The sequence below is a fragment of the Haemorhous mexicanus genome, chromosome 3 (assembly GCF_027477595.1).
Source record: "Haemorhous mexicanus isolate bHaeMex1 chromosome 3, bHaeMex1.pri, whole genome shotgun sequence".
In the NCBI taxonomy this organism is placed as follows: domain Eukaryota; kingdom Metazoa; phylum Chordata; class Aves; order Passeriformes; family Fringillidae; genus Haemorhous; species Haemorhous mexicanus.
In genome coordinates this window covers 99165049-99453406 of record NC_082343.1, presented here as the reverse complement: position 1 = coordinate 99453406, position 288358 = coordinate 99165049, and the positions used below count along the sequence as shown (strand labels likewise).

Genomic DNA, 288358 nt, shown 5'->3' with positions numbered 1-288358 from the left:
TTAATCTTATAGTACCATTTGCCCCTGGATTGGAATATGCAGCAAGTGTTTGTGTGAAAAACACTCAGCAGGAACCAAGTTGTGTGTTTGATCTGATAAAGCCCCACATCCCTGACTCCCTGAGCTGTTCATGCTATGAGGTTACGTGAGAATTCATGCATACTTGGATGTGATGGGCTTCTAAAAATAACAGACTCCAATGTACATGCACACTGACAGCAGAAATGCCAGACATTCCTCGCTGCTCCAGGCTTTTCTACTGAATGTGTGTGCATATGAAAAAGAAACCAGTCTGAGGAATGAAACCACTTCCCATTAAGGCAGAACTCAAAGAACTGATTTAGCAGTTTCTTTGCTAATTGTCCATAGATTCTCTGTTTCAAATAACTGGCAGCTGTACCCCAAAGTACTGTAGGTCTCCTCCTGCCCTTGGCTACTATGTCAATTTGACTAACTGTGAAAAAAATCAAAGGGAGGGCTGCAGTCAAAGGAAATTTGTTATTGAAACAGAAGTGGATCTGCTTCCCTGCCAGACTTTCCATGGACAAAAGGGTATTTGTTTTCCCCTTGGTACCCACTGTGGCATGGCTTTCATTAGAAAGTTAGTGGGCCAAGGTTACAGCTGTACAGGATTGCCAGCCAACTTTTGCAGCCAAAGGGTCTAAGGCAATCCACGAGAGCACAGCTGTCTCACAGCACAATGAGGTGAGGAGCACATGATGAATAGCTCAGTCTGTGTCTGTGGGGGAAGCGGGGAAGGGGAACAGATCACCAAGGATATTGCAGAATGCAAGCAATACAAATTATTCAGAGCATTTGCTGTCAGTGAAATGAGCTATGGATCTGATAGTGCCTGAAAGAACAGATGGGTTGAAACTAGTATGTCACATCCAGCTCATCTAATCTCTGGCCAAGAAGGGCGGGGAAACATTTGAATTCCCAGCTTCAACATCATTTCTTTGCCTATGGTTTCCAGTAAAATCCCAAAGCTGGAAGAGCCTGTTTCCCATTTCAGATGCAGGCAAGATTTTCAAAAAATAACAATTCTCAGGATATTTCATGAGATTTTTTTCCAAAACCACATAACAATTTGAGAAGATTTTGGCACGGTTGGTTCTGCCATCAACGCAAGATGTAATTTTGGTAAACTCCAAGCATAGGCCAAGTCCAAAAATCTCTCTTTCAGCCCATATTTACTAGAAAACATATAGTATGTTTTGCTGTTGGTAGAAATATCTACATTTGAATTCAATAGTAGTGAACAAATTGTATTTATTGGATTTTATCCATCTTCCTTTGGACTTTTAAATGCTGTGTAACATCAATTGTTTTTGAGAACAGCTACCCATAATATCAGTCTGTTGTGTGTTAAATCAAGAATAAGTCATTTTTTCTTCCTTTGAAACTTTCAAGAGTCATGAGAAAACTGATACACCTTGCTAATCCTGCTGGCCTTCCACACCTCACCCTGTAGGCCAGGACACCATTTCAGCTTGGCCACAGCCTCTCTGTCCCTGTCCAAGCTGTTTTGTGTCTGTTTGCAGCTATTTCCATCTTCTTTTGCCCCTGATCAGATCCTGTGGACCTGGATCTGAGGCTGTTGACAGAGCCTGCTACCAGCCCATGGTCCTGCCTAATTGGCTTAGCCCTATAGGACTGCACCCACTTGGTGAGGGCATGACTTGCCCTGGATAACCTTCCCTGTCATTGCCCTTAGGCAACAGCTGGCCCTTGCTACTCTATTCCTTGGCATTTAATTTTTATCAATGGATTTTTTTTTTCTTCTTCTTTTTTTTTCCTTTTAAACAGAAGTACATTTTTTGCGCACAACTCCACAGCACTATTTAACTTTGATAGTTACACTTGGATTCTGTCTTTAAAGAAACAGAAACATGGTCAAATTTTGTCACGAAATTATTTGTGTAGCTTGCCCTTGTTTCTGACTCAGCTCTTTATGCGGTGTAAACTCTTAGTACAAATACAACCTGATGCATAAATAGGGGGAAAAAAAAGATTGCAAGATTGGACAGTCCTCAGTGTTTGGCAGTAGCTTCATATTTTCTGAGAGCCTTCTGTTGCCAAAAGCCTAGCTCATGAGGGTGACCTAAGCAGTAGTGATGGATGAACTGGCTGCATGGACCCTGCTCCTGATACACTCTCATGGGAGAAATAAGTCATAGTGGCCAAACATCTTTAGTACCAATCAGCACCAGAAATGGCCTTGAGTCTTTATGCCCTCCTTGTTCTTTTTGTCACTTTTAAAGTCAGAAAAGATTAAGTCATGTCATGTTTTCTTTCCTCAGCCCTATCTGGATTTCACAATCCTAATTCCTTCAACATTTATGGGCCATGTTTTCTGTCATTTCTGTTGCTTTTCTGGACTGACCCACATTCTTCTTGATCTGCACTGCCCAAAAATGGACATGGTGCTCCCCTGAGGTCATGCTACTGACAAGTTATTTCATGTGTTTTGCAAAAAAACCTATTGTTTATCTATCCCAATATGGTATGCTCTGTTTTTTTTTAGCAGCCTAACAATGAATAACTTTCAACTCATGGCTCACCCTACTTTAGAGACCCTTTTCTATAGCAGCAGAGACCATAATTATTCAGCCTGTCATTATACAGCTGATCACTCTTATGTACGGAACTTGACATTCATTTCTGATGAATTGCATTGTATTCTTCCCCGGACAATATCACTAATATTGCTCAGTGATTCTGTTGAAAGCCTATTTTTAGGACCAATTTTGTTAGCAGAAGGTGGCTAAAGCCACTTCTGATCACTGATGCCAGATTATGACAGGTAATGTTTGCAGTGCCAGTTCTGTCCCTCTTTTAGAGCAGCTCAGACACTGACAGCACAAAAGACACCTCCACTTAGATGCTTGGGGTTAAGCACCTACAGGCATTTTCAGCACTTAAACTTCCACTGCAGGCAGTGAAAATATGGTGCAGTGTAAATTATGAATATTGGAGGATTATTTACTTAATGAGTCATCAGTACAATGATTCCTGAGTGTCATTTGAGATGCCCTAGCCTGGCAGCAGAATGACAGAAGTCATTGAACTTGGGGACATCTGGGCCCTGCTGGATGGCAGCAGGGTGTCAAAAAGGAGATCCTTTCAGAAGAGCCCTTCAAATGGTACTGGAAGCCTCTGATAGATGGAACCAAGCCCTGCACAGTTAATATACAGTTAATCTCCACAGGTTACTTCCAACTCTAAGTATTCTGTGATTTTGTGATAGTCGGCGAAAGGAGGCAATTGCCACAAGCTGTAGCAAGAGCAACTCCAGCTGGATATGGGGCTAAATATTTCATTATGACATTGGTTAAGCACTGGAGAAGAAAGGCTATGGGATCTTCATCCTTGAAACAGTAGAAACTCAACCTGACAAGGCCCTGAACAGCCTGACCTGGCTTGGTAGCTGGCTCTGAGACAGGGGTTGGACTAAATAGCCTCCAGAGATAGCTACCAACCAAACTTTTTTCCTTCTAAACAGCATGCAATGTTACTGTAATTTCTTTAGCATTGCATTCACATTACATTTAATTTGGCAATAAGGAGATAGAAAAAAGGGAACTGTAGGAAGTAATTGAAGCTATTTGGTTTCTTTAATTGAGAAAAAACCAAAAGTCCATAGCAACAACTGCCATTTAGTTAATTCAGCAACCTTAATTAAAATAAATAGCATTTCTTTATCAAGCCTCTTTATCAAGTTTATGGTGTATTTATTCCTTACATGACACTTCATTACTGTCAGCCATGACCTGAGAAACTTGACAGATGGAGAAAGAACAGCAGTTCACTGGCAGAACTGGAAAAAGAATGTGCTCTTCCAGTGTTCAAAGCTTTAGACAATTTTGCCTGTTTCCTGTTGGGAGAGCTCTTTTTTATGCTGCTGTTTTAATGGATAGTCAAAACTAAATGAATGCTGTGCTTGTTCACACTTGGACAAAATATGGGCAGCTTGCTAGGTCATGTTAGAGAGCACTTCACCAGCAAGGATCTCTGCTGATGTAACTTCTAATTTATTTGTTTTAAATGGCATTAATGTAATCTGAGTCCCCATGAATTCATTCCAGTGAATTCCTGAACAGAGTAAAGGGAAGTCATACATGGACTCTGTTTTTTCTCCCAAGATCCCAGCACAAATAGAAATGGGAAGAAATAGCCATGATAGGAAAAAGCTCCTCTGTTCCAGCTGTTCTATTATGACAGCTTGAGCCCCTGAACGTTTTGTCTCCTGTTGAGCTACTCCTTTTCCTGTCTTGTTTTCTCCAGCCTGACAGCTAATTTACTGGCTCCCTATTCAATTCTGCCTTCCTTCAGACTTTTTGTTCACTGCCTGTTTTATAGCATTGCTATCCTTTCTGCATTCATTTTTGGGTCATGGTAGTGTCAACTCCTGGCAGGTCATTGTAATTAATCACGTGCATGAGTCCAATCTGCTTTGCCTCTCTGAGGAAAACATACAGCGGGATCCCAGTTTTCCTGGAAAGTTTTACTGTTTGAGCTTTGTTGTATTCTCCATAAGTTTTGACAGGACAGGATATCTTACTATTTGACTCTGTTTTTTCCTTTGGCAGTCAGACAAAGAAACCTAAAAATCAGGCACTATTGCTTTACTTACAAGGTTTGTACAATTTATCTGGATTTATTTTTCCCCCTGTTGGCTGAATAGATTTCTTGCAGTTGAATTTCTCACTTGGATGCATAAATCAATTTTTTTTCCACCTTTTTTCTATCTGCATTTATTTGTACAGTCACACCTAATGAAAGGTGATAATAAACAATGGGCATGACACTGGCAAATTCACTATATTAGGACTGTAAGTAATTGTAGGAAATGTTTGCAAAGAATGCTACTAATGGTGAAAGCAATAAAAGATGTTAATTATTGTCAGAGAATTATTTTCAGAGAACATTTCTATCCAGCAGTGGTTGGAAGCAGATGTTTCAGCTTGGTGTTACAGGCTGCTGTGGCATACTACCCATGGGGAAATTCTTTCCCCTTGAGCAGCTGGAATCTGGTTCATATCTAAAACCTAAGGACTTACATATCAAAGAAAAGTTCTGTGAGTATTTTCTATCCTCTGGACAATTTTATTATTCTTGCAAAGGTTCAATACATTGGAAAACAGCTAAGCTATTTGGCTTCAGTAGTGTCATGTTTGAATCTTGTAAAATGTGCTCACTCTTCACAACCCCTAAATCATATGGGAACATCTCTTAACAAAATTCCTGCAGAAATGAAACAGAACAAAACACAGTGTTTAGAGCAGATAGAAGTTCTAGTAAAATTATAAGATTATGGAAAGGAAGGAAGATCTGGATTTTTCAGTTTAGCAGACAGTAAATGAATAGCATTGGAGCAAATATAATGATGTTAAACAGAAGTAGTAACATCAGTCTCCAAAGGAAATAACTTGTTTTAATCCCCATATCCAACTCCCTCTTACATCAATCATAGCTCCAAATGACAATCCACGGTAATAGAAGGTGTGGGTGAGTTAAGATGACTGCTTCTTGGAAAACTGGAAAAAAAAATGCACTGTGGATAATGCAAATCTTAGTTGTTCTAACAACATTGATCATAGAACCACTTAATGAGTGCAGATGCCACTAATCACACATAGAAAAATCTAGGCATTTGTGGAGGAAAACAGAAAAGAAAAACTAATAACATACAGCTGATAAAATACAGTACTCTGCTGAAGACTGTTTCAGATATGGAACAGTGCTAATTTTGGATGAGATCCATTTCACCTATAACCTCTATAGCACTAAATTAAATAGTGCTATAAAAGATCCAGTTTACAGTTTGGATGAAGCCATTCTGCTTTAGTGGGGTAAAACCATTTATTATTAATGACATAAACTGTTTCACACCTCTTGCCTCAGTGCCAGAAGCGGTTCCTGGGCATTTTTAACTTTGTACTATAGCTGAAGACCTAAGGTCCCTTCCTTCCCAAGCAAAAATTTGAATGCCTAAAATTCTTCTCTGTTTCAGATAGGAATCTTTACAGTTGTGACTTCAAAAGATGTCCTGAAATTACAGCATCAGTACTAACAAGGCACATTCTGACATAGCTCGAGAATTTCCAAGACCCTTTAACAGATATTTTTCATTCCATTCATCTGCAGAGGGGCTGTTCTTCTGGCTTACTTCTCTGCTCAGCATTTTGCCTTCAAAAGAGAATGAAGGCAAAGAGCTTCCATGCAGCTACTCCGTATTTGTGTGCCTTAAGATTTCTCTTTTAAACAAAATTGGACCAAGAATTAAATTTTCTTCTTTGCTGCTGGAGATCTCTAATCATTGTTCTGTTAGGCCAAAGAAAAATAAGCCCAATGTACACATAGTCTTATCAAGCAAAAGCCAGGGATACACTGCATCCTTGTTCTGTGTACTTTTAAAGACAAATGTAGACTTCTAAATTGCCCAGGGCCTTAAGTGGGAGGTGGATTTTATTTATGACACTGGAGCTGCAGAAGGTGCTTCTGCTGGGCAGAATGGCTGTCCCTTTTCTAGTTTATGGCAGTGTCTCCATCCTCTAAACAGACAAATCAGGCACTGATTCTAGACAGTCATAGCTCATGTTCACAAAGACTATACTTTAAATATTACTCAAGTAATCTGCCTTGAGTTCATGAAATGCTTATTTCATACCTATGAAATCTGAGACTTCATCTGGCAAAAATGCTGCCTAGACCATTCTAAGCTTGAAAGACAATATAGAAAATTGCAGGTTTCAAGTTTTTTTCATGCTGTCCTTTAGAAAACTGCTAGATTTGTTTTGCAGTACTGGGAACTTACAAAACCAGGTGAAAAAAAAGCAGCAGACATTGAAAAGAATGAAAAAGATTCAAGACCTACTCTGAACTAAACCTATTTATTTTTACAAGGGGTATGTTATACCTAATAAAACTGTCTACAGGAAACTTATGTTATCAGGATCACAATAAGAAAATTGGACAGAAAACTGAGGTTTATACTGCAATGGTAATTAAGCCCAAAATGCAGGTTGAAAATAGTCATATAAAGTGACTTTGGAATAGTAAAAACTCATGGCCAAAAAATGTGAAAGGACATTCATTGGCTCAGAATCTGAGACATTAATTTTGAATCTGTCTTTATTTTGTCTGTCACAGGGGCTGCTCTGTGGCACTGAGGCCAAGGGGCAGAGAACAGAATCCATTATCATCTTAGACACAAAGCAGGTTGTACATCCTTTGAGATCAGTTCCTAGACTGCATTAGCATTTAGGCCACACCTGGAAATTGTTTGATAGAGTACTTGCTGGCCCAGGAAAAATTATCCCAGGGAAAGTTCTAAGAGTTTAACATATTTAAGTTCCAGTGCCCAGGAAGGTTCCCTGGCAGTGTTTGATTTGTTAACACAGAAGTAGCCAAAAGCCTTTTGTTTTAGACACTTAAAATGATGCTTGAGACACCACTAGCAAAAGATGGTCTCTACAGAAAATTAAAGTACTCACTGCAGAAAAAAATGCAAAGGAATTGTGAAGGAGGTGGATGAAAGGATATGAAAGGCACAATTAAAAATGTATTTTTTAAATTGGATAAATCACTGAAAAAAATCAATGCCTATTAATCTTACTTGATTTTAAAATTCCAAGACAAACAGTGGCACTACATTTTTAAAACTATCAGTCTGATGGCATTATGCCTTTTCATTCTGAAGCATTACTGTGATTCCTTCCACATTCAATCAATATTGACCATCTTTTCTAGTATCTTGTCTATCATTTTATGGATGTACCATTTCTATAGAATAATAGACCAATGCAACTTTAATCCTTATGTATTATTCTTTCTCATTGTCCTTATTCTTGTTGTCTTTTAATGTTTTATATTATTTTTCTTCCAATTTTCCAACTTTTAATTTATATATTTTTAGTCTTAGTTTTCTGAATTTTCAAGATATCACTATAGTTTTTTAGCTGCCTTCTTATTTTGTTTACTGGGCATTTTTATTTGTTTGTTTGTTTGTTTGTTTGTTTATAGGCTTATTATCTTTTGGACATGAAGCAAATAACCCATAATTGATTTCTAATTGACATATGATTTTTCTACCTAAATTCTTTCTGTTAGCTGACTTGGCTCATAATTCTTTTCATTGTTCTGGGAAATGTCTCCTTTCAAGGCACTAATTTTGTATATTACTGCTTTGGACTTTATTGTGCTTAATGTAGCAAGACTGACCAAACTGAGCTTTTGTACTTATGCTGTCATTAAGTTTTGCTTACACAACAAATTCAACTTTATCTCTCACAACTGGATTTCAATTTCTTGCATATACATTCATATAGAATAAGAGAACTACTGTGTAAAGCATGCTGAAGTTTCAAGGATGTTTAAGTATTGTCAGTATCACATTCTTGTATTTCATTCATATTGTTTTCACTGCATAAGAGATTTATTTCCCTTAATCATTGGGCTGATGTTTACACTAATGTTCATTCTATTCTATAGAATGAATAAAAGATTTTCAAAAACACAAGTAATATTTCCATCTTGTAGTCTATTTTCTATAGCTTTGATTCTTAAAATTTTAAGATTATTTTTGGCCTAAAAAATAATTTCCCAGACAATTATATTCATATAAATTATATAATATTGAGCTTAAGATTCCAATGATTAATTAGATTAATTTCATTGAATGAATTGCTTAATTTCATAACAAAAGTATTTATTCTAACTCCAGGTAGGGAAGAAAACAGGATCTAGATCACAGCTGATGTTCTACTTGCCATAAGAATGAATTTGGAAAAAGAATTTTTTAATTTGAAGTTATATATTTAGAGAAGTTGAGTAAGTCTGTTGAATTATTTGGGCTTCTTTATTATATGGTGTAGAGTTCAATTATGCATCTATAACTTTACATTTGCCTTTTTAATTTTCCTACTTCCCAATCTTTTATTTATTAAGCACTGTTGTTAAGTGCTATTAATGTGAAAATATCCACATATATTTTTCTGTTCTGCCATTTATATTCTAAAAGATGTGTGAAAACAGAGATGAAAGGAGTTATTTTTTTAATCTATATGTCATAGCTGACAACACCAAGGAATCTAAATGAAAGCTCATGCACAATCTGATATTTACAATTTTTTGTCAAGGTGTTGCAGTAAGTAATAAGAAGATGAGTGTTACCACATGCATTGTCCATCACCATAGTAATTATTACCTAAGTTCAGATAAAATGGACATTCTCTAATCCAGGGTAGCGATCAGAGACTAGATGACATTTGAAACTACTTCCAAGAAAGAAATTAAAACCTTAATTTTTTAGGTTTTAAAAACCAGAGAATTTCTCTGCCAAATGGGGGAAAGTAGAATAAATTTTCAGCAAGCTCTGTCACTCAAGCTGAAAGAGAAAATAATTGCATGTCATTCCTTGGGTGAGGAAACAAGGGTTGTGTAGAAAACAAAGAAATAGGTACTATTGTTTCTGTAAGCTCAGTGGAGCAATCCTCAAGAATCTTTCTATTTTAATTGCATTTTTATCTTGATTAAAAATGCTGCTATCCACAGTTTTCACTCCATTTTGTTATTCTTTTCCTAGGGGGCCAGCAGGATTGCTGCTTGTACAGTGTAAATATCAGATCCTACTCTCTAAATACCAAGATGCTGAAAGAACTTAAAAATCACAGGTGTTTCTGATGAAACATGGCTTGCAGGAAGAGAATATCATAAGCAATCCAATTTGGAAGCGTTCCATATAGAGGAATAGGAGTAGTGTATGCTAGAAAACACTGCTGGAGGAATTTTTTTTAAATATTTAGAAAAATCAGGGAAACTACCCAAATGAAACCATAAACTAATTGTGATCTATATTCATAGCCAAACCAGGAGAAATTAAGTTAATAGATTTGTTCTTTTAGTATACAAAGCTGGTTGTTCTCTGGAAAGCCTCCCTCAGACTGTGGTCTATAATTCTCTCCCTAATGGCTGCCGAATTGCTAGCTCCCATTCCCATATTAATTCTTTTCAAATGTTTTTTGGGGCAAAGACTCAAGATGTTCAGTCTTGAAAAAGGCTCAGGCTTCAAAGCAAAGTTTGTTTTTCCCTCTCTCACATATTCCAACCAGATTTTTTTTTTTTTTTACTAAACAATGGGAAATACCTTTCTTACTGTGAGATTTACTTCTCCTTACAAGTATCTGACAGTTAAACTTGGCAGTCATTTTATTGTAAGAGGAAGCAAGAAAAAATTTCTCAAAGTTCTGGGGCTCTGTTCATCTGGCAGCTAAAGGATTCCAGCACAGCTTTGCTTGGCCTCAGTCTGAGAGTATGGGAGCTTTAATTGTCCGTGTGAATACCTTAAACCAAAGGGAGCCTGAAAGCTGAGGGGCATTTCCCAGTGTATCTGCCTGAGAGGATAGATATTGGAGAGTTTTTCTGTGCCTATGACTATTTCAAAATAGTTTAGTTATCAAAAATCTATTGTACTCATTTGCATTCATTGAATAATTACACTGTATGGCTAATAATGCATATCAGCAGTTTTTCCTATTATCTTTCTCCAAATTCTAAATCACATAATGAAACATTATCAATCCTATTGATTCCTGGTATAATTTTGAATGATTTGCAAAATCTTTACAAACTGATGCACGCTGACGTTATTGGGAGTATTTCCATTCCATAAAAGGCTGTAAATCAGACACTTTCTGGTAAGTATAACATTTTCAAGAAATATTTTTGAAAATTTTTAAAAACATACAAACCAATCTCAAAGCTGTGAGAATTATAATGTGTTGCAATGAGCTTCGTAATATCATAAAGTTGCAAAAAAAGTATCACCCAATGATAATCCCACAGAAATCGATGTGAAATGACTTTTAAAATTCTTTCTTATCAGGAATTTTAATGTCCTAACTTTTTCCTTTTCCTTTAGTAAGTGATTTCTTTTCCCATCATTTGCTCAGGAACTTCATACAGGCAAGCTTACTGTCATGATGTTGTCCAGCCATGAATGCCCTTATATTCACAAACATTTGTGACCATGGAAACAGTTCTCCAGGAGCAGTCCATCCCAAGTCCAGTAGAGGTGTCTGCACCTTGCATAGGTAAAATACTATTCTGTGAAGGGTGGCAGCTGTATCAGCTCTGTGCACAGTAGCAACCAAAGCAGGAATAACACTTGGAGAATCCCCAGGTAAAGCTCCATGATAAAGTTTCCCTAGTTCTTAATTTGACTTTGTCTTTGAACCTTAGCATAACCCTCATTGGGTGCCATGTGGTTTTGCTTGTGCAAACAGCTGCATTCAGGAATATTACACTCGTGTGAAATGGTGGCTTTCCCATCCCTGTGATGTGTCAGGTCCATTGACAGGAGAATAACCTGAAAAATCCACCTCTGCATTCTTGGACATGAGGACTGGAGAACTAAACATTGCAACCAAATTCTTACATCAATATTTGCAGTGAGGTGAAATTTATACCAGCTGGAGATCCAAAGCATGTATTTTAAATACTGGGTTTTTGCTACTTTTTGTGACTTTAAGTTTTAAAATGCATTCTCTATATGAAGGTCTAGGAGAGATAACATTAAGGAACTATGAAGGACAAAGGGCTATATAACTTGTAAAAATTGCTTCCCAAGACAGACTCTTAATCTTGGCTGAGAATCACAGGCTTGGTTCAGGAGAAAAGCAGAAATCAGCCTGACAATTCTAACAAGACAATTTTGGCTATTCCTACCCTTGAGATTTTTGCACACTTGCCTTTCTGTTACATTAGGTGTAAATCAACATGTGAACACAGTAAATAGTTAATTAGAAAAAAACCCTTGTAATCTGTGAAAACAGTAATTTTATTTATTTTCCCCCTTACTGAAGAAATGGAATTTAAGAACAGTTGCCACAAAATTATAAAAACTGTGAAACAAAGATATCTGCATATTTTCAGACTCTTGACCCTGTGCTATTTTTCTTCTTACCTGCTTGATTTCAGAAATGTTTAGTTGAATCACTGCAACTGGGACTTAAAAATTCAAGAGAAGAAGGGGACACACTATTTACATTTAAAAAATTACAGTCTTGTTATTTGCAATAACAAGATGTTCCTTCTTAAATGGAAGGGTGCCAAATGTCTTCAAAATATCAGAAGAGAAACTGTGTGAAGCATGTGTTTCCTCTGCCACTATACAATATTTTTATAATGGATGAAAAGCTGAAATATTTTGGAATAAGCTTTAGATGAATAAAATTCAAATCGGAAAGAATCTCACCGAAATGAGAATACATAGATGTAATTAGTAGCAATCCCTTGAATTTATGGTTATGCTAGTCTGAAAAGTCTTTTTATATCTAATTGCTAATTGCTAGAGTTTACACCTAATGAAATGGGCTTGCATTTCTTCTGGTCCACAGAGTAATAATTTCACAGACTTTTTTTTTCAATAAAAGATTTCCATGGAGACTACTTTTCAAATCTAGTCTGAGTATTAGCTGCCAGAATGGCTTAGTTCCAAAAGTTTGGTGAATGTATGTTTTTAAGCGTTGCCAGAATTAATTCTGAAGTCTTCTGTCAGTGCAGAGAAAACCATCAAAAGTTTTAACACATTGCCTCTTGTATACCTGACTTTATTAGAGGATGATATATGATTAGATCCTCAGTCAGCATAAATCAATCTAGTACAACCACGAGAACCTTTGCCAGCTCTGATCCAATGTCTAGTCAATCCTTGGCCTGTTCACTAAAACAACAGATAAGTTTGCCAAGTTGGACATAGTAGCTTAATTTGAATTCTGCTTTGATATGAGAAAAATTGGCTTATAGTATCAATCAAAAATGTTTATTTGATGTCACAGATAAAATAAAATTCATTTAAATTAATTTCATTGCCCCTTCTCTTATACTTGGTGAGGGCTTTTTTCAGCAAGTTTGTACAGATTCAGATAGCAGTCTGTCATTGTTTGTTCTGGATCTTGACCCAGCTTCTGCAGAAGTCAAGGGCAAACTCCCACCGGCCGCTGAGACAGATTAGTCATCAAAGGCAAAAAAATCCCTGGAGTACAAGTTCTTCACAGGAATATGCAGAAGGAGATGATCACACAGCAACAGTAGTCATTATATAGAAGGGAATTTTTTCCTGGGTATGAAGTATTCAGGATGTTTATTAGAGCTTTTGTCATGTTATGATCTGGAATTAGCATGCTCTTTCCACTGCAGAAAATTAGCTGGCTTTTTACCAGGTAGGATTTTTATTCCCATTTCTACTACCTTTTGGATTTCCCTGGAAACATTTGTTACTCCAGACAGTGTATGAATATTTGTCTGTTTTTCCAATACATGTTAAAAATCTGTTTGTATTTACTAAAATATAAAAATATCCAAGCAACAGAAATGAAACAGATAGCATTATGAAATTTGGAGATGATCTTTCAAAGCTTTTTCCCACAGCTTTGAAGGTATTCCTCAGAAGAATTAAGTATACTGAAGTATACATCAATGCTGGCTCATCAGTTGAAAGGAAATTTGGTTAAGCCCCAGAATTTAGATGTCACAAAATAGGTGCCACAAAATCCATATGTCTTAAAGTACAAAAGGATTTTTTCATTTTCAGAAGAAGTCACCTGTTGAGTAGAAACTCAGTCAAGATACTGAGGGAATTCCCAGAAAATTGCCCCAGATACCTTTTCAAGGACTGAAGACTGAGAGAGGGAAAGTTTAAGAGGAAGAGATATTTCCACACTTCTTATTTAAACAGAAGATTGTTACTTCCCTTTTCCGACTTGTCTTTCATAATCTCAAATTTACACCTCACTTTCCTCATCTTTTATTTCTTCTCTGAGACAGCTGTGGACAGCATCATAGTTCCTGACAGTGTGCTGGCACAAGATAATATTTGTATTAGCAGTGTTGCTAAAGGATTTGGAAAGATTTGTCCTGTAATACCAGTGCTGGATACTCAGGCATCCAGACAGAGTAAACTGGTGGTCAGTCCCACCAGTGTAAAGATTTAATGTATTGTAACTGGTGAGTGAGTGTTGGCTGCCTTTGCTAAGGTCAGGAGCTGTGCCACATGAGATGCTCTGTTTTTATTTTAGGGTATATAAAACACTAAAATATGATTGACACATGATGAAGCATAAAGATACTAGATATCTTATGGTTAAGAATATACCCAAGATGGAGACTTTTGCTTGTTTATTATCCTAGCAACAACGTTTGGTTTTCTGTTTTCCTCTTTCTTAGTTGTAGGAGTTATTCAGCTTAGAGGAATGCATGGTTATTGTCCACATATTCTTACAGCCATGCGTTTCTAGTCACTGTTGGAACCTCACATATTTATCACACAATGATTATTCCCTATTCTTTGTGGACAGATGCTTGCTTCTAGAGTAGAATTTTGCCACTTTGTCAGGTATTTTTTTCTTCTTTTGCTCTGGGTATCAAAAAAAGATAATTCTTGCATCTTGTGCTGTGGAACTACTCCCTGTTGGAGAGTTCTTTATTAAAAGATTTTTTTTTCTTATTCTTGTGCAATCCTTCTCCCAAGAATTGATATTACTCCATTTACTTCAACAGATTCCTCTGGCTGAAATGTGTTGCAGCAGGATGTCTCTTCAAACTAGATCTAGTCTTTTCACCACCAGTCAGAAACTGCTAACAGATATACCATAAATCCTCATTTGGACTTTGATAGTTTAGGTTTACACTGTAGGTATTATTGAGTCGTTTTTTTGTTGTTGTTGTTGTTGTTTTAATTTGTGCATTTATCCTTACAGTAATTTTGTTTCAGTGAAAACAGCTTCATTTCTTTTCAGCATTTATCCCAGAAACATGATACAACATTGCATCCTGAAGGAAAGAGTTGATTACTGTGTGAGACATAAAAGATTTGCTTATAATCACTTTGCAATCATTCTGGACCATAAACCCAAAAAGGTAGCCAATCCATTGTTTCTACTAGGAATGATGAAGACAAAATAGGATGTGAAGATTTATTATTTAGATACTGCTTTTCTGAAACCAGTGATTCTCATGAACGTGGGAGACTAGCTGGGGCTTGATTCACGTGTATTTTTTCAGAAACAGTCTCATGTTTGAGGGATAATCTCATTTCACACGGTTCGGGAGGAGGCAATTTTTAAGTGCAGCCAGTAAAATGACATTAACTACAGTGAATACACATATGCAAACAAACACAAAGTCCTGTGTGAACTGATCCTCAGCTTCCTGTGGGAATGACATCTTCAATGGATTATATTTGAGCTCACTGAGAATCAGCTGGGATGACAGCTGAGCTGGAGGTTGTGCCAGAATACTCGCTGCCGTCTGGTTTTGTATACGTTTGTGATACCGATACATAGCCTGTTCTGTCTGGGGTGGAGACAGTAAAATATGTATGATGGACAATTGTAAAAGGAGCCTGATGTGTGATTCTTCTGAGCCATTTTAACATTATTTGAATAGAATAGAATCATTAAGGTTGAAAAAGATCATCGAGCCCAACCTCACTTTAAGCGCTACTCTGCCAGGTAAACTAGAGAAGTGAGTGCCACATTCAGTCTTTTTTTGAACTCTTCCAGAGACAGCGCCTCCACAGCTTCTCTGGGCAGCCCTTTCCAATGCTTACCCACCATTCCAGTGAAGAAACTCTTCCTCATGTCCAGCCTGAACTGCCCCTGACACAGCACCTGTCCAAGCCATGGGCTGCCAGCTTTACTGCCATACAGTAAAACAGTCACAAAGGATTTACCGAAGTCCAGGCAGATGACATTCACAGCTCTTCCCTCATCCACTAGGTGGGTCACCCTGTCCTAAAAAGAGATCAGATGGATCATGCTTGTCCTGCCTTTCCTAAATCCATCCTGGATGGGTCTGATCCCTTGGTTGCCCTGTATCTGCCATGTGATTGCACTCCAAATAAACTGTTCCCTAACCATATGTCAAGATGCTTCCTGAGATGTGTTCTCTATTTAGGAACTGTTTTATGGCTCAAGGATTTTTTTATTTCAGTTGGTAGTACTGGTTAATTTCATGCCTTATGCTTAATTTATTTCTTGATAGCAAGGTAATTTCTGAAAAGTTAAAACTCATTATGTGTAGAAATTAGATGTGCAGAATGGAATTAGCAAGTTATGTATATGGGCAACATAACACAAAACAGAACAGAGATCTGGCTCTACCTTCATGGCCTTTCTGTTTTTGAATGGGTACTTAGAACTGTATTACCTTTCTTCATCATAAATGTAGGGGCAGTATGTGAACAGATTAAAATACTAACATCCTTTGACAAAAACCATGAGAGTGATGTGAGCCCTTACTTTCTTCAAAGCTACTGCCACTAAGTAATGCTATTAGGGTCTCATAGAAGAGATTTATTGAAGTGAAAATTATAGCAGGAATATAAACTACATTTTAAGAAGAAAAAAATCAGATAGGAATAACAAGGTTTTTATGCTTTTCCTCTTCATGGCCCTTGGCTGAATTTGCTCCAATATGCCAATGTCTCTCTGGTTCTACATGGCTGCGAGACTCAATAGTCCAGACAGGTCCCACCGTTCCTGAAAAGAAAGGAAGGATCACCTTCCTGATCCTGCTGGCAATGCTGCCTAATACAGGAGGCTATTTGCCTTTGCTGTGATGTCCCTTTGCTAGCTCATGGCCAACTTCATATCACCAGGGCTCCCAGGACCTTCTCTGCTTTATGATGGTTGTCCCCATCTTGTGCTGTTCCAGTAAGAGAGCACAGGAAAGAGTCTTGGTCTCAGTCCCCCTCAGAGGAGCTGGTTTCATACACAGTTCAAGGCATAATGGCTTTTCAGTCAGCCTCACTGCATTTGTAAAACTGACTGTTGTGAATATCCTTCCCTTCAGCCTGTAGAGTATTTTTAACTATTCTGTCATACCCTCATAAAATGAACAGGGATTTCTGAGAAGTGGCCTCTGTCTGAATAGAAGTTAACCTGTAAAGTAATCCAAAGAGCAGAGATGCGATAGAAGTGCTAAAGTGTAGCAGCTTCATAGGAGCTGTGACATATATCCTTACTCCCTTCCACTGAAGTTGCATAGTTTTGAAATTATCATTATTGCTTTTTACTTGCCAAAGTGACACTTAAAATGTAATTAAAATTAAATAATTTAAATTATTGTTTTTAAACATAATATCTAGGAACTATCTTCTTTCAATTTATTTGTAGCTGAGGCTTAGTGGTGGAACAAATCTTTTCAGACTTAGAGTACTTTCTATCCTTGTTTGAATGTGCTAATCCACCAATGCTAAACAACTCCTTCAGGCCTGAACAAGAAGGAATATTTTTCTTGACATTGTGCAACTGCCATAACTCCATGGTTTCTCTTCAATTCTAAGGCTGCTTAACTCCAGCATGTGAGTTTTAAATATAATGAAGAATATGTTCACTGTATCCTGACTTTATAAAAAATCATCAGAAGTCACTGCTAATGGATAGCTTGCAAATTGGGGAATGATTTCATATAATTCAATCTCAAATGAAGTTCATTAGAGTGGACTGAACAGTATGAATGCTAACAGCTATCAATTTTAAAACAATAATTTATGCTAAAATCTCCAGGGTATAAAAGAAAACAGAGTGACAGTATAAAATGTTGTGTGCGAATAATGTGTTCCCTCTAAATTATGTTTGGCTTTTTATGCTTCGTGCATTGAATCAGTGACACTTCATTTATATGCATTCTCTTTGAATAACCTGAGAAAGTGAGGGTCAAATAGAAAACTTTTTAAAGGTCTTGCTGATTTGGTTTAGAAATAAGTTTTGTGATATACTTCATAAGCTACTCAAAATCGAATAGTTTGTCATAATTAGCAACATTTTACAATGTACATTTCATTCAATGCCCTTTTAATCTTGACTGAGTATGCATTTTATATATAGTACATATACAGTATAGAAACTCTGGACATATTATGCAATCTCAAGGAATCTCATATGTAGCAAAAATTATCTAAGCTCTTCTTTTAATTAAATAAATTAATTGGGATTTTTTTAAGGTTTGAAGACATGGACTGTATCTACTGTCACAATACAAAAAATATTAAAAAACTGTTTTATAAACAGGGCTCAGCTAAATGCAGCAACACAATCTGTCTTTAGCTGGAACAATAACTTGGATTGGACTCAAGAGTAGCCCCTTTTCTTACCGTGAAAGGAAGAAGCTTTGAGATGAGCAGCTCTGTAAAACTTCTGTGTGACACATTTGAAAAAAATGATAAAGGATGTTATGTAAACGCTGTGTCTTAGTGCTTTGCAGGGGGAGGAGCTCTCTGCTCCCATCTTTTGGTGACCACAGGAAATCTGCTGGTTTTATCTACACATTATGTGTAGATACCCAGAGCTACATCTGGATGGGGAATCTGGGTCTTCTGAGTGGATAGATCTTGGGTATGAAAAAATTCAAGTAACCTTGAGCTCTTTTCACTGATGGAATAAGACCTGAATGCTGACTCCAAAATCTTTGCAGTGTGTACTTTTAAATGTCACTGGTAAGTTGCACTGCAGGAATATAAGGAGAAATAAGGGTTCCTTCTTCAGGTAGAGATTCTTTTTGAGGAGAAGAAGCTTCCACGTGTAGAGGTTATTTCTGCCAACTTTCATAAACATAAATTTCATTAGCTTTGCTTACGTGTGTAGATTTTAATTCATTATTAGAAGTGTAGACTAAGCATTGATAACCATAGATCAATACATGCTCCAAACACTAATCCATTCTCCTTCTGAGAGATAATTTAGAACACTATTCACTAAAAATAGAAAGAAAATGTCTTAAATATGCTGCAGTACACCAGAGATATAATGCTTTTGGGGTGTTTGTATTGAAATTACTGTAATTAACTTTATTTCTACCTACAATTCATGTAATATCTGGAACAAAATTCTTGCAAATCAGTAAACAGTCTTTTTTACATGGTATTTCATCTGCAGCCAGTGCACTGGGAAAAAAGTTCTGTATACAGAGGCTTGATCTTTAGACATGGAATTGGACAAAGTGTTTCTCCATAATTTATCCACTTAACATGTGTGAATAAATAGTCTTCATTCTCCTTTCATTCTCAGAGCACCTTTCCCAAACTCTGTCACTTTCACAAGTTCTGTCTTCATGTCCCTGTGCATAATATCACCATTACCCGAAGTAAAGAAATAAAACAAGATCTAGCTCCATTAGACGGCAGTGAAAGTGGATCAAGGGAAAGAGAAATTAGGCCCTGATTATTTAAAGTGCAGCTGTGATGGAAATGAGGCAGGAAAGAGAAGTATGGGAGCATGAGTAACAAACCCAGGGAAGTGTATGGAAACTACTGAATTTTCTCAGGGCCGTTCTCTGCTCCATAACACAAAAACCTTACAAACATCCAACATAGTTTACAAAATCTTTCCCTCTCTCTCTCCCACTGTACCCAGTATGGATTTCACCTATTTACCACTGACCTCCTTGTAAGAATTTTAGTGTATCATTTGTGATACTAAATGTAGATATCTGAAATGTCTGGCAAAACAACTTTAACGCACATCTAAGATGTTTGGCAGGAGATTCAGTTCTTCCAGGTAGTTAAGCCTGGGGCAAACTGCTATGGTTTCGGGGCTAAACTTTCTTTCTGGAAAGGAAACTTTGCTATTGACCTAATCCTTTGAGCTCTGAAGCAGGGAATTTTCTTTGTTCTCACAGAATGTTTCTCAGCAAGCAAATGTATTTATAGTAAATAGAGTTATATACAATATTATATTCAATTTGCCTCATTGATAAGTGGGAAAACATACATAAACAATAAAAGGAATGTCTTCAAAAGCTTCCCAACTGTAGTAATACTAATTTTTTAAGGCAAAGTACCTCCACTTTCTGAAAAGCAAACTCCAAATTTTTCAAGTCAAGTTGAAAATACTAAGAAGGAAAAAAAAAGAATCGCAGTATTTAGATCTGAAGTATGGATGAAGAATTTGAAAGGTTCTAGCTATAAGATCCAACAAAATCACAAACAAAACTCCTCAATTTTATCTATATTCAATTTGCTTACTTATTTTCAGTCAAACTTCAAAGGAGTATCAATGAAAATTCTAGCCTAGGACATGGTGACTGGTAAATAAAAAAAACCAAAACAGATAAGAGAAGTAAACAAACACAAATGTTTCCCTGGACATGAATTAGTTTTGTGAAGAAATCAATTTCAGTTTATATTTAGTCACAAGACTTTTTCACGTGCTAACAGCTTGAGAGCAAGTGTAGGCAGTGGCTCTAGAAACTTTGTTTAGGCAACATATTTCTGCATATAAATGAAGTCCAGAAATTGAGATTTTGAATCCCACCTAAGACCCCATTTAAGAGACATGACCCCATTTAAGATGAGACATAAAGTCTCAAAGCCTGATGCTCAAACTTCAGTTCTTCAAATGAAGGTTTACTGAGGGCTGAGAGTTGTGAATCCATCCTTCCCTGTGCCAGTGTGAAATCACCTGTAGAAGCACCATGTGAACCCAAATGAGCAGCATGGTGGCAGTAACACAATACAGAAATGTGAGCAGGAGTGTTACTGCATGGTGACCAAAGCTCTGCCTGCGAGGGCGAGGGCAAAGCCTGCAGGGACATGCCACAGATGCCATCAGGTTGCACTGGGAGTCTGGGGCCTGTGTGTGTGGTGGCCACATGCCACTGCTAAGACTTTCCTTTATATCTTAGCATAATTGGGCATGAAATCCCACAGTCCACTGGTAATCAAAATCTGGAAAGGCATGTGCACATTTTGTAAACAGATGTGACCTGTGTTTGAAGACACTGCAATTAACACAGCTAGTTCTTACATTTCCCCCTTAGCTAGTTGAAAGCTCTTTAATACTATTGAAACTCTCCTCTTTTACCCCCTCAAACAGGAATTAAAAAATAAACCATGCTTATAAAAATTAAATTTAGACTTTCAAAATGATAAAAAGGGCATGTCAAGCAGAAATGTGTTCTCCAGGGAGACTCAACACCAGCAAATATTACATTCTGCTTTTTAATGGAAAATTATATTTCCAATGAAAGGGCTGGCTTATTTCTTATCTGAGCTGTCTTTCCTTTAAGATCCCTGCTTGAAGTCAGCAGATCCTTAGAAAGACTGCAATAGTCATAACATAAGTAGAGTGATGTCAGCAAAGACAATTATGTATCAAATACAAGAACCAATGGCTGTTCTCCCACTTTTTCTCCTCACATTCTTCTGGAGAAAGAGGGAAATAACTAATCCCCCTGCCTGGAAGTTACTGCATTACAGTCCTTTAGCCATGTGCATTCCTTGACGAGTGAGCTCTGAACTACTGGAAGGTGCTCCTGTACAGGCTGTAATAAGATAATGGTCAGCTCATGTGTCTCAGTGTGACTTGAGTTTTTCATCACAAAGAAATGAAGAACAACAACTGGTGAATTATTGGCCTGTTGAATGGTACATTTTTCTTGTACAGCATAAATTTAGATCTGGCTGGTCATAACCAAAGTAGCATCCTTGCCAACATGTCTGACACAGTTGCTGTGTCAGCAACTGACACAGTCTCTATTAAGGTAATTATGTAAAATATATATCTGAATTTACTCAGTAATTGTATCTTGTTTTGTGACAGAAATAGTTGATTTAGATTGTGTGATTATGCCAGCACAGGAATACATGTCAAGTTTTAATCTATTTGAATATTTACCTTCATTCTCTTAATGTGATATAAACAGAAAATATGAAGTAGTCTTGATACTGTTACATACAAGTTGTGTTTTGGAAAGCTGCCATACCTTAAGAGATTTCATAAACTTGAAGAAAAGAGGGTTCAAGATTTCAATTATAACAGAAAGTAAGGTCCTCAAAGAGAAGGCCCTGCACTGGGTACAGTTGCATGATGAAATAATGTAGATTACTTTAGGCTGGATGCTGGCTCATCAGTGCTCAGAAAGGCACATAGAAAGTTTTCCTTTATGAATAGGAATAGACTCTGAGGGACAGAATAACAATTAGCAGTTAGCCAGTTAGACATTGCTAGAACACTACCAAGACACCTTTTGGGCCAAATTGTTTCAGGAACAAGGTTTGTTCCTCAGAGCAGTGAGTAAACACATCATGGCCTACGGGAAGTAGAGGAACTATGCTCTGGAGCATTTCCTTGGAGAAGTTTAACCGAGTCCTTATACACTTTTATATTTGCCTGGAAAATGTGAAATGTAAGAATTAAATGAAAAAGGATATCTGGAAAAGGAAGGGAAATTATATCATCAGTCTTTGATAATGGGAATAAGAAAATTGAAGAAAAATGGATTTTAAGGAGAAAAAAAAGATTGAAGAAGAATCATTACATTAACATGCATTTTAGCATGTGAAATCTTTATTGTACCTAACTAAAAAGAAACATTGAAATTTCACTACTGAGTATTTCTGATATATATAGTAACTACTGCTGGAAAGGAAATGCTGAATTTTTTTCATTAGTGCGAATTTTGAAAAATCAGTGAGTGAGACTAGCTTGTAAAACAGATACATCTGTCCCAGATATATAGCCAGAGGAAAATTTACATCCCAAAAGAGTAACTGAGCAAAAATAGGGGCACAAATTCCTTTACATTTTGTGAGATGCAGCTTTGCGCCTGTTACACAGAGCACTCACCGCCAGCAGCCAGGAGGCAGACAGGAGGGAGAGTTCTGCTGTCATCTGGGAACTCTGATGATGATGGACACAGCAGGGAAGTGTGGCAAACATGCTAGAATGCCATTTGTCATCTAGAAATGTGGTGTGTAACATCTCCATATTACAGTTTGCAATGTCTCCTTCTTTCACTGCTCCTTTTCACTGCTCTTCCTTTCACTGCTCCTGTTGCCCATTAAAGATATTGCATCTTTTTGTGTATTTTCCAAGAGTGTGCTGAGTTTCCGAAAATCTCTGCTGTAATGTGAATTTAAAACACCAGAATCATGGCAAAACAAAACGACAGGTGGCAGACATTTCAGATTCTCAAAGAGCACCAAAACCTTGCTGGATTCCTTCTACTTCACTTTAGAAACCTAAAAAATGAACATCTGTGCTCAGATTAGTCAGGCTCATATCATCACCATAAATGGAGAAAATCAACACTTTTGGTAGGATTCACCCTGTGAATGCCCATGGTGTGGTGGATCCTGTCATAGACATGACTCATTCCCTTTGTTGATGGCAGGAGGAACCAAGGGTGAGGAGCTTGGATGTAAACATGTACCTCGTACCATCCAAAGTTATATGAAGTGACTCCTGCCCAGATTGTCCTTTGTAAGCAGAAAACTCATACATGTTTTGAGACACTTTGTTTTGCAGTGAAGGGTTGGCAGCTAAGGGGTGTTTAATAATGTCTGCTTCAAAATGCTTTTCATAGTAGCAAAGGAGGATATGTGATAGGAGCCATAGTACCTAAGTGAGTGCCAAGTGTTCCTTTCCCATGAATAGTTATTTGAGTCAGCACAGCATTTCTTCAAACTAACAAGAAGCTTATGGATATCCCTAGAAATCACACAAACTCAGCTTTTAGCAGGAATGACATTGTTAATTGAGTGCAGATGGTTTAGGTTGCTGATCAACTAAATAATCAGATAAGTAAGAGTGGCCTGATGCAGAGGAAATTACAACATCAGCTTACAGAAGATTGTTGTTGTTCTATGTAAATTAATCTACTGTAATTCATTCTGCTGGGTATGTGTGTTTAGTCACAGCTGGCTAAAGGGCATAGTCATTCCAGACCATTCAGCTCAGGTACTATTTCTAACTGCTGCTCATCTGTCATGTAGATGAGACCTGTAAAAACCTCTTTTCTTCTTTTCTTTTCTTTTCTTTTCTTTTCTTTCTTTCTTTCTTTTCTTTTCTTTTCTTTTCTTTTCTTTTCTTTTCTTTTCTTTTCTTTTCTTTTCTTTTCTTTCTCTTTCTCTTCTCTTCTCTTCTCTTCTCTTCTCTTCTCTTCTCTTCTCTTCTCTTCTCTTCTCTTCTCTTCTCTTCTCTTCTCTTCTCTTCTCTTCTCTTCTCTTCTCTTCTCTTCTCTTCTCTTCTCTTCTCTTCTCTTCTCTTCTCTTCTCTTCTCTTCTCTTCTCTTCTCTTCTCTTCTCTCTCTCTTCTCTCTCTCCCTTCCCTTCCCTTCCCTTCCCTTCCCTTCCCTTCCCTTCCCTTCCCTTCCCTTCCCTTCCCTTCCCTTCCCTTCCCTTCCCTTCCCTTCCCTTCCCTTCCCTTCCCTTCCCTTCCCTTCCCTTCCCTTCCCTTCCCTTCCCTTCCCTTCCCTTCCCTTCCCTTCCCTTCCCGAAACCTTCCCGAAACCTTCCCTTCCCTTCCCTTCCCTTCCCTTCCCTTCCCTTCCCTTCCCTTCCCTTCCCTTCCCTTCCCTTCCCTTCCCTTCCCTTCCCTTCCCTTCCCTTCCCTTCCCTTCCCTTCCCTTCCCTTCCCTTCCCTTCCCTTCCCTTCCCTTCCCTTCCCTTCCCTTCCCTTCCCTTCCCTTCCCTTCCCTTCCCTTCCCTTCCCTTCCCTTCCTTCCCTTCCCTTCCCTTCCCTTCCCTTCCCTTCCCTTCCCTTCCCTTCCCTTCCCTTCCCCTTCCCCTTCCCCTTCCCCTTCCCCTTCCCCTTCCCCTTCCCCTTCCCCTTCCCCTTCCCCTTCCCCTTCCCCTTCCCCTTCCCCTTCCCCTTCCCCTTCCCCTTCCCCTTCCCCTTCCCCTTCCCCTTCCCCTTCCCCTTCCCCTTCCCCTTCCCCTTCCCCTTCCCCTTCCCCTTCCCCTTCCCCTTCCCCTTCCCCTTCCCCTTCCCCTTCCCCTTCCCCTTCCCCTTCCCCTTCCCCTTCCCCTTCCCCTTCCCCTTCCCCTTCCCCTTCCCCTTCCCCTTCCCCTTCCCCTTCCCCTTCCCCTTCCCCTTCCCCTTCCCCTTCTTCTCTTCTCATTTTCTTTTCTTTTCTTCTTATTTTCTCGCTATGGAGTGTCATCTTCAACCTACATTATCTACCATTTCACTTATTTAATGAATAAACCTCAAATGTGTTGCTTTAATATCCACAGCTAATAATAAATACTAAAGAGTAAACAGATATTAATATGTTTGCTCAGTTTCAAGACAAGGAAATTCAGAGGAAAAATGTGGTAGCTCACTGGCAGTAGGTCTCATAAGAATAATTACAATAGTTCACTTGTGCCCAGGTCCTTGAGACCAACAGTTACACTGAATTATTTTACAATAGATCAAATATAAAAGGTTCAAGACAAACCCAAACATGACTTGAATGATGACAGCTTTATTTTCACTGTTGCTGCTGGTCTGAGTGAACAGAAGTGTCCTGGAATTATCTTACAGATTACAAGACAAAAGCCAAATTTAGAGGCAGGCTTGCCAGTCTTCCTGGATTCCTCTGAGCTCACATGCAATCCAGCAGGCTCCTCCACTAAAAAAGGTTTCAATTTCTCCAGTACAGGGTGGTGCTTCTGACCTTTACTTAGTATCTCCTATCTAGCTTTCTATATAAATATTACAAAAGCTGAGTAGAAATGATTTCTCATCTCATTCACCTTTTAGTCCTCTAGACTTTTCCTCACTGTGCCACATCAAGGAAAAAGATTGATTAGGCTTATTAATTGACATCTTGCATTGATAGCCTGAAAGGGCAAATGCCTGCTTCAAGTGCCTAGCTGTAGATGCTGGGCTGTCTGGCTTTCTGAAGATGGACCTCAGCTGATCAATGAAATCCCAGAATCCCTTCCCTCAGCTCCACTTTGCCTCTGAGAAAATGTAACTCCATGGGTTGGATTCACTGTCCATGAGGAGGATGTCAACAAGGTAAATGTTCATACCAGCCATTGAGGTGCCTTTCATCTTGAGTGTAACTCAGCTCATTCTAGAATAGATATCCATAAGTCAGCAATGTGCCTTTATATGCTTCTCTCTCCCTACTGACAATCTCTTCAGCCCTTAGGGAGAGACTTGGGAGATATCTGTCTATATTTAACTACTAATGACATTAGTGTGGTTTTTTAATACCCTTCATATCTTCCCTGACCAGAATCAAGAAGAATATCTGTCCAAGGCTCCTCTCTGTGCCCAGTAGAAAGATCTGGAGGTCTATTGTACCATGAAGGTCTAAAAGTTAACATTTCTACTGCTAGCTTCTGGTGGTTCCCAAAAATACCTGCAGTGTTTTAAACGTTCCTCTCATGCAGCAACAGACAACAGTACAGAAATTACTTGTCACGAATGACAGACATAAGGTAAAAAAGAATTTAATAATTTCATACAAAAATAAATGTTTAGCACTGTCTAATAACATGAATAGTTGAGTTTTTTATTTTCCTCCTTCATACACCACATTATTTCCACTTATATGAAATGGTATGTTCCAAGATTTTTATCTAATTTTTATCTTGAAGGCAGTTGAAATAGCTTCTCCAGCTGTTATTAAATAACCAAAGCATGCTGTACTCAAATGGTCTAATTCCCTGGAAAGAAAAATAATTTCCTATACCTTATTTACATCTCTAATTTCTTATAAAGCTTACAAAAGAGACTTATGACAATGGTAGTTTATGCTGTTTTCTCACTTAACAACAAATGGTTCAAATTTTCTGCTGGTATTAACCCCATTCGCTCCCATCAGCTCTCCTCCAGGGAATCCTGTAGGAGCTAATTTGAGTACATGTGGCTTTGTCACTTTGTAGTGTAAGGATTTAGTTGTGCCACAGGAAGAGTATAGGATGCTGGGTGGGAAATGGACATAACCCTCTCTTCTTTGAGTCTGAGAGCACAGGGACAAATAAATGCATCTCTTCTAAGACAGCTAGTTTTGTGTCTGCACAAAACAGTAGACAATCTAGTTGTGTGGTTACTTTCTTAAAAGTTAGCAGGATGCACAGGCCTTTAATTGGATAACATAAGTCTTGCATATCCCATTATAAGGGCAGCTTCCTTTATATATTCTGAAGCTGTAACCTGTATCAATAAAAAGCAATTTAACATTTGAAACTAGTGGTCTCAAAACATTTATAGACTTAGACAGTTCAAATCACGTAGTCAATATTAAATTCATTTTCAAACACATAAAATTTAAAAGAGCTATTTAATTTCTCCAGTCCTCCTCCAGTGAAGGTACAGCTTTTGTCCCTATCACAGAATAGTATTAAGCTAAGAAGAATATAAACCAGACCACAAAATAAAAGCACATGTAAATCACTGTTAAGCTGACATAGCAACTCAGCCTGAAACATATAATTTGTAGCTGGATACTAGCTGGCAAAATATAGTTTAGAGTGCAGTAGGCACAGTGATATTAACAGATTTTTATGCTTTATAGCTGTGAATGTACACAGTCAGCTTAAAGATTTCTTTCACTGTTCTGTGTGTGAGCATGTAATCTCAAGTCTTGACCTCCAAAATAAAACAGAAGAGAGAAGAAGAAAGCAAAGGGAAAAAAGAAATTCTGAAAAAGTCCTTGTTTATTTCCCAAGGGGACACAGGGCGGTTTTTGTAGCCTAACACTGGAATATGAAATGTGAGAAGTTCTCTCCTCCTCTTTTTCCCTATGCATCACTAAAGGCCAAAACCAACTAGCCTTTTCTCAACATTTATTCCCTTCAGCTCCTCAAAAATTAGTTCTGTGATATCCTATTTCAAGAATTTCCCATTTGTTCAAATGATGTCTCATTAATGTTGAAGTCCTGCAATAACTTCATAACTCAGTAGACACGTCCCAGGACTTATTTTACCCTGTTTTGTTGCTGCAAAATAACATGCAGATGGTTTATCATGAGCAATCACTCCCAGTTCACTTCCCTGACCTATGTCCCGTGACAGTAACATTAGACATTATAAACCTCAAGTGCATTAACATTTGAAAGCTTTCATCTCAGCAGTCATATAGTCTCAGGGAAAGACATCCATGAAAACCAGCTCATGGGTGTTTACTCAAAATGAGTAAACTTTCTCATTAATGCTCTTTAATGATCAGAAAGATGATGAAGGAAAAATTCTGTAGTAATAATTAATAGTAACAGTTTAAATTTATAAAGCACTTTTATTCTCACAGTATTCCAAATTATTCTAAAAACATGCTGATTAAAAGTGTTTCTATGTGGTGTTGCAGAAAAACATAAATGTTACTGAAAGAGAATTTTGAGTAATTGCCAGATTATGCACTGTATTATCCTTTTAATTAATTTAAAAAAAAATTTCACTAAAATATTATTATGACTGATTGTGACCAAAAATGCCCAGGCATCAAATCAGGCCTCAGTTAATATAACGTCACTGAAAATGGAGAATCAGATATGTCATAAAATAGTGATTTTTTGACACAGGCATGGTGGAAATTATTATAAAGCCATTTTCTTTTTCCTTTTCTTGCAAGTGTTTCCAGGATTCTTCACTGAAAATGCTCCATTTTGCTCTGAAGAATAAAGGAGTCTTTTCATTCACCTCTAACTTCAACAGCTGATAAGCAAGGTTTTTAATGAAAAACTGCCTTACACAATTTGCCACTTTCTTATGGGAGAACTGGATCTTTATAAAGACAATTTTCCACAAGAGACAGATCATACAGTTGTCATTCCTCTGCAAAGGCCAGTGACATAAATGCCACAACAGAGAAAATGACAACCTTTGTCAGGAACATCCAGCATCATGGTACAGAGCCAGATAGTGTGAAAACAGCCCAAGAACTAATGACTACACAAGCTAATCACCACAGATGGGTCTAACCAGAAAACCAATTATCCTGAGAATCCATTTCTTCTCAGGAAAAGATTTACTCTTTAGTCCTACCCTACAACTGAAAATTGCCACTCACTTCAGCAGACACTGAAAAGGCTGTATTTCATATTTAGGACTATATGTTTATGTAAGTGACAAAACTGAATTCCTGATGTATGTTGTTCCTTTTAGCACTGCAGAGCCAACAAAACTCGAGAGGGAATTAGATACAAGGCAGTCTTGTGCTTCATCAGCAGATCTGTCTCCTCCCTTCTGATTGCAGTTTCCTTATGGCTGATGATGATTATGAGCCAGGAAAAAAATCACAGCTGTTGTTCCAAAAAACCCTTTTAGAACTGGGTAAATCCAGTACCATATCACTGGCAAGTCAATTAACATGAAATGGTCTGTTGCTGATTTTTCAGGCTTATTTTTTAGTGGTTATAAAATATTCAAGAATAAGGATCTACACTAAAATGTCTACCTATAGATAGAACCCCATTTACATCCTCTGCTTCAGAAACAGGAAGAAAATATTTCAGCTTCCCTTGTTTTAATTTGTTCAGTTTTTAGAAATGTTGATAAGGATATAAAATACTCCCTGACTGAGAGCATAGAAAGGGAGGGGTTGCTTTTCATATGCACAATTTCCATTCACAAGACCCTACATCCACAAATTTTCTTTTTTATTTAACTTTACACAAAATTATTTAAATTAACTATAATATATTGCTTTCCAATATAATATTATATTTTAGGGATATAGAAATGGCAGAAAGAGTTTTGTGAGCTTGAACAGAAAAGCAGGACTGCCTAGGAAGGCAACAACAAAGGAGATAGGGAAGCAAAGGCTGCTGCAATGCTGCCACTTACTGCCTGAAGAGGAAAGAGCTGCCCTGAGCAATTATCATGCACTTTCTGCCTTCCAGTGTCTTATAATTGCTTAGAGCAGAAGCATCAAGTTGTATTACTGGGAGCTGGGTGATCTCTAATGTTAGAAAAAACAGTATTTTTTTGTCTCTTGTACCTGTTGAGAGTCTCAGGTCTTCAGAGCAGGGACTGACTGCTGCTGTGAGGCTTCATTTAACATGACTGAGATTTCTGAATACCATCTTAATCCTAATAATAGAATAGTCAAAATTAGTGAAGAAGCAGAAAGTCACAGTTACAGAGTTACACCTGGCTGTGCAGTCTTAAGCCATTTGTGGTAAATGGTGGTTGCATAATGGAGGTAGAATTAAACAGTAATAAAAAAGGAGTTGTGTGTAGAGGAGGTAAATGGCAGTTTTGAAAGACACGTCCTGTGGAATGACAGTGAGCTGCAAATATCAATGTTTTCTGCTTTTTTAGGGTCTTGAGGGCTCATCAAGGGCTTCTGCTTCTTTAAGGTCTTGAGGGCTCATCACAGGGCTCGTCTGCAAATAAAATTATTTCAAATTTTTAAAACTGCAGAATATAAACTACTGAATACCTATGTTTGCCTGTTCTGAAGACTTCTGAGGTTTTGTGCCCTGTGAAAATTTATTGTTGAAAATTACTGCTGTTGATGTTTGAAAATTTCCTCTACACAAATGAGAAACTGAAAAACAAGGAGACCAAATCCTACACTGAAAAAACAGTTTTCATTGAAATTGATTTAACTGAATTTTGTGGCTAGGTACATTTGAAAACATGTAATGTAAAGGCATCTGACCATATCTCAAGGGAAATGTGTTACAGAAGAATGATCTGAAATTTAGCTTGTGGACTTCAAGGTTGTTATCAAATTTGCTTGAAGGTTGAATCCAGACTATTTCTTTAAATGTTGGCAGTCACTTTGTATCACCCAATAATAGATTCCAGCTATTTATTCTTGAACATGGACCATTAAATTGTAATATCTGGGGGCTTTTAAAAGAGTTTAGCTTAATTAAATAAATGCATCTATCGCATAAGCCATGAAGACCAGATTTTATGCGCAGTTAAAGTCCTAGAGAAATAAGTAGACCTAATGATATGATAGACCTTAGGGTCTGTGTTTACTATCAGCAAGTATTTGTTATCTCAATTGGCATTTACTGTAGCTCTACAGACACAGAAAAACAGGAAAAAAACCACTTTCATTTTAGCTGTGTCAGTAAAAAAATATTTAAAACTCTCTCCCAATGAGTATTTCATTATTAGAAAAAAAAAACTTTTCATACCATTGAGTTGTTAAATAGGATAAAATAACAATAATTACCTAAATTCTGGCAGATATATGGAAAATCTACACTTGCACTTAATTTATTCTGGAGCGAAAGACCTAAATGCATGTGTTTTCAGCTGCCATTTGTTTTATGCCTAGTTCTTTCTATTTATTGCTTTCCAGTCATAATCAGGTGAGGAATATCTTGTCTGACAGAGTGTTTTCCTGTATTATGTATTTAATTTAAATGTTGCATTTTTTCTGAACACGTGGGTTTAATGAGGCTTTTGAAAGACTTCTCTATACAGGGTCTCCATGGTGTGGCTCCAAAGAAATAGGGAGAAGTGAGAAAAAATGGGAAAGATAGAGCATCTTCAGATAGTTATCTTCTACAATTTCTTACTCACTCTTCTGAAAAAAGCAGTGCTTTTGACTGGATCCAGTCATGGGGTTTCATGCTTTTTAAGCTCCACTAGTCTCTGGATGATGATTGATTTCTATTCTGAGCGTCAGGAATGGCCAACTATTAATCCCACGTCCAACAGTTGGCAGTGGGACTCCCACAGTCAGTGCAACAACCTACCCGGGCTTCTGATTGTCACTTGGGCACATCCCCAGCCGTGTATGACTGGGTCTGGAGATTGGGTTTCTAATTGCAGTCCAAGGACTGAATGACAGAACGTATCTGTGTTTGGAGAGAAAACAGAGATCTTGTCTTCTGGACTCAAAATGCATAACTTCAGCATAAGAAATAGAAGCTGTGCTTACGCCTATTTTAGCAATGTGACATGTTATGTGATGTATTAGGAACAGCTTTGAAGGGAGTGAGTTGGTGCTAATCACTTAGTGTCCATGCTTCACATATTTTGGGCAGATTTTAGACTACCAGCAGCCATTAAGCAGCAGATCCTGTGGAGGCAGAGTAGCATTTCCACTATGCCAGTCTCCTTCCTCTGCAGAAAGTCATCACGACGCAACTTTCAGCCTATACACAGATCCCCTCTCTCAACCATTCCAGACTTTTCCAAGGAAAGATGACACGTGCTCACCAGAGCTCCTCCTGGAGGAAATACTGGGCCATCTCTTGAAAGAGACCAAGGGCATAAAAACTCTTATTTTTGCTGTGTATCAGTGCCCTCACCCAGATGGACAGGTGTCGCCCGTTTTTTTAAGTTCTTCTAAGCCTTCTGATGTTTACACTCTTGTAAAGAGCTTTCTCACACCCTTTATGTAAATAACTTATTGTTTTGCATTCTTTTATGGAGGAGGAGAAATTTGATGGACTGTTGGTTTGTCCAGTGTCATTGGAGAGGTGGCACTTTCACCCTCCAATCCACTGTCACTTATAAAAATCTATAAATGTTGGAGTCAGAAATTAAAAATACTCTTTTTTACATTGGAGAGTTGTGTGTCCACGTCATTTTATTTCATGTCCTATAGCAACAGACAGGAGTTGTGACTGACCACAAGCACTCACACACCACTGGAGCCACAGCTGGTAATATCTCTCTGTCTTGTTTCTTATTTCTCTATCTCCTTTTCTATTTTTCTCCTATCTCTCCTCTCTTACAGTGATCTTAGCTCTCAGAATGTCTATAGACTACTTTTTCCAGTTATGTTTTTTCCAGTTATGGTTTTTCTAGTTACTGTTCCAGAGCTGTTAATATTAAAAGGTATTGTTCTTGTATAAATAGTTATTGAACATATTTTTGCTGTAATCTCCTCCAAGGGATCCTTTAGTAAAGAGCCCAGTTGTCCTGAGTCAGAGATAAGTCATGACAGGGGTCAGCTGCCCAGTCTGCCCCCTCCCAAATTCTTGTGCACCCCAGCCTCCTCACTGGTGGGGTGAGCAGAAAGATGTTGACACTTCACAAGCACTGCCCAGCCATAGATAAAAAAATCCTTCAATACTGCTTACGGGACAAATCCAAAACATAGCACCATGCAAAGTACAAGGAAGAAAATTAACTCCATCCTAGCCAAAACCAGTTCAAATCTTTTAATCTACATATTTTCTCATTTCAGCATAACCCCAAACTTTCTATCATGCCTGTTTTCAGACTACCATGCTCCTTCTGCACATGTAATTGAAGCCTCCACAATCACTATTGAATGTAAGTGAAATATATTTACCTGAACTACAGGAAGAACACAGTTTTCCTCCTGACCTGTACCTCATGCTCCCCTTCTCACACCCTGCTGCCGGTGTGCTGGCTGCCATAGGCAGCAGAAAGAAGCACCAGAAGCTATCCCAGGGTGAGGATGCTGAGCTTAAGGGCAGTGAAGGTCTAACTAATGCACTGACAATGTACAGTCTTCTACTTTGCTTTTCCCACTTGACTTTTTCTAATAACCTCACTACGCTCACTCTTTTCCTTACCTCTGAACATCTGGCCAGGCACCACTTTCATTACTGCTTCTAAAGACTCAAGTGATAAATTTGTGATCCTCTATGCATCCTTTTCTTTGGCCAGTGTATAAAGACCCAGGCAATTATTCCTTTACTTGTCAACAACCTCATATGGGGAGTTATTTTTATAAACAAGAGAAGGCATGATGGAGGCCATGAGCACTTGGAAGAAGTTGCTGTAGTTTGCAGTATGGTATTACCTTAAACACAGAGGTGATGAGCAATAGCTGGGATGGTGATTGACTCCTGAGGCTTGTACTTTGCAGTTTGCTGTCACCCCAGAAATTGTCTCATATGGAAAAAAAAGAAGGGCTGAGACCTTTAGGTGAAAGTGATGCCTTAAGTTTTAGCTTTCATATTTTTCAGATTCTGTACTGCATTAGTATATAACCGAACTTCATATAAAGTTAGCAAGCTTTCCTCACATTTTAGTTAGACAAAACAATCCTTTTCCAGCCCAAGAAACAAGGACATCATTGCAGCTTCAGGTCCAAAAGTTTAAACAACAGTGAATTGAGGAGAGCAAACTGGGAGGATGGGACTTCATAACCTGAAGCTGTAATTAGACAATTAACCCCAATATGTAAATGGAACAAAACTTAAGTGTGAAAACTCATGACCCATGGCTACACACTTGGGTGTAGCCTCAGGCAGGCTCTTGTACTGCCCAAGGTGTATCCTCTGAAGGCCTTTTTAATAAATACCTACTTTATTCCTTTAACACTGTCTAGCCCCTGCTCTAGGTAGCCTCTCAAGGCATCAAAAGAATGCGTGAGTATAAATATTTATTTAAGCATGTAAAGAGATTGTTTTCAAAAGCAACTAAGGTTAGGAAAGGCATGAAGACTTCTAGGAGGAAACTTTACTTATTAGATTCATAAGAATGAGCTTTGAAGGTTTGAAGGAAGTGGTGCTTCACCAGAATCTGTAGCTTTGAAGTATGAAACAAAGAATTTATAAAACATGTGTATCTCAGCAGGCAATATTTGATTGCATTTGTGCATAGGAGTGCAATTATGCATATCATGCAGGTATCATGGAAGATGACATATAATGAAGGGAATGGGGGAGTAAATAGAAAAATACCTTCTGAAACACATGGAAAATGCAATTGAGAAAATGCATAATGCTTTTTTTGTGGCACTTTTGCAGGAAAAATACTATGGAAACTCCAGAGTGCAAGTGTGAGGGGTATGTTATAGACCTGCATTCAAATCTCACCCTGTTTTGAAGATCACAGAGTTCACAGAATTCACAGACTGACTAGGTTGGAAGAGAGCTTAAGGATCGTCAAGTCCTACCCATTCCCTAACACCTCAACTAAACCACGGCACCGAGTGCCACATCCAGTCTTTTTTTATGCACATCCAGGGATGGTGACTCCACCACCTCCCCTAGCAGACCATTCCACAACTTTATGACTCTTTCCAAGAAAAACTTTTGCCTAATATACAACCTATATTTCCCTTGATGCAGCCTGAGACTGTGTCTTCTGGTTCTGTCAGTTGCTGTCTGGAGAAAGAGACCAACCCCCACCAGACTACAGCTGCCTTTCAGGGAGTTGTAGAGAGTGATAAGGTCACCTCTGAGTCTCCTCTTCTTCAGGCTAAACAACCCCAGCTCCCTCAGTGGTTCCTCAAAGGGCTTGTGTTCCAGGCCCCTCACCAGCCTTGTTGCCCTCCTCTGGGTTCACTCAAGCATCCCAACGTCCTTCCCAAACTGAGGGCCCAGAACTGGGCACAGCACTCAAGGTGTGACCTCACCAGTGCTGAGTACAGGGGAAGAATGACCTCCCTGCTCCTGCTGGCCACACTATTGCTGGTACAGGCCAGGGGTCATTGGCCTTCTTAGCCACCATGGCACTCTGCTGGCTCATGTTCAGCTGGCTGTCACCAGCACCCCCAGGTCCCTTTCTGCCTGGGCACTGTCCAGCCACACTGTCCCCAGCCTACAACACTGCATGGAGTTATTGTGGCCAAAATGCAGGACTTGGCACTGGGATTTATTAAATCATCCTGTTAGACTCTGCTGGCTTCAAATCATCTGGCTTCAAACTATGAACATAGATTACATCAGTATGTGTCTGTACTTTTGTTCCATTAAAAACAGCAAAGAAACATTTCTCAGATCTTATGCAAATATAGAGTGATAGGAAATGCACCATGATTTCACTGAGTAATTTTTAGAAGATATTGGTATGATTGGGATGAACTAGAGGTAGCATGTTCTCCTCCTAATAAAATAGTACATTAATTTCTTGAGCTAAAAATATCACAGTTGATTTAGTGAAGTACAACCAAAAAGAGAAAACCTGTAAAAGACTTAATGCAATAGAGTTAGCATAGTAAATCACAATTAGCACCTGAATTGAGCAAACCTGTATGGCCTTTTCTAAAGGAAATTGAAAAAGCCTAACTAGGGCTACCAGAAGATCCAGTGTCTGAACTTTGCATCTTATATAATTTAAAAAAAATCAATGGCTAAAGACAACTCTTATTTTTGCAAGATATAAATCCATGAGATTAAAATTCTGTCTTTCCTGAAATGTTAACATATTGAAATACATTTTTGTCATGTTTTAGTGGAAAGGACACTGATTTATGCTTATGCCCACTAAAACTTTTTCTGAGATGTTACTACAATAGCTCTTTTCAATTTTTGTCTGAACAAGTTTTCAGAAAATAAATATCCCTAGAGGAAAATGAAAGATAATAAAAGAAAAATTTTCTCCTTTCAGATACACCATGTGACAAACATACTTTTTCTCTTTTTTTGTCATTATTTGCATGCTTCTGACCTTACATGCTTAATAAGTCTGTTTATGTGATACGCTATGAATGGACAGCTGTACTTAACCAAAAATAGCATTTGTTATTGATATTTGTGATTTGGATTAGATAGGCTAAGAGATTATATGCAGTAAAATATCAATAAATACTAAAGAGGTAACTTGAAAACACAATCAGTAAAGCAAATGTATTGTTTATGATATACATGTCAAAGTTATGTTTTAAAATACAAATCAATGTTTTGTATTAGAGATGTTAATTACAATTTACTCCCACTTGTCTAAGTTTGACAAGATTGAATTCCCACTTATCATACAACAAAAGTCCTGCTCAGCTATTAACATCATGGGAAATGTATTTATAGGCACTTTTTCAGGCTCTGTAGTTAGAAGAGTCAGCAAAGCTTACTCATTCATGTTCCTCATGAGCCTTCCCCTCCCTCCCCTCCCCTCCAACTGTCTCTAACAAAGAGCTGGGGTTGTGTTTGCAGTGTACTGTGAACTGTTTCATTGCTGGCAATTAAAAACAAAGGAAATCAAATCTTTGTGGGAATTTTTGAAGTGGTAATGAATTCAGTCCATGCCATCCACTTTCTTTTCAAACATCTTCATAAAACCTCTGGTTTTTTTTGTTCTAGGATAAAGAACATGGAGTTTGTTAAATACAATTGCTTAAAAGAGGGAAAATCACTACGTCATGCAGTGTTCCCCCTCTTCTCCCAGTCTCCCCCAAATACCAACTTTATAATAGGAGACTGGGAGGTGGGATGGTATTTCACCAGAACAACCTAAATGCTATAAAAGCTGAATACTATAGCTGACAAAAAGCTGTATGTGTTATTGTTAGACATAGCAAGAAGCTAAGGAAAGGCCCAATGAAACGTAACCAAGGCAGAGTGCAATTGCACAGAAGGGTATGGAAGAATTGGGAATTTAGGCTGTTATGAATACTGAGTCATAGTGCTTACACTATTGTACCTTGAAGTGAAATAGAATCACTGCAAGTGACTCCAATGTTTGGCCTAAAGTCTGATTTAATCAGAACAGAAGGCAAAGGAGCAAAGTTTGCTGTTGGCTCTGCTAGTGAATATCTTGGAGAACACGAAGAACTCGGTTCATGCTCCAGGACTTGCCTTTGGCATTGCAGGGAGAGCTAAAACTGACAGCCTTACCAACTGAGGACTTCCCACTTAGAGAGAGGTACAGTCTTCATGTTTGGAGGACAACTTGGACTTGGCCAGGTGGAGAGAGAGGGAATGCACCCACTGTGTGCTGTTCTCTCGCAGCTATCAGCTGGCACTTCCCAGGGGATGTTCTGCCAGCTCCCACTGGCCAGGCTGGGGGGGTCTGAGGGCTCATACAGGCTCTGGAGACTGAGAAAGGAAGAAGCAAGAGTAGTTTTCTAGCTATTGATTTTGTGTAACACTTGGTAAAACATTTAGTAAATCCTCTTGTCTATCATGTGATTAGCATGCACAGCTCTGTTACAGAACTAGTGTCATAGCTACAGGGAACAGAGAGAGTGCTGGCTAAAGGCATCAGCCCCTCCAAGCTGAAAATTTTGATAGAAGACTCAAATACTGAAGACGAGCACTTTTCATGGAGAGTACAGTTGAGGTGAGAGGGCAGCAGCAAATAGTCTTTGTTTCAGTCCTCAAATTCAAGCACCAGGGAAAAGGGAAGTATTGACTTCATGCCCTGACCAACAGGGTTGATAACCAGCATGGCACAAGGACTTGGTAACAACCTCTGTGCTGAATAACACTGCATCTTTTCAGAAATTGTCCTTTCCCTGCAGCCCTGTCTTATTAATTTCAGGTCTTCTCTGTTCTCAAAGACATAAGGCAGAAGACCCAATAGCAAAGCTGTGAAATTTGCTTTGTGAACGTTTTTCAAAGCCTTTAAGTGTTTTTTCTGTTTTGTTTATTAATTTCAGAGTAAAGAAAAAAAATCTAATTTTTCCAAAACAGCTCTTCTGGCTTGTGCACATTCATTCATCAGTTCCAAACCATTCCATGGCTTTCACACTGTTCTCATTTCCTCTTCAAGCCTCCCTTCAACTCAGAGATTAATTGATAGCAGTAATAATAATAATATTGCTATCGTCTCTGCCATGGCTGTGAGAAAGAATTTGGACTGCTTGCCAATAGGACTCAGTAGTGCTATTTTGGAGTATGTGAAGTGTCATAAACTGATACTGGACAGCACAGAGAGCTGATGAGCAGAACCATTCCAATACATGCTATTTTTGATCATTTCAGCATAAAAATTACTCTGGCTTTCAGTGATATGCTGCCACAAGAAATGTTGATGCTCAGAAACGAGGATCTATAATTTAGTTTTAAGGGAGACTGCTTTAGTGGATGCTGGTGTGTTAGGCCAGTCTTCCTGAGGGGAGGCCTTTTCTGCTGATGCCTTAACCACCATGCTCATATCAAGCCTCTCTGCTCTCCCAGCTCCTCAGTCAGGTGTTCACACTCATCCTGTTTTATCCAATTCAATTTCTTCCCACTCCAGCTCTCACTTCCCTACCCCCAGAATTCCTTTGCTGACTGCCACCACATTCTCCCAGTCCATTCAACCTTCCTTGACGATTTGTCATATAAGAGGTCTTCAATTCCTTACCACACTGTCCTGCTCAGTTTCCTTTTCCAGACATGGATCTGCCTTGTGGACATCTCCTGACTCACAAACCTTATCCCATACACTTATTTTTGGATTTTCCTTTCCTGCTTTTCCACTCAGACTTTTCCAAAAGTTTTCATGCTTTGAGAGCTGCTTCTTCTGCCTTCCTTTGCAACTAGCTCAGACCAGCCCTAATTTTCCCATATGCTTTCCCCCCTTGTTTTTCCAGCCCCAGCCTCTCCTCCCACCTCATTTCCTCTACTTGGATCCTCATCATCAGCCCCTACAACAGTGCTGCTCCAGGAACTAGAGTTACTCATGACTAAGCCCCATTTCTGCAGTTCATGTAAAGTACTATTTAGAAAACTTCTTTGTGTGTATTCCCATTTTTGTTGCCGGTGAGAGCAATGTCTGGAAGTCTCAGCTGGAGTAAAAACAGAGGGGTGGTGCTGGGGAGCTTAGGAGATTTGGAATGGCTTCAAACTTCCTTCAATGAAGCATAGGGAGGCAATTAATGGGGAAACCTGGCCCAGTGCCCAGCTGCAGAGTCTGCCTGTGCTATACAGCTGGCCTTACTCGTTTGAACATTTTCTTTGGTTCAGTTCACCACATGGCTTTACTTCACTGGGATTAGCTCTTCAGTTGTTGTAAGCTTACACAGCCTTATTGAAAGTAGTGTAGAGATGCTGGTTTACAGCAAAGAAGGATATGGTCCCCCCTTCCATTTTTTTTTTTTTTTTGACTTGAATGGAACTAAAAATTGGAACAGAATTTCACTTGGTGTCATGTCAAAACCCCAAGTGAAACATAATTTCAGCATAAAACCTCAAAATGGTCTGGGTAAATATGAAAAGGCTCATGAAGTTTAGGCAATCTTTAAGCATGCAGAGCTGTACAGAGTTCTGTACATTATCTGATCTGGTTCCCAGTGTCAGGTTTTACAGCAAAAATTTTGTAGTAGTTTAATTAGTCTCCAGCTGGAAGGAAAAAACCATTAAAATGTTTTCAGTGTATTCAGGCTTAAGAATTTTTCACCCTTATTCTGAGTATTGCATTTTCAGCAGTCTGAAATGCTCTGTTTCATACACTTCCTAGACATTAAAGGATAGATCTTCAATGGGAAGTTATGTTAGAGCCAAAAGAGGATTTATGGATCTTGAAAACAGGCAGTGTAGCATCTACATTTTAAGCACTTTTCCCCCAAATGCAGTCCAGAATCAAGAGTTGCAGTCCTCAGGGCATGGGAAGGGTTATATAATCCAAAATGGTAGTCCCAAACTCCTGCATACTGAGAGGAGAAGACTAGCCAACAGAAACTGCCAAAGATGGATTATGGCAGAGAATCTTCTGCTCCCTGGAGCTTAAGTACAGAGTTAAGGCTCCAGGAAGCATATTGCTTAACAAAAATATGTTTTAGAGTTACATTAATTACCTAAGAATAATTAAGGCCTCTTTATAGGTCATGTTATGAACCAGATTCCCATGATGTTCAAGCACTGATGTAAAAAATTGCAGCTGGTTCTATCAAAACTCCAGGCTTTAGTATGTTTAGGAATTTGGGCCAGACATAAGTGAATTATATAGGTAAAATAAAATGCCCATCTTTTGTATAACTATCTTTATAACTATCATTAAAACACCTACCTGAGAAAGTATAACATTAGGGCCACTTAGATTTATTTACTGCTTCAGCTAAAGGAGGAATTTAAGCCTCAAGTTCTTTCTTTGTCAAAGAGAAGTTCAGATATGAGCCTGAGGTAGGATGGGAACTACTGCCAATGCTTCAGCTGAGGCAGCCTGACAGAAAATTGCAAGAAGGAGAAAGAAATGGGTAGTCTGTCTCAAAAACTTAGGTGGTCTTAAATCCCCATGGAAGAGGAACCTGAGGTCCTCCAGGCGAATTCCTGCACCATGATATCCAAAGTTGTGTATATGGAATTAGAAATAAGTAACAGAAGTGTGCAACTCTTCACACTTCTTAAGGCCAAAAAGGCATCAGAGAAAATCCTCAGAGAGCTGACAGAGACTGTGAAGCTGAGATTTACACGTTATCATCACCTTAATGTGAAAGTGCACTTGGCATGAATATGTGGTAGGTTATGTGAGTAACCACCTTTCACACATTATTAAAAAATAGGAAAAAACAGGGAAAGAGGAACCAAGAGATTCACAGATTAAGAGGCCAAAGTAAGAAATACAGCCAGCAGTCTATAATCTTCCAAACACAAAAGCAAAGACCATAAAAATAGCTGGTTTAGCTACCATTTAACCAAATTACTTTTCCTATTTACTTTTCTCCTACCTGTGAATATGACCACACAGTGATTGCAGCACAATGAAGCAATATTCAATGGCATAACACTAATTCACTTTTTTTTTTTCCAGTAGGAAATTTTTCATTCCTTCCCTGCCCCTCAATTTACAAAATAAAATGGCTTAACAAGATGGTTTGTTGGGAAAAAAAAAAAAGTCTGGAGAGAAAATGCCTTAAGAAGTAATTCTGTGGTGATCTCAGAGAGCTTCAGTAAAACATACCATGAGCAAGTAAGTACTTTCTCATCTAATTTCTCCTTAATATGGTTCAAGGGAAAAGTGAAAATAATTTAGTTGCTAAGAATTTTAATATAAAACAGCCAATTTATAAAGAATGTCTTCATTTTTCACTTCTTAGATTAAGGTAGAGTCCTCAATTTTTACAGGAGTCTCAGCTGCCTGCAGTCAAATTATTGCTGAAATTTTTTGTTGATTTCTTACATTTGTACATTGTTTTCTGAAGCAATGCTATGCAGAGCAGGCCATTCCTCACACCAGATAATTTTGTCCTAAAAATGATTAACATGATGGTTCTGCTTCATAGCTTGGAGCAAAAATACCTCCTATGAGCTGAGTTTAAATGTATTTTTGTCACATAAATACAGATCCATCAGTAATGCTCCCAGATGACCAAGCTTCCTGAAGAAAGCACTCAGTGCCAAAGTCTGCTTCCATTTATGTGGATGTTAAATTCTGCTATTTTATGTGCCAGTGGGCAAAGAAGCAGGTTGTAAGAGAGTAATTAAGAACATCACTTCCCCAATGGGAATTATGTGTGTGATTTTGAAGGCAGACTTTTGCTGATTTACCATTGGCTTTTTAAAAATTTGTTTCCCATGAAGTTGCACTTATTTACTGTTCAGTAGAATGTTTTGGGCTACATTAAAGCTTTTGAAAGAAATTTTACTATGGATAATCTGTTTGTTCCCATATTTTCCCTGAAGTGAAAATCTTAAAATCTGATGTATTGTCTTTAGATATTAGCTCTGCTTAAAGAAGGAGTACAATGCTCCAGAACAATCAAATACTTCAATGGATATTTAGCATGCTTAGAGTTCTAATGTTTCAGGAAATAGAGGAGAAATCTAAAGCTGTCAATCTTTACATCTGTTTTACACCTTTCCCTTAGCAATGACTTGCTTATATTAGTGACAGTGTTTATAGTACTGGAATTCCCTCCCCAGGGATGTGGTAGAGTCCCCACCACTGGAGGTTTTCAAGCTAGGATTGAAGAAGATGCTAGATAATCTCACCCTTCCCTTTTCCCTAAGGATCCTTTTCCCTTAAAATTTGAACTAGGTGATTTCTAAGTCCCTTCAGCAAGGAAGAAACTGGAGATATCACTTTGAGACTTATTTAATTGTTAATTTATCTAGCTGTTTAGCAATTTTGAATTTTCAATTATATAAAATAAAGGGATTTGGCATTCCACAGCCCAATTTAATCAACCCTCTCTGCCACACACCTTGGGATGTTGGTCAGCAGCTCCCCAGAGACCCCTGAGATGTGAGCTGCTGACCACCCTCGGTAACAAGTCTGTTCTCTGTCGGACTGAAGTGATCCTACACCTCTCATCACAAAGAAAAACCAATTCCTCAGTTCTTGGGTTCTTACAACAGAATTGCTCTCTAGGCAAATCTAGGTAAAGACATCTGTAAAAAGATAATTTAGTCTTAAAAGTTGAGGTGGGTGGGGTTGTTTAACATTTTAAATAGATATATGTGAGCTAAAATTGTTCTGCTGATGGCTTGAAATGGCAAGACATTTTATGCCTTTTGGAAATAAAACTGCTTCAGTTCATTGTGAAGAAAAGATACTATATAGCATAGTAATACCACCACCTTGTGGGCAGGAAATATGTCCCAACATGTCCAAATATTCCAATGTACTCTACAGGCAAAACCAAAACAAATATATAGTTAATATTGCTGGAATTATAAATGAAACAATTATTCAAATAGAAGGTAATTTGTATTAAAAACAACAAAGTATTTTGACTTTGGATAGGTTTACCTTCTGAGTTAGGCTTAATAAGACAGCTCTGTAAACTTGGTACAACCTGCACAGCTAACTACAAACATATTATTTATGCCCTTGATGTATTAAGATATTTAAAATGAATAAATAATTACTGTGTTTGTAAAGGTATCATAAAATAATGCATTTTTATATAAAAGACTTATGGATAAATATGTTTAAGTGCCACTTTGCACAGCATTTCCTGCAATTCTGCTTTATTCAACTCTCATTTTCATAGAAAATATCGAAATTAGGCTCTTCTGACAAACTAGACATCTGGCAAAGGCTGAAATATACCCAGCCTGTACTCAATAAACTGATGAACAAGACTATCCTTTCTCTTCCTAAAGTCCCTTTTTTTTTTCCTTTTGCTTTGTTTTGTTTTGTTTTCTATTTAAGTTCTCAACTGTATCTAACATAAGGCAGGGTTTGTACAGACAATGGTTTCATTCACTGCAGGCCTAACAGGCTGTCCTCTGCACTGAGTGACGTAGTATCCTGTGGAAAAAATATTATATGCTTATGTTGTTGGAGGCTGTAGTATAAAAATGATACCTAAGCACTAGCACTGAAAACTTAACTCTAGAATTTCCTAATACTTTTGAATAATTTTCAATGTTAGTAACAGCCAATACAACAGTTTTTATGTTTATTTCCACAGATACCACTTTAAAGAGAAGAGTGAAAATATATTTTTTAATCCATTATTATAACACCACTGAAGTAACTCTAGGTCTCAAAAATGTAAAATCAAGTTTTCTTTATTGGAAAGTATTAAACACCTTCTAACATATATACTAATGAAGGAGGTTTGTACTGTTGAACAAGGAAATTCTGTTTTACCACTAGAAGTGAGCTTTTTCCCCCATCCTGGTATCCATGTAGAAGTAAAGGAGTCCATGTATAGCAGAATGCTATTGGGATAAAATACATTCAAAACACACTCTAACAGAACTAAATTTGGTCCTTGAAGAGGGCATTAGTACTTTATGTGGGTGAAAAAAATTATTTTTCTTGCCCTGCATTGAAACAAAACATTGTAGAAATCCAGCACTGCTCTAAGAGAGACCTGCCATTCACACTGCCCACTTGACACACTCAGCTTGGATCCTTCAGTGCTTGGAAAGCAGACTGCAGGCTGTCATAAACTAATTCAGGCAATCTAACCTGGTCCTAGGCTTTCTACCTGACCATAAAGCTCCCTAGATTGTGATTTCAGAGATTCATAAATAGTCCCAAAAGGGTTAATGCTCCTCTGGGAGCAGACACTTGATGTAGAAGGAGATACGAAGAAGGCTTACTGCACACAGTAGAGCTGTTGCCAAGAAATCAGGGAAAGGCTTTAGGTTTACATTAGCTTGAGGATGTTTGCTCCAAAATTTCTACTACTCTGCAGCCAAAAAGCTGGCAGAAAAGTCAGGGCTAATTTTCTTTTGAGTTTTTCTGTTGAACTTTTTACACCACAAAGTGCAAACAAAGCAAGAAAATCAGCTGAACTCCTGTGAGAATGAGATTTTACTGAGAGAGGTTCCTAGTTTTTCAGCTCCTGGTTTTCATTGTTGCTGATGGCTTTTAAATACTCAAGCATTCTTTGTATCCTATAGATACATTTCCTCAAGAAATTATGCTGTTTAAGCAACAGATTCCTTCTACTTTTTCTTTTTTCTTTTTTTTTTTTTTTCTTTTGTGGCTATGTAGACCTTCTGAGAGCCTGAACATGATCACTAGATTTTTATTTTCTTCCCCATCTAGTTGGCTTCATGTCTAACTTTTGGACATAAAATCCTATCAGATTCAGATCCACAATCAAGAGGAGCAATTTGAAAAAGATAAACTCCAGAGCACACTTGTAATTAGTGACTACATTTGAAATTGCAAAGTTCCCCTGGTATGCAAATGTAGAAAGGAGCCTTTTTAGTTCCTGCCCCATCTGTGTCATGATTCAGAGCTGAGACAAAGAGCTTGTTACAACCCTGGGCAAAGCAGGGTCTGTTAGGTGTGATCTTTGCACCACCTACCACAGATTAAGCACAGAGCTCAGCAGACAGCAAAGCAGCCACAGATGGTATCTATCGTCTGAAAAAGGGGATACTTTGCTGAGCAAATTAAAAGCTAAAGCACTCCCTCATGAGAGGTGACTGGAGGTACCTAAGCAGGGTGGTTTTTCTTCACATTGTTTCTGTTTTTTTTTTCATCTCAAAAGGAGTGTTTGCTCACTTTGAGACACCATGAAGAATGCATATTGGTCTGCTGGAAAAGGCATGTACAAGTCTGTTCTCACTCATCAAAATAAGCGTCTAAATGAGAGTGACTATTACACTTTGTATTTTATCTCAGTCTGGCTTCATGGCTCTGACATCCATGGCTTCCTAACAATTTTCAACAGAGCTAAAGTTTACTTATTCCGTCAGTCATTGTCTAAGGGTTTGACAAAGGAAGTGGAGAATGTAGGTTTGAATGTGGTTGGAAGAGAGACAAACATGCCTGTGCTAGCTGGCAAGGACACGGAAACTTGAGGAGTTCCATGGTTAATTTTTAATATGTATGCCTGTAACCCAGGCTGCCTCAGACTTTTCCAAGTAATCCTGGGATCAAACCAGCTGTTTGACCTGATCAGCTGATGCATTCCCTGTTTTACCCCTTATTGCCTACATTCTACATCATTATATACAAATTTCATAACTGGTTCTCAAGAGTGGGTTACCAGGCTGCACCTTGTGTAAATAAAATGGGCTGAAGAATCACACTTTCTATATCAAACCAATACTTTATTGTAAATCTAAAGTTGGCAATATCATTATTAAGCCAGTTGCACCAAAATTAACTTTTACAATCAGGCTATCAAATTATTACAGCTCTTTCCCAATAGTGTGGCAGTTAGCGCTGATATACACTTTCTAGTGTCTTACCCTTTCTTCTGTCAGTCTTACCTTCCCATTATTCTCAGGGTCCTGAAAACAATTGCATCTGTTTTGATGTTTAAGAGAATTTAAGAGACTTTATTTGTCCAGACTCTGCCAACTTAGTGCTTATGCATTGAGAAGTTTACAACTTCAGATGCAGTGTTCTTCATGAGATCTTTAATTGTCCTACCAGACTGCAGAAAGTGGAAGTGCTGCACCACAGCACTATTGATGTTGGAAGAGATGACCAAAGGCAAGCTGACATCCTTCCTTATGCTACATTTCTTTCTAATTTACTTCTAGTTACTCATGGCCTTGTCCAGTCAATTTCTGAAAGTCTCCAATAATGGAGATATCCCAAATCCTCTAGCAACTTGTGCTTGTCTACTTTCATGGGGATTTTCTATAGGTAAATACAACCTTGAAATTTCCCTTCATGAAATTTAAAACTGCTGCTTCTTGTCCCTTTGTTGAGCACCTCTGAGAAGAATCTGCCTCTGTATTGCCTTGTATTAGGTAGCAATCAGCTATTTATCTTTCTTATAATTTATTTATTTTCTTATAATTATCTTATAATTTATCTTTCTTCCCTTTTGGGACATCCTTCATAAGAGGTTTTAGTAAGATATATAATGTCAGGAATATAAAAAATAATAAGTATCTAATTTCAAATCCCTTTTCAAAATTTTGATTACTACTTGCAATCAATCCATTCCATTTCTTAGAAGATCCAAAAATGTGAAGTCATTAATTGTGGCTAGGGAATGATAAAAAAATGACCAAACCCAAATGTCACCAACATGTTTTATGAAAAATCCTTTCCTTAGGATTTTTCCCTCCTGAGAAGCTGAGAGGCCTCAGGAACAGAATGCAAACAACTCTTATCTGCTGCTGTGGAATGCAACAGGTGGCTCTGTGATTGGTCTCATCTGGTTGTTTCTAATTAATGGCCAATCACAGTCCAGCTGTCCAGACTGTCTCGGTCAGAGACAAGCCTTTGTTATTCATTCCTTTTCTATTCTTAGCTAGCCTTCTGATTAAATCCTTTCTTCTATTCTTTTAGTATAGTTTTAACATAATATATATAATAAAATAATAAACCAAGCCTTCTGAACATGGAGTCAACTTTCTCGTCTCTTCCCTCATCCTAAGACCTCTGTGAACAATGTCATCACCCAAAATTCTGAAAGTCAATCAGCCCAAGTGCTTGAACAGAATGATACTGCTGGGAGGAAGATGATCACCAGCCAGATTAACCAGCAATCAGGTATTTGTTTGGAGACTTTTCAATCATAAAAAGGGTCATCTTGAAAAGAAGTATAAAAGACTGAAATGTTTTTACCTGGGAGACAGGGCTGTGAGAAAATCTTGTGAAGCAGAGCCTGGTGTGGCACTGCCAGAAGCTGCCCTGCAATGACTGCAATCTTCCCATGGGCCACCCCAAGGCATCTGTGTCCAGCCTGAGGAGAGGGACTGACACATGGGGACTCACACCTTGCTGTGCCTGTGGGACTCTGAGGGGTGTTTTGCACCAGTCCCAGCCCAGCAAGCTGTAGGGAGCTGCAGGGAGTCATGTAGTGCTCCAGTAGGAGATGAAAATGGGTATCTTGCACAGGGGGAACACTCATTCTCAGGATATGAGGTGCACAGGTAATTTCAGGGGGGGACAAAGAGGGCCCACAAAGTGTGCACATCATTCTGCATGAGTGTAGGATTAGAGTGTTAGGGTAGGATAAGAATGTTCTGGATTTTTTTAATAGAATAGCATCTATTTATACTTTGTATGTGTCCAGTATAGTGAATTATCTGTTGTACTGATAATGATCCCAAATTATTGATTACCAGTAATTTCTGTAACATCAGCAACAACAATAAACTTCCTTCATCCAGATTTGATTAAATCACAGTACTGGAGCAGTTTTCCTTGCTCTACTCTATGAATAAATGTCTTTCACCTTCTGTGGCCATAGACACAGTGAGTGCTCCAGATGCTGTTTCAGGATCAAGCTTCCCAGCACAGAGGTGCTGCTCTGGACATTGGTTTCCCCATGAGGAGAGCATCTCACTAGAGCTGCAGATTCCTTTGCATAGTTTCAATATGAGTGAATCACCATTTTCTAATGAAAAAGTTCAGCCAAAGGACTCATAATCTGCTTGACATTTTGTTTAGTTCAGCCATACATCAGTAATATCACTGCTTTTACACAGTAACTTGAGATGGTTTTTAGCAAACCAGCATTATCTAAAATATTTTAGGCTGTGGGCCTTTTCTGTGTAGGCTGAAAAAGCCAGGCAATTACTTAGCTGCTTATATTCAAGTATTGTTCCAAGAATATGCTTGATTTCTGCTCTGTGTGGCATGACTGAAGGTTCCCTAGGGATTTCTTCTCATTGCAGATCTCATGCTTATATGACAAGCTTTTTTCCCTCCCTATTTCTTACATAAAGAGAATCAGAAGTGCAAAATATGGAACTTAAGTGTATACCAAAAGAAGTAGAGAAGACAAGAGTGGCTGTGACTTGAAAGTTTTATCAACCCTTTGCACTAATCAGAAATAAATGAGTTTACACCTGTGATGAGAGTGAGCACAAAGCCATGTGCTGTGACAACGAGCAATGAGATGTCACTTTCTTGAAACATGATAAGCAGTAATTAAATGCTAAATTCACCTGAGATTTCATGTACATTCTTTATAGAATTTCTCCAAATAACTCAATTTCAGAACTAATCCCCACAAGATTTTGTGAACAGCAGTATAAATTAATTGGAAAATATCTCACTTTATCATTAAAGCCATACAGTTTTCTAATAGACATGGAATAAAATTAATGGAATAGCTTTGACAGTTTGTCTGACAGGTGCCTTTCAAACACTGCAGCACTGCTTTGTTACATGGGCTTTAATGATTTTATCTTCAGGGGACACAAATGTCTCATACATCTTAGCCAATGTCAGCATTAATAAGTTATTTATTCAATATCAATGATCAAAAATATTTCTTTTCTCACCCACAAATACCATTTTTCTTTTCATTCTGTCATTACGGACCTCTGTTAATGTAAAAGAGCAGGAACAAAATGTCCAGTTCTTCCCCCTCCAGGTGAGACCTGGGCTCTGTCTTGCCTAGCTCCATGTCTCACCATTTTACACTCATGCATTTTTGGCTCCATAACTATAAAAAGGGTGAAAACAACCCCAAAAGCTGGCAGTTAAGGCATTTCCTTGGAAGGATGAGCTGAGATCCTGAAAGAAAAGAGATTCACATCCAGTGGTGCTGTGCTGACTTCTTTGCTATATCTTTTAAAAGACACCATCAGTTCAGGTTGCCAGTGGATGTAGGCAGAACATGTAAGTACTTAGTGTAATTTTACTTTACAGCTCTCCAGAAGCCTTCAGAGCTGTAGCTGTTTCTGTGCTGACTGCAGAAAGAATTTAAGCATGTTCTTTCAGAAGAGCAGATTATGTTTCCTCGCTGGTGCTTTGCATCCAGTATTCAGATCCTGTTGCACCAAAACTAGGTGTCTCAGTCAGTCACATTAACTCCCTGGTCCACTTTCTACCTTGTATCAGTATTCATTAGCATGTCTCTCCTGTGAAAACGAAAATGTGACTTTTCTGTTCAATGGGGATGAGATGCCTGGTAATTTACTGATGGAAATTAAAGGCTTCAGGTCTGCTCTCTTGAATTGACAGGTTACAACTTCCAAGGTCTTTTTTTGGTAAGGATCATTGTACACAACTGTCTTTGGAATTTGCAAGCAAAATCTTCTGGTAATGTTTTTATACTTCCCATTCACAAAGGAGTATTAAGACCATGTGGCTGACAGTAAGAACTCCAATGTCCTGCTAAATTTTCTGCCCAAAAGTAGTTGTGAGTGTGTTATGTACTGTAAATAAAAGAGTCAAATATGGCCAAAAAGCATTAGACATACTCTACATGTATTTACCTTTTTATAGTTTACAGTAGTTCCACTATGTCCAGACATTTTGATATGACACATGTTCAGTAGATCAAGATCAGATCTGTAAGAGTGGACATTTTGATACTGGTCTGAAGTTTCACAGTGAGTATATCTGATCTATAGATATGCTCTAAGCTCCTGCTGTGTTGAGATATGTCTAGCAATCCTGGACAAGTACTGTGCAAATATTCTGCTCTGACAAGATTTCCAGGAATGAAAATGGATTCTGCTTGTGAAACTGAAATTCATGTTGACTTAGTCAGACTGGATAACACCCACTCTACACGGCTAGTCTCTGCAGTTTCTCTAAACCATAATCCTTCAACTCATGCCTGTTTACATTGTCTTTTAATGAAATCAGGCAGGTATAAAAGTATTTATTCAAAGAGTTGCCAGATCTTAACACAGCCTCCACTTCTTATATTCTTTATCTATATTGATGCAGTTCTCATGAAATTGATGCATAATGCTTCTGAAAGCACTATACAGAAGTATTATACAATTATAGAATTGTAACCTAATTAATATCACTCAACAGTACTTTATAGTTAATAGATCATCCCAGCTGAAGCAAATCTTCATTGTATGATTACAGATTTGACTTAACAAAGGGTTTGATAAAATATGCTTAAATTAGTAAAGTCAGTTCATGTAGCATTGCACAGTATTTTAATCAAAATTTTGACAGTATCATTTCAAGTCTACACTAAAATGATTAGCTCTTAGTTCCTTAAAAGATAAGTTAATGGTTAATCACTATCCAGTTGGTACATTTCAAGTGAGGTTAATGAAGACTATGTAATTGACCTTTTACTATTCTGAAGAAAACTATTGCAAATGCAAATCCATGCTGGCATAGCTGTACATAATAGAAACAAATATCAGAGTTAAAAATAATAGTAAAAGAAATAAGATTTTGCAGAAAACCCCCAAAACTTCCTTGAGCAGCCACCTGAACTAATTTGTATAATAAGTATTTTAATACAGCAAATTTGAAGCTCTATTCTAGAGAATAATGCTAGCTTCTGATGCTATTTCCAAATGGGGGAAAATTTTCTGAATGTCACTGACTCAGAAAGGGAATTAGTCTGATTGTGGTAGATAACAAACTGGACATGAACATTTACTGCAATGCTAAAACAGCTGATATCAATCTATAATCTAAGCCAAGTATGTAACTAAATCAATGTCTGTAAGTATCTATGCAGGAAAGTGATTTAACAGTATATAAGGACCATCAATCTTGCAAAAAATGGCATAAAAATGTCCATGGACTGTCAGCTAAACCTAAACAATTTCAGAATAAAATAAGATATAAACACTTTACTGGGAATGCAATAGATTTACACATCTTGCAAAGTAAAGTGAGCCGCCCTCCTCCTGACCACAATTCACACCAAGGCTAGCAGTCTATCCAACTCTGTCACCCAGAAGAAGTTAGTGCAAGAAACACTGAGCACTTTTTATGAGAATCCAGGTTATTCAGATAAAACATTATGGCACAAATGCTGCGATACATCTTAAATATACCAGAGTAATACTTTATTATGAAGATGAATTATTAAGAGTTAGGGTGAGGCAGTTATTACATATGTTGATAGACAATGATGATTTACTCTTTCTTCAATTCAATTACATAGGTACATTTTGAATCATAGAATGGAATCATATAATGGCTTGGGTTGGAAATCATAGAATGGCTTGGGTTGTAATGGACTTTAAAAACCATCAAGTTCCAACTCCTCTGTCATGGGCATGGACATTTTCCACTAGACCGAGTTCCTCCAAACTCCATCTTAATAGGCCTTGAATACTCCCAGGAATAAAACTTCCATTGACTCTCTGGGTAACCTGTTCCAGTGGCTCACCACTCTCACAGTAAAGAACTTCCTCCTAATATCTAATGTTGCCCCTCCTTCAGTTTAAGGTCATTCCTGTTTGTCTTATCACTACATGCCCTTGCCAAAAGTCTCTTTACATCTTTCTTGTAAGCCCTCTTTACATACTACAAGGTGTTCTCAGGGGTCCTAGTATGGGGTCGGCTGTCTGTCTCTGCCCCCACACACGCTCAGGATAGTTCTTGCACGCTGGGCTTCAAAGGATGAGACTGGACGCTAGGTTTTTTCGGTCTTCAGAATTGTTTATTATTTCTTATCTATAAAGTCCTTTCTCTGCCCAAAGGATCTGACCAGCACGGCAGCCAAAGGCACTCTGCCCACCCCCAAGGCACCCGCATCTTTTATAACAAAAACTACGTATATCATATTTACCTTTTGTCCCCAATACCTATCATCTTCGTCACTAACTACACTCTCATCCCAGACCAATCTCCAAATGTCAACACCACTCCAGAAGATGGAAGACAGGAAGAAGAAAGAAGAGCCTGGTGGCATGCCCTGATTCCTCCATCTTGTCTCTGCAACCCCCCTGTACCAAAACCCCAAAATTTGTGATTCACCCTATAATGATATCTTCCCTTCACCATTTACACTCGAGTGATTCTCGCAGGTTCCATTTCCTCATACATCGGTGGCACATCTCTAGATGGATCAAAATCAAGCTACCAAGTGCTTTTGGCAACATTCCAGGACTCCCGAGCCCCCCAAGGGTTCTCTCGGTAGCTCTGGACATCAGGAGTGATGTGCTGAGTCTCCCACATCCTAGGAGCCTTCTGTTCCTCCAGGCTGAACAACCCCAACTGCTAGTCATCTCTGGTTTCCCGGCTCATCACAACATCAGCAAAATTTACCAGGCTGCCTTTCACTAGTTTTTTTATTGTAACAAGGCTGAATCTCAAGTGGTAGGACTACTCAGTCTGGTCTCTGCAGCTGTGATGTCAGTGCTCATTCCTTGACACTCACAGACCCCTTCCATCTCTTCTGCTCAAGCTGCTATCAGCAGCATCCCTGCTTATTTTCCTTTGAAACTTCTTCTCTCCATCATATCAATCTATTTTGTCAATAATGAAGAAGCCACCAAAGACAAAGAAAACTTAAGGACACATGCAAAGACAATCAACATGATCACATAAATACTTGAGAGAAAACTGAATATGCCTTTCTTCCCCAAGATAAGAATCAAAGGATTTATTCATCAGTGATTTCAGGTTTTCACAATTTAGTAGTTAGCATCTGAAAAAAGACTGCTGAAAAATAACTGCATTATTTTTGTCTCTAAGTGCATGGTTATGAAATAACTTCAGCAATCCTTTGTACGACCTCAGAACACAAACACACATGCTTTTAACCCCATGCCCCAACCCCAAACCCTACTTGTTTAGGGAAGGCTGAATATTTTTTAGAAGAACATTTTCATTTATTTATTGTGGCATGTTCATTTTCAATGAAATTAATTATTTGGTGATAAAAGTAATTACTCATCTTTGCACTGAAGTCTGATACCATTAGGAAAAAATATATATAAAGCAAAGGAGAATCAATGTTGCCAGGATTTCTTGTCCCATGTGATCATCTCCTTTTGAGATGGGAATTATGCTGCCTATGTATTTTTCATCATGAAAGCCACTGGAAATATTTAGAAAAGCTGATGCTCCCTTTCTCAGCAATGGCTATTAGTTTTTCTTGTTAAATTTCAAATTAAATATCAGGAAAAAATTATTTCTGTGTATATATCTTGAGTTTATGTAATTTCCAAAGGTGTCTTGATCTGGACCTATGTCCAAAACTGTCATGCTGGCTTAATCTGTGATATGGTTGCTAGTGAACACAGTCTGCTGGCAAAGGCTGGGAGAGAGTGAGGAAATTAAAAACTTCCTCAACTAAATATAATACTTCACAGCTGTGAAGTATGTGCATTATGCATGGTGCTATAACAGATAATGTGAAAAAAGATAGAAAAAACAAAATGTGTGCTTGGACTCTCTGTATTTGCTAAACCAAAACAAGAATATAGCTTTACCACATGGGAGCTTGTGTTCAAGGTCTGGAAACAATTCCCTTTTGGAATTTCAAAGACAGGTTAAAGGGGTGGACTTATTTATGGCTGGTAATATTTAGTCATTACAACAATGTACAATGAACAGTGATGAAAATGACTGGAAAGCACTTACACATTGTGGTAAATTCAGTTTATTTTGCTGCAAATTACAGGATATTATTCCAAATCCTGGAAGTCAAAGTCCAGCTCCTGACTCATCAAAAGGGCAATTTTGTGGACAAGTGGGTCAGTATGTGTAGCATGAGGACCACCAGCCTATGGAACTCATACAGAACTTGGCATGCAAGTAGATTTTCAATGCTGTGAAAGAATTTGGGACAGGACCAGGATCAGGAGGGTATTGAGAGAGAACCAATGGCTTTGACTTTCAGCAGCCAGTGTCCTCTGAGTTCCACATTCAGTACAAGCCACAAGTCTCATGTCTCTCTGAAGGTGATTTGGGCCCAGACTTCTTATAGCTAGTGGAACAGAAAGAAAGGTGTATCAGAATTAAACTTTTTACAATTACTTTTTTTTTTTTTTTTTTTTTAAGACAAGACATTATTTTAAAGCTAAGAAAACCCAATACACAGCCTGTTTCTAATGAAAGAATTATTCTGTTCTGGAAAACTGTAACTCAGAGAAGTCTTGAAGAGAAGTAAATCAACAGAAGCTTTCAAGATACTATTGTTTCAAAAATAGCTGATATGATCAGTAAAAATTTAATAAAAGAAAAATTAGTAGCATAAGTGAAACTATTTTCTATCTATACTGAACATATACAGTATTTTAAAAAAATTTTGAAGAAGTTGAGGATGTGAAAAATGAGCCACAAAAAAATCAGCTGAAGACTATAGGAAATATTTTGTGAGTATTAATAAATCCAGTTTACTTAAATGGGAAAAAAAAAAAAAGACAAAACAAAGATTTTTTTTGGCAGAACCTTAATATCCACAGGGGGTGAAAATGTGCAGCAGAGAAAAGCAACAAGAAGTAGCAAGTGAAACCTGAAGTGAGAGAATTTGTATATAAAACAAGGCATAGCACCATTAACAGCTGGGGCTGACAAGCAGTCATGGATACTTCCTCTCCCTCTGTGGTATAATCATGACTAGTTCCCAAGCCAAGGGGCACAATCATTACTCAAATGAGGCATTAAATGTAGTTTGAAGCTCATCACCATTTACAGACAGGGGAAGAACCAGGGGCACCCTCTATAAGAGCATGGCAGCAATCCTAGAACATAGAAAGGGTAGTACCTTACGAAAATTAGGTGGACAAGTGATCAAATCCAGTCATATCTAGGGTCCTCACTGTTTCCTTAATTGATGTTCAGCTACAAAAAGATCAGATAATCTTCTCAAACTTTGTCTAAACATAATTTTGGTGGTTTTTCATAATTCATAAAATGGGTAGATTGACTGTACAAAAATGAAAAATGTGTCAGACATGGGAAATCAGACCAGACAGTCTAAAGCTTTGTAATTGTCTCAAACCTAATGCCTTTAAGTAACTAGGCTGTGCATAATAAAATCCTCTCACTCTTAAAAAGCCATCTTTTTTTTAGATCTGGAAGAGAAATAAAGATGGAATAGCACTCTTGGGATGACTTTATGGTCAAGCAAAGTATTTAAACTGACTCAACACTTGTTAAAAAAATAGAAAAAGGGAAATAAGTGCCATATCCAATCACCTGAAATTATAAGTTATAGAAAATTAGCGTATTTTTAGCTGCTCTGTTGCCCTGCCCAGTTTACAGGAAGCAATAGTTGGCTTCTCAATTCGTGAGTCCTCTGCTAAGGTTATTGTGAAAAAGGAGCAAACTGTGGAACAGCTGCTTTATCATTTCACATGCATGTTACATTACACATACCTTCAGGAATTATTCCACTTATGAATCTGCATTAGGCCTCTGGTACAGCTCTTACAGCTTCTCATTAGCTCTGCTAATACTCTTCTGACACTTAGGAAGTAAAGTTATTAACTGTGAAATCCTGCTTGTGAGGAGCTGTTACTCCAACTTACACCATTTTCCATAAATAGAGTTCTTGTCTTAAATAAGATTATTCTAATTCCACCTGTTTGTTAGGTCAAACTCCTGTGCTTAATAGGAAAAAGTATGAGGTGATTCACCTAAGATTATGATAAATTGTGAGAAGAAAAATAATCTGCTGAAATTGTTCAGAATTTGGTGCATATGTTTTACTGTGGGACACCAGGGAGAAGTTTATAAAGACCTGCCTGCCGTTTCCCACACCTCCTGCCCCTCTTTGTCCTACATTCTTCTTTTCACCTGTTTGTTTGGGATTTTTTTGGGGTTTTTTTGGGGTTTTTTTTGGGTTTTTGTTTTTTTTTTTTTTTTTTGGAATAGAAGTAAAAGGTTCATAACACAACAGTTCAGAAAACAATAAAAAAGAGGACTTTTTTCTCATGCTCTCCAGTGTCTGATCTGATCTGTGATAGTGTTAGATTTTCTACTACTTAGATGGTAAGCAATAAAGAATTGAAGGTTTAATGTTAGCTTCTTTTGGTCACCTAATAAAATTTTGCAATTTGTAGCCTTTTGGAGGGGAAAGCAGATTCCCTGGATCCCACGGTGCAAATTGGTATAGGTCACTAAGAAAAAAAATTCCAACACTTAGAGAAAGTATTTGCTATACTTCAGGTAAGACTTGCAGGAAAAGAAAAATAAAGGGAAATGTTATAATCAAAAGAGAAATAAAAAGAATTCGATTAAACTACAGACAAGTCCAGCAGAATTTGCACATTTAGCAGAAATTCTAAATTTAAATGTTTACAATACTGTGTGCACTGATGCTGTATAATTGCCAGGATTTGAGGAGATGGAGGATAGATATGGTCAAACAGACTGAAAGATATTTTTGTATGGTACTGCCCTCTATGGATAAGGTATTTCCAGAAACTTGAATGGTATGGAAGAAAAATATTACTTTTTCTGTTCTCCTGCTTAGAACAAGGAACAAGGAAAAGTTGCTGGGAATTATGCTCACACAAAGCTGATCAGTTATTTGGAGTGAGAACTTAGGAGTGAACTGATATATATGTAGATGCCCTCTGGACCAGGATGCTGGCACAGGGAGACAAATAATTTGTCTGGCAACAAATACTTACCTGTTGTGACAAAAGGAGAAAACGGGGAGATCTGGGCTTGGAACATACTATGTGACATAACTCAGGGTTTAAGTGGTGGATTGTTATTTTATTTGTAACAACTGATGTAAATGAAATACTTTCTATGTTTTATAGGATTAGAAAGAGTTATCACAATATTATACAGTTATTATTAAATTAAGAAGTACACAAGTTAGCCTATAAAATACAAACAAATGATGCAGCCTAACAAAAAGAACAGATGAGGAAATTAACATTATTATTCATTAATCAGAAAATAAGCCATTTTTGTATTGCAAATTGGGAATAAATTTGTCAAATCTGCAGACAAATATAAATTCAAGCACACTGTGATTTAACATCTGATAAAATAAAAACTTTACCATTGAGATATTTTGTCTTTACTGTAGATGGTGCTGTAGCATAAAACATGCATTGCACTCTAAGTCTTGATTTTAAACTGTTTAGCTATGACCAACATACAAGTCACTCTGTGCACAGGATTGAGTCACAAATTCTTATGAGGGATTATGTAATCATGTTGCAATTTATGATCTTGTGTGAGCAAGCATTTGTTAAAAAGAAAAAGAAAAGCTATTTCTTTTCTATATTACTTAATATGCTGGTGTATTACAGCATATTAATGAAAAAAATATTTACTGAAAGGGGTATTAAGCACTGGAACAGACTGCCCAGGGAAGTGGTTGATTCCCTGGAGGTAATTAAAAAGCATGCAGACGTTGCACTTGGGGCCATAGTTTAGTGGTGGGTTTGGCAGTACTGGGTTAATGGTTGGACTCGATGGTCTTAGAAGACTTTCCCACCCTGAAAAATTCTATAATCTATGATATGCTATGCCATACCAAGGTTTAGAAATATCTGTGGGATATATTTGTTAAAAAGGATAAATCTCTCTATTTTTCTTTGTTTTATACTGTTTTCTTACTTTGTTGAGAACCAATGCAAATTTATTTTCTCTATGCAGGATAAACACAGAGTGATGGCAAAAAATCAAGTTCAATACATATGCCACAAGCAATTCTTATTCCAAAGAATCTCAAAAACCTACCCAGTTATGATGTAAACAAGGGCTGGCCTCAGGGGCAGGAGGGACCCCAGGAGAGTGACTGGTGCAGAGGAGGGCAGGTGCTGTCCTGTCCCTGCCTATTCCCTGGAGGCACCAGCCCCCTTCTCTAAAAGGTTCTTGAGGAATTCATGTTTTTATTGCATATTGTCTGTGCTACCTGTTTTGGAATTAAAATGTTTTTCTTGTTTCTTTTCAGGTCGCAAATGCTGCAGCTCCTCTTTCCAGGTCTGTGCTTGGCAGATGGCTGTGATGGAAGACAAGAGCTTTCAGAAGGTGCAGAGTGCGTGGGATAAGGAGCTTGCTAGATTGACCAGCAGCATGTGCACAGAGGGTGGGTCCTCAGACACACCAAAAAAATGTCTGACATTTTATTTCAAAGAATCACAAAATGGGTCATGTTGAAAAAGACCATAGAGGGTCATCTCTGTGCTCCAGCAGGCCCATCCTAGAGCCCATGGCACAGGATTGTGTCCAGAGAGTTCTTGAATATCCCCAGGAATGGAGACTCCACAGGCTCTCTGGGCAATCTGTTCCAGTGCTCAGTCACCTGCACAGTTAAGTTCTTCCTCTTGTTCAGGAGGAACTTCCTGTGCATCACTTTCTGCCCATTGCCTCTTGTCCTATTGCTTGGCACCACCAACAAGAGCCTGGTCCATCTTTTTGACACCCTCCCTTCAGACAGTGACAGACATTGATGAGGTCCCCTCTCAGTCCCCTCTTCTGGAGGCTGAAAGGCCCAGCTCCCTCAGCCTTTCCTTGCAAGAGACTTGCTCCTGTCTCTTAATCCCTAATTCCAGACTTAGTTTCAAATGAAAGTTATTTCTGATGTAGCCAGATTTCTGAAATCATCAGGCCAAGAACTTCTCTAACTAATTTTCCCATACACCTGTGACTGAAGGAGGCCCAGTCTTGCTTCTCTCTTCCTCCTAGTGTTGGACTTCCTGAATAAAACCCCCATGATACACTGAAGTGTTTATAGTACAATATCTGCTAAATATTTTGGAAGCAAAAGCTGCATCCTGAGCCTCTGAGACTAGCCTGGAGCTTATTTTACCAAGTGCTCCCACATTACTGTATATTTTATTCCAACTCTTTTAGCCATGGGGGAACCACCACTTCATTAGTGGAACAGGCCACTTCCTAAGCCAAGAAAGTAGGATGCCAAAAGGGGACATGAGGGAAGTGATGCAAAGTGGGTACACTGACTGTATCAGCAACATCACATTAGAATGAATATTCTGGAAAAATCCCATGTAAGTTTTTAGTCATCAGCTTGTACTTGTTTTCTACCCAGTAGGGTGTTTCTCCATCCTACCTCTCTATTAATTGTCAGTCATAGCTCTTAAATTATTAGGGAAACAGCACAGGGAAAATTCCTGCTCTGAATCTTCTGGGTGGTGCTGGGAGAAGCAGAGCAGAGAGAGTTGCAGGAGAGTGACCTGTTTTGCCTTCATGGACACAGGGAACATGAAGTGAAGTCCAACTGTGCTTCTACACACTGCTTTGAGAAAGATACTCAGGCATGTGCCTCTGGCTCCAGCCTTCTGCACATGGACAGGAAAGGTTAAAAGCAGACTGTCTAAATAGTAGTTTGGTAGCAAGGCTGCTAAGCAGTCAGAGGCTAACTCCACTACAATGATGCCCTCAGTAAATTATCAAGAGACTGGCAAAAGCTGAATCCCATGGCTGGGCAATTCAAGAGAGTCCGATCTGCAAAGGTGCAGGACGGAGAGAAGAGATTGTAGTAGGGAGCTGAGGTCAACCTGTCAGTGCTTGCACTGTAGAGGGCAGTGGTCTTGTTTTTGGGGTCTGGACAGCCAGGAGCCCCTTCTCTGATGGGGGACAGTCAGGCTGAAGGCCAAGAGGAGGGACTGACCCTGGAGGTACTTCTATCTATCTTCTGCGTAAAAGCTGAGAGGTCAGCTGTGTTTTCTGCCCTCACCTGCCTGTTTTCCAAGCCTAGCTGCTGTTTTCCACATCCATCCCCTTTTCTGAAGCATTTTACAGGACGAAGCAGAGCAGAAAATTTAAAATATGCCACTTCCAGTCAGGCACTGGAGTAGCAGCAGCCTGCATTAGTAGAAAGTTCATTAAGATGCAAATATGATAGCAGAAGTTGTCACTTCTGATAGCTCCTTGAAGTTATTTGAGAAAACTGTTTAGCATTGATAAACTGTTGTGTCAATAAAAAAACACAGTCTAGTGACAAGATATTTCTAAAAAATAATTGATTTGTCTTTCTGAGCCTGAATTTACAGTCACACTTCTGTTAATTTTCTTAGATCTCTGTACAATAACCAGCATGTGTCAAGAATAATTACATATTAAAAAAAAAAAAAAAAAAAAAAAAAAAACACCAAACCCAAAACCACCACCAACAAAACCCCCATTACTCTGAGTGACTACTGAAAAATAAATAAAATTCCTGTCATTTTTAAAGGGAATTCTTTTTCTCAGTTGTGTAACTGACGTGATATCATTGGTATCTATCAGGGAGTATGTCTGCTTTAGCTTTACTATAAATGACTTCCTTGACACAGGTTCACAGTAGCTGAACCACTCCAGTGCCCTTCCAAATGTTCAATATATTGATATAAGCAATTTATCTCAGTGACCAAACCTAGAGAACAAAATAGCTCAGGCTATGGATAGGCTTTTAGATGATAGTTTTGAACATTAAATTCTTGGCTTTTGATGCTTTTAAAATCCCACTGAGTACATTTCAGTATTATTGAGTTTCAAAAGCTGGTACACATCTGGCTTGTTGTATAAATTTCTTATATTTCTAATCGGCCTAAAGATTTTTACTCTTCTAATAGATTTCATCTTTTAAAAGTGAATTTGAGTTTCACTCATAGCCTTGAGTAAATGGAAGTCTCTGGAACATTGTCTTCTGGACTGTGGGCCAGATCCATAGGGTAGGTCAACCTAGCTGCACTGTCTTCAATGCCAAAGTACTGCATTTAGGGATCTGGCCTATTGATGGCTCCCAATTTAATGGAACTAATAAATCAAGTTTAACACAATTGCCAGCAGACCAAATACAGTCCTGAAAAATACAGCTATGTCATTTGTCCCATATGTTCAGATAAAGTCACTTTATTTTCATTTGTATCCTTTCCTATAACTGCTAGAAAAAGCAAAGAATGTCTTCTATTACAGAATGACACTTGAATACAAATTAGCATCATTACCATAAAAGAACTATGTAGTATTTTTAGCATATAATTAATTAAGACAAAAATTAATAGCACAGATAAAGGCTAGTTAATTTAAGTAGTTCCTACCTCTGATAAAATACCTTATCTACTTTATAGTATAGCATTGATCTGTTCTCTATATTTTTAGCCATAATAGAAGTATGAATGTTGTAATTAAACTGGAAGATATGCAGTTAGCCTAAATATATCTGTCCAGAATAGCACTAATTTAGAATTTTTATGTAAAAGTGAAATTCTGTTGAATTTCCCACTTTGAATTTCACTATTATTTATATCTTAATGTGGATAGTCCCTACTTAATGGGTATTTTTATGATGTATATTTTCATCTGAACTATCTATAGAACAGTAGTGTTTGGTTTAATGACTCATAACTTACAGTATGAAACAAAATACAAGTCTTTTGAAAAGTGTAACTAATGAGAGTGGATACAAGTGAACTTCAACAGTAAATATGAAAATCCCATCTTCTCAAGGGCAAAGATTCACCAGCCCATACATCATTTTTATTTTTAATGATTAAAAGGAGCAGGTATAAGTCCTCAACAATTGTTTCTGCAACTTTGAAGAGCTGAAAAGCCTGAGTGAATCAGCCAGCACTGCAGAGGTTTTTAAATTAGGAGCAAGTACAGAGAATTCAGAGACTTATATCTGTATAATAAAAATTATGTGAGGAAATTCATAAGTATGTCCCTTAATTCAGTAACAGAATTTAATTTTAATTTTATAACATATTTTCTCCACTGACATGGTTTAAACTTTCACCACAATGCACCATTTCACTTTCTGCATGCAAAAGTCCTTTGGACAGGGTCATACTGAAATAATTTTTATTCAAATACACATTTACATCAGATATAAAATACCATATACTTAAGCTGTGATCCTATTTTTTTTAAATACTAAATATACTAACTGAAAATGATGTCATAATCTCAACCACTTGACAAGGCTCTCATTTAGGTGAATATTAACTTCATATGTAAGAGAAAGGGGAAAACCAAAGAAGTTTTCCTCATTTTGTTTTCAAAGATTGAAGTTGGAGAAAAAACACTTGGGATCATTTTACTATAGTTCATGCTTTTCCACTTAAGCAAATACATCTAAATGATAAAAAGGAGGAATGAAAAATATCAGAGATACCAATTTCCCAGCCAGCCTACAGTGCCTGATGTACCTATCAGCAGAGTTAAATCTGACCTATAGTTAAACCATTTCTGTCTTCAGGATGTTCACCCTGCAATAAACACTGCAGATTAGCAGTGTAACATAGGCTTTGATTCAGACACCTTAAGCATTGCTCTAACAATATCAAATGAAGGCATTTATGAAGTAGGGAGTCTAAGATGAAACTTAGAAGAAAAGAGACTTTTCACCCCCCTTTTTCATTTAGAGTGATGTATTAAAATTTCAGCTGTAATGGCAAAGGTTTGAAGGAAAGAAATGTCTGTGCTGGCTTCAGGGACTTTCTTTCAGCTCCACTTGTCAGATGTAGTTGCATTTTAGGGCAGAGATCACCAGCAGAGGATCTTGATTGCATGCAGTATCATATTCTCTAACAGGCTGTTCAGTCAGAGTGGCTCCCATGACATGCAATGCCATCCATGGTATATTCATTTAGTTTTAAAATGTAGCAGAACTTACAATAACATTTGCATTAATTTGCATTTCAATGTTGACATGAAAAATACTGGAAGTAATTATAAAATAACAAATATATTTGGCCACTTGCCATTTTATGACTAAGAAGACCCATGGAGGGACTGTGATGACTGAAAGCTTCCAATAGATGCTTAGAAATATTAAGGTGATTGATTTAGGCTAATTTATGGCCTTCTGCAGGCAACCAAAACTCTTGTGAAATCATCCAGACCTGTGAAGAGTTTTACTTTGCTCACATTTGGCTCAACACCTGCAGCACCCAGTTGTGTCACTGCACTTACCACAGACTGTTCTCAGCTTGAGGAGCTCCTTTCTTGTCATCTTCAATCTGAGAGGCCTGGTTAAGCACTGATTCTTATGTTTAGCTGTAGATCACTGTCCAGACTGGGACACTTCCAGCAGGGTCAGAAACTGTCCCAGTTGTAGGGGTCAATGCTTTGTGCTCCACCTCAATGCCTGAAGCAGGTGAAGCCCCTCAGGACACTCTCCTCTGTATCTCTTTACTAGCAAAGCAGAGGAGGAGGAGGGAGAATAAACCCTCATGAAGTTTGTGGGCAGCGAGCTGAGCCTGAGCCAACACTGATCCCTGGCACCAGCGACAATCAGCAGTGTCCTGGGCAGTGCTAAGGGTGAAGGGATTGATCTCCTTCTCTCAGCACTTGTTAAATAGCTTCTGGTCTACTCTGTCCAGGAGAGACTCCAGCACAAAGTGGAACGAGTTCATTGGAGGGAACCAACATACTTAGGGGGTAGGAGCCCTTGTCCTGAGAGAAGAGGTTGAGGGAGATGGAACTGTGCAGCCTGGAGCAGAGACGGCCTTGGGGGAACGTGACAAGAGCCTTGCAACACCTGCACGGCAGTTACAGAGAACAGGGAGCCAGGCTTTCTGCTCAAGTCCAGGGTGAGTGGAAAAACAAGTCAGTATGCAAAACAGGAACAAGCTGCCCAGTGAGATTCCATAACTCCTTTCCTTGCAGGCTTTACAGACCCACTTGGTCAAAGACAGAAACCTAGTCTGAACTTAGTTTGGACTCTGTTTGGAGCAGAAGGTTGCAGTACAGTTGGTGTGAGTTCCCTTCAAGCCTGAATGATTTTATGAATTCTTGATACTAAGAGCTGGATAAATTATTACAGTGGCAGGTAAGTTTTGCTTTGAAAATTAAAGATTAAGATCCTTGACTCAGCTTATTTCCAACAATGCTAGCAAATTTTCTTGTGTGAATTACTTTTCTTTCTTTCCCACTTCATGTGCCTTTAATTTAGCTAAAATAATCAACTTCTGCTTTTTATCCCAATATTGCTACAACTTGTGGCAATGAAAATTTTTTATAGCATCCTCCCTCCTTCCTTTTGTACTTCTCCTTCTTCTCCCGTCTCTTTTTTATCTTCAGTATTTTCTGAATACTGCTGTTTCAATTTTCTGTCAACTGCTGTGACATGATCAAGTTCATTCACAAAAATATCTGGAGTCTAAATCACTGTCTATCTCTTGTTGTTTAGGGCAGACTATACATGGTATGTGCCTGAAATCACTGGAAATAGTTGAAAGCCTCCTCTTCTGTTCTAGTTTCTTTCTGTTTTCTAGTTTTATCTCTAAAGCTTTCACAGCTCTCCCAGACATTCACAACCACACTCCAAACGGTCATTGTTGCTGCTGTCTTAATTCCTTCTTCCCTAAGTATTTCTTCTTGATGAAGGAAAAGTTGTCTCCATGCCATGGAGGATGGTAGAAAATTATACTGGTGATTGCTTTTCCTGACTACTTCAGCAAATATAATGATTTATGAAAATATTTACAAGTGAAACTTCCATAGAAGCTTCCCCAGGATGTTGCCCAAATCAATGGCAATTGCATACAGAAAACTATTTATATGGTAATCACATTTCTTAAAAGTTATAAGTATACACTGATACTGAAGATTTGCTACAAAACGAAAAAAATTCACATAGGTGAAACAAGCAGTTGCAGTACTCATCTGTAATGCTGCCTGAAAATTTTGGTAGAGCTGGCTGATCACAGATGTATCATCTCTAGAATCCCTCTTTATTCTTTCTTCCCAATACTATTGCCTGAAACCATGCAGAACTGCCATCACTGTAAAAGCTTTGCAATAAATGGCAAGCACATTTACACAGCTAAATAGAGCACAATGCAGGGATTTCCAGGGTTTTAGATTAGCAATTCACACTGCATAGTTTGGATCAATATAGACAAATTATTATGGAGTCCCATACATAGGAATTAGTCTGTCAGGAGTTGCAAACTAGTGATTTCTCACTCAAGCTGTCTTTGGTCAGAAAGTTTGATTCCCAACACCGGGCCCTGCTCCAGTGACATGTGGCTATAAGCCAGGCAAGCCTAAATCTGTACGTCTCTGCTGATTAAATTTGTACAGAGGAGGCCAAGGATGGTTCATGACAGAAACCTGTTTTATGTGACTCATGGAAATCTAGACTTAATTTCTACCAAGGTAATTCTTTGCAGATATCAATGGTAAACTATGTTGGCTTAATAAATAAGTATTAAAGCACCTTTACACTATCAGTGTTAAGACTGCCTGTTTGTCCATGTGACAAAGTGAGCTGGAAATTGTGCTACCACTTAAAGTATGTTTAAGAAAACGATAATAGATTAATTATGAAAAGGACTATTAGAATCAACAGGCCAGCATTTATTGCTTATTCAGGTGGACATCTCAGTCTCACTGAGACCAAGAGCAGGATTTCCAGTGGCTGCAAAATTTTTTAAATCTTACTTTTACTCTTATGCTTACCAGTATACAGGGTTATGTATGCCTGCAGTGTTGACATTGTCAAAGCTAGAAGAGCTGGTGAGGAAGTAGAGACAGGAGGTAGTTGTGAACTTGAGGTGGATTTCAGCATCAACATTGGGGACATCCTGATTCTCATACAAATGTGGGAGAGAGGGTGTCGTGGTTTGACACTGGCCAAATGCCTGGCACCCACAAAAACTGCTGGCTCTCCCTTCTCTGCCTCAGCTGGGCAGAGGAGAGAAAAAAATTAACAAAGGGCTCATGAGTTAAGGACTGAGAGAAAACATTCCAAGGGCAAAACAGGCTCAGCTTACTAACAGAATCTGAGGACGATAATGAGAAGTAAAATAAGCCCTTAAACCACCTTTTTCCCCCAACCTCTCCCTCTTTCCCACTGACAGTGTGGGAGACAGGACATGGGGGTTTGGTCAGTTCATCATCCAAGGTTTTCTTCCACTGCTCAGGTTGAGAGCCTTCCCCTGCTTCACTGTGGGGTCCCTCCCACTGGAGACAGTTCTTGAATTTCTCCTGTGTGGCTCCAAATCTCATGAGCAGAAATCCTGCCAAAACTGCTGCAATGTGGGTCCCTCCCACGGGCACACAGTCCTCCCAAAACTGCTTCAGTGTGGGTCACTCTTCCACAGGATGCAGTCCTCTAAGGACAGGATGCTCCAGCCTGGAATCAAGGGCCCTCTCCCTGCCGGGTCTCCCACTGGATCACAGCCTCCTCCAGGCATCCTGCTCTGGAATGGACACCTCCCCCATGGGCTGAGGGTGGATCTCTGCATTCCCTGTGGATCCTCACGGGCTGAGGGTGGATCTCTCCATTCCCTGTGGATCCCCCATGGGCTGTGGGTGGATCTCTGCCTTCCCTGTGGATCCCCATGGGCTGTGGGTGGATCTCTGCCTTCCCTGTGGATCCCCATGGGCTGCAGGGGCACAGCTGCCTCACCATGGTCTCACCACAGCCTGCAGAGGAATCTTGGCTCTGGTGCCTGGAGCACCTCCTGCCCCTCCTCCTGCACTGACATTGGTGTCTCCATGTTGTATTCCCTTGCAAGATCTCACCTCCTCCTCTCCTTTGACTAGAAGAAAAACTGTGTGGGCCCACTCAGTTTTGATTTTCCCAGAGGCATTACCAGCCTCTCTAATTGGCCCAGCCTTGCCCAGCAGCATGTCCATCTCCAGGGGTTGGCTCTGCTGGACATCGTAGAAGCTGCTAGCAGCTTCTCACAGAAGCCACTGCTATGCCTGGCCCCTCCTTCCCACCTGCTACCAAAAACTGGGCCATGTAAAACCAACACAGAGGGAAATAGAAAACTTGAGTGGAACCAACTCAGTCCAGAGCAGGAATGCAATGTGGGAGTGATTTCTAACTCTTCCCTTTGTTTCTATCTCTAAGAAAGCTTTATAGTGCTGCATAGTTTTACTCTTAGAAGCTAATTTTCTGCTTCTAGCAGAATTTTATATTCTCCTATCCTAAAGATCTGCAACAGGAAGGTAGAGGAAATCAGGCTGAAATAATAATAATAAAATATTTGCTACATAAAATCAGCAGCAATAACAACAAAACAATTTATTAAGACAGCAAATTCAAATAGGGATGACATTTTGAAGATTGTCAGTGACTTTTGTCCCTTGTGTTTATGCTTTTCTTGCTTAGCTCCATGCTTGTATCTTTTTTTCCCCACAAATCAGCATTGCTTATGGCCTTCAGTGCTTTCTTGTTGTGCTCATATGTGGCCCTGTGCCATAGTCACTGTACGCCTTTTAAATTCAGCTCTAATTCAGAATTATTCCTTTGTTTGTGCTTTTCATGCTAATCTCAGAAGTCAGTCTTGGAGCAATCTTGGAGCAAATCACACTGGGTGCTAGAAATGATGCTTGAAGCCCCAACAAGAGAAATTTTTTAGTGATATGGATCAAAACATGGATGACTGTGAGACAAATATCAACCACAAGCCTGGGCCTTCTTTCCTAGTGCAGATGGAGCCTGTGAAAAAAGATAAAATCACCTTTATACTGACCACTCTTGTCTGCAGCAGTCCTGGAGCTGCATCTGCTTGTTAGCTTCTTGTTAACCTACAGGTTTGACAGTGTTTATTCTGCTACAGATGATACCATCTGATCTGGTGTCATTCCTAATTTGACAACATCTGCACATTTGCTGAAGGTGTAGCGTGTGTGATACATGTTGCTGCTAATGAGCAAGGTCGGCCCTGCTATTGCATGGTGCCTTCTGGGGGCAATGTGAAGTAGATGTCAATTTGTCAGTCTTGTGGCAAGCTCACAAATCTGTAGAAGCCTACAGGCATATCTGCAACATCCTATGTAGCTTTTGGCAGGGAAGAACCCCAAAGTTGGCTTCTCAATGACACATCCAGAATTGAGACGCTGTCTCTATGTTGTGCAGAACTAGCAATACTTTTGGAGTTAAACTGAGTATTCCTTTGTGGTTCTACATTTAAATAATAGACCCTATAGAACATGTAATTGATTCTTTTTGCTGCAAGAAACAAGAGTTCAAGACCAATTGAGTTTTCTCTGGAGTTTTTTTTCAGTATTGTAGCAAGAGTTTAATATTTTTTCTCTCTGTTATAGTGTGGGTGAATTTTTCACTTCCAAGTGATAAATGGAGCTCATTAGAAGTTCCCTGTTATCTTGAAATGCCTTAAAGTAAATCCATTGTACCACAGTACATTGCTGTTATGTCTTACAATGCAGAAACAGGGCACCATTCAACTGTCCCTTTGAAAACACAGTGTGAATTTGACAACAGAAAGGAAAGAAAAACTGTGAAGGCACAGTGAAGTTGGGAAAGCCTCAGTGTGACTAGTTACAACATTATTTTTATATCCTTTGGCAGTGACACAACTCAAATATTTTGTCAGTCTTTGTAACTAAATCCTTGCTTTATCTCTGGTCTAGATGGTATTAGAGTATGGGTTTTTTTCCCCTGATTTGTGCATGATTTCATGTTTATAGCAATTCATAACCCTCAGGAAAAGTATTTTGCATTGACTCTGTTTTTGGTTATTTTCTAATTGCTGCATTCCACAAACAAGGCTATAAATTTTTAAAAAATGAATTTACAGATTGTTTGTCTTCTACAGTTATTAAATACAAAACATTTAAAATATATATTTTTTATTATGTCTTCTTTCAAATGAGAATTTGATATGAAAAATCACATATCCTTCTGGTGCCTGAAAATCCAGAGAGAAGCTCAGAAAGGAGAAGCAACTATAATAGACAAAACAAGGCTTTTGACACATCCTCCTAGGTAAACTCAGAAAGTGTGAACCAGGTAAGTGGACAGTGAGGTGAATTGACCCATTTTGTAATTCTGTTCAAGTTTTATTAGAGTGCAATGGGATTGTGTTTAAAATTAACTCAACCAACAGCAATAAAAATGAGCTTACTTTTCTGAAAACACAGTCAAATGAATAAAAAAAAGTAAAATAAATTCACAGACATTTTTGCATGTAGCCGTGCACATGAGAAAACTAAAAAGTCACCTTCAAACTTGCATAAAAAGATAGCTGTAATCAAGACACAGTGTGTTAACTATGAGTCATGTGTAGAGATCATTGAGGATATAAAAAAGAACAAAAAATATGAAACATTGCCATACATTGGCATAAATGTAATTAATTTAATCTGCATTTCTTAAACTATTAATCAGTATTTCTTATAGGTTAATAATTTGTTTTTTTGACAAAGATTACCAAACTGTAGAATCTCAAAAGATTCTAAATGGCTAGTATGTAAAAGTGGCAATTGGGATGAATAGAGAACAAGGAAGATATATTTCAAGTGAATATGTTAGTGGCTGAGAATAAAGCATTTATTGCTTTATTGAAGTAAAAATATCTGACTTTGAGAGAGTATCTCAGTTTGTGGAGGTGTTTGGTTGGTTGGGTTTTATTTTTATTTTATTTTATTTTTACTAAAGAGTTGTTTGGAGTCAGAGAAGAATGGAGCTGTTTGGCTTTGTTCACAAAGAAACTAAGAGCACATCTTGGATTTTCCAGAGCAAATACTATACTGCTCTTCATTTACTTCACTGGAAGCACTGGAAGAGCCCACACATGAAATTTTAACATACTCCATCTTATGATATTATCATTATGATCATGATAAAGGACACTAAAACTCTAAAATGTTTAAAGTAAGAAGAAACTATGGAAACTCTTTGCTAAAAGAAGTTCAGAAGTGTCTGGACACTGCTTCCAAAAAAATTAATTTCTTTCTGAATTTTTCCATTGTCTTCTAAGACATTTTAAGATTTTTACATGGTAGGTAGATTATGATGGTCCTAAAGACAAGGAAAAGATTACTTAAATTTTGTATCTAAAGCTTTGCCTGAATTCCATGCCCATGTATAAAATGTTTTGCTGATTTGGATACCAAATATCTAATTTTAGAGAGCTGAGGCTGGTTAATGGCTGCAACAACAGAATTGTTTTATGACTCACAGCTCAGAAGAGATTTTTCATTCTCCTCAGCCTCATCAGACAGTGGCGATGCTCAGTGCTAACTTGCTGTGTGTGTGCAGAGGGTTGCAGCCCTTGGGATGACATAGCCTCCCTTGTACTGGGAGCCTCCTATTTGCAGATGTGCAGCCTGCCTTCCCCCAGCAGTGGTGGGGTGCTCATTGCCTGAGCCACTTGGAAGGATCTCCCTGAGCCTGGATTTTCCTCTCCATGATCTGTTCTCATGGCCTTGCTCCTGCTAAGTTGGTAATGTGGCTGCGTTGGGCTCTCAAAAGAAGCACTTGTGCCAGCAGGAGAAACACTTAATCTTGACCTATTTTCACCTCTTTTAGGTCTTCAGGGTAAATTGGAGAGCTAAAAATATGCTTAATATGGAGTGCTGCAGGGAGGATGCAGCACCAGCCCCAGTCAGCAAATCAGAGATAAGATCTCATAGTCAGGAGCCATCAACAAGGGTTCAAACATAAAGCTTGTGTCTCTACTGCAAGAGTGCTGTGGGGAAACCCTGCTGCACTGGAGAGGAGCCTTGGAGTGCCTGCTTACCTGGCAACCTCCATCACTTCTCTTCCTGCTGGCCACTGAGGAGAGTTTTTTCTTTCTTTTTCTCTCTGTCCTTTACCTTTTGATTTTATTTTTTCTCAAAGTAACTTTTACTGTTATACAATATATGCCATGAACTATGAGCTCCAGCTTGCAATTTTTGTGCACCTTTCTCAGCATTCATTCTGTAACAATGGCTCTTTCTGCAACTTGCTGATAGATTCCTGCACCTATTCATCTTTTCTTACCTTGGCTTTTAAAAAAACATTTTCTGCATCCCAAAGTTCATGCCCCTTACCTTTTTCAGAGCACAGTTGTCATCTGCCCTTTCATGGGTGTGCTAAAACCCACTATGTCCAAAACCAAATCTCATACAGGTTCACTAGCTCCCTGCCTAATTTAGTATTCAGCTCAGAGAACAGTCTGCAAGCAGGTTTGTACCCCAATTTGCATGCAGTGTTCTGTTGATATCCCTAGTCTCCAAGGCTTATTTGTAATCCTTCTTTCTGTGGTACCTCATGTGGAAGGAAAGAATTCACTTGCTGTCAAGTTCTTGGGTGAGATTAAATTTCTTTTTTTTATTAGCATGTGACAGGTTGCCTCTGGCAGTGATTCAAATATTCTCCTCATTTTTAAAGGTATATTAAAACCAAAATCCAATAATTTGCTCAAAACTAACATATAAATCATTGGTAAAACATGTAAGAAATCCCAGTGCATCTGCGGGACTTTATATAAACACTTCACTGTCAACTGTATTATTTCTATACTGTTACTCTGGGTTTGGAAATGGGATAATTCTATGTTTATATGCCCACCCTTCTGTTAAGGAACTGCTGTAGTGGAGTAAATATCTTCCCGGTAGATAAACTTTGATCAGATGTAAGATTTCACTTCAGAATTATTTTTTATGATGTTTTAATTTTGGGGACATTAGACCTTACTGGCTGGATTGGTCAGTATGGTGAACTGAGATGTCTTCATTGTCATGGTGGTTTTTTGCAGCTTCTATTCACTAACTAGATAATTTCTATCTATTGAATATGTTCAACAGACCTGATGTGCTAACAAAATATGTTCTGTTTAAAACAAAAGAAGGAAACATGCTGAACTTCTCACACAGCCAATAAAGTGAGCAATTCATCATGAATCGAAACATATCTTCTGGGTCATTTCAGGTAAAGCCTAAAGAAATTATTGAGCAAAATTTGGAAATGAAAGAAATATATTATTTAAATCAGCTTTCAAACATTTAAAGAAAAAAGGAAAATTACACAGCATAACTGGAGTACTTCTGTGAAGCTTCTGAGACCTGAAGTTCAGTGCTGGTGGCTGTCTGGATAGTTCAGGTTTCAGCCTTAGCTCTTGAAAAGAGTTTCTGATTCTTTTATATCAGTTAAGTGGGGCAGAGGAGATGCTTTCAAAATACTTTTCTAAAATCCTTCAAATTTCTCTGTTTTTCATCTCATTCCAACTAATTGGCAAGTATTTTGCCAAAGAGCACGTGTACACACAGGCAAACACCCACATGTGCACAGGCAAGGAAACAGATCAGTTTTAACACTTTGCAGTCATTCTTCTTTTCAGAGTAATTTACTGTAAAACAAGGAATAAAACCCCATATATGGTTTACCATATGGAAACATAGCTTTCCTTGTTATGGACATTTCAACAGTTCAGAAAGGATTCTTAGATCAAAATGAATCCTCAGCAGAAATTTGGGGAAAGAAAGGAAGGAAAACTGAAAAGAAAAAAAGGTGAATTTAAATCCTGTTCACATGTCTGCACCTACAGTCACAGAATAACTACTAAGTACAAAATAAGTTCTTGGCAGTGGTGTTTCTCTCCATGCTGTGTGAATTTAAGGCAGGGATTCAACGCAATATTCTCAGAGAATGCTGATAAGCAAACGTTACTTCACGATCGATACAATTCTCCTGAAGCAGGTTGGCTGTTTTGCACAGGGATTGTAGAAATGGGTTAAGCATGCAAATTAGATCAGTGCAGGAGTTATTACATTGATCCTGTTCTCTCACCTAATGGAGATGCAGTCTGCGCTTCCTGCAGGACCACGAAAATTTATTTTGATAAAGAGTCCACTTATGCAGCTTTTTTTCTGCAAAGGGAGGGCAATGAAACAAAGCCTACCAGGCTTAGGAAGCTTATGGGAAAAAAATAAAAAGATACTTTTAAAATGTTACATAAGCAATTATTCTCATACATTAATAAAACCAGAAATAAAATTATATATAAAATCAAGACCTCCTTATACTGCTAACCCTGTATATCAGTCCACCATGGTGCAACTCTAACAGCGTCAGGCCTGATCTTCTGGAGTGAGTAGCATTAGCTGTAGAGTCCCTGTGAAATTTTGTTTTCTCTGACCTGTAAGCTGTTATGGGATAGGGGTCTATTTGCAAAAGAAAAGACAGATCCCAGCTAGTTGTTCAGGAAAATTCATGTCAGGGTCATAATCTAAGGTTAAATCTTGGGTGCAGAAATTCATTTTCCTTCAGCCAGGAACTGAGGTTTCAGGACTGCCTAGGCTTAGCTGCTTGATTGCTGTACTTGATCTAGCCCTTGGACTCCTACATGTTTTATAAATATTGTCTGATGAAAATGAACCAAGATTTTCTGTTGAAATGATCAATAGTAAATGTAGTTTCACTTTGGAATTAGCATGGAAAATTCCAGTAGTTTGTGTAAATTCCTGTCTTGTACAAAACGCAGATTAGGAGAGCAATCTTTATTAAAAAAATTAGTTACCTGTAAATGCCTAGAGGTTTCCAATACATCGGTGTTAAAGCAAGGGGTTTTTCTCTGTTGAACTGTATTGAAGGAATGCTGCAGACAGCATACTAAGGAGAAAGGGGGCAGAGAAGTGAAACAAAGACAATGGATTCAGGACAGGAAAGCAGAAGTAAATCCAGGCTTGTAGTTAGCATTACCTTACCATCACAATACTCTTCCTGTTTTTTAATAATAGTACTAAAGATTTTTGGTGCTATGTAAAAAAATGGACTTTCTTCAGAAACCAGAAAACACTTTGAAATATATATCTATATATCTATATATCTATATCTATATATAGATATAGATATATAGATATATAGATATATAGATATGTCTATTTTTTTTGTTCTTTTTCTTGTATATATCCAAATAGCATCATCATGAATAATAGGCTAGATTAGGGATGAGTGCAAGAATTTAGAAAAATAGTTCAGTCATGGTAAAATGAGGGTAGATCTGATATTGTTGGACCCAGGAAAGCAGTCTGGGTCAAAAAACAGGGAAAAGAGTCAGAGGCCCACATGTTCAATAATCTTACATACATAGGCTAACTGGATAGCATAAAAGGATTATATTTCACATATTTAATAATATCCAGCATCCTCATCACAAATTCTTAGTGAAAATGTAAGTATGTCTCAGCAATACTTTTCAAAGTATTAATTTTGTTGCTGCTCCTAAATTTCCAGTGTACTGAAAATCTAATTCTGCTCTGCCATTAAAACTGAAGAATTTGTGTTGCTTCCTTTTCTAAAAAAAAAAAAAAATTAATATATCTCATTCATAGCTTTTCTAGTAAGGAAAGATTGCTGTAATTACTTAGAAGTATAGTGAGTAAGAGTCCTAGTCCTAATCCAGATTGGGCTAGCAGTCTCCAAAGTGTTTCTAGAGCCTGCAGAAAAATATCTTGTAGACATATTATTATTAATTATTATTTTGTTAAACAAATTTCAGTCTTGTCTATCAGGTTTTTGTAGTGACAAGCTAATTAAATTAAAAATTCACTTAAACAAAAATTTCTACATATTTTAAAATGCAGCACAAATTAGCATAAGCTGGAAACAGCTTTCACAAGGGGTGTCTCAGCTGTTAAATATCAAGCAGTCTTTATTTTAACAGGGAGAAACCTCAGATTGACAAGACAAAGAGGTTGCATAAAGATTGCACCCCCCCCAGTTTTTCTCAGGAAAATAAAATTAATAGGACTCTAGCATTTGCATGCATTTTGAAATTTTTCTTTTATTTGGGACCTGCTTTTAAGCTGGGCCCCCTCCTGCTTGTTTCCCTCCTGCTCTCTGCTACAGATGCTGCACAGTAATGCCCATGGCAGTCCTCTGTTGATGTGAAACATGAACCTCACTTGTAGGCTCCTGTCTCAGTCCAGCCTTGTCCCATCCCTAGTCCCCAGCAATGTGCCCAGTGCCTGGGCTGGGGCTGCCGCCGTGCCCCTGGCTGCCCTGCTCTGGCTCAGGAGGTGGGACGTGCCCTGCCTGAGTGCCCCTGTCCCGCCAGCCCAGGGAGCCTCCAGCATCTCCAGCAACTACCCTCAAGCAGCCTCCAGCCCCCCTCATGCCCTGGCAAGGTTCATTAGCTAAATGCAGATATCTGTGCATTGTATGTCTAGATTTGTGGTGCTGTGAGCTTATGGAGCATTAACTTCATCCTTGTGTAGACAACTGAAGTAAATCAGAAGAGTATCAGAGGAGCTGTACACCAAAAGAGTCAATTTCACCCAGAAGACCACAAAGAAAATCTAAAATCAAGCGGTGTAAATCCCATTCTCCAACTTAATCTGGCATATGGAATAACAACATATAGAAGAGTGGATCATAACACGCAACATTATGTTGCCAGTATTCAATACATCTTTATTAAGCAAATCAATAGAGCAGAATCACAGAAAGACCTCTGCTTGACTTAACCCATTGTAATCTCAAAGGTTACGTCCATATGGGTATACACACATATATATAGAAGTTTTGGTTCTGGTAGTTTAATACAAAAATGGAAGAAGAGCAGATGTCGCACCGTTCATGGAAAACATCAGAACACTTTTTACAAGCATGAGTGACTTCACGTGTCATCATTTTCCTCTTTATTTTAAACCAAATTACTTATGATTTTGATTTTATGCAGTGTGCCCTCCACTGTGAGAAATCAACAGCCATATCTGCTTCAGGAAGATTTCTAAAGTTTCTGTGGAGAAAGAGACACCTTATATGAGTCAGTCACTTAAATTCCTTCTTCCTGTTGTTGCCAGGTTTCTTCCACTGAAGGTATATATATTTATTTGGGTTTATGTTTTGCATAAGGAGAATTGTCACCAGAGTCTGCAATAATCCAAGAAAAAGTGTAAAAATACCACAAAACACAAGAAGATCACTCTACAATAAGCTCACTTAAATACTCCAAGTTATTTACCTCAACTAAACAGACAGGTTCCTTTTATTTTGAAAGTGTAATACACACCAGACAGAAGCCACATATCACCAGCTCAGAAAGAGGTCAAAGAAAATAGTACTGCTTTACTTGGGAAGAGCACAAAGGAAGAATTTCTGTCCCATGGAAGAAAATGGCAGAATTCTACAGTGTGAGGACTTGTTCCACCTGAAATATCATAATTCAGTGAGTTTATTTTAATATTATGTCAGAGGAATATAATGGGAAAGTTAATTCAGAAACAGTCAGAATGGGCCAGAGCTAATTATGAATAGAATGATTATTAATAGAATGAAACATACAGCAATTATTTAAATTCCTTCTGGTAAATCTGTCATCGTCACATATTTCTTATATTTTAGTTAAAATGAAGAGTCACGTTTGACTTTGTTGGGTTCAAGTAAACACCAGCAATTTTTGAGAAATGTAGTCAGCTTGCTCTTTGTAGCCAGTAACAACTTGACAATCTTGCCACCAACTCTACTTTCAAAGCTCACAAATTTTTGGGGTGGTCAGCAGTCTATCTGCTTTCCATTCAGACACCATTTGCAGCAGATCAGAATCCCTAGTATAAGGTTTGACACGGCAGTGTTAAAAATCTAAGGATATTGCTAGAGGTATTACGGCTGCAAAATGACCCAAAGAAGTTGAGAGCTTTGTATTTTTCCTAAAATTAATAATAGAAGACAGAAAAATGCTGCAAATTTTCTCACAGACTGGAAAATGGTAAAAGAGAAAAAAGTCACAGATGATGATGTATTCTTCTTTGTCAAAGAAGTCAGTGTTTCTTGAATGCTTTCCAGCTGACATCTTGGTTACTTGCCATCATAGTGAAAAATGTCAAAAAATCCCTGAAGCATTGTGGAATAAACTTTGATCCATAGCTCTAAGTCTTTCCATTCACATGAAGGATCATGGGATTTTAATGACCCACTACCTTTGATTTATTCCTCATCTAGTGGGGCCCTAAACTCAGCCTGTACTTGTTTACCTTTACTGGTAATTTGCTATACAGAGAGTGGTACCAAGCATTATTCTTTATTTTAGGAGCTCAAAAAGGAAAGGGAATACAAGACTCTTATTTCAGTCATGTCAAAAATTATCAAAGATCTGGAACTGGCTACTTGTAATGTGTACTGCTCAGACAAGCTGATTGACAGATAAGTACTGGGAAAAAACAAGTGAGAAAACTGCAGTTAATTTTGAACATTGGCTGAAGTTTCTCTTGGTACTTTCATGGCACTCATCCAATATTAACTTTTCCTATGTTCTTCAAAAGATAATGTTCATCCTTTCCCTTGTGGTCAAATCTCATTCTGCAATCAAATCAGCAAAATAATAATTAACTACAATTAATTCAGAAACCTCAAGGCACCATGAGTGAAAATGATGGATAAGTGCTCCACAGTTTTGTTGTATAAAGTCAGAGAAAGAGCATGCAGCTCATGTGTGTGATAAGCAAGCAGGTGAGTGAAACACCCAAAAGGACAATGGGAAGAGCACGATAATTCTGACAGAGGATGGGCTGCCAATCCAAGCATTGGGCAGGCATCTGGACATCGCTCTACAATGAGACAGGATCTAAAATCACAGTTTTGAGGCTGCACCATGGAACAGAAAGCAAACACCTCCTGGGGAAATGGTCAGTATACAAACCTTTGCCTTGCCACTGGCTTTTCAGCATGAGTTCAGCCCTGTGGTTTGGACGAGGCTGTCAGCCCTGTGGTTGAGTTTCTCTTGAAGTGTTTTCCTCTGAGTTTAGCCTGGGCTAACAGGTTGGCTGGAGGTTGGCTGTCTTTACTGTGTTCAGGAATTGGGGATCCAGCATGTGGCCCATGACAACAAATATATTCTGCAGAGTCAAGCACCACAGTATGTTTTGGTTTTTTCACTTTGTGTTTCTGAGGAAAACATGATAAAGTACAAACTGGCACACAGTGATAGAACAACAAAACTTTCCTGGAGGGTGGAATGTGCCTCTGCACTGATGGACACGCCCTGCATCTTCATCTGCCATCCGTATCCTTACAAAATTGGTTTCCTGTTTTGAGAATGGGGAGGCAGCTCGGCAGATGCATGTGCTTCCAATACCATGTAGAATCATCCAGAATAAAAATGACCTTCCAGGTTGGGAGGTCTGATTGCCATTTTTTCTTGACTTCTATTGTCCAAAGGATGTAAGCATGTGACTGATAGACTTCTGAAGAAAGGCACACCAATTTCATTTGCAGGCTGTGAGTCAGAATCAAGAATAGTAAAATGAGAGTGTTAATTCCTTCTTAGTTTTTCACCAAAAGCTGTACAGATTTAAAAACTGATTACACTGGTAACTTAGCTTTTTAATTGTCAATGCTTTTAACTAACTATAAATATAAATAACTTTTCTTATGTATGCTGAAAGACACAATGGAATTGCCATGAACACTTACAGAAATCATAATAGAGTTTTTATATTTTTCATTGAAATAATCTAATAAAGGGCATATGTCAGAAAATAACTGACATATAGCTGCTAAAAATGCTGCTAAAACTTATCTCTTATTCTGTTTTAATTCAAGTTCTTAGTGTTGCTTTTACACATCATTAGTGGAATAAAACTGTGTTTTGAACTTTGTGCATATTTAATTTGAAGTGCTGAACTATTTTGATTCAGTCTATTCTCTTTACTCACCCCTGAATATGCCTCACTATTTATCTCAGTTTCTCAGTTGTCTTTACAACCATATCCATTCACTGGTAAATACAAAATTGAGCATACAAAAAGATCAATTTTGTAAGCACATGAGTAGCACAGAATATAAAGCTCCTGTTTGTTGTAAATTTTCCCAAAATGAGCCATATCTTTTCTATAGTTTTGATAAAAGTGTCAAAAGTCTTGTTTTCTGCCATCTCAAACCAGCTGGCTTTCTCAACCCTGCAGGGTGCAGTGCTGGGTGTACCAACTGACTTTGCAGACTAAAGCACCTGCTGTGATGAGTCACTTCTTACAGCATTCTGCAGCACAGCAAAGAAAGCTGGTCCAATATCATAATTCCATCAAAGTTTAAGGAAGTGTCATTTTCAGGATTTGTGTTCCTTTGACATGGCAGTAAAAACATGCAAAAGGAACATTTCTCCAAAGGTTATAATCTGTCACTGTCATATAACTCAAAACAAGAACTGAAGCTAATTTAAATTAGAGGCCAATGACAATAATTTGGGTTGCATGAATATGAGAAATACTGAGAATAAATTATTTTGTGCACAGGTAAAATAACTGTGGATCAAGAGTGAAGATATTTAAATTGTGATAGTATTTTTAATGTCATTAGAGTATGCATAGATGGATAATTGGGAATTTTATGGGTTTTGTTGGGGTTTTTTTGTTTGTGTTTTTGGGGGGTTTGTTTGGTTTGGGTTTTTTTACTTCTAAAAGTATCACGAACCTTTGGCCAGAGTGGTAAGGAATGGACAACTTTGATTTAAGACCATTCAACAAATTCACTTCCTGAATAAAGTTATCCTATACAAGTTTCCATCTGAGTCAAAGACATTATCCAAACTTAGAAAAAAAGCTTTGAGGCTACTGATCAATTCCATCAATGAAAGCAGGATTGAAGGTTATATAGATTTTTAGTATTGAATAGTTAGCATTACTAGAGCGCTTCAAAATTTATAAGAGCTTTTTAGTTTTGAAGACTGAAATGCTCATAATAATGTGAAGTGCTCTCATAATTCTAAATCACTCCATACTGCAGATTCCCAAATTCTTATTACTGCTCAGTTTCAGCTGCTCATCTATTATCACCAATATGTTGGTTTAGAAAAGTGTTGCACTGCCTTTTTTCACCAAGTCTCAAAACCTCACTCTAGTCATAGGATGAAATTAGCTAGGCCTTATGAATGATGTCCTTAAAAATGCAAAAACAATAGACCGACAAATGAAGCCACTCAAGGACCTTGATAAAAACTTATTGTCTGAAATAAAACACAAATGACTTGTTTTATGTAAATTTTTCTTTTTTTTTTTAATGTGGAAATTATACAAACAAGCATACACTTAGATGTAACATTCTCCTTTCCCTTGTTAATACAAATATTTTTTGTGAGCAGTGTACTATCAAGTAGCTAATTGACTCTTTTCTCAATTCAAAAAATATGAGAAATGACAGTGAGAGATGTACACTAGTATGTTAGGAACTACAGTTTACAGAGAAACCATACAAAACACTGCTAAAACCTGTTCTCTTTACCTCAACATTGAATCGAAGAGTCATTGAGGCTGAAGGGACCTTTGAGGACAGCTAGACAAATTTCCCTGTTCAAGCAGGATCAGCTACAGCAGGTTGCCCAGGGGCCTCTACAGATGAGATAAATGGGCTGACAGGAACCTCACAGTGCAACAGGGAAAATGCAAACTCCTGCATGTGGGGAGGAACAACCCAGGCCCCAGTCCACACCAGCTAATGACTTGCTGGAAAATGGATTGGCAGAAAAGGACCTGTGGGACCTGGTGGACACCAAGCTGAAGGTGAGCCAGCAATGCACCCTTCCTGCCAAGGTGGATGGTGGTATCCTAGGATGTGTTAAGGAGAGTATTGCCAGCAGATCAAGAGAGGCGGCCCATGCCCTCTGCTCTGGATGAAACATCGTCTGGAGTTGGGTGGGTGCACCAGAGACATTGACATACTGAAAAGAGTCCTGAAAAGGGGCACAAACACAATTGGAATCTAAAGTATCTCTCCTATGAGAAGAGGCTGAGAGCTCTGAGCCAGCTTAGCCTTGCAAAGAGAAGATTCAGGGGGGAGCTTGTCAATTTGTGCAACTGTCTGAAGAAAAGGTGCAAAGAAGATGGAGCTAGGCCCTTTCCAGTGGTGCCCAGTGACAGGACAAGAGGCAATGGGCACAAACTGGTATCCAGTGGGTGTCATCAGGAAACAGACTGGGAAGGTAAGTGAGCACTGCCCAGAGAGGCTGTGCAGTCTCTGCACTTGGAGAGAGTCAAATGCTGTCTAGGCATGGTCCTGGACAACTGGCTTTAGATGATCTTGCTTGAACAGAAAAACTGGGCAAGATGAACTCCAACCTCAACCATTCTGTGATTCCATTTTTAAGCACTAGGTCCCACAGAGCACCTTTTCTTGTTGTCTCCTTGATCAACTTCTGTCAGAAAGCTGTCAATACTCTCCAAAAATCTTATAGATTGCATGTGCCCTGCTGTACTGTCCTTACAACTGTGGGTAAAATTCCTCATGAGGGCCAGGGTTTGTGGACACAAAAATTCTTTCAGTTGTTTGAAGAAAGACCCATCTATTTCTTCCTGATCAGGAAGACCACAGCACATACCCACTGCAACAGCAGCCATATGCCAATGCATATGTTTTCATGTTATCATTGTTGCATTCAACACCAGTGAATTAACCACTTTAAATTAATCTGAAAGCAGATTTTTGTCTCTGAATTTAGAGGAATAAAAAAATGTAACCACGGTTGATTGGATAAAAGAATAAATAATAAAGTTAAGAAACACCTAAAAAAATGTGGGTTTTTTTGTATTTTCTGATTCAGATGAAACTCTGAATGGCTACTGCTACAACTTTTTAGTCTGTCTCATAAAAATTAGGCCCTGAAGATTTGCATTTGCTTTTTCTACAGCAAGAGAGAGGTAGGTCCCTTCTGGCAACCTCCAGTTGGGGAAGCTTTTCTACTGGAGTGCCTTCTGGGCTAGTGCAGTCTCCCACTGTACCTCATTCCTGGGCCTTTGATGAAGTCCTGTAGCCTTGCTTAAGGTGGCATTTGAAGAATGCAGTCTCACTGGTTGGATTGCTCATGTGATCCTGAAACACAGCTGGAAAACTGAGTGCATATACCTCATATAATTGAAGAGATGTTTGTTTGCAACTAGGTATTTTTCCTGTGGAATTATCATCTTATGTTTTCTTAGAGCAATTAATAACAAGGGACAGTGTAGTCTCACGTCATAACCAAGGAATTGCTGAAATAGGAAAAAAATTATGTGGTACCAGTGAGATTCAGTGTGCTTATGATTGTGTGGTATACAGCCCACTGTCTGCAAGATCTGAGTGGTTTAAACATTGTGTGCTTCCCTTGGGCACTTAGGTAAAGCAAATACCCATCCACTTGTGGTTGGATTGTGGGTTTCATGGAGCTTTCCCCAGAACAGGTATTGCTCAGCTTCAGAGGACAGCTGCACTCATATTCCCCCTAAACTTCTACCATCCAGCTTCCAAGCATGCTGAAAAGTAGAAAACCCCAAGAAAATGCATCGTTTCTGCTGGCTCTGAAAGGGTTGACAGTTTTGGAATGTGTCAGGTAGAACTTAGTTAATATTTAGATGCTGAATTTAGATACTGACTAGGAGAAACTGAGACAAATTTGATTCCTTCTTCATATGCACTGTCAGGAAATACTTTGTGTTTATATGCAATAGGAATGGAAATAAAAAACTTATTTATGTATCAGAATTATTTATTCAACACCTTCATTTACAGAATCTGTCTGTATCTTTATGCCCATGGTTGTGTAGAGATTATTCACATATGTTAACAGCTCTTCAGTAAAATGTAATCTGATGAATTCTTACAATATTGTAAAGTGGAACAGAGAACATTTTAATGGACAGTAGGTTCACAGCCATTACCAATGCATGTTCTTCCATCTTCTGCCAGCTTGTAGGGATCAGTGTGGAGACATTTGTAGCTGCCCTTAGTATTAATGCATGTAGCAGAAGGATGGCATGGTGGATTAATTTCATTTTCACATTCATCAATGTCTGCAAAATGAGTACACACTGATCAATAATAATTACAAATTACAAAGGGATTACTAATTTCTCATAAACACTTTTTACAAGGATTCATAAATGAAAGGCATTGTACATTTTCAATGATACAGATAATGATAAAAATCTGTATTGTTACTGTTTAAAGGACAAAGTAGAGGGTTGTTGTTGTTATGTTTTTTGTTTGTTTATTTTAAAGCTGGAAGTGATGAAAAAAAATGTTGCTTTCATAATCCTCCAAAAGCTACAAATGGAAATTGGCTGAATTTTCAAAAATGCAGACTCTGAACTTGAGAGCTCTTCTTGCATGTGTTTATATCCTAAGATTTGATTTCCTCTATAAATGTGTTCATCCTGTGCTCTATAACAATAATGAAAATAATAATTCAGACACAGTTCTCTACACGTCTATGCATGATTTTGAGGAGTTAAATTTTCAGGTTAGCTTTCGTTACAAAATTTATAACCACGATTTATGATACCACAGCAAGGATTGTTGTTTCAAGATGCTATATAAATTCTGTAAAATGACAATATCCTGACAGAATGCTGAGCAGATGAACAATTATCCACTGGAAAATGTGCATACACATATTGTTCTTGAGGCCTTTCAAGACCTTTCACTCTCACTTTCATCACTGGTTATGTGATGAAATGGGAAACAACAGTGCAGGAGAGAACGTACAGAAAGAAAGAAAGTAAGTAAAGAAAGTAAAAAAAGAAGGGAAGAAAGAGAAAGAAAGGAAAGGAAGAAAGGAAGAAAGGAAGAAAGGAAGAAAGGAAAAAAGAAAGAAAGAAAGAAAGAAAGAAAGAAAGAAAGAAAGAAAGAAAGAAAGAAAGAAAGAAAGAAAGAAAGAAAGAGAAAGAAAGAGAGTATGAAAGAAAGAGAAAGAGAGAAAGAGAGAGAGAAAGAAAGAAAGAAAGAAAGAAAGAAAGAAAGAGAAAGAAAGAGAGAAAGAGAGAGAGAGAGAAAGAGAGAGAAAGAAAGAAAGAGAGAAAGAAAGAAAGAGAGAAAAAGAAAAAAAGAAAGAAAGAGAAAGAAAAAAGAAAAAAGAAAGAAAGAAAGAAAGAAAGAAAGAAAGAAAGAAAGAAAGAAAGAAAGAAAGAAAGAAAGAAAGAAAGAGGTCTTTTCATAATTTTGCAACTTTCTTCTTTCTATGTAATATTTGCTCCCATGACTGAATTCAGTTGACTAAAAGTAGGTGTCCAGTGTTATTTTAGGTACTGTCCAATTGGTTCTGTATATCTGACAGCTGGTTTAATGTCTCTGACCAATGGTCCTGTGAAGCTTTGCAAACCTATGTGGACAAGTAGTCAAGTCTTCAGTGTCTTCTCTTTTTAGTTTCATTCCTTTCCTTCTCTACCACGATGTTTGATGTTTGATCTGCTACTTCAATATAAGCAGTTATTTTCAATCAGTATAAGAAAATGACCTGTATTTACTGAAACCACTTTCCATCATTGGAAATAGGATCAGCCTGATTCTCTCAAATTTTAGTACAAAAAAGTCGCTGTGCCTAAAGATAATTATCAATTAAGACGGTCAAAAGACTAACATGGAGGAAAAATCTAAAACTTGAGAACCCTTAAGAAACAATAACTTTCATAACGCTTTGAAGCAGGAAAAGATTCTGTTGTTTAGGATGAAGATTTCTGAGTATTACTCCCTTCGAAACTAAATTTTGAGTCGATGTTCACTGCCTTAATCATCATCCAGGAAAGAAAACCTGTACCCTTGCCTGCACTGTAATTCAAATGTGCCACTTCCACTTCTGCAGATCCACCGTCATGCTATCTGCTAAGTAGCTAACACTTCTTCATCACTAAATAGTGCATGTCAGATCTGACCAGTCTACCCTGCTAATCAGAGAGCAGTAGTTTACTAAATCAAAATAAAGAGTTATCTATCAGGAGTATGGCATCACTTGATATAAAGAAAGGTGGCATATTCTAGCACTAAATGACTTCCTGAATCAATAGATATGATTTCAGTCAAAGCCCAAGTTAGTAAGCGGGAATTAACAGCTCTCAGAATCCTATGCTTTTGCCAGCAAACCACTCTGTCTTTTCCAGAGCAGCATGTAATTTTGAAACCATCTGCAGAAATGCTAAGCTTTATCCTCCTCATTATATTGCTTGATTTATCCCTAATTTGCTGAATATTTAAAAGAATGGGAACATATTGCACAGGCATGCATGGAACAAAGTGCTTTCTACTGTAAAACTCAAGTAGCATCTGCATAAGTGGGTTTTGATGGTTTTCCTTTAATAAAGGCATTGCTTTTTTAATATATGCAGCAGCTTGTTTTCCTATAGCAGATATACAGTCTTTTGTTTACATTACTGAACATATTAAAAGAAACTAGGACAAGGAATGATTCACTCATTTAGCTTATTTATTCCATTCACTGCCAGAACATTAATCTATTGAAAAGGTTTTATTATAATTCATTTAACAGCTTTATTTCTTTATATAGTATTTATGTGGGAGGAATTCAGTGGATAAATAGGATGTGAATAAAGGAAAGAGCTGCAAATTTCATTTTACTTTTTCCATACCAGGTATACAATTAGAATGAAGAGCTTTCTATTCCACTATCACAGAAATACTGATAAGCAGACTTTAATGTGGATGAGCTGCAGCACTTGCACTCAAATTATTTTATCACCATCCATAATATATTCTGAAATACAGCCTTTTTGGGTTTAGTTTTCTCTCATGTTCTTATAAAGCAGAGGAGTGTGAATATGCATACCCACACACACGTATATACATATATATGTACACACATCCCCATTATAAAAGCACATATTTGAAATGTGAACAGAGAGAATTCATTCTTCATAACATGAAGAGTGAAAGTCGATATATTTGCCACATTCTCTTTCTAATCTATTCTATTCACACTAAAAGGCAAAAAGAAAATAAAGATTAAAGAATTATTAAAAAAACAGAAAAGGGTTCCTGTGAAAATGTGCCAGAAATATGTCCTTTTGCTGATTTTTCACCTACTCTACTTTTGTACCTGCAGAAATAATTAACTTCTGGCAAATCTTTTCACAGCTATTTGGGAGAGGGAGGTTGGACCAAAGTGATTATTACTTTTCTGAATTTCACTTATTCACTTCACAGAATGTTTTTTTTTTTCACTTTTACTAAAATTATTAGGATGACACATGGCCTAGTGGTGCGTAGTTCAACTTTTATCTAGAGGATCCATTGAAACAATGCCAGAAAAATGACGACTCTTTGTCATGCTGTTATGTTCAATGTAGGAGGAAGCAATGTATAGTTCTGATTTGCTGCCTTTTTCCTCACTTTCTCCTCCCCCTCCCTCCCAATGGCTGTTAATAGACTTGATTTTTGCTTAATTGGGCATTTTTTTAGTGCCATTTTCCTATCATCAGCTTGATTGCTGAATCAGAACAGGCAGAAATTGAGATAGCAATTCTGGAGAGAATTTCACATTTTTGTGCTATTACGCCTATAACCCCGGGATGCTAACTACAAGGAAGTGTAGGAGTGAATTCACATCTGATGAGCTACGGTGGACTTTAGCTGTTAGAAAACTCATAAATAAATAAATAATTAATAATAATTAGTATTAATAATAATAATAATAATAATAGATACCTATACAAACTGGAGCCTCAAAGTTCCATCCTTTGCTTGTGCAGGTTAATTGTTCTTCTCCTTGCAACTGAAATCCATAGTGACATGTATAAGTCACTGTAAATTTTCCAGATTCTGAGCAGTATACAAAATCACCATTTTCCACACTCTTTGGTGTTCCACATAGTTCATCTACAAATAGAAAATCTGTATAACAGGCTTTTAAAACATTAAAAGTTTGACATCCCATGTCAAACTATGACATCCCCTTATACTTACAAATGGATGGTGTTCATTACTGCTATAAACATTAACTTCAGTGAAAATTTTCACATGTTTTAGGGCAATCAAGATTTTCATTGTTCATTTATGGAAAAGAATTTATATGGGATAGCACAGGTTTGACTTGTAATCCTCACAAAACTAGCATTACAACATAAGAAGGACATGGACCTGTTGGATCAAGTCCATAGTAGGGCAACACAGATAATCAGATGGCTGGAGCACCTTTCCTTTGAAGAGAGAGGCTGAGAGAGTTGGGGTTGTTGTTGTTGTTGTTGTTGCAGCCTGGAGAAGAAAAGGCTCCAGGGAAACCTTTTTGCCATCTGCTAATTAACCAAGTCTTTTCAGAATGATTTGCACAAACTTTTTACCAGAACCTCATGCAATAGGACAAGGGGTAATGTTTTTAAACTAAAAGAGGGTTGATTTAGATTAAGTGTGAGAAACAAGTTTTTTAAAAGAGTATTGTAGCAGCAATCCCCTGAATGGGGAATAATGAGCAGACTCCATGATTGTAGAAGGCTGATCAATCACTTTATTGTTACTGTTAGTACACTATACTATTCTATACTATGTTCTATTATATTAAAAACCCATTATCCTTGCCAGTCTGATACAACTTTGACCTAATTGGTCAATCAATCAAAACACCATCACCAGAGTCCAATTAAAAAATCACTCTTTGGTAAACAATCTCCATGACACATTCCACATGTGCACAACAACAGATGCAGCAAGTAGAGATAAGAATTGTTTTCTTTGAGCTTTCTCACAGCTTCCCAGGAAAATCCTGGGAGAGAATTATGTCTGTGTCTGTTCAGAGGATATGTGCTCACCACACAAGAGTACTCAAACACTGGCACAAGTTGCCCTGAGAGGTGAGTGCCCCATCCCTGGAAACATTTGGATTCAGATTGCACAGGGCTCTAAGCAATTTGATACACTTGAATATGTCCTTGGTCATTCCAGGTGAGTTGAACTGGATGTTTTATAAAGATCCCTTCCAAGCCAAAATGTTCTATGATTCCATAATCCCACTTAGAAGTGGGATTATGGAATCATAGAACTTTTATTCCCCCTTCCCTCCCCTTCTCTCTCCACCCCTCCCTTCCCCTCCAAAATGATTGGTAACAACAGATTACCTTCCTGATAAAATTCTTGCCAAGCTTCTAAATTCATCCCAGGTATATTGTTACAATGCTTAAAATCTTGTGGAAACTTTCCAAGTTGAAAGGCATCTGCTGGCACTTCAGAAATGCCTGTGTTGTCACAAATCACACGGGACAGTGAATGTTTTTTGAGTTCCTGCTTTTGAGCTTCTGTGAAAACATCATTTTCCCACCAAAATCTGGAAAAAATAATACAAACTTTTTCTGAAAAGATAAAACTCAAAGAACTGGTTATTCTGACTTACACAGTACATTATATAAAAGACTAAAAATAAGAATTACAGCAAAAATAGGTGAATATAACAATAATAAGAGTAAACGTCATGACCATACAGAACCATTAATAAAAAGGCTAGTGTGAGTCTGATGTACTGGTCAGCTCAGGTCTTGTGTTAAAGCCAACAGAATTGCTTTTCATTGATTAAACAGGTCCACAAAAAAAGTTACAATCCTGAGATAAAAACTTGAGACAGACTTATTTGGACTGGATCCTTACTCCTATGCACAGTAGTATGTGCTGTTCACTCATAAATTGTTAAAGCTTAAATTATAGAAGAATGGGAGGAGTAACCATAATAGATTTCCCCATACCAAAGCTTTTGAATTCTGCTTGCTCTTACTGAATGGTTGCTAGGAAAACAGGTATTGTTGAATGTTTCTCTGGTTAACTAGGAGCATTTAATTTGCTAAGAAACCTGTAGACATGCAGAGTAATTATAGTGGAAAAATGTAAGATAGTTATGTTTTTGATCATACAAAAAGAAAGCTAAGAGGACTGTCTGGAATAGACAAGACCTGTTTATTTTTGTCAGGAGTGTGGTGTCAGAACAGAGGAACCAGTTGGTGCTACAAAAGTATATCTATTAAATGGTGACATATAAAATATATATGTATGCATAGACAATATACATTCAAAGGTTAAAGGAAAGAAAACAATGAGGAGAAAAGAAAAGATAAACATTTTGTAAATAAAGAAGTGTCATTAATGCCAAAAATACTTCTGGAGAGTTTGATTTAATATCTCTATTAGTAAATTAAATGGTCATAAGCACTGCTACACTACTTAGTTCCCTGTGGTACTCAGGCCAAGCCAGTTAGGATTTTCCCAAATGCTAGGCAGGATTGGTGGTAACATGCCTGAGGATAGTCAGCAGTAGAGTATGGGAGTGATCACACTATAAAACTGAGCTCAGGTTTAATAGAGGACTTATGATCCATAATACAGTGGGCTCATGGCTGAGGTAACTAGAAAGTCAGTGAGTTTGTGTTTACATTTTCCCAAATAAAACAGAGCAGCAAAATTGACTGTGGACTCTATGCAACCCTGACATGTGAGTAGCATTTGAAGATTTTTATGAGCTGTCTGTAAAAATGGGAAGTCTGATAATTGTGTTTGTGTTCTGGGGAGGACTGCCAGTGTGCCCTAGGGTGGCTTTTCAGGGCAAATCGGATCCTGCTGCCAAGAGGAGCATACCTGCTGGATAAGGTAAGTGCATGTGAAATTTTGGAAAACTGGCTTTATTTGTATGCCAATAATTACCTTCAGAAGCCTGATTTGTTAAAAAAACCCATCCCACTTTGCCTACATTGAAGGAGGAGGCAATTTACAGAACCAGGGGTGAAGTGAATGTCCCAAACCTCAGCAGCACTGTGGCAAGAACTGCAGGAGAGATGGAGGGGCTAAAGGCTAAATCTCCCTGCACACCGTTCCTAAACTACTCAGAGCATCCTGAAACCTCACTGATGATTCCAAGGCCCCTTCCTATAACCAAAGCTATCAAAGATGTTCCTCCACTAAGTTCTACATCAGCCATGTCCCCTTTCATGTACATTAAAACCTATTCTACTTTCATCACAAAATTCAGTTTTATCTACAGGTCTAAATGAAAAAATATTTTTTAATCTACCCAAAAGATAGATGTTTACTTTAACAAACATTTTGGTTTACTCCATTCTGTCTGTATCCGGTGACCAAATCCCTATGCAAAGTATGTCAAAACTTCAGAAGTTTTGCCCAAATATTTCAAATCCTGAAAAAATATTCAGAGGAGGAAGAGGCGGAAGAAGACTAATGGATCAGAAACAAGCTGTTTCAGGTGGTGTGGTTAAGACAGTGCCTGAGTTTGGCAGATAGGAAGAAGAAAACCTTTTATTTTTTGTGAGATTACTGAAAAAAAGTTTTTTGGGCCATCAGAATTCAGAGTTCAGATAGATGACAATTCCAGGTAGTCCTGATTTTTGAACTTAAAGAGTACATTAGAAGAATTATTTTTAAATCCCTGCATACAGATCTGTCAGTTGGGGTATCTTGTGTATGTAGTGTCCCTGGTGCGCTTATAGGTAACACCCAACACTCTACCTGACCAGACACTTTTTTGTTCTTATTATGTGACAACTATAACATGTTCTAACATACTTCTAACTTCTCTTAGGTGGTTTCTTTATTATTAATGACAGAATATCATTTCACATTTAAGTTAACTCCCACAAACTTTGTGGCAGAAAAGTGGGGAATTCTTTCATTGTTAGAACTATCTTTTTCTCAATTTGGAATTAATGTATTAAATTAGGCTTATGCTTATTTAATGCAGGTAGCATTATAAGACACTGAATGTTAAGTAACTGTGTAAGGTACTGAATAATAGAATGGAGGCTGAAAAGACCTCCATAGATACTCCTTCCTCAGATAGGGAAAAGTATGCCTGTACAATTCAGAGGGCTTTCAACCATGTTTTTAACACAGAGGAGTAGAATATTTGTTGTCTATACAGTTTTTGCAAATAAAATGTTACCTTTATGATTAGCATTGCTTTTTCTTGTGAGATAATTAATTAACATTTTTTAAAGTTCAGATTTAAATTCTGCCTTGGATGATTATTTCCATAATGGTTATTTTCCATAACAGTGACTTATAAGGGGAGCTTAAAGGTCATTGTAAGGATCAGATGTACTTAAACATCCCTGCTAGCATGGTATGAGCAGTTTTAAATTAGTTGTCTCATGAGATCCAAAATTACTGCCACAAGTACACGACAGAAATAAAAATTTTTGGTTTTATAATTGCTTCATGAGCAGAAGCAAGATATAAACAGCTTCTTGTGCCCCGTTGTGACCTAAAGCTGCATTCCTCCTGCTTTTTTGGTATGAAGGGTTGTACTGGTACAAGGTCCTGGTGGCACTTGTACAAGGTTGGTTGAACTGACATCTTATGCTGTGTCCAATGAGGTAACTCTGGGAACATTCTGCAGTCCCAATTCACATAAGGCCAAGTATGTGGTGTTTTTTTAATCCCCTCTATGAAGACTGAATTACAGCTTTTTCCTATGCTTTCTGACTTTGCTGCAGTTGCCAAAGAAAAATATTGAGGTTCTTTCAGCTCCTGAGCCCAGGGCAGCCCTCAGGGGGAATAAAGCCTGCACAGTACTACATCCATCCCTGCAGAAGCCACTGGCCCCTGCCACAATTAACTTCTGGTGGCACCTTGCATTTTCAGCAGGAGTGCACAGCTGGATACCACAGTACCATAGAAAGAAATTCCATGTTATCTGGAATTGATACTGTGTACCAGCCAAAGAGGAATAATCAAAAGCTCACCCAACAAAACTGAAAGAACTAAGACAAAAATGTGCAAGGGGTAGAGAATGATTTTTTGAAGCATATTTAAGTGTCTGTAAAATCTCCATTGCTCCTGGGTTTCTACACATGGTTTGACTCGTAATAAACTCACCGGTCACCATCCCTTAGTGCTTTCATTTGCTTTCCAATTATACATGCGAACAGGGGACCAGTTCTAGCACCTGGAAGAAAGTCTTCCATGAGACCACCAAGCCAAACATCAATGTTGTTAGGATTATGGTACAATTCCATGATTTTTTCAGTGACACTGGGATTGGTTATTACTGTATTCAGGTCAGTGTGAGTTTCCAGTTTTGGTAAACCACAGAATTCTCGCCATTCATTATAACCTGCAAATATGATATTAAAAGGAAGATTAGATTTGTCTGTTAGACATGATACTTGAAATTTAAAAATTTATAAGGACCGGATTTTGACAATCTTGATCATAGTCATAGACAATTATGTATAAAAAAGGTCTACTATTACTGGTTAAATTGATGAGAGAAATTATGGCAGGATCTGAGCTAAGATATAGCAGTCTTTCTCTAAGCAGGTTTATCCATGGCCTGATGGGCTATTAATCCTTGACTGCTGGTTCAATCTTACCCTGGGCTGACTGGAGTAAAAAATCTAATGCAAAAAACAGTGACAAACATGTAATATTTCTCAAAATGTGGAGTGTACCTAACTAAGCCATCTATACCACTCCTGAAGACATCTGTCAACACCTTCTGTGGTTGGTGGAGCTGGTGAGGCTGTGCCTGAATTGACCTATCCCCCAGGTTGGGGACAGCCTGCTAATGGGGAGTGGCTGCTTCAGGCAGGAAGCCCCACTTGTCAGAGCTGGTTCCAGCAAAAACAAGTCAGGTACCTACACTGAGCACACCCAGATCCACTCACTTGTACTGTTCTTCTAAATTCCAGATTTACCAGATTATTTTAATCTCAAAACTGTCAAATACTTTCCATCAAAGTTAAGAATATAAGCAATGTGTATTTTAAAAGAGACTTAAGTGACTTTTCAGATTACTAAAACTATTATTTAAAAGCTTATGATTACATCCCAAATATAAGCAGTTATACTTCAGTTACCAGTTTAAAGAAAAATCAATAGACCTGGGAGTCCATGATCACGGCCACGTTGTAAATTCAATGACGATAAATCAAGTGAACCATTATTGGACAGCACAAACAGTTTTTCTGTTAACTCCTCATTCAGCAGTTGATCTTGTACCTGCAGTTTTGCTGGATGTGCTAGAAGACCCCTTATTAAAGGATCCAAGCCTCCTATAAAAATAAAAAAAGATGGTATTATAACTTTCATAACAAATTTGAATACATATATGTTTCTATGTTTTTAAAACATTGTCCACACAGGTTTTAACATGCAGCCACATGCAAAAATCTCCTTTAGTTTAAAGAAAAAGTAATAGTGATATGAAAGAGCTCCATCTTCTTCAGGTATAAAAGAACTTGCAACCTGTTAATAAATTCATACATAAAAAATTCCAGAAATGTCTTTATCATCACTCATCCTTCTATTGCTAATCTACCAGACTGGTTTAATCTGGAGAGTAATTTTCTTCAAATTCAGTCAACTATTTATTGAGAATAATAATTCAAGTTCTTTTTAGTGCTCTGGAATCCAGTCAACAACTTAAATAAATAATTTAATTAAATAAATGCTCCAATTCCTAATTCAGGATAAGTAACTTTGGAAAAAGTTACAGTATTCTGGGGAGAAAAAGAACAGAAAACAACAGAAGCAGTTTAAATAAGACCATACCTTCTTTAATGAGTCTCCAGGGACTAAAGAAAACTTGGTGCAAGTGAAGATTTGGGAGTTCAGGATCATCTAAATACTGTGCATTCAATCGCCTTACTATTGGTTGGATTGTTGCATGACCAAAACGAAAAGCAGCTGTTGCAAATACATTAGAAACAGTGGGATTCATTGTGGGATCATAACCTGTATAAAGGCCAATATACAGATTGAAAGCATCTGGACCAATGATTTTGGGAATGTAATCTCTTAAAGTAATAATCTGAAAGAAAAGAAAAAGAAACATATTTCAGCTTTTCTATAGATGAATAGTAATGAATCCCAGGTGCTAAATGCTATTTTCTTCATTCATCTATGCCCAATCATTTGGCATAAGTAAGTGCAATATTAGCTGGAAAAAAATATCAGTCTTATTTTTGCAGCAAGGGGACAAATGACCAGAGAATTGGTGGTGCAGCTCAAAGCAGTGCAACAGTCAGGCCCTGTTAGGTCTTACCATAGATATGCTAGACCAAAGCCTCCTGAGCAGAGATTACCAGTGCTTCTCATTTACAAACCACAGGAGTAATCCAGCTCACAGGAGGTGTGTTGAGATTAAAAATGTAAATTATAATGGCCTTAAAAATGGCAATGAAAGCATGAAGCACTATAATATCTTTCAAGAACGCTTTCTAATGTGAAAAGATGCTATTTTCAGACATATGTTTGTGACACAAATCCTCTTTTTCCTTTTTATTTGAAATGATGAGGCTTTAAAATACTGGTGTCCAAAATCTCCTTGTAGACATTTTATACTAATCTTAAATCAATTTATAGACTTCTATAAAATACACTTCAAAAATGAAAAGACTGATAAACACCTTCAGTCAAATGCTTTTATAATGTAATAGTATTAGAGTGGCATAGAAAAGCATAGGAGTAATCATGAGGAAAAGGAAAGAGGGGAAAATATTCTAATGTACCAAATAAAATGAAAATGCATTATAGGTTAAAGATTATGCTGAACTCAATAAAGCAATATGAGATAAATATGAAGCATAATGAACTCAATAAAATACCTCATAGATGCAATATAATATGCAATAAATATACAGACAAAGGTCCTTTGAACTTGATATAGTGCATATTGAAAAGCTAGCTGGCATAAAATAACCTTATAAAAAACTTGTATTTTTATTTTAGGCACAGAGCACAGACAAGCAAACCTTTCCAAAATTTGATCACTTTTCTCAGAAAGTAGAGGTTTAGTTTTTCAGGTTAGGTTGTGCAGTGAACAAAATACATAAAAGACAATATGTTAGAATCCCTTTTAGGTCTCCTTTAGTGCAGCATATTATTGTAAATCAACAGCGACTCCGATGAAGGAGAGAGAATGATGCATCTGACTCCATCATCAGAAGGCTAATGAATTACTTTATTATACTGTGTATATTTCATCTAAACTGAATCTGCCAGGCACTCACTCTTGCTCACAACTGCACAGAGCAGCACTCATCTCTCCTTCTCTCGTGACTGTCCCGTGACAGTCCCACACACACACACTTCTTGGCCCTGATAGGCCAAGGGAGCAAAACATCCTCACTTTGGGTAAACAATCTCCATATTGCATTCTACTTTAGCACAACACAGGCACAGCAAGAGAGATAAGAATTGTGTTTTCCTTCTTCTCTGCTTGTCTCACAGTTTCTCTCTGTTCAGAGGGCATGTGAATACCACAGCACATGAAACAAATGAAATTATTGCAAGACATTAGTACTGACACTGTCATTTGAAAAGTTAATCTTTTGCTTTATTCGCAAAGGTTTTGCAAGACAGCAGTTCTAATTTTAGACATAGTTTTTACAATCAAAGACCTTATGGAGGAGTAGGTTAGTCATGGATACAAAAATCCTGGCATGACTAATTTTTTGGCTCATTTTAAATGAAATCCCAAGCTAAGCTGCTCAGAAAGGCCGGGCTCCCTGAAGGAAAGGGCAACTCAGATTTTTCATTTGCTCCAGAGGCAACATCTTCATTTCTAATTTCCATGATAGGGAAAGAGGGGTTGCCATTTCAAGACACAAAAATTAAAAGGCTAAGGGTAAAAAGGTGTCTTATGCCTGCCTACCCTTCACTAGGAGAGGCATCTGTTTGATGGAAAGTTCCAAAGTCTAAATGAGGCTCCATCAAGTAGAGGTGAGTTTTAGACAATACAGGCTAAGTTGTTCCTAATACAGAAGACTACAATACTGCTACTTGAATCTGCCAAAGAACCCCATCTAAAATGGCATCTAGAATTTTTTTATTCTCTGGATGTGGCCAAATTTGTCTGTGTGAAGTCAAGGAGAGGCTCAGTACAGGTTCCTACAACTTACACCTATATAAATTTCAAAGAAGATGTTAAAAGCTGACAAGCATCAAAATTATTTTTGTTAAAATTCTTTTGCATGCAGTCCCTTCTCTCAGATAATGACATAAAATGTTTATTTGCTTTCATAAATAAGCACAGTACTTTCTTTCAGTAGAGTATTCCTTCAATAAATGAGATCTCTTGTGGAAAGAAAGGAATGCGCTTGTTACAAAATACGTCAAAGTCAGACAGCAAGCAACTATATGAGAAAGAAATCACAAGTTAGCTTAATGAATGGCTTCATAATTTCTGGCTTACTTTGAGTCTATTTGTTTAAAAAAAGTTAACTTTTATGCATTTGCAGGAGCATAAGGGAATGTATGTGGATATCCTAAGTCTGAACCTGCAAGGTACTGAGTGGTCTCAATTCTGTGACATTAATGAGATTAGTAGTAATCCAAATTCCTCTTAGGCTACATTCATCATCTCATAAAATCACATCCAAACTCTGCAGAAGCCTCACAAAGAAAACAATTTTAATCAGTAACATCAATATTTCTGCTATCTCATGGCAGTCATTGTTCCAATAGTTTATTTAGTGGAAAATTATGAAAAATGAGCACTGTGTTTTAAACAGAGGCCCATATGCTTGGTGTTTTAATGTGAACTTTTTCATCTATATAACCATATATTAACTGAGAAATTAAGATCATTTAAATTCTATTCATTTAGTCATACCAGAGAAAATAAAACACTAATTTCTTAGCAATTCTGCCAATCATTTGGTAAGTATCTAGATAGAAACAGCATCTGAGTGTCAGAAAAGGGTTTGTATAGATTTTGCATCATATCATGAAACCCATGTGCACTGTTTACAGAAAAAGTAATTGAATCCTGACCTGTAAACACTAGAATACTGGGAGTCAGGCAGGGTGTTACTGTTAAAGGCAACACTCTTCTCATTCAGAAGGCAGAATTACAGCTATATGTTTTTATCAATTAGATGAAAAAGATCCAGAAATTCTTATCACTTTTCATAGGGTTCAGGAGACATTCCTTTCAAAAGCCTCTGCAAGTGTACCCGAAAGTAGGTGTGAGTGGGGCACAATGGTTGGAACAGGAAAACAAAAAAAAAAGGTTGGAAGAGTGAATATAAAAATGTGTGAACCACCATAAGGATAAGTAAGGCCAAAAGTGTGTCTTGTCATTGCCATTGGCCAGCTGTAACTGCAGAGGAATAGTATCTCACTGAGATAGTGTGGTGCCAATTAAATGAAGCTTCAGCACCTGGAAAAGATTGCAGAAAAAATAGAGAACTATGAAATATAGCAATGATGTTTAATTCATTAAAGTGCTTTGCATGGTTAGTTTGCTGCTCTCATTGAAAATACTAAAGGATTTACAGATGATGAAGATGATGTTGAAGTCCTAAACTTTTGGGTAAAAGGTGATTTTACAGAGTTCAATTTTTAATAAAAAAATGGACACATTATTATAGTTTTGTTAATAGTCTAAACTTTACACTTTATAAACATGAGTTCTGACATTATTCAATACATACTATTTTATAAGATACATTGTTTACCTATTTATTCTTTATAATTACATATTCTGAGAGGAACTACCTAATAATCTAATTTCACAAACAGGTTTCATCTAAGCAGTTAATGTATGTAAGTCTCAGAAGAGAGACTTTCAGCCACTTTCAACCCATGCCTTGGACCATGCAAGATGTTCAGAGAACACAAGCAGACGCAGAAGGAAGCGAAATAAACACCTACATGTACACTGAAAACTAAAGGCAGTTGTCACCTAAAACTGGGATTAAGTGGGAGCAGCTCCATTCTTTCAGAGATGGTTCTCTGGTACTGTAATAAATCAAAGAGAATTGGATTCATATTGATCTGCAGAAGTCCTGCTCCATCTGACTAGTGCCAAATAGTCCATCTTTCATAATCCAAATGGCACATCAGGGGAAACTGTCTCCAGAAAGAGCAGCATAGGTGTGTGCAAACTTTGTATGTATCAGATAGTAATGTTTAGACTAGCAGTTGCATACGTGAACATTTTTTCTTGAGATATTAAATGACAATGAAAAAATGTTTTTTTGCACAAAACATGAGATAAATAAGAATATGTGTCTTTAACACTGCATACTGCAGTATTAATACTTTATAAAGTTAAGCTTGTGTCATTCCCATGAAATACAAAGGGCAGTTACTACTCCTTGTCAGTGAAACTGTGTAATGCAGCCAAAAAACCCTCTTTTGTGCAGGATATCAACAGACAATTGCTATGTTTGCTAACTTTGTCAAGTTTCTATTATCAAATACTTGTCACTAGAGATATTTATGGTGCCAAAAAAACATCCAGGAAGAAGAGGATGGTCTAAATAGATTTTTTTTTACATCTTCTTTATTCTAGAAAGAAGAATAGGCTTTTTATTCAATTCTCTATAATTACACACCCACAGGCAGGACTCTAGCTTGAAAGCATTCCTTCCAAAAAAAGAGAATTTTAGAGATGTCTAGCAACTGAAACAAAACTTGATAGTGGAAATCTCAAGGTAAATTCAACCAGAGCTGTCATTAGTGTGCCAGTTAAAATACCACACTAATAGAGATACTCCAATTATCTGTCCTGAATGAATGTTTCTAAACCAGCTAGAAATAACTCAAACCCATTTCTTATGAGCCACAGGCAAATCTCATTAGTCTGTGATACCAGCAGAGATAATGAGCAGTGCTGATCCATGCAGTGCAGCGCCTTGCATAGAACTGTTTCTTTCAGGCTGTTATGTTTGCAGATGCAAACCAGAAGGATATGAATGCACAGAGGCCTGCTTTTGGTCTTGCAATTTTCTTCTAACAAGCATTAACAACTATTATGACTTGTCAATGCCATTCTTTTAATGAAAAATGGCGTATTTATGGTAGAGGAGCTGACTTGGTTAAAGTCAACAAAAAGCTAAACATTTCAAAAGAGCTGACTAAATACAACTGTGTTACTTTGAAGCTATATGGCTTTGAGTGCAAGGAACAATGCATTAGATAATGTAGGTGGTTTCTTAAAGGAAACATGCTTCTTATTCTATTCCACTGTCTAAAAATTGTGGCAGAAGAAAGGAAAATTGTTTTATCAGAAAAATGAACTTTTATTGCATCCTTCCCCAATTTATCTTCAAATAAGTGTCCTTTGGTACTGAAAAAAAAAACAAATTATAAAAGTCAGAAAACATGTCTAATATACACATCCTTATGGACTCTTCTGTATTTTCCTACTCCTATTTCTCCTGCTATCTCCTGTCAACAGTAGCCCCTGATGTTTGTGCATTACTACTTAATTGAGAACTTCACTGGCATTTTTACACAGAGGATTTATTATTTATGATATACCTGTGAGAAAGTAAACATTTTGTACATTATAGAAATAGAGAGACATACATTACTTTTCAATAATTTCCCTTACCAAAAAAAAAAAAAAAAAAAAAAAAAGCATCTGAAAAGGCCTCATTTATAGACAAAACAGACATTGTAGTTGCCTGCATAAATAAGTATCAGAGTAGAAACTGCCATGAAAATCAGAGCACTAAGGTGCCTAGACAAACTAAGTACTGGGACATTGCATTTAGGAAAGTGGAAAGCAAAACAAACTTTAAACATGCCATATGTGAAGCACGGAAATAGGTGGGAAAGAAAAGGTGACATGATCTCAAAAGCCCCTCACAGAAGCACATTTGAAGCTTTGTGAGTTCTGTTGTGAGATATTCACTGCAGTGTGTAGATAAGCAAACAAGCAGCCAACCTGATGCAGCGCACCAACAATTTTGCGCGTCTCTTGGTAGACGGTCTCGGCGCTCCAGTGGCCGTTGATGCGTTTGAGGGCTCGGGCCAGGCGGTTGTGCTCCCTCAGCCACAGTGTGTGCATGGCAGCCAGGGAGGTGACCTCGCTGGAGCGACTGTCCCCAGCCAGGAAACATTCCACCCTCTCACCTCCACTTGCACTTGAGTCCTGTGCACAAGGGGATGGGATCTGGTCTGTAAAAGGCAGGTACTCCCGATGGTTATCATGGTACTTTAGGTTTACTCTGAGAAGGCCTTCTTTGCTTGTTAAATTCCTCAGTTTGTTTTCAACAGCAGGAGTACTGCCATAGACTGTAGAGGCATCAAGGAAAGAAGTTAAGCCATTGATCTGCTGTCTTGTATTTAGCATGGATATATTTCCAAAGAGAATAGCATGATCACCAGTGCCGCATGCGGGAGATGAGCGGTAGAAGGGCAGGCAATCCATCCCTGTAGATAACGTATCATTGGTGGTTACCTGCATGCAAAATAAAGGTATTTTCTGAGGTGAGGAGAACAGCTATAGATGCTGAATTGAGTCTTGTCTAAATATTTATCTTCACTCTCTCAGTTTTTCATTACTCAGACCTCATCTACTGGAGTGGCATATTCTGAATATGTATCGATTGTTTTTCTTTAGACTGAAGGAAAAATATGAATATTTTTTAAGCAGAGACAAACAAACCCCCAAACATTTACTTTATCATAAGATGTTGATGTAATACATCTACATCTAAATCAGTCTGGCTTTACAATGAAAATTCATCATGAAACGTATAAGAGTGAAGACGTGAACATCTGGTCAAATTCTGTTCTACTGAAGAGCAGCTGAAACAGCAGGTTTACCTGTATGCATGAAAACATAATGATGAGTTTCAGCATCTGCAGCAGCACTCTGTGAAAGCTTTTGTTCAATACTGAGTTCTAATCCAGCTTCCTAACTAAAAAAGACAAATGTAAATATTCATTCTGCTTTCTGCCAGTCCCCCACAAGTCTTCTGATGCAATATTTTGCTGCAACAGTTTTCTTACAAGTACTGAATTCTGACCATCTTTATAAAAAGCAAAGGCTGCACATAGACTTGGCTAAATGAAAGATTGCCCAGTCCTTTACTGATTTGAACCCCACACAGCTGAGACACTGAGGTCAAATAATGAGGTTCAAAAGTCTGACTAAGAGAAAATAAATGTTTTGTACAGACACCTGAGCTAACCCTTAATTTGCATTCTGTCTGCTTGCTTTTCATTTTTCAGAAGTCTTCAGCAGAAGACAGTGAATGTTGCATATGTGATGTAATTTCTTCTTCATTTTTCTAATAATACAGAGATCAGTTTGCAAAGATAGAACAGTCATTAAATTTGGGTTAACACTAACAAAATAACTTTTGTTGTGGAATGAAGTTAATTAACTTTATATAATAATGTTACTTATTATACCAGATAAAATCTTCCTACTACTGGGAGCTCATGTCCATAGAGATCGATACCAGCAAGTAATTTACATTAAGAAATGGTTTAATTTTTTTTGGTAAAGAAATTCCACCATTATTTCTTCATTGCCTAGGTTTTAGCAAATCAAGGTAGGTTGTGTTTGAAAAAAACAAGTAATTTTTTTCACTGATTTTTGAAATCAGTCATTTCTCTGTCTTGTGTTTTCTATTTAGCATTTATTATTATGTCTTTTGCTATTAGTGTGGCTTCTTTTTCCCTTCGGCTGGTAATGTAAGCAGGCAGCTCATCTCATAATACAAATATCTGAACTTGACAGCCACAGCCCTGTATGTGTTTGAGTGTCTCCTGCTTCTAGTCATCAGGAGATATTCCAGGAAGAATTCAAATATCACTGAGAAAAGAATGTAGGAGGTGCCTTTATTCTGTTAAACAGCAAGGCTTGCAGCAAAACATAAACACTGAATGAAGTTCATACTGAATAATCTTTAGTTAACTGCCTCTGCAATTTCAATTCAATCCGTTCTGGTCCCAGTGGAGAAAAAAATGCAGTAATGAACATTAAGAGACTGGCAGAGCTGCATTATGCTGTCCTTTCCTTTTTCATAGGATTAGTAGTTTGCAGCCAGCAGCTGAATGTGCAAAATAGAGGTTCCTTACATTATTATTTAGAGACATTAAAAATAATTGGATTGAAAAAAGAGACCCTTTTCTGCTGAAATAGGTACTGAATAACATTTTTTTTTTTTTCAAAACTAAGAACTAAAATTAATGTGATTCTTTTTTGTTTGTGTCGCATAATTCTAGAGGGGGAAAAATTGCAACAAAACCCTGTTTGGCTGCAATACTTTTCCTATATAGTTGCAAGTTAATTTAAATGGTTATTTTATATGCATGGTCAAACCTGGTTATGGCAACATTCTTCTATGTGAAGGAAAATAAAAGGTAATAATTGTTTAAGTGTACCGCAATCTCTAAACTGTTATTTCAGTTAGAGAAAAATCTTGCTTATTGTGAATTCATCCTGTGGGAAATGACCTTGTAAATGGTTTTTTACTGCAGATTTAAAAGAAAACCTAGCTTATGGTCTCTGAAAGTTTGAAAAAAAAGAAAATATTAATGCTTGGAGATGAGTCGATGATCCCATCTGACAGCAAACTGCTGCTTCTGAAACAGAAGAAGAAGGCAGGAACTCACTTTGCTGGTTGTTGAGTGCAGATGACAGATCTATTTGTAGCTGAGAGAGTAACCTGTCATGTTACATCTCACCTTTTTCAAATCACCTCAATTTTCTGTGACTCTGTTTCTTTTCCACCTTTTTTTACTCAGGCAAAACTGTAAGCTTTTCTGGATTGTATCGTGCTAACTATGTGTTGTGTCTATCTTATTGGCAGCAACGTAATTAATACTGAATAGAGTCAGTAGCTCTCTTATGAAAGTCTTTCTAATGCTTCTTTTTGTCTCAGCCCTAACCTGAAATAATAATCTGAGGAATGACAAGTTTTCTTCCACAATCCTGTTCTGCATGCCAGGCTGTTATAAAAGAAGTGTAAACTAAAGCTAGTGGGTTTGGGTTTTTTTTCCCCCATTGGAGGACCTCCGAAAATATACAGGAAAAAGAATGTTCAGGCTCTACCAGAAATTACAGGCTCCATGTGAGAATTGCTGAGAGAAATTCTATAGCATTTATTATAAAAATGTCCAGAACAGAAAATCACAATGGTTCCTGGGAACCTATGAATCATTTACCTACACTCATTATTAATATCAATGAACTATTGCAGCTTTTGATCCTTCATTGAACTGCACTGACTGAATGTTTTCTAGGCAGATTCCCTAACCTGTGCAGTCAGGAGCCTCCTCTCCCTGCTCAATCCCCCAGAGAGGATGTGCAGCTGCAGGCACAGTTGTCCTTTTCTGTGGGTGGATTCTCCCTTGGGTGCTGCTTTTGTAAGAACAGCCAGAGTGCAAACTGCAGCCTCTATGTCTACATTGTTGTATAATATGCTATTGATTTCACTGCCATTGGAAACCAGCCACTGTTTCTTCATACATAAAATTAATGTATAAAACTGACTGTGGCAGTTTTCCAAATATTTACTATGTGGAGATTTATTTAGTTAATAATTCTGAAAGAAGAGTAGTTCTAGAGGGTAAGAGCATTTTGTTTCAGAGTTCAAAAATTAGCTCCTCTGATCACACTATTTACTGCATTCACTGCAACAAATAAATTGGTTTGCAGTAATTCTGCAAAACAAATTCCTTTTTAAATATTTTTCTTTTTTTTTTTTTAATACAGACCCTGTTCTCTGTCTTTGAGAAAAAACAGTCACAAAATACTGAACATATATAATAAAAGGAAAAGAACAACCATCTTTGTATCTGTCCATCAAAGTTGTAAATAGCAGGTTAATAACAAAATGGAGCTGAAAAATTCATAGATCTCTAACCATGTAAAGGGAAACTTATCTGATACTTTCAGAGCTGTGACTGAATTTCTTTGTATGTCCCCTGCCATGGCCAATGTATAAATGTGTATATATATTTATATACATATATATATATATATATATATATATATATATATATATATGTATATACATGCAATAAAATACATCGAAGGTAGCCTTGAGTCATCTTCCTGCTGGCCTACACTGCTGAGTAGGAGGAGCATCCAGTGCTAGATTTAGCTACACATTAAATATTCAGTGATAGATTTAGTACATGTTCACATAACTCACCCTCAAGAGCATCCTTGAAACATGCTCTCTGAACCTCGTCACAGCTCCAAGAGAGAAATCCAAAGTCTGTGCCTTGTTTAGAGCACTGAAGGAGGCACTTGCAAGTCTATGCCATGACAATCTGTGCACCTTCTATCCCTCTGCACTGAATTCCTCTACCACATGAATAATGTTAGCATTGGAGTATTTTTTAAAGATTCCTTATTTTGTCTCCTTTTTAAAGTAGATGAGCTTTTGAGACTTGAATTAGTCAAGGTTCAGTAATTAGACTGCTGTGGTCCCTGTGATCCACATTTCATTCAAATTATGGGAAACAGTATGAGTCTCCTCTCAATCAAAAAATCCATCCACAAAAAAATGTGGTGGTTTTGCACTTAGAAATCAATACTAGTCATGCTATTTTGAAGAATTTATTGTAAACACAAATGACTTTTGAAGACTTTTGCAGTTTTATAGCTGCAGAAAACAGACTTTTTAAAACAGGGAGTCAATATATTGTGGTATGTGTTTCATATGGATCCATCTTCCCATCATACAAAGCTCTGCCAGTCAGGGAGTAGATATCCACCCTAACCTCTCTTGGTAAGACTTTGGGAATGGGAATATTTCTAAGACTATGACTTAAAAACATAAACAGAAAAAACCCAATTTCTTGCCCCAGATGGAAATTTGAAACACAGCAAACTAGAGATTTCTGTCAGAACCATGGCATACTCTTAGTTATTAGGGCTGTGGTGGCTGATTCAGGTTACTCAGTACTCTCAGTTGCTCACTATCTGAAAGAATGTGGTTCTTTAAGAAGCCTCTGTTCTTTCTGAATGCTGTCAAGATATGTTTGCAAACTTTCAAATTCCATATCTCCAGGGTGAGAGGGACTAGATTTACCTGCCTGTGGTCAAATTGTAGTCATTAATTAATTTCACTTAACCTTCCCTGTATTTTAAATTCTCCCACTGTATGGAAGACAAGCCACCTTTTAACACAACCTGATTTGGTTCTCTTTACAGTTACCCAAATATTTTCCTCTACATTTAATGAAAGTGGAATGAGGCACTTAAAGCAAAAGGAGACTGTGGAATGTTTATCAACAACAGTTTGCTGAGGCAAAAAAGGTTTTCTATTTTGATAGAAGCTCTACATGGCAGTACATAGAGAAGCTGGTCAATAATCAAGCTCCAACACTAAGTAAAGCAATTTAGGTTGCTCTGATTTGAACATTGCCAAGGGCTGTGATGGGCATGGGGCTTTCCTGTAGCCTGAGTTGGATAGGCTTTGAGAAACAAAAACATGCCTTTACTTTACTTTGGTGTTTGTTTTTTTTTTTGAGTGAAAGAAGGACTATACTTTTAAATTAAGTGATGAAAAATATAGTATCCTAAATTTATACCTATTTATTTCTTCTAGCCCTCTCACAAGCTTTGAATTCATGTTTTCCATCTGCTCAAAGCAAAGATATGATGTATGTAGGTTTCTGCAGCTCCCTGGAGAACATTTTTATACATACATTGAAAAGGCAGCTCTCTTTGAAAGTTTGCATTAACTGGAAGAAGTATCTTTGCTTTCAATGAATGACATTAAGAACCTTTCATTTTATCTGACTGAAAGTGTAAGTGACTGCTTTGCTATATTCCCAATGGAACTTTAAACCTTGAAGCATAAGAACAATAACATTAGGAGAGACCAGTAAGGCTTCTCTGCAACGTAAACCTTAGGTTAAAAAATTGATGTTTTAATTAAGTACATTAACTATAGTTTGTTATCTCTACAAAAAAAAAAAAATAAATTAAATGTCTACCTGTTTCATTTAATAGTTGTACTGTTTTTTATTTTTCTATTGCTATCTGTTCTAATGTTTCTTGACTTTGCTCACCTGTTTAGAGCCTGAAATTTCTCTTGAAGAATTTAAGTTAGAATCTTACCTTTATTGGAAAACATGGATTTTGTTTTTCACAAGTCATCTGGCACTCCATCCCGCTTAGGAAGGTAGTTCTACTTGTGCTCTGGGGTGTGAATGCAATGTCATGGTCTATGTACTGTCCCCATACCATAATGATATCAGAATACAGGCTGTCTTCAGTAACAGCCTCATTAGGTGCGTGAATAATTTTTCTTGTCACTTCACGAACCTGAGAAGAGAACCAATTTACCTTGAGTGTCAAACAGTTTTTACCTCTCACAAAGTGATAAAACACTACAAAGTAGGGGGGACAGTGACAAAATCTATCTTCCCCCTCCCCAACTTTATATTGTAGAGTGCTTTCTTTAATGGTTTTACTAAAACGATCCAAACAAAAAAAAAAAAAAAAAAAGAAACCAACAACAATATAAATTCCAGCATCTACCAGGTGCTTATTTCTGTTCAGGAGCTGAGTCCAAGGTCCACAAGCAGTTTCAAGGATGTTTCAGCAGAGTTTTTCCTATATGTTTGCCAGTGAGCACTGTGTGTTTCATCTGTTCCTTTCCAGAGAATTTTGAAAACCACACATCTATTTTAGACAGTCTAAAAGTTGTCTTTCTATTTATTCTGTTTTCTCCTCCTTAAACAAAAGGATTTGCAGGGAAATCTCAAATCACTGTTGATACTCAGAAAGTCTGAGCAGCTCCATATGTAAATGAAGGAGCTTATGCAGCCCAGGACATGAGGTAGGTTGCAAACACACAGTAGCTGAAAGTTCAGCTTTCTTTTCCCAGGCAAGGAGAAGCCAAAAAAATATTTCTGATGCAATTGTGTGCAAGATGCACAGAGATACAGATGCTCTGAGGAGGAGCACATAGGGACTTTTATGCTACATGTCCAGCCTATATAAATAACCAAGCAAAACCATAAGGGCAAAATCAGCACTCAGTTTGTGGAGATTCCTCCCTCATGCTGCAAAATATTCCCTGGCAAATAGCAGCTGCCTTGGAAGTCAAGCAACTGAAAGGGCAGCACATAAAATCGACTCACAGAGCCTGTAATAAATATAAGGGCTAAATAATGAGTGTATTAGGCAGGTTCAGTTAAATAGATTTGGTAAGGACAACAGGCAACGTGGGACTTGTTAGGAACAACTGGATTTATACTGAAATAGTCGAGAGCAAGCTACCTACAGCTCATCAGGAATCCGAATCTTTAGATCAGTGTTTAAACAGCTTTGGTGGCCACAAATATTTTCTTGAAGTTAGTAAAATTTTCTTATCACTGTTTTACTTTATAGTAATCCTCACACTTATTTATCACTTTCACAATATTTTCATGTTACTTTTGAAAGAATATAGTCAGATAGCTAAAAGTACGAAAAAAGAACAATTATGTAAGTGAGAATAAACACTTATGACATCAGTTTCACATATTTTACTCCAAAACAAAGCCAAGCACCTTGCTGATGGTTAGATGTTGATAATCAGATTCAGTACAGTTATATAATCCTTTTTAAAGAGAGTTTTGCTTTACAAGCAGGTACCCTAATGAACCTAGAAAAAGGCAGTTTGTACTATCTACTGGAAATTTGCCAGTGTAAATGTCAGGTTTTCATCTCTGAGTGCTAAATTGTGCAACTTGGAGACAATGTTATTTAATTAATAACATGAGTTTCAGGTGACATTAACACTAAATTCTCCTGATTATCCTTATTAAACATACAATGGTTAAAATAACAAGACTTTGAGTCCATTAAAAGTCAGGTTTCAAAGCAATGATGACAAATCACAAATTGTAAATCCAGCCCAAATCACTGTACACTGCACTGGGGAATTTTTCTCCCAGTTCTCTGTGCAAATATTCTTTTTTCAAACTTCCCTCTATGGCAGGTCTGCTATTTTTTAAGTATATGTGGTGCTGTAATCCATAAATATTGTAATACTTTCTAAGATCAGTAAGCTGGACTAGCTAACAAATGAAGTCATGATTTGATAGCAATTCTTGTTAAGGCTTGCTAGCCCGTGAGGAATGGCATACATGCACACACCTATACACATGCTAGCATGTCCATGTGTTTTATATCTCTTTAGTTAACCTCCAACCTTCTTTTCCCCTCCTTCCCTGAATAAGGTGCCATTATTAAAACAAAGAATCATAAAATTGCTGGACAATCTAGGCTGGAAGGAAACTCTTGAGACCACAATGTGCAACTTTAAATTGAAAGCAGGTTATTAAGAGCCCCATGAAGACAGATCTTGGGCATTTCCCATGAGGGATGTGCCAGAAGTTCTCTAGGCTGGAATCAATATTCCAACAAAAACCTTTTCCATCATTTATTGCACTCACAACAAATTTAAGTTCTTGTTTCAAGACAATTTTTTCTCTGGAGCAACTTGTGGCCATTGCCTCTTGCCATTGCAGCATGCATCCTTGTAGGCCTCCCTGGTATCTACAATTTCATCATGGGAAGGTCAGAATTAGGTCCACTGTGCACCTTTTCTCTACCTGAGCAATCATCACCCTGTGTCTGCTGGCTGCCTGGTGCCTGCCAGGCCAGGCACTTGGCTGGCTGCTGTCCTGCCTCTCTCCCCTACAGCAATCTTTGGAGTGCTGGGCTGCCCCTCAGGAATGTCAGTGCCCCCTGCACTGCCCATGGGCTCACCCCAGCCAGGGGCATGGAACCTCTCCCCATGGGGCTGAACTTATGCTTTAGCAAAGCCACTGGCTTCTTAACTGAGCTCCACAGACACTTTTGAAGTATTTTACACAGATACTTCCTTTACTGATGCAAATGGAGGTCTGTGGTGGCAGGTGTGATAATGGCCCAGGGTAAGTGTTTCAGGTGATCTGGAGGAACGCTTCCTAACCGAGGGGAGCTGGAATCCGTTGTATCGGACACTGGGATCCCATCCTCGAGGCTGGCTGAGGCCATCTTCATAGGCTGCTGGAAGCCACCTAGCCAGAGCTGTGTTGGATGCCCCCCATCTAGGATGTTCCCTAGGACAAGAAAAACAAAATTAAAAATCCCCCAAAAACAACAGCAGCAGCAGAACCTCTGAATAAATAAAATATAGATAGATAGATAGATAGATAGATAGATAGATAGATACAAACATACATACATACATACATACATACATATATAATATTTGTATTTATATATTATATAAGTTCTGAATATGAGACACGACCATAAAAATAAAATATTATGAAATAATCATCAGCCACAGAGCAATATGCCATTATAATATGATGTTCATGTAGCGATCTTTGAAAGTGAGTAAAATACTTGTCTTCCTGTATGCCAATATTAATTTTACTCGAGGAAAATAATGAAAATTTAAATTGCTAATGAATTATTACTATTTTACTTGTGTTTATAACCTCAATTGTTTACCTTTTGACTTTTTAAATACTTGCTGTGAAGGTGAGTTCTGATAGTGTCCTCATTCCCCATAAAGTCAGATATACTCTCAAGTGCATTTCCTAGCATCTTTAAAAAGATATTTTAGAGCAACAAAAATGCTCTTTAAAAAGATGTGTTAAAGCAACAGACAGGAAATAAAATCTTGGGAAAATATGAAGAAACCCTTCAATATGCAGATGAAGAAAACTTAAATGAAAATTGGACACTAGTCATAGAGAAGAAATAATTTAGCAAGACCAAAGGAGCCAGGGCTGAAGAGATGGGAGCTGAATCCAGTGGCAATGCTGCCTCTGGTTGAATCTATACCAGTTTCTTGGGTCCATCTTTGGGAGGGCCTGTGCACAAACCCAGGCACTGAACTATGCTGCTAGGTTGTCAGTATTAACAGCAGTGTATTTTTTCCTCACAAGTACTTGCTTTTCTCTGAATATCACCTCCCTAAGCACATCTTGGCATCATTGCATACCAGTTTGTCACACCACAGTCAGCCTGCCTGAAGGGGGAAGAGGAGTAGAAAAGTGCAGTCAAACGTGTAAAAGTAAGAGGGTGGCAAGAATCAGGTTGTATTTAATTTGAGGGTCAGCAAATGATTCTTGGTGATTTCTATTTATTAGTATAGTCAGTGAGTCTTGAGTCTGACCCAATTAATTTTCCCTCTTTCATGACTATTAGAAATTTTAGGATTTGGTTTTTTTGGTTGTTTTTCAACTTGCCCTGTTCAATATATTTCATAATTGTTAAATATATATCAACACTAAAAGGAAGAAATAATTTTTTTTGCAATGCATTCAAGTTGACTAAAGTTGTAAAGTAAGCCGCAAAGAACCAGAAATATTTCTGGAATGTTGGTGGAAATACATAGTGTTAAAACATACATTACATGTCTATCAGGATGCTAAACAATTATACTATTATTTCATTGATCTCCAACACACTGAAGAGACTCAGTTTGCCAAGCTATATAGTGCTGTAATGCACTTAATTATCCACAATAATTCACACTTGAAGGTTGAAGTATGCTTTAATAAAGCATTCAAATTAGTTACAGTTGATTTGCCTTTATTGAAATTGCATAAAATACAGCACATAGTGTAGTGCTATTTCACTCAATTAAAAATAATGAAATGTTAATGTAACTGCTTAACCAGTGATTTTTCTCCTGATTGCTTTTGTATTTTAGCAGATCACTGGAAAGCTACTTTAGTAAAACCTTTTTCACATGCCTTTTTATTATTGTATTAAACATGTTAATGTCTTGGAATCTTGCTTGAGTTAAAAAGGCAGCTGAAATAATGAGATATTGCTTTCCATGCAGCTCTATAAAGTACTCAAATTTGATTACTATATATTCTTTTTATGGAAAGTGGGAGTTTTCATTTAATTGTGAAATACTGGAATTGTACCATTTGGATTTTGTTTTGGCTGCCTGAGAAGCAACCTGGAGTCTTAAGCTGCTGTTTACTTTCCAGATTTTTACCTTTTGAATCTTATTTTAATATTCTGCCTAGTTTCAAGTAGATGGAATGAATGCCATATGGCAACTTAATAATTGGAGTTTGTAATGTTTTATTTTGTGCTGAGCTATCTTGTGTTTAACTTCTGGAAACATGGGACACTTCTGGAAAATGTCTGCTACTAGCTGAACACTTAGCTTGCATTGAGGTGAAGTAGCTAACCTAAAGGAAACATCTCAATTCCTTCTTCTGGAAGTCAATGGACTCAGTCAGGATTGCTCGTTCCTTCCCCTAGGTGAGCCATACTTGTGCTCCTAACTCTGCTGGTACTGGACCTCCAGACTGAGCAGCAGGTCCTTACCTGAGAGAATGGTTAATGACACAGAAATGAAATAGAAATGCTGCAGATAATATTCCTCCCAGCTGCCCCAAATATTGGGTGTACAAAAAGTGAGGTAGTCATGGAACAACTTGTCCATCAATCCAGAGGGACAGACAGTTCCTGGGTGCCATCCTGTCATTCCATTCTATTTCTCACTACCAGGAGCAGCCAAAGATGAAGCCTTGCAGTAGACGTATAACTACCTCTGAAAGCTAGGATGAGGTGAAGCTAATTGCACTGTGAGAGTCCCTTCCTTTAGCACCTGTAATTCCTTCATCCTTGAATTCCTCTCATTGTACTAGACACTAAAAAAATACTTAGATCAATGCTAGCTATTTGGGATTAAAAAATGGGGAAAAAACCCCACCTCTTTGTATTTCCCTTCTGTTCCTTATTCTTCATTTTAAAATAATCCAAATTTAGTTTGCTTGTTTAGGCAGAAAGGAAACTAAAATCTGTAAATATCTCTTACTAATAAAAGAGGATAATATCTCTGCCACATGTTATGTTGATACTGTCCATCGAAGGTCATGTTTATGCTGTTCTACTACACCTTTGTTCTAGGAAGTGCACACTAAAACAAAGCAATCTCAGTGCTAAGGAAAACATCCTTTGCAATTGATCTGTTTTGTCCCAAACGTGCAAACTGATTTAGTAGAACATCTGTAAAGCATTTCCTTGCTCCCTTCTAATCTAAAAATTTCATTTCTAAATTTCACCCATGAAATGCAGAATTTCATGATCTATAGTACAGCTATAGATTCAAACAGAGTGAACAAAAGTACAAATGCAACATAGATCTTGATGTATTTTCTGCCTGAAAGTGGAAGCTGTAAAGCAAGAAAAAGTACAGACTGGTATTTCATTTAATGTCTGAAGTCCTGAAAGCTGGCTTACATCACAGAATATGTTATTTACATTACAGTGGTTTGGGCTTTTTAGGTTGATGTATTTCAGTAGAAATAGAGGTATTTTAAGGGGCTCACAAATTTTTAGATTCAGTTAAGATGTGATTCACTGGTTTCAACTCCTTTGGTTTTGAAGGGCTTTTTTTCACTTTACACCTTTTACAGACATTTAGAACAGAGTCTAAAATACTACCAAATATGAGTTGTGGATTTAAGTTCTGATGTGGTACAAGCATAAATATGAAAAGTACAACAGAGTGACTACAGACCAGATTCAATGAATCATATTTACCATACCCAGCTTTAGATAGGAGACTGAAATGCCTGTACACATCCTAGTATTATCAGTCACTGAAGAGAAAAAGGTCTTTTACCTTTACCTATAGCAGAGTGCTTCTCTCCATCACTAGGGAGAAAGACTAAACAGCCACTCCTGTAAATTAAGAGCTTCATCCATGTGTCTGTGTTCAGCTGCACAAATCTTGGCCAATGTATTCAAGCCCTGATGGAGATGTCAATACAAATATTGTACTAGCTGCTAGTTCAGATTCAAAGCAACTCTTAACATGCCTGGGGGAAATTATGGGTATCCACATAGTTAGATTTATAACACTGATGCATATCAGGTTGTGTCCTTTCAGCAAAGAGTCTATCAGGTATGTTCCATGCAAATGACTTGTGATATAGCAAAACAGATTCATCTCCTAAAACCAGACTCACTGAATAATAAAACTGCAGAATTGTACTGCTCTTTATTCACCACATTGCAGTGTACCTTAACCTGTACAATGATGGTGGCATTCCATTTTCATCTCAGTAGCATTTCACCTGTAAACTTAAGCACTTCACCAGTCCAACTTTCAGTTTGTGACCTTAGGTCTATGTATCCAGAGTCTGCTGAGTACAAATATTGCTTACCCTGGTATTTAAAAGGGCCCTCATTCTCAGTTTTACACTCATTTGGAGAGTTCAGAAAAGACGAGCACATCTATTATGTGGGGTTTTCAGGAAAAAATTGCCAAATAGATTAGGCAACAAGTAGATACTAGTTATAAAAAATAGTCACTAAACATATAAAACTAGATACGTAAAATTAAAAATAACACCTAGAAATTTTTAATTAATGCTCTTTAACTGTTAGAATTGTGGGAAAATGCAAAAATATTTCTCCTTGGGAAGTAATATTTTTTTCCTGCTTTATATAATTTTATCCAATTCAATCAAAAATAAATGCTGGGTTAGAATTAAGTTTTCTTTTTATATAGAAGAAGGCATCTACTAGATCAGTTCTCCCTAAGTATAAAGTTCCTCACATAATCCTAGAACCTTTCAGAGGGAAAACCTGTTTACAAATAGTAGTGCACCAAAGTTTAAATAATGAGTTCTTCCTCCAGGAACTTTCGCAGGCACCTCCTTTACAGACACTGATTAACACCAGTCCCCCTTCACCAATTTCCTTGAAAAAAAGTAAACACAGCTTCTTGGGTTTAAAGAATGACAAGGAAGGATTTTTCAGGACACAATTTTTATCATACATACCTGTTATTGCAGGCACCAGTGATGAGTCGATATTCATTAGCTAAGCAATTATTTGGACATTTTGGTGGCAACATATAAGGCAGGCATCCAGAAATATTAGCAATCATAGTGAGCAGATCAGCTGATAAATGATCTGAAAGGAAGAACCCAGAGAAGCAATTTGCTGTATTGGATTTAGCTGCTAGAGCAGAAAAGGCATTATTGTCAGCTGCATCTACAGAATTCTCCCTCTTCCTCGGAAAGAGCACTTAGTGAGAAGTGCTGCAAGAGGCTGTGTCTGGGACTTAGAGGAAGAGCTGGTTTTATTAGCTTATGCATAGAGAATGAGAAGAAAGAGGTTCAGCAATAGCTGAGAACTGAGGTTGACCCGCTTGCTGCTTCCTTCTTTCCCTGTGTTGTAGTCCTTTACTTGCCTGATCCTTGTGTTTACAACAAAGGTGAAAAAAAATGCCATCCAAGGACAAAAGTATATGTCAAAGAAGAAAAATGTGTGACTGGAAAGATGCAGAAATTTAAAGACCCTGCAGCTGACCATAGAATTCAGTGTTGAGTGGAAGAGAATCAGAATTATTAGCTGGAATTTGGAAGCTAGGAAAAATCAAGTCCCTTTACACCAGTAGAAAGCATGTTATAAATAGATTTCTGATACCATCCAAGATGGGTGTCCCAGTGAGCATCTGATGATGAGGGACAAAGACACACTATACTGCAAGCTGCAGAGAGCTGGTACCTATTGTCACCTCTGCAGGTATTGAAATATGTGTGGCCAGTTGGAAGTGGATGTACCCATGAAATAGGAGCAACTTGGTCTAGAGGACGGTGACCTGCCCACGGCAGGGGACTGGAACCAGTGGGTCTCCAAGGTTCTTTCCTACTCAAACCTTTCTACAATTCTATGAATATCCTTCCTGAACTCAGAGAACCCTTGACATTCAAAGTGACTACAATAATCACATGATGAAGGATGAGGGTAGAGGTAACTTATAACTCTTGCCATTGTCTCCCCACTAGCTAATGCATGCCATCCAGTCCCAATATCTATTTGTTCTGCCCATTCAACTCTGAAGTAAGCTGCTTTAGTCCATTGTTCAAACCAAAATATTAAGCCGCAAAAACAAAGAACAAAGGTTCAAAAACCAAATCAGCTCAAAACATGTTCTGCTGAGCAGTTAGAACCTGTACAAGGCAGTAGTGAGAACAGAGGGAGAATAGGTTGTTAGACTGGCTACATAATCTTGTCATTATGTACTAGCAACTCATGCCAAATTTGCAAATAGAGCTGTACTTCAATGTTAGTTCAGGTTCCAAATTATACTCAGAGCCCAGTTTCCCAGTTATCTGGGCTGCCTAGGTAGAGACTCACATGTTTTCTTCAAAGTCAGTTTAGTTCTTTAATTCACGTAAAACTATTCTGTTGCGACACATAGGCTGCACAGTGTCTATTCACATTCTGTTAATGTTGTTTCAGTTCTGAAAATTAACAAGAGCTTTGTCCACTTCTGCAGTTTAGAAATTCAGCTTCTTTTGAAATTACACAACACAAAAATAACTGCATCTGTGTATGTGTGTGTATATATAAATATATGCAAAGACATATCCATATAGATAAAGATATGTTTTTACTTCTACAAATGCCCCATTAGTTTTGTAAGCCAGATATTTCTGCCATGAAATAAAATAATAACTGTGGTGGGTGCTTTATGTTTGTTTACAGCACTCTAATGCTTCTATATCTTGGAAAAAGTGTTCTAATACTAAGATAGAACAGTTTATGTAAGTGACAGAATTAAATGATGGGGGGAAGAAAGTCAATGGTTCTGATATTTTGAGCCTTCCAGACTCCAGACAGACATCTTAAAATTCATATCTGATTAACAGCAAGTATTTCATTTAGACAAAATTGAACTTTCTCTTTCTTTTCCCATCTGATATAAAAAAACCCAGTTAAAGTGGAAATAAATGTGCAACAGCAGTGCATTATAAAATTAGTTTTGCAAATAAGAACATTTTTTTTTTAAAGAGGGATATGCATATATTGAGAGGAAGTGTGTTTGAAAATGCCAGTGCCACAGTGTGATAGAAGATCAAGCACTAAACCCAAACTGCTGGGGAAGATAGATATTTCACTGCAAACAAGAAGCTTGCAACACTGAGGACATGCAGGCTGATTTATAGGCAATACAAATATACAGACATGAGTTCACAGGGTGCCAACAGTGTAATACTGCTCTCCTCAACTATAAAAACACCACCCACACTCCAGCAAAGAAAAATGCAAACCTATCTGAGGTGTTTTCAAGAACAAAAGAAAGTGAAAAATAAAATAAAAGTGAACTTAACTGACCTTTAATCTAAAATACAGCATTCAACAAATCAATAGTGTGGTTTGCCAATGTCAATATAGTGTATTTACCAGTTGGATGCAATGAACGCTTGTGCTTCTGGCAAACTTTTTGTTTCAGCACCCGAATTGACATTTCCATTCGTTCAGCTGCTTGGGAAATCTCTTGACTCTCTTGTTCAGGAAATTTTGAGAAAGTCAGCAGTAAGGTAGGGGTAGCTATTCCACTTCCTTGGATCTTTCTATAATTGAGATAAATACAGAAGGTTTTGCAATGCATGCATTTTTAGAACATTTTCATAACAATGAAGCTGCCTGTCCTGGATATGTTGTAAGTTTAAGGTATTTAAGGTATTAAGGTATGTTTTGATTGAAGAGAACACTGGGAAAGCAAAGAGGAAGGCTGCTTTGTGACCTTGTTCTGCAAGGAAATTCTAAAAGAGAAACTGCCCTTCTGTTGGACACACAACCAGAGTTCATCCTGTGGGAAGTCTTTAGGATGAGAAAGAAACTTTTGGGGTGAGCAGAGCCTGCAGCACCAAGTTGGAAGACCTTGTGCAGGATAGTCACAAAAGAGGTCTCCCAACTCACTGTTGTGAGTAGGTTTTGCTTTCATGTAACATTTAATACCCAAGACCATCCTCAATCAACTTCTGAGCACCAATTCTCTTTAAAGTCTATGTATCCACATACACAGTATTTCAAAGGAAGCTTAATAGTCTGCTGTCTGGGGTAAGTGGTCTCAGTTTTATTCTTAATAAAATTTAAATTCCTAATTGAAATAAGCATTGTTAAGCATTTATCTTTAACATCTCTTAATATTTATCATGTTTAAGATATTGACCAAATAATTGCCACAATATCTTGTGAGACATAAATATCAGTATCTCCATCTATTAGATGAGGCAGTTGAGCCACTGAAAGCTTGAGACTTATGTTTTTAAATTTTAAATGCCTTCGGATTGCCACCAAAATACTATCACTAAAAACCCAGAGTGACCTCAGTCTCTACATATAGAGGGGCAACAGTTCTTGCAAGTTCTGTCCATAAAATCAGTTAGCACCTACAGAGCTCTGCAAATCATGACTCATTTTCAAATCACAGGGATAAGTCTTTAGGGAAAGTCGATGCAAAAGTGTGGGGATTGTATCCTGTAAAACTTAGATGATGTGTTCTGAATTTTGGAGAGAAATTAACTCTGTATTGCACGGAGATCTAGTCAGAAAATGGTTGAAAGAGCTCATTCTCATACTGTAAATCAAGCACAAAGGAGCTTTCCTCTAATTCGTTGCCTATCCACAGCCCAAGACAAATGTTTCATTTCTTTTCCCTTATCTTTTTTCACACGTGTTTTAGATGAAAGGGGAAATAAGAAATTCACTTGAACAGTCCAATTTAAGGCAACAGGGTTTGGCTCCTGGTGGCATAGGAGCTGTTCCTGTCTCACTACACTGGAAAAACATAATCAGTGTTCAAAAATAAGACAATAAAAGTGTGATTTTTGAGGTATTTATTCAGAAAAACATCCATATGTGTATTTGTGTTATTTATTTTGTCCCACATTTTAAAAGAGCAACTTATATGGTGATAATGCACAAGGTCCTATTGGATTAGATTATCAGTGACATAATCATAGAAGGGTTTGGGTTGGATGGGACCTTAGATATCCCCTAGTTCCAAGCCCCCCTGCCATGGGCAGGGTCATCTTCCTCTAGATCAGATCCCTCAAAGGTAGTGGAGGCAGTGATTTTTTAATAATATGGCTTCTCAAAGAAACAGAAAGATTGACATCAATCTTTTTTGTTATGAAAGCTTTTTTTCCTGAATACACTATTCACTTCTATTTTTACCTTTTAATTTCATAATGTGCAGCATAATCCACCAGACTAGAACCCTTCTGGATAGCCTTAGTGATGCAGTTATCTTCAATTTGTTCTCAACAGGGAAAAACAGAAAGAAAGATAAATAAGTTAATAGCAAATTTATTAAAATATTTACAATTAGAAAATATACAAGTTTCTAATATTTAGGTATATTTTTTGCTTTTTAAAGCCATGTCCACATTTTATTCCTGAAATTCCTGTTGTGGCTTTCTAGAAGATAAGGCAGGTGTGGTAGACAAATTCATCCATAATTTATAAGACTTGAGGATTTAGATTTCCTTGCTTGAAGTATAAATCCAGCTATGAACATGTAATATAAGACCAAACATAATAGGTCCAGCTGAAACATGTTGTGTTCTTGGTATGCAGCTGTGTTCCTTAGGTTCATATGTATTTTTCATCAAACTGTCCTTGTACTGACAGGCCAAACCTGACCCTCCCTCACAGGTAATATGAGCTGCTATGAGCCACATTAAGAATTCAAGAATGTATTCAAGCAAAATTATGACCTGGGATTGGGCCAGTTTATGAAAACCCCATTCTCATTTCTTCACCTGTGTTTAATGGAAAGATATATGTGAACATAACAATACTTCAGCTGTGCTATTTTGTAAAATGCTATTATGAGGCTGCTTAGCTTATCCCTCTTTTGTGTACATGTTACTTTATAACAAAAGAACCAGTCATGTTTAAAGTTCAACTGCTTTATTTTTATCTGAATTTTGTGGGATGGCCCATTTTTTTCTTAGAAAACAAATAATAAAAAATAACAACCATTTATGTACAATCATTCATCATTTATGTACAATTTAATCTTAGGGGAGCATCTTTTATTTGTAGCACAGTCTGTGCTATTTCTATCATCTATTTTTTGAATAGGGCACTCAGCTCAAGGAAGAGAAATGTGTGATAAGGAGTAATCTCTCCTGGGCTAAATTATACTCTACTAAAGTTTTCAGTCTCTAAGTATAGCAGTACTTATTTCTCTTTTTCACCTATGCATAATAAAATATTCAGATGATTCATTTGGTATTATCATTTGGATTTCCACTGCTTCTGAAAACCTTTTTGAGTCAATGTTAAAAAAGAAGTTTGATTTTTACAGGCCATACAATAAGTAGTTCTTTTAGAATTTAATATAGCATATTTTAAAATTACTTTTTAGGGGCTTAGCTCCGAGAAATATAACATGCTTGAAGTATTGCTCATCCTGTGATGTCAATTCATACTCTGATGTAAAAGAGAATATCCACTTGCTATACTTAAATTCCATTATCTCTCTTCCTTTTCTTCTAAGAAGTATGAATTTGGTACCAATACCATGTCTTTAAATATGTGGTTCTTGAGTAATAAGCATTATCTTGTACTGTCTCATCAGACCAATAGCACTTACTATAAAAAAGAATCACATTTCATCTATTCTATTTATTTATAGTCCATGTATATTTTATATATTGGTGCTTTCCTGTGCCTTAGGGAAGAATATAAAAGGGAAGGAAAGGGACTTTTTATATTACAGGATGAGAGCCAATGGTTTTAAACTGGCAGAGGGCAAGTTTAGATAAGATGTTAGGAAGAAATCCTTTACTGTGAGTGTGGTGAGGCACTGGAACTGGTTGCCCAGAGAAGTGTGGATGCCTCATTCCTGGAAGTGTTGAAGGCCAGATTGGATGAGGCCCTGAGCAACCTGGGCTAGTGAATGGCATCTCTACAGGTGGCAGAGGGTGTGGACCTGGATGATTTTTAAGGTCCCTTCCAACCCAAACCATTCCATTATTCTTGAATTCATTTTGGATTAACTAACATAAAACATAATGTGGTCATTTTAGACAACATCTTTCCAAAAAAATTGTATGGTAGCTTAAAGTAAAGAGTCCAGTACGGAAAGAAAAACTGATCTCCAGTTTTGCAGTGATGGTACAAAAAAGATTTCTCATAAGAAGTAATAGCTTGGGAATTTGTTTATAATTTAATTTTTTTTTTTGCATATAGTTTTATTTTATTTGTGATTCTACACTAAATTCAGGTGAACACTTTCCTAGGGAATCATATCACCAAGACTTATGAATCATGCATACAGCTATATAATATGAGATTGTGGTTTGAACTCCTGTTTCTTTACTATCTTTGCCCTAATTTCATGTAAAATCAGTTTCTGCTGTTTTCTTTTAAAATTCAGTCTGGTATCTGCTACTCTTCTAGTTTATTAGATTTAACTGATTTAAATTGAGCAGATGCAAATAATGGCGAAAATGACAAGACTACATTTCTTGAACGTAAGGAATAAGGCAATCTGAAATGTTCTAAAATCCTCAGGGTGCCAGCAGCCAACAGATCCACAGGAAAGAAGCACCTTTGTGAGACATCAGGAGGGTGCCAGGTGGGACATCCTATGGCAACTGTCTCTTGCCCAGGATGATTAGCAGATGGGGAAAGAAATCCAGCAATCGTGCTTGGCAACGTGCCATCTGACACATGAATGCCACTAAGTAAGTAAAATCACTCCTTGTCAAAGCAGTGATTGGGATACCCTACACATACAAAGTTTTACTTACTGAGTTTATGAAACAGCAGTTTAAAAGAACTCCTCCATGGAATAATTCTCAGAGAAACCAGATAGTGCATTTTGCACACAAAAGAGGTTAAGCTATACTGCTGCTGCTAAACTGTCTGCAGTGCCGGTGTATTTTCATCTTAACAGTAAACATAAGAAACTAATGTGCATTTTTACTGTTACTTACCAAAGATGGTGTCTTTCCCTGTTTTAAGGAAAGAAAAGAAAACAGCTGTGAAGGCTATAGCTGCTGAAAATCCCAAAATAATGAAAACTTTCATCTACAAGAAAGAAGAGATAATGGTCGCAAATACATATACATTCATCTTCTAATTATAAACCAGACTATAAATAATTTTCTGTATACGGCAAATTTTACTTTAAAATTAGATTTCCTACCACGTTCTGACTATTTTTTGAAGTTCAAAGTATTTTGCTTTCTCTTTTTCCCTTCCTTACTTATTCCTTTTCTTTTACATTTTATTTTACATTCTTTTACATTTTTAGAAGCTTCTGGCACAATGATACACATAACTTTATTTTATAACATAATACATTCTTGCAATATCAGCAGCACTTAGCCTATGCATTAGAAATTCATCAGCATTTTACCCCAATTCCTTTTGAACTTCTCTGTGCACTAGACTGATTTGATTGTAAGTTAATGATTGCACACAAGATAATGAAGTGGCCAAACTAATAACAATTAGTCAGACCCTAATCTATGCTCCTATCCATAGATTACTGTGGTATCAAAGAAGCACAGTGAATATGCTCACTCTGCTGAACAGAGAAGCATTCTCCATTTCAGTGCTGGTACTCTAGCAGTTCTTAGAGCAGTGCAAATATATAAACTCTCCTAGAGGTATCATTTTTCACATGCACTATATTGACTGGAAATTGAAAGATTTGAAATACTTTTAGCTCCATATCCTATCAAAATTAAAGAAAGAAATCAAGTCTGAAAATTCTGAGAAACTATAGTGTCCACAGAAAATCAATGTGAAAACACCCCTTCCTTTTACATTTCATGAGTTAATATGATGAATTTCTTCTGGAAAATGTCAAGCAAAAGTTTTATTGTCTGACCTTTTGTCTGCTGAGGAGATTATCTTCCACAGTTCTGTACTTTATCGATGGCAGTAACTGTTCTGAATTATGAAAGCTAAGTACTTTCCAGGGGCCCAGTTTATGCTATCAGCTTTATGCACTGGTACTCACTCAAGCTTTAGCAGTGCAAATTATTTCAAAATCTTTTTGGCCACAGTTATGTTCCCACAAAGCAGAAACTGACGTTAATACTTGAGTTGTTTATTTTTTCCTACTGGGAACCAAAAGATGTGTTGTCAGTACTTACGTCAGAATTATTTTCCTTAAAATGAGAGGGAAAATAAGTTCATATTAAATAAATCTCTGTATATATATATATATGTGTGTGTGTGTGTGTGTGTGTGTGTGTGTGTGTGTGTATACACACACACAACTTTGAAAGTTTGTGTCCAATTTTATGCATTCCATAGTTTGTGCTTTACTGAAACAACTATTTGTAATCCAGATGCTAATCCCCAGGTTGCCCACCAACATCCTTCCAGCACTTTTTATTCAGTCTTTTTCTCCAAGCCTACCTATATTTCTTTAGTTACACTTTTCAGCCCTATTACTTCTTTTAAAGTCAGTAGTTTGACCTAAAGAATCTGTTTGGCTGGGTTTTTTCCCATTGTTCTATAGAGGCAGAGAGGTCAAGATCAGATATGGAATCAGTATGGAGGATTCCCTCATTCACTCTTTGCTGGTCAGGCCAGGAGATCACAAGGTGGAGCCAAAGATCAGAGTTTGATCACTCCAGAGGGGACAAGGTGAGTAGGGAGTGGGTAGCAGGGAGCATCCTGAGCTGGAGGCTGTGGTACGCAGTGGTGAAAGGAGACCTAGGAGCATGTGAACTGACTGTAAACTCCAGGATGTTATTACAGCAATTTGGGAATACCATCCATAACCTATTCACTGCAAAGTGAGAGGACATGGTTGAGAGGTAAGCACAGAGCAAAGGGGAACAGACCTCTGTTGGAAATGTAGGCTTATGGTCCCTGGCTGGAGGATTTAAGATTGCAGGCACAGAGTCAAACTTGCAATACCTCTTTATCCTGTTCCAAAATGTAAATTTTTGAAGATTATGTTTCCTTACATAAGAAAGTATAAAGGAGATTGACTTCTTCTGAGGCAGAGCTAAGCACTGAGAAAAGCAGATCCATTCAAAACACCTAATAGAATAAAAAGCTCGGACTACATCCTTTCATATATTTCACAAGGTTTAATTTCTGAGAGATGACAGACATCCTTAAAGTGAAAAAAAGTTTGATTTTCTTTGCTGTTTCACAGCCAAAAATCAAAGCTTCCCCATTTAGTTCAAAAAGAGAATACCTACATCAAGATTTGTATGAATGAGGTTCTCAACATTTGCTCATTGGTTGCAGTTGAAGTATTTGTCAACATAAATTGGTCTATGATGAAAAAATGGATAACAACATTAATTTTGTGTTTTTCTGAGTATGAATGTTTAACTGCCTGCTGAGCCACAAACACAGTTTTAGCTAAAACCTGTGCAAAGTCTTAATTACACTGGACTCACACAGATAGGCACAGCTGAATTCCTATTCTTACTAGACCTCATTCAGAATCTTGTTATCTAAATCTGATTAAAGAGAATTAAGAGGGTAAAATTAGTTGCTCAGGAACAGCCTTAATTTTTTTTATTCTGAGATTCACATATTGCCATTATAAGTGCAGAAAATTTCAATGAATATCCTGTTGAATGTACCCCCTTCATTCCAGATTTTCTGTTATCTTTCTTAAGCCATTCTTCCTGCAGAAAGTGTTTCAGCCTTCATGCCCAGCAGTGAAACTGCACAGACCAATGATGGTCTAAACATGGAGTACAAAACCAGTATAAAACAGTCTTTATGCTAAACAGAACTCTTGAGAAAAGTAGCACTGAACATTCATCATATTATTATTATTAAGTTTTAAATTGACTTGTTCAATTTGCTATATTCTTAAGATTTAAATCTGCACATGAAGACCAATGCTGTATCTATGTTCTCAAAAGTTAAAGACCTATAAAATAAATCTCTGAGTTGATAATAAAAAGATAAATTCTGTTCAATTAAATATCCCAAAGCAATAGAATTTCAGATTACTCACAAATATGAATTTCTTCAAACTTATTATGGTATTTAGAAAAATAAACTTATACTCAAAATAGTATGCAATTGCAGATGATGTTTGATACAGGAAACAGACACAATTCTATAATCCCAAAAGAACTTACATTTGCACTGTATCAGCCTGCAGTCCTGCCAGGCTCTCTGAGGCACCATCAGTGCTTACAAGCATTGGATTAGAATGAGAGACTTCCAACACAAATCTGTGCTGCTGCAGGAGCTATTTTTGATAGCAGATTACACCATTTTGTAGCATTTAGTGACAATCCTGGGGTCTAGCAAAGCGTGAAGGACACTGTTAATATGGATGTCTAATCCATAATAGAAAAATTAGTTTCTAATCTCTTCTGGCTTTTAAAGTTCGAAGAACACTCTTGCAAGAGAAGAGGCAAAAAGTGCACATAACTGCACAATACTTCAAGAGAAGGAATTTTGCTGAAGTTCCAGTTTAACAACATAGAAGCAACAGCAATAAGCCTCATTTTAATATGTTCTACTTACTTTTAGTACTTAGGTTTTTTTCTGGAATGAATTAATTTTATTAGAAAGGTTTGTTTTTGCTACTACTCTCTTTAGATAGAGAAGACCTTGTGGAGCTGTCTGAAACCAGAAATGGGATGAAGAAGGTGAATAGGCACAATCACATAGGCACAATCATTCACTGTCTATTCCAGCAGAGAACTAAAGCTCACACAGGTTGAAAATAAACAAAAAAAAAAAAAAAAAAAAAAAAAAAAAAAAAAAACCTGTTATTTAGGCAACACAAAGCTGTACCATGAAACAGCTTGGGTCTGGTAAAAAATTTCATATAAGTTCATTTAAATGGTTTCAAAATTTTATGCAATGAAAATATATTAAGGCCTGTGAGGTACAAGATTTAAAACGAGGAGTCCTGAATCACAAATTAAGTATGGCTGGAATTTTTCTTATCCTTTTTTAAAAGGCTTCTCCCAGCATTAACTATTGTTTGTGGGGTTTTTTTTTGTGTTTTGTGGGTTTTTTTTTGGTTTTTTTTTTGTTTTGTTTTTTGTTTTGTTTTTTTGGTGTTGTTCTGGTCAAAAAAAAAAAAAATATAATGCTAAATGGCTCTTAGGAGTGTTTGGGTGGCCAAGCTCAGAGGGTGGTGGTGAATGCTGCCCCATCCAGCTGATGGCCAGTCACTGGTGGGGTTCCCCAGGGCTCAATATTGAGGCCAGTCCTTACCAGTTGTTTGGACAAGGGCATTGAAGGCACCCTCAGTCAGTTTGCTGATCAAATCAATTTGGGTGGGAGTTCTGATCTGCTGGAGAATAGAAAGGCTCTGCAGAGGGATCTGGACATGCTGGATCAGAGTTGGATTTGGTCATTACTTACTAATTTTAGTGAAGCTGGAATCATGTTCTCAGATAAATAATTTCTCTCAGAAGCAGGTGGCATGTAATATCTACAGAACATGAGATTGTCTTGTTAAAATGTTGATTCAAGCCCAAAGTGATGTTTTATCTCATGCAAGCAAGCATTAAAAACTCTTAATTACAGGAAGAATCCCTGAGATCCTCTAGTGTTTTGGAGTAACCCAACTTGCAGAACAAAACTATGTAAGCGTAATTTAATTGCAGAGTAGAGGCCACTCATTTTCTTGTGTCTGAATTAATGTGAATCCTGTATATCACTGTTTGAAAACTCTGCCTTAACTAATGAGCAAATTATGATTTGCGTGAAAGGATGTGGAACAGATGAACAATGTTTAAGGTCTATAGAAGGTCTGAAATTCAGTGGTTTGAATTACAAAAAGTTTTCCTCCTAAAATGAGACAGAAAAATAACCTTTCATCTTCACAGAGCATAGTTTCAGACCAAACTTAGACTCTTTCAGACAGACCATTTTAATTCAGGATTAATGGTGAACTTTCTGCCTTCTTCCAATGCATGGCCTTCTTGCAGAGACCATTGCAATTTCTTATTATGAAGTCTATGTCTTGGATTTAAGGATGGTCAGTAGATACACCACATGTCATGTAGTCATAAAGCTGATCAAATACTAACAAGACATGATCTTTTGTAATTTAGGAAAAAAGCAGAAATGGATTTAGCAAAACAAAAACAAATGACCACGTAATAAAATTATGACAGATGAATTTTAATATTCAGCCTGCTGTGAATGAGGCTCTCAGCATGGTTAGTGACAAATCCACAAAAGAATTTAAAATTCCAGAGAGAAAACTGGAAGTGCAAATATTGACAGTGATTCATTACCATACTCAAAGGATGGCAGATGTTTCTCTCTTGCTTTTGCAGTGAAATATTTTCACGGTAGGAATCATGACAAATGGATATCTCACTTTAGAAGTTCTTTTGATAGCCCTAGGATCTGGACAATGTCTTTGACCTCCTGCCTCCCAGGACCAAGTTATTGGGAAAATCCTGACAGTGACAATGTTTGCATTTTTCACCCATTATTTGAAAGAAAAAAGAGGTGGTGTAGTCAAAGTGCTCAAGAAAAGGTGGTGACATCTATGAAGGAAGAGGAACAGGGAATCATAATGGAGAGAGAATCTGCCCTGCAGATCAGTGTGAATACTATATCATGAAGAGCATTTTAGGGTAGTTGTGTGTTCTCAGCTGTTGGAACGAGCTGGGTCAAATACCTCGGTAGGACAGGATCGGCACAGTCCATTCTGAGGAGTGTTGCTCTCTCTACTGTCTGAAACCAAAAAGCCTGGGCTCTTTTAGGATGTATACAATGCCTGAACTGAGGCATTACAGATGGTTGTGATGTGGAAGCCCCCCTGTAGACAGAAATGTTGCAACAAGTTGGAGAGCGGTGCTTGAATTCCTCCTCACACTTAAATGCTTTCTGCTGTTCTGCTTTAGTGACCTGCCTGGTAGGTGCATTTTCCCAGGTATGGCATTGACTTTACAACGTTATTATTTAATTTTCAATTTTTTTTTTATCAATTCAAAGATAAAGGCAATGATAGATACTAACATTGTAAAAAATACCTTTGGAGTTGGAGGTAGTAAAGGGAAAGAAACAGCTAGTGATGTTTGATGATCTCAAGATGACCACCAGCTCATTAAATGGACTGTTCACTAGGCACATCCTACATTATAAACACATTTTGTTAATTGAAAACCACATTTCAAATCTGATGAGTTACTCTTGAACTGTTTCATCCAAATTCATATTCACTCAGGCAAATGAGTATGCTTCCAAATTAATCTCCAAATTTCCATTAGTCTGTTGCAAATCAGGAAAGTAAATGATCTGAAGAAGTTAAATGAAACATTCTCCATGAGTGCTGATATTAAGAGGTCACAAAGCACTACTCTCTGGAATATTTAGTGTTCAAGTGAGCCTTTTGGCTGAGTAATAAAAACATCTTGGCTATTTGACGTCATGTCAAGTTTCCAAAAATCTTGAACTGTTGTTTTTAACACCCTGATGGATTCGAAGCATTCTGTAGCTAAAGTAGGTTTTAGAAAACTCTCAGACTGAGCAAACAGGAGATGCTACAGCTTTCTTATTTCTCCAGATACAAAAGGCACATAAGAAGTAATAATCATGCAGCATTAAATAGTAGCTAATAGCATGCATGAAACCTATCACATTTAAAAGAGCATTAATAAGAGTCAATACTTTGTGAAAAATAAGCTGAGGTTATCAAATAAGTGAAGGAACAGGGAAGAGTATGTGTGTGTATTTGCATGTAAACACAAATAAAAATATATATACACATACTCACACACAAACACATACCCACAGAGACAGACACAACAAAAGAATACATTTTTTTTTCTGAAGTCTTCATACCTAAACTGAGGCAAAATGAATAATAGATAACATTCTAGACTGACAAATCAAAAAACCCTTTTTTAATGCAGCCAAATATAAAGTGGTGTCTTTGGAAATAAATTTTATAGACAATAAACATATGATAAGAAAATCTGGAGAAGTTGAGACTCAGGAGAAAGAAAAAGATATAAAGGAATCATTTATCACTGATTGTCGACAGACTTTTCAGGTGAGTACTCTGGCAAGACAAAACAATGTGCATCCGTGAGATATAAAAGGAAAATAATAATAACAACAACAAAAAAACCCCCAAATAAACGAATGAAAAAAGAAAACAAAAAACCCTTGCTGTCAATATTTGGAATTGGTAAGTGCTGCAAGTTCTTCATACCCACTTTTGAGAACTGCAGACTGTGAGTAAGCTTTTATATTGTGAGGCTTAAAGGAGTGAAGGTTCTTGGTTTTGTGTGAAAATGCTGAAGTTTGGTATTGTAAGTGGTCGAGCATTTGCACTTTAAAAAGAAACAACTGTAGGGAGCAAGTTTTCATTTCTGCAGAAAAAGGTATAAGAAGATGAGCTGTACTAGAATTAAACAACCCTGGCGGCAATGAAATAAAACATAACTCCCAAATAGCAAAAAAATACAATTAAAAATTGAAAGTGGTTACAAGAAAAGGGTGCACAGTGAAGAAGAAAGAGAAGAAAGAAAGCCTTCTCCACAGAGTCCTGACCCCCTAGGCCTGCCTTAGTTCAGGGCTCCTGCATACAATACCCTTGGGTCCCAGCCTCCTGTCACACCAGCTCTTTATGAGGAGAGCAAACCCAAGAACTGACAGAAAGAACAATGCCCCTTCACCCCACCCCCAACCCCCCCCCTCTTCTCATTAGCCCTCCTGCAGACTGGTATGCAACACTTACCTGCTGCCTTTCCTGTGCTCCTGCCCAGCTTCCCAGCCCTGCTCTTGTGCAGGCAGCAGCGAGCTCTGCCTGGGCATCCCCCATCCATGACCACCCGTCTGGCTTCTTTTCTGCACAGCAGCTTATTGCAAGCTATGTAATGGCAGGTGGCATTTAATTATGGGTAATCTGGGGTGGGTGATCTTGTCTGGCAGATCAGCTCATTGCTCTAAACCAGCAGGATGCTTTTTGTATATAATTGTAGGCACCACAGTTAGAGAACCATCTATGTCAGTTTTCTCTAACAATGTACCCCTCGTTTCTTCAGGTATGCAGTTGATCCCTGATGCACAAGGTAGCCCTTTCTTCAACAACAGAAAAAACAAATCTATGCACAATTCAGATCAATGGTATTTGGCAGCAGAATTTTTTGCCTCCTGAGAGGATCACAGTTCTCTTGAGAAAAGATAAAATTTGTGTTAATGAGGAATAAACACTTGAGTGAAATGCCGTTTCATGGGAAGTGGCTTTTGTAGATGTAGCGCCCTGGCAACATGTACTCCCAAAAAGAGTTCTAACTTATTTCATTGGACTGCTTAATGCCCTCAAAACACACATCTATGTTACTGTAATATTGGGCGCCATAAGTCCATACCATGATTATACTGTGAAATTTTCTAGGATTTTGATAACCAGCTCCTTTTTTTAGTTTTCAACAAAGTCATCACAAATTAAAGAACTTCTTATTCACAAGGCAGACATGGAAGAAATGGATGCCTTTCTCTGGTGCAAGGTACCAATGCCATATGCTGGAGCTTGTATATGAATACTGGAGTACCTGAAATGGAGAGCTGCTTCTGCTGAGTGAATTGGTGCATGAAACACTACAGATTTCATCTGTACTATGGGAGACCTTGAAATCCAGATGAGCCTAGTTACACAGCCTGTAGCAAAGAGCATCTGGCCTGTGCTAACTCTTCAGCTATGCCTAGGGGCATTTCAGTACGTTGTTGACTGGCCTGGGGCAAAAATACATCAGATAGAATTTTCACAAATTTGCCTAAGGGGCAGCCATAACCCGAGTCCCAACCATTTCGTAATATAGTTTAATTTACTCGTATGGGAGCGATGAAAAGGTCTTCACTAGAGAAACAGCTTGGTTTATAAAGGCTGCTCTCTAATCAATTTTTTGAGGTGAGTGAATGTGGCCACTATGGAAGACAGACTGTTCACTGTGTGAATGGAATAGTACCAGGCTCTCCTGATGACCACTCTGAAGGGCAAAATGAATGTCCCAGAGCTCTAACAGGAGGACATTATCAATCAATTTGTTTTGGGTATCCATTCATAAATAAGAACACACTGACGACAGGACCAGTAGAAGCTTTGGGATGTGACAAATATAATGTAATACTCTTGAAGGACCATGAATAAGAAATTACTCCTCTCCCTGCAGAAATTATTAAGTAGGGTCTGAAGTTGAGTGTGTAACTCATACAGACATGTTTATAATCTTCATATATCATTTAAAACCAAATAATATTATGATAACAGGTGGCTTTTTTCAATATACATAAATCTAAGAATGACGTCCATATTCTCTCTTCTCCCTGAGGCACAGAGAGTTTTAGATGCTCACCTTTTTTTTTCAGTTGTTGCATGTGATAGCACCCAAGTGCCTGAATTTTCATTAATAAAAAGTCATCACATTTGAGTGGCTGTGCAAGAGAATGACTAGCCAGCAGTGCAACAACAGACCTAACAGTCTGTGACATTGCCTCAGTGCTCATTCCCACAGGTTGTTGTGACTCAAGCCTGTCTGTAACAGATGAATGCAGTGGACTGTCCCCTGTTAACAACTCCCTTGTTACGTGAGCAGAGAGGAGAGCTATTCATAGACAGGGAAAAGAAATGGGGAGAAAAGTGCTGATGAGTGCAAATCTAGTATTTCATGGAGATTTGACCACAAAGAAGTGTTGACTGCTTTGAATTAACTGTCACCTCTTGAAATCTAATCTGACACAAAGAACAGCTTCCTTTCCCCAAGCAGTGAACATTTCAGCCTTATTACATAGATGACTTCTATGAAAGGTTGCAGAAAAGTTGCTAAATACACCATTGACATATCAACAGTAGCTCAATATGCACAATGATTCTAAATACACCACTGTTATATCAACACTAGCTTAATATGAACAAAGTTGTTGCCACATAGCAAGCATGTCTTAGGTAATGTGATATGCTTTGACTCTCAGAGAGAGATTAGCACAGGCTGGGAAAGGCAGATGCAAGCAGGTTAGAACAAGGTACAAGGAGGCAGAAAGAACAGGTGGATCCTTTAAAGGGGAAACACACAAAGATGGCAGCAGCAACGAGCAGAAAAAGACGTAACTTTCCTGGAGTTCTGCCTGTGCCAGTCGCAGTAATTATACGGCAGAACAAACCTGCCAGCAGCAATGTTTGTTTTCTGTGCAACAGCCAGGCTGTGGTATGCATAATTAGCAAGCAGATGGCTAAAGCCCCACAGGGACCATAGTTTGTGATGACTTTTGCACTCCACTGCTTGTGCCATAACATTCCTTTTAAAATAGTGCATGTGCCAGGTCTGGGTAATGGTTTAACAGATGCCTCATCTTGGCTGCAGGAGAGCAGATGCAGGAATGTTTCTCTGAGAGACAGGGAGGAGATGTGCATGAAGTTAGAGATATTCCAGTATGTACAACCTGGCACAGGTGTATGCTCATTTTGCCCTGAGAATGCCAGGGATATATAGATTCAATGTGGGTATTCAAGAAGAGGAAGTTGCAGAAGACAGAGAAGTCATCTCTTCCCAAAAGACCTCAACACTTTGTGGTTAATCCTATGCAGTGAACTGACCAGTTTGCTCATTTTTGGGTACTGAAGACTTTGAATCTGAGATCTGGAGGCCAGGTGCTCTTTAAGAAAATGCTGCAAGGCTGAAGAGGCATGGAAACAAGATCCCATAGTTGCATGGGTTCTCTTACAGAAATGTGAAAGGTCTTCAAAGAAAAATGTTATTTGTTATTAGTAACATCCTATGTCTAATACTATTTTTTTATATTTCAGAATATTTTGTATTGGTCAACTACAGTAATTCTCAAGAATAAAATGCTCAGAGAATTAAATAGGTAAGAATGAAATGGCAAAGAACAGTTATTCAAGAGGCTTTGCATATGCTTAGATACAATACTTTTGAAAAAATGAAGTTGTGGTCTGTCATTTAAACCTGCCTTATGAGTTAGTGTTAACCTGACTCACGTGTGTAAGCCAATAAGTTCAGGCAGCTTAGCTGTGTACATCCATACCAGACTGCTCTCACTTTGCTTTTCCTCACTACTTTTTGTTGAAACCTTCAGTAACTTTCTCCTCTTTTCTTTCCAGCTGTATTTGATCTCATTTATATCCTGAAGTTTAATCTTTCTGTGTTCCTCACATCGGTCAAAACTTTCAGATATAACTGTCTCATCCTTTCCTTAAAGTGAATACACCTAAGGTCTAAGTGAGATAAGAATGGATAAGAATACAAAGTACAACAAAGCAACTCTGAAAATTGATAAGATTAAAACATTTCTGGGCAAGAAATTAAAACATGAGACAATACCCTTTTAAGGTCCTTTTCAGCTTTGATATTTTTCTATTACTTTTGAATAATTTTATGCTTTTAACAAACTTGTAACAACTTACCTGCATCACCAGGAAATATCTTACCTGACAACTCCTTTTGACCCAGCTCTATTCAGTTTCCATCCTACTTCCTGCTCCCTCACCCCAGTAACACACCTCCCAATACTCAGCATTAATATCTGAGAAAGAGCACCCCTCTAATTTTCATCCAAAGGTACAGGTATTGGCCAATTTTCCAGGCAAGGACACCCTCCCTACACTTACCTCTCCAACCTTTACATTCCTCAGTATCATCATGTATGCACCTCTTTCAGATGTCACATTCTATTTTCACTTTCCAGCCCTTTCCCATGCTCCCACCCTTCATTTGCTCAGCCTTTCTACCTCCATCTCTCCCTCCCTCTCCTCCTTCCTCTCTATTTTGCTTAATATTATTTGTTCCTACCCTAGTTCTCCCGTTGTGGGTCTCTTTTAATTGTCACTTAACTATTCTCTTGAATTCCATCACAGTTTTGTATAGAACAGGGAGGGATTTACATGCTTTAAATCCTCTGTGCTGGGTAGGCAATAAGCATTTCATGCAATGGGAGTTTCACAGAAGGCAGAGATACAGAACAAGTACTCCTAAGCTCTTGCTCTACTTTTGACACCACTAAGTAAAGTTCCCCCTTTGGCTGCACAAAAGCTGCACCTGAATCAATAACCAAGGCTACATATGAACAACAAAGTCCAGCTCTCAGAAGAGAGAAAAGGAAAACAACCTCTTCTCTTTGGGTACTTAAAAATTAACCCACCCATTTCTCTGTCAGGTGAAATACTGCTAGCCCCAGCTCACAGGCTGGAGTGCAGACTGAGTACAATCTAGTTTAATGAAAAATAAACTGTGAAGAACAGCTTCTTTCATTTGCAAAAATCACTAAGTTTGCAACTAACCCCAGCTAGTATTAAAAATCATAAGAAAAGAATAAATGCTAATAGTTTAAAATTTGCCACTGTCTAAACATTTTTTTTGCAGTTGAAAAAAACCCTCTTTTTTTCCCCAATAACCACACATTTTCTTCTCCTCTTTTGAGGTGCATACTGCAGAAAGAAATTCAGCTCTGTCATTCCAACCATGAAGTAGAACAAACCACCTGAAATAGTTAATATAATTTAGTGCAATGCAATTACATCTATTGCCTGTGAAGCACAATTTACTACCACAGGGAAGTGAAAAAGTCCAATATGTCATAGTAAAATGCACTTTAAGCTGCACATAAATGAGACCTTCCTCACATCTCTGCATATTTCTTTTCGGAACCAGAGCTCAGGGCTACATCTCCCCAGAAGACTGCCCTGCCTGCTGGGTTACCAAAGCTTGCACCTTCATCTGTGCTTATTTTCCCTCTCCAGCAAATCTGCCTCCTCTCCTCCATAGCGGCACAACCTCAGCAGGAGCCCAAAAAGTGCTGCCATTCACAGCAGCCTCCTGAGACAATTAAGGCAGCTATGATATTGCACTCAAGGGCTTGGGCACATGCAAAGAGAAGTCAATGCTTAAGGAGTACACAGCCTCCCAGCTGCCTGCCCTGTCCCCCTGTCCTTCCTGCCCCATTGGTCCCTCCAGGCTGGACACTGAACTTGACCTCTGCAGGGACTGCTGGACCTGAAATGCCAGACTGCCACCCCCAATGCAGGAACACACTCTCCTCTGCTGCCTCTTCTCTGGGGTAGGTAGCCCTGTGCAGAGAAGAGGTTCAGGCATGCATCTATAAATCTGTTTGCTTTAGGAGTTCACTTTCTAAAAGAACATTTTCCCCTTGGGCCTAGTGCTGTACTCAATGGGCAGTTAAGTGTTGGTGTTGCTCTGCCTTTCCCCACCTGCCAGTAGATATTTTAATGGAAATTGCAGCTGCCATGTCATCTTCTGGGGAGTCTGACTGCACTCTAAAACTGCACTATAGCATTGAGCCTTTCTGCTGACCAAGCAGCCTTCCTCCCAGCTGGCCTCTGCCTACATAGAGCACACATGACAGTATGTGGGAAATTTGGGGTATTAAGGACGTCCAAATGTTTATAGCCTCTATGGACAAAAAACTTTTTCTGTGACTGCTTTTTCATCCTGTGCTTTCAGTTTAGCTATCTAAGTTCTACTTCAGACTCAATTTTGTGAGACTAGGATACCTCTGGATTCAAAGACTGAGAAGAGGGGTGACTGAAAAGTGTTACCTAAATGACAACTTAGAGGTTGTCTTTGATGACACTGCTATGGTCATTATATAAGATAACAAGCCCAGCTCCATTAAAGCACACACTTTTTTCTTTTGGGTTTAAATTCAGTATTTATACCTTTCCTTCTGAATATAAATGTGTTTTCTTCTTACAAGTTAGATATACTAGAAGACATTAAAAAAGAAAATAAGCAAAACACCTGTTTAGAAAACTTCTCTGAAGTCTCTTTTCCCAAACATCTGCCTGGTAGAGGCGACTTGGTCCTAATGTGCTTTATTTTTCCTCTATTAGCAAAGCAAGGAACAAATCTAGAAGAAATCTTAGATTACAAATCTGAATTATGCCCAGCTTTGAAAGCTGCAGACATTTTACTGTTTAGTACTTTTCAGTTCAGAATTTCAGCACTAATCTCTCACTGAAGAAAATGTATACTGTGGTCATTATTCCTTTCAGTAAATATCAACTGGCTGCATTTAAACCACGGAAAATGGAAATGCTTCCAATTCCTCACTACGTTCCCCTCTCTCCATACCTTGATTTCCATGGCCAAATTGGTCTTGATGGCTGAAGGAAGATGCTGTGGCAATTCCTTTTGCCAGCTGATTGCTAAAAGGACTGGGGGCAGATCATGGCTCACACCTTGGCTTCCTCACAGCAGCTAGATCAAGCCAACAATGATTTAGTGAATGAAAAGGAAAATGTGACTAAGTCCTTCACTTTTCTAATACCAAAAGCTTAATTTTAAAAAGTAAGAAACCCACTAATATCACTGATGATAAAATATAAATCTCAAATAGCAGCTTTCAAACACATTATACTTATTTCATAAATGACAAAAAACTCCCCACTAATGAGCCATAAATTATTTATTCAAAAACATCTATACAAAATAACACTCTTGGAGATATACACTTTTACATTTTTAAAGTGCATCTCTTCATTGCTACAATATTTGATTTGCTAATTTACACTGTACATTCATAATTTATAAAAAAAATAATTGGTGAATATTTCTCCAGTTGGATGCTAATAACAGTGACAGGGAGCACATATTCCATTGTAGAAATCACTTTTGAAGTGTGTACATATACAAACCATTCATATCCAGATTTAAAGACAATACTGTGACAATAGCAAGAGTATCACTACAAAGTGAATTACAGTATACTGTACGATAACAGATTCTTGTTATAAAAGGTTATTTAAAAGTGCAAAATATATACACTCTGCCTTTAAATTACTTCCCAGTTTAATTTTTACTACTTATTAAATCCCTTTCTGACTTCCTGAACAGATAAAATTACAGTAATTTTACACTATGCAAATCTATAATCATGCACATGTTGAGAGGCTGCATTTCCCATAAAAAAGAAACAAAAGCAAAGCTGCACACACAAAAAATGCTGCGTTTCAGATGTCTTTTTAAATTTGCCAACTGAAACACATAAAATGTGTAGTAAAATAAATAATGAATACCATTTAGATGTGAAACACTAAGAGTATGAAAATTTTTTGTTAGTTTTATTTTGGTCATTACAGGATTACTTGCTATGTAGCCCTCAGTACCACCTTCCTCCAAAAAGGAAAGAAATCTGAAATATGCAAAACCCCAAAGAGCTTCAACAAAAATTTAGCTACCACATTGCAAAGATGAACAACACTCAATCTTTATGTGTCTATGCAGAACTTTGACACCTCTTTAGGTTTGGCTCTATTATGAACTGCTGAACTTATGCATTTTTAGGACAGAGGTAGTGAACTGTCAGGAAACATTTAATAAGGTATAGTTACTGGCTGCAATAGAGTATACTAATTCATATGTTTCTTCTTCAAAAAGAATTCTGAGATCATGTTGCATAAAGTTTTAAAACTGAAAATCTTGTGCCAATTACCTGCTGTAGATCACATTTTTTCCCTCTTCCATAGACTGCAATATACTTGATTGTTCAAAACTTATGTCAGTTATTGAAGAAAAGATGATCTTTCCCTTTTAATAAAAATTTACAGGGTATGAATAAGAACAAATGGCAATTAGAGGGGAATACCTGAGTATTATTGCCACCACTGACTATTTAATCCTAAAGCCCTGAGTTCTTAAGGAATTCTGCCAATGCCCACTGACTTTCAAAGGCCTTTCTGGGAGTGCTTTGAAACATTTCCGATAAAGTATCTACATATCTTTTTCTTCTTTGGGTTAAAAAAAACATTAAAAGGAATATCTGAAATATACACCTCTTTTCCCATGAACAACAGTAGCCAGGAATCAGACTTATGCCACTCTAAGGGTTACTGATCAGAATATGAATCAGCTCTGGACATCACTGTCAATGATGCTCATACACTGGAGAAAAGCACCGATTTCATTAAAAATCTCCACACTTCTCCTCCATCACATATTCTTGCAAGTTTTCACCAAGAAGTGGCAATTGCCTTTCACTTTGCCAACAAGACGGCATGATGGAGGGGTGGAGAAGCAACAGCTGCATATTTCAAACTGGTTATTTTGGGATGGAAACTCCCACAGATGTACTCTGTGGCTCAGCTACTGATGGCGCCTGCCACTCACACTGAACAAACTGTGGTATTTAAGATAGTAATTCCTGGGAATATTGACACAAAAGCACATGTAGAAATGTTCCTAAAACAAATTTCAAGGACACATAACAACTAGTTTTTTTCAAATGAAAAGTCACATTGCTTTCCCTTCTTTTCAATTAGCACTTTCAGAAAAGTAGAATAAAGTAGCTTCCATCTTTTACAGCTAAGTTTAACCTGAGAACATCCAGAGAACCTTAAATTCCTTACTTTAAATCATAAGTGATCTACAGATTGTTATCTCTAGCAACATAAGTCATTGGTCATATTTCTGTTGAAACAGGACTAATATTCAACTAATATACTACAAAATATGCAAAAATAGTTAAATTTAAATTAACTTCCCCAATGTCATTGCAAAATGTTTCTTTTTTTTTTTAAATTTAATTTCCAGTCAATACAAAGATAAAAACAGATCTGAGCATCTAACATCATAAATTGTTATTCCCCCTTTAAAAAAATAATATCATGGCTTATATAACAAATATCCAATTTGTTCATGTAATGGAATAAAGAGAATGCAATAAGCATGAATAATTAATCATTTAAGTACACCTGATAATGTCATGTCACTGTAAAAAATTTGAAATAACTGACATTTTGTGTTGTCAATATAGTAAACTATCCAGAAAATTCCAAATGGGGCTAAAACTCCTATCTCCATCTGTCTTTGACAGATTTAAGAATTCCAAAATATTGGTTGTAAATAAGTTTTGATTAAATTGATTAAGAGAGCACAAAATTTGATTTGCAGAAGCACTAGACCAGATATGAAAAAACCCTCAACCACTCAAGGATGCTCAGTGAAAAAATACAGAAAACAGCAGAAATACATTTAGTGAACAGACACCTGCCATGGGAACAGTGAATGCAGAGGAATGACATGAGAAAATATTCAGTGACCACCATTGACTTGACCTCTTGGAGAATGGAATTGCATCCTCTGAGAGAACGTTTATAATTTTCTCCAAAAGGCATAATAAATATTATAATCTCAGGAACAGGGCAGTGAATTATACATTTACACACTGCAAGAAGTGATACAGAAAGTGCTTGCACTTGCAAAATCACTCACAAGCACAAAAAGGAAACCAAACCCCAATGATTTCACTTTCTCTGATAGGACCACTGTTCCAGAACAATTGAGCAGTATTTCTGCTCACTCTATGCAAGTAATTGTTGAATAATTCTCCTTTCCTGCTCTCCACATTTGTAACCATGTATGCTGCCTACTCTGGTCTGCGTAACAGCTTCTCAGGATTCAGCATATTCCCAAGTACCTGGTTCCATGCTGCTCCAGTTGAGCTCGTTAGTTTGGGTTTTTTGTTTGTTTGTTTGTTTTCTGCTCACATCACAAGTTTTTTATTTGAGAGTATTTTTACAGTTTATATATATGTATTTTTCCCCATCACTGAATTAATATTTAAAATTACTTTTAAGTATCAGGTGTGTACCTGTTTATAGAGCAGAGCTCTCTATTTCAAACACTACCACAGCTATGGCATAAAAACTACTATTCAACAGCAGTAAGTTGGCCATACATAAAAGGTGGTTAGAAGCACTTATATGAGCTTTTGCAGAGCTTTGTGTTCTACAGACAAGAGCCTTGTGAATGCAGCTATCTTGTTTACAAGACGGTTTTTACAAAAGTTTTGCCTTTATGACTATAATCACATATTGCATCACAACTACTCTTTTCTCACAAAAAAAATTAATTATGCAAATATTAAATGTTTGAAATTAAATTAGAAGTCACTCCAGTAGACTGGTCTCTATTTATATACTTAAAATTAGCCCATTGTTACCTTTACAAGGTGAACAAGAGACAACTGCACAAATTCTAGGCAGTGAATTATCCCAGCTCTATGTCTTGGCATGAACAGGCACCATTTTCAACAGTGGTGGGTGCTGTGATCATCATGGCAATGAAAAAGCTGAGGATGCTCAGCTAAAATCATGGAATCATATGGAACCAAGACAATTAGGGACAACACAAAGAGAAAGAGGAGATTCAGGCACCTCTCATTTTCAGTACTTCATAACAGTGAATTTGCTTCTGCCATAATCTGCAGTATGAGAATTTTTAACGAAAAAAGGGTATTTCTCTGTTTCTGCCTGGTTACCCCTAAAGCTCTACTGTTATTAAATGAGAAGAACTTGCAAGCATCTCTATAATCCAGGGCCTGTTTTCTGAAATGAAGCATGATGGCAGGAAAACTGACAGGCTGAGAATTCCCCAAGTGCTGGATCCCGGAGCCTCAAGTCTCTGCCGTCTGGACATGGGCAGATTGATTGCTGGTTGAGAGATGCACAACAGTTGTGCTGAGATGCACAGAAATCTACTTTGTTAATTCATCCCAGTAAGTGCTCCTCCAAATTCATCTTATAATTAATGTTAGAGTATCAGAAAAGCTATTTTTTTTTTTTTGTGGAGACAGAACAGTTCAATTAGGAAAAGAAGCCAACAACGAAAGTATAGATGACCAAAAAAAGTACAAGAAAAGAAATAAAATTAGTATATGTTTCTCTAAAAAATATTAATCTTCCTTCTCCTTGTAACAGTTGAGAATCATACCTTTGTTTCACCCTGTAAGTGTTGAAGACAGGCTGAGGCCACACTTGCTTGCTGGCACCTTTAAACTACTTGTAATCATATTTGACTAAGTCGTGGAGGCTTGGGGGAACATAGAAAATATTTAGGAACACTGTGCTAAATTAAAGGGGCTTTTTCCCCCTTTAAGATAGCTTTTAGAAACATGGGAACCATTTGGCTTAGAAAAGAATATTTGCCTCTTATTCTTTTTTGTTTTGGTTTTAGTTTTGATTCAAGGAAGGAAAGCAGTTTTCTTCTAGGTCTAAACATAAGACTTCCTCACTTTAAAAAATCTGAGACAAAATGCATTTAAGAAATGGTGGCTCTTTGCTTTCTGACATAGGAATGAGCAGGATGAAGGGCCTCCAGGAGTAAGTGGCGATGGCTCTGGATAGCGACACAAATGAGTCAGGCATGCATTTAAAGAGAGAAACACAAGCAATGATGCAGCTGAACAAGCAGGTGCTCTGAATGACGTCTCACATTTGAAAATGTGACAATACTACAACTTGAAGTATGACTTTTCTACACTGCATAATTATGTTGCCATCAGTACAAAACAGCTCATTTTTATATGATTAGAAATCCTTAGAGTTTCAAAACCTAAATATGGATTTCGACAGAGTTTTCAAGTACATCAATTGTGCTTAATTTCTTCTACTCTTAATGCAACTGCTTGCTTGCACTCACCACACTAACAATATTTTGCAGAAAATTTCTTATATTTTTAATTTAATTTCAATCCCACCACTGAAGCAGACTTCTAGTGGGGCTAATCTGTTTAACCGGAAAAGTCCAAGGATAGATTCACACAGATAAGCAACCATAGGTAATCAAGCTATTACAGCTTAATGACAACTTCCACTCATCAGCTGAGGCACAGCAACCATTTATATGCACACTCCCTGCCAGCAGGAGTTATTAACTGAAATATGCTCAGAAAACAACTGTGAAGGTCTAGGAATTAAAAGTGAGTGCCTAGTGTGAGTAGACTGTTGTGAAATTAGCAATTTTCATTTAGGGTGATCTAAATAATCACTTACACATAATACTAGAACTGCTAGATCTACTTCCCACTGCAGGACCTGCTCAGCAAGGGGGAAATTGATTATGGAATTCTGTTTCTTGAGAATCCTGTGAAGAAACCCCCACGGACATCTAACATTTTGGATTCTCACTATTCTCACTAACTAGAGTTCACAGAGGGTGATAGATACATATTATATATATAAAATATAAAATATGTAATATATAATATATAACACAGATATAACATATATATGTTATATATATGTTTTATATATATATATATATATATATATATATGTTGATAAAACTACAGGTATATCAACACTCAAGGAAGGTCTTGCTTGACCAACCTGATGTTCTCCTGTTGGTAAGGGAAAGGCTATGGATGTAGTCTAGACTTCAGTGAAGTTTTTGACATCATCTCCTAGAGCATCCTCTCAGAAAAACTGGCTGCTGGCAGCTTGGATGGGAGGTTCTTCCAAGAGTCTGGAAGAGTCTAAAAGCTGTCTGGCTGGCTGGCCCAGAGAGCTGTGGTGAATGGAGCTCACTCTGGATGGCAGCTGTCACTTAGCAGTGTTCCCCAGGGCTCAGTGCTGGGGCCAGTGTTTAACATCCTTGCTTAAGACCTGAACATTGGGCTTGAGTACACCCTCAGTAAATTTGTAGATAATACCAAGCTAGGTGGGAGGGAGCATTGATCTGATTGGGGAAGGCAGGAAGGCTCTGCAGAGAGACCTGGACAGACTCCATCAGTGGGCTGAGGACAACTGCAGGGGAAGAGTCCTGCACTTGGGTCATACCTACCCCCTGAAGTGCTACAGGCTGGGGGAGGGATGGCTTGAGAACTGTTCAGCAGAAAGGGACGGGAGGTGCTGGTTAACAGCCAGCTGAACATGAGGCAGAGTGTGCCCAGATGGCCAAAAGGCCAGTGGAGTCCTGGCCAGTATCAGCAATAGTGTGGCCAGCAGGGCCAGGGCAGTGGTTGTCCCCCTGTATTCAGCACTGGTGAGGCCACACCTTGAGTGCTGTGTCCAGTTTTGGGCCACTCATTTCACAAAGGACATTAAGGTACTGGAGTGAGTCCAGAGAAGGACAACAAGGCTTGTGAAAGGACTAGAGAACATGTCCTGTGAGGAACAGCTGAGGGAGCTCATTTTGTTCAGTCTCAAGAAGAGGAGGCTCGGGGGGGACCTCATGGCTCTCTGCAACTCCCTGAGAAGAGGTTGCAGTGAGGTGGGGGTCGGTCTCTTCTGCTGTGCCTGCAGTGAGAGGACAAGAGGAAATGACCTTAAGCTGAGACAGGGGAAATTCAGATTAGTTATTAGAAAAGAAATGTCACTGTTAGGGTGGCCAGGCATTGGAAGAGCTTGCCCAGGGAGGTGATGGAGTCACCATCCCTGGAGGCATTTATAAGAGGCGTCTGGACCTGGAGCTGGGTGATGTGGTTTAGTGGTTACAGTGGTAGTGTTGGGTGAGTAGCTGGACTTGATGATCCTGGGGATCTCTTCCAACCTTGATGACTCTACCTTACCCTGGTTTAAAGCTCTGTGTCCTTTTTGTGGGTGTTTGAAATACATCTTTTGCTTGTTCTTTGTTAGATGGAAGTTGATCTCTGATGGAAAATCCTACAGTCTGCAAATTGCAAGTAGCACACAGTGAATGTTGCTGGGTTATATTGTCAGGTAGAGTTCAGCTTTTAAAGCCTGGTAAATGATGCTTTAAAATGACAGAGACAAGATGTCTGTCTACCCAAGAAATTTTCTGAAGAGTTGAATTACTCTGGGAAATTCCTTCCTATGTATTTTTTACTGGTCCCTGGCTCTTCTAGGTGATAAAAAACAGCCAGACACAAATTGGCAGTTATGTCCACATGGTTTGAAAAACATTTTAATATAAAAAACCCATATGCCTGATACCAAAATGTCTCCTCTTCCTTATGCTATAGAAATGTTCCTAGTTTTTGCAATATTTAATGAACCACCCATTTCCTCAGTTCCTCAATTTTATTTGCAGTTCAGATAATTAGAGCTCCACACAGTTCTGGCAATTTCCAAATTCTGGTGTCGAACAACAGTGCACAGTAATCTGCCCATGTATGTACTTGTGAGGTTATTTCACACAGTTTGAATTCCTAATTTTTGATTTTGGATGGTGTGTTTTCCTGTCAGAAAGACAGAATTGTGGGTGTGTTTTGAATGTCAGGATTAAAAAGGAATGTGGGAAAAGAAAAATAGGACAGAGCATGCAACTTATTATTCCACATATGACTTTCTTCTTATTTTTTTGTCAAAAGAAAAAAAAAAAAAGGAAAATGAAGAGGAAAAAAAAAAACCATCAATGAAGCAAATTGTTGGAGAAAACTACAGAGATTTTTTTTCAGGAAATTGAATTTTTTCAGACCAAGAGATGAAAATGTACCTGTAAAAGAAAAAAAGTTTGATTGATTTTTTTGAAAGAGCTGTGACAAATGAACACAACATATAATCTTTCAGAAAAATGACCTTGATAAAATGGCAGTGGTATGATAAATCTAGGGGTAGTGTTTATTGCAGAATAAAATGCACCAATAAAAATTAAGAAACTGATTAGCAAACATTAGGGGAAAAAAGGACTCAGACACAGTTTACTGCACAGGCATTTTCAGCTTATTGGGAAAGTAGTGCAGCTTTGGATGGTAGAGAATAGACTGTGCTTATTGAAAATAAAACCAAAAGATGTCATGTCCAGCTGGGAGAACATTTTCTTTGAAGGCAGAGGAGCAAAGAAATTCTGAGTGAAAAGAACCACTTGGTGACTGGCCATGCTATTTAAATAAAGGAAAAAAACCCAGAAAACCGATGTGTCTTTAAGATAGATTAAATAAAATCACATACAAGCATGCCACATAAATGGATTTACTACTGATGAAAGGCCCGTATTGTTGAAGGTTGTATAATAATTAGCATGGGAAAGACCTACTACACTGCTGTGCATACTATGACATACCAGATAAAACTAAAGTATGGTACAAGTTTTTCCAAGAAGAAAATTAGTAAAAAATCTGCATGATTAAAGCAGAGAAACCTTGTTTAGGACCTTTTCATATGAGCATTCAGAAACTGTATTTTGAGGGATAGCTTCCTGATTGCAATTGCAGATATTTCTCTACAGTATATAAAACACCGAGTAAGAAACTTATTAAGGAATTAAAAGGAAATTAAAAAGTATTGAAAGAATAGAAATGTTTAATGTGGCAACAAAAGGCATAGAAGCGCTTGGCTTTATAGAATTAGGGTTAAAAATATTGTAATGAAACAAAAGAATGTTAAGGATATTTTTGGCTATTAGAAAAACTCTAAAGTGCAAAAGAATACAAGCAAATAAACTCAAGGATAGTATTTGCAGGACTGGGAAGAAATTAACTCTGAGTGAACAGGAACACAGAATCTGATGCTGTCATAAGAGCATTTTTACCTACCATATGTTGGGAGTTAAATGAAATTCCACAGTGCCTTGGTCCAAAGGAAGGTAAAGGGCAAATTAAAGAGAAGTTTGGGTATGAGTCTGATTTCTTTTCCTTTCAACCTGCTATGAATGTCCCAGAGATGGGGAGAAATAAATCTCTAATAGTAATAATACAAATGCTGATAAAAATCATTTACTTGAATAAAGAACTGAAGCCCAGAAATGTCTGTGGCATTCATTTGGATGTTGCAATCATTTGGATGTTGCTGTTTCCATCTTCTCTCTGGCTGCACATATTTCCTCTTCTGAGTTCTGTGAAAGCATCAGTACATCTCAAGCAAGATGATGTGATATGCGCTAATAACTGCAGGGGTATTTGTGGAAGCCACTGTTCTTTTAGTTTTAGGCAAATGAGGAAAATTCCTGCCTTTATTCCAAAGATTCTTCATTGTATTGAAAACAGAGTACAAGACAGATGCAAGTCATAGCACTTCTCCAAGTCTTAGTGAGAAAAATTTAAGGGCAGCTTTTTCCAGTTCTATCCAGCAATAAAACACAGTGGTTCAGTAAAGAACTTCTACTTTAAAAGACAGGGAAAGTTTTATCCCTGAAACCAATTTGGTATTCATATTCACTCCACCAGGGAATACTTGTCTGTCTTCTGTGCAAAAGGAAAACAGTGAGCTGATTATGTACTCTACTTATGGATGTTGTAGAGTAGTAATTTAGCTCAGTTTTGAATGTTAATTGAACAAAGTGCTTACAGATACAGTAGAATGTCTCTAATATTTTTTTTATGAGTAGCCCTGTGTTCCAAGAGTCAGTGCATCTCCTGAGACATGGAACTCATCTATGAATTAATACAATTTCTACCGTATTATTTGAGAAACTTTTTCTACTACACCCCAGGTAGTAACTCCTAGCTAGTAAAACAGGCTAAGACCTTTTCTTCCCTCCTCCTGCCAGTTAAATGGGATGACAAACTTCTGATTTAAATTTCATTCACTTCAGCATTGTTTTATTTTATTTCCATAATTCTGCAACATTGCTCATGATTGCTACTTTTACTATATTGGTACATAAATCTGATATTAAACCTATCTATAGAAAATTGAGCACTTTTACTATATTGGTACAGAAATCTGATATTAAACCTATCTATAGAAAATTGACCCGTCAAAAATCGATGTGGTAGTATAGTTTGTTGCTGGAGAAAGATGCTTTCTCAGAACATTATTTATTCCATTGGTTTTAGGCATCTATTGCTGTAAGGAATAAAGCACTCAGATTGGCTGGTTTCTATCCACTAGTTATGGGGCTGAGACCAGATGATTAACACAGACTGGACACCTAATTTCTACATTACTTAATAAATATCGAGTATAATATTTCCATCATAGTGGAATTTAGAGATGTGTAAGACACAGTCAGTAGCCTAGAAATAAAACAGAAATAATGTTCCAAGAATAATCAGTAGTGAGGAAAGAAAAATGAAGTCCTTACATTTAACTTCCTTTCCCTGCTTGGTTGTCTTGCAGTCCTAGAGATCTATGCAGCTGAGATGCTTCTGCCACTCACACCTCCTGATGTGTAGACTTGCACAATAGATCATGTCTTTGCACTGAAAAAATATTTGTGGTCCATTTAAACTGGTGGTCAGAATACCCCCATAAGTGCAACTTGTACAAGGCATGGTGACAGCTGCTCCAAAAAAAAAGATTATGGCTTTCAGCCCAAATAGTTCTGATTTTGGTTCCCTACTGAAAAGTCAGCAAGTTTTTCAGTAGGAATGAATCCTTTAAGTGAACATGTAGGCAGCTGTGCACCAAGGGAATATTAGAAAAGAAAAGCATTTTGGGTCCTCTGTCTGTTTATTATTTAAAATCATGTATCTTTGTTTCAGGCAAAGTCCTGTATGATTTACTGGGACTTAAAACAGCAGTGGATTTTGGCTCATGCCCATGGAATTTGATAACTTCAAATTTCATAAAAATATTTTACTTAAGAGTTTTTTTGTGGTTGAACCATATTAGAATACATATTTGATTTCATCTTGCATGCTACACAAATCTGTTTTGCACTTAAATTTACTACAAGGTCTTCAGTTCAAATAAGATAATTGCTTCTCTACATGCTTCAACACAAAAGTATCTAAACATTTTGAAGCATTGTTAAAAAAAAATACAGTTACATGATACATTTTACATTTTTTCTTTGCAGTCTTTAACTATTCAGCATCCATGGCTCAATAATAGCAATTCAAAGTAAGAGAACTACACTGAAAGATAAATTTCCCGATGAAGTTCCAAAAATAAGTCAAATGAGTTCCAAGAGGTGTTTTGTATACCTAAGTGAAGAGGTTTTTTAAGATTTCACAGTCTGTCTGTCTGTCTATTCCTCCCCTGCTTCCATTTTTTCAGTGCTTTCTCCCATTTCTCATGCACAGGAAAGAGGGACAGAAATCACTGCTTTGCCTCTCATGAGAGCGTGGAGAAACGTGCTTCCTTCCTAACATTCACCCTCTCTGCTCTGAAAAATCTTCTGAGGACACAGGCAAACTATATTAAAAGAAAATCAAACACAGAAGTAAACAAAATGCAGAAAAATTGCATTGCTATTATGCACAACTCACTTTGAGCACTGCAACAGAGGAGATACTCAGGTGGGCAGGGAAGTGTTACAAAATACTGAGAGCATTTTGATAGAAGTATTTATGGGCATGTACTTATAAAGAAATTCAGGAAATTTAAATTCTGTTTAGGCCACTGCAAAAATCAGATTACACATTAAAGGTTTTCTGGAAAAAGCATGCCTTTGTCTGAAGTTGCTTATGAATTAATGCAGTTCAGATATAATACAGGATTTTAGGTTAATGGTTGCAAAATTTGGCAGAGCTTAGTCTTCCTCCCACAGAAAATTATTTTTTAAGTTTCAGGCCTACTGGCTCAAGGTTAAGAATAATTTTGAAATAGTTTTTCTAAGATCCTAACCTTAGAAGAATTCAGTAAGATTTTCATAACTTGAGGTTTGGATCAGCACAACCTCAGCCTCACAGACTTTATGAATACCGCCAAAAATAAAACAAAATATTATAGGTCAGATTAACTCCCTGAAATGCTCTGGTAACATCTAAATTTATAACTAAAATTGTCAGAGCTTGTTTTTTATCCCTGAGGCCATCTGGCACAGCCTGGCCATGTTCCCTCTATTAAATGCTCTGGTGTTTTCAACAGGATAGCACAATCATGCCATGCACTGAGAACAGAGCTGAGCTGACTTTAGCTTGATTGTGAATAGGATTTTTTCCGCAGATTTTAATCATGTTAGAGCAAAAAATGCCAGAAATTATATTAACAAATCATCAGTGTGATTCCAGTCCAGTGCCTAAGTCCAGGCTGTACCACTCCTTAATTTATAAGGCACTGATGAGCCTTGTTCTAATTTAAATTAACAATACTACCTGTTTGCTCAAAATCACATTTGTAGATGGGATAATTTTTAGTTTTTTAACCAAGTCTTGATTTTAAATAAAGGCATAAAGATAATTTGGACATACAGTGACTGTCCTGGTTTTACTCTTTTCTAATCACAAGTGGCTATTTTGATTTTGTGATGGGGCCCAATTTTATAAAACTATATTTGTATGCTTCCTTCCCCAGCCTGCTGTTTATGATGCTGCTTCAGTAACTGGTTGTCTTTTCCTACTCCATATTCAATTCTGCTACACCTTTTTAACCCTAGAAAAATATAAAGGAAAACTATACACAAATACCATAATGAGATTGTAAGACTAAAGCTTAATATATTACAAGAATGTGACAAAGAACATAACAATTTGTTTTATGATCTCATTAGAAATTAGTATTTGACATTTGAAATGCCCAAAGCAAGTGTCTTTTGCCTCAGCCCACAATTCCTGAGGGGTGACTGTGGAAGGTATCTACCAGCAGATCTATTTGTGAATCCCACTATTTTCCTATTTTGAGGTGTTTTGTCAGCTGAAATGGGGTGCAAATACTCAAAACATTGATAGAGAAAAATATATGCATGATATATGATCCACATTCTGAAGGCAATGACAATCTACTATGCTTTGACAAAGGAACATGAGCAATGGAACAAACTGGGAATGCAACATTTTCAAATATCAGGTATATAACTAAGAAATACAAGGTGCTATGGAAGTCCTACACAGCCTACATAATAGCTGAGTAACTAGCAATCCATCAGTTTTTCCAAGCCTCTGGCAACTTCCTCAAAAACTGGCCTTCAGTCCCTGCCTTGAGAGTGTTGCAGAATGTGAAAGAAAGGAAAAAGCAAGTGAGCTAATTGGGATCTTCAAGTTCCTCATTAAAAATATGTTTGGAGAATTATTTCTAAAATACAATGCTAAATTTCAGAGGATGAATTTATAAGAATTTTTTCTCTAACATTCCTTGAGATTGATTTGGGCATTCAGAAGAAAACTACTGTGTTCCAAAAACAGTATCTAATCAAAAGACAAAAAGAATTTAGAAATTCCATTACACAAATAAAAAAATTAATTAAAATCAGCATAAGCAACTTGCTATAAGAAATTTGAAAATGCTAATGAAAAAGTGCAATATCCAGCTGCTTTGGAAAAAATCAATAATGCTCTTTTTTAATTGCAGAACTTTATTTTGGTAGAAATGAAAGATTACTTAATAAATTAGGCCTAATTTATTTTAAGGTTTTATTACAGTATTTGGGGGAGATATGCTAGTTTATGATCACATGATGCTTAAAACATTAGGTCTAGATGTCTGACTGTAGTACCAGTTCAGAACTCGCTGATACAGTTTTCTACTATAACTAGCATGTTAGTATTGAACTTTGTCTATGAGAAAATATTAGAAAAAAAACTTGAATTAGTTCCATAATTCTTCATCCTGCAGAAAATGTGATGCTTCTAATTGTTCATGCTAACAAACTGAATTGAGAATTGGCTGTAAGAAAGATATTATAATGTTAATGCTGTAGTTTGTGACTGTTAAAACCTCAGTAAATACAATGAGCTGAAAATAAAAAAGAAAGCTGAGAATTAAATGAAACATTTTCAATAAATGCCTATTAAAAACAATTAAAAATTATTTTCTTGAAATCAAATTATTATAAAATGGAGCTTATGTATGTTAAAATACAATAATGACTATAAATAATTTTTTAAAAATAATAAAAAATATTGGTCACATTTGCTAAATACCATTTTACCAGGAGTTAGCATGCCTCAACGCAAACAACACTGGAATTCTGAACAACACTGGAATTACAAACAGAGTCTGCACCATTCAAACTAATTTCTCTATGGATAACACTTGGAAACAAGAAATCCTCCTGGCAGGGTTAAATCACCTGCATCAGGCACTTTATTTGTGCCCAAGCTTTAGGTGGACAGAGAGCATCTGTTTGAAGTGCTCCACTGCAGTTTGAAAAGACAGTTCAAGACCTGAAGGAGAGAATTTAGATGACTGAACTTAAGCACTGAGTTTATGTAAAAACACTCCTCACTTGAGACCTTATAAAGGCACCAATCTCTTTTCGTTAGGCTACAGTAACTTTAGGTTGTAACTTTATCAGGACACCTTACAAGACTCCTAAAATTTGGGGAGGACTTTGATGAATTCACTCCTTATCCGTGGCATCTACTTAAGATATTCTACTTGTTTGATTTTGATTGTTTTATTTTCTTGATGCTGCCTCAAAAGTACAAGTGAGTGAGAAAAACTGAAACTTCTATCAAAAAAACCTGCAATATCTGCTATCACTTACAGGGAATATGCTCTAAGATTAAATGTCTTTTTTTTTAATCATTTTTTCAATAGCAGAAAGTATTATCTATTATGTGCATTTAAGATTGAGATTTCAGAAGGAAGTTTAGGTATATGTCAAAAGTAAAGTGATATTTTTTTCTCAGCAAGGACAAAATCCACTTTTCTTGAATAAGAGTCAAGGTCAAAGCGTATAGGAAAAACAAAGGCAGATGTCCCAGAAAAATATTTATGCTTTGTTATGCTCATCTTATCTTGGAAGCATGTTCCTCCAAATAAAAAATCTTCCCAAGCCTATGGAGTATTACATTGAAGGATAGGTGTCAAGTCAATCTAATAATGAATAAATTAATGGGTCATGGAAGCCTTATTGAAGGATAAGAAAATCCTATGGTAAGTTTCTTAAAACTAAGTGTCTACAGTCAGGCTTCTTAGCTGAGGCTGAAGCTCTTCACAGTTGATACTTAAATACACTCTTAACATTACCTTGCAAATACACTGGGGCTACTGAGTACTCTTAGAGCCAAGTGTGTGCTTAGCTATGCTCCTAGATCTGAAATAAGAGTGTTTAGTGTTTTGCAAGAGCTAAACTTTCAGGCCTTGAAAGAGCTCAACCACAGAACTACAATTTTTCAAAGATAGAGGAGGAAGATGAAAGTTCAATTCCTACAGCAGTTGTCTTCAATAATTACTTCTTTTCTACAGTGAAGACTGTAGTAATTATCTGTATGACAAACACTTTTCCAAACAGAATTAGAGGCCAAATTTTGGACATACACTTCAAATGTTACTCCACTTTACTGTGTAATAAGGGGTAGAAGGTATCATCATGAGAGCAGAAATCAAAATGATTCTACACATATTACTGAATGAATATTTACTTGGAATTTTAGATCAATGGTGAAGATAACAAGCTTTGACTTAGTATTTTTTAACTCATAGATTCAAAATATTTATCAGATTGTGAAAACTCTTAACATTACAGATAACACAACTATAGGCTTCTTATAAAATCACCAAGTTGCAATATTGTGAATGAAATAACTACTTTTGTTAAGAAAATAATTTATTTTCCATAGTCACAACATATAATCTAGTATCAGTTACTGTACATATATTTTCTTGCAATACTCTGACTGTCTATGAATACTGGATCCACAGATGCCACTTTTGCTGCTATAAAGGAGTGAATACAGTGTAAAACTGCCGTCAGATCCTGAAATTCAAGTTCCTGAAAGAAGTAAGAGAAAAAAAGAAAAAAAAAATTCAATTCAGGTTTATAAACATTTTAAATTAATAAAGAGCATACTAGTTAGAAAACAATAATGGCCTTAACATGAAAATTGAATTTTTATAGGAAACTGTAAAATTAAAATTGTTAAGAATAAAGTCTGTATATCCGTACCTTGTTCACTGACAGTGCTATGTGTCAATTTAGTTTTCACTCTGTGACACTTTATTGTTTGCATTGTACTCAGCTTGTAAAATGAAATCAGTCAACTTGAAAGAACATTCAAATATTGCAACATAGAAAATTTCAGGTTGGAAAAGATCTTGAAGATCACTGAGTCCACTATTAACCCAGCACTGCCAAGTCTACCAGTAAACCATGCCACTAAGTGCCACTTCTACACTTGACATATTTCCTGGGATGGTGACTCAACTACTTCCCTACATAGCCTGTTCCAGTGCTTTTGGTGTTCTCTTCCACCTTTTCTGGTGTAGAATTTTTTTACTAGTATCCAGTCTAAACTTCCCCTAGTACAAGCTGAGCCCATTTCCTGTCATCCTATCCCTTGTAACTTGTTTGAGGCAGTTATAGAGAGTGGTAACACCTTTCCTGAGATTCTTTTTCTCCTAGCTAAAATTCCCCAGCTCCTTTAGCCACTCCTCAAATGTCATGCCCATCCAATCCTTCACCAGCTTCATTGCCTTTCTTAAAGTGAAGGGACCAGAACTGGACACAGCACTCCAGGTGTGCCCTCACCAGGGCTGAGTACAGGGGGACAATCCCTGCCCTGGTCCTGCTGGCCACACTACTGCTGATTTGGGTCAGGATGCCACTGGCCTTCTTGGCCACCTGGGCACAATGGTTGATGTGCAGCTGCTGTCAACCACCACCCCTTTCCCACCAGGCACCTTTCCAGCCACTCTGCCCTCAGCCTGCAGCACTGCCTGGAGTTGTTGTGACCTAAGGGCAGGACTCAGCACTCAGTCTTGTTGAACATTATTAAAATATTTGACAAGTTAAGGCTGTTTGAACATCATGAAATATCAAGAAGGGTAGAGTGAGGAGATCACATCTCTCTCTCTGAAGGCGAGATAAGAAGCCAGAGGCAGGGTGAAAGATAAGGTGAAGTCACACCACACCCTAATGATAGAAACAAACATGGCTGGGTATGAAATTCAGATGCCCTGACTCACAAAGAAAAGGAGAATTATGCCTAAGCAGTTCTCAGATTCTCTTGACTTTTTACAACATATTTAATCTTCTGTGCACAAGTTAACTTTCTTTTTCCCTATGAACCCATACAGTAATAGAGTCTAGTCTGACACAATGACATGTAAATATAACATAAAAAACCAAATAAATGTAAAAAAAACATTCAATTTAAGTGATACCATTATGTGTGAAGGCTGCAGTTGGTAAATATATTGTGCGGACACTTGAGACAATTTTTGGTTTGAGCAGAACACTATTTTCAACAATCTGTTGGCTAACTAGTTTGTTGAGGCACACTCTGTATGCTTGTTTTTAAGCAAAAAGCAAAGCACCAGACTTCTGCTTTTTCTGTAACAGAATTTTATAGTATGTTCTAAACAAAATTGGCCCAAACAGAGTATTTGGAATTCAAACTTACTGTCCCAGAAAAGCCCACCATCACACCTTTTTGCTATCCAAGGCATGAGTGGTCCTACCACTAATGAATTGCTCACTAGTATTTGTGGGGCATGATTTTGTGACCCTGTTTGGGGCCCAACTAGGAGATTTTTGGGAGTGGAGGGACCTGCATGCACAGCCTCTTCAAAGAGAGACCAGGGCTGCCCTGTGCCAGACACAGCAGGTTCTAGCCAGGTCCAACTAATGCACTGCCAGGCATGGCTGAACCCCACAGTGAGACAGGGCTGCATCAAGGTAAATGTAGGTAAGAAAGGGCAGATAATTCCCCAAAAAAGTAACAAGGCAGTGAAGTAGAGGGTGCTCCATGGCAGAGCAGATAACACCCCTGAGAGGACTGAAACTGATGGAGGAGCCATAGTGGAGTAGAGGAAAGCGTGAGTGTATTTGAGCCCATGACATTTGTCCTAAATTTTGGGGGCAAAAAGCTCCTGTTTTTCCATTTTAACTGACATTTGAGGAGCAAATATGGGAGGAGGTTTCTTAAAATACATTTTATTGACAGCAGATGTTGACTTTAAATATTAATATAAATTAATATAAACACTTCCAGTAAAAAACCCTACAATGCCACCACTTAAATCTCCTTAACTAAGTTTAATAAAACTAAAGTTATATACACAATAATGATTATTAATGAAATATGAAATATCGACCTCAATACATAAGTTTAGGCTCAATCAAATGTTTTACATCTACTGAAATTCCATCTTCAAAACCAAGGAATTAAAAAACACAAACATTCCCATTAATCTTAGATTTGCTCCAAAATCAACTGAAATCACCCAACAATTTCACCTCAGGTTCTGATATTCAACACACTGACCAAACACAGCCAAATAAACTCAGAGAAGGGAGCCCTTCACAGAGTTCCCATTTCTCTACTTCAGCTTTATGCACTTCCAATCTACAAATGTTTATGGAGATAAGCAAACAGAGGGAACCTAACGCAGACTGTAGACAGGATTTCAGGCTGTTCTAACAACATTGTTTGGAGAGCTTTGGTTTAGAAAAGGGTAAAGACAGGAACATCTCATCACTGTGAGTCAGTCTTTCCCAATGTCCCAACTGCAGAGTCCTGTTTCCATCACAGTTCAGAGCATGGACCAAACTGCAGTAGCCCCTCCTCTGTATCTGAGAGAAGATGTCTAATCTGTTGTGAATAACCTTTTGAATACTAATATGCTCTTGTTTCTGTAAGATATACTCCACATAGAGGTGGAAGACTAGCAGTAACACTAAACCTATGTTTTATGTGACAACAACACTACTTTCCACAGTTAATACTGCAAGTCCCCTATTTCTGGATTATTTTCAAGAGTGGTGCCAATTTTGAAAGTTATTACAGAGCTGAAAAGCAAAATGTGTGGCATACATAACCCCTCCTCTTGCAGTTTACCAGTCCACTCCTCTTATCTCCACTATTTTATGTTAGGTTTGTGCAAGGATGAGCAATGGATCATAGAACAGGAGCAGAGCTCTGGAGATGTATTACAGGCCTCAGTTAGATGTGGCCACCCGTGGTGGCTTCAGAAAAGTGGGGCTCATCTGAGGCCTTGTGCACCAGAAGCTTCTAGAAATGCAGCTTATCACAGCAGTATTTGATTAAGAAGTCCACTAATGGGGTAAGGCTGTGGAGCTTTGTGTCTGAAGGATGTTTGATGCCTGTTCTGGCTGGCTTTGCAATCCTGCAGCCAGCTAGTCAGGTGCAGGTAATGAGGAATAGTCACGCATACCTAAGGACAAGCTGGGGTAAGGATTTGCTTACATGTTGATTACAACAGGGAAAGGGGAAGAGGACTGGGGATTAATTTGAAAATATGGATTTATTAAAAGATAAGGATGGCTTTCTGACTTGGGAAAATGTCGTTGTTGCATAGCATTGCATCGCATGAAGACTGGGACACAATATGTCACTTTGCTATCTTGAATATAGTTTTATAGATGGAAATGCAGCCTCTTTAGCTTTGGAATGTAATATGAATTTTTCCTAGAAAATAACACCAATGACACTTCTTTCAAACAAATACATTGCTCTGATAGTTTTGTTTTTTTTTTAAAGTAACATTTCTCTCTGTAGTCAGTCAGGCAGATGAGCAACTGATCGTTTTATTTGTGCTATACCATCCAACAGCACCCTTAGGTTTGCTTTCCTTATCTGAGTTTGCTGCTTTTTTCTTTAATTGAGATTGTCAGTTTTTAAGGAGAATCTGTGCATGTCTAATATTTCAATAACCAAAGCTCTTTCAGTTTACTGTATGTACTGTAATAAGCAGATTAAGTACAACAAAGGCACTGGAAGGAAGACACTGAGAGAAGAACACAAAAGATTGGATTAAAGCAGTGGGAGGACAAGACTGAAAAACTTCCTGCTGGTACTTAAAATACAAAAAATGAGCACACTGCACTGACCTCCTTCACTGCATGTGCATAGCCAAGGAAGAAAAATAAATGTTCTTATTTCATCTACCCACTAGGAGAGTTGGATTTATTACATATCATAAAGAGCTTGACAGGCCTGTTGCATTATTACCATGCATGCAATTTTATTGAGAACTTCTGAGAGCTGTTGAATCACTGTTTGAACAAGACGTGAGCCTGTATCAGATGAAAGGCAAATAATGGAAATGCTGACAGATAGTGTTATTGTGCCCTGTGCATTTCATTACTTTAAGGAAACTGCTAAGCCTCAGTGTATGTTATTTGTTGACCAGAGCAGAACATTTACCACTGTATTGTTCAAGATATGTTTTCCAATCAGACTGATTTTTTTAGTTGTTGTGGAGTTTTGTTGTTGCTGTTGTTTGTTTGTCTGTTGGTTTGGTGTGGTTTGGGTTGGGGTTTTTTTTCAGGTCAAAAGCCCAAATAAAGATATTCAGGTTTTAGCTGCAAACAACATCAGAGTCAAAATGGAAACCGAAATTCTAAATTTGATTCTATATCAGCAAATATAGCAGGGCTTGGTTGCCATATCATGGATGAGAACAATATGCAGGGTTCTGAAGTTATCTTCTTGTAATAGACAAATTTATGAGACCAGCGACATCTAGCTGAGACTTCAGTATGGCTCACAATACTTTATTGACCACAATGGTTTCTTATCTTCCTTCAGTAAGTATTTAAGACTAAGTAAGATGAAAAGAAGAGGGAAATGCTCAATTCAAATAGGCTTGGTAAAAAGTCTTATTTTTGAGATATATAGCTACAGTTTAGCAAAGGGAAATAAAGCATCAATACAAACCTGAAAGTGTTAATCTTATTTTTTTTCTTTTTTATCAGAAACCTTGACATTTTGGGTAAAGAATATCTACTATTACTGAGATTCCTCGTAATTTATCAATACTAAAGGCAGGGTAAGTTCAGGGAAGTGGGGAACTATAAGAAGTTGTAGGGAATATGAAGAACCTGAAGGAGAAAAAAAACTGACAGGAATCTTTTTCTTATTATCTTCTTTCAACAGAAAACTTTTTAAATGGAGGAATGTACTGTTCACCTAAACTAAAATGCATAGTAAGAAGTACTTGGCTTAAAATTTAGAAGCCTAAATAGAAGAAGAAGAAACATCACATCTAGCTAGTAAACAAGACACAAAAATAGAATTCCCAAATGTGATTTTTTTTACTCCCAAAAATTTATAATAATATAGAATTAGACATAGTTTGGAAAATTCTTTTGCAAACTTGACTCACTGTTTTCCACCAAAGGAATGTAAGTCATCTGCATCAAGCTTCTTTTGTGCATAGTGGCTCATTTGCCCAGGAAAAATGAAACTTCTATTATTTGATAACATTTTTATTTCTTGTGATTGGCTGCATTTCACCATATAGCACCATCTGGCCCTATGAAATCTCTTTCAGTGCAATAAGCAGAGGCAAATACTGGATTGTACCATGGGTATTACTGCTGGGCATTTTCCAGCCAGCCTGTAACTGAGGTCTAAGAAATCATACCATTTAGGTGGTGGGCATACAGCTGGTGATATATACCAGTTATCTGAAGTGGAGAGGCTGCACAGCTGTGCCCCAGTCCCATTAAATGTAAAATCCTAGTGGGTACATTGCACTTTGCAGAGGCAGTTCTAAAAGGTGTAATCACTGAAATTCTGATAAATCCTCAGCTACTTAGTATCAGCCTTTCCTCTGGCCTTTAATGAGCTTTTTCTGGGATCTTCCAATACTTGCAACACATATGTACTTTTAGGTACATAGATATTAAAAATTCTGTATGAACCAATCCCATATCAACTTCCATCTGATACTTTCAAGGTGAATTTTGCCAACTACAAGATGTTTCCATTAGAGCTATGCAATAGAATAATTTTTAGTGTTTTAAAAAATCTGTATCTTGAACAAAATTTACTGCAAAATTATTATAAGGACTCACTTATAATAATTTTACAGATAAACAGATTTTCATAAAAATGCTTAAATTTACAATTTTTCTATCTAAAGAGTAAAACTAGGTAAAACCAATTAAAAAAACTAATTTGCAAAAAATAAAAATAAAATAAAATTTAAAAAATCAGATTGTTTACTACAACTGAAAGAGGAACTATACAGTATTAAAGTAATAGAATTCCATTACAAGCAATGGAATTGCAGCCCTTGGCTAATCACACACAGGGGCTATCTTATGATTTAATGCACAGAGATACACAAAGTAGTTTATGCATGAGTACAATCTTCCTGTCTGATCTGAAACAAATTATGTAAGCTCTCAGCAACAGATGATCACATATAAAATGAAGACAGCAGTTCTTTTCTGTCTCCAAAGACTGCTGTGAGAAATGAAGTGGAAATAGCCTGCTACTAGATAAATTATTATACATTGTACCTTTTGTAACAGATATTGTAATATCTTTTGCAGTAGAGCCAAGAGGCAACTCAGGTCAAGCTTGCTGATGAAATCCTGAATAATTTACTAAAACAGATGTATAAAGAAAGATACATTGCATGTACTGTAACTTTGTGACAAATAAGGAAGGTTATGGACTTCATCCTTACAATTATTTTAAACATTAGAAGGATAGGTAATATATATCTTTTGTGTATGTTCAGTATAGAAAAACATTACTTAATAAGTGGCTTTAACCTGTACAACTCCAGGTAAGAGTATTTGAAAACTTTCATAGGTCTTCAGACACTTTTCTCTTGTTTCACTGGATTTTGTCAACTAAAACCCAGTTGAACCACAGTCTTATCTTCCTTTTCTATGTCATATCACACCAAAGTTCTCCTCCTTCTTTTTAAAACCACATTACTGAAAAACTGTCTGGCTTTTTTATTCAACAGCAAGCTTGGGATCAAATTTATTCTTACTTTATCTTTTTTAAACACAAATTTTAGACATTTTATCTACTATAGGTTGACAGAATAACTTTAGAGGAACTATCTTTCTGAAAAAGTAAAATACTATCATAACACAACTTAATAACTAGCTTGCAGAAATAGTGCAATAAATCTATGGGTATTACATTGCTTCCATTTATTGTGAAGTTTCTAAAGAATTGGCAAAAAAAGATAAGCTGTGATGTGTTCACCATATATATGTCCCAGTAAATGGGATTTCTAATGGCTTGACTATAATTTTATGTCATGTTTAATTAAATTGAAAAAGAGGATGTTGCTTACCTTTGTCTCAATTTGTTTGGTGTCTATATTTTGAAAAAGCAGCTTTACTCTTGTCTTTCCGTCGTCTGATGAGCCTTTGAGCTGAGAGAATTTAAACCTCCACAGCACATTCTAAAGAAAAAGAAATTTGATTAAGGATTCTGCTGCATGTTTTTATCTAGAACTATAGAATGATGATCAATATACGTGTACTAAAATAAAGCACTACAGCAGTAATGTGGTGCATGGTAACAGGCTCTTTGCAGAACAGTTAACATTTCTGTACTCTTTGTGAAAGCAAAATATGCAATATTAAAATTCATTAATTAAACTATTTTGAAATTCTCTGAGACATAAATGTTTCATAGCCTACATTGCATAAAGTTGGCAAAAGCTTAATTCCATAAAGATCCATCTGTATCAGTCTCAGTAGGAATGCAATTCCATGCCATATCTTGATCTTTCATATTTCAGTTGGCTCATTTGCATAACGTAGATAATTGTGACTTACACAGATATTGCAAAGCTGAACTTACTGATGTGTGAAATGTGGTTTGAAGTTCCCAAAAAAGCTATAGAAATGCAAAAATATTATTATTGAACATAGTCTCAGAAACCACAAAAATATGTCCTACGTTACGTAATGCTTTGTAAAATATATGACTTCTGAGCTTCTTGGTCTCCCATAGGTTTTTCCATGGCATCTTAGTAGTGCTGTCAAACTCTAGATTGACAGATATGCTTTATTATTTATGAAAATATTTTGTAAAAACAAAAATTGATAAATTATTTTTGAAATCAAGGTTATTTTCTGTATTTATCTGAATGTCTTCTATTCATCACCTGAAAATGGATAATTTAAAAACAACCCCACAAGGTAACAACTTGCACCTGGACTTCCTGCTGATGTTTCCTTTCATGCCTATTATCTTAATGAAAATTCTCTGCACATGTTTAAGTGTGCTTCAGTTCCTGGACACTGCTGAAGAAATACAATTTAAATACTTGGAAGCTTATTTCAAAAGTACACATGGAAAAAAGTTTGCTCTATTCCATTTTCCAATATGCCTCTTCTCAAAATATTTTTGTTAAGTAGACCAGTGATACCAGTGGGCTTCAGAACCCTATTCATAGTTTAAAATGGAATGTCCTATAAAAAAACTTATCTCCTGGTTCCCTGCAGACATAAATGTCACTGAGTTCTTAGAGAGATACAACAGATGAAAAAAACCTGAAGTATGCTACAGCATTGTGATGGTGCCTAAAGTTTACATTCATGAACAGACTTTAACTGGGTCCAGAGGGCCTAATTAGACTGCCTGAAAAGTGTTAAAAGCTTAAATGAGTTTGGCTCTAAACAGGATAGATGAACGTTTGCTATGTAATAACTGCTAAGGTGGAGATGAATCAAGAGCTTAGGAACAATTTAGTAATAATAAGTATTGCTGGAGTCATCATCTCTCTCAACAGTTGACACTGAATGGGAAAGATGAGAATTAGAGAGCACTGGAAGACGGCAGAAATCACACACTTTGGGATCCCTTCATATTGGAGTAGCAGCACTGGAGGCACAGGATGGGGAAAACGAACCAAGCAAGCTGCCAAGATAAAAAGAATCTCTACAATGAGATAAAAAGCAGATGCTAAAGAAGTAGTTCAGTGATGAGCCCAAAAAAGATAAAAGCTGATTGAATTAAGTTCCATCAAGAGCCTGGAATAGAATATGCAGGAAAATAAACTGTTCTAGAAAAGTTCTTTAAAGATATTTTTCTTGTGCTGGAGAGATGAATGAGAATATGGGAGAGAAAAAGCCCTGCAGACACCATAGTCAGGGAAGAAGGGGGAGGAGGTGCTGTTCCTGAAGGATCGCATCCCGTGGGAAGGACCCACGCTGGAGCAGTTCATGAAGAGCTGCAGCCCATGGGAAGGACTCATACTGGGTTCTGGAAGGGTGTCTCCTGTAGAAGGGACTCCATGCTGGAGCAGGAGAACAGTGTGAGAAGTTCTCCTAAGGAGGAAGGAAGGACAGAGAAGACTGACTACAGCTCCCATTTCCAACACACCTGTGCTGCTGGAGAGGAGGAGATAAAGAAAAATGGGAAGCAAAAAGTGTGGGGGGAAGGTGTTTTAAGATCTGTTTTTTATTTCTCATTATCATACTCTGATTTGACTGGCAATAAATTAAACTAATTTGCCCAAGTGGAGTCTGTTTTGCCCACGATGGTCACTGATGAGTGACCTCTCCCTGCCTTTTTCTGGACCCACAAGCCTTTAGCTGTATTTCCTCTCATTTGCCCGACTCATGAAGAAGCCACGGTCAACCTCCTACACTCCGAAGCAAAAAATATTTGTGCTTTTTATTTCAGAATTTTTAATAATAAGGCCCTTTTAAAATTGTTTTCCAAATGTTTTTCAATGACTACATGAGCTGGTTGCCCAAAATTTGAGATCCAGATTAAGGGTCATAGAGCAGACAGGGAACTGGCCTTTATTTTAATAATCCCCTTTGAACAGCTACTGGGGTGTAAGAGCATTCTTTACATCAATAGAAGACCTTATTTTTTTCATTAAATTCAAGAAAAAGATAGATTCTTCAGTAAAATTTCTATGTCCCCAATGAATTGTTAATTGCTTGACCATTTTAAGAATCTTTTTTGCATTGGTAGGAAATATTCTAAAATAGCTATGCATATGGGAAAACACAGTAAACTTCAGCTGACAATTATGGGAAGCAAGATGAACTGCAGAAGTTGCCCATTACTGCCTCACTCAGGCTTGAGGATGCAGAGAACATCTTCATCTCTCACACAGACAAAGAATAAATGCACTTGAGCTCTCCAGAATTTTTACTGTTTAGCGATGGAATCAGTCTATCTGCTGGTATTCTGTGTTTCTCCTTAGGTAAGCAACAATAATTCATCTAAATCCTCCTCAGCATCAATACTGAAGGTAGGTACTGTGACACAAAGTCCTATTAATAGAGTAAGGTTATAATTTTAAAGGTGAGAGTACATGTAATCATTCTTCATATCTAGAAGAAACCCTTTCTATACATTACAGAGCTTACTTCTTACAGTTAATTTGTGGTTGCACGCAAAATGTGTATAACTGTGCAAGAAGCAGGATTCCAGAATGCAGTATCACCTGAGGGAGAGAAGTGTACACGAAAGTATGTTCTGAAATTTTATCCTGCTGTATGGGATCCACACTTCATTAGTCTAAATTTTCATGCAATTTTGATCATTATTTCTCCGCACTAAGATTTTGATAGATTTGAAATTTGGGGGCATTTTGGTCTCAAACCCACAAATTGCCAACATGCAAAAACTAGATCCTGCATCAGTATTTAAAAATGCAGTGTGTTCCCTTTTCTCAGAATGACTGACTGAATTTAAAAAAAAAATATTTGAGAAGACCGACTTTCTACTGAACAGTTCTATTAATGCAGAAACATTTTTTATATATGTTTTCTTCTACTATCAAAAAATGTTTAAATCCACTTAGAATAATATACATTAAAGTACCACTAAATTATACAGAAAATTGTAGCATTGTAGACAGGTCTTGGAAGCTGGCATGTATCATTAACCATTCTCTTTAGGCACTTCCTATATAGCCACTGTTTTGCAAGATAAGTACATGTAATCTTTTAGATTCTGACTTTGAAAAACATTTGCCTTTATTCTGTTTATTTTAGATATGACCTAAATTTCTTATGATGGAAGAATAATTAATCCTATTTTATATTTGTAGCTTCAAAACAAATAGAATCAGGTGACATTTCATTTTCTTCATGACTGGTAATCTTTTATAAATCTTTAAGTTTCTTCATTATAACAAATCTTCATTATAACAATTTCTCTGCCAAATATAATTTTCCTTTGCTTTTATTACTTGAAAAGGAAGTTTCCTTTTTCATATCTTTCTTCAAAATGCATCTTTGCATGCTATACAACTATTGCCCCTTTGAAGTCCCAAACTGACTACATTTCAGTAGGGGTAAATAAATAAACAGTACAGGATATTGGAGGAATGAAAACTGGACATAAACATAAAGAAAATGCAAAAGATGATAACTTCAATAACTATAAAACAATACAGAGTTATATTTTCCTTTTCTTTTACTCTTACCTTTGTTTTACTGTCAAAACAGGTAAATCCTAGAGCAAAGTCGATTGTGAAACACAGGGTATCCCCTTGCCAACTGCACATATATGTTTTAGACTGAAAAAAAAAAAGGTATGATCTTTGAGAGGGCAACCATCACTGTAAATGATCGTATTAAAATTATATTTTATGCAGGTATTTTTGGCTGGGAAGACACTCAGCTGACAGCACTGGTACTGCTTTGTATTACTATGTTTGAAAATGGTCAAAACTTCTGACTGTAAATCAGTTCCCATCTGTCAACTAGACAACTGCAGGTTTTTTATATTCAATTCACTCTTCTACAAAATTAATATATTCTTGAAAACCAACCCTTGCAAAACACAATACAGAACAAAAAAAACCAGATCTGACTACTCTAAACTGCTTAGACCTAAACTAATAATGACTTCTGATACCACTTCCAGCAAATGTGCAGGCAACAGTGCCTAAATGTTTAGTCATTGCAATCTAATTATAGAAAAGCATTCTGCCTACTTGACCTCTCCATCTGATTTAAACACCGTAGAGAATCTTTCTGTTTTACAACACTTTTTAATTTGGGTCTGGTGACATGCTGGCGCAGCCCTATGCTAAAGTTAGTTAATGTAATTGCATAGTAAGACCTAATAGCTGTCACATCTTGTCTGGCAGTACCTGCCAGACACTGCTATCTATTCCCCAATTCCATGATAACCTTTCAGAATAGAAAGGAAAAAAGTTTGTTTTATTAACAAAACTCAGAAGTTCTGGTTAAACTTATGAAGAAGCTTTACAGTAAAAAGTCAGTTAACTCGTTCCAGGCATTTTTAAGGCTCACTAACTTAGGTATATGACAGATTCTGGAAAGACATGAATGAGATTTGCTGAAATATGGAGCTGCCTGATGACATTCACTGTTGACAGCCATAACAGCAAAAAGCCCATTTCCTTCATCAGAAGTAGAGATCAGATCCTGTCTCCAGGCTTTCCTTGCCACACCTTACCAGCCATTTTTAAGATTATACCCTTGTGCCTTATGACATTTGGATTTTTTTTGTTTTTTCCAAGGAAGCATTACTTCCCTGCCATTGATATATCATAAATCTCAATGTTGCCTCATGCTTAGACTTTTGTTTACATGGAAGTTTTGTATCTGGATAGTTTCTTTTAATTAAAAAAAACCCAAACCCCAAAATCCTTTTACATGCAAGAATTCCCAAGAGGAGACTGGAAGCATTAATAAACTTGTTTAAAATGCAAACTGCCATTGGAATTGGTTTTTTAAAAATTTTTAGTATAGTCTAAAACTTCTCGTATATTGTAAAGGTTTCTTCACTCCAGTATTAATAAAAAAAGTTAGTTATACTAAAATAAGCATTTTTGAGTTACAGTTATGACATTTTAAAAATGATTTTGAAAGGGCTAGGAGTAATATCAGTTTTTAAGTGCAGATTAGTATTATAATCATCTCCACAATAATGGAGATGTATAATATTTCTGAATAAATTAATTTGCTCATTGGTGTTCAAAGATCATATTATTTGGCATTTAAAAAGATTTCAGTGATTGATTTTCAATTAGAATGACATTTACATGTCCTTACATTTCATTCAGTAATTAAAAGGTGGCATTAAGCACCAGCCATTACTTATTCTCCGTTATTCCCCAATTAAAAAGGTCACACTAGCTGAGTTCTGACTGAGCACAACAATTTTTAAAACAGATAAAATTAGATTCCCCTAATGGGTAAGCATCAAATTGCTCAGCCACAAATGGTGAATACTAAAATGAACTACGCACAAATAATGAGCTTGGAGCAGTTTAAAAATATTCACTATTGGGAAATAATGGAACCAATTTTGAAATTATTCAGAAATACTAGAGACAAACATAATATGCTTAATTTTCACTGTTATTAAAAATATATATGTGTTTTGTACTTATAAAACTAACTGGATTTTCTTTACAACAGAATTAGTTTGTATTTCGCCATGTAAATTTAAATCCTGCTCCTGGCATCTCCTCAGTGACTTTGAACGGATTCTCAGAAAGCTCTACGGTAAGAATCCTCATCTTGACTCATTGACTCTAGGACAGAACCTTATTCCTTTCCATTTTTTCCTTTGGAATAAGCTTCCCATACACTTGCAACTGTGATGACCCTTGGCTATCTACAACAATTGTTTACAACAATTGTGGAAATTTACATCTCTAGGTTCAGGTGTCTTTAAGAGAATTTGGTAAAAAAAAAAAAAAAAAAAAAAAGCACTGAATATCAGCCAGCTTGCTAAGTCACAGTTTAAACAAGAGAGAAGAACAGGCCTCATGGTGCAATAGCTAACAAAATTGTGCTATATGACCTAGATCAATCAGCTGATGTTTTCTGAGCACTGTAAAGATCTATAGAATATTATATTTGCAATAAAAGACAATAAAAAAACTTTTACCTGTGTAATGTTCAGGTATCAGCATCTCAATGCATATTCTTTTAACTCATAAAAAGATCATTAGGTTGATTATACCACTGTTCAAATACCAAAAGAACACTGTATCTGACTCATTTATGACAGAATTCCTCAGACTTCCTGTTGCTGATCGGAAGCATGGCTCTTGTCTACCTCTGGCTCTGTCATCTGTCCTCCAAGTCCCTGAGAGGGCTTAATAGTAACAATGACCACACATACACACTCATTCCCACAGACAGAGATTTCCCTGAAATAATTCAGCTTCGAACTGTGTCTGGTGGTCAAGAAGCATCCAGGCAGAGCACTTGGTCTATGAGGTCTATGTGGTCCATGGTCTAGTTAACAAGGGTGGTGATCAGTCTGGTTGGACTTGATGATGTCACAGATCCTTTTCACCAGTTTTTACAAAAGGGCAAGGACATGGGACAGTTTGCTTCAGTACTCTAAAAGAAAGACTGATATAGGATTCTGTCTAACAGTAAAAGACATCACAAATATTAACAATGACAAGCCAATTAATTCCAAAACCAGCTTTCATGTTTGAGTTACCATGACTCTTTCCCTCATGGGAGAGAATGTGTTTGTAAATAGATCAGCTAATGCTAAACGAAGGGCTTTGAACTTGGTTTATGGGTGTTGGGGACCCAAGACAAGAGGTGAGTAAAAACTCAAACTGGAAAGTGAATGCAAGGGAACAGATAGCAAGAGGGATGTATTTCCACTCAGAGAGGAGAGCACCAATATACTTCATATACGTCTGAGAGACAAAGCCTGAAGGACAAACAGAAAGAGGGACCTCTTCATGGGGAGTTGCCAGGCTGTGATGAGGCTGAAGCACAAAGACTGGGTGGGTAGCAAGCACCACTGCAGCCCAGACACAGAATTCTGGGGAAGAAAAGACAAGAATGAAGAGGAGCCATCCTCTTCTTCAGTTTCCTTCTTTGTGTCGGTGTCCTTGTACCCTTTAAGCTGAAATATGATGGCAGAATGAACATAAAGGTCCTCTGGATCACTGAGAGGCCTTCTGATTTCTCCACACCTGTGGGTCTCCCATGTAGGCTAAAGCCATAAGTATATTTGGTTTCTTCAGGGACTGGACAGTCCGAAAGCTTCTAAATAAATAATGACATGCTATAGATTTTTTCTTTGCAGTAGACTTTTGCTGGAATATGAGTTTATTGTAGGGCTTTAGATGGAGGGTTTAGATTTGCCCATGTTCTGCCACAGGCATCCAGGATAGTATCTCTGGATTCTTTTTTGAAGACATAGAGTCCCTAATGTTACTTAATGATGTGGGATTGTATTCTGTCCAAGAAATACGGGTTCAACTTGGTTTTGTTTTTCAGTAAAAATTATTTAAAATCAAGATTAATAACAATAACTTTCAGTTGAGATAGCATATTCTGAGATCATCAGCAAAGATTCTTAGTCAAAAATACCATTTCTCATAATTTTTAAGAATCAGGGCACCAACCTTTTCAGTCAGTACTCCCTTTCCTAAGTTCATGGCAGTGAGTTTTCTAAGGATCAAGTGAGACTCAGTGATGTTGCTCATCTAAGTGTAACACAGAAAAATGACACTCTGTATATTCATTTTAAAGGAGATTATTTTTACAACTCTAATGCTGTTGGTCCGAATGTCTCATCAGATTTACAGTTTCAAAAATTCAGCTGGTGATTGGCTACATTGCAGTTAATTATTTTCTTGCATGAAGTAAACCCTCATTTTGCTTTAACTAAGGCACTGATATGCAATGTAGTAATTAATTTTGGGCTCAGCCATGTTCTATTGGGCAGGAATTTTAGTGTTTTTAATCAGCCAAAATGCAGAAATAATACCTACCTTCTAGTCTAAGTGAATACAAATTGGGCATGCACATGATTTTGCTTGTTTATTTTCCAAAAGTAATTGGAAATTTGGCAGTACCATTACACTTTCCTGCTTGAACTACATATTTTCCCTGCTATGTTATTAACTGCTTTGTAGATAAAAATATACATTTGCTCTAAGATGAGCTGTAAAGGTTTATTACATGTAAATGAGATCACAGACATTATTTCTCACTATACTCATGATATAGAATTAACACACATTTTCTAAAACTAAATTCTAACCAGATAGGACAGCATTTAGGCAATAGCCATATCCATGCAGTGCACATACTGCATATTTTATTCATTTACTCACTTTAAGTTAAAGCATGTACTATGCTTCTGTGTGGAAATAATATGCCATCAATGTAAAAAATGCTAAAATCTTTCTGAAAATTTGCCTTTTCTTTGAAAAAGTATTTGCATTAAAATTAAATTATGCTATGAAGCCAAAGAATATATATATATATTTTTAGAGTAGAAGACTCCAGCATTGCCAATTTGAACTGATAAAATTTTAGTATCCTCCAAATATTACTTCTATTTGTTTCTTTTTACTTCTAAGACCAAATCTCTCACCACCTTACATTTAATATTTTTCTTTGTTTTTCTATCAATGTCAATAAAAAGTGGAAGGAACTTTGTAGGACTTGTCAGAGGAACTTACATGCATGAAAGAGAGAAGGACTTAAACAATTTTATTCTGTATTAGAAATAAAAAAAAATGTACACCAGCATTTACGATACAGTGACAGGGAGGGAAAAAATTGTTTGGAACACAGATTCTTGCATTAGGACTTTATATGGCAGCTTTTTAAAAACTTTTAAATCATACAGGAGTTACAGAGTAAGGTGTCTCAATGCATCCAGTGTATTTACAAAAATATAGATTTGGTAACAGCCTTAATATGGGACCAGATATGTCAAAAAAAGTCTTTTTGAAAATTCCCCTTTTAGCATAAAAAAATCCTAGCAGGATGTGAAAATAAAGATAAGAGAAACCACAGTTATGGTTGTACTGAGAAATATATATCAGCCCACACTTAGAGAGAGTACTCGAAGGTAAAATTAATCCCCTTAATTCTGAACACAGCCTGCAAAAGCTCTAAGAGTCTTTGTGCATAGAATGACTAATGCTAAACAGAAAGGTTTTTGAAACTCTTTGAAACAGCAGAATCGCTTAATTAAAAATGTAGATGTTTTGGCTCTTTCATATTTAAAAAAAAATGGGGTTTTAGGAAAAAATATTTTATATAGAGTCTTTTTTTAAAAAACAAAACTTTCAGAACATGTTTATAAAGTACACCAAAAGCATTGTTACTCTGAATTCACATTATATATGAGAAAATGAAGCAACAATGAAATCTGTCATTCAGCTTTCAGAAATTTCATCTAGAACAGACTCCCAAAGATCAGGTGTATTCCTGTTCCATATACCAGTAAAAAAGGATCAGTGAAAGTGATCAAACTAATATAATCTTCACTTAAAAACCTTGGCAGATCCACTCATTTGCCCATACCTTTAAGGAATTCATCATGTCACAATTAACAGGTTACATAATTTTGATAATTATGGATAGATACAAATAAAACCACTTAATCAAAACAAACCAGATCTGATTTAAAATCTTGTATATTCCTTCAAGATCTGCTGTTCCTGCTGCCAAAGGAATTACATCTTAATATCCTAAAATGACTCTTTTTTGCATACCTTGCTGGTATTAGTATGAAAAGTGCATTCTCTTATAAAAGATAGTACTGTAATCTGATGATTTCAAGAAGATGTTATAGTTGTTTTTTAAAACATTTATGCACATGTGTGGTTCAGCATATATGTACACAAGAGACTCTCTGGCAGTAAAAGTAAGATTTTTCAAAGGACTCAAATGATGGCTCATTATATTTTAACTGAATTTCAAAGAAAGTTTCTATTTATTTCAGTAGAAGTGGGACTAGCTCAGTGCTTTAGAAAATAATACCTAGGTTTAATACATCAATGCTTTAAATGCTTGCTTACTTAGGATACTACTTAACTTGGAGCTTTTGTCTTTAGGTCATCTATTGAAAAAAACATCTTATCTATTTGTAATTTTAAATTTTTAATGCCCATGACATTATAGCAGCTAACTGCAAAAATGGTTTGCTTAGTAGAGCACTCATTGGACAGATTGTCTTTTCAGAAACTTTCAGCATCACTGAGATAAGGCATTTAACCAGCATTCAGATATTAGGACTACATGTACATGTGGGATAAAGTGAATTTTTCTCCACAGGGAATTGTGTTCTTGTAGGAAGACTGAGGTGAACCTGTAGGTTCAGCTATTTCTTGGCAAGACAGATAATGCAGTGGTGGATACCAACTCTTGGCCATGGCATTTTCTCTGTGATATGAACCTATGGCTAAAGTAAATCTGACAGAAGAAAAGACTTGCTACCCTCTTTGCTGAACAGACAATGGCTTAAATTGGCTGTAGGAAAAAGCAGTGAGCAAAATGGATGCAGGAGGACAAAATCTAAGGGCAGCAACTAAGAAATGGTTATCTTCTAGCAGGGAAAATTCAAATTGTGTTTAGCCTTCACTTATGTCAGACAGAGATTGTACTTTCTCATCTCTGTGTCTGAGGAATACTTTCATTGTTTTACAGCAACTCATTTTTCCATAAAGAAAAGCAAGAATCAATAGTGGCTTCATGTTAAGAGTTTCCTACATTTCCTACATGTCCCAAGCATATTTTCATAAACCTGAGGCAGATTCTCAGTGGTAACCCCAGTAATCAAGCTGACACTGCTTATTTTAGGAGAACCAGTTGAGCACTACTAGCTTACTTCAGCAAAGACAACGACTTCATTCTGATGCAGTTTGTTATTACATAGGTATAAACACTTTTCTTCTCTGGTGATTTGCAAATTCTGGAATTTCACAGTTGAAGAGGGAATTAATCAGAAATATCATCAAGTGACATTCCTGAGTACAGTTCAGTGGTGAATCAGTGACATTTTTACTGGGATTTTCTTCTTCTGCTCAATTCTTATAAATTGTGGGTGGAGAATGATAGGGAACAGCAAAATTAAAACCATAAAATTCAGCATGAAAACTCTAAGGTAATATTATTCTATAAATTTCAAGTTCCATGAAGGTACATTCTTCACAGCAAATTCTTGACAGATTTAAAAGAATCATAGAATGGTTTGAGTTGGAAGGGTTCCAAAATGGGCCCACCCACCATAGGCAGGCACACTTTCCAGAACACCAGGCTCATCAGAACCCCATCCAACCTGCCTTGGACTCCTTCAGGGATGGGGCATCCACAGCATCTCTGGGAAACCTGTTCAGTGTCTCACCACCTTCCTGTACAGAACTTTTTCCTAACATGTAATCTAAACCTGCACTCTTTCATTTTAAAGCCATTCTCACTTGTTCTATCACTACATGCTCTTGAAAAAGTCCCTCTCCAGCTCTCTTGTGGTTTATTCCTTATTCAAGTCTATAAGATCCTCTGGAAAATAATAACAAGCCTAGATTCCCATGACATCATTTGTATCTAAATATTTGGATTTAGAAATAAATACATGTAATATAAAATTATTTAGATTTATTCATTTAATAAAAATAAATGTAATTTTAAGAGTACATTATATTTTCAGAAATAATGGCCAACATTTTATATTAATTATGTCAAACACACAGAATATAGAAACAAGTTTGAGTTCAATAGCCTTGAAAATTGGTACATTCTCTCGCTGTTTTAAACGTTCTAATAAATGCATTGTTTGATTTTCATCTGTTATGTGAATTGTTGAATTATTAATAATCATTGAAAATGTATTTACTATTAATCTGTATGGTTCTCAGAACCTTTCTTTGTGTTAGAGAATGGTGAGTTTTTTGCATCAGTGTGGAAATGAATTAGAATCTAACATCATCTCTAAAGGTGACCAGTTAAATTGTAATTGTAATTCTAAGAAGCTTTCTGTGCATAATGAAAACAATCTAAAACTTAATTGTGTAATTAAACTGAGTGCTTCTTGTAACAAACTGGAGAGTACCTTTTAATGACACTATAAATCTCACCTAATCTAAATGCTATTTAATATATCCCCTGAATATAAGGAGAATATTTCCTTTGCTTAAATGTTTGTCTCAGAAATTAGTTCTGAAATTAGCAAATGGTGGCATTTTCACTCTTAATGGGACTCCTACATATAACTCTGTCTCGTATATGCTTTGCAATCATCACAGAATAAAAAAAAAACAAAACAAAAAAACTTGGCCAACTGTATTTAATATTTTTGCAATTCACTACAGTATTTTCAGCTCACAAGGAGCTGCAAACACCAATCATTATTTATTGAACCTCTCAAATCACCATAAAGAATTAATAAAATCATAATTGTCCAATTATGGATCAGAGAAATGACAATTACTACCTATCAAGATTACCTAATTTCTGCTAGGTTTTGTTTATTTAAGTGGACTTCTTTTGGCTCAGTCTCTGAGGGTGGTTTAGTCTACTATTTCTGCAGCACCACTTAATTCCTAAAGATGCCCAGAAACAATGAGTGTGTTTGTTTTGATGTCAACGTTACTGAGAAAGCCAAAGTTCTGAGTATCTCAAGAGTCAGGCAGTTGGAAGACTTCAGTAAGCTATGATAGATAAGTGGAAACATAACTAATCTCTGGCCAAGTTCCATTGGGGACACAGTCTCTAAAATCTATTCTGATTACTTCTAACTTGAGTTGTAGTAAGATAATTCAAAATGTCACTAGAGAATGACTAGAAAGCACATTTTGTATTATGTTGCAGGAAGGAGACACAGGAACTGAACTTCTTGTAGGCAGTCTTGATATGAATATCACAAACTCTTCTGTTTTCTCTAAATCCAAAATCTTCAACTGACCTTGTACCTTTCATGCTAAAAAAGTAGTTTCAGATGGGGCTAATTCCACACTTCCAGGCAGCTTGGCTCCCATACACTGGGAATGCAAGGAATCCATAACCCTGACCAGCACACATCACTATTTATATTTGTGACCTGTTGAACACTCAGTGTTAAGCAAATATGAAGGCATGTTGATAAAATATGCACTGAAGTTCAGTTTACAAAAAAAAAAAAAAAATTTAGAAGCCATTTGAGCTTCTGTGTAAGGGATTTTCTCCATCTGGCTCCTAATTTTGAAATCATGAGGAATTTATAGTTGTCTCCAGTGGACAAAGAATAAATGCCTAACTAAAATAATTTTGGCTCTTTCTTGAGCTGCTCAAGATATGGGAGCTATTTATCCAATAATTTCGTGAAAATGTGAAGTCTTAAAATATCAGTGCAATTTTGTGCAGTTCTTTCTTTTGATCTTTCAGCATTAGGTGATTTTACATACCATAGATACAACTATGTGATTTAAAATATAAACACTGCTTTTCATGTTATGAATCAGTTATTGTTTGTGACTGGTTAGTAAGTAGCATATCACTATTGCACTGCTATTTTATACAATATATTCAAATGAATGCTTATAAAGGGAAATTATGACAAAAAACCCTGGTTTCCTTGAAAGGTTGTTGAGGTCAATTGGAAAGAACTTACTCACTTCTCTGTCTTAAATTAATTGTAGTGAACCCTTTAAGAAGATTTTTAACAAAGATATGCATCTAAAGTTAAGTAACAGTCTAGAACAAACAGCAAGCAGGTGTTGTAATGAGGAGGTTGCACAGATTATTTCCTGAGCTGAGAAGGAACGATGAGAAGGAAGCATTACATGGACCAGTTTTATAAAGGAAACTTTAAACCCATAAATCTTTACTAGAAAACCAAGGGGTGAAAATCAACACCTGTCAACAGTATTCTGAAAGGATTTGCACAATGAACAATACATTTTTCATGGAAAGAAACTTCATTTTCTCTGATGAAAATATTATGAATACATTAGAAATTTATTCAAACTGATGAACTAGCAAAATCTATGACAAGGTATTATAAAGAAAATTAAAAGAGGGATAGAACAGAGGATACCAAAGATAAACAGGATCAGATAATTAATGAAAAATAGTCCATCAAGCAAAAAGGCAAAGACATATAAAGCTGAGGAAAAGTTATTGAGTTAACCAATTCTTCAAAACAGATATGCAATTTTTTTGGTTGATTGGTTGGTTTTAATGATCAATAACATGATTGCAGATTCCTTACGTACTTCGTACTGATCAGCCTGAAGAAGATACAGTGTACAGGGGGAAATGTTCAAGTGGAACAGGAAGATGGTGAATTAAGCATTGTGTAAGCTATGTCACTCTCATGTCTGTCACCATTTATAAGCATGGAAGACTCAAGTTCACAGAGGAAAACAGTAACTACCTGGAATAACTAATATGCAAAAGCAATTAATTGTTGCTTACAAAACAAAAAAACAAAATTATCAATTGCACTTATCTATTATATAATTTTTTTAGGAATTTTCATCATGGTGTTTTAGTAGCACAATATTTGTAGAAAGAAAATTTAAAGTCTAATGTGGGAATCCTATAGAAACAAAGCTCTAGGTCTGCATGCACAATTATTCCCAATAATTATTTTTGCTTTATCTAGGAACAGACAAAATCTGAGAGCAATTTTGAGTCACAATGATTCTGAGTCATATATGCAGCATCAAGAATCTTACTATAGAGAATGCTTTGACGCTAACTTCTCAGAAAATAAAAACATATTAAAAATGCATACAAAAACATAAACATCCACAGAATATGGGATTTATGTTAACTGGGAAAACACAGGAAAAATGCTTCATACATTTATGTTCATTATAAAATGATTTTGGATTTCCAGTTGTGTTAACTGAAATAACTTGCAGCATTCATTAATCTTGATTTGTTTGCTTTGCTTGCTTTGTTTACTTTGATTTTATTTGTCACATATATTCTTCACATGAGGATCCTGTATCATTCCAGGAATATGAATTTTACTGCTAACATTTCTCTATACATTCATATCCCTGACTTAAAAAAATAAATAATAATTGTATTTGAAGGGTTTATTTATCTGAATCATGTCACTGAATCATGGAACAAAATGGAAAGAAGTTAACTGGAAGTACTTACCTTTAAGCATAAAAAATAATGAGGCGGCAAAAATTCTTGATTATTCTGTTATAATTGAATGAGATCCAGGCTATTCTAATTCTTGGAGTAACTCATATTAAACAAATATTTTGTCCAAGTAACACAAATGGTTTCAGTACTGTAGGTTATTCAGCTGTATGAAGATTGGAAAGAACTTGCAGCATCTTCATAACAGCTGGAATTATTAAGGGAAAACTTTCTTTGTGTTAGAATTGCTCATGAGGAGAGTATGCAACCATGTCTTATCAATATATATATCTACTGCAGGTACTTTAGAAACACCGTGGTAGTTGATTTTCCCACTGCATGGTTTTTTTCAGTCTCCTGATACTTCTTTCATATGTAAAGCAGATTCCTCTCCTCTGTCCTCTTCCAGCCATCAAACAAAGCTTACATGCACAAGGTTTCAAGATGACAAAACTGTTGGTCCAATTTTTCTACAGCTGGCAGTATAATATATTAGTCACTCTTTCCTCTGTCCACTATTCCAATATTCTCCTCCATCCTCCTACTGAACAGAAGTGATCCAAATCATCCCTTTGAGATGTTTCTGCATTAATTTACTAATCATATCCAAGATTCAGATGAGTCAAAATAATTTTCTTTGGAAAAAACCAGTCTGACGTAAAGGAAGTATACTGATTGAAAAATTAAAAAAAAAAAAATCATTGAAAAAAATGGGGAATAATATCCTATGCTACTGACAAGACCAACCTGAAGGGTCAAAAAGTTAGTAAGAGCTTTGAAAAATGTGCTAGCCTTTTATTTTTGAAGATTTTCTACACCATAAAAATCTTCAAAAAAAACCAAAAGAAAAATTACTTAATCTGAGCATCCTTTATTCATCCTGCACTGTTTAGGATGTTCCAGGTGAAACAAGCATTCATGCTGGGATTTGCAGGAGATGATTTAACTTCAAGATATGACTGAGAGGATTTCATTGCCTATCTTCCACCATTGCAATGCTGACTTTTATTGCCAGCCTCATGGAAATACTTTTTAACAACACTTTTTCTCTCTTTCAATTGCCTTTCTGCCTTGCTTCTCCTGCATTTTCATTGCCGCCATCTATCATAGTTATGCCATCAGCAACTACAATAGTTTTTCTAGGAAAAAAACCCCATGTATTTCTAGCACATGTATTCAACATCTGTTTGTTTGTTATCATTGTCTGCAAATAGATTAATTTCACCAGGGTCGCTGAATTTCAGAGTTTCTTGGTAAAACTTTTGTAAACAATTGCAGCTTGAAATATGGATTTAAGATAGCTGAAAGGGGAGCAATATTGTGAGGGGTGTTTCTTCCTGCTTTATTGCATTCTTTCTGTCATCTACTGCTGCTGCCATTTTCAAAAGAAATGTCAAAAAATCACACAACACGGGCATATAAAATTCAAAAGGACCTCAGCATAGCTCTTCATAGACTGTGTAAGGACAGAATCTTCTCAGAAATACAGCTCTTATTATAGGAACACCAAATACAAAGGGTATGTACAGGAAAAAGTTAACAAAAACTCATAGGCAAGATCCTAACTACACTCAACATCAAACAGGACCAAGCTCCGTTTAAATAAGAGTGGCTGAAATGGCACAATGCAATCCAACAGCTGCCATGAATCTTGCTCAATCATTTATGAATAAAAAATAATTTCCAAGATTCTCCAAAAGAAAGAACTTTTACAGACTGACCTACCAGAGAAAAGCTTGAATTTTCTGGACACTGGAATGCCAGTTCTTTTTCTATGACTTAAAATATTCTATGTAATATTAAATTGCACCTCATTCATGCTGCTCTTGACATCATTCTGAAAAGAAAGGCACTCACGACAGATTTTATGCTTTGAATGGAGAAAGAAAATAGTGCAGTAAAAAGACTTTTCACTGCTGGAGACTGACCACAGTACTCTGAACTCTACTGACATAGTAGTTTACAGTAAATTTGGATGTATCCAGCTATGTGAGAGAAAATGAAGACATAGGAAAACACATATGGAGACTTAAGCACTGTAATCAGGATTTTATTTGAATTACTTTCCTGGAGGTCTCAGATAGGTTAAACCACAGCTGCAGGAAATTTAATGTCTTTTGTGTGAAATGAGTCTAGATGACTGATTCAAATTACAAAAGATCATTCCACAAGCAAAGAATCATTCCTTAATTTTAAGGATGTAAAGGAAAAGCAAGTTTTTAGATTTAACAATAAATATTCAGAAATTTAATCAGATAAAGAGCCAGCTAATCTACACGCTTGTTATACTTAATTTCAATTATATGTTATTCGGTTTTATATGGATAATATATACGAGGATCAATCTTTTCCTGAAGAACTGCATTCCTTCTCAGGAGTTCAGTATTAACAACTCTTACAAAATCTTTTTGTTCCTTCATCAGTCTAAAGAGACAAATAGAAGTGTTCTAAGTAAGTACCTTGTAAGAACCCAGAAACCCGTTGAGGATCCCAGAGATATGGAAATTTAGATGAGCTGATTAACCACCTGCTATAGGACTCCTGCTCCTTGTAAGTCATGTTAATACAATGCTGTGATCCAGTGTTCTCAGTTTTGCAAATGTCTTTAGGAGGCTCAAAGGGCACTGGACACCTGAACATACCAAATCAAGTTTGCATTTGTGTTAAAATGTGCAAATATATTTTTAATTGGAGAAGGTCTATAGTCTCAATGAATATACTCCCATAGCATTCGTCCAGTTCACTGGAGAGTAAGGATCTAGATTTATAAGCCAGCAGAAAGTGATAATCTGCTGTTTATTTTGAGAATTCAAGACTATTACAAACTTCTTTTCACTTTTATACTGTCTTCAAACTCTTCCAATGTTAACAAGGACAATCCCAATTCACAATTAACAATATAAGAGCAAAATATTTCTTTGAATACAGAAGCATTATGTAAAACATCATATTTACCTTATGTGAGAAGAAAATCAGCTTTCTGGAAGAAAATGTTCAAGTTGGACTAAATAAACTCCTGAGAGTTTTCCAGTGGTAAAATGTATTAATTTCCAGTTTTTAATAATCAAGGTGAACTTACAAATTGTTACTTTCAATTTTCAATCTGTCATAACATGCTCATTGATGGGTATTATGCAGTCATTGACAGAAAAATATTGATGTGATGATGAAGCTTTCAGAAGTCTTCAGTGTATTAAAGGAACTCAGATACTTAGTCATGGAGGATTTCAATTGAATGAAATTATTAAACATACAAATCAAAATTTTAAACTATTATATTTATTTTACAGATTAAATGATTTAAATTTTTCACTACTTACCCCTGTTCTTTGAACTTCCAAGAAAATTGCTCTTTGGAATGATTTCTCCCACACTGCCAATTCACTGCCCAGCTCTACATTGAAATAATGGCTCTTGCCATGTCCAACCATAACACTGAAACAATACGGCCTCTGGTCTTCAAGATCAAAGTCCTGGTGAATACCTAAATACAAGTTTGCTTGTAGCCAGCAATCATCAGCAAGCCAGAGCTGAAAGATATGTTTCAGTATGTGATTCTTCATCTGGCATAACCAAACAATTGAAGCAACACTGTCTTCTGTAAGTGATGGGTACTTGAGTATATTATGTCAATATGTCAACAATTATGTTGAAGAAATGTTCTAGGAGTTAAATAATTATGTCAAAGACAGCTTCTCTCTTTGCTTCTTATTTACTTTATTCCCTATCTTTTAATCCAACTACTACTGCAGTTGCAAAATATGTCAAAACTACCTATGCAATACATATATAATTTAAAGGGAGCTTGTACAACTACATTGTTTACAGCGAAAAAAGAAGGAAATCCCTGAATGTTTCAATACACTCCAGGAGCTGTGTACCAGCTCTACAGGAGACGATAATTACTCAATTCTACTTGGGTTCCAATATGCTAAACCCCAAGGAATGCAGTAATTTATCAAGCACCCCAGGACTAATTCTGGAAATGGCATCGTGAGCATGTCCTCCAATAGCCATCAATGCTGTTCTGTAACTACAAGGAGACTGAAAAAAGATCCTCCCATCACCTTCAAGATAAAGAAGAGAAACTTTACATTAAACTTTCATAATAAAAAGTATACCTGCAATACAATGTTTTGTAAATATAAAAAAATTAATACAAGAAACTTTCCTATTATTTCAAGACTTCATTGATTAACATAAATATAGAGGAAAAGAAAACTAAATTAAAAAGCTACAACTTATACATTTAAGTACTTTCACCGCTTGAATTTCCAAATTACACATATTTTTGTTTTTCTGTTTTTCAGATAGAACCCTTCCCTATCCCCATTTCTCTGTGATACCATGAAGTAGAAAAGACTGAAACCCCAAAATAATTAGCAATGATTCATGGGGCATCTTGGTATCACCACATATTGCCACCAGGGTACAAAGCACTGTGTTGTCAAAATTGGCCCTGCTACTACCTGAGGAGAGAACAGACTTGAAGGTCAGTTATTTTACAACACTCCTTTGCACTGTTGAAAAGAAAGTTGAACAAAATTCCTGCATATATTCTGGTGTTCAGCTGCTATGGAGTGACAGGTATTACCTCTGCTTCAAGACTCAGTGCTGCCTATCCTGGCTTTTAGACTACTCTATTAACTTTTTTTTTTTTATTTGCATGTGAAAATACCAGACAATAAAAGAAAACAAAATGTTTTAAAGACAAATTACTTTTAAAAATGTACAGGATTACAGTAAGAGTTTGAGTTATAAGGCAAGCAATAAGAATAGACACATGCAATGCAAGACATTACATTTTAAATCATCTGGCTGTTGCCACAAAATGAACAGAAATATGCAAAGTCATGTTTTATATATGAATTTTAATTCACCTATTTATGTATTTATATTTATGTATACATACATCCAAATCTAAAATATATGAAATATTCTGTTTTAAAATTTCAGTTCCATATTGGATTGATATTTTCTGTGTTTAACCCTTGCATCATAATAAACACAGATGAGAAGTTTACAATTAGGTGTGTAATAAGAACACTGCTCCTTAAAATCCATCTTTCATGAGAAAATACAAAACACACTCTCCCACAGTTTTGCACAGTTTTTTCATATTTCTGAAAATCCTGAAGAACACCCTCCCCAAATGGCAGCTTTTACAACGTAAGTCTATCATATCTAATGCAGAAACCTTAATCTCTTTCAATTTTTTGGATTTGTTCTGTTTGCCTCATTGTCATTTATACCAAAGAATCAACAGAAAAGAGGTTAAGGAGTTCAATTCGAGCTTTTGCACTTTAGCTTACTTATTCATGAAGACTGGCAATTAAGCATTCATTTATTAAAATGTCAAGAACATTAATGAGATGAACTGTGAGTAGTTTATTTCCCAACTTTTGCCTCTTAATGAAAAAGTAATGCAGAAGTTGCAGAAAGACAGAATATCCTTGAAATTACCATAATATTCCAGGAAGAACTGAGTTTTAGCAGTAACACTTACAGGAGAAAAACCAAAACCAAAACCCAAGCCACAGGAAAATCTTCCCAAAAAGCTTAGTATGTATATATTTCATTGGTGCCTGATTTATTTATGAGCCAAAAGTAAAATTATAAAAAATATGAAGGAGACTAAATAAATGATCTGTGACAGAACATCTACTTTTTGTTGGTATGTTAGTGATGGGAAGGACCTGAATTTGCCCATATGTTCCCAGCTGGAGACATGGTCACACAAAAATAATGCCATGACTTACAAGAATTTGGCTCTCCTCCTATGCCTGTGGAGTTGAGCTCTAGTCCTGAACTCCAGGACTACTGTTTTCCTGGCATGGTAGTGCCAAAACACTTCCTTCCCTGAATGACCTCCAGCAGAAAAAAACCCAACACATAAAAAACCCCTACAACACAAAAAAACCTACACACCCCAAACCAAACCAAACCAAACCAAACCAAACCAAACCAAACCAAACCAAACCAAACCAAACCAAACCAAACCAAACCAACCCCATCAAGACCAAATCAAAAACCTTAAGCACTTTTGCTGCAGTGCAGGATCAGTAACAGGTAACAGCAACAACCTGCCTTTTCCACCACATCAGTGTGTGGTCAAACAGAAACAGCGGAGAAGGGCAGCAGCTGGTGAGAATTAAAGATGAGCTTTAATTTTTCAGTGAAATAGTATTTTATCTGAAAAGATAGGGTTTTTTTCTGAAAATATTCTTTACTCTCCTAGACAAACAGTAGCCCTATCTCATCTGCAAAGGTTTTATTTTTGTTGGAGAACAAAATTAATCTATCTGATGCAATTTACTAGACAATATATTCCAAAAGTCAATTATTTACACAAAGTGTAATATTTTGATGCAAAACTTTAATTGGGACAAGCTAGACAGAAAACACAACTTTTTCTAGTTGGGGGAAGGAAATTTATTCTATGGGAAACAAACCAAACATGTTTCCCTTTGTAAAGGAAAAACCACTACAATACTTGATACAACAATCAATACATATGATACAACAAGGACATAATTTTATATTTTTAATTTCTAAAATGAAAATATCTTTATATGGATCAAGAATTACAACAAGATTATTTTTCATCATGTTTGCTTGAAAATCTGACTCACTATGAAAAACCTAATATCATTATACTTAATAGTGTGTCTCACTGATACTTCATACAGCTCTAATACTGAAAACTTTCTTCAGTAAGAAAACATGTTAGTAACTTGCTCACTTGGAGCTTAACCTATTTTCCATATTTTCTTATACTTGCACAGCTAATGCACTAGCAATTGCAAATAGCTTTTTATAACAAGAACTATATTCTTTTTATAGAAGAACTATTTGAATACTAGTTATTCCTAGTTAAGATTAATTTGAGCTTATCATCAACAGGAAAAGGTTAACTTTACTAAATAAAATCACTGAAACTGTTGGGAAACCTACCTTGTGAATTTTAAATAGAACCTCACAGAGGTTATAGATTTTTTCAGCTCGTACCCAGTCTAGTGTGCTCACCTATAATATAAAAAAATAATAATTATTAACACATTTTTTTCTTTGAAAATCCTGTTCAGATGAAAAAAAATGGAAAAGGTTTCACCCGTCATTATTCTACTGGATCTTTTACATACAGGCACATCACTACATTTAATATCCAGCATTTAGAAAAGGCTGTCAAATAGTATAAAATTTTTCCAGAAAGACGAAATAAAAGGTGTTAAATAATTTACTTTTTCTTTTCCTATGATGGAAACATCTTTGTAATCTCTGTGGTTAGTTACATAAGCATTTTTATTTCTCAAGATGCTAACACAGAGAACTCAGCCTCAAACAAGGAGTCATTCAGCTTCATGTCTCAATATGAAAAAGATCTTATGATAAAGATGTAGTCCTAATTTCAGTTTTGAGTTTACATGCACTAGGGAGGCAGTAACTCAATCTTTATTCTAAAACTGGAAAATGACTATGTGGCAGCAATATTTATAATCAAGAAAAATATCAACTGTGTGCTCAATAATAAGAAAACACCTATATTTTGTTTTCTTTTGATTTCATTACCTAATCCCGTTGACATGACAGGCTGTTAAAATCTGATCAGCAAGAATGATTAAAGTTTTACCAAAATTCTACCTAATGATATGATGTGATAATCTGTTTTCTTTTAAAAACAGTACCCAGCCTACATTTTTCAAGAAAAGAAAAGAACTCATACACAGGAAAAATTCAATGGGAATATGGATAATTTTTGGTTATATGTTTTAGTTCAAAATTCTAGCTCTTGGGGAATGCAGAGGAAGGGCTGCATAGTTAGATGAAGGATTTGACTAGGTTGCACCTCTGAGGCTTTTGGCATATGGAAATAAGTATTTTGGTAACTTCAATAGTAATTTTGATAATTTAAAATTCTAGCACTTATATAGCTTTGTCCTATTCCCACACCCCAACCAAAAGGAAGAAAGGAGAAAAAATAAATTAAAACAAATAAAATAAAGAAAAGCTTTTCTGTCAAACATCTGGTTTATGTGGATGAAACTTAGCTAGAAAAAAAACTATGAAATTCAATCACAGATCCTTTTTCTCTGTGTTCACAGTAGCACATAATTCACCTTTAAAAATTTAGTATTTCTCCTGATGATTTGCATGGAGGTATCAAAATGTTTTTGTTCTTTTAAAATTTATTTAATTTATTCTTTTAAAATTTATTTAATGTTTAATTTTCAAGTCTCTTCAAATTCTAAGCTGTTAAACAGAATTGTATAACTTGATAAGAATCCAAACCACTACAACACTTACAGGCCTCTAATGGGACTTCTGTTAGTTATGAAATGTAACTTCAGAGTCCTTTGGAGGAGTAATGTGAACTTGGTGGTAGTTTCTTTCTAATCTTAACAATCTAAATCAATTCTTAATAATCTAATTATTAAGAATTAAATCTAATAATCTAATCTTCTCCCTCCTTCTCTTAGATTTAGAGTAGTTTCTTTAGATGAATATATTTAGATATTATGGATCACCTACTGAAATGGGACTGAAAAACTCTAGAAGTTCTAGCATTACATCTTTTCAAGATATAGAGGGACTCACATTCTAGGATTTTCCATTTCATATTTCTATATTTTAACAATCAAATGGCAAACATCACTTGAATACAATACAGAAAATGTAAAACAGATTATACATTTGGTTTTGCTATAAGCAATGTCTCAAAAATTAAAGCTCAAAACATTACATACAGGTAATTTTAAAGCTACATGATAAAAACACATAGTACTACTTAAACTTTTTCAAATTTAATCTAATGACATCTGGTTTAGAAAAGAAATGTAAAGAAATTTTAGGTACTAACTTGTCCTCCCATCACTTTTTAAAAAGGGAGCAATTTTTAGACATACCTTTCTATTTTTTAGGTTTCCATTTCTACTTATCTCCTTGTAAGTCCATTCAATATTTGATTAGAGTTTTGCAATTTAATTATTGTACAAATAAGAAATTACCTAAGTTTTGAAACAACTGAAACAGAGGACTTATAGAGTCAATTCATAAAGAAATGAACATTTTTACAGGCTCACAATACAGCAAGCAGTGCAGGTCTTTGCTTAATCTTATGTTCAGGGAAATATTTTCTTCTTTGATGGCTATTTTGAAAAGAAAATAATTAAATAATACATGTTTTGCTCCATTACTGTTGATCCTCCAAAGGGATATTCATGCTTCTTGCAAAATAAGGTTTAGAGTAGAATGGAGCCTAGTTCATTATTTGGTCTTGAATTTCTCAAAGGGAAAGGATCTTTTCCATCTTACTTAACAGCAGGAGAACCCATTTATTGCTGTAAGTGGCTAGACATAGAAGCATAAGCACTGATTCATTTGGTGTTTATGCCACTGGCTTTGGTGACATAGGCTATGACCTGAAAGCTGTTGAGATATGAATGGACTTTCATTTGCCCATATCATTTGTTTTGATTCCTGAAGATTGATTTTAACTGTTGGAGATCTTTGCACTATTAATGATGGATGAAGGTGACACTGCTGTGCCATTAAATTTACTCTGAATAGTTCAGATTTCTTCCCATTATTCCACACATCTCTTTCATCTTTTGATGCTGTGTAACCTCATGTGACTTTTTCAGCAGAGGCAGGCAGTGATAGTGACAACTGCTGTCACCTATATAAGCCAAGGTTTTCTTTATCTGTCTATGTCAATGTCAGAGAAAGGCTACCACACTTAGAGAGTGAAACAGTCTCAATAGCACTGTGTGCAAGGGTCTCAAAACACAAATGGCATGTTGAGAGGAATTTTAAGGAGGCAAAATAAATATATTACAAAGGAATACTAGAATCTAAACAGACAGCTGACATTATTTATTGTTTTATCAGCACTATCAAGTTATGTCTAAGTTTTAAATGTTACTGCTGCAGACTGCTTCACTTTTAAAACCCCACAAACAACCATGTACTCCTAGTCAAGAAGAAAAGCTGGAAATAATCAGGAAAGCTCATGAAAATTTCAATATCCTTCATTTGATTTAAAGAATGTTCCAGTTTATTCCAGGTTATCCATCATCACACATGTAATAACTGGTAACAAGTACCTAAGATAAATGAGATACCCAAGTATATTTCTTAGTCAATAAAGAAGTTTTTCCTCATTATTTCCCCTTGGACTTGTTCCTGCAGGTATTCTATACATTGCAATTTCTTGGCATGACAGCGTTATTATTTTTTATGAAGCATTTGATAAAACATTTCAAACAGCTATACTCAGAATAGATGACTCAATGAGACATGCTTGCATTCATATGAATTTAGTTCAGACAGTTTCAGAAAGAGTGTCAAAATGCATGAGTTTCAATTAGCATTCAGTAAGCCTCTACTTTAATTTGTGTTCATCTACTACATGAATTTATGACCAAGAGGAGCTGAAAGTTGTTATTTATAGTCTTGGCAGACCACCTCCTCAGCTAACCCAGTGTAGTATGTGTTGAGTACTTGGTTCTGTAGACATCTAGCTGTATTATTCCTTTCAGGATGAATACATTGCAAAACATTGCAAACATTGCAAAACTAAGACATTTGTAAACTCACAGGTAACACTGAGCTGATCAAAAAGATAATAAAATCAAACAGGGTTACAAAAAATAGGAATCTGAAATTACAATTCTAAGTCTCTAATGAGAGACTACAAAAGGCACCTAGAGTACAAAAGTTCCAAGTGTTGCAGAAGTACTTTAGCATGAGTTTTTGCAATTTCCCCATGGTTTAAAAACAGGCATTACAGTAGAGTCCTGAAAATAAACAAAAAATCTAGCTTTATATAGACTGGGGTATCTCATCATCAGTTCAAACTCCTACTTCAAATATACTTACCTTTAAATATGTGAGTTAATCACTGGCTTTTCTTTAAAAAGTTATGGTTTAAAATAGAAAGAAAACAATGAAGTTAAACTCATTTTGACACACACTGTAAACAATTAGCTCACAAAATTACTCCCTAGAAGAAAACTCTGCAATTATAAAATAGGTGTTGTTGTTCTAGATGCTGAGAATTTTAGATTTTCTGTGCTGACAGACTCTGACTCCCAGGAGAGCACTGCATTTGACCAGAGGCCATGGAGAAGGCTTCCAAAATTGACTGACAGCACTGGGATTACAGGTGTGTAGTTTGATTAGAAGTGTGTAATATTGCAGGATGGAAAACTTAAAGTTTGGGGTCTTAGACTATAGTAATATATATGGAGCAAGATGGAGGTTTTTGGGTGGAGGGTCTTTCTTCTTTACCTTCTTTATCTTCTTCTTTACCTTCTTCTTCCTTTTTCTCTATGGGTTTGGGTGGTATTTTGCAATTGGATAGAAAAGTCTGCATTGTGGACTTTGAGTGATTGGTTTTCGGGTTAAAAGCGAAGATAATTTAGGTGCCATTTCTTTAATTGGATAGGTTAGCCTTAAAAGACCTTGTAATAAAAGGTAGTTAGCCATTTTGCACCTTGTTAATGAAATACTGCAGAACTCACTGCCTGTGAGACTGTAACATAGATATGAAAAAATAAGCACCTAAGTCTGAACACAAAGTACCATCTCGAGTGCCTTCAATCCCAGCCTTGACAGAGGCAGAGAAAAGAAGCCAAGAACTGACAATAGGCATTAAAGACTTTCATGCCTGCTCAGCGACCACCACTAAATAAAGAAATATGGGGTGAATGTAAAAGAGAGTCATACTTCAAAAATCACTAAAATTGAATTAATATAACTTACTCTTGGACTCTTTTCTGAACACAGAATCTGATTCTAGAAGTCTCCAGAACTCCCCAAATTATTAAAAATATTTGAATAAATTTAAAGGAAAAAATATTAAAGTGCCAATAGTATTTATTACTGGAATACAGCAAATGCTGCATTATCTGAGAATTAAGCAGAAGCATCCAACCTGCCTAGAAGTACTAAAAAGCTCTAATGAGAAGACAAAATACTTCTAGGTAAAGAGTACCTAATTACACTGGTCTCTTCACCCCTTAATGGAAAAGAAAAATAAACTAAGAACAGTTGTTTTTTTTTAATATTCTTTTTAGTATTTAGAACTTACATGGCAGCATGAAAAACACTGCTTGTCTTAATTACATTGTGCAAGCTTCTCTATACTGTCACATGTGGAACTATTTCTGTTACTTTCACAATATTCTTCTATTTATTATTTTCTTAAAATTATAAACAGCTTATGCAGTGATTGTCTATCTGCCTTCATGTTAAATCACTTCAGTGCTATTTATTTAATCACATTTAAAAAGATAGTTTTGCAATTAAGGGTTACACAACAGATCTAAGGTTATGGCTACTTGAATATTTTAATGTAAAAATCATAATAAACTATAAGGGAAACATAAAAAAAGCAAACAGTGGAAATGTCCCCTCCATCTAGCCCATATTCCATAAAAACATTAAATTATTTTCTGGAGTTTTCAAAGATACAAAAAAATAGTTTGATTTTGAATGATAATTTAGAATATTTTTTCCTCATTTTCTTCTGGGATATGAATTTAGAACTTTTCCAATATCTGAAAATTGACAAGAATTTTATAGATGCTTTTAGAATGTAATAAAGTACTGCTTGTATATTAAAACTGACACAAGAATAATTTCTTCTGGTTAAGTGGTGTTTTTCAGATATTCAGTTTTTAGAAATGTGTCACATTTCTAATATAGCAGTGTGTAAATGAAATCTGTAAATTTCTTCAATACAATCAGCTAAGCCACTTCAGGGATGCAAAACGACCCTTCTCTGTTAATCACACGATTCTTGATATTTACTTCTGTGGTGAAGCCTCTACATTTCTGGAATCACCATCTGAGATATTGTAGAAATAGCATATAAATAGAATATTACTTGTCATAGTGATTTATTTCATAGTATAATATCCACCTTTTTCCACAATTTTAATTTTGCTCATATATAACTATGTTTTCCATTCTAATGAAAATTAGCAGCTGTATTTACAGTCGCATCATCTTTAACACACAATGGAATAGAAAAAGAGTGGAAATTCTACTACATCCTTTTACAAGCAGTTGTAAAATTATGGATAAAGATAAGTGTAGAATTTATAGGTCATCTGCTCTGTGCACACTATATGGATACACTGATATGCAACATTGATTCAGAATACAAATAGCAATAGCAACATCTCAGAAATAAAACATGTTAAACTTGTATCTGCTAAAGATCAAGCAAATTGCAACATTTGTATTTTTGTGATTAAACAATCTTTCTTTTCTGTTTTTCTTTTTTCCTGCTTAAAATAGTAAAGCAACCAAACCATGGTAGGAGCAATGGTAAGAGCAGTAGCATCAAATATCTCTAAAAGCAGTGAAAGAGCTCAGTGCACAGTCTTGTGGAGGGAGCTGTGTTTCCAGCTACAGAGCTGGGACACGTGGCACAGAACCAGTGCCACAGGAGCTCTCCGGGCTCTGTCAGGGCAGGGTCCCTGCCAGATAGGTCCCAACTCATGGCCCTGCAGTGGATTGACCTTGTCACACAGCCAAACACCACACAGCCCCCCACTAGCTCCCCATCCCCCTGCTATGGGACAGGAGAGACAATAGTAGGAGCAAAATCAAGAAGATGCATCGGGCAAGAAGAGGACAGTTTAATAAGTGATGGAAAGGGGAAGAAATAAATTCATGCAAAGGCAATTGCACACTGCTCACCCCAAGCAGACCAATGCCCAGCCATTCTCCAAGCAATGGCTACTTTTGAAGACCAAATCCTCATTTTTTATTGCTGAGCATGACGTTTCATGGCACAGGAAATCCCTTTTGCTCTATTTAAATCAGCTGTCTTGGCTGTGTCCCCCACAGCCTGTCCCAACCCCAGGCAGTTTGCTGGGTGAGCAGTGAGAATGGAAAGGCTGCACCAGCCCTGCTCAGCATCAGCCCAAACATGGCTATGTTAGCTCTGCTTTAGCCCAGGAAAGAAACCACTGCCACATGGGCTGCTCTGAAGTGGTGGCCTCCATCCCAGCAGGGCCCAGCCAGGAGCAGGGCAGCCATGGGGACTGGGGCAGCCCCAGCTCTGGGCACCAGCCGTGTCCCTGGGAGCAGTGACAGGCTGAGGCTGGGCTGGACCTGGGCCCCTGGCTGGCCCTGGCTTGTGGGACCATGGCTGGGCAGGGCAGGGCTGTGGAGCCCAAGACTGGCCCTGCTGCACTGCTGGGCTGCACTGCAGGGCTGCAAGGGGATCGTGGAGAGAGCCACATGGAAGGGCATCAGCAAAAGCCACGGCAGGAGGTGGCCTCAGGAGAATGACAATCAGCTTCAAAGTGTGGCTTTAGATCCAGGTTTGAAGTCTCCAGATAGGAGGTTGCTGGAAACTGTGAATTTGGTCTTTAGTTTATGGGGGTTTTTCCCTTGATGAGAGACATCTGGGGAATGTTAAAAGAGCAAGAAAACCGGTCAACAAGTTTTATGATTTATAGACTCTTTCACATTTACTGGTGCATCATAGCATTGACGACACAACACATTGATCAAAGGGATCCCCTTTGTTCATTTTTTGAAAGCCAAGGCTCCTACAAAAAAATTTCTAAGAGGATAATAGATTCTGTCAGATAATTTCAATTACCAGTCATCCCCACTTGTCCGTTCTTTGTAGAGTGCTGAAAATGGTAAATGAAGTAGTTTATCCCAAAATAGTATCATATAGATGTACAATTTTAATGATATAAAAATGTGTCCTAGAAACAGGTCTGAAGACAACAATAAAAATTTATAGAGGAAAATCATTCATGTGGTGTGTTATTTATTTCTTTAATACTTCTGGATAGTTTTCAGATTTTAATTAAATTGTTGTAATTTAATCACATTTTAGTTCCTTGGCTTAACATATGAAACCACCAATTTTCAGAGGGGGAATCTCCCTGCTTTTCCCAGATGAGTTGCCTCATTTTAAAAAGAATACTATTGGCCATTTTAGAATGTCTGAAGTTAATTGGAATCATTGGATTAATAATTTCAATCTAGAGAGGGGGAAATTTTACTTCTTGCACTTCATTCAACTAACTTTTGGAAAGTTTGTACTTCCCAATGGTACTGCAGAGACTACACATATAAAGAATCAGATTTTCGTTGTACCAGCAGACAAAACTGGGAGACTGAGCAAAACCGTAAGCAAGTTGTAAAATTGATGCATTTCATGCTAAGTCCGCATTTAACTATTTTATGATTTGTTTAGGGCAAAGGTTTTCTGGAGAAAAAAGAAAGGATTAAACATTACCATGTGGAAAGTAAGGGCAATTTTTTTAAACAGTTTAGAATTCTACAGATCATTTCCATTTCACCATTCTAAATTAATTTTTAGAAAAATATTATAAAAGGCACCTGTTGTGAAACAGAGTTCTTGTTATGAGGTATACAAATTATCAAAGCAAGACTAGTTCAACCTATACACTTGGCACTTTAATCCCTTGCTTGAGTGAAGCATCCACAATTATCCTCCAATAGTATGGATGGTTTATTTCATGATGCATCTTGTCTTTCAGAAAGGAAAGTAGCTACCAACTCGTAGCTACAAAATACTTTAAAATAAATAAGGGAAGAAATATTAGGCCTAACCAACCAAAACAAAACCTGACCTTGGCAACTTCAAAAAACAAAACATACAGCAAGCTTTCCAGAGGACCTTGAAAGAGGCTAAATAGCTACAGTTTATTGAAATTCAGTGGCATCTGGGACTTTAACATACGTTGAAATCTCAGCTGAAAACTTCACTTGGTAAAGGAAAACAAAACCAGTCGTAACAAACAAACTGATACAAAAATGTCAACTTTTTTACCGGTGGAGTGCTGAAAATGTAGAAGGATGAACCCTTCAGGGCCAGAAACTTGAATTTATAGAGCTGAGATGAATCAGTTCCTTCAAGTCTCTCATTTACCCATCCCATATGTATGATCTGTAAAAGAAAATAATTGAAAATTAAAGTTCTCTTTTTCAGTGGATCGTGAGTGGTTTAAGTAGCATGGGATGCATCATCTACTTCACATTTGCCTTGCAACCATTTCCATATTCTTGAAGCATACAGTATAATGCCAATGTGTCAGAAGTCCTTGAAGAGACTTAAACTTTAGTACAGGTAGTCTGAATCTTATCTGAAATAATCCCTGTTTTAAAAGCTATCTGTGCAGGTCAAAGCAGACTCTCATTTGAGCCAGCAGAAAATCTACATGTACCCAAGTAGTTCAGTAGTTTATAAAACCATAATACTTTATCTATAGCAAACTTGGACATACTGATATTTCTATTACACATACACTAAACAAAACGCTATATTTATCTGAAATCAAACGTCTTTCACCAGGCTCATGTTTGCAACTGTTATTAAAAGTCTTTGTCACACTTGTTGTCTTTCAGAGTTTATAGATTTTCATATATGCTTTATCACATTTATGTTTTCAAAGAATTAGGTATCAAATCCAGTAGTTACACAATGGTAGCAGCGTTGCACTGCATGCCTTTATTTTCCAGATAAACGAATGCTAAGAAAAAATGAAATGAAGAAATAAGATTGCATGCTTAATCTTTGAAGTAAATACAAATTTATAACGAAATGCCATAAATAAGAATGCCATGGTGTGGTAGCAGAATATCATGAATGTCTTTACCGAAAAATAACAAAGCAAAAACATTCCAGGCTCCATTTTGCACACATTAAACAGGTACTTAAATCTAGAATGAGTCACCAATTTGAGTGTACAAGTATTGCTGAGAAGCTTGCTCATTTTCAACTAAGGCTACACTTACAGAAGGAAATGATTTACAGTGGGAAGAAATGTCAAAGCCCTCGCTAATTGTATGGATGAATTTTCATACCTATAATATGAAGACCTCATAAATTGTTTTCTAATGCTGGTATATAATGTATCAACTATGGTTTTTGTCAATCAATTTATCAATAAATGAATAATAAATCAGGATGTTGAGCCAGACAATCCTTCTCCATACTGTTCTTCTGAGCACTAACATTTCAAGGAGATCTAAGAAACAGCAAAATAAATACAGTAGCCCTTCCAGTTCTTGATTTGCTGTTCTGTAAATTGAATAACTCTCACTAAAACATTGTTTCTAAAGTAGTCAGCAAAAGTGTTGAGGCAGGATGTTCAGACATCGCATTACTTAAAAAAATACTATATTATTGTTGCTACTCTACTACAATGATATTATATATTCAGTTTATCAGGGTCTTAATATCAATAACACGGACAAAAAGAAATATATCCAATATATTTTAGGGGTTTTTACTTTCTTTCTACATATCTTTCTTATTGACTGGTTTATTTAATGGTCTTTTAGATTTCAGAAATGGAGAAAGAATTATTATTCAGTTCAACAAAATCTGTATGGAACAAAAGCAGAAAGAATTATTCAGTTCAACAAAATCTGTATGGAGCAAAAGCAGAAAGAATTATTCAGTTCAACAAAATCTGTATGGAACAACTGCAAACAAATGTTGGTACTTAATTACAAGCTGTTTGTGGTTTACTGGGTTACTGAGATTTTAATGTGGTCGTAGTATGTGGGTGGGAATGTTAGTCTGGGACTAAAAAAATGTTCTGTTTTTTTGATTAAAACATGCCATTTGAAATTTTCAGGAGTGCTCACAAGGCATTATACTGCAAACTGTCCCTTCTCATCACTGCTTTCACTACTGTTTGAAAATTGCCCATATATCACTGATACATTATTAAGTTCCTAACATGCTCTAATACACTTTCCAAAAGTTCCTGTAAGAAGAAAATGAGCAATGGCACTCATTACAAGGAGATAAAACAAGTCACTAACAAAATGTAATCCAATCATAGCAGATAAATGAAAGTTCTTATTTGCATTTATTGTTTTCCTGCAGCAATAAAGCATCTAGATGCTGCAGTAACTGGAAACTTAATGTGTTAAATTTAATAAAGCAGTCAGTAAATTTTGTATATAGTACTTTTAGTTAAATACTTATGAAAAGTAAAAGATGCAAAACACTCAGGAGGGAATTGAAGAAAGAAAATCAAGTAGATGCCTATGTATGACATGTCAGAACAGACAGATACATTTATGAAATTAAAGTGGGATAAGGATCTACAAGAGATGCCAGACTGACTTGCAAGTTAAGAACCAGTGTCATACCATGAGGCACATTGCAACTACAACAAATCAAGAAAGCAAAGAGAAGTACCTCTTGAGGCATCCTTAATCATTTTGGGGGATCTTTTCCAAAACAAGTGGTAGATGGTATATTTTGAAGAGAACAGCTATTGGGGCAGGACTGGGAGGGAAGACAAGCAGTCCTTACACATACATAAAATTTAACTAAAAGTAAAATAAAAATAAAAAATAAGATTGTAATGCTCTAAGCTTTGTTGTATTATATTACTGTTTTCCATTGTGCATAAGTTGCATTCAGTTATGTCTGAATGGCTACTATTCAAAACACAATGTTCTAGAGAGCAAAGCGTAGAGGAACTTAGAAATTATGACACAAGTGTTCTTTGTGCTTTAGTTCAAGAACAAAATTTATAACTCCGAGCTGGGCACAGTTTGAACACCACAAATGGCAACATATCCACACAATGCTGAATGAAGAGAAGTATGAAGATAGTTATGTAACTAAAATCATGCATCTTCCCAGGCATTGTCTGCCTTGGAAAAATTTAGATTACAAGTCCTTTTGGGTAGGGATAAAGGTTTCTACTATTTGTTTGCTTGTTTTAACAGGAGGCTGGTAAATCGAACCTGATATCTCTCACCTATACTCATTACAGCCTTCTTATTCAAATTAGGATCCAAAGCACAAAACACTCTCTTGAAGACAGCTACAACCAGTAAACTGCCTTACTGGTTATGCATTCTTATATTATAGCAGATCAGTAGCACTATTTATGCAGCAGGAACTAAGCAAACTAAAGAAAAATGCAAAACTCACATTGTTCACAACTTTTTTTTTCTTATATGTCTGCTTTGTATTTTAGCAGTATTACAACAATAAGTGGAAAAAATAAAGAAGAAACTATTTCAAACTATAGCTGTTTATCTCACAGAGCATATTTACCTCACAGCACTGCATATCAGCTGACTAGGGGTTAAAAAGCTCAGTGTTTTTAAGTGATTCTTCATCTGTTAAAGTTTTTTCAGTTGAGGATCTGAGATGCCAGAAAAAGTCTCTGAAGCAAATCAAGGCAATTTCATTAGGAAATAAAAGCTGTCCTCCCACATAAATAAAGTCAAAAAACCAAAGAAGATTTCAATTCTATCTCTATGCTTAAAGGAATTTAGTGTTGCTCCCTTTCTACAGGTGTAAAATGTAAAATTATAGTCTTCAAGAATCTAACTTTTCCAGACTAACCATTAGGATTAAGTAATTTTATTGCTACATTTCATATTTTTAGAAACATTTTTCTCTTTTTTGAGGGAAAAAAAAAAAAGAGGAGGAAAAAAAATGCTCTTTCACGAGCAGGGTTTCTTGTATGCTGCAGGATGAAGCCGGGCAAACATGTTAATGGCACACCTGCAGCAGCAATTCTGCTATGAGGAACAATGAGAAAACCCTTCATATTTGAAAAACTTCTTATTTAGAATTATGATTTTATAATTATCCAACACAGAGTAGAAAAGAGGCTTCTGAAAAGCTTATTACCCTGGATGGGGGGATAGAATGTAAGAAAATAGTGCAGAAGGTAATCTCACACCTGAGGAGTTGCAGCTGTACTAATCACCAAAGATTAGGAACAGGCCTGCCTTTAATAGGCCACAGCTGTGTCCAATGAGAAGATGAGTGCTACAAAAGAGTGGGTTAGCTGGTTAGGGAGAGAGCTTGAGTTTGTTGGTTGTACTCTGAAGGAGTCAGAGTTGTGAGGAGCTGCCCATGAGAACTCAGCAAGATGCTATGGAACTTTGCAATGTGATGACAACAACCTCTCAAAAATGCAGTAGACCTGATACCTATTTTGTTTTTAAAAAATGCTTCTCTAATGTTCTCAGGACCTCTGCTAAAGTGGAGGCTGCCTATTTTCTCTCAATAATCTATTCTAGCAATTTATTTCTCCTGTCAAGCATGAATCAGCCTCACTGTAATCACAATTATTGCCTTATCTACTAAAGACTCAAATGATTTTCACCTTAAGAGTGGAAGAATTAAAAAAACTTAGTTCACAAATGGAGCAAAAATCCCCGAACAAGGATGTGTAGCTTGTGCGGCCATCGTTCTTTGTTGCTTTTCACATGTTATTCTCTGAGCAAAAAGTTATAATTATTGAATATTTCTTTAATACTTCTGTATTTTTTTCAGCCTGTCCACAGAGGCCACAGAAAACCTCTGGTCAATGCCTTTTCAGAAACACGGTGCACAAAAGCAGAGGCAGTATTCCGGCCAAGGCCTTGCAGCAATGGGAACACTTAGCATGTTCTACAGTAGCTGGCTTAGGTACAGCCCACAATGCCTGCCTTTCTCAAAAGCCATGGGCAGACATGGTTGTTCTGGCCTGCAGGTGAGCAGCCAGCCTGGCCTGATGTTAAACTGACAAGGTAAGAGTGTGAGACACTGCTGGACACGGCTCACGATGTGAAGGGAGGAGCTGGCTGGAAGCTGAAGCCAACAAGGGTGTAAACATCACTAAGGGGGTAGGCCAGAAGGTGAAATACACTAAAAGAAAGTGAATAATGGGTGAAGAATGCCAAAAGATAATGAAAAAGATGACTGATTTGCAGACAGCTGTGGTGCTATCATAGATTAAGGCTGAAAAAATCAAATGAGCATGTGGAATTCAGAAAAAATAAGGGCCAATAGAGAAGCAGTAAAGTGCGGGTGAATTCCTTATTTGCAAGGGGAAAAAGGGGGGAAAAAAGAAATATTAGGTATACCAAAGGAATTCAAGTTTTTGGGGTGTCTGTTGGTCAACCCTGTACCTGGATACAGCAGGCTGATGTAATAATAACGCATAATAATAAACCATAGTAATCAGTCTTAAAAATGAACATGTTGTTTTTCATATTGTCTCTATCTGACTGGCTTCTGCAGATAGGGTCATCTTTGAGTTCTAATAAAACAAAGGAAAACCAATCTTTTCTGGAAAAAATTATCCCTCCCCCAGATAACCATCAAGCATTTTGCAGTAAAAACCTCTTCAGTTTTTCCCAGTCTTCTACATATACTTAATTATTCTTGCATGTATGCCATGTCCTAATTGGCTTCAATCCTGGTTTTCAGACTCACTATTCAATATGGCAAGATCATGCATATGTTTAACATGGTGTTTTAAAGCTTAATGCCTGCAAAATTAGTAGGCTTACTTTTGCTAATGCACCATAAAGGCAGTATTCAAGGGAACTGGATCCAGGTCACCTCTTCAGAACTTCTAGTCAATATGTCAGATTCGAAAGTGAGCCATCTATAACTTCTATTGGATTATCAAACAAAAGCTGTACAACCAAATCCATATTATACTTCTTTAAAATATTTTAATGTCAGAAGTTGTCAAAAACCTTGCTAGAATCAAGATATGTTGCAGCACCCTCCTGTCACACATCCACAGGATATGTTACAGGTTCACAAGAGAAAATTTGATTACTTGTCATGATTTGCTATTGAAGAATCCTTCAGGGCAGTCATTTGTCATCTTTCTGCTCCACACAGGTATTTTGTTTATTTCAAATTTCTTTACAGGGATTGAAGTCAAATTGAGTAGTATCTAATTGTCCAATTTCTCCTTCTTTATTCCATGAGCAACCATATCATTTGCCCTTTCCTAATGTTTAGATATGTCACTTGGCAGACACAAATTCCCTGAAATAATAATGATAAAAGTTTAGGTCTTAAAAAGATTAAAAACTATCCAGCAAATAAACAAAAGAAAAACCATTGTGAGTATTTTTATCTGTAAAGAGAAAGAATTGGCTAATTTACTTTCATGAAAAATAAAAATCAATCCAGCAGTATGTATGTTTTGAAAATTGAGTCCGAAATCTAACAAAGAATCAAGTGCTTTCAAATCTCTAGAGTATTATAATAATGATATCAAGCAAAAACAAAAGTTATGATGCTTGGATGCTGTGTGTTTCATCACTGACACAGGTTACATAGACACTTAGAACCAGAGCTTCAGCAGTGCTACCTATTTAATACCTTTTAAATTTGTGTAATCCCTGAATATTTCTTAAAATCTTGTAGTCCTTGACTTGGAGTAACTATCATGACATGTCCTGGTATAGCTAAAACTCGCCAAACAATTTCCACAGATAGTCTGGGATTTTAGCTTTGGTGGAAATAATTTCCAACAGGCAGTTTAAATGCAAACACCCTACTTTGGTGGGAAAAAGGAATTTAAAAGTGTGGAAGTAGCCAGACCAATTAACGTCATGACCTGGTACTGTCAATATAAATTGATATGTTTAACAATATACACATATCAATAATAACTACAACTTCTACTACCTTGCCTAATACCTCTAACTTTGGGTCATAGACACAGAGCAAAGTCATAGAATCAGAGAGTCATAGAATATTCTGAGCTGGAAATGATCTGCAAGGATCATCAAAGTCTAAATTATGTCCCTGCACAGGCTAAGAATCACACCATATTTGTTTGACATCTTTTGGCAAAGAGACTCATAAATAAAGCTGGTTTAGACCCAAGAGCCAATATCTTAGTCCTTTCCTCTTTTCTTTTTTTAAAATGTGTACAGAATTCATTACGTTCTGGAGATCTAGTTTGCAAAAAAAAAAAAAAAAAAAAAAAAAAAAAAAAAACCCAAAAAAAAAAACCAGTCAGAGGCAATATAAAAGACAAAGAAGAAAGAGAAGAAAGCCAGGTTTAACAAAGTAATTTTTTACATTCTTGATAACCTTGAATCCTAGTTTTTTAATGGCCTATGAAAAACACAATCTGGATGAAACCTATCCACATCCAACCTTCTCCCTCTATGAAAGATTAAGTTGCACTCTAAAAGCAATGAAGAAAACTCACCCCAGGCAACACAGTAATGAAAATCTAAGGACCTGTTTAATTCTTCAGGAATGTCCACGCTCAAAAGAAAAGATAAATTTGCAGCTATCACAAATTTTACTTCAAGGCAATTCTTCAAGTGACCTTCAATCTCTTAAGGTTATCCTTTGCTTAAATTTTAAATCAATTGCCTTAATAAGATTTAACAAGAGCTATTCAGGTCTGTACAAACATTATGTAACTGACACTAATAGGCTCCATTTATCTAGTCCAAAAATAATCTTCTTCTTGCCAAATTTCATATGATGCCTTTGTGATATATATATATATGTATGTATCTGAGAATTCACATCTTGATTGCTTTTAAAGCAAACTTTAACAGGACATATAAATTCTGAGTTGATCAAAATGGCTCTTTTAATATTTTTATGTTTTTTAGTTTTGTTTACTTATCTCCCAAATTCATTATAAACTTTTTTTTTCTCACTTTTTGGCAGAGAACAATCCAATGTTTGTTGCTGTCAGTTGTACCTTAAATTTTCAGCTCCTGAAATTAAGGTCCTAATTGGTCTTTTCATACTAGGAATGGAAAAAGGAAATAGATTGTTACTGCCTAACTTTAGGCACCTACTTTAGATGGTAGGCTGAGGCAAGTCAAGATTAGCAAAAGTGACTCCCCTAAAGGATGATTTAAAGCACTGATACCAACTTTCACACTCGAACAGCTCTCTGGAACAGAATACATTTCTGCACTGATTATTTAGGCAGTTTGTGGAGACTAGTCTATTAATATAGGAAATCAAATTATGTATCTAATGGTATGTATATAGTTGTATGTCTCCAAAAGTTTTAAAAATTGAGGGAGAGTATGCCTTTTTTTCAACTGCACTCATTAGGTGTACCCAAACTGATAAGGAAAAAACTGAATAGTTACTAAAGCACTTGCAGTAGACAGTTAATCCAATAAAAGATATCCAAATCCAATACCTTTTCCCCTGGCATTCATAATCCCCTGTTTTTCATATTGGTTTAATTAATAATTAAAAGCCCATGACAAAGAGAGCAATTAAATCACAGAATTATAGAACAGTTTGGGTTGGAAGGGAGCTTTAAATGTAATGGAGGTCAACCCCACTGCAAAAAGCTGGCACATCTTCAGAAAGATCAGATTGCTCAGAGCTCCACTAACCTGATCTTGAATGTTTCCAGGGATGGGGCATGCGCCACCTCTCTGGGCAGCCTTTGCCAGTGCCTTACCACCCTTAATGTAAGAAAAACTTCTTTTTTATGGCTAAACTAAATCAACACTCTTTGAGTTGAAAATTAGTACCTCTTGTCCTATTACAATATGTTCTGCTAAAAGTTTGTCCCTGTCATTCTTATAGGCCCCCTTTAGATGCTGAAAGGCTTCAATAAGGTCATGCTGGAGCCTTCCCTTCTCTAGGCTGAATAGCCCCAGCTCCCCCAGTCTCTCCTCACAGGATTGGTTTTCCATCCCTCTGATTATCTTTGTGGCCCTCCTCTGGATCTGTTAGATCTGGTCCATGCCCTTCTTATTTTGGGAGCCTTAGAGCTGGATGCAGAGGTAGAGAGGTGTCACAAGAGTGGAGTAGAGGGGCAGAATCACCTGCCCTGACCTGCTGGCCACTCTACTTTTGATGCAGCCCAGGACACAGTTAGTTTTCTGCTCCCCAAATCCTCCCTCCCCTTCAAGTGCCTTATCACAACTTCTAGGAGGATCTGTTCCTTGATCTTCCCAGGAACATGGATGAGGCTGACAGGTCGGTAGTTCCTGGGTTCCTCCTTTCTATCAGTTTTAAAAGCGGGTGCAATGTTTCCTCTCTACTTCTCACTAGGGGCTTCACCTGACTTCTATGACTTTGCAAACATCGTGGAGAGTGGCTTGGCAACTACATCAGCCAGTTCTCTTAGGACTCTGGGATGCATCTCATCAGGTCCCATAGGCTTGAGCCTGTTCAGGTTCCTGAAGTGGTCACAAATCTGACCTTACAGTGGGAGGGATTTGCTCTCCCATCACTGGTCTTGCAGTCCATCCACCAGTCAGTTTTAAAACTGACGAGATGTGTATATGCAAGCTCTACAAATTTTCCAACAATGTAATCACACAAATTAAAAAAATTGGACAATATAATGGAAATCCTACCTGGTCAGAGGCAGAACAGCATTTATTTGCCATTTTCATCTATGAAAGAGAGAGGGAAGAACACATAGAGTTATTGATATGCTGAAGAGTTTCTGTGATGGAATTAGCATTGATTGACTTAGTTATTGAATACTATATTAATACTTCCAAATTATATTTGTAAGAAATTTTATCATTCAGTGCTTAAATAGTAGATTTTTATTATTATAGCAAATTTGCAAAACCAAGGATTTGAAAGACAAAAGCTTTTAAGCAGTTTTCCTTAAATACTTCATAAAGATTTGCATTTATGATTTTAACTTTGCCGGTCTGAGTGAAAATACTATATTGTACTGTAGACATCTCATTAGGTCTCAGTTCAACAATTGCTTAAGCAGATTCTTAAATGACATCTGTAATTAAGTCCTTGTGACCTTAGAGCGTAAGATGTATTTAAAGACGAAATGAAAATTGCATGGGTTTTCCTCTTAGTTTACTCTTCAAGACAAAGTTTTTCCTCTTTGTTTAGATAATGAAGAGTTTTGATCATTTTGACTTTTCTCTGGCAGTCACAGTTTGCACATATGAGTGGTGGTCAAATACTGACATATATCATACATAAATACTTTTTTGAAGTGTAACACTTTTTAAACTGCAATTTTATAAAGTGTAGATAAGAATTTAGAAAGAAATATATTAAAGTGGAAAACCAGACTTCCCTACATCCTAGGAGTAAACTGAAAGCTGTTCTAGAGTTGATGAGTACTTCCAAAGGACCTTGTTGCCAAAAAGCTTGTTTTATTGGAAATGAAAGGCTTGTGATGGAGGACCAAAACCCTACACCAGTGATCAGGGAAAACTGCAATTGCCCTAGGAAACAAACAGAAGAATTCCAGGGCTATTGCTTGTATCCTGGGCACACCAGATTTGTAAGATCAAATCTGTGGATGTAACTCATGGTAATATGGTGATGCCATTGACTGCTGTGGTGGGTTGACTCTGGCCTGTAGCTGAGCACCCACACAGCTGTTCACTCCCTCCTCCCAACCAGCAGGAAGGATGAGAGAATAGGAAAAGCAAGAAAACTTCTGAGTCAAGATGAGCAGAGCTTAAGAGAAAGAAATAAGAAAAATTCAAGTGATATGAATGCAATCACTCTGTCTACCACAAGCAGGCTTCAAGCAACAGCCATTTTGGAAGACAAACCCACACCTCCTTTCTTCACAACATCATTTCAATTGCTGAGCACAATGGTGTGGAATATCTCTTTGCCCACTTTCAGTTAGCTAACCCATCCATGTCCCTTCCTAATTCCTTGATCCATCCTCGGCTGGGTAGGTGGGATGTGTCAGAGTGAGAAAAAGTCAAAGCCTTCATTCTATACAAAACACAGTGCCTGCTGCTATGAAGGAAGCTCCCCCCATCCCAGCCAGACCCAGTACACCTGTAGGGGCCTGCAGACTTTGTGTTATGGTAATAACACAGGCCTCAGGATGTATCAGGATTTATACACACACACACACACACACACACACACACACACACACACACACTCTTGCACCTAACAGAGGAAAATAACAAGTCATTGTCCTCCGCAGAGTGAATTATCTATGATCATCAACAAAATGACCTTAGGAAAAAAGACAGTGTGGAGGGCTAAGATGACAACAGGAGTCTTGACTGTATGGACAGAGGGTGATAGCAATGCTCAGGGCTCTAGTCAGTCCTAAGCTATCATGGCCATAAGGGTTTCTTCTCCCTCACACACTCAAACTCAAGAACCTCACTCTGTAACTTGGTTGAAACAAGTTGGTGAACTGGCCCGTGATGCAGAAGGAAGCAGTCACCAGTCTGATTTGGTGGTGGGATTAGTCCTGCTGGAAGAGTTCTGCAGGACATAATGAGAAGTCACCCGGAATACTTCAACGACAATAGAAATGCTGATACACCCTGCCCATAATCAAGTCCAACCTTTCTCCTGTGCCTCAGACACAAATACATACACAAAGTAACAACAGAATAGCCATGTTAGACACATAGAAAATATAATTACCTTTCAGGTGTCCAAAACCATACTCAATAATAAGATTACTATAGCACAACCCAGTGCAAGTAAATGGGTTCAGATGTGCCTGGAATAAAGTGTGTCAGACTGACTATGAAAGTTTTCTGGCCCAAGTAGGTAGAATATTTTGAAGAGCACCCTAATAACCAGCTCAGCTTCCCATTGGAAAGGATAACAGGGAAGAATGCTTTGGACTCCACAGTTTTTCACTGCACAGGCAACTCATTCCCTATTCCAAGCAGGAAGGCTGCAGCCCTGATGTAGCTGTGGGGAGAGAAAAAAGATCTGCTTCTATACCACGTTACATCCCAGTGTCACGGGGCAGAGAAGCACGAACTCTTCACTTCACCTGGCACCACATGTGCCCTTCACATGTCTGCACAGCCGGTGCAGACAGGCAGGAATACAAATGGGATGCATTTACCTTGCTGGCACTGCATGAATTCTCAGCCCTGCAGTATAGAAGTGCAAGCTGGACACAGCAGGGGAACTAAAACAAAAAACCTGGGCCTGCAAAGACTGCAGGCTACTTGGAAAAGAAACTATTAAGCAAATTGTAATTCCTATGCTCTGTTCTAAATGGATACATACAGGGCAGGAACTAAAATTATTCAGAACCATTTACCTAAATCTAAATGCCTCCCAGGCTGGGATTTATTTCACATATAATATACCTTTGTTCTCTTTCAAGAAAACAGTGAAGGCTCTTGACAGGCACCTATTTTTTTCCTAGCTGTATTTTCCTATGTGACTGCTTATTGCTTGGCCAGGTTTAGGGGACATGGGTCCTATCCCTACTGACTTCCCTTTACAACATCTACAGTCTGAACTGTGGTACTTTCAACTGGAAATTTTGTATTTAAAACAACAAAAAAGCAGCAGTGAAGAAATATTATGCATTCTCACCCTGGGAATAGAACTGCTTGTGTAATCATTGAGGCAGTGAAATTTGTATACTGCTTCCTACACACAAGGATTTTATTTCCATCTACATGTACCCCACAATCTGCTGTGTAAAGAAAGCAAGACCTTCTCAATCTTCTTTCTTTTTTTAGTGTATGTTTAAAGCTCATATTTCATAAGCCTCTCCCTATTACAACAGACATTTCACACAACTGTAATACAAAATATCCCCAGATATGTGTTTACATGAATAAATAAAAGAGAAGATTTACAGACTATGACATATACAATTAAAAAAGATGTCATGGCCATAAATGCAATCTGGATTAATAACCCTACTTTAATATCAAATTTTAAGTTTCTACCATCCTTCAATGAAACTTCTGAAATCATTTATACAAATCATAAATAATGATTAAAGTGGAACAAGAGCATCATAACTTGTTCTCTGACCTGCTTATGACCTACTCATTTATTTACATTTTTTAAAATAACATCATTAGAATTTACTGTGAAAAAAACACAAAACGTTGAGAAAGTTTTATATATAAGAAACAAATCTCTATAATGTAAATGAACTGACAGCATTACCTTTAGGTGCTTCTACTTATTATGACTGAAATTATGCTCAGTGCTATATTTCAAAGACAATAACTAAGATCCATGAGAAAACCTGGGTATATCTTATAGCTGTCAATCTGAATGGTGAAAAACAGAGCGAGAAATATAAATTATCCCAAAGACCTTTCTCCTAAAAAGTCATAGCCATTACAGCTCTGTCACTTCAGCCTACAAAGAGCCCTTCAGCTGAAGAAATTAAGAACAGGAGCAGCAAGAAGCACAGGCAGATTAATTAATTTCCTGTGCTTCTTGTTTAATCATGGAAAATTTACTGCCAGTTTCTGTTGCCCACCTTTCCTTGGTTTTTCCAACTGCACCTCCTTCTGCAAGAAAAGAGGTGTACGAAGAAATAAATCTGAGGTGCTAATTCACCTGCATTTATTTCTGCCAAGGATAAATGTAAAAAGCTTTGAGAATATTGAAAATGAGGATTGAATCACAAAGGAAGATGATAGGGTAGTTTCATGCTGCTAGAAAAGTATGTGAGAAAACAGAATATGTACAGAGAGATGAGTAATTTGGGACAAGGGTCCTCAGAAATGCATGTTGCTTGTAAAGCTGACTGTAAGTAGGAGATTTTCTGAGCTAAGTATACAAAGCATGTGTCAGCAATGAGGGCTGAAAAGACACTCTTACATTTTTCTCCACATTGCAGCCTCCCTTGTGCTCCCCTGTCATCTAAGAATTGAGTCCAGGCTGGTACCAGAATCATTATTTCTCATCTACCAAGTAACACTCTCTAAATATGTACAGGGGCAGCACTCCTATGCAGTGACAAGTTCTCACATCTCCACTGTTGAAAGATGACTCCTCCTATACGCTTGATCCCCAGAGAGCTTGCCTTTGTATAGAAGTTAGATCTTTCAGTAGTACTTCAAAAGAGTAGTCTGACATTGGCAGAAGTGTCACATTGTGGCAGAGCTATTTTTGCACTACCTACACTAGGACTGTCTCCTGACATCAACAGGAGATCTGACAAAGAGCTACTGAACATGACTTTATTAGGGTAAAATAAAAAAAAAAAAAGTATATTAGGGTAAAATGATACAGGAAAGATTGGGTGCACTGTACAAAAAACCAATATCCTGATTAGGAGCTCTTTGAGAATTAAAATTCTAAAATTAATTATTCAGAATGTCATGCAAATATATAGGACAAAAATGTATATAAGAGTTACACAAATAGGCACAGTTTCAGTAAGAATGACTAAGGTGCAAGAAAAGTTGCTAAAGTCATGAAACAAATATCAGCAAAACCAAGTGCAAAAATGTATGGAAGTAAAACATGAATAATGATAAGTATTGCTTAAAAACCTAGTAATAGCTCAAGTAAGGATGCTGATATTATGCCAACAGCGTTAGCAAAAAAGTCCATTGTTATCATGTATTTAGCAATTAATTTCCATACTGAGATGATGGTGTGGGACAGAATAGGAAATCAACAGTTTAACTATTTGGAGAAGCAATTGAACTTTGAGTCAGCAAGTACTCATGAAAATAACCCATAAATGGATAAGGAGCTCTCTGAAACAATTTCTAAATGAATAGTGATTATCTTTGGTCCTGGAGAATGGGGAGACATCCTACAGAAGTGAAGAAATGCAGAAACAGGAAGAAACTCTGAAGGAATTACAGATTAATTCCCCAATGTCAGAATAAGAGGTAGGACAAGATAAGAATCACTTGTTTTGAAATTATAAGACTAAGGTAATCAAAAGGATTCCAAATGGACTTCCAAGAAGCCTGATTCAAAGGCCCTGCCCGAAGCACTGTGGAGGGTGGTCTGTGCTTTCTGGCTGCTCAGAGGCAGAGAGCTGTCCAGCCTTCTGCTGTACTCCACCCTCTCAATCCCCGTCTTAAAAATAGTTTGCAACAAAAGGGATTCTCACTGACTACTGCATCTCCCCTTCTGATGATCAATAATTAAATAAATGCTCTGGCCTGACCTTTCCAGTTATACCACAGGCTGCACGCCTGACAAAACCTGTAAAGCTACTGTCCAAGCAAAAAATTTACATGCTTCTCATATGAGCTGCATAGAGTTTACTTTGTGACTCACTAAGAACAAAGAACATGGATATTCATCATGACTGTTGTTTCTCAGGCCCTTCCTGGGAACAGTCAGTTATATGAACACCAGATGGACTACTTTGTTGACAGAGTTCACTAGTAAAAGATAGTGGAGAAGACTGAGAAAGCTCTCAGTTTCTAATAAAATATTGCTGCCGACAGGTCACAGCACAGTGAAGATACTATGTCAGGACACATAATTACTGCACATAGTCCTTTCAAAAAAACTGACTAGCATCCTATGACTAACAAAGGCTGCCTTCTTTTATTTTTATTATTATTCACTTATATCATTGGAGTGGCTTGTATTCAGTGAATTTCTCTAGAAAGAAAGAAAAAAATGGCTTAGTAACTATGAATTGGAATTGCTCTAGAAATATTAGCATACACTTTCTTAGAATTATTACATAATAATACCCTGTACATTATGTGAGTCACTAAATAGTATTTAAAAAGAATACGTCATAAGCAAAAATGTCTGACTTTGAAGAAGAGATTGTTTGAGCAATTGAATATTTTAAAAAAATTAATTGAATAAATGAATATTTTAAAAGAATTAATAGAATAAAAGAACTATTATGAACAAATGTGATTCATGTAGCTTTTGAAGAATAGGAAAACAAATTAAATTTTAAGTCTGTTTTAACCAACAGACTTAAAGATTTATATTGAGATTGAATACAAATTCTACACAATATAATCTGGAGACCTAAGCAACAGTTCATTTAGAGTACAACGCACAAATAAAATTCAGGCTACTTAATCATAATTTATGAAAGAAGTCAATAGACTCTGCACTTGTAGAGAAAGAAAAGATTAAAACCTGCACAAGCAATTCTTTCACGGACAGCTGTGCTATTTTTTTATCACTGAATTTTATCATTACTTAAAGACAAACATACTTTTAAAATTGTACATTATCGAGTTTCCTATTTAACTTCATAGTTAATTCCATAATAATCAATGTTTTTAGCTGCTCTTTGATGGAATAATAAATGTGCTGTCCAAATAGTAATTTTCTGTTTCTCTGGAGATTAGTTAATACTTCTGCTTGCAAAGGCAATTGTTACTTATTAATTTACAGGAGTAACTTAAAATAGCATAAGCATCTTTATACTTCTAGGAAGTGAGATGGAATAATGAGACCTTAAATAAGTCAACTCTTAGACAACTTAGAGATGTAAAACTACTGTCACCAGTAAGTCTCAGTAAATCATTCTTCACCAGCTACAGAATTTTCACATGCTTGTTTCAAAATCAACAAATGCTAATTTCAAGCACAGTTTAACTACAAAAATGTGAAAATGAACTATTTGGCCACATCTAAAGCTCTGTGAAATGACCAGTATGGATACATACTTTGCCCTAAAAATTGTTAAAATGATAAACATAAACTGATTTAATACTGTTTTCTGTTCTATGCTAACACTGCATGCCTTGAAAACTTCTTGATACTTTTGATCAGGCAACCTCTCCCTATTTTGTCCTTTCTCCTTTTCCTCCCCATACACAAGCATTTTATATATTGTACTTAAAGCTGAATTGTTTTTTACCCTTTGAAAACTAGAAATAACTTTACAATAGCATAAACAAGAAAATATGTGGAAAGTAACATACATTTTGTAGTGTCAAATCACTGATGTTAGTAGACATTGCTCTCAGCCAGTCAGCACTCTCCTGGGCTGTATAAAACTGAAGTATCCCAGTACTAACTCCATCGAGTGCCAGCACTTCAAATGCATTAGATCTGCAGTAAGAAGAAATATATCCGTAAAGGAAGATATGTCAGTTTTCTCAAACTGCCCAATATTTATCAGTGTTCAAGTGATTTTTATGCCTTTTCACAAGTTTTTGAGTGTTTACTTTACCAATGAATAGAAAGGCAACAAGACCAAGGATAATAGGGAAGTACCAAGAGTAACAGATACAATAAATACTTTCTCTTTACCAATATATACATGTGCTGATGATCATTTACTTCCCCCTGGGTACACATATTTTGTTCATAATTATTGAACTTAAGGTAGTGTATTCAGGAAATATGCATTGGGTCTTTTTGAAAAAAAAATATTGATTTTTTTAAACCAAAATGCCAATTTTATTTATTGCATTTTGGCTTCATTTACTGGGAATGTATGAAGATTCAAAGCACTGTCTCCCCTAGCTTTCATTTTTTGGATTCCTAAACTTTTTTTATGTGTCATTCAAAGCAATGCTTAATTCAAGCACCTTTATGTCATAGAATTTTGAAAAACCTTCTTAGAAGTTTCTTCAAAAATTTTCCTTAAATAGTCTTCTCAAGACAGCATTGGCACAGGCTAGTGTGCAACTTTGTTTTATTAACTTTTAATGCAACTTTTATGTGTTTGTAGCAACTTTATTCTGCAAATGCCAGTGCTTTCCCTTCCTCACTATCTGCACTAAGTTAGGCACTGTGTATGTACCTTTGAAATTTCCTGCATCTGAATGCCGGTGGGAAATGCTTTTTTTAACTCTTAAAATTTTCCAATAGGAACCACAAAAGCTCATTAAGTAGTGGTATGGAATTACACTGGTCTAAATTTTAAAAAAGTGGCACACAATAGTTGCAGTAACTAAACTTCAGAAAGATAACAAGATTATTTGAATGCCTGTGATTGCCAGAAAAATTAGATTTTAGTTATATACTATTGTGAAAGACAATTATAATTAGCTCAATGACTTTGCATGTGTTTGTTTTGTGTATAATATGGAGAATATCACCACTAGTTTCTACATTTGTAATTTAGATGTTTATACTTATATCCTATATTGCCCCATTTCTGGTACCAACCCAGAAGAAAGCCAACTACTGAATCAGAATACTCCTCTATGAAGTTGCTGAGTCTTCCCGGGGTTCTCTGATCTAAGGTGAAATCCTCTACTGCTTAATTGATGATATATGTCAATATTCAAAATGACATATGGAGGTAAATGGGCAGTTATCCATTCCTGACTTAGTGAAAAAATTATTAACCTAACCTTTGTCATTTGTAGGGAGTTTGATGGTGAGCATGAATCCTGAACTCTATATACTTGCTAGGAAAGGTAACATGAACCTCCCATCATACATAATATAAATAAGACAATGTATCTGAATAGATATATGTGAGATGCTTTTCTTTTAAAGGAGTTGTAAAGCATTATATCTGCTGTTTTCAAAAATTAACATGCTTGGCCTGTAGACTTAGATATGTATCAGCTGACTGTCCATTTTTCTTTCATGATTGAATAATCATGGGAACTACTAAAACTTGATGGCAGTGGCAAAATTCTGTGTCACTTTCATTCCAGTAATCTCTTTCACCTCTTCAGAAAGAAAGAAAAGATTTTAAAAAAATCCTTTCATTGCCTTCAAGTAAACTGAGTAAAATAATCACATCCCAAAAGTATTGTTCATTTTACCTAAGGTTCTGACAAAGATCCCAACAGTGCTGTAATAAAATGACTTATGGTATGATCTCCTCAACATCCCACTGAGCCAGTGAGAATTTGTCAGCCCTTATGCATTGATACACACTGGTGCCTGAAAACAGTATTAATGCTGTGAGGAGAAGCCCTTCACAATGCCCAGCTTAGATATCCCACTCAAATATCAAAGCTCAGATGCTAGGATCCTTACACAGCAAGAGGGCTGTGCAGAGCATTCAAGAGAGCCAAGCAATAGTATGTGCTCTCCATGGAGCCACAGGGTGTCTAGATACTAACTCAGCTTCTGCAGACACACAAAGACCTGAATGCCTTATCCCAGTGGCACAAGTTCCCTAAGTGGCTGATGAAAGATCACAGAAAGGAACTCCTCCGTTAACAACTTGGGCAACCAAAATAGGCAATCCAAATTTAAAAATACAACTTTTATTATAAAAATTACCAAATATCTTATCATTTGAAACAGGGTGCTGGTGATAGAGTGGATTACACTAAAACTCATGTTGTTCTTTATCCTTTTTAAAATATGGTGATCAATTACAGACAGTTAACAATATTCAATATTCATCTAGAGAACACTTCATGAACACTATATTTGCACAGAATCAAATAGGGTGTAAGGAATCCTGTGAGTCCCTCAGTCCAGCCTCCTCATTAACTTTCTTAAAGTACAAATCTTTTCCACAGGAACACAAAAACTGGACACAGAGGGAGATACCTCAGGTGTGGCCTCAGGAATGCAAGTAGATGAGAGTAGATGAGAACAACCATTTCCCTTGACTTGTTAACTATATTATTGCTAACACAGCCCCTTATAAGGGACTTTGTCACCGACATGTTCTATGAAAAATCCTTCCCTTAGGATTTTCCCTCCTGAGAAGCTGAGAGGCCTCAAGAACAAAATGCAAACAATTCTTATCTGCTGCTATGGAATGCAACAGGTGGATTTTTGACTGGTCCCATCTGGTTGCTTCTAATTAATGGCCAATCACAGTCCACGTGTCCAGACTGTCTCGGTCAGACACAAACCTTTTTTATTCATTCCTTTTCTATTCTTAGCTAGCTTTCTGATGAAATCCTTTCTTCTATTCTTTTAGTATAGTTTTTAAATAATATATATCATAAAATAATAAACCAAGCCTTCTGAAACATGGAGTCAAGATTCTTGTCTCTTCCCTCATCCTAAAACCCCTTTGAACAATGCATCAGGACTTCATCACTGAACCTGTGCTCAGCTGACTCCTGCTCAGTGCAGAGTCTGCCAACATCCCCAGGCCCTGCCTGCAGAGCTTGTTCCCTTGCTCCAGCACACTGACACCAAGATATTCTTTCCCATGGCTCAGTAAAAGAAGAGTTGTGACGAGCCAGTGGTGGTCACATTATCGGGCACACAAGACTGAGACTTTTGGGACACTGCTGTCCCCACTGTGCTGGCTTGGCAGGAAGGTGGTTTTACCAGAAAGCAGTTCAGAGTAAATGACATAGGATAAAAACCAGCCAGGGCTTTCCAAAGTTTACATATGCCAGTCATGAAGTCTGTGGTAGCAACCCAGTGTTTTTGCCCTGAAGCTTAATCAACTTTACACGATTATTTCTTGCTTTCAGTTACAAAAGTTTCTCTCTGAAGTTCCCATAATATATTGATATTGTTGCACGTACCACACTGTGTTCTAAAAAGCATAGTGTGCAGAAGGCTACAAGTAAAAACAGATATCCAAACTAAAAATAAAAGCTTAACAATATAAATCCTGAGGCTTTTTTTTAAGTGAAAAAATCAAAGCAAGGAACAAGATGGCACTGGATTCACGAGAAAATAAATCCTACAGGCTAAATGACATGCATTTCTCTCTGCCATTTCCTCAAAACAGAGAAAAGAAAAAGAGAGACACAACAAAGAACCTACTCCTGTTAGCTGTCAAGGAGGAGCTTTCCATTTAATACCAAATAGTAAGTTTGAAAGGTTTCAAGATGCTATAAAGTTGCTGTAGGGTTTTTATTTTCTTTGTTGGTTTGTATTTCTTTTTTCCCTGAGGCCCTAAGATGATTTTAAAACACATACAGAGGAAATTTCTACATCTTCTATTACTGAAGTTATTCTACTGACTACTGCAACTAGAGCAAGAAATTAATATTTGCATTTCCTAAATACTAGAAATTTGTGTTGCACTGCCATCACATTTCTTACTTTGAGATTTGTCTCCCTATCTGTAAATTTGTTTCCTTCAAGCATTTCTGCTAAGGAGCATGAGGCACTATTTTCAATACTCAGTGTCTTTCTATCTCACTTTCATGGTGAAATGATGAATAGATCTGCATTCCTGGTCTCTTTTGGAGTTTATGGCATTAATTTCTTGTAATAAAATAAACACTATCTTTGTGAGCATGGCAGTCAGAATAACAGATGACCACTGGTAGACTTTAGGTTCTCTTCTTGAAATTGACACCTTTAAACAAGTACTATTAATTAATATTAGTAAGGAAATTTTTCCACACAAGCAGTTTGCTACTATAGAGGTGTTAAATCCAAAGACTTTTCTAAGATAAAAAGTATTTTCAGTGCCAGCTGAAATGGGAAGAGCTGAAATTTACTGGAGGCTAAGATTCCAGCAAAGTATATATTTAAATTTTTTAGTATCTGTGGCATGTGAAACCATCTCTCTTAGACTTATATAGGTATTTTATTATATAGATATTTCTACAAAAATCAAGATGTAGGCTTGACCATAACTCTTTTATCTTTACTACCATGCTGATACAGACAGACAGATTTGATCAGCTTTGCATCGTCCCAGGTCCTGATTCAGTACTCCATCCTGTTTGTATGATTTTTTTAAATGTTTGAGTTAGTTTTTATTGCTTTTGTTACAACATTTTCTTGTGGCTTGTTTATAATACTACACAGCCCTCTTGCTACAATGTCTACTTAGACAGAAGTTTTAAGGACTATGGGTAGATCTGAGTGGAAATTCTCCAAAAGAAAGGATCTGAATTACTTAATCTCTTTGAAATGTCATGTTAGAAGTAATGGGATTTTGTATTGTAAATGTCACAGAACCTCGCACCTTACAAAATGTTTAAATGTGCACAAAGAACTGGACTATTGACAGAAACCACATAACTCAGATGATTTCAAAACATTAAACATAAACTTGATTGCAATTAATGCTTGTTGTTTTGGGGGAACATTTTGATTCCAGTATAGTAACTTAAAAAAATTAGAAATACACAATACTTTGGAGTAATTACAATGGTCAGAATACCAAGAAATACAAGATAACACCTGAATCTAATTAGGTTGTTTTGTAATTGACACTACAGATACATGGGCTCATAGCTACTGGGTGTGAATTACTTTCATTCCACTCACTATTTTAGTCTCCCATATTCAAAATAAGCATTTTTTCTTCAGTCTCTAAACTCATAATGTTCAAGATGTTATAGGTGTTGTACCCTTATTCAAAGCTTCTGTCAATAAAAATTATTATGCATTACTACCAGTATCAGTTGTAAGGACTAAAAATAGTTGTCTGCATTTCCCCAAATAATAATTCCATAACAAAATTGAAAGACTACAGTGCATGAACTGTGTTCCCCAGCTTCTAAAAGACTACTTATCTTTACTTTTCTATCTTAAAACAAACAAAACCAAACCCACCCCAAACTGTAATATAAACCACAAATTCCTTTGGGTGAGAAAACTTACTGATATTATTTCTCTGTTAAACTTACATCACATTTATTGACCAATTCAATCCTCAACAGTCAAAAAATGTTTCCTTTGCCAACTAGCAATTAAGAGTATTCACAGCAATAGCATTCTCACTACATTTATATTACCTTACTTCTTACAGAAAAAAATTACATTGATGGATTAGTGAGAAGTCTAGAACTATAGAAGCAGTAGTGCTATATAATAAAGGCAAATGAATAAAAACTTATTGAATTGCTAACTAATCAAAAAGACTAATTAGCATGTTACTTATATAAATATCTTCAGACAGACTCCAATCATATGAACAATGTGAAATACATGAATTCAAGATGATTTTAGTAGTTATTACAAAGGTTAATCTTCCACGCAGAACAGAAATGACATCTATTAGGTTTCTTATCTTTCCTTTAAAATATTCTGAGGAAATTTTTTTTTAAATTTTGTTTTGTGGTATTGAAAAACATATTTCACGTGCCCAGCATGCAGTATTTTTAGCCATTCTTTATATGGCAGGAAAATATTTATCCCAATCTCTCTAGTTTCTGTTAATAGATATGGTGTTACAAGAATTTAAAATACATGAAAAAAATATTCTTGTGGCATTAAGTCATAGTCTAAAGACTTCTTCTGAAAAATACATTTAAAAGTCAAGTGAAATGAAAAGCCAAAGGCAAGTTGCCTTATCCTTCACAAGAACAACAAATAAGAATCAAACAGGTACATGTGATCTTGGCCATCTCATGACACAGGAGTGTGCTGAAAGTATGCCTTCGTTTTTGGCAAAGCTACCAGAAAACTCAGCTGAAGTACAGAAGAATTTAAACTGCACAGTTTAACTACAAAGGAAATAATACAGCCTAATATGTCTAGATTAGATCAGATTTTATCTAAGGCACACTAAAAAGTCTACTACAGACAACTCGGTCTATGTAAGGAATTTCTAATGAAAAAATTAATTTTCAGCAAAGTGCTGGCATGCCATACTTTGTAATATTCTGTATTTTTTTTTAAATCAAGGCAAATAAAAAGAGGGCCTTTAGTAAATATGTGACTCTTAACCTTATAGGAGACAAGCCCAACCTTATAAGAGACAAGATTTTTCTTGTTCTGAGGTTATATGAATGTTACTTACACCACCAGGAAAAGAATGCTGAAAATATATGAAAAAATCTTGAATATCAGGGAGAAGTAAAGTGAATGAGGTCAGAGGAAATATCCAAACATGCAAATGGCAGTTTACCATGTGAGAACAGCAAGAGTAGTTGAATTTACAGGTACTATACATAGGCTAAACAATACCATATATTTTTAAAAATCAGAGTATACTAACAAAAGTATATTAAGTTCTGCCGCAGCCAACGGCAAGAATTTCACAGGTAAAAAAAGATGGTTTTATGCCAGGGAAATGAATGATTGAAGAAAGCAGAGCGTGCACTTCCTGTGAGCTGATAGACAATTTTAATAACTTTTCAAAAGGCATAACGTTCTGCATATTTAAAAAGTTATGTCAAAAGCCACAGAGTATAGGTAATTTCTGACAGAAAGAATTGTATAGACCTCTCTGAATGTAATTCAGGCAGGAAGTAGGGAAAAAACATCTTTCATGCAGCCGATCTAGCTGAGGAGAAGGCACACAGCTGCATATGTGATGCTATAGATGATAGTTCCAATACTTCAACAACACACACTTAGAAAGTAATCTGGCTGTTCTGACACCAGAGCACCTTTGCAAGACCAACTGAAATAACTTAGTGGATAAAAACGCAATGAAGCATTGCAACAAAACACAGTTATGAGAAAGAACATGCAGGAGACACGTTACAAGTTACGACAGACTCATGGACTCAAGTAGTACAGGGAAAACAGGCATGCTGTCAACTCATGCATGCAAAGAGGCTCCCAATAAATATTCAAGGTATGGTAAAACAAGGAAATCAGTCAAAAGGATCTGTGATTCATTCAGGGGAATGAATTTGGGCTCACGCCAATGGCTTTAGACTGTTGGCTTCAATGTAAAAGGGAACAGAGAAGTGTAGATATGGTTGAAAGTAGGATTTTTATCTAGACTGATCAGGGGTTTCATTTAATGCAAAGCAGATATTTGATTTTAGAGTGTAAATACCGAAGAGATATGTTGGACGCTATGTATTTATGAACATGGGGAAATGCAAAAAAAGGATACAAGTTGGATCATAGTAAAAATACATACACTCATTTCACAGTACATGCTAAGAGCAGTCTGGTGTCCCTCAGGCACAAAAACTCCACTTTTAGTAAGAATATGGGAAACTCCTCATCCACAGTTAACCTCAAGGCAATATCTTTTTAATGCTCATATAACTCTTTTTGTTGGTTCACCAAAACAAGCAAGGAGCACTTATTTTAGAAGTAAAGTATCATGGGATGGTGGTAGGATTTATGGCATTATTTCATATTCCTTCAGAGTGTATAGAACAAATAAAAAACCCACTAATAATTTAAGAGTGGAATATATACTAAATATATATGGGAGTGAGATACATCACAAGAGAATGTGTCTATCCAAGACTAAAACTGAAAGCATTAAGTTTTTCAAATCTTACACAAAAAACATATCTGTGATGGGTTGATCTCGGGCCAGCAGCCATGCATCCACACTACCGTTCACTCCTCCAGCCCTCTCCAGAGGCATAGCAGAGAGAATACAAAGAAGAAAAAACCTCATAAACTGAAATAAAGGTAGTTGAATAAACAAACAGAAGAGGGAAAAAACCCAACGAACTAAATTACAACAAAACAAGTGGTGCAAACACAACCACTCACAATCTCTCACAAGCAGAATGATGTCCTGTCAGTCTCCAGGAAATGCCTCGCTTTCCCCAAGCCCTCTCTGCTCAGTTTTTATTGCTGAGCAAAGATGCTACACCGCATGGAATGCTCCTTTGGCCAATTTGGTTCACTGGTCCTGCTTGTGCCTCCTCTTAAATTCTCGCCTACCCTGGGCCTATTTACTGTGCAGGAGCAGACCAAGAAAAAGAGAAAGCCTTGATGGTGTGCAAGACCTGGTCAGCAACAACCACTATAGTGGTGTGCTATTAATATTGCTTTAGTCACAAATCAAAGCACAGCACCTTATGGACTACTATAAAGAAGATGAACTCCAACCCAGACAGACCCAGTACAAAGCTGAAGGCATTTTACTTCAAAGAAATCTCAAAATCCACATGCTGCTCTTTTGGGAACTAGAATCCCTAGGGATTTCTCCATCTAATGTGTAAAGTACACAGCACAGGAATGAAAGCTCTTCAAACTATCAGGGTGGTAACTGAAGTCAGAGGTTTAAATGTTCTATCCTCTTCCATTTATCCTTTAGATTCTAGAACACTGATGATAAGCTGATGCCTAAATGTGAACACTGAGATTTTTTTACTTAATTCACTGAATGTCTAAGCCTTGAATGGTTGGAAGTCTGTGATAGATTGGACAGGAGTGGACAGCATTAACTTGTCAGTTGAAGTAGGGAGGAAGAAAGTGGTGGAGGAAGTGATGAGACGCTAAGTAGAAGAGAATTCAAAGAAAGTCTGTGGAAGAAGCTAAAACTTTTCTGGACACTTTATTATTCACCTGTGATGCTTTAACACAAAGTCTGGGAGAGGAGCTGCCAACTGCCTTAGAAGATGAATTGCTGTAAGTTAAAGCAGCATATCCTGTCCTACTAGAAAAATAATGCTTTTCAGGTCATTTTGAGGAAACAGGTGAAAAATCTGGCATAGGTCAAGAAAGGTATTCACATGAATTTCTGGTAACTTCTCATAGCATGTGACCAGTATATTGATTCTTCAATAAAGATTCCAATTATCTCCTTAATATGTATTAAAGGCCAATAAAAATAGGGCAACCCTTAAAGACCATGGAAAATAATGACAGTGAGTGAACTCCTGTTCTGATTCATATGGAGAGCTATGGACTGCTTGGCCTACAACTACTGGTAGATTTGAGACAGTTTTACCACAGAACAGTTTGCAGAAAAAGCTTCTGTATGCTGCAATGTGTAAAACTTTCCCAAGCATATTATTTATTGAAGCTTTATTAAACTTCACTTTTGCTTTTTTATTTCCTAAAGCCCGGTAAAATAGCCTCTGAAATCCTATTCAACAGTTACTTTATCAACCATTAGTTATGTCTCTGAGATGCAAAAAAAATCTATGATCCAAAACACAGTATTTTTTACCATGTGCTTTGCCAAAATCTCATCAATATGAGTTTCTTTATGACACTGATAAAAGCATATCTATATGACATGATAGCACAGGCATGATGATTATGCACTGTGTTATCATTTATAATGAAAAAGGAAAGTTAATTGACAAAATTAGAATTGGGGAATATAGATATTAGGTATACAGAAGGAAATGTAGTGCCTTCAAAATTCATTCACATACACCGGGATTAACTTTTGTGCCAGCTGCTGATGCTAACAGAATTTCCAAGATACAACAGATTATAGAAACGTATTTGTAGGAGCTTTACCTTATCTTTGATAATCACCATGAATACCATTAATCTTAGGAGAAGATGAACTGCATAGCTTTTAATAAGAAGAATTTCATATCTCCACTCAATTCTTCTAAAGCCAACAATCCACAGCAAAACACTATGTACAGCTAAGTAACCCAGTGCCTCCCCTTTGAGATTACAAACCTTAATTTATCTGTTCCGGTTTTGTACCTGGAGATTCGAGCCATCGACAGAGGAACTGATAAGGTGTCTAGCCAGCGCTTCTCGTATTTTGGTTCATTAGCTATGGGTGAAGAAGGTGATGATGGAGCCTGTGCAGAATAAATGAGAAACAGTAGGAGAGCTTATAAGACAATATAGTGAAAACCCATGAATATGCATCTGTGGCTCTGTTTGTCTCAGAAGTGAATAATAATCATCACCATAAAAGTATTCAAGAAACTCAGAATGGGGTAGGGAAATGAAAACCCGTATGTTACCCATCTTGATATTTTTCTCTTGATGCAATTTCAGTATTACTTTAACATTAAACACAGCTAAATTTTTGTTAATAACTGATACTAGAAAAGAAAGAGCTTTCATTCATAAATGCCATGATTTTTTTCTAAATGCAGCATAGTATACATTTGTAGTTTAAATTAATTTGTTCTATATAACTCTTCTGCATCCTTCTATCATCAGAGAAAAGGAAATTTCCTAATTAAATTCTAGACTAGAACATTCATTTGTGCATTGTGCTCTTATATAATTTCAGAGTAGATTTAAAATTCTAATTCCTGTGTTATCATACTACAGATGGATGACTTTTGAAATTTTATCCTTGAAGTCTTTCTTCAAATGCCTCTACTAGAAAGGCAAGAGTTGAGCATTTCATCTTTTATAAAGATTCCAGTAAAATTTACACAAAGTTAGCTGAGAAAGATTTACAGACATACATATTTAGGTCAAAGTTAGGCATTTGTGCTCTTTCTGAACCAAAATTTTTTATCCCGCACTGTGCGGAGAACTTTCCAGTAGAAAACAGAGTTGAAAGTTAGTTATTTTTATATGAGCTGTAAATAAGCACTGAGTAGTATTTATGAAAGCAAAGAAACTACAGAATGACCCAAATTCAGTTCTGTTCTGCCAGGTATTCAAAAGCCATAAAACTTACACATAATAAAAAGCATTCTGGGAATTATCTGTTTCTTTTTCTTGCTCATAAGGATTTAGGATTACTTTTTCCCCCCTAATGCCCCTTCTTATAGTCAACCAGGGCTTACCTATTTACTTCTTTAAATAAATCAAAATAGTGAGTTTCAAATTCTAACAGGATGACTGAGACTTAATGACAGAAGTATTATTTCCTTGTAAAAGAAAAATTTGTAAAGAAATTGCTGGAGTTGGTAGCCCAAAGGAATGTTTTAGACAGCAATCATTTTGGGGACAGGAATTTAGAGCATTTGCTACCCCCTAGAACCAAACAGGTCTCATTTGTCTGAGGTCTCCTGGTGTTTTTGCAGTATGAGTATTTCACAATCAAGTCTGCAAACTAATTTTGTTTTATGAAATTGGACACAAAAGGCTAAGGTGTCAGTAAAATGTAGAATAAATTTATTAGTATCACAATGAAGAATCTGACACATATTACAGAATTCTGCATGAACTAAAATAATTGACAGAACCCCATGCAATCTGAAGTTGAAAAGGACCAACATAACCTAACGCTGACTGTCTGGAAACCAAATTGTCTAGGAATAAAATAGAAGGTAGCTTATTGCAGTCAAATATAAATACTTGATTATGAACACTGAATCCAAGAATGAAAAAATAAAGGAACATAAAAATTCCTGAAACAACATCATCATCTATTGTTCCCACTCTCTAAACTCTCAAGATGCAAAAAACATCTAGACAATTTAAACATAAAAATATTTTTCTTATGAACTATTACTTTTACTTCTTTTATCAGGTTATTGAACAACCTGATAAATATTGTGTAATTTTCTAGATAATTTAGGAGCATTTGGCAGCAAAAAAAAAAAAAAAAAAAACAAACCAAAAACAAAAGAGTAGGTCACAGAGGCAATTTAATGTTTCCATTTGAGTCCCTTACACTTCAATCAAATGCTTCCGTAGGGTATCAACATAAAGAAAAAGTATCTCAGTGCAAGAAAAAGCTAGAATTTTAGAAAATGTACATCACAGCTATCAATTAGGTTAATGAATTGAAGGGGAAAATTGGCCAACATCACTTGGTCAAAAATCCATTAACCCTAAAGCTATAAACTGCAACATAGAAATTTTCATGTCAAAATACTAAACTGTTAAAACTGCTGTGAACTCCTAAAGGAAACTGGTCTTCCCCCAGACAATTTCAAAGATTTGATATTTGAAAAATACACTAGAAGGAGTAATTTTTTTTCCACTATTCTCAACTACTTATGTCTACAGAAACCCTACTGCACAATCTGAACATTAGTGGCCAAGAACAGCAAATGGGTATGAAGGGGTCAAGCTAGTCTAAGTTTCAAATATGTATTTCTTATGAAGTCATACTCTAGTAACCAGTTTATGGTAGAGCATGAAGTTGGAATTACCTCTCTTCATCTTCTTAAGGCAGAACAGGGAATCCGTAAGACCATTGCATCGAAACAAAATACTATCATAGGACCAGCCGCTCATTTTGTTCTATTTAACCTATAATCTATTAACCATTCAACCTGAGATTCCTTGGCATATTCTCTTCAAAACACATGGAATAAAATAAGAAACTGAGAAGGAAGCAAGTAAAAAAACAAGAGAAAGGGCTGTGGAAGAAGCTCATTATACTGAAAGAGAGATAAAAGAACTGCTAAAAATACAGTAGATAAGTGTATAGCAAGGCACATGAAGAAAAGCAATATTAGCTTTTCCCACTGTAATGGCATATGAACAGATGATTACAACTCAAAATTTTGATCTTGAAATTCAGATATCGAACAGAATTTTTTTAACAATTAGATTAATAAAGATTCATTAGTCTGGAAAAGAAGCTGCTGAGGGAATTGTATGACCGAGATATGTAAAAAAATAAATAACAGAGAAAGGGGTTAAGAAACAGTGGGTCACTTGGCATTTTAACATAAGAAGCAGGGGTATTGATTAGAAGTAAAAGATGTAGGATAAAACCAGAGAATTAATGTGTTAGCCTATATAACAAACTGGTTCCGGAACCATCTATGTCAGAAGTCACCAGAGATGCAGGAAATATTCCCTAGAAATAACTGTACATATTTCCCCTGTTCTTGCATTCTCCTGAGGGCATCTTCTGGGAACAAGCTTTTTGGCTGGATGGTTCTTTGGTCTGACCCAGTGTAGTGAGCTGGCTGACCTTCAAGGCATTTCTCCACTAAACAGCTGCTGCTGCTCATCTTGAAAACTCTTCACATCATTCCTCCAATGCACTAAGATAGAGATCTCTGTAATCACAGCTTTTATGCTCTCGATCATTTTATACCTTCAGTTTTCTGCTGAGGTCACCAACAATGTTGCCAATTAATGCCAATTTGCTTGTAACACCTGCCCATTAAGAGATGGATTGAACACAAAAACCTTGTTTTTGACAGAACAGTGAACAAGAATCAAGTTTTAATGACACATAATCACTACCTACCTGGGACAGCTGTGTACTGTTGAGGTGGAGGAGGACCTAACTCTGTCTCCCATTAGCAATCACTGACCTATGAATGACACTGTAGGCAAGTGCTTTAGTGCTTTCTTAAACAATTGTATAACTACTCATTATGGTGCAACCAAAAAGTCTTCCATGAGGTAGAATAAGTCCAGAAAGTCCACCACTAACAGGGAGATGTAATCAGACATGCCTCTATAATTAAGTTTCCAGCAAGAGCTTAGGAAGGAAGAGAAAAGATAGCAGCATGCTGGGTCTGTCAATTTTTTCCTCTTTTTGTGACATATAATTTGCAGAGTTTGGGACACTCAGTTTTTTTTACCTTACTTTCTTTTAAACTGTCATTGATTTTAAATCTCTGCAAGAAAAATATCATTTCATTGAAAGAAAGTCTTTCTGAACCTTCTCTAGTAATTTAATTTCCAGCTGCTGCTAGGGCCCTACCTTGAAAGTGGCCACAGTGGTTTTTTTTTTAAGTTGACACAGCTTTATCATTAAACATGGGCTTCAGGAAGGCTGAAGCTGGGTTAATTTACTTAGAATCAGAAATACTCAGGGTCACATTACTCAGCAAGATTAATCTTGGTTTTAAATGTTTTTTTAATCTCATATTACAGTGTCTGCTTTGCAGAAAGGCAAATTATGCCCCATCTTTGGAAGTATCCAAGGTCAGGCTGAATGGGGCTTTGACCAGCAATCATCCTGAGTGCTACCACGTGGCACATGCAGAATAACCAGCTGATCAGGTACAGCCAGCATGGGCTTAGGAAAGGCAGGTCCTACTTGACCAGCCTGATCTTCTATTACAAGACCTAGTGGACGAGGGACAGGCTGTGCATGTTATCTACTTGGGACTTCAGTAAAGCTTTTGCTACTGCCTCCCACAGCATTCTCTTGGAAAAGCTGGCAGCCCATGGCTTGGAGAGGTGCACCAATCAGTGGGTAAAATCTGGCTGGATGGCTGGGCCCAGAGAGTGCTGGTGAATGGAGTTACATCCACCAGGGAGCCAGTCACAAGCTGTGATCCCCAGGGCTCAGTATTTGGGCCAGTCCTGTTTAACATCTTTATTGGTGATCTGGAGGAGGGGATCAAATGTACCTCCAGTCAGTTTGCAGAGTACACCAAACGGGGTGGGAGTGTTATCTGCTGGAGGGTAGAAGGAACTGCAGAGGCATTGGGACAGACTCTATCCATGGTATAAGGTTCAACAAGGATAAGTGCCAGATCCTCCACATGGGTCATGATGGTCCCCTGCAGTTCAACAGGCTGTGGGTAGAGTCACTGGGATGGTGGAAAAGGACCAGGATGTCCTGGTTGACAGCTGAACATGACCCTGGGTGTGCCTGGGTGACTACAAAGGCCAATGGTGGAGAAAAGGCGGCTCTGGGGTGTCCTTATCACTCTCCACAACTACCTGAAAGGAGGTTGTAGCCAAGTAGGGGTTGGTTTATTCTCTCTAATAACAAGTGATAGAACAAGAAGAAATGGCCTCAGTTGCACCAGGAGAGGTTTAGGTTGGATATTAAGGAAAACTTTTTTTCAGAAAGGTTGTTAAACATTGGAGCAGGCTGCCCAGTGAAATGATTGAGTCACTGCCCTTGGAGATATTTAAAAAAAATGTAAACAGGACACGTAGAGACATTGTTTGGTGCTAGACTCGGCCATTCTTGGTTAATCTCAGGTTGGATTTGATGATCTTAGAAGGCTTTTCTAACCTAAATGTGTCTATGATTATACCATTTTATGAAATAAGAATCAAGTGTGACATCCATTAGGAAACAATATAACCTTTTACTGATAATTTGGAATTTATAAATTTTCTGCCTTAGAGGATTTAATAGTTCAAAGTACATCATTAAATCCTTGATCCTGCTCTGTAAATTTATATTTCTACAAAACACATATAAGAGGTATGACTAATCTTGATTATTGCCTTTGTCAACACTGGTTCAAAAAAAGTAATATAATGATGATGCTGTTATTTATTTCTCAAAGTAATTTTTGCTGTTTCCATTTTAGTGAGCATTGCTGAGAATTTCTGAAAAAAATATAAAATATCTCTCTGTAAAATATGTATATGAAAATGGTAGCAACATTAACATATTTGATATTTATATATTGATAAATTTTCCTTGTAAAAAAACCTCTGAGGCTTAAATTACAGAAACAAAAAAACCACTGAGTATCTCAAGTTGAGGGGGACCGTAGGGATCACTCAAATCCCTGCTCCTCACAGGACTGTCTAAAATTAAATTAAATCATATGACTAAGAGTGTCTTCCAGACATGCCTTAAACTCTGAAATGCTAAAATAGCTTGGCATAGTTTCATTGCCTTAAGCTATAACTGAAAACATTGGCCAGTAAGTTTCAGTGGATTTCATGACAATCTCTTAGATTAGAAAATACTAGCTTTCATGCATCTTTTTGGTGCCAACTGGAATGTGTTTTGTCAAAGCTCCCTTACTAAAAATGTTTCAGCATACTCAAAAAAAAAAAAAAAAGAGCCTTCAATATAATACACTTTTCAAATAGACAGACTTGCCTTACACTTATTCTGAAAAAAGAGAATTAGTGTTACATAATTTCTTACAACAACACCCAGCAACATTCTACTCAGAGTGAATTCAATGTGGTCTCTCTACACAGTTTTTAGTCCAGTCTGTGATTGAAAGGTATGTATATATACATACCTATATTGGTAGGTTGATTTTCTGTGTATCAATGAACCTATCTGACCAACGTATGGCTGAGCGTTTGCTAAGACTTATTACAGGGACAGACAGAAAGCAGGGGCTTTTTGTTCATTGGAGAAGAAAACATGACTGCTCCATTTAGCAATAAGAATCTCACATTAAATTACTTTAATTTACCGCACAAATACCAAATTTATAGCCAGGAGCAGAGACATGAATGAAACTCTTGTGATGCCCAGACAATAAAACAAATGATGGTGATATCTACTGTAGATAAGAGTCAGAGCTTTCAACTTGTCTCAGAATTCAGAGGGATTTAATTACGATATCAAAATACCTGTGCATCCTTTGATGCAGCATGAATTCAGAAAAGGGTCTGTATTTATTTATTTTTAATGGAATTCATAGATGCAGGTGCACAATTCTGTGACAGTTTTAAGAAGACAGTAATTATCTGGTAAAGTATGCATCACCGAATCATTTAAGAGATAAAGGCTTCTATAGAGAAAACATGCTCTTTCAGGTGAAGTAACAATTTGGAGTTGTAATATGATGTCTTCAAAATTCACTGAAAGCACCTTTTAATTACACAGCTCTATCTACAATATTTTAATTGACAGACGTTTAATTAAATGGGAGGAAGGTGAAAAAGCATGTAAAAAACTCCTTCCTATCAGAGAAAAGAAATACTTTTAATTCTAATGCTGCATCAGATACATGCTTCTGAAATATAATGACTGTTCTTTAGGACATGTAATTGTTTTAATTAATACATGAGTTTACAGACCCTGAGCACCTATATATGATGTTTACATAGAGCCTGTATAGCAGTATATGTTAGGGACTTACACTGCCTTATTCACTGCAATAGCTATGTATTTAAATCAATTGGACTGCTATTCTACCAGTGAGGAACAAATGGAAACCCTTTCAATTATATAAATTTCTTTAGAGGTGATTTACAATGGAAATCTCAATGAATAATTCATTACATCTGTGCTGCTAGGTGCTAATACATTATTATTTTTTTAATGAACCAATGGCGTAAAAGCCTGAGTAAGATATTTTTAGAGAATAGGTATGGACTATTTGTCAGAATCTTGCATCTTTTTCTTTAATTTGTTTCCCTTGAGCTGGTATGTAATTGGTTTCTGAGTAACCTCAACAACCTTGCCTGGAACACCTTTCCAGATATATTCTTCCTTTGGGGATAGGGGACAGGGACCAGTGTAGTTTATATTAAATCTCAGCACAAAAAGTAGAAAGTAATTATGACTGCTCAAAAACCACAATAGCAGTAAGAAATCAAAACCCAACATTAAATGTATATAAGGAAAAGATTCAATGTTGAAATCATTATAGTTTTACACTATAAATGCAAGTGTACCCAAACTTCAGCTGTTTGACACAGCTTTTGGCAGTGTTTTATATCCCCAAATGGGGCATGCTGTCCTTGCTTAGAAAAATTAGCTCAAGGTTAGGGAAAATCTGAATTTCACACAGTCTGCACACCCCTCAGGATAAATCTGAGCCTTGACTCTTGCTTCTCTCTCAGAGATCAGTGTCAATTTGTTGCTGGAGCTTGTGGAAAGACACTGGATGCAGCTTAGAGGGAGAACTTCTTACCTCAATTTTACTGTCAGTTTTCTCTATAAGCCACGTACACATGTACCTGGACTGCCAGAGTTCCCCTATGCTAACATTAAATTTAGAATAATTTTCCTTTTTGCTGCTGCTGCTGAAAACTTGAAATGAGCAAATTAATAAGAACTGTAAAACACAATGTATTCACATGCAAGGGCTATGTATGGGGGAAATATATCTGTAATTAAGAACTAAAACCAACAAATGGGAATTTCTGTGCAGAAGAAACTATCAAGCTGATCAATCAAATGCTAAATACTGGAAGAAATAACTCTGCTGAAAGGATTAGCAGTGACTGTGGGCATTAATAAAAGGAAAGAATATGACTTTTAAAGATAATTTTTATTCACTTCATTAATGTCATAGGGAAAGTCCCAATCAAGTCTAATCACAATTAGAAAAACACAGTACTTCTGTACAGCTAAATCTAAACAAACATTTCAGTCCAAAAGATTTTCCTTACAACTCTGTTGTAGTGAAGTAGGAAAGTGTTAAAAGTTTTCTTCCAGCTTCTATTGCTATGATTTCTAAGAGGTATCATTAGAAACAGAAAATCTGGATTATCTTTCACTGAGTCATTATAATCATTTCATATTTTATTAATTGAGGAAAACTTATTTGCAGTGTGTTCATAAAGGATTTCAGCACAGCAGAAGTACAAACAACTGGAGTGCAGCTGGCTGTGTTTATCTGTTTTACCTTTCTCTTCAGCAAAAAATGGAAGACATGGTGACAATTAATGAGAGTAACCATTGTGTGCCTCTATGTGAGATATTTTTTGTATTTATTACACAAATCATTTTATGAATTTACATTGCCAAATGATACTGTGAACTGGAAGTCAATTCAAAGTTTACCATGCTTTCATACTACATGAGAAAATAAATGGATTTTCAGATCAAGAGTTGGCAGAAGCAACTGAAACCATGAACACATGAAATCATTCCAATAGAAAAAATATTGAACTGAAATTCTGAAGTTTTTCTTCTTAAAGCAAGCTACAGGATGACAAAAACTAAAGAATAAAATTAGCTTTAAAAATTGTGAGTTTATACTAAAATGGAAGACACTACAGGAATATTCAAAAAAAGCAAGAGTATTGAAGCTTTCATACATAGGACATCCATTCAATCTCAATTCAATGTTCTGGTCATACATTCCCCAAGGGTGTCCACCTTACTGTCTTGAATCCTCTTCCCTTTTTACCATTTAGTACTTGGGATTGAGTCATATCATTCTCTCACTCTGGAACTAGGACTACCTTAGACATTAAAGAAGTAGCATGCTACTGGTCCCATCAAGAGCTGAGCATTTGTATTTTTTTCTTTTTTAAAAACTTGATGATGAAGAAGGCAATGTCATTTTTAAAGCAAAACTGTTTAATTTAGCAGATAAAACAAAGGCATCATGAAAAAAATGTTTTAAAGCAATTTAGAAAAATGTAAGTGCCTGTTTAGCTTCATCTAACCAACCAACCAACCATACACTATCAACATTAAAGTAAGTGTAAAGCTTTCTGTGTGTTCTCAAATTACACAAACACACAGAAAGCAACAATTTACTCTGGTCTTGCTTCACTTGTTAGAACTCCCTTGAATTTATATAATTCAAGGAAGCTGGATTCTCAAACAAATGAAAATCCAGTATATTCTGCCTTTGCATTGTAACTTTCATATTATCCCATGGCATCTTAAACAGTAATTTGTTTTATTTACAGTTTTTGTTTTCCACCACTAATTTCTCCAGAGAGCTGGCCTGGATGTCTAGGATATTTGGACACCTGGTAGGAGATCTCTAAAGAACTTTCTTCATTGTTTTAGAGTTAGAAATCTCCAGGTAAACAACCTGTACTCACTAGCCTTGAAACCACTTCCTTTGTATCTTTCATGTTCCCCTCTGGAAATTTACATTGTGTTCAATAAACTACTTATAAGGTACAGATGAATGTGACTGCCACTGTCAATCCCTGTAGCATTTGTCACAGTAGTGCCCAAGCACAAAATAATCAGGTGTGAAGAGAGCCCTTCAGCTCATTTCTCTGGATTTCAGAGAGCCCTGTCAAAGTGCTGTACTGCAAACTGCTCTGATAGTACAAAAGATGTATATAAATCCTGAGGATTGTATCACATCACATGCAGCAGATGCTTCACAGCAGAGGTGACAGAGATAGGTCTAACAGAGGCAAGACAGCACAAGAACTGAAAATGGTACAATCCTATGAGGCAGAAAGAGCTTGCTGCTAAGATGGCTAAACTATTGCCTCTGTGCTACAAGCCATTGTTTTTCAAAAGTCATCCAAAAAAACAGCTTGGTAAACAGGGAATAAAAGTAATTCCTTTGCTCTCATTCCTGTCCTTTCCTTTATATGGTGCTTTTTGGACTAGAATTTCCACTTATAAATACAGGTGCATTGTCTATTACGGCATGGATCTGAGTGTGGTTAGGAAGGTACATAAAACTGCAACAGAAACTGCAAGATGCAGTGTTCAAAGTGAGTCAGATCTCCCCTGTCAGGGTGATGTAAAAACAGGATTCAAATATCATTAGCCTTATTAGGTGCTAGCATTACAGGAAATATCAGTTCTGCTTTTACTTTACCATAAAACTGAAAATATTTAATTGAATAAAATAGAAGTGCTCATTAGATGGTAGTTGAAACACATCCATAACTATTTTTCAAGATATGATCACAGCTCAGTTACATGTACAGCTTGAGAAATGCACAGCTTGAGAAATGCACCATACAGAGCATCATCTCAAAATCCAGTCATTCCTGCTCAAAATACGTAGGGCCTTGCTTTTGAGTTTCACAAGAAGATGCTAGCAATTTTTCATTTTGTTTCCCATGAAGGGAGATCATGACTTTTACGATCTATTATGTAGATTGTGCTGTTTATTCCACTTCTAGGTCATAGTGTCTATTTTACACACAGCACATCATGTGAGTTTATGTCAGGCTTTAGAAAAATTAGGTGCTGTATAAAATCAACCTAGTACCTTTTTTAATTTTTGTTTTTCTGCTCATATTTCAAGCCTATACTCAGTCTTTTGTGTGCTATCTTGTGTGCTGTCTTGTGTGCTAACTCTAAATTACTCTGTTACAAGTCTACAAAACTCCAGTCACTTATTTATATTTTTATAATATGAGAAGTTACAAGTGTTCAGTTCCCACAGTAGTCACAATGATTGTTAAAAATCATCACGACACACTCATTCTAGCATTTAGCAGGCACTAATTTACTAAAATGTGCTAATGCAATCACTGCCATAGCCCTTTTCTTATACGTAAGCTCCTTGCAGAAAGAACTTTCTTTGCCTGCAGAGAACCTGGTAGACAGGCATTGCAGAAGGCTGGATCCTGAGGTTTGGATTCTTTAGTAAGACAACAGTACAAGGCAGCTCAAATTAATGATCATCTGGATAACTGCAAACAAATAAACATGAAACCTTTTGTATCTATGACTATTTTGGACACCAAACACTGAGATACAATATCAGTACAGAAAAGCATATTTTTATTTATTTATTTATTGTACATTATGCCTTAATACTATCATATATGGATATACTTTTAGCAGATGAAAACAAGCTTTAAGGACTAGTATAGAGATACAGTGATCAAAGAAGTGCAAAGCTTGAGAGAAGTACAGTAAGCACCAGACAATTGTATCACGGTCTGAGAAGAAAAGGGAAAACTGAGAAGCCTTCTGTGCATTCAGTGGGTATTCTTTCTGTATAATTTAATATCCAACTGAAAGACTAGAGCTGGGATTTTTTTAGGTGTTGAAAAGGTTTAGAGCATGAAGGTCCATGTCCTTGTACAGCTAGTCTTTACATCTTCAACCTTCATTACTAAAAGGACAGCACTGTTGCCTACAAAGACACCCTATGTTCTTTGGTGACTACCACTTTTCCTGGAGGAAAGAACTTCTTTTCTTTCCCCACAATGTTGCAATTAATTTAATCGCAGTTGTTCATTAAAGAAAAAAGAACTGAATATCTTCTGGGTTAAAGAAAGAGACTTTTTTTTTCCCCCTCTTATATTTCTTTCTCTTTTTCTCCCTATCTTTTCTATTAAAAAAAGTTTTCTTCAGGAATTCAACTTTACATTATTTTCTTAATTTCACCTGCATTTTGGCATGTCCAGCTGGATTAAATTAAACAGTGTAATGCAACAAAGTATGACAAAAGTTCACATGAATTCATGTCTTAATAATGATTAAATCTTACTGTGTTCACTCTTCCAAAGGTCTCAGCTGTCTCACAGTAAAAACCTAGCAGTTCAGGGCCATGTGTTGTGGACTTTGTAAGCATGGAATTTTACAGTATAAGCACTTAAAAATCAATCAAAGCAAATAACAACAAGAACAAAATTAGGTTAGCCTTACTTTAGCATTTTGAAGCTCAAAATGGGAAAAGAACTTATAGAGCTCGCACACACCATGCTTTTATTATTCATTTGCATACCGTGTTAGTTGAGTTTCCATTCAAATGTAAGCCACTGTCAAAGAGAGGCGATGAAGTTCCACTGCTATGATCACTGGATGGTCCAGGGGAACCTGGAAATCAGTTCAAGAAAAATACCTGCTGATGTTAAAAATATATGTATATATCAGACAATATCTATTCCAGACAATATCTATTCCAGCTGTAAAACAGAGGAAGTATTTTTAATATAATTCCCCACACCAAGACAGAAAAACTACTTGTATTTTAGAAAAACAGACAATTAAATATCCATATGCTATATTTAATGTCTAGGAATAAAAAAAGGTTTCTAGATGTCATTGAGAGGGGCTGTGCTCATAGGATCTATTTGTATGCTTAACTTTTTTTGCAGGATTGAGCCTTTTCTCACTGAGAATGAGATATTCAAAACAAGCAGTCCTTGTCTCATCCTTAAGTGATACTTAATCAGTATCTATGAATAAACCCATGTCAAACTCTGGGTTTTTTGTTGGCAATAACGAAGGAGTGGAAAATATTAAAAAATGTTGTGAGAACTGTAGGTAGATATTTCCATGTTACGACATATTGTGCTTTTGCCATGACATGAGATGGTGTAGGGAAGAGAGATGTATAAGAAGGGAGCAGGGGAGGCAGATGCTACTCCTGATGATGTGCTCATAGTGATGATATCGGTTGATGGGAAGAGACAGTATGATTGCAGCTAAAATGAACACACCACAGCACTAAAACTGCCAGCACAGCAGCTGGTCTGACCAAATGCTGGAAGGTAGGGGACCAAATGCCTGAGTCTTCTGGGATGGCTGGAGTAGCCAAGACACTTCAGAATTATGCATGTATGCACTTAAATCCTGCCTGCAGTGTGATTTGGGAATTCTTTATTGCATAATGGAACTGCTACTTAGCTTTTTAAATGTGTCATTGATGTTTCATGACTGGAATTCCCTTTTGCGTATGGACTTGTGAAAAGCTCTTCTTGAAATGGGGTGCTACTCTCTGGGTGTAACCCATTACTATTCTCTGTAACTCCAGTTTATTTATTGTATTAAATCATAACTATTTTCCATAATTTTATCCACCTTGTTTCCTTATATTCTCTCTACAAGAATGAATATTTATAGCAAGCCATTTACCAAAGATCACTTGACTCACAAACCTCGGTTTCAGCCTCTATTGAATGGCTACACAGAACATTCTAGAGAGGTGCAAGTAAGCTCTTGTGGAGGTCCAGGTTCAGCTCAGGAGAAGGGTCATTTCTTAAGTCCCTTACATGTCTGATCATACTGGGCAGGTTCTTTTTGAGAATGTGGTATAAGGCTGGGGTCATGCATGAGACTGGGGAGGGTAGTATAATGCTTGCCAAAAATTTCCTTATGCTTTGAATAAAGGAAGCAAATCTGATAAGCTGCCCAAAATAAGCAGTTTGCACACAAGATGTCTCATGTCAGAAGCACTGTTGCACTCCTTAGTAGTCTGGTAGCTTGTCTGAAGTGGCACTGTCATTGCTCTTCAGAAAAGGTTTTCTTTGAACAGTAATCGGGGCAGAGCCCAAAAACTGTTCACTAGTCACATTGAGATGGGAGATGGCCTCCATAATGATAACTGCTTTCTGTTTCCAGAAATAGCACTTTATGGAAGCAGTGCCATGATCTCAGCCTCCCAGACAAAAATGCTGCAGTATCTCCTGGTGAGAAAGCCAAGCTCCCCATGATGCCCAGAGAGGGCACCAATATTACTGGACCTATGTAAACTACTTGTGAAGGTGGCAGCCAGCTTGTGTAGAGTGTGTACTAGGTCTTAGTGGCAAGGGTTTATGGGCTGGGATGTCTCCAGAAGTGGGAAACGGTTGGGGCTGCTCTGTGTCAGACACAGACAGATCCAGCCAGATCCCACATTACCACTGGGCCATGCAGCTGAGCTGGTAGCACCTCTGGGAAACTATTTAACAAAGGATAAAATGCAGAAGGGCAGAGACAATAGTAAGGAAAAGAGTGACACAAAAATCAAATGAACCTCAAGGTCAGTGAAGAAGGTGATGGACAATTTATTTGTTTTTGTTTCTCATTGCCTGGATCTATTTTAATAGGCAATACATTTATCTAAGTTTCCGCACATTGCCTCTGCTTTGGCCATGATGGTAATTAGTAGCTAATCTCTTTTGACTTAAGAGGTTTTTTGCTCTATTTGTACACCATGTTATGTTTGAGAACAGGGAGTGAGAGAGTGTCTGACTAGGACTTTGGTACTTAGCTAGGGTTAACCAAAGACAGGAGTACAGTTCAAGTATGTGGTGACAGTCTACAAGATGAGATACAAGTTCTAATAGCACTGACATAGTCACAAATAAATATGCCCAATGACACAGACACTACTGGTAAGATGCTGCTAATTTACCAAAATCACGTTTAAGCTTGGACACAGTTATCCAAGGAACAGTCAATTTTAGAGTTGTCTGGTGATCTAGTAGGAAAAGTAGGAAAACCAAACCAGAAGACTCATTATAAGAAACACTGGCCATATATTTTCAAATGAAAATGATAAGCAGTAAGCACTGAAAGAAACGTTCTAGCATGAAATGTATAGTTCAGCTTAGTTATAGTTATAGTTCAGCTTAGACACCTATGAGTCTCATGAAATTAGGAAAAAACAAGTATACAGTTGAGTAATTTGAGCAATTTAAATAAATAAAATCTAAATCAATCCAAAGAACAAGACACACTTAAAAACTTTTTGCTTATTTTGGACAGAAAATAATCTGCTAAAATAAACTGGTGCAAAATTGTTAATTTGATTAAATAAAGTGATTTATTATGAACATTTTTCGACTTGCAACACTGATCTCAACTCTGCAACTTGAATTTTTTATCTGATAACCAAAAGAGCCCCAAACTTCCCTGATCTGTATTGTTCATACACTTTTTAGTAATGCCACTGTTAAACTACTCAGCTGTCTCAATCAACATAATTCTGCTGACAAAACCAATCAATATAGTAAAGTAATTTATGAAATTTACATAACTAATGTTATCCATTTGTATGGTAAGTGTCCTCAAAGTAACTTTCAGAGTAAATGTATGATTCAAATGTTTGCAAACACTAGTTTATTGTATTCAGGCAAAGCTTCTATTGAAAAACTTTCAGCTATCACCCATGACTGTACCGCATTATAAGGATTTTTTTCAGTTTTATTTTGAATAAATTATACATAAGCAGCAGAGCAGTATGCATTTGATTCTTATATGTTAAGCAGTAAAGAAGACAGACAATTTTCTATTTTTTCCTGTAAAGCACTCAAGGATTGAATTTCTATTTCTGTCACTGTCAGCTTATTACAAGAACTCTGCAAAGAGGAAAACAAATTACTCCCATTCACTAATTTCCTCTTACCTAATGGGAGCTTTAAAAATGATGGAGCCTCCCTGAGGTATTGAACTGTGATGGTAATTTCATCTCCAGCATTTCGCAGTAGGTGTACCTGTAAGTGTGACAAATAACAACTACTTTAAACCAAAGAACAATCAGTCATGGAAAGCACAATACTTACAATGAAAGCAACATTCCTGTTGATCTATAATAAACTCAGTGTAAGCATTTCTGACTTAGAATGTAGAATAGTTGAGGATCAAGCCACAGTAACAATGGAAAAGAGTAGGCAAGACCAGTAGAACAACCTGAATAAATAATTTGCTGGGAAGCCTGATATTACATACCAGCTGAACACAACTTCCACTAACAGATTTTATAAAACTGACATAGGATAGTAGAGAAATATGTGTTTATGTAGATATAATACACTAATTTTGTCTGTATAAAAACAGAAAGATACATGGAAATATATTAATACATCATACACATTTTGATCTTAAGTATTTGGTTTGATTGATTTCGGTACCAAATTAAGCACACTTTGTGTTTCAAATACAGTCTTGAGTTTTGTGTCTTTATTGTCTGTAAGCATTCATTAACCAAAAAGGGGAACACACACACACACACACACATACACACACACACACACATGTATAGACATGTTTTAAACCATCAGAATTCACTTTGGGGCATAGCACGCTACCACATAAAGTGTTTTTTTTTTTAAATGCAGAACTACAAATATTATTTCTGATGCAACTTAGTTGTACTACAGGGCAAAGGTGTTCCCCAGTTTCATATGCATGACTCTCAGGAAGCAGGTATTGTGTTTGGTTTGCATGTGGCCTGTACCTACAGGGCTTGCATATCCCTGACCCAGTTTGTCAGAAACGGATGCTACATCTTGTGGTCTCTAATCTGAGCACAACCAGAGCATTCATCCACCAAGCAGAAAAGTAATTAACTGTAGCAAACTGACTTATATAAATGCATTTAATGGTTTAATGTGCTGGGAGGAAGCTGGTGGTTGTGTTGTTCCAGACCACTGTTTTAGCACAATGCCATGTCGGCCAACAATAAGAGATGCAGGATTATCTCAAACATTTTAAGTTTTCCACTTGTGTAAATAAAATAATGCTTACACCAGAGACTGATGTATTCACTTACATGAAAACATCAAGTTTATGTCTGATGGAAACCAAGACCTTTTTTTCTTCTTTTTTCTTCCACCCCAATCTCCCCCCTTGCTCAATCTGCTTTTAAATGATTTTCTATGAAAAATACAACAGCCAGTGCTACCTACTCAACCCCAGAAATCTGAGTGTTGTGCTTTTGTGGACCACTGGCTAAAAGAGAACCTAAGGTCTCATTGTGAGAAAAAACTCTGTGGAGAAAAATAATATGATCACTGATTTCTGATTAAACCATTTGAAGATGGTCACAACAGGAGTAAACAAGACTGACAGTGTAGCAAACTTTGCATGCATTTTTAAGGTCATACAAAAGTATGTTAGGGCTGCAAAGCAAACCTGTGTGTCCTAAATTCTAAGGTGCAAGAAAACTAGGTCTCCTGAAATCCTCTGCCCTTTATTTCCTTCAGGAAATTTCCTACTTCCTAGTTTAGACATTATTTATTACTCAATAAACACTGAAGATGATTGGTAGCTTTGCTAGTCTCACTCTACTGTTACAAAGATAAGACAATCAATATATCCCCTTCCAAATTAAAAATGTCAGAAAGTATCAGGGCAGGGAGAAGTCACAGTTGGCAAAAAATACAAGATCGTGTTAACAAGTGCTGCTGTACTTGTAATACCATTTTACTTTTCACTGCATGGTAAATCTATTAAAAATGCCAACTTTAGTTTATAATCAGTACAGGAACAACAGTGTTTTGCATAATTAAATAGAAAATTTCAAAACCAACAAATTTTAAGCGTGGTCCTGATACATTGAATGGGAAGAAATATAAATCAAATAAAATTAATACTGAGAACTCACTTTCTTATTCATGATTGCCTTTTTAAATAAGCTAAAGAAGTGAAGTACTTTATTTTACCTTCAAAATAACAAGAAAGAATTTTAATTTCTTAATAGAAATAAACCTATTGCAAGCACGGAAGAACAACTAAGTTTCCTCTCAATTAAGCAAGGAATGTTTGCACACAAACATTTATATTTGTCAAGAGATGAGAGGAGACAGCATGACAGACCTAGTGCCTAATGTACTTTTGGAAGACATTAGTCAAATTTTACAAAAATAAATCCAAAAATTGCTGGAACAAAACAAAACAGTAGACTAAAATCTGTTGCAGAGCATGAGATTTCATTTTTTATTTCAATATACTTTGAAAAGGAAATAACTCCAATATTAATGATTTGGTTTGCAATTTCCAAGCATCACTAGTATCTTAAAAGATATTCCCACTGTATCATACTGTCATGAAGCTGCTTAGTATTCCTCAGGTAGTGCCTGAAGAGGTCAGAGTGTTGAACCACACAAATACTAACACAACTAAATCAATTTCAGTGATCACAAGAAGGTCTTAACAGTCAGAAGGTCACTAAATAATGCACTGCTTTGTGATGCTGAAGCTTTTGCAGAAGTCCAATAAGCCCAAAAAAGACAAATCCAGTATCTTTGGAGTAACATTCACTGCTACACTGTTGTTGTAAAATTATTATAAGACAATTGCAGAAGCAAGTGGGTTTTGTTGTTCTTTAAAGGTTGATTAAATGCATTTAGTGCAGCTAACTCTGTGTGTGTGTCTGTGTGTGTGTGTGTGTGTGTGTGTGTTCATGTGTATAAAGGAAAAAAGGGCTTCAGCTGAAATGCTTGCTTTTCATGCTGGCTCCAGTTTGCAGGCTTTGCATATCTTTAAGAACATTTATCAGCCCAGGGTTTATTACTCTTTTTCTCACATGCATTTCTCAGGAACAGAAAGGAGAAAATGTTACAAAAATAAATAGGAGATTCTGTATCTCAACTATCTACAGCAGAAAGTCTGCAGAGAAAAATATGACATATTTTAGGACAACCTAATGACTTTTATCATCTAATTTTTACTGCCAACACCCAGTGAAGGGAAATTCTATAAACATCTATGCAGACAAGCCAATGGCACAATGCAAAGCTGCTGGCATTCCTTTTAAATTCTGATTCTTTGTGTTTATTGTGATTTGATCTAAATCTTCAAACATATCTGAATATTAATATTCACATTGCTCAGAGATTTAGAAAACATTTTGGCTGTTTGAAACAGGTTCTGTTTTATTAAGAACTGCAGTTAAAATTGAAAATGAGAATGTTTTTGATGAATTATTTCACCCATATGGCCCCTTAGCCAATATCTATTCTGAGAGCAGAAGAAAAATCATTTCACTGTGGCCATTTAGGAGATTCAACTCTAAAGTATTTGCTAATATATTTTCTAGAAATCAGTAAAGATCTTAGGATACAAAGAAATCCTCACAGATTCACAGATATGTATCTCTAAATACAAAGAATATGAATGATAACCTTACACTTTAAACACAGGAAGTTGGATGAAATTAATCTTATCTTGCATGCTTTGAAGAATATTTAAGTACATAAAATGGACTAAAAGTCTGAAGCAAAAATTCTGGAGTAGAAGGATGTGAATCACCTGATGAATGCCTGAGCTTGAGGTACAAGCACTTCCCAAATAAAACACTTGAAATTCACATGAAGTGCAAGTCTTGGACTTGAAAAGTATCTGGGTGGAAGGTTATGTACAAGCCTGCAACAGAGCAGGCAAAAAACTGAGATGTAGTAAAATATATGAAGAATTAGACCATAACATATAATAGTTAAAAAACAAAAAGCCCCAATGAAATCTAGATAACTAAAAGTTTTAAAAAATTCTTCACTCTTCAGACAGAACAATAGTATCTAACACTTAAAATACCTCCTGGGCAAAAATATACTTTGAGGCACTTTAGGAAACTTGGCAATTTCAGCTCAAAGCAAATGAGCAGGGCTCTAAAAAATCTGGAGTTGTGCTTGAATGCCTATGAGTCGGCAAAAGAGATGTGTGACAAACAGACAACTTGCAGTACAGGTAGATTTTAAAATGACAGTTGATTCAAAATGGCTTTAAAAATAGTTTTTAAAATTAAAATTGGATTGTAATTCATATTGGAAGACCATGAAGTAGAATTAAGTTAGTTCAAGAAACAATGTTTTCTTGATACATGTCTCTTTTCCAATGATAAAATATGGAATGGTTTCAAATAAATACTTTTGATTCTTCTTTTCCTTAGCATTGCACTATTCAATGAGCAATAATCTCTTTTTAAATGCTTAGTTGGCTAATACAAAACAAGCCTTTGTGTCTGAACAATTTATACAAATTTGCTAGGAAAAATGGTAGTCAATGTAGCCTTTAAAAATTTTCACAGATTTAAGCTCAACTGCCACTTCTTGTTTATTCATGTTTTAATTCTTAATTCTAAATGAAGTAATTTCATTAATTATATTGTTAATTAACTCATTTCTAAATTTTATCTAATTTCTGCCTATAAATACAATAGAAGACATTTTTACACATATCTTCAGTATCAATTTTTAGCAAATAATGCTGCTTCTGTACAATAAAAATACCAGGCATTATGAACAAAAAAATAAATGATTTCAATTTTTTTTCATTATTCTGTACATATTTTTTTTCTATTTAAATACATGCTCTAGCGTGTAATTAGCATTGTGTAAACAATGCTTGCAAAACTGTCTGGAAGATCAAAGGTGCTGTTACATACTGTGCATTGGAAAATAAATTTTGAGTCAACTTGGCTGTTCCCTGAAGTAATTAAAGTTTAAATAAATTTTTTAAGGATAACTATTACCTGAAGCATGGAGACCCATTCCTAAGAAAGTAACATTTTCAAAAAATTCCAGGAATATCAGTGCATTATGGGGACTTCTCTCTGGGAATGAAGGTCAGTCTCAACTGTGATCAGTGTGCTGAAAATTAAAAGGGTTCAAAACCACAGAACTCAAAATTAAAGAGCAAGCAGTATGTTTTATTGCTTATCTACTGTTATGCATTACCTGTAAAAAGAAAGAATTGTCTCAGGTATCAAAAACTCACAACAGACAGACACACTTGTCTGACTCCATGTGATTGCAAACACATATGGTAAAGCAGAATCAGGACCCATAGACTTGCAAACACTTCTGTTGCAAAACCCAATTTCTGCAGTCCTTTCCAACCAAAGAAATTGGAACAGCCTAACCCTGAAGGTTCATAATCTTCAACTATATCCAGAAATTTTTCTAGATGATAGTTAAGTGTTTGGGTTTATACAAACTCAAAGGAGCACAGATTGAGCTAAAAAGACTAAATGCAGGTTTCCATGTAGCCATTACTTTCCAAATTTCTTTGTTGTTTGCTTGTATCTGTAACACCTGCACAGCTCTAAGAAACAGATTTTATCTGACCTGAAGTTTCTGAGGAGGTATCCACCAAAAAACCCTGCCATCATTTAATGGAAATGGTATAAAATGATGATAAATGTAACTTCAGCTGAAGGATTGGCAATACTTAAGAAAGGCTGTCTTGCACTATCAAATGTAAAAACAAAACCAGAAGGTCTTGAAATTGTCGAACCCAGCAGGTCGTATGCTGCATTCTCATATTTAGAAATTACTAAAAATTTGGATATTTCTTCCTTTTCTCACAACAAACTTTTCCACAATGATGCCTTTGATCTAGGTCTTCTAGCCAAATCTAGAGTTAATATAGGATTAAAGATAGGAAGCACCAAGAAATGCTTTTGTTGCCTGCACATTAACTGATGAAGCACAAGCTAGAAGACTCATGGAGTGATGAAGCTAATGAAGTGCCCTGCAGTTTGAATCAGCCACAGAATTTATTTATAATAACTCATATCTTCATTCTTTCAGAGTTAAAGAACTGAGGAACCTAGAATACAAAAACATTTCTCCTTTACTAAACTCCTTACTGTTAGAGAATAGATTGTGGGAGAATAGGAATGGGGCTATGGCCGAGCTTCATCCCTAATGGGGTGCAGCTGCATAAGGCAGAAGAACAGCATTGAAGGAGAAGTGTGGAATGCTGATGTGTATTGACCCATCACAAAAGAGTAAAAGAGCATGCCAGTGCTATGCATGTGAGAAAAGAAGTATCAAAAGTGGTAGTGGGGAATAATAAAGGCCTGATGCTTGCCACCAATTTTGGTGTCAGCTGTGTGTACACTGCCACTTTACAGTATGTAGATGAACATAAAAGAATAAAAGGAATACCTATGGATAAAGTTCAGCATATTTCATAGCAGTAGTGATCTCTATGCTAGTCCTTAATGCTTTTGTTTCCCCAGTTCCACAGACATGAAAGTGCTGCTATCACCATAAACCTGCAGATCATTTGCAATATTCAGCCCACATCAGAGAGAAATCTTTTTTAGGCAAAGTGCCATACCTGAAACTTCTTTATACTGTCTCAGGACTGCAGTCCTGAGAACATTATAGACCTGTTAATGATTCCTTGTACTTTTGCTACTGTATAGGCTTATATTTATTCAGCACAGACCACCATAAAATATATTATTTTATTCAATACTAAAAATTTCCTTCACTGAGAAATTAACCTGCTATTTGATAAGGGGAATAGCATTCAAATCCCATTGTCATGTTACAATCTTCTGAATTTGTTTCTCTTCCCTCTGAGTACTGATTACAGTTAGAGCCATAACTGTTTAAATACAGTTATGTATTTAACATAAAAACAGAAATACAGGGCTATACTTACTTTTTAAATACAGGGCTATACTTTTTTTTTAAATACAGGGCTATACTTTTTCTACTTGACATTTTTGTATTATACTTTTTGATGCCTATTATAATATCAGACCAGAAAAAAAAAAAAAACCCACCAAAACCCCGTTTGATTTTCTAATCCAGTCCTTTAATACTTTTGAGGCAGTGTGCTAGAATATTTGGCATTTGAAGTATATGAATGCACTTCTGCTCTCTGTTTTGTCTGCTCTCTACAATAAGGAACAAGCATAGGTGCTATTATTCATCCACAAGTCAGCTACTAAACAAATGAGTTTGAAATATTAGTAATATCTATAAGACCTAGTTACTTATTTAGATCACATTTTTTTTAAGTCAATAACTTTTTGAAGAGAAATAGTACTTATGTACAATATCTACTGTGATCTCAAAGATTTATCTCCCTTGTGATCAGAAATACACCAATTTTATTAATGGATTAATTTCAAGTGGTTGTAAGGCCTCTATATAACTTATATTTCCCTCTCCATTAAAAAAACCCTTAAAAATACAAAATAACTGAGTATCACTTATGTAAACAGCCTAAGTCTAATCTTTCACAACAATTTATTTAATTAATCTTTTTAGACTCACCAGGGTGCATAGTAACTCTTTATTAGCCTGCAGCTATGTTGTGTTGATAACATTGAGCAAGAGTGTACAGCACTTCAAAATTCTCTATAGCCTGATGAAAGGTCACCTAATATAAGGCAGCAAATGAATGAAAAGCACAAAACACTTTTTAGATAGGAAAAGGAAGATGTAAGAGAGAAATGAGATGGAGTTAAGTTGGCTTAAGTTAGTTTAGCCAGAGTGGAAAGTGAGCAGGGTGGCTAAAAACGAAGAGACAGACTACTTTGGGCACAGTATATCAGGATCAAAGGAAGCAGGAGTCTTCATACTAATTGTCAAGGATAACAAGGGACATAATACAATACTGCTCATGAGGCTATGAAGTAGCTTTTTCTTTTCCTACCAGCCCTTTCAAAGACAATTCCCCCATCTCCCCCACCCTCCCCACTGATTTACCCACAGATAGCTTACACATTTTGTTCTTATTCCAAGTCCCATTTTGTTCATGTATTTAACCAACCTCTATGGTACTCAGTTTTGTACAGGTGGGAGGTGGAGGAGGAGATGGAAGAAAGTGCCCCTCTATTTATGAAAAAAGTGGCTGGTATAATTTCTCATAAATCCTTTGTACATCTTTCAACATTTATTAAAGAAATAAATAGAAATTTAAAAGGGTTTAAAAGAAACGCATTAAAAAAAAATTAAATATCTTAACTCCTTGTACCCTTAGAAATTACTTAAAATTGTAGCTGTCCAGCCAAACTATTGTGCTTTACCTAAGTGCTACATTTTGCATCTATAGCTTAACAAAGATTTCAATTCCTCCTAAAGCTCCTTTGTGTGAGGTACCTGAATTCTTCCATCAGTTTTAATTATAGTAATCCTGCTTTTGTGCTCAAAGATTATGCACATTGGAAATGCTCATAATGCCAGAGTACTTGCTGCTTCTCTAACACAGGAAATGAAGTTCCTGTGAAATGGTGGAGGTAAAACAGCAGTGCTGAAACATGAACTACCTAATATGAATACTTTCTTAACATATTTGGAGCTTGAAATAAAGTTGATTTCCACAATTACATTACAAAAGTTGCATAATATTTTGAGGTGTACATTTTACACAGGTTAGTCCATTTAAATGTTAGTCCATTTAAAAAAAATCTTTCTCTGAAATTTTGCTATCTCCTACAAAAGCACAGTAAGGGGATGCAAATGGATGCAAATTTAAATGGCAAAATCATGTTTTAAAGCATGTGAGTTTTATAATTTGCATGTGAAAGACATTGGAGACCAAAAGTATCCTATAACTTGTTTTTAGTGAGAGATGTTGCCAGATGCATTCAGTGAGGAAATAATCATACTTCTTAGAGCATCTGGAAACAATGATCATGAATTGTACATTCCACAAAGTTGTAAAGTTTTATTATAATTTGATGATTTTATGTAGCTTTATCTTTATTCAGTGCTGGGATACAGAATACTTATGGGAAATTAGCACCTGAAGAAAGGAAATTAAATTTGGATAGTTTTCAACCAAACAAGGTGAAAAATTTTTAGAATTATTTGTCTTACTGTCATGATAACTCCTGTTCTGCTGTGACTAAATTTCCATGAAAGTAGCTCAGGAAAATTCTATAGGGCAACTGAAAGAAAACTATGTCCAGCAAATATCACATATTAGCCTTTTTGCTATTGATGTTTATTTCTTCCCACCTACATGGCAGCAGCAAATTTTCTGAAGTACACAGTAAGTCTTAATGAAAGTGATTAGACTAAAATAATTAATAATTGCTGCTCAAAAGAAGAGTTTGTTCACTTCTCCCAGTTCCCGCCTCAGGTCTGATGTGTGCAGCTGTCCTGCAGGTGTACATTCAGCATTCACAGGTATTTGCTGCCCACATAATAGATGACTAAAGTATTCTTTTAGAACTGAGGCAATGACAAATGAACAATGAGAACTACTGCTAAGATAAAGTTAAGAAAGTAAAATCTTTAAAAGATTGATAACTTTTCTTGGGTGTGTCTGTAGTCCTATAAATATATAACAATGCATTAACTAAACATAAACTTTATGAATTTTTCATGCGTAAAGAGCTTCTCACTGAAAACCTACTTATGGAAATGATGCAGTTTCTTGAAAAGTTGTATGTCAAAACTGCATTGTGCTTGAAAGGAACCTAAAAACAGGTCCAATTCATTATGTTCACATTGGCTGATCCCAAATATAAGTCCCCTAAAAATAAAGAAAGCAAGGGGTCAGTCTGAGATCATTTCAGCAAGCTCCCTGTTAATACTACTTCTGGGTGATGGATTCTACCCATGATGTTCCTGTTCACACGTCTTTAGGTAACTGGAGACACTCTCATAGTCTGGAGCACATCAAAACCTTAAGCCACTCAAGACACCCTTACTCCACACCCCAAATTGTCCATTTAAAGAAAATGATAACAGCACCACATTGGGAAGACAATACATGTAATCAAAAACGAGTGAGAATTTCTTACACAGAAACTAGTCATAGAAAAATTGATGTGTAGAACCCCTTAAATGTCTTTTTGAATACCTAATGACAACGTAGGTCGGTGTTAGAAATTAGCTAGAGTGAGAAAAGTATAAGATGCTAAATGTTTTGGCTTAAACTCTAAGCAGAAATAGTTCACTACAATCTGAAAAATCAAAAGCAATCTACACAATCTAATGGCAAACCCTAGAAATTATTGAGAAAATGCAAGAACCATGCAGTTGAAGAAAGAAATCAAATGGTTTCATGACATCAAATGGTTTCATGCAGAGAAATCACACAATCTTCACATGAGGTGAAAAAAATTCGGTTACTGGTTCTTCTGGATCTGGTAGAATTACCCTTCCAATATTAATAGAATATTTGTTTTATGCTGAGAAAACAAAAAAAAATTGCAGTACAAAGGACAAACTATTCAAGTAAATCATACAGAGCATTGCTAAAAGTACTGTGAAGTTGCAATATTGCTACCATTAAGACAGACCTCCCAAAAATGAAACATACAGTTTGTCTACATAGAAAAATATTCATTTCTCCTTCATTTAATTCTCATTTTTTACTTGTTGTACTTGAATTACACTCTTCATTTTTTACTTATTAACATCTTTTCTGATGGGTGAAAAAGCATGTTCAAACCAAAAAGCATCCCACAGGAAAAACTGCAGAAATTCAAGGAGTAATTTGAAGTTAATAGTCAGTCTAGGGTCAGAAATATATGGAGGTCTGTAGGGGTATCTCTACATGTTAGTGTAGCAACTACCTGGGCAATCTATTAAAAAAAATTTCCTTGAAGTTTGGGCTGTATTGTTGACTATTTCTAGCAGTAATCTTAAGTTTTTAAACCTTTTGTGTATATCAAATAAAAAATTTATTTTTTAATTCTCTAAATGTCATAAAGTTTTTGCCTCAAATATTAATGAATTACATATTCCAATATTAACACATGGTTTCATCAACAGAGCATGACACTTCAATTTTCGCATTGTAAATACATATATTAATTTGTTTGAATATTAATTATTTTAATAAATCAATAAAATCTACTTATTAATATAGTCATATTAATAAGATATTATTGCACAGTAAAATTGTAACTAAAAAATTATTTTTGCTACTTCTCAAGTATCTATTTGAAAAGCTATTTTATAATTATTTTTGTTATTTTATTTTAATAATACATCATTCTAGCTCTATGTTTTTTACTGTTTTATTAGTTTTGATATATTTATTGAGTAGTTAACCATTATGTGCCTGTTCTAGTTATGCATTCTCCACCATTTTTCTATTTGATCTCTTTTTTTTGATATTACATGGATAAAATTCATAATCTGCACTCCACCATTTGGAACTGAATTCCAGAAGAACATGCAGAAAACTTCAATTCCAAACTAGTTAATGCACAAATGAAAATAAAATCACAGTAGCTCAATGAAGAAAAAAAATTTACAGGTTCAATCCTTGAATCACAGTTAATCAGCCTAAAGAACATGTTCATCACTGCCAGCCAGCCATGCCAACGACACATTAAATAGCATTACAGTAAACATCTGAAGTACTAAATATTTTTTAAAAGTTCATTACTAGTGACTAAAAACTGTTAAAATTCTGAAAATCTAAAATTATTCCTACTGAATAGATTCTCTGTTTTAATGGATATTGTTTATTTAACAATGTCCTTCTGTGAGAATATTTGTAAATAAAAAGAAAAAAATGTTTTCCAAGTACTTTTCTGGATCACTGAGCAAAATTCCAAAGAGGAGTACTAAAAATGTGTAAACACACTAATTTACTATAAAATATTAACTATTTTACTATAAAATACATAAATAAGATATAGTATATAGAAAAAAGATAAAAGATATAGTAGATAGAAAAAAATCCATGCAACACCTAATTTTCTATTTTTGTATAACTAAACACCCTCTCCTGCATTTTCTAGTTAATGGAAATAACCAGTTTATTAATCCTTGAAATAGGATTAATTTCATACAAAATTACATTTGAACTAATCATAGATTCATATAAAGCAGTCTTCATGAGAGATTATGTAGAACCCTGTCCAATTCCCCTTTGAAAGGCAACAGAGATGGTTTTTCATCACATTTCCTACAATTTGCTTATGGTGGAAACAAGCAGGTGCTTCTAGTGCATTTCAGCAGAGGGCAGTGCTTACCTCAGGGACTCACAAAAATCTTTCTGAATCTCTTTCACTAAGAGCAGGGAGAGAAAAGTTCTGAGACTTACACCACAAAATGCCAAGAAGTCTGCTCAGCCCTTTGATTATCAGATAGGTGAAGAAGATGCTCAAAGGGCTGGAGCACCTCTCCTATGATGACAGGCTGTGGGTTGTTTAGCCTGGAGAAGAGAATACTCAGGGGAGACCTTCCAGACCTAAAGGGAGCTACAAGAGAGTTGAAGAGGGACTTTTTACAAGAGAATGTAGTGATAGTTCAAGGGAGAACAGTTTTAACTCAGGAAGAGGAGGTTTGGATTAGAAGTTAGGAAGAAATTCTTTACTGTGAAGGTAGTGAGGCACTGGAGCAGGTTGCCAGAGAAACTGAAGATGTCCCATCCCTGAAGTGTTCAAGGCCAGGCTGGATGGGACTTTGAGCAACCTGGTGTAATGGAAGGTGTCCCTGCCCATGGCAGGGGTGCTGGAAGTAGATGATCTTCAAAATCCCTTCCAAACAAGCCATTTTCTGACTCTATGAATCTAAAAAATTCTGTTGAATCAGAAAACTGCAACCTCACATTTCATTTCCTTTCACAGTTTATTGTGAATATCTTGAAAATTGAAGTCCCAGCCAAAGAACACCAAGTGGTACACCTTTGCAAACTTCAACCAAAATACTCCTTTATCTTCACTTCCCTCTTTCTCTCCACTCAGGAGATCTGACTGCTCCTTTCATGTTATGCACATTGAAAACCTGATTATCCACCAGGAAAAGAAAATTAAATTGCCTCTCTGGTAAACAATACAGAAACTATATTAATCTCTGAATTAACATTTTCTGCATTCTCCACACCAGTATACTATTTCTAAAAATAAACTTAAGTTTCAAGGAAAAGAAATTATTTTCAATTTTCCACACTATTGTATTACCTACTACAAAAGCAGAATTTTTCTTGGCACTGATTCTGAATTATTTATTCTATCCACACCCTTAGCCAGAACTAATGTGTGATAGTTTGAAAAATTGTGGAGAAAAACAAAATGTAGTATCAGAAGCAAAAAACAGGAGAGCCAGTTTGTTGTTAAATTGTTGCTGACAGAGTAGCTAATTGTTTGGCTTGTCCAGAAGTAATCACCTTTTAACACTGATGGAGTTCAAGGGTCAAGAAACAAAACTACCTATTTGGTACAAGCAGGACCAGCTAACTACATAAACCTCTCAGGAGGGAAGATGGTAGGTAGCAGGCAGAACAAACTGGCCTCCCTTCCTAAAGTTGTCAGATTTTTTTCCCTCCTCCCATGTATTAACCCCAATGGGTTTTAGGTCTTTAACACCTGTGAGCCATATTAATGTACATCACACTTAAGCTTCAGTTTTGTCAAATAAAGGTTTTCTGAGTGTGTGCTGACTGAGTGCACCTCCTCACATCCTGCAAGGGCAAACCAGCAGACATTCTAAAATGGCAGAAAGTAAAAGCAAACAGAGGAAAAGTCTGAACAGCTAGGAATGCCATTGTGAAACAAACAAACAAAATAAAAAACTGAAAGAAAATTTTTGAAAACATTTGTTACAGTTACAATTAAAAAAAAAATACTTAAACCACAACAAGACAAACTAACAATACAAACAAACAGAAAAAAAACATCAGTTCAACACCAATAATGTAAGAAACATATTTGCTTCTGCCCCTTAATGCCAGATGCATATAGAGCAAGCCAAAAGAGTGACTCAATAACCTTTGACAGGCTTTCATTGTATTATGTTAACAAGGTTAAACTTGAACCCAGAGTGGATTAAGAATACCCAAGCCTCATTGATGAATGTGTTTTGAACAGAAGTGCTGGAGCACCTCTCATTTAACCTGAGTGACATTTAGGGCATCCTTTACAGAGAGAGAAGATGTAGGTATGATTTTTGAAAAGTTAGATGAGGTCTTCATCCTTAACCTCCTGTTTTTTGGACTATAATTTTTATCACTATATTACTAGCTTAATATATTGTAACAAGTTAATATGTTATATACCTTCTTCAGTGGTGTTTCTGGTGCCCAAACCTTCTTTTTTAAAGCATTTCCTTCAAAGTGCAAACCCAACATGTTCAAATAAAGAGAACTTTATCTCAACCATTATTTCATAAAAATGGTTGGACTTTTATCTCAACCACTATTTCTTTTCTCTACTGCCTGACACATTTTTCTAACCCTATTCTGATTATAGTAACAGGCAGTGGCAATAGCAATTGTGCTTAAGGCTTCTACTGAATTCCCACGAAAAGGGAAAGGAGCAGCACTTTGCATTTCTCTCTCATTCCTCATCTCTGTTGTGTTACACCGACAGTTCTGGACCACTTCTTGGTTTTTACAAAAAATCCTTAAGGGAAGTAACTTACCATTTTGTGAGGAGTAGCTTTCTGGAAATTTAATTTTTTTTTCTGTGCAATAACAACACAAGCAGCAGGAGGGCAGGAGGGCAGGTCACTAATACACAAAAGATCTAACTATTACTGAGAGTGTCTGTAAGAGAGTCAGCTCAATGGTATTAATCAACACCAAGAAAAGGACTGCAAGATCATGCAGCTGCACTTTATCTTGACCTAGAGAGATCACCTTCAAGTAATAAAAGCAAGTTTGGTTCCTTTGCCCATGTAATTTCTGCCCTGCTGATAAGACTGCCAAAGCCCATGTCATTTATGGTTGCTGCAGATGTTATTCTGAGATACTGCCAATAAACAGGCAACAGGGGTAACAATTTTTATCTATAAGGCCTTGCACTGCAGACCGGAAAAGCATTCCACATCGAGTGAATGTAAACTGGCTTTGTCCTCATACAGTCAGTCTGATAAATGAAGCAAATCTATAAAACCTGACCACTATTCAATAAATTATTTTGTTTAGGTTAGACCAAACATTGTGGCAAATTTGATTTCAAAATGGAATTAAATAACTGGAAAAGTTTTAATAATCAAATGTATGATAAACCTGACAATAGCACTGTCTTTATAGTAAAAAAGAGTAAATTCTTGAAACAAGACCAGAAACAGAACAGGTTGGACATAAGATATTTTGTACACTAATAAAAATCAATGTGGAATGACTTACCACTTCTTCATGGGTAGCACTTTCTACATTTATACCATTAACCTAAAAACAGATACGATAGGGAGAAAATGATTTGTAATGCGAAGTTAGTTACTGAAATAAAAGCAAGTATGAAACAAATGTCTGTGGAAAAAAGTGAATGTTTACTGACCTGTATTATTGCATCTCCTATAAATAACATTCCTGTCTGTTCAGCTGTGGGATTACAGAAGGGGTAGATTTTAATTGATAGTAGAACTGAAAAAACCACGATATTCTCTTCCAGCAATTGCTTTAACACACTCTTTGTAATCCTCATTTGAAACTGATTTGGTTGTGAAAATACCAATGGCACAGCAATCAGTATTCATTCAAAAAAGGTAATTGATTCCTAGCAATTTTAAACAAATTAAGGGAGCTACTTTCCAACCATAAAGAACTTGTTTAGTATGGAATACAAATGTCAATTCTCACTAATGAAGGATTTCAATAAATTATGTGGAAAATGTGATTCACACTTTTCATTATTCTTCCACAAAAGGGAAATAGGGACTGCTGTAATTAAAGAGGTTGTGACTAGAATTTAATACAATTCTAACATGAAGTTTGAATTAGTTTTGTCCCTAAGAATAACATTATTTTGATCTGCATACATTCTGCATAATTTCTGTCTTACAGAGTTAATGGAGATAATGTCACAAAACTTCAATCAACTCTCCATAGATACAAACAATGACATTTTTGAGGTCTACTTGCTAACTTTCAAATTTTTAACTTTTTTTTGGTTGGAATTTGAGGATTTTTATCTCATTAAATGCATACATTAATTAAAATTAAGGCTCTTATCCTTAAAAGACTGATAATATTAAAGAAGGCCTATTAGTCTTATACATGACCTTTAAGGTCACACCTTGAGGCTCAGAAGAATGCCATCAGTGTTAACCAAGACAGTATAATGAGAAATGAAAATAGAAGTAAAAAAGAAAGAAAAGACTGAATAGAATATTCTTGATTTCTGCAATTTAGCTGGGCTACTGCATATGTGCCTTTGTTACAAAATAGCACTTTTTAAAAAAGAAATTGTTCATCACTCTTTTGGCAGATAAAAATTACAGTTCATTAGTAAATACTTAGGAAATATTTCTCTATTTATTCTAAAAATCATGTTAAAAGTTGCATTGGAGGTCTTTACCCCACTTCTCATCCTACTTTGTATTTAAATCACGCATATAGTTTTTAATAGCTGGCATAGAAAAGACATTTATGTACAGAAATTTAACAGAATTAAAGCAGTTCAAAACTGTCAGAAAGCAATTTGAAGTAATCTGTTCTGGGTACATACACTGGTAGAGGGGATGCATGGGCATGTCAATACCAAACTTCTATTTGAGATGTTAGTAATACACCAATAGTGAAAAATGTGAACAATTTTTAATTCAGTGCTTATATTAGGGCCATTGGACTGTTTGAAAAAAGTGGAAGCATCTTTGAATTTGAGATAGAAGGAAGAGGGTGAGTTTGAAATTCCAGTTGAGGCAAAGAAGAAAATGAAGAATTCAAAGGATGCAGGCCTTTTCCACAGTGCCTGATTGACTCAGAAGTGAGTGGAGAAATTTTAAGCATTGTTTGTATCAGCAAGCTGCCATGGTTTGATCTTAGCTGGCAACTATTTACCATGCAGCCATTTTGCTCAACCCTCATTTCCAACCCCTTTCTTCTATCCCATGCCAGCCCCCAGGGATGTGGAGAAGACTTGGAAAAACTCCATAAAACCAAAAAAACCCATGGATTCAGACAAGAACAGTTTAATTATTGAAATATAATATAATAATAGAAATGGAAAGGAGACAATGTGAAATAAAACCCAAGAGAAACAAGTGATGCACAATACAACTCCTCATTTTCTGCTGACTGATGCCCAGCCCATCCCTAAGCAGCAACTGGCAGCTCCCAACCAATTCCCCACAGTTTCTATTCTAAGGATGATGTTCTATGGGATGGAATATTTCTTTACCATGGAATATATTTTTGGCCGGTTTGGGTCACCTCTCCTGGCCATGCTTACTCCCAATTTCTTGTGCACCTGTTTGCAGTTAGAGCATGGGACAGTGAAAAGTCTTCAATTTAGGGAAAGCACTATTTAGTGAGAACTAATATCAGTGTGTTATCAACATCATTCCCACACTCAATCAAAAATATAGCACTGTACTAGCTACTAAGAAGAAAATTTATTTTATCCCAGCTGAAAACCAGGACACAAAAAGCATGTATGAAGAGGCAGAACAGAAAGAGACCATGAATCAAAGCAGTTGATGAGGCTCCTTATATCCATACTGTAAGTTTCAGGGATTTTAAATGAGATCAGACTGGTCCTCCAGTCTAAGTGCTCTCAAGTGAAGAGAAGCTGACCAAGGAAAATTAGTACAACAAACTTTCTGTTTTGTGGACCCCTAAGCATCCTATCCTAGGGCACACCAGTGCCACACTGGGACACATTCCTGCTGCCAGTAACAGCTGCAAGAGGCCCCAGCAAGCAGAAGCAGATCTTGCTTACAAGTCCTGCAATAGTCCCTGAAGCTGGAATCAGTATAGGACCCGGACAGCAGCCAAACAAAGTGAAACACAGGAACAGTGTGTCCTCAGCCTCCTTCAGGAGGAAAACCCTAGCAAGCCAATCCTCAGATATTACTCTGTCAGTGTGGGGGTCACAGTTGGATTCATGGTCCAACCCTCTGCAGCAAGGCAGATGTGTTTGTTTGCTCTTCAACAAGTACCAGTCAGCCACTCTGAGGACAGCACATGTGGGCAGCAGCAGTGCTGCTTTCCTGAGGCTCTGTGCTGTTGGCTCTGCTGGGTGGTTAAAGCAGATGTTGCTTTTGGGAAGATCAGCTGGAAACAGCAATGTAGGAAAAAGTACAGTAAATAAAGAGATTTGGAAATGTAAGAAATGAATTTGGAAAAAAATTCTGTAAGAGGTGGCAACAGAAAAATCTAGGGCAAGAAAGCAAATCATACTGAACCAGAAAATGCTTGTGTGAAAGCTGAGGTCCTGATGGAAGAGTGCATGATGAAGATTTGTGGGCACATAGGTAGGTACTACCATTTTTCTGGATGTTCATCTATCTGTGATCCACTGCATAATGACACAACAGCACAGTTGTGCAACATTGTCTAAGTCTTCTGAGAAAACTGCTGCATTGTTACAAAAGTTATAAGAAAATACAGACTAGTATTCATGCAGAAAAGGAAAGACTAAATTCTAGACACAGCTAAAATTGTTGAAATAACACTATTTAACAGCTTAAGGCTTAAAAAGTAAAAGCAGTGATATGAAAATGTATAAAACCTAAAGGAAGAAAACTGGGTAAATGGAGGATTGTAACTTGGCAGCATAGAAGACAATTCCCTTGTCTTCTATGGAACAGTGGAGGCTGAACCTTTCCCCCAGGACTGTTGACTGCCAGATCAGCAAAGAACCACTGCTCATTCCACAAGTATTCATCACTGCAATATCCCCGGCCACCTCATGGGTGTTAGCCAATAAATGTTATAGTGTAAGAGCACAAAGCAATTATATCCTGCTTGCAGGATCTTGAAAAACAATCAAGGCTGTCCACATAAGTAAATGAGAGAAGGAGCATTATGTGGTCAATACCAAACACTCTATGAATTGAAACAAGCACAGCATTTGGGACAATCAGAGAATTTTCTCTAGAAGTGCATTATGCTGCATACTAAACCAATAAGCTGGACACTTGCTGCTTGCTGACATGTCTGTGATGAAAGTCTTTGGGTCTAGCCAATGGTCTATAATTTAAAATCAATGATGGTTACTCAAAAATATGTTTATCATAAATGAAATTGTAGAGGGTGTGTCACTACAATGCAGAATTTTCAATATAGTTTAGAAATAAAGTGACTGGAAAAACTATTTGGAGACAAAAAGTCAGTCCTGTTTCTCTAAGGCATATTTTAAATCTCAAGACGTCTATTGATGTTTCCACGAAATTGCATTCTTCCTACACGACAAAAATATTAAGTAAAATCTTCCACACAGTGAAACTTTCTTCCACTGTCAGCATCCTCAAATACAAAGGTGCTTATGAAAGGCTACTCTAAAATTATCAGTCACTATGTGTAAATGAAGCAACATTAAACCAAAGCACTTCAAAAAGAACTTTGGGCTACCTTATTTACTGAAACAATAAATGCAAATTCTTCAGAATCCGGTTTGCCTCTTGAAGTTTTACTTGAAAAATAGTGCTACATCACCTTTACTCTTCATCTTAATTATCTTTAAAGAGGTTTAATGCTGATTAAATGCTGTACATTGATTAAATTCAAAAGTAATAGTGAACGAAGGAAAGCAGGATGGAAACCTAAAAGGGCTTATTCTGAAGTAATGGTATGAAAAGAATAATTAAAAAAACCTAAAATCTTATTTTTGAGTACATTAAATTTGAAAAAAATTTCAAAATATAAATGATCCATCATTCTAATCTCTAAAAAAAAAAAAAAACAACCTCTAACAGTGCCATGAACTATTAAAAATTCTTTTGCACTCAGTAAGAAGGGAAACGAACCAGTAATTCTAGCTTTGCTTTGCTTACTTTTCTTATCCACTAGGGCTGAAGAAGGGCTGTATCAAATTTTCCAAAACTTCTAAGGTGGTGAAATGGTAAATTTGCTGAATAGAGTCTCTGGAAATACTTACTTAGAACTAGTTAATTGATGCATATCTCTATGCAGATTTGAGTCGTAGGTAATCTGATGTCTTTATATTTTTCAAGATTGGTCACAGTACATATTTTCTCTCAGTTTTTGTTGAATTCCTGAATCACATGAGAAACATACAAGGTACTATATCCTATGACAAAAAATGCTGCTTAAAGCACACAGTGAGCTGCACTGACTTTATCGATTTCTCAATTCACAAGCTTAACATTAAATATAAGCATAAGTTATTTAATTGCATGAAGCAAATCCAAAGGAATAGTTAAGAAACTGGATTAAATGAAAAGATTGGAAAAATTAGTTTTAAAGATGCAAAAGACAACTTCAATATATCCACATGTATTTTTCCCCTCCTCTTCCATGAATTGGACATAATTACTCTCCTGACTGTAAAGATACACCTGCTGCAAGCAAGACCTTTAATCTGTGATTTAAAACACAACTATATCAACTCAATTATTGACAGACATTGGACTTTAAATATATACTTACTGGGTTGAATAGAAAAAAAATTCCTGAATCGGAGATCAAAATACCTTGCTTTTACTTGTTGATTTTCAATAGTTCATTAAGATTTTCCTTTTGTTAAGAGGTACTGCCTTTCATGGCCAGTCTAGTCTTGAGAAGACAACAGTTAAAAAGAAATCAAAAATATTAAGAATGTTCTTTCATGCCTTCTGAAAATAAGTTTAGAGATGGAGGCATAGGTCCAAGAGAAAGAACAACGAGTATGCTAACTTCATATATCATTAGCTTTCTAGTAATAAAGAAAAATAATACTGTCAAAGATAATGAAAGATTGATAGAAAATAAGATTAATGCTAAAACAAAATCCTGAAGAAATTTTAAAGTGATATTAGGAAATAATATCCAAAAATTAAACACCACCCAACTTCAGCTGTCTTATATTCTAATGAGGCCTTATGTTCTAATGAGGCTATATGTTCAAAGACAGCCTTGTATTCAGTCTTCACCCTCATTAGCATAATGTGTAACAAATTTTTCATCCATTCTGGCTTGCTTATAAACATAAATACTTCTGTTTGTCCTTAACTCATCCTTACTATTGAGCTGGCTGGCTCAGTGGAGTGAATATCCAAGGCTGAAGAAGCTAAGGTGAATACAGCTGCAGGGATGAAGAACATCAGCTGTGGATAGAACCAGGCTGTGCAGCTCGGTGCAATCTCACATCATGCCCACCAGCTTCTTCAGACCGGGCTGGGTTACTAAGATTGTACCCTTTTGGTGATGAGTCAACACCAAAACCCAGAAATATACCCATGGAGGAGGTATCACAATTTCACACTGAACCATCTTTGGCATGGGAAACTGGTAAAAGCCCTCATCAAACTGATGCCATGTCCTCCAGACAGTCCTGAATGCAGGAGCCAGGATGTGATATTTGGACACAGTCTGTGTTTGCAGAGCACACGGTTTTAAGCCAAGAATGTTTCAGTTGCTGAATGTCTGGAGTTCATTCCAGTCCTGGACAGCATCAGTTAGAAATAGACTTAGAATAAACAGAAGATTTTTCAACACAGCAGAATGTAGGTTATGAGTTAACTTTTGCTACAGAAGGTGGGAAAATGAGTTCAAAATAAGATTTTAATTAGTTTTGGCTCTTAAAGCTAAAGGAGATTTTTTTGGAACTGGCACAATGCAAACTAATCCTATTCCATTGCACTTTATTTAATTTTATTTACCTATTTTCATCACGCCTTATGAGCTGAACCCACTGCTCTGTTTCATCATTGCTGCTTGTCTGACTCCACGTTACACAAGCTATGAGCAGAACTCGCAGCAGTAGTAAAATTATTGCAAAAGGTCTCACAAAATAAAAAGTTGCATCAGATTAAAATGTGATTGTTAACTGGATAATTCTGCAACAAAACAGTACTTTATTGTTTGATATTTAAAAAAACAGAATTTCCAATATTTCATGTGGTAAATCATTTCTACATAGGATAAACTTCATTTTCAAAATCCATTCATTTTTACAACTTCCACCATCAAGATTCTACAAACTCATAAAAAATCTTCAGTAATTAAAAATGGGAATACATAGGGTAAGATGTAAACATATGAAATGTTGTACACTTTATGCACATATAGCATCTGAAGATTCTCTAAGTATTTTTTGTCAATCTGATGGATTCACTGTACAACAAGAAAACCTGACTGATATGATTCCTTTACAAGTTCTGGACATTACATCATATACCTCTAAGAATAGGACTCTACATTTATTTGACTGTAAGTCCTCAGCACTATTTGCCTTAAATGAATTGTTAGCATGATTATACCACATATATAAAAATATAACACACCGAGAAACTAATAGCAAATCACCAATCAATGTGCAATGAGTACAATTTACTCCATCTTAAGCCACTTTCAAAAGGAAAAGACAAAACCAATTCCATAACAAATTGCATTAAAAAACCCCCGAAATACAAACCAGCCTGAATTAGGCTTATAGAACATTACTTGGAAGTTTCGACATCAATAATTCTTTCCATAATCTGGGACATTATCAGCAATGTTATTAATACCCTGAGTCAACTGATGATTTGATATATGGTTAGGAAAAACACCTGGTTTTGGAAGTGAAATAATTTCTTATGGGATAAAAATTACTCTGTGGCTAATTATATCACTTTACTCTCAAGTTTACAACTCTACATTATATTTTAAAGTTTGCATTTACTTTTGATCATCCTGTGTGACACAGAAATTTCTTCCTTCCTCAATTAACTTTAGCAAAAGTTTTGGAGGTAGGAAAAAAAAGTAATCTTTGAGAGAATGGAAGGCAGAATCAATAGAGAAAATTTAAAAGGCCGGACTTGGTGATGAGTCATTTGAATTAGCAAAACTTGCTCTAAAACTGTTGAGGAGGACGTGCTTAGGAAAAACTCAGTGTATTTTTTACTGTGATTTGCAATACATCAGTCTCCAGCACTGAGTGACCAAACAATCTTGTATTTCAAAAATGCAAAGTTAGGCTCTTGAACTGAGTTTCTGTGTATGCTTCAGTGAACTTGTTCGGGAAAGAAGAATGATCTAGAATAACTTAATTTGAAAATTATAAACACAGTGATCACAGCTGAGAGGTAAAAACTATAAGAATAGTATTTGTAGGCACTGCTGCTATTGATGTGCTTCTGTGAAATAATGGAATGAAATCCTATTGAAATGTTCACCCTATTTCAAAAACTGAAGCACAAATGATGTCAGATGATGCTTAGGTCAGTGCCTACAAAATCACTTATCCAATGTTTGAAAAAATTAAACAGTACAAAAATAGACAACCAATTACTTTATTTACATAGCACAAAGCTTATAGAGATCTAAAAGAGAAATAACTGTTTTATTCTATTATGCTTCTGTCTTTGGAACTAAAAATAGTACTATATCCATACAAAGTAAGGTTGTAAACATTATTTTATAGTGTTGTCATATAAAAAGCATTAAATTCCATGAAAAGTATCACAAATTATCAACCATTTTAGGAAATCAGGTCTTTAGTTATTAAGGAGAATTTTACTCATGTACATTCAGGCATTTTATGCAAGCACAGAAAACAGTAAAATGCCTGATAAGAAACTGCTTTTTTATCAGGTAAATTATTTATTTTCTATTGCTACTGCACAATAAAGCCTTTTTAATTTTTTAAAATTCAGTATATTTGCTTGAAGCAGCAATAAACCTCACCGCTTAACTGAAGGCCATTCTTAAAGCCAGCCAATCAGTTTCACTGTTATTAGTACCTTGTGTAATGAAACTCCATTGGTGATTTATCTACATTATGAATATATAGATTTTCAGTCCAAAACTTAGTTTTAGATAAATCTGCACCAGTCTCATCTCTCTGTCATGTATAACACTTCTCATTTTATTAAACTTTTTACAGATACTCCTTTCTATGTAAATACATCTGTATTTTGGTATGCATGTCTGTGTATCAATATATATATTATATAAATGGAGAGAGAATGCACATATTTATAGAACACTTCTTATTTTCCCTTAAATAATATTGCCAGATTGTTTTCTCTTACATTAAACCACTAGAATCTAAAACCAGAAATATTGTCTCAATGTCAACTGTGAGATAAATTTATACATGTTCTCTTACTTCCAGTTATGTATAATACTAGAAGAGTAACACTGTGAATAGCCTTTGTTATTATCTTCTTTCTGTACTGAATAAGAGCACCTCTCTGAGATTTGTTGGATCATATATAAAAAAAAAAAAAAATTGCAGTATAAGAAGGTTGAGTGCTTCCAAAATTCTTCTGAAAATTTTTTGATGCTTTTTAGAAATATTTATTTTCTGGAAGAAACAAGCAAATAAAAACTCCATTCTATTTTATCTTGCACAGAAATGCAGTAACTGGAATGGAGTGCTATAAGCCACATGCCCCAAAATGCATTTCCATCTCAGATCTCTGATCTTTAGCACCTGCAGCACTACCTGAATCACAGACTCACTCAGGCTAGAAGGGATGCAGAAGCAAACTGGAACCTGCCTGACTACTTCCTTCATACCTTGCCAGGTGTGTTAATGTCTTCATTCCTCACTGATCCAGCCAGGAACATTTCATATGGGCTTGCTGTGATACAGAACTACAATCAGTAGTTATAATCACTACTGATTTTGGAGTTTCCTCAGACAAAAGATTGCAAGTTCTTAAAACAAGTACATTCTGAGGAGTGATTTTCAAATTTCAAGTAAAAAGCTGACCCCATAAAATTGTTGCTGTTTCTCTACAAATAAATACAGATAAACTACTCACAATGTACAAAACTTTGAATGCAAGTATTCTATATACAAACTCACTACTAACCTTGGTTGAGAGTACTATGCCCTAAAAGAGCAGGACATAGCTTTCCTTGTTGGTGAGTAATTTCCAGAATTACTTCCCTTCAATCTGAATGATTATATTAATTTACTGTTATTCTTTTAATGCACATTTTCTTGTTATTGTTATAAATACTGTGTATTTAAGGAGCATATCACTGTTCCATATACAGTTGATATAAAAACACATTCTCTTCCTCACTGCAGAAAAATTATTATAAAAAGAAATGTAAGTACTGTACACAGGAAACTTGAGGCAGTGTTTCCAATAGGATACAGGAATAGACAATCAATTCAGTATGCATTAGGTATCAGATGAAATCAGGTATTCATTTCAAGTAAAAAAAGGACTCCCTGAAGAAAATGCAGAGGAAAAAATTCAGCACAGCATGTGACCTAGTAAAGCATGAGTCTAAACATGGTGTCAAGCAAATGTGCCTAATCTCCATTAGAGCAAAGCAGGAAAAGAGCCTGATGAGTTAAAAAGATCATGTCAGTGGCTTTGGGACCTTTAAGGAGCAGGACATGCACTGAGGATCACAGTCTGTCTTCTTTTGAAGGAAAGGCTACATGAAATGGGTAGATTTATACTAGGGAAGAGAGGAAACACATAGAAGATTTGGAAGACAACAAATCCTAAAGTATGTAAAAGACTGCCTCAGAAAACAAAAGAACAAACTTTTCCCCATGTCCACCTCCATCAGAGAAGAGAATACGACTTTGCTTTTGGTCATCTAAGACCCTTAGTTCATGTTGCAAGGCACTGCCCATCCACATGCAACTTTTCCTCATTAAAGAGCCCCTTTGTTTTCCAGACCAGTTCTCCAACTTGCTTAGTCAGTTTCAGGTCAGAAAAGGTTTCCCAAAGATTCCTTTTGCTAGATAAATGCCAAAGTTATACTTAACCGGGATAGACTGTACTGATTTAGGTGTTATCTTCACCATAATAAACATTACAAATTACTCCCTGTGGGCACCTAGGCACAGTTAGTCATACCATATGGCAGTGAATTACTGTGGGGAATAAAAAAAATTTGCCTTGTGCTTTTTCTATCCTCTGCATTATAAAGGCTAAGCACATCAATAGATTTCCTCTGTCATACTTATGTTTTTGCAAGTCATTTTAATTATTTTGTTTAGAACATAACTGTCTTACTGAAGTAAAAGCAGATTCCAGAAACTATTAATAACTACAGTACTATATAAGTAAATAGCATAAGTTACCTGCTTGGTTTTTAAATATCTTTGATATGACGACAGGCACTTTGTGCTCCGCACCACCCTGTAAGAGAGAGATATTAACTATGAGATCTCAAGACTGAAGTGGTCATACTGAAATTTAAAAGAAGAAAAGTGGTGTTACCCATACCTTTATGCTTAAGCCCAAGCCACCAACTGGTTGTCTACGAAGTGTAACAGTTCTGTGCTTTAAAAAATTGTAGAAAAATAAATTTAGGTGAAAATACAATATCTGAATGAGAATAAAAGATTTTCCTAGGCTCTCATTTACTTTAAAAAGAAATAATTCCTAAAAGTAGTCTGGAATCTGAGTAATCAGTTCTTAAGTATCATTCAACATTAATTTATAAGCACTTAATTAATTCCTTGTCACAGAGAGCAGAACTTGTGAGTTGTGTATTCAGACTTTATTATGCTTTTCTATCTCTGAAGTGATATTTTTCCTGACAAGAAATTTGTACATTCTCTTCCTTTGACAAGGGAAAATGATGTGAAAAGCTCAGATATGTGCATTTTCATAGCTATCACGTATGCATACTTGTTCTAATTTTTCAACCAAAAATACCAGAGCTTTCTAGTCAGTATCTTCAGATCTCTATAATCTTTTTGGAGCATATGCTGAAAAAATTTTAGTGATAGTCTGCTTTAAATGTTTAATTTTTTCATTTCAGTTTCCAGTGCATAAGGAAGATAAACCTCTATCAATATTTTTCTAGAGAAATCTATCATATGTCTAACAGTATGCTGAATTTGACGTTTCAATAATGTGTAACTCATGGTGCCTGACAAGATAATAATAGCACTTCATTTGTTGACAATAATTATACAGTTGATGGAAACTTTTTTTGGAGCATGCTGAACAGTAGTGGATAAAATGCAATCTTTACAGTAATTCCTGAACATACAAGATAAAATATTTTTTCTTTCTATGTACATTAGAAATAATATATAAGATTACCCCTATATGTATACTTTCTGTCTGGGTGTTTTACAACGTCACCAATTCAGATAAATATAAATTTTTATTTTAGTAGCCAAGACCACAATCTTAGGACAACAAGTTATTTTAATATATATAGCTCTTTTTTTTTGTAACACTCATCATGCCAGACATATGTTCATATTGACTCAGGGGAAGACAAAAGAAAATGTATCTGGAATTTCAGTTTCATTTTAGGTGAAACATAAAAATAATCCATATGGTAAAAATAAATTAGGAATTGTTTCATACATTTTCAAAATTTCTTCTGTTCCAATGAATACTGTACTACACTAGTCTATGCTAAAAATTGGAAACTGCTGCATTATGAACATGGCACCTGACATGTCAAAAGGTTTATATGATTCAATTTCAGCTGATATAATTCAGTTTCTTTGAAATCCATGCTAATGCAATTTTTTTCATAGCTTTTTTCTTTATTTGGAACTGCACCATAACTTTTGATCAAAATTATCAAACTTGCTGACCAAGTCCAGATCCGATCTGAATCAGGATACATCCCTAACTTTGAATTCAGTGACTCAATCCCAAGAGATGCTTCCCAGGAGCTAATGGCTGTCTGCTTACTTAATTCTTGTTTTACTCCACCTATACTCAGACCTTGAAAATATATTATCCTAATATACCCCATCATTAGGAAGAGATAATGCAATAAATATTTTCACATTTTAGTTTGCTTTAGCATGATAATACAACAAACAGAAAGCTGATACATGAATAGCTTTGGAAGTTTTAAAAAAAAGACAACTAGTACTACTTATTGGCATTTTATACTTTCAAATAGAGCTAACATGCAGTTTTATATGCTTGATAGGCAGTCCTATGAAGCAATCTATTTGCATAACATTGGTATAATCTTGATTTTCTATTTAAATAGTTCATAGTATTGCTTATTATAGGTATTTAAATATTTCTATTAAAACAAGATATTAAACTCATACTTAAATTATTCCTGTATAACAGCTTAGTAAAGGGTATGTTTAAAAACTGCAAAAACTTTCTTCTTTTCAAGATGTTCAAATTGCAAAGAAAAATGCTATAAGCTGAGTATGGTTAAGTATCATGATCAAGATAATTTACATAAATTTATTTCAATTCTATGACCATATATAATTTGGTATGACTAGAAAAACAACTTTCTTGCCCTGTTTGGCTTTTCTAGGGAAACATTAATAGCTGCTGTCAGAAAAAGGACAGTCAGCTCAGTAGACTTAAGGTCTGAATCAGTCCTGAATTTGTTATGCAAGGAAAATATTTCATGACTATGAAATTTGGACTGAAACCCACAGTAGCTTTTCAAGTAACTATGAAAGAAACTCTACTCCAAAACATCTTCCCAAAACTGAACTGCAATATTTGTGGGGAAATAAACAAACCTATCTTTTGTGACATTAATGTCATGCACATATGCAGCTGAAAGCCCAATGTGTATGTCTCAGTCAAACAAACAAACAACTTATTTCACATTTTGCTTGCCTGCAGGCTAGGTATAATTTTTATTTCCAGATGAATTTATTTATGGTTTTAGAGTGAAGTGAGAAAGACATTTGTATCAGTGTCAAAAAAATAAAAAATACAGTGCTATAGTTGACTGTAATTTTATTTCATTATAGGCAAGGAAAACTCTTTAGACAGTCTTACTAATTATAAATCTGAACAGCAAAGCTGAAATTTACATTTTTTTAAATTAACATTTTTTGCTTTTTAACTAGCAAAAACTTTGTTTTTTTTAATAGTATCTATGGTTTCTTGAAACTCCTTATTCTCATGGGTTCCAAAGCACCCGATGTACATGCTGTAACCATCACTCTTTACAGGTGTGATACCAAGCAGAAGCAATTATGTACCCCCCATGGCACAACAGCCTGTTTGGTTTTCTGTTTCTAGGAGATTACAGGACAAACTAGTACCCCGCATAAAACTTCAGGATGCATTTGAATATACAGAATGCAAGAAACAAAACTGTAATTGGCAGGATACCAATATGAAATATTGTATTTTTGAAACCTTTTATTGTTGCAAGCTGTCAACTGGTGAGGCAGAAAATTTCAGGAACACCAAGAATGATGCCAGACAGGGAATATATTGAAAAGCAGATGCAAAAGAATATATTATCCATACGAGATGCAGACAATATTCAAAAGAACACAATTTCAACAACTGTATAAAGAAGTGACTACTTGTTAACAGGTGCAGTGCTGCTTATAACAGCTAAAATGAATAATACAGCTGAAAAAATTGCTATACTTTTATTAGCTGAAAACTTAATGGAACTTACAAATATGGGGAGAACCATATGGTCAAATAACCATCTTTTAGGTATGAGGCAGCTCTACACAGAAGACTTACTAGATTCTGTTAAAAAACAATGATGAGAGAAATTTTATCCCTGGGAAGGTTTTTATGTCTTGTTATTTGCTCATATGAAGTGGTATGACTGAGCTTAATGGGCAACTTGAGAAGGCAATTGTAGTGCTTATTTCTGTTACTGTGTTTTAGGAAGATTTTATATCCACCTATAGGCCAATGCCTACCTAATATGTCATTAGTACCAGTTTGTTAACACCCAGGACTGGCACTTGTGGTAAAAGACTTCTCATTAGAAAAAGTATTCTTTCTTTCTATCTAACTATCTATCTATCTGAATAATGTACTATGGGGGATTTCAGAAAAAGATTCTGCTTTGAAGCACTCCAAAATCATTGATATAAAGACACATTTAAAAAAAAAAAGGCTCTGCCTGTACAATATTTTACTTTTCTGTTCCAGACTGAATGAAAACATTAATGAATAAAAATATTATTTCCAAGCATCAAACTGAAGTACATAGCAGAATTGGCTGGAGCACTTGACACAGTCCATGTTCTTCAGGTTTCCTAGAATCTGTTCTAGGAAACAAACCCATTCACAATGGCTAGGACAGGTTGGAAGAGACAGATCACCAACCCTTTAATTTGTTCTTTTCCCTTCTACTTATCAGTAAGACTACTGTGATGACCCTACCAGTGTCCTCCTGAACTGCCCTGTCCCCATAGCAAGGAGGTTGAGTGGAGAATCCCTGTGCTGACTTGTGTCCTCTGTGGGCATCTTTACTTCTGCAGGACCTGGATGCTGAAAGCATTAAATTTGGCGGGAGTAACTCTCTTAGGGTAGGACATAGTTACGAGTTGGACAGAGCTGCCAAGGTCACACCTCCTTGTGTCCCCAAAAACAGCCTTGGGGGTAACTAAGCTGACCACTGCCCCAAGGTGATGGTGTCACTTCCTCTCCATCTTTCGGCTTCACTGACCAATAGCATTACAAGGTTAAATTCCTGGTACCAACTCCACTTGTTAGCCTGAGTCGGTGCCTATGGGCTAAGAGTAGTTGGGCTAAGCTCTGCAACTATCAAGGGGTGCTGTGTGCCTTATACTACTTCAGACAGATATTGGCAAAAATGGGTACAAACGATTATTATCGACAGTAATGTTTGTAACAATGGCCACACTAACAAATCCCATGGAACATAGGGGCACCAGCAGGTTAAGTACCATTACACATCATCAAAATTACCAAATAAGACAAGAATCACTGGACTTCCCTCAAGGGAACTAGTCACCTTTACTTAACCCAGAAAAAGAACATATGCAAATGAGAAATTATATGTTTGATCTAATACAACACATATCAAACATATATTGTATGTTTGATAAATAGCCATGACTAAATATGCCTGGTCCTATCTAGTCACCACACTCAAACCACAACAGACTATGACCTTAATAGATAATAGAGTAGTCCTTAAACATAAAAAGTGGATAAACAAGAAGATAAGAAAAAGTGAACAAAGAGAAGAAAGAAATCATTGCTGCATTATTTACAGGATTTTTTAAAAAATAAATTTATTCCAACTTCTAAATTTGCATCTGGTATTTATTGAAAGAAGTAGTCTCAGAAGTTCTCCTTACTTGTTGGAAGTAAGATGTCAAATTACCTACAGATACTACATGGCAGGTTTGCAATAGAAAAAAAAAAAACAGATTTTTTTTTTTCCCCAGGCCTTTGGGAAACATACAGGGGAAAGGAAAAATAAAACAAGAAAGTGGAATAATAAGACTTAGAGAAGCCTGTAACCTGTCCTGCATGGATGCAAGGGAAGAAACAGTCTGATACCTGGAGGGGTAAGAAGATAGTTTGTCCTGGTTTCACTTGGGATAGAGTTAGCTTTCGTCTTAGAATTTAACATATCAGCCATATGTTCCTTTTCTTACCAACTTTTGACAGGTACCATGAGGAATTTACAAGATAGGAAATGACTGAAGAAACAGATCTTGTAAGAATGTGAGACCCAGCAAAATGTATCATAAAAGGCAGACAGCCTGCTCTTGTTACACATCCCAAAAGAAGAAAAGAGAATGTGGTGAGCAAGGATATGTTGAAATTCTTCAAGAAAATTTTCTCATCAAGATGGGGAGTACCCATGATAAGGGCTTTCTCAGCTCACAACCTCCACCTCTCCAAATCTTGAGCTTCCTCAGCAAATTGTTCAGCATGTATTTAGCATGTTTTTCAAATAGATATTTCCACTTCTGCTCATACAACCCTCACTTCTCACGTATCAGCAGTAAAATTCCACCTGCCCGGTGGCTGCAGGTTGCAGGTGCCCCTGCTGGCTGGCTGGCTGTGGCAGGAATCCTACCACCTCCTCCTCTCTGCCACAGACTGGTGCATATAGAAGAGATAATTCAGGGGCTGAAAAGGCCAAGCAAGGGGTCATCTCTGCCAAAAGGGCTCAGAACTCTGCTAAGAATCAACATCTCAGTCTGGAGAGCAGATGTTGGAAGAGATAAAAGAAATATTCCTGATTAAGAGATGCTGTTTTACAAACTATAAAAGACAAAAAAGTTACCGCAGAGGCAGAAGCCTTCTAGACACACAACCTGAAGCATTTGAGACTCCTCCCTGGAATGTGAAGACAAATCCATGGTTACTTCCCTCTGGGAATTGAGGGAAAGGATCTTGATGTGTGCCGCATCAATAATTGCATGGTAACACACACCGAATCCTAAGCTACATTATTTCTTTGCTAGTTGTATCATTAATAAGTACCTTTAACCTTGCACTGTATACATCTACTAGTAGTTTCTCTTTTTATCCTTATTCCTATGAGGTATTAGTTTAAGTCTTATGTTTATTAGTTTTTGTCTATTAAGTGAATAATTCATTCTATATTAGACCAAATCAGCCATTATTAAAGAACTTGTGAATGAGAGTGGATATTGAGGTGCTGAACACCTCAGTAAAGCTACTGCCTGCTACCAGAGGCCTGGACAAAAGGCAAGGACTACTCTAAACCTCCACATCCATTTGTAACACTGACTTTTCTTGTAGAAATATGGATTTTAAAGTAAAATAGGGGCTGGTCTTGCCAAAATTACTTCCAGATGAAATGAAAAAAAACTAGCATACTGAGGAGAGTAGGTATGTGCAACATGCTAACAAGAGATGGTGCTGGATTATTGTCAATCACCAAGTCTAACAACAGAGGCGCTGACATGACAAGGCTAGAACCAGACAGCCTCATGCTAATATGCAAAGATATACAGTAGATCAAATAAGCACACCAGATGAACTGCAATGCCAACACCTAGGACTGGAACAGAGATTCCTTCTTCCAGTATATGGCAGTCAGGGTCAAAGAACATGTGACTATAAGCCAAAAAGCACTGAATTTTGATTGCTGCTTCCTTACTCACTGCTGTTACTACTTATGTATGTCCTGAGTATATTAAAAAATGCGTGCAGTATGAGGAAAATGTAAATATCATGCAGTTAGCCACAGTCTGACTGATCATTACATGTCTGAATTTCCACAAGTCCTTAATACTGTCCTCTCAGAGAACTGCAAAAATAATCATCTTATCATTTACCAGGTAAACAACCAAAGACCACTTTTAAAAATAATGAAGCAGCTTTTCTATAAAACTACACCTTGGGTGGGGTCTGAACTAAAGAACTCTATTGAGAGTAGGATTTGCTATACTGTTGGTTATAATGTCTGGTTTCCAGGAAAATCTTTTTTTTTCATGGATGTCTGTATAAACATTAGTCCCAAGTCTGGATAATTTTTAATAGCCTTCTATATTCTTAGAAATAGTTGCATTGTTTAAAAAGACAGTGTAACTCATTAAGGGGAAAACATTATTGCAATAGACAATAGACAAGCATATGATCTGTTATTATAAAGTTCACAAGGAATTACTTGTTAGCTCTCTTCTAAGTATCTAGGTCAGCTTTCCAGAGCATGGAAAACAAATAACAAACAGTTAAATAATGTATTTTCTCCATACAAGTGATCTTAGTTTTAAAAGGAAGACTCTTAATCATTCACCTGATGCTTAAAACAAGATAGAAAAAAAAGATAGAAATTGTTAAGTATTTGCTTCCTAAAAAAAAAAACCAAAAACATTTTGAACTAAAATACCACACCATCAATGGTAGAAAAGTCACTGGGCAAACTGCAATATTAGCAGTTCTTGAGACAGAAATTTCCTTGGCTTAAAAAAAAAAACTAGATTTTTTTGCAGATTTGTTCCCTAGAGGTTTTCTAAGGTAACATTCTTTTCTGTCATTATTAGCATCTGAGTTATAAAGGAAAAGCCACAGAAATCTCATCAGGCATTTGAACAGTATTTTCAGACACTGTTTCTCTTCTTTTAATCAACAAAACAACTAATCTTGCTGCTTTTCTTCCTTATTCACTTATTTTACTTCATACTGAGACACAGCTTGTGAAGCTGGAACATGGAGTATCCATCATACAAAGGTTTTTGTTATACTAATTCTATTAGACTCAAGCCTCTGAGGAGTCCTTTTCCAATCAAGATGCCATCCACCTGCATTCAAAAACTCTTTGCCTGACCCCTGACCAATTAAAAGACAATTTAGCTCTGTGAGAAGGACCAATTTTGATAAAAAACAGATGGATTTCTGCTCTTTTTCTTACAAAAATAAAATACAAAATATAATGCTTATGAAAAGAGAAGAGCATAAAACTGTGGACTGTCAACAGAAGGATGAAGCAATATACATGGATGAAAAACAAAGAATATTAAAGATGAGGTACTGTATGTAAGAAATTAATTTTAGCAGGTGACGTGAGAAAGAGTCAAAGTACAGTGATACCTTCATGAAGTATAAAGTTTAAAAATTAATGCCTTCCTGTTTATCCTTTAACTAAAATTGATCACTCTCTGTCTGTCATGCAATTAATTTATTTCAGTGAGTACTGTTTACCTTTAAAACTGGAGGGAAAACCATCTTCTGTTAAAAATACTTGACAGATAGGGAAAGCTGTCTGTCTATCTTCAATTCATTGTTTCTGTCAATACTTTTGTGTTTGGATTCTATGAGCATGCATCAATTCAGAGAATCACAGAATGAGTCAATTTGGAAAGACCCACAGTGGGTCATCTGGTCCAATCCTCCTGCTCAAGCAGGGACATCCCACATGGCACAGGATTGTGTCCAGACAGTTCTTGAACATCTCCAATGAAGGAGGCTCCACAACCCCTCAGGGCAATCTGTTCCAGTGCTCAGTTACCTGTCTAGGGGGATCCAGTGAGAGACAGTGACAAAACCTTAGTGAAGTTGAGGTTCAGCTGCTATGCATCCAGGTAGCTCTTTCATCATAGAGGGCAATCAGGTTGGTCAATCACGATTTACTTTTAGTGAATCCATGCTGAATTTCCTGGTCACTTGTCATCCATGTAGACTGAGACGACCTCCAAAATGAGGCATTCAATCACCTTTCCAGGGATTGAGGTGAGGCTGACTGGCTGGTAGTTCTGTGGATCCTCTTCCTTTCCCTTTTTGAAGACTGGGGTGGCATTTGGTTTTTTTCCAGTCCTCAGGCACCTCTCCTGATTGCCACAACCTTTCAGGGATGATCATGGACAACTTTGCTGTGGTATCCAGCACTTGTGGATGCATCCCATCCGAGCCTCTGGACTTGTGGATGACCCAATTCTCCTTGACCAAAGGAAAGTCTGCCTTCCAACAGTCCTTTTTCCTGGTTTCTTGGGTCAGAGATTCCAGGGGTCTCATCTTACCAGTGAAGACCAGTGCAAAGGCAGCATTCAGTAACTCTGCCCTCTCTTCACCTTTTGTTATGAGGGCCCCTCTCCATGTAGTAATGGGCACACATTATCTTTAGTTTTCCTTTTGTTACTGGTGTATTTGAAAAAGCTTTTCTTGTTGTCCTTGATATCTTTGGCCAGATTTAATTCCAGAAGAAACTTGGCCTTAATTTCATTTGTCTTTGACAGCTTCTTTACATTAATTCCAAGTGGTCTGACTGCTTCCATCTCCTCTGCATTTCCTGCTTACACTTGAGTAATGACAGGAGTTCCTTTTTATCCATGCAGGTCTCTTGATCCCTTTGCTCAATTCCTTGCTCACTGGGATGGTTTGTTCTTCAGTCTCGAGAAAGCAATCCTTCAATATTAACCAAATCTCTTGGACCCTTCCTTCCTGAAAGGCCTGTTCCCATGGGATTCTTCCAAGATCCCCCAAAGAGGCTAAAGGTAGTTCTTTAGTCTCAAAGAGGTTAAAGATTTACAATTTACTTGCTGCCCTGCTTCTTCTTGTTCTATACTGAACTTCAAAATCTCATGGTTACTGCAGCCAAAGCTGCCCCCAACCTTCATATCTCCAACAAGGACCTCCTTGGTTTTTAGTGTAAGGTTGAGGAGCACACCATTGCTTGTGGGAACCTCCACTATCTGTGTCAGGAAGTTGCCATCAATGTTTTCCAGGTTCCTCCCATCCTCTTTGTGCTTCACAGTGCTGCTTCTCCAGCCATGTCAGGGTGGTTGAAGCTCCCCACAAGAACCAGAGCCTGGGAGAACCAGAGTGGGGCTGCTCCAAGCTGCTTGTCCACTCCCTCCCCCTGACCAGGAGCCTGTAGCAAACACCCTCAACACTGTCACTCGTGCTACTCTGCCCTTTTACCCTAACTCATAAGCTGTCAATTTGCTCATGATCCAGCCCAAGAAAGAGCCTGATACATTCCAAGTGTTGCCTCACATAGAGGGCAAATCCACCACTGTAATTCTGATGCACCCATACATTCACATACATCCTTTATCCTTGAAATCTGAACACCCCAAGTCACACCAAGTCATGAAGACTTGCATAGAACACTAGAATTTGCTAAGTCTGATAATGTGAAATGCATCTTGATAGAATGATTGCATATTTAGTACACAAATTTAAATTATATAAATATTTATAAAGTTATATAGAAAATTATTTTCATAAGTGCAATATTATATCAAAAATCTGCAAAATATTACTGCTTCCCTAATTAGCTCCAAATCCAGAAGGATTTATAGAGCTACTTAAAAGCAGGTTGTCTGCTGAGAAAAAATTGAATACCAAAATAAAGCAGCTGATTTTACATTATTTTGCCTAAATACACCTTAAATTTCAAAACCATGTTTTTTTCTCATTACTCTCTCATCAAGTCCAAGATTGCAAGAAGTGAAATGGGCTGAACTATCATTAAATTACAGCAAGCCAAGTATAAAATTTCTCATCAAAGGTGAAGCTTTCTCAATGCTTAAAAGTAGCATTTAAATGAATGGCAGATGACAAAATATGAAACAGGAATAGACCTAGATGATGGTAGTAAAAAGTATTTTATAGTAAGAGTCTCTTATGCTTGGGTATAATTTCTATTGCTGAAAATCCCACTCATCATAGTAGCTTTAGTGATCACTGATGTCTTTGCCAGTCCTCAGTGTAGCATTCAGAACTACACCAGACTAGCAGAGCTAAATATGAACAGCTCCAAATCCTGTTTTCAGTGTTCCTCAGGATTACCTTGTCAGTAAAAGGGAGGCTGGAAGCAAATGCATCCCACAAATGCTGTCCCATGTAAGTGGCTGAAGAAAAAGAATTACCACAAGTAGAAACAGAACTTTCCTTTTCAATAATTTTCCATTCAAAAACCCCACCTAAGAGGAAAAGTCATTCTACACACAGTTTTTTTCCTCCTCCCATGCATTTGAGGTGAGTACAAAAAGACAGTCAAAGCTATTTCTATTTTTGTTGAAAATGAACTAATTTGATGAATGACCATGTGTAAAATAAAGATTAACTAGGAGAACCTGAGAATGAAAAAGTACAGAGAAAGGAGAATAAATCAGTAAGACAATGTGATCATTTATGACTGCTATAGCATTCACTTTCAGGTTACGATTTTCTATTAATATTTTGAATCATATAAAACAGGGATGAAAACTATTCTCTTTAACCACTTGAAATACAAACCATTTATCTCTGGAATTTCTGTCACGTAACTGTAATTGTAAAACTTACCAAACTCAGCACTAGACAACTACCAGCTATTTCAGCCTGATTTCAAATTCTGCTCTTGAGCTTCTATGTACTAGAAATTTATATGTGATTAAAAAAAAAAGTTTATCTTCTAGTTACACTCAATTTGCATTCATATTAAATGCTAGTTGTTCAGAAGTTTTTATTTGGTTCAAAGTATATTGCAGAAAAAGTGAATATGGCCATGAAGACAGTCTAATTAATTTTTCTCATTAGAGTTTGACAACAGAATCCTGTGAGGACTGCAGATAACACTTTGAGAAAGGGACCTTGGAGAGATCTTGTAAGGGACACAGAAAAATAGATCAGACCCTTAAATTTTAGTTCTAAGAGTCTTCAGTGAGAAAATTTAGGGATAAGAAGGATAATGTTAACAATGTTTTCTTGGAAAGGAAAGTTTGGCAGAACTGCCCACTTTTATTTATCAAAAGTATGAGGTATGAGAAATCCCTTCTGAATGGGTATCATACCTAGAGCCATGTTCATACTTTGCAACTCTAACATAAATTACTGTCTGAGTTATACTTGAAATTCACTTACTTTTACAGATTAACACTGCATCTACAACCAAGAAAATCTGTCTCTGCCACAGTCCTGGAAATCACTTCTTTCTAGGCTCTACCCATTACTGTAATTACTACTGGCAATGAAATACAACAAAGAAACTTGGACTCATTTTATATGCAATGCCTGCATATCCCAGCTATACATCCTCTGCAAAGTCTAACTTTCCAGAATTTATTTCAAAATTCAATTGAAAGCTTGCTTCCCTGCCCTGTCTTCCATCAGGAAATACTATTTAGGGTACCCATAAAATGTAGGAGTAAAAGGCATCAAAACCTACCCAAATCTTGATACTAAAAGGAAGAGGCAGGCTTGGGCTGTTCAGGGCTGGTTTTTGTACTGCTTTGGGTTGGACATTGAGAATGTTGGGCGCAGGGTGACTGGTTGTATTTTGGGTGTTGGCCAATACATACACAGGTTTGATACAGTATTTTCTCAGATGCATCTAGCTTGTGTTAATTCAATCGAGAAATAACCTAGGAGTATGTAAGATAGAATTTTGATTCTTCTTCTATGAGACTCACACACAAGGCATTTAAACACCATTGAGTCCATAGCAATCATGTATAATTATATGAACAGACACTATACACTGAAGACCCATCATGTTTTACTACGACTCTTGCAACTAGTTTGAATACAAATTATCAGCATTACCAGCAATGCCTGGTAAAAAAAAAAAAAATTGTGTTTTTTCATGCTTCTCAGTGAAGCAGAAAGTATATGCAAAGCTGATGAATGAGGCTTATACTTATCTCAGCAAACCAACCACAAGTGGACATGCCTGTCACTGATCAACCTTTTAAAACATTTTAAGCAGCAAGTCATGTTCCACAGAATTCCATGGACAAGTACTTACTGTTTTGAATTGCTAAAAGCTTTTTCAAATTATTTTATGTGTGATACTAAACAATTTATATAATTATTTACTGCAGCAGGAATGAAATATTTATTTTAGGGGCAGACTGTCTAACATACCCACATATACACCCACAAATACCCATTATATGCTTTTTTGCTTCTAATTCTTAGCAGAGTATCACAAACCCACTTGATGTCCCCAGCTGCCAGATTTTAAGTTTACTGAATGCAATACAGCATGCAGACAGAAATACTCTCCCTCGGCCCACTCTGAGGAGGCTGCCATGAATTTTGCACTCTAAGAAACACCAGCAAAGTTCATGAAATTGATTTTACTCAGTTAAATTAAGTATGTGTATTCCAAATTCAAGAACACTGTTTAAATGAGGAAATGAAATACATAACTTAAGGATGTTGATAACTTAGACACCCTTGCTGTACTTATGCAAAATGTCACCAGTTTACCTAGTGATGTTACCAAATGGTCACACAGAAGGTTCCTCTATAGCTTAGAGGTACCACAAGCTTTGAAAATGCAGCATAACTGAATCTTGGTTAAAAAAAGCACCACATACGTGCTGGGGCTGATTAAGCTCCATCTGTGTCTGAAAGAGAATTACAGTGAAATCAGTGCCCATCAAGTGTTCTCTCAGTCAGCTCAATGCCCTTGAACAGACATCCTGTCTGATACACAAATGAAGAAAACTTTGGTGTACCAGTTTACTCCTAAAAGGCTTTCACTGTGAAATATTTTTTCCTTTTCTCTCTTAATTTAATGGCCTAGCAATATTTGGTGGAAGATTGCTTTAACTTTGGAATTTATAGATGTTTTTTGCTTCTATTAAGACTCTAAATGCCATAATCAAGTATGAACAGCACTGGTCAGAAATGAGGTTTTTATACTTATGAATGTAAATAAGCAAAGAAGACCCAACAACTGATAATTACTTGTATTTGTTACCCAATAAAATCTCTTGCACTCCAATACAATGTGTCCTCTGCAGAAGACATTAAAGTGTGCAGCCAAAAGCACAGAGATATAGAAGCACTTACATTTGCACTGTGATCACTTCCACTAACACAGACGACATCTTGTTTTTGAATTGTTAATACCTCTTTTGTAAGCTTCAGTCGGATGTCATAGGCATTTTCAGATACTTCATCATACAACAATGCAATACCAGTTTTAGTCTGCAAAAAAAAGAAAGGCATACACAAAAAATTTAAGAATATGAACATTTCATAATGGTGAATAACAAGCTCTATCCCATTCAATAAATAAAAAGCATACAAATGAGCATTATTTACAGAAAGCAGAAAACTGGTCTGCTTTTCAGTCTTGAAATGGATTAGGCATAAAAAGCCTCTTTTGTACTGGAAAATACAGGATAAGTGGTCTTTGAAGTAGACATTAATATGCAAAGAGTAAAAAAAATTATAATTTTTTTCTATTGTATTATTACACAAAGAAGTGTTGCCAATAATGATGTCCTGTTTGACTTTATTTATACAAAGACTTATAAAAATGTATTAGAAACAGATAGGTATGTATAAATGTATGCGAACACATTTTCCATTTTTCTCAAGAAGTGGGGAAGTGAAATATTGTTCTTGTCTTGAAGATGTTCATTCCACACTGTCATAAAAAGAACTGTACCCTTCATAAAAGTTGCCATTAAGATACAGAATTCTATTACAGTAAAAAACTACGTTTTCACAATGTAAAACATAAATAAACCCAGTTGTTACAGAATTTATTTTGTTTAGGATAAGATGAACATACATTTCTTAAGTTACATCATCACTGGACTAATACCTAGTAAACACCATAGGATAGTCAACTATTTGATATAAACAACATTTTTTCCATTAGTAGTATAAAAGAAACTTTATTTTAATTTCTGGCTTATTCCCTTAAATTTCCCACTAACATTCAGTCAGATATTTCCTCTTCCACAAAAAACTGTGGTATTAGGACTACTTACAGCTATTTGTTAAAATATGCAGACAAATGAAATTTCATATCTTTACATTCACTGCACAGAAGATAACACCTGTTCTGTAATGAATGATCCTACTTAAAATACTACTTGTTTATTAATTTATAATGTATATTACAGCATCATCACAGCACTGCACTTTATGTAAGTGAAGAAAAATCAAGCATGATTTAAGTTTTAGCTGCAGTATTTGTTTTTAAAAGAAGATTTAAAATCAAGTTGTTCATCTATGTTTTCTTTAATTGTAGACTGTATAAAAAACGGAGTAATGGAAATAAAGAAGAAACATGTCCTATGCACTGAATGAAAGCTTGAGGGATTTAAAAATAAAATTAAACGTGAAAAATTAGCTTTATAATATTTCCATTTCTATAAAATTAGAGAGAAAGGTCTGTGGTGATCGTCAATAAAAACTTTTGGTCTTTAAAAATAGAATCAGGTTAACCTTAAGGAACTTAAATTTGGTGTAGCTCCGTGCTGCAACTGAGTGTCAAAACCTCCCTTGTAGTAGAAACAGAACATGCAGTCTAGACAGCAATTACATTTATTCTGAATTATGTACACAACAGTTGCTCAGGTGAATTGTTCATGTAGTTGGGCTATCCCTGGACTCAAAGCATGTAGGTCATTTCTGCCATTCAAGACACTGAAATATCCTAAGACCTCTGAGCATGTAAAACTGACACAGGCTTTTTAGGATATCCAGGTCCTTTTCTAGCTGGAGGCAAGACCAGATTTCCATCTTTATAATGAGATACCAACATCTGTCACATCAGCAGACATCCACATGTGGGCATCTACAGCCTGTAATGGATGTCACAAAAGGTTTACAGTGCAGAAATCACAGAACAGCTTGGGCTGGGAGGGTCTTTAAAATCATCTACTTCCAACACTTTGGAAGAACACCTTCCACTAAACCAGGTTGCTCAAAGCTCAAGGTCCAACCTGGCCTTGAGCACTTCCAGGAATGGGACATCCACAGCTTCTCTGAGCAACCTGTTCAAGTGTCTCACTACTCTCTTAGCAAAGAATTTCTTTCTAATATACAACTTAAACCTATGCTCTTTCAGTTTAAAGCTATTTTGCCCTGTCCCATTACTACATATCCTATTAAAGAGTCCCTCTCTTGCTTTCTGTAAGGTGCCTTTAGATACTGGCAGGCCAGTATCTAAGATACTAAGGTCTTTCTGAAGCCTTCTCTTTCCCAGACTGAAAAACCCCAATTCTCTCAGCCTGATTTTGTAAGAGAAACCCACATCTAAGACAGCTGTTTAGAATCTGACCAGGCAGCAGTGAACAACAGACACCTCTGAAGCATGATTCTATCTGATCTCTTTTATACATCTATCTAGAAGGGAACAAGTGAGTCATAGCTCTCTGAGTTATAAGGTGAATATAAATAACAAATCAAATATAACTGTCTAATTGTGGGAAGACAAATCTATTCAGTGTTTGCTGGGTATGTCTAAGGGAAAGAAAGTTCAGTCATAGCATAAAGCCTTAATCATTCTAACTCGTTTGGAATCCAACATTTTTTATTTTTCCAAGACTTTGAGTCTTTTCACATTTTCAGCATGTGTCTTATCAATACATTTTTGTGAATGACAACATATGAAAACTATGCCAGTACCATCTGCCTAAAAGCCATGCTGCCAGCAGGAAGTATTTCCAAACAGTAGAACTACACACTTGAAAACCCACTGTCCCTGATTTTTGCTGTTTTTCAGATGCTGAGCATCACTGTCCCACCTGGACTGGTGACCCCTGCTACTTTTGCTGTGTACCAGAGCAGACTTTACAGAAACACTGCAAGAACAGAGCTCTGGAGAACTCTTTATACAGCTTACACCCAGAACAACTCTCTTGCTAGATATTGTTACATATGTTTAGAAGAATCTCAATGAAAAAAACTCTGAACTTTCATTTGTAACAGATGATCAGGTAACAACTGAAATATTCAGAGTGACTTGTTAAATAGTTTAGCAGTTGCCATCACACTATTTTAACTGAAGTCCCACTGAAGCTCATCTATTACTATTAAAATCCAATAACTACACTACACTTCATCTAACTGCTGACGTGATCCAAGATGACATGCACCAATACCTTATTTGCTTTCAGAATCAATAAGATTAATCTGGATTTCTCTCAGCCTTTCAATTCAGCTTTTTTTTGACCATTATAAATAGCTTTGAATCAAATTTCAGCACTTTGTTCTCTCTTTGTGTTAAAGAAATGGCATACATAATTCTAGTGGGCAAATCCCAGTCCAGACAAAGAGTTTCTTCAAATAAAAAACTTTAAATGAGAACTTAGTCTTTGCATGTGTATGTATATTTCACATTTTAACTAGCTATGTTCATCTTGATTTCTCATTTAAAAACTATCTATATAGTGGCCATTCTATGTAAGTGATATAAAAAACTGAGGACTGAAAAGTCAAAATAACTCTCCAAAATGATATAGTACAGCTAGAGCTCATACGTTTTGCAATAAAAAGCATGCAGAAAGTTCATAGGGAGTTGCATCTCAATAGGATTTCAGTGTTTACATTGAGAGGTAGGGGAATACAAATTTAAATTCACTTGGGCAGAAAAAGAAATCAAATGTTGATTTTCATATCTCTTGGTTTTCTAGACACTGGCTTCAGGAAGAGGAATGTGTGGGTGTTCATGTGCATGTTCACCATGTGGTGGGAGGAAGAGAAAAGAAGATCAGTAGTACAAGCATCACAGTAGCTGTGACTTTTACAAGAGCATAGACACTGCTCTGTTTTTGAAAAAAGAAAAACCATTGTAACCTACTTTCTCAAACCAGCTCAAAAACTGTCAATACCACAGAAAACCTTCATCTCTAGAGGAAGCTAGAACAGCAGATGAATCTTTTTATCAGTTTTATTGTTGACTACTTAAGCAGGTCCCTAGCCAGTGTACTTGCCTTAAAGTACTCCCTGTTCAGCATAATGTTTTGGACCCTACTCAAAGTAACATGACTCTTTCAATGTGCCATATCTGCAGTTTAAGGCTCACAACTGTAAATTATGTTTCAAGATAGGCATCTCTACAATAAACTTCAGGCTTACTGGCAAAAAATACTTGTCTTCACTGCTGTTTTATTTTGAAATAGCTTGCAAAAAAAATTCCTCTGCATTGACTAACTTTTGTTCTCCAGCAGAAAACCATTTGCTGATCCTTAATAAATACATCCATAGCTACAAGGGCACTGCAGTTCAATTTTATCTGCTAAAATTAATTCATAAATGACCTTTCTTTATTTGTAAATAAAATTATTTAAGCACTGTATTTGAACTTTTTTTCCCCATTGAAATGCCACATTATATTTCCAAACTAATATTTTATCAGCAACATTTATACCTCATGGCTCTAGTGATAAAATTCTCTAATCCAATTTCATTTTTTTAAATGAAATTAACTCTTTGGTATACTTATAGTTGGAAAACTTGCTGAAGATACATAAGAACTGGAGTCACCAATTTTGATCCTACATCATTTAGGATTAGGAAGAAATAGAACTTCAGGCAGTCCCACATAGTGCCCTGAGCACTAAATTACAGCAGGATCAAATCTATTTTCTCTCTCACAACTGGTTTGATGTTTTCTACCGCACATTTCCTATGATGATCAAAAGAGAAAGGTACTTTCTCAGAGAAATTAAAATTTAAAATATCCTTGACTACCATAAAGAGATTTAAAATGGGATAAAAATAAAGGGGAAAAAGTGCAAGGTGTTACACAATAGGAAGAACAGTCATCTGTATGGAAGAAAAACTCTTCTTCACCATGTCTTAAAAAATGGAAACAGGTATGTAGGACTGAGGATTGGCAGAACAATATACGCATAAATATTTTGTTGTTGCAATAAAGGCAAACATTTGTCTTCTTTACATTCTTTCCTGCTGATTTGTTTTTTCTTAATCTTGCAAGACAGTTCCTAAAAGCACAAATAAAAGTAAAGTTCTTTAGTTGGGTACTAGAGAAGGTTCCTTAACCACTGCTGAATGTGAGGGAACAAAATTTCATGTCCATGAAGTAATCCATCACCAGTGTTGCATTTATTACATCTTAGTATATTGTTTCCTTTTATACAGTATTATGTCAGCATTGTTTCGTGGCTACACTACATCAAAGAGGTACTGAGCTAACAAGGGTCATGAAAGAAACAAAAAATTCAACAGCGGTCAGAGATCTTTAAAAAGGATGTGTAAGTAATTCAAGATAAATTCAGGTGATTTCATTTCAACACAGCATATGCGAGAACATAGCAACAGTTTTAAGTACTTTATAATCTATTAAAAATAGAGCAATCAGGAAAAAAATAATTCAGAAATCTCCTCCTTTGAACATATTCAAAATTATGTGACTTCTTGCATATGAATGAACTTCTGTGTCCAGGAGAAAACTTGACTGGCTTTACAAGGATCCCTGGAATGAGTACCTTGCAACTGCCATAGAATGGTTGAAAAGTAACTATTAAAGCCTGAAGAAGTTTATCACTTAGGGGCCTTGATAATGGATGAGTGACATTTACAACAAACTGTGTAAATAATCATAATTTTCATTGCTCTTAATCTGAAAGATGACTGTAACCTAAGAAGAAATGTGCCCATGTCTTTCATGGTGAAAAGATAATTCCAGGCTTAAGGAGCCTTGAGTAAGAACACAAATACACACTTTTTAATAGACCAACATGGGACAAATGGATAAGGCAATAAAAAAGTGAGAGATGTAACACATCTGCAGAACACAGAGAATCAAATATTCGATTAGCATCACAAACACAAAAAGAACCATTAATAAAACTAAAAGCAGGCAGAAATCAACTATAACTTGCTGAAATCAGTCATACAGAGCTCCCTTACAGAGTATGTTTTTACCTGTAATAACACATGGAGTTGTCCTTACTCTCAGCTTTAACATACTACAACTTTTACATCTAATGACACTGTTTCACAAATGCAGAGACAGAAAGACTTAACCTCAGTACTCTTTCCTTTAAGAAATGTTGACTATAATGATAATGAAGCCATTAAACTGACTATTTGGAGGATAGGTAATGGTTCTCCAATACTATGAGTGTGAGGTGTTCTGCAAACAACTCAGAAGATGCATCTTGAAAAATGTTGTGGAGAAGGAATGGTATGGATTTGTCCCATATCTCAGAAGAGTAGTTCAGGACTCATATATTAGGAGAGAAAACGTCATTTTACCATCACATGTAGGAAGGGATTTGGAGAGGTATGAAGCCCAGCTTCAAAGCGAGGAAATTCTGTGACCAAGCTGACTGAAAGCCTCTAAGGATGGAGACTGTTTCCCACTGCTGGGGAGCTCTACTGCTTGTCTGTCCTCATGAGGAAAGGCTTTTCATTATGTCCCATTCCAAGTTCCGCTTATTGTCTTCTGTCCATCCAGACACCATTACAAAGAGCCTGGTTCATCTCCTTGTTGACATGGAAAGGCTCCATTTAGGTCCTGATGGAGCCATCTCCAGGCTGAACTGGCCCAGCTCCCTCACAGGGAAAGTGCTTCCAGCCCCAGTCAGCTTGGTGACTCTGCAGTGAACTTTCTCTGTATCATCAGTGCCATTTTTGTACTGAGGGAATCTAAACTGCATTCTGTATCCTGGATACAGTCTAACGAGCACTGGGGTGAGAGGGACAATCCCTTCTCTTAATGTCCTTGTTGTGCTCCTCCTAATACAGCTCAGGATAATGTTGACTTTTCTGCTGCTGGCTCAGGTACAACTCACTACCCATCAAGACCCCCCGAGACTCTTCATATGAGCTGCTCCCCAGACACGCAGGCTCCAGTCTGTATCACTGACAGGGGCTCTTCGTTCTGAGGTGCAGGATGTGGCACTTGTTGGATTTTATGAATTTAGTTCATTAATTTCTTGAATTTCTTGGCAGTCTGTTTGTTAGCCTGCCTACACATCTGTCAATGACAGTAGTGATTGCACCCTCCAGTTTGGCGTCATCAGCAAACCTGAAAACCAAGCCCTCTTTGCCTTCTTCCAGGTCACTGACAAAAATGTTAAAGAAGATGGGCCACATGACCCATCTGAAAAACACCCCTTGCCACAAGAATCCAGACAGAGGATACATCATTAACCACTACCTCCAGTCTGAACATCGAAGCAGTTGTCCACCCCCATCTAGATGGACGCTATGGCAACAAAGCAGTAAACAAACACATTTATTTCCTTACACTAAAATACTACAAATATCAGTAACAACGTTCACAATAAAACTGATTCTTTGTTTTAAGACACGAATGCATAAAAAATGTTAATTTTAAAAAATTCAGGAAAAATATCATCATGCTTTCTGCTCTAAAGTACTACTGCCCACTTTCAGCAGTATCCCATTCCTATGTACGGAAGGATGCAGCAATTCCTTTACATCTATTAGGCCCAGCAGTCCTGCCACCCCATCTCAGAGTCCAAAAGCCAGGACACACCTACAGTCATGGCAGGGCCCACAATCCCCCTTTCACACCCTGCACACGAATCCCCAGATATAGTCCTCCAGCAGCTGCTTCCGCCTTCCTTTCCCAAAGGAGAAGCCCTACAGCTGGGAAAAAGCACCAACACCAGCACTGCTGCAGATGATGAAACCTGTGGCTGTCCCAATGGTCCAGCTCGTATACTACTGCTCATGTCTGAAGGGAAATATTTTGAAGTAGCTTGAAGGGAATTACTTCAAATTGAGATAAAACCAAGTTAAGCTGGAATTTCATTCCAGTTGGAAAGAAACTGTCAGTGTTAATTTTTAACACTGGATTATTTTTAGTATCACAAAATCAATAAAACCCCTTACCTTGTAAACTAGAATAATACACAATCAAGCTGATCTAATAGCTACCCAACTTGTAAGACGTACTGGAAACATACACAGCTTCTTTCAGCTCCTATTCAAAATAAGCACACCCACAAGCCAAATGCACAGGAAATGACAGGAAAAATTCCACAACTGCTTTATAGCCTTAGTAAAAACCTAGTAAAAGTACTTATGTTTGTCATACCATTTTTCAAGACTGATAATAGATTATGCATTTTTATTAGAGCTGTAACTCCATTTCATAGTTCCATAATGTTCACAATCATTCTCAGTGAAGAAAACCACAAATTTCTGACAACTACTTTCAAAAAGGTGATTCACGTTCACAACAAAGCTAATGGAATATTATTTGATGGACACCATTGCTTCTCATGTAAGTCCATGAAGACTAAAGATACTGAATTAAAATGTACTGTAAATTTTAAATGCACTCTTTGATAAGAATCTGCATCAGAAATAAAGATGGTCTAAACTAGATATTTAGAAAATATTTGAGTGAATTTTTCTCAAAAGCATTTACTACATCTGAAATTTGCAACTTCAATAATACTGTTTTGATAAAGTTCTTTTTTAACATTTGCATTTATTAATAACAATATTTTGGATTGACATTTGATTATACACAGTTGTAAAAGGTGTGTTAGCATTACAAATCTTTAGAAGATTTTAACTGCAGCATGACCATACCACTTCCTAAAAACTCAGAACAATTTTTCCTAAATTTTAAAGGGCCCTACTCAAAGTAATAGAAGTTTGAAAAGATGCTCTCAATATACAAAATTTAAAAGTCCATTTTCCTTACATCACAACCTATTCAATAGTCAAAAATAGCCTTAGGGATACATATCTGCTAATAATATTAGCCTTGTAAGAAAAGTCATTAACAGCTGGCTCACAATATCTGTGATCTTAATCAGTAAGCACTAATATCTTGCCTAATTACTGCAAGCTCAGTATATCATGAGCTAATAAGATATGATTGATTGTTGTCATTCTCAGGCACCTCTCAAAGCATCAGACACAAATATTTGAATTCTGTATTTCAAATTTAAAAAATGCACTTCCAGAATGTCATGTCAGAATAACAATTTCCTTCTTAAAACTCTAACAAATGCTAATAGAGATATCTAGTTAAATATGTTCTAATAGAAATTCAAACCCAGAAAATTGCCAGGGCTCAAACTATATGAAAAATTGCCTAGTTTGATTTTGATAGTATCTTTAAGTAGAAGAATTAAGAATATAAAGAATATAAAACCTCAGAATATAAAGATGCTCCTATGCTTACGGCAGTTTCCTACCTGCTGAACAAGAAAGCATAAATTTCACACTTCAAAATAAATCACTTAGCAATAGCTGGAAAAAAACAACAACATTCCCTTTGGACATTATTTAAGAGACAGATTATCAGAAAATTAATGTGATTATCTCTATTGGTGATACCATGAATCTTAACCTGGTGGGGCATCAGCTGATTAATAAATATTCCTATTTTTATATCAAAAGGCAAACAAAAAAACTAAGAGCACAATTAAAAACACCTCACCTATTTTCTTAACCTATAAATAGCCAAGAAAGAGCACTATAAAAGCATCACTTTTTTTTTTTTTTTTTTAAATAGAATACCAGATGTTGATTCATCCTGCTCTTGTTATCCTTCCCCTTTTGACTGGTACAGGTCCAACATATTCATTCTTTTTCAAGCTTTTGCATAAATTTTTTTTATTTTGGTTTGGGGTTTTTTTGTCCTGTTAAACTGTTGTGTTACTCTGACAAAACCAACAAGAAAGCCATATCTAACTGCTTAATTTCTGAATAAGGTGGAAAAGAAAACAAGGTCAGCTAGGAAAAAAGTACTAAAGCTTTCTGCAGAAGACAAAAACAAAGCAAACAAACAAAACAACAACCAGAACAAAATAATAATATATTACCAGTTTCAAAACCTTAAGCAGTTATCCTTCAGAAACTGGAAGTATATAACGATATTAGCACAGAAGACACAGGAAATCTAGGAAAAACTGAAGGATTTTTGCAATGTCCAGTAACTGAATAAAAACTGCAGGTAACTTAAGTATTGAAAATTCAATTATTTATTTGAATTCAGATTTCAGACAAAGATTTCTTAAGATGGAGAATATGTATTTTAAACCCCTTTTGAAAAGCAAGAAAGCAGGTGATCAGAAACAGCAAGTAGAGATACAGATTCAGCTCTCATGTTAAAAAGATACAGGGTCTGGGATGAATGAATGTTTTTCCAGAATTCAAAGAAACTGCTATTTTTAAAGCATATACAGTCTAGTCTCACAAACATCAAAAAAACCAAGAAGACCAGCATTAAGAAAAAAAAAATTGGAACTGATGCTAAGTCTGATTTTAGCAGTTGCACATAAATCTTGTTCCATGTCTTTCTCCATTTAAATAATTTGCTGATTGACCAGTACATGCAACTGATGGATCCACTGGCCCTGTAACCATTTGACTTAAGCCTATGGAGGTGCATTTACACATTTGGATGCATGTATCACAGAACAACAATAAAGCTAGGAAAGGAAACTAGGTAGGAGACAAATATTTCTGAGTAAAAAGGATTCCAAAGTAAGATGCCTGACAAAAGAGCAGGACATTTTAAGGTTTTTGATAAGATGGTGCCAAAAATCTGTATTTCAGAGTGATCAATGTGCAGAAAAATTTAATTTTATCCACTATCGTCTGTCCACTATCATCTGTCCCTTGATGCTGTTGGTCACAGAGCACTGGACTGCTACAGCGTTTGACTAACACACAGAAAGTCTCATTCCCACAGGCTGGGGGTAAAACTGATCTGTATCACCCACTGCAGACCATGGCAAAGGTCACTGAACGAGCTCTGATGGACTCGTAGGTCAGCAGGGCACAGTAAGGGCCTGGGCAGAGCCTCTGCTGGGCCTGACAACGTGGGGAGAGCAGTAACCTCAGGAGAGGAGCACCAGCTTCTCCAGCACATGCTGCAACAGCAGTGAGTCAGGCAAAGAGAGCTCCTGCATGATCAGCAACCAGTGCTCAGCAAGGTGGAGCATTAAACACAAGTCAGCTGGCAAAGTGACACCAGAATTTTTAACCCAAGGATTCTGATAACCCTCCTGTCCCAGAAAGATATTCACCAGAACAGCACAAGCAAACTTGTATCCTGAGAAATGGCCAGAGAAAAGGAAGGGACTGAGGGGATTCATTTTAAGTTCAGAACCTGGAACCAAAGAACTAAAACAGACTTGGAAACAGACAAAACCCCTGACAATCAAAGGAAGAGAAAACAGAAATTTTAATTGCTCCTTTCCAGACAACATCAACAGCATCATAAAGTCACATCAGTACCATGGCAGAACTACTGTCAGTTTATCCCAGTGGTATTTCACATGGAAAGGGTGAAGGAAGTAACATCCATGAGTGCACAAATATTTTGGTGACGAGACACTGAGAATACAAATTCCTTTGTTGTGTATATTTGAAGCATACTTATGAAAGGCCTGTGTTCAGAAAAGGTGCATGACCTTAAATAAACTATCAACAGTTTCACAGTTTTATGCAAGTATACAAGTCAAATTTGAAGGGTAAGAAACATGATTGTATTTTGTGTAGGAAAGCAGGAGTAGAGGTATGGATGTGAAATGACAGGAGAATAGTTCTTGAGATAACAAAACTTAGTTAGGGAAGAGGAAAAGAAGATTTAAAATAAGAACAGAAAATAGTAAGAAAAATTAACAGTAATAAAGGGGAAAAGATAAAAATGAAAGAAAATTAATATTATAAAAAGATCATTTCTAGAAATTGTATGCTTAAGAAAAAGAGTAGCTGTCCACTGAAAAGCACATCTATCTTTTGCAGCAATGATCACCATAGGTTACTAATCTATAAAAGGCTCTGACATATTAGCTCTACTCAGAGTATTAAAAATATGTGGAAAATGTAAACAAAATTTACAAAAGCTGTGTGCAACAAATATGATATCTGATGTCTGAAAGAGCAACTAAACAAGGAGCCATAAACAGGATCCTGCCTGAGGTTTACCACTGCTTCTCCCACTGTCACACAGCCCTCCAGGATGACCATTAATGGAACTTTGCACTCTACTACTTCCTTCTCATGTTGTGCTAACACAAAGATGGATAAGTCAATTTAATCATCACTGATTGTTGCTTGCCTAATCTCATTTTCACTGCCACACCTATACTTATATGTGTTTTAATCCCTTTTACATACTGCCATACTTTCTATTACCCCTTTTCTGCACAGTAGAAAACAAGAAAACTATGTGCTTTTCTGTGGAAGTGTTAAGGGGCTAAACAATGAGAATATTACTGTTTCAGTCTTTCTGTGACATACTGGTTTCAGACTTCACTATTCCTATGTCTGAAAATTTACTGTGCTTTCTTTTTTTTGATTTTTTTTTTTTTTTTGCAACACCATAGCACATAAAGCATCATATATCAGGATTTTCTGTTTTGCAGATAAGGATTTTTTGATTAGAAGGTGCAGTACAGGGCACCTCCCCTGCTCCTGCTTAGGTTCTCTCCATTACATGGATGTCAAAGGCTTACTTTAGCCTTTGTTACTCTCCTTTGCTTTCTGTACAACAGGGATACATTTTCTGTGTTCAAATGATTCCCACTGGTGTTCATGGGCCATTAAAAATCCTGGGAGTAATCTTAGATAATCTCTCTCCATTGCTTGTAGCTGAAACCCAGCAATTATTTTATTCTTATAAAAGAAGAACAGCATTTTAGCACAAATGCTTAAAAAAATCCTAGGGATTTAATTTAAGTCCCAATGAAGCTGAAGTCAATTGAAAATTCTCAGTGAAGTCAGGCTTTCATTGTAAAAATAATTAGTTTAAATTTTGTCACAAATGTTGACAGCTTTTCAAGTTGCAACATTCATAGCAAAGTTATTACCATAACTATAAAAATTCATGTAGAAGGACGTATTTCAGGATTCTGCAGTTTTCTTGCATAAAATCCACCTAAACTATTTTGTCAACTGCTATCAAGACCCCCCCAAACTATGCTGGTTTTCGTACTAATTTAAAATTTCTTCAAGTTTCTGAAAAAGAAAAGGGTAAATTAACAAATTATAAACATATGCAACATCATCATTTAGAAATGAAAATGACACTTAAAAAACTATCTAAGTAATATAGTTTTAAATTCCACGACTTCGAAGGCAATCTATATAACAAGGGCCAAATTACCTAGTAAATACTTCATATTAACCAAATGAAAATGTTAATTATTAAAGAATGAATAAACAATCACACACAGATGAAGCTTTAGTAATTGTGTTTTAAAAAAAGACAGTGAAAACTGAACATAAAAATGAAAACCTAATTAGACAGTATAGGAACCTTCCAAAAAAATATAGTTGAACAACAGAATAGATTTCTACAGAGATGTTAAAAAAAAAAAAAACTATGAAAGAGAAACAAGGATAAAAAAAAGAGAAATCAACAAAAAAACCCAATCACAATTATAGCATATAATCTACTTAAATATATGCAAAACCCCCATATTAGTAGCTCTCTTTATTTCTTGTTTTTCAGATTGTGCTAGGGTTTGTTTCATTTTTTTTAGGAATGAACAATTGTTAAAACAAAAAGCAATGTGGATCTTTTTTTTCTTGAAATCTGGTTATCATTATAAGCATGAAAATGCTAATCATATTCATTTTTCTGCCCTCAAAAAGTGAGGGTTTTTTGTTTGTTTGAGACTGTACACTTAATAAAAAATTCTCAAACTTCAGGAAAACACTAGGACAGAACCACGGAAGGGCTAAAGATGGAAGGGGCTTCTGGAGATCATCTAATTCAAAGCCCCATGCAAATCATAGAATTACAGAATGTAAGGGATTGGAATGGACCTTAAAGATCATCTAATCCCAACCCCTCCCTCCATGAGCAGGAATATCTCCCATTAGACCAGGCTGCCCTGCTCAGGATCATGTGCAATCAGGTTTTGAGTATTTCCAATGATGGAAATATTGGATTAACCAACATGGGACCTTTTCCAGTGTTTGACCACCCTCACTGTGAAAAATAAAAAATAATCCTCATTCAACAGAATTCCCTGGGTTCCAGTTTTTTTTCATTGCCTCTTTTAGTGGGCACTTCTGAGAACATTCTGGCTCAGTCTTCATTGCCACCTGCCAGCTGGGAATTTTTCCACATTGGTAAGACTGCTCTGAGCCTTCTTTTCCTTAGCTCTACAGCCACAGCTCTCTTAACCTCCTCTCATATGTCAGATGCTCCCTTGATCTATTTGGGCCTTTTCTGGACTTGCTCCAGCATGCCCATATCTCTCCTGCAATAGGAAGCACAGGAGAGGACAGGACTCCAGATTCTGTCTCACAATGCAGTGCTGAGCAGAGGGGCAGGATCACCTCCCTCCACCTTCTGGCAATGCTCGGACCAATGCAGCTGAGAGAGCTGCTGCCTTTAGCCACAAGGCTGTGTTGCTGGCTCAGTTCAATTTGGTGACCTTTTCTGTAAAGTTGCCTTCCACCCGGTCAGCCTCCACCGTGTCTGCAGCTATTTCTTCCCAGGTGCAGGACTGTGCACTACCCTTTCCTGAACTTCCCTCAGCCTATTCTCCAGCCAGTGCCAGTCCTTCTGAAAGGCAGCACAGCCATCTGATATTATCAGCCAGTCCTCCCAGTTTTGTACTGTCTGCAAACTTTCTGAGGGCTTTCTCTGTCCCAACATCCAAGTCATCAGATGGTAAACAGTACTGGATCCATTATTGATTTCCTCACTATGGCACTGGTGACCATCGTCGACTTGGACTTCATGCCACAGGTCACAACTGTTTTGACTGAGGTCAATTTTAAATTGCACCTCTCCATTCATCAAATAAATACTCCATCAACTTGTCTATGAGGATATGATGGGAGCCAGTGTTGAAAAATTTGCTATATGGAAGATAAACATCCACTCTTAGACTCCCATCCACCAATCCAATGACTTCATTAGGGATGACTATGATGTCAACCAGATGAAATGCCCCCATTGCAGAGTACTTCCAAACACCTTATTATCTAAATCACATTTGGAAGTGGATTTCCAGGTGAATTTGCTCTACTACCTCTCCGAGGATCTTGCCAAGGATCTCACCAAGTGGCCCCGCTCTGGACCTCCTCTAATAGGTCCAAATCTTTCTTGTGCTGGGGAGCCCAGAGCTGGATGCAGCAGTCCAGGTGGGATCTCACCAGAGTGGAGCAGAGGGGAAGAATCCCCTCCCTTGCCCTCCTGGCCACACTGCTTTGGATGCAGGCAGGGTGTGGTTGGTTCTCTGGGCTGCAATTGAACACTGCTGGCTCATGTCCAGATTTTCCTCCTATCTTAGGTGCATCCTGTCTCTACAGGACCTCATCTTTCAGCCAAGCCAGCCTTTCTTAACATCAACTATGTACATTTCCACCCACAAAGATAATGCAAAATGAAGTGTATGGTGCAGACAGAAAGCCTTAGCCCTTGCCCAAGTCCTTAGTCATCATCCCACAAAAAGAATATAAAGGCACAGCATAAAAGCTGCATGAATATCTGAATTTTGTAAAGCAGTCTCCTGGATTTATTTCAGTAGTCTAATTATAACACAAGAGTGGCTTACTGGGGTGGGTCAGATGGGAGGTCAGATTGAGTGTGTGTCAACAAATGTATTTTAAACCATTTTAGGGGATTAATTTAAAAGCAAAGTGAACATCATAAATTTCAAATAACACTAACCATAGTAAGGTCAGGTTTACAGTCAAGAAGAAATCTTTCATTACTCACACTCATACATAGGGAAATTTGTAAAATCACTGTAATTATCTCAGTTCTTATGGGGACACACATAATGGCTAGAATGAAGATCTGTCACTGTCTTAAAAAATATACCAATTTGAATGTATTTACAAAAAATGGGAAAATAAGGCTACCTGTAAAAAAAAAATAGGTGATCTAACAAAATAGGTGACCTTTCAGTGACTCAAAACTTGCTCAAGACTGAACTCAGCAACACACTTAGGTATGTAGCCAGGATTTAACAAGAGCACTACTGAAATCCAGTTCTACTCCTGAAATCAGCAGCTTAGCACAGGCCACCAGTGCCTAGCTGGGTGTACCACACATGGGGACCTTCCCCTCACTCTGCCTGCAGGATCTCAAGGGGGCTTTTGGACCATGACAAGCCCCAGCAGACAGTGGGAAGCAGCAGGGGCACATGCAGAGCAGGAGCAACCACACCCCCAGCCAGGGATGGAAATGTGGTGTGTGTCAATAGGGATTGTTTAGAGGTTTTTCAGTTGTACCAGTACTAAAAGGGTAAGGAAAGACAAAAAAGAGCAAACCTTAGGAGCAATCTGTACTTAAGGAAGAAAAAGTCATACTCTCTAAAAAAAAGTGAATTAATTGGCTGTAAAATACGTCAGAGTGTTCAGAGGCCCTGTTCTGTAATTTTGCACCCCACCTGGCAGGCTGCTCACAAAGCTAAGGTCTAACAGAGAGAACAAATGAATAGAAAAGAGGAAGGATGCTGAAAGGAACATCAATGACAAAATGCAAATAAATGGCAGATCACCAGTCTAACAAGCATAGATGTGAGAGGTCAAGAGACCAAAAGAACTAAAAAAGAATAGCATAAGCAAGAAAGATTAGAGCATATCTTGGCAAAACATCCATTAAAGACAGAAAAAATAAAAATCCTGAAAGATAGGAGAGTCATCAGAAATCAGCAAAAATCAGACTTTAAAAACTGCAAAAATGTGAGAAAGTAAAATAAAAGCAGAATTAAGATAGGCCTTTAAAATTATGACAGTTGCCATCAGATAGCAATAGAGTGCAGCTCACAACACCTCAGGCCACTGATGTTAATTAACAAGTCATGGAAGAGGAGGAAAATTCCAAATGACTATTGAAAGCACTCTGTTGTCCTATTTGCATAAGCAAAAAGGACATCTTACGTAACTACAAACAGATTAGCAGCTATCATATAAAAGTAAAAAAATCATCATTCTCTGATATTAACACACTGGAAACAAAGTCACCAAAGTTAAAGAAAAAACAACTTCCCCAAATGACTTTTATTTCTTGGAGAATTTCACAAATCAGTTTGATAAAGTGAGTGCATAATAGAATTTATTTATTTTATACATGTTGATAAATCTGAAAAAACTGAAGTGATCTGGTGAATTAAGCAGTTCCATGCACAGTAAAGCAGTAAAACTGATCTTGCTTGG

General features: G+C 36.6%; 2 protein-coding genes across 4 annotated transcripts; both read right to left on the bottom strand.

The window, feature by feature from the left end:
• Window positions 1-75381: 75381 nt before the first annotated feature.
• On the bottom strand, window positions 75382-121174 carry TPO (thyroid peroxidase). Of its 3 annotated transcripts, XM_059842819.1 has the most exons (15): window positions 121047-121174; window positions 120145-120238; window positions 117371-117455; window positions 115592-115761; window positions 113179-113311; window positions 108336-108465; window positions 105488-105694; window positions 99341-99856; window positions 93211-93469; window positions 92541-92711; window positions 91534-91771; window positions 87780-87985; window positions 86377-86547; window positions 82602-82733; window positions 75382-78193 (listed from the first exon to the last, which is right to left on the bottom strand). In XM_059842819.1, the coding sequence occupies exons 2-15, from the start codon at window positions 120236-120238 to the stop codon at window positions 78183-78185; spliced, it is 2523 nt and encodes an 840-aa protein (XP_059698802.1). In that variant the 5' UTR covers window positions 121047-121174; the 3' UTR covers window positions 75382-78182. The 3 variants fall into 3 exon arrangements, with proteins under 3 accessions (XP_059698802.1, XP_059698801.1, XP_059698803.1); XM_059842818.1 differs by lacking the exon at window positions 75382-78193 and having other exon boundaries at window positions 80128-82733; XM_059842820.1 differs by lacking the exon at window positions 75382-78193 and having other exon boundaries at window positions 82606-82733; window positions 86377-86443.
• Window positions 121175-147977: 26803 nt separating this feature from the next.
• On the bottom strand, window positions 147978-285913 carry SNTG2 (syntrophin gamma 2). The gene is made up of 17 exons (XM_059843310.1): window positions 285872-285913; window positions 271313-271450; window positions 257585-257641; window positions 257440-257497; window positions 246793-246836; window positions 246642-246683; window positions 231484-231571; window positions 228097-228188; window positions 215822-215949; window positions 205600-205729; window positions 198346-198384; window positions 189035-189151; window positions 180157-180228; window positions 176523-176732; window positions 161793-161885; window positions 157683-157793; window positions 147978-150384 (listed from the first exon to the last, which is right to left on the bottom strand). The coding sequence occupies exons 1-17, from the start codon at window positions 285911-285913 to the stop codon at window positions 150253-150255; spliced, it is 1593 nt and encodes a 530-aa protein (XP_059699293.1). The 3' UTR covers window positions 147978-150252.
• Window positions 285914-288358: the final 2445 nt, after the last annotated feature.

What these genes read in the sequence shown, in the direction of transcription:
- SNTG2 (XM_059843310.1), bottom strand. Translation starts at nt 285,913, where the DNA reads ATGGTCACCAGTGCCATAGTGAGGAAATCAATAATGGATCCA. An exon ending in GAAGTGATCACAGTGCAAAT is followed by an intron (nt 257,642 to 271,312) that starts GTAAGTGCTTCT and finishes AATTTTTTAAAG; the next exon opens with CACAGAACTGTTACACTTCG. An exon ending in ATGGAAACTCAACTAACACG is followed by an intron (nt 215,950 to 228,096) that starts GTATGCAAATGA and finishes TATTCTGCACAG; the next exon opens with GCTCCATCATCACCTTCTTC.
- TPO (XM_059842818.1), bottom strand. Translation starts at nt 120,238, where the DNA reads ATGAAAGTTTTCATTATTTTGGGATTTTCAGCAGCTATAGCCTTCACA. An exon ending in ATCCATGTTTTCCAATAAAG is followed by an intron (nt 99,857 to 105,487) that starts GTAAGATTCTAA and finishes TTTTGCATGCAG; the next exon opens with GTAACCACCAATGATACGTT. An exon ending in GCACTAAGGGATGGTGACCG is followed by an intron (nt 87,986 to 91,533) that starts GTGAGTTTATTA and finishes TATTTTTTCCAG; the next exon opens with ATTTTGGTGGGAAAATGATG.